The sequence below is a fragment of the Ambystoma mexicanum genome, chromosome 1p, assembly GCF_040938575.1.
Source record: "Ambystoma mexicanum isolate Mex_15411 chromosome 1p, UKY_AmexF1_1, whole genome shotgun sequence".
Taxonomy (NCBI): Eukaryota; Metazoa; Chordata; class Amphibia; order Caudata; family Ambystomatidae; genus Ambystoma; species Ambystoma mexicanum.
The window spans coordinates 188286715-188554345 of NC_090921.1; the positions used below are offsets into that span (position 1 = coordinate 188286715).

Consider the following 267631-nt stretch of genomic DNA (forward strand, 5'->3'; position numbering starts at 1 on the left):
ACTATTTGGTATCATTCACTCTCTCTACTAACCGTCCCCCACCCACTAGCAAGGCCCCACCGACACTCACAAGAAATAAAAAGATCATCACTGTGGAAAGGCTTATCCTGAACTTACTTCCCACACTAAACACACTCCCTGACAACCTCGACCCTGAGACCCTGGTTGACGAGTATAATAAAATCATGTCCACCTCACTGGATTTAATCGCTCACCTGAAACTTAGATCCTGCAAACCCAAAGCTCACCTGAACAATTGGTACACACCATTCCTCAAAAATCTCAGACAACAAAAAAGAAACTGTGAAGCCACCTGGAAAAAATACCCTTCAGCATCCAACAAACTTAAACTAACCAAATTAGCAACCCTCTACAAAAAAGAAATGTACCTGGCCAAACAATCCTCCTTTGACGCCCGTATAAACCAAGCCAATTCTAATACGAAGGAACTATTCGCTATCTTGAAAGAAGTAGAAACTCCTATTGCACCACCTGATACCTGAATTAAAGATAAAAACTGGTGCTCAGAAATTCAAAAGGCCTTAGCCAACAAAATCACTACACTACAAAATAAAATCTCCTGCAAAAAAGCCTCCCTGAATGACAGTCCCATATCTAAATCACCTGCGAAACCCACCTCTAGGGAAAATACTTCAAATTCTCTAAAGTCACTGTACTGGAAGTTGAAAAGATTATCCTGTCACTAAAACCATCCAATTGTCAGGGTGATCTGTGCCCTGCACAGCTCATTAAACATGCGGCCCGTGACCTCTCCCCGTTCATCATGAAACTAATCAATGCCTCCTTCTCAACTGGCTCCATCCCCACTAACCTAAAACAATCCTGGGTGTTGCCATTACTAAAAAAGCCCACACTCGACCCAGACATACCTACAAACTATAGGCCTATAACGACTGTGCCTTTTCTCTTAAAAATATTGGACAAGGTCGCATACGTGCTAATTCAGAAGTACCTGGAAGAACACCACCTTCTCGGTGCCAGGCAATCAGGCTTCCGTCCCCTACATGGAACTGAGACTGCCCTCATCGACCTTAAAGCCCAGATCGACAAGCTGAGAGATAATGGCCAAGCTTCCCTACTCCTCCTATTAGACCTCTCCGCAGCTTTCGACCTAGTCTACCACTCCGTCTTATGCTCCCACTTACATACTTCAGCCCATTTCTCTGCTGAGGCCATTACATGGATCAGATAATTCCTCAACGGCAGAACAATGAGGGTCTTCTCACCTACGGCTGCAGCAGACCCCATTCCCATTACTTGTGGCGTGCCACAGGGCTCTTGCGTCTCCCCTACCTTGTACAACATATTTACCAAGCCCCTTTTCGATGATTTGGAACATCTCGGTATCACCTACACGAATTACGCGGATGATACCCAGATCTTCCTTCCACTTTCTGGAGATTATGGAAAGGATTTGGCCTTGGTGAATAGAGTGTACATCATCATCCAGGCATGGATGGCCACTCATGGACTATGCCTGAATGATGATAAAACTGAACTCATTATTCTAGGCACTACCACTAGTTTGAAGAAACTGGACTCTGACTACTGTTCCTTCATGATTGATGGCAACTGCATTAAGGTGGGACAAGAGGTTAAAACCCTAGGTTTTTACCTAGATTCCACACTCTCCTTCCACAGACAGGTGAAATCCCTAGCCTCTTCATCGGCCTACACCTGTAAATTGATCCGTCTAGCCAAACCCTTCCTGTCTGACTCTAGCTGCTTGACCCTAGCCAGAGCCCTTATATTATCCCGCCTGGACTACTGCAACGCTCTCTATCTTCGATCTACCAAAGCCGTTACCAGTAAACTCCAAACCCTCCAGAACAACGCTCTTAGGGTGGCTCTTGGCATCCCTAGAAGAGAGCATATTTCAGCACATAGTCAACAGAGCAACTGGCTCACTGTCAATAACAAAATCCTCCTCAAGACTGCCTCACTTACACACAAATCACTCAACAATGATGCCCCTATCTATCTTATCGACAGATTCCATAGACAGACCTCTCTGAGACCAACAAGAATACCATATAAAGACTGCCTCTCTGTCCCAAACTTTAAACGCTGCACCATAGGCGTTAACAGTTTCCCAGTCAAAGCAGCACAATTGTGGAACTCCCTTCCACCACCCTTCAGAATGGACCTGCACTATCAGAACATCCGAGCGAAGGTCATCTCATGGCTGAAAACGTAGGCCCCCCACTACAGCTAGCCGCCTAATCCTCTCAGACTCATCTTCATTGCACCTAATGATGCCCGCTTGCACATTTGTATATACTCCTGCTGTTACTGTATATTGTATATTCTGTTGTATCTTGTTCTTTTGTCGTAACTAAGCCTCGCAATCTCTTGTAAATGCTGCACACCGTTACCCTAGGGTATGGATTGCGCATTACAAATAATAAACAAGCAAACAAACAAACAAACATTGGTCACAGTCCATGTTCCCGCACTGATGATTCCAAAAAACGGTCTGAATCTGGACAGCTTCCCGAAAGCAGATGCTCATCTGAGAAGGAGGAGATCCACAGAACTGATATCCAGAATGAAGAGAGAAAACTACTTTTCTGCCAAATCAGAAGAAGCATTCTATGCAATTCCATACGAACACAGGCTGTTCAGCCTCACTTCAACAGTATTCACCACGATGCTCCTGCCGCACATCCAAATTGGAGTGAATGCTAAATGGTTGCAGATAACCAGATGGGAGTTACTGCAGACCATCAACACCACAATAAAAGGATTCAATGGGATCAAAGAAGAGCTGAGAGCAGTTATACTGATGACCCTCCAGAATAGATATGTGCTTGACATGATCACAGCAATGGATGGAGGTGTTTGTGCAAAAATCGGAGAATCATGTTGCGCATTTATACCATCACACGACGAAGAAAATGGAACCCTCACAGAGGCCATAAGCATGTTAACGACCCTGAAAAACCAGATGACTGAGGAAACACATGAAGTAGATGATGACAGCTGGTTTGGCAACCTATTCTCATGGGTACCGCAATGGATGGCAGATATATTCAAGTTCCTGGGAGCTTTGCTTGCAATGGTGCTGCTAGGATTCTGTGTTATCAAGATAATCATCACACAGTGCCAGAAAACTGCAAAGATGGCCATTGGGATGAAAATTATGGTCGATGTCGAACCAGGCTGGAAGCCCAGAGACCTGACAGATGAGGAAATAAAGGACTTTGTGAAGGCCAGTGAATTTGCACCAGAGGGAACAAAATTCACTTTTCCCAAGAAACGAAGAAGCTATGAAGGCAAATGGATTTACTGCAGTCCAAATGGACAATGCCAGTTGATGACCTGGAACAAAGATGAGCATGTGAAAACAGCAGGAAGCTTGAAAGGGGTGATAAAGATATGGACACCAAAATTGCATACTTTCACGCCTCCTTGTGTAAACCCAGGAGACGATGAGCAAGAAGCTGAGGAATCAAAGAAACTGAATATAAAGGAGGAAGTGTCATGATCTCTGCTTCCAAAAGATCAGGACTTGCCCGACTCCCTTGGAAGCAGACCCATAACCCCGGTTCCGAGTGCCAGCCAGTCCCAATTGGGACCTTTTGGACCCTTTCCTGGCGCCAGTGGCACCAGGCTCATAAAGATGCCCAGTCCCAGCGCTAGAAGCGCCGGGCTCATAATGCTTGGGTGGACTTACCTGCAGCAGACCATGCTGCTTACTTACCTGCCAGTTGAGCCCCTGATCCTCTTCTGTCTGGGACTACTTTTCCTGTTGGGTGGGGCAGGAGCCACTCCATAGGTTCAGAACACTGGAACTCTTCTGGAAAGCAGGAACTCTTTTCTTACCTAGGCGAGGCTGTGGAAGGAGACACCTAAGCACTACAGGAGGCTATTTAAACCACACCCGATGGATGAATCTTGCTTTGCGTTATTCTGCATTCTCTGCAGCAGAACGCTCATTGTGTCTTCTGCTTCTGATCCTGGGCCTAATGGAACAAAGGCTTACCATCCTGGAATCCAGTCTTCAGCAGCACCTGTAAAGACAAAGAAAGAACAGATTAGCACTACTGTCTTCAGTGGCAGCGCATCTCTTACCTGGTCCATCGGCTGTCACCAACGCCTCGCGCTGCATTCCGGCATCTGAAAGACAAAGGCTTACCTACTCTTCGCATGCTCCGGAGGTCTTCGCACTGCATTCCGGCATCTGAAAGACAAAAGCTTACCAGCTCATCGCACGCTCCGGAGGCCTTCGGCGCTGCATCCCGCATCTGAAAGACAAAAGAAGGTGCGTTTAAAGACATTGGGCAACTTTATTACTCACGTGCCCTTACTCCTTCCCACGCCGAATCCAGTGGGTATTCCAGCACCCTTCAGCTTCTCTAATGCTCCGAACTTGTACCTGCAAGATAAAAGGGACAGTTAGTGCGCATCGTGAAGTGGGCTACAAGCGCTTACTTACGTGCTTCCAGGCGCTTCTATTCCTCACGCGGGTTCGATCCTCAACTCTCATCAGCCCGCCATCCGCCATCGCCGGAACCCTGCAAAACAAGAGATATCATTACAAAAGACTTTTAAGACATTTGAAGTGCCCAGAACTTACCGTTCGTGCAGTTAACGACGGACAGCAGTCCTCTGAGGTCAAGAGGCCTGCACCCTTATCCAGTGAAGAAACTGGTTACGGCACCCTGCCCCGAGGCAGATGGAGAGCTCGGCGTTCACTTACCTAAGGTGAGGGCGTTAACCTTTGGGGTTCTACAGGAGAAGAGAAAGGGAAGAGGAGAGAGGCACCCAATAACCCCAGTTCATTAATCCCATATTTTCTATCTGCAGACATCTTACTCTTCGAGTCAGACATACAGTGCACAGAGGTCCAGCCCAAAGAGCCAACCGTGTGTTACACATCACCTTTGAAGATACGGCATTCACCCAGTCAAGACCGGCGCCTCTGCGGGAATCAGGTGAGCGTTACAGAACGCAAAGCCTACCGCAAAACTCCCACCCAGGCGCTATGGAAACCTCGGATACCGACCAGCTAGCCCAGTTACTTGGGGAACTAAGAGCAGAAGTGCATGCAGCCCGTCAGGAAACGAATGGACTAAGAAGGGAACTGATTATTTCCAAGGAGCGAACAGACGATCTCGCTAGACAATTGCTACAGTCACAAGCCGGACAAACTCTGTTACCCGCCTCAGGGGCAAATCTTCCTTCAACATCCTCTACGAACCCAGTGCAGATCAACCTACCTGGGAATGTACCTCTGGCTCCGCCCGAACGATTTTCTGGTGACCCAAAGAGGTTTGCAGTATTTATTAATCAGTGCCGGTTGCACTTCTTATGCCGGCCAGCAGCCTTTCCAACTGATCAAGCTAAGGTAGCTTTCGTGCTTTCGTACCTTAGTGGCAATGCGGCAGACTGGTCGATCCCTCTAGTTAATCAAGATGATCCGGTTCTCCATGATTTTCAAGCTTTTCAGCTCAGTATGGAAAAACTGTTTGCAAGACATTCACAGGGGCAGGCCTTGGACAATGAGCTCCTCTCATTGCGACAGGATAATCAAGACCTTTTGGCTTATATTGCGTCTTTCAACAGACTGATAGTGGAAACTCGATGGCCTGAGGACAAAAGGATTACGCTGTTTTATAGAGGTCTACGTGGAGAGCTCAAAGATGTGTTAGCCCAAGTAGTGAATCCCCCGCAAGACTGTTCGGACTATATTGACTTAGTCGTTCAAATTGACCACAGACTGCAGAACAGGAAGGCCGATCATTCCAAGTTTGATGCTCGAGTATTTTCCAAACCACCAACTCCTACCAAAGGAGTAGACTCCGGGGAACCCATGCAAATAGGGGGCCTGAAAGGACCACTAACAGGAGCGGGAAAGGTGAAAACAGCTGCAATTATGCCTCTATTGCGGAAACTTGGGGCACTTTCTTCGAGACTGTCCGGTGAAACCAGCCAAGAAGGCAGTAGGAGCGGCAGTTACCAGGGTCACAAACTCTGAGCAGGGAAACGACCTCGCCCGACAAGAATAGAGGTCCTCTTGCCGAGCGTTAAAACCAGTTCCGTGACCTCGCATTTCGTGATACCTATGGTCCTCATTAGCCCTGAACATCCGGATCGATTACATACGATTGAAGCTTACGTCGACAGCGGTGCCATCGGCAATTATGTGGATCATGAAATGGTTTTGAGGATGAATCTGACTCTTTGTCCAAAGGCTGTAAAGGACGTCATTACTATGGTGGATGGTACGGAGATAGCCTCCGGACCAGTAACGCATACCACTCAAGAAGTGACGCTAGTAAGTCAAGATGGACACCATGAGAAGATTGTGTTCGATGTGATCAAGGCCCCTCAGTTCCAGATTATTCTAGGAATTCCTTGGTTAGAGAAGCACAATCCTCAGATCGATTGGCGAGCAAGAACGGTTCAGTTTCCAGAATGTGTCTCTACTTGTCACCCTCGACCTGGTGTTGCACTGGCAGCAATTTCCTCGGAGGCTCCCCAGTTACCTCCTGAATACCTAGAATTCCAAGATGTTTTCCGGAAGGATCAGGCTAACTCTCTACCTCCTCATAGGTCTTATGACTGCCAGATAGACCTGATACCTGGATCTACTCCTCCTTGTAGTAGAATTTATGCCCTCACCGAGCCTGAGAATCTTCACCTCCGACAATACCTGGATCAATACCTAGCGAATGGGTTTATTCGTCCTTCCAAGTCCCCTGCTTCCTCAGCTTTGTTCTTTGTTCCAAAAAAAGAAGGGGACCTTAGAACTTGTATAGATTATCGCGCCCTGAACCAGATTACCGTTAAGAATAGATATCCGTTACCTTTGATCCCTGAACTCCTGGACCAAGTCGGAAAAGCATGCATATATACAAAGCTGGATCTTAGAGGAGCCTACCAATTGGTACGAGTAAAAGAGGGCGATGAATGGAAGACGGCCTTCCGCACCAAGTATGGGCTATTTGAATATCAGGTCATGCCCTTCGGACTTTGCAATGCCCCGGCCGCCTTTCAATATTTTATGAACGATGTCCTCAGAGAGCTCATAGATGTGTGTGTTGTTGTTTACATTGACGACATCCTCGTTTATTCTTCATCGGAAACTGAACATCGGAAACACGTGAAAATGGTCCTCGAGAGATTGCGTCAACACAAACCTTTCGCTAAGTTGGAAAAATGTGTTTTCAGCGTGACTGAAGTTGAATTCTTGGGATTCATATTATCACCTAGCGGAGTGCGTATGGATTCAAAGAAGGTCGATGCAATTCTCAAATGGCCATCGCCATCCTCCGTAAAAGGTGTTCAAAGCATGTTAGGCTTCGCTAACTTTTACCGCAGGTTTATCCCCGAATTCTCTCGAATAGTCCAGCCCATCACCGCCTTGTTAAAGAAAAACAAACGTTTTGAATGGTCTACCGAGGCGGAACAAGCTTTCCAGGATTTGAAGACTAGATTTATCTCTGCACCGATCTTAAAACATCCTCGCCCAGAACTCCCCTACATCGTTGAAACTGATGCTTCGAGCCTTGCCATGGGGGCAGTTCTATCACAAAAGGACCCAGTAACCAATCAGTTGCATCCCGTGGCATTTTGGTCCCGCAAATTCTCGCCTCCTGAAATCAATTACACTATTACTGATAAGGAACTTCTAGCTATCAAGTCCGCCTTTAAGGCTTGGCGGCATTATCTTCTGGGGGCCCGACACACCGTTACTGTGATTACAGATCACCGAAACCTGCAATATTTGAAAACCGCAAAAGCTCAATCCTCTATGCAACTCCGTTGGGCACTATTCTTTGCCGAGTTTGACTTCATAATTACCTATCGACCTGGTACAAAAAACGGTAAAGCTGATGCCCTTTCTCGGATGGGAGTGGAAGAACATTTGATCAATCCTAAACCTGTATCTATCATTCCCGAACAAAGAATTCTAGGTGTAATCGCCACACAATCCATAGAGGAAGTTAAGGATAAAGCCAGGCTACTGGTAACTCTAGCAGACATACAGAATTGGCATCTGCAGGGAAAGTTGATGGAGAACTCGAGTTTGAAGTCAAAAGCATCCTGGATTCCAAGATCTCCAAATCTAAACTATTTTACCTGATTGACTGGAAAGGCTACGGTCCCCAAGAAAGATCCTGGGAACCTGCAGAATATGTCCACGCCCCTCATCTAATCAAAAGATTTCATCGAACATTTCCTAACAAGCCCAAGCCACCGGAGAAGCCCGGTTTGGGAGGGGCCTTGAGGGGGGGTGCTGTCATGATCTCTGCTTCCAAAAGATCAGGACTTGCCCGACTCCCTTGGAAGCAGACCCATAACCCCGGTTCCGAGTGCCAGCCAGTCCCAATTGGGTCCTTTTGGACCCTGTCCTGGCGCCAATGGCACCAGGCTCATACAGATGCCCAGTCCCAGCGCTGGAAGCGCAGGGCTCATAATGCTTGGGTGGACTTACCTGCAGCAGACCATGCTGCTTACTTACCTGCCAGTTGAGCCCCTGATCCTCTTCTGTTTGGGACTACTTTTCCTGTTGGGTGGGGCAGGAGCCACTCCCTAGGTTCAGAACACTGGAACTCTTCTGGAAAGCAGGAACTCTTTTCTTACCTAGGCGAGGCTGTGGAAGGAGGCACCTAAGCACTACAGGAGGCTATTTAAACCACACCCGATGGATGAATCTTGCTTTGCGTTATTCTGCATTCTCTGCAGCAGAACGCTCATCGTGTCTTCTGCTTCTGATCCTGGGCCTAATGGAACAAAGGCTTACCATCCTGGAATCCAGTCTTCAGCAGCACCTGTAAAGACAAAGAAAGAACAGGTTAGCACTACGGTCTTCAGTGGCAGCGCATCTCTTACCTGGTCCATCGGCTGTCACCAACGCCTCGCGCTGCATTCCGGCATCTGAAAGACAAAGGCTTAGCTACTCTTCGCATCCTCTGGAGGTCTTCGCACTGCATTCTGGCATCTGAAAGACAAAAGCTTACCAGCTCATCGCACGCTCCGGAGGCCTTCGGCGCTGCATCCCGCATCTGAAAGACAAAAGAAGGTGCGTTTAAAGACATTGGGCAACTTTATTACTCACGTGCCCTTACTCCTTCCCACGCCGAATCCAGTGGGTATTCCAGCACCCTTCAGCTTCTCTAAAGCTCCGAACTTGTACCTGCAAGATAAAAGGGACAGTTAGTGCGCATTGTGAAGCAGGCTACAAGCGCTTACTTACGTGCTTCCAGGCGCTTCTATTCCTCACACGGGTTCGATCCTCAACTCTCATCAGCCCGCCATCCACCATCGCCGGAACCCTGCAAAACAAGAGATATCATTACAAAAGACTTTTAAGACATTTGAAGTGCCCAGAACTTACCGTTCGTACAGTTAACGACGGACAGCAGTCCTCTGAGGTCAAGAGGCCTGCACCTTTATCCAGTGAAGAAACTGGTTACGGCACCCTGCCCCTAGGCAGATGGAGAGCTCGGCGTTCACTTACCTAAGGTGAGGGCGTTAACCTTTGGGGTTCTACAGGAGAAGAGAAAGGGAAGAGGAGAGAGGCACCCAATAACCCCAGTTCATTAATCCCATATTTTCTATCTGCAGACATCTTACTCTTCGAGTCAGACATACAGTGCACAGAGGTCCAGCCCAAAGAGCCAACCGTGTGTTACACATCACCTTTGAAGATACGGCATTCACCCAGTCAAGACCGGCGCCTCTGCGGGAATCAGGTGAGCATTACAGGAAGTAGGAGTTGTGATGAACCGACCGGAGGGGGGAGTGTAGAGGAGGTCTCAGATATGACCTGCACCCCTGCCCCTCAGTGCGAGTTGCCAGTAAGGTACTCGCCGTGGTATGTGACGTACGAGGAACAGCTGAACCAACAAAGGGCGGCAATGGGCCGCTGCCCTGTGTACATCAGAAGATCAATACCTGTTGAAATGCCCATAACCAGGCAACCCTGGGCAGCACGGTACCCAATCAGACAACCGTACCTGCCATTGGTACGAAACGACAAGTATTTACAGACTGTCCACGAGGAGACCCCGAAGGCCTTAATGGAAGGCCAATGGAAATAGACTAAGGGTCTAGGCAGCCCCGAGAACAACCAGACGTGCCTACTGAAAGCTATGCATGACAGTATCGACAATTACGAGGAGAATTGTAATGGACGAAGGGGAGAGACACTGTGAAAACGTATGAGAATGGTGCCATGAGACAAGACGGAAGCAACCGCTTTATTGAACATGTGTGAATAAGCTTAAAAGGCAAGATGCTAAGTAATAGATACCGCCTGCAATGCTTAAGTAGAAGAATAGAGCGGCATGCGCCAACTATATATGTCTACCTCAATACAGCACAATGTACACGTGTGACTCCATTTTGTTTGAGCAGAAGAAAGCCCAGGTGGCCCAGGCGGCCCAGGCCCAACTGGCTAAGTTTCACATCTAGGTCCAAGCTGAGGAAAAGAGCGGGATCGAAACTTAACAAAGGATGGCTCATGCCGGGGAAATCGAGGTCAACCAGAGAAGGGGAGGTGAGCATGAGCTCACGAGGCTCCAACTTCAGAGCACGCCAGCCCGCCCGTGAAGGTCAAGATAAGAGAGGCCCATGCAGGTGGCCAAGCGAACACAGAATCAAATGCACGAAAAGACTGAGAACTGAAGCAGATTCACGGTGGACCAACACGTGACCAGACAGGCGTGAAGATGTACCACTGCCTGATGTCATTCAGAACCAGAGGTTGCCATAACTTTTCCTGATAAGAGACTACAGATCCGAGGCCATACCCAGCCAACTAATTGACACATAGCCCAAACCACTGATTGATGGAAGGGAGGCAGGGTGAATCTTGGGACACCAGGCACCAGGGTGTCTATTCTGCATGCTGCTAATTCAAAGTGGAGATTTATGTTTAGGGGTGTAACTCGCCCAATCACAAGGGACCATGTAATCTAGGGTCCTATAGACATTGTAACCAATGAGACGTCGTACTTGTAGTGACGTCAATCACATGTGGTGTAGAAGGATGGGCATAGACGCCCACCCGATAAGAGTTATCCAATCAGTATGCCTTATTTTCATATACAGATATAACACCTATACTTAAATTACCTTTCCCAACCAATTATATTGCATGATGATTTTTTATAGAAGTGTACGTCATTGATGACGAAGTTTGCCCATAAAAGAGGTTGTTGTACTGAGGTTTGAGGAAGTCGGGGCGAGACAGGTGTTCGCGATGCTGCTGATTTCCATAAGCTGATGTATGTATCATTAAACGGACTTCCCTTTGCCAACTTACTGAGTCCCTAGTATTGATTTGTGCTGGAGTATGTCTGTCCTGCACCCTGTCCTCACACGGTGCAGCTATCTTGTATTACAAGTTTTCGAGGGTGAGTGCTGACCAATGGGCCCCTCAGTAATTACCTCTCCTCGTCAACACCTGCAGTCCTGCATTGCACACCACCGGGCCCTTAGCCTGCGCTGGCTTTGCTGCAGAGGGTCCGATCCTCGGTTCTTAAAGGATCTGATGCATGGAACATAGCGCAACGTAGCAGCCAGCATCTCCTGTGGTTCTTCTGCGCCCTTAGCCTGCTCAGGCTTTAGTACAAAACGAGTCAATGGTAGGACATATACTGCTTAAATTAGAGGGAAAAGACATTTCGCCTCATTACAAGTTAGCCGGTCCGGATATAACGGTGCCGATAACACTGTCCTGGCACCGTGTTCCGGACTGGCTAACTACGAGTTCTGTGGCCGTGTGATGGTACACCCACCAGGTCTGACCTGGCGGGCGTAACGCCACACGGCCACAGACGGACACAGAAACACCAGCACCATTACAACATGGTGCCGGTGTCTCCACTTCCACATTCCCGCGGAGTCCGAATGGGATTTACAGAATACCAGCTCAGGATTTACTGGATCACTGGGGCTGTAATGCCCCAGTAATTCCGGCAAGTACGGAACCGGTAAATCCCTACAGGTCTGGTGGCAGCCTGCCGGTTTTACCGGCACGGTTACTGCAGGACTCGTAATGCAGCACATTGACTATGTTAAAGAAAGGGAAGAAAGAGAAAAGAAGGAAAATGAACCGGAAAGGACATGCAGGGAAGAGAAAGGAAAGGAAGAACAGAAAAGGTATGAATAACAGAAAAAAGAAAGTGAGAATAGAAGAGAAGAAACGTGAAGAAATAGAAGCCCAAACATGATAGAAAGAACATGGGTGGCAAAGAAGGCGAGAGGAAGAAGAGAACAGGGAGATGGGGAGAAGGGAAGAAGAAATGACTAAGAGTAGGGGAGAAAGAGATGACAAAATGTATTGTATGATCAACAAAAACATGATACCCATTGAAGCATGAGAGCAATGGGAGGAAGAGAGAGGATCACAACAGCTCCACAGGGTGCTACAAGGGGTACTGAGAATACAGAAATGGGCTGATGAGCATAAGGCTGAAAGCATAGGCAAAAAGGATTGGGGATCTATATAGACAGAAGAGAGAGAAAGACGGCTACGAGGTTATGTGGAGAATTGCAGGATCTCTGCCGAAGGAAACAGGAAATAGAGCAGATAATACATTGATGGACGAGCACAGAACACTGTCCCTACATAGACTGGATCTTGATGATGAGGAAAGAGATGATAGTCATACCAGCTGGGGTATAATGATGTCAGATGAAGAAAGGGAGGAGAATGAGAAAGCACAATGAGAAGGCGCATGCATCTTCACAGTGGACTTGAACATAGAGAGAGGAGTGAAATAGTCAGATTTGGTACTCCCCCCTAGGGCCCCTCTCATGGTTGGTCTGTCGAGTCCAGGTTTCGTTGGATGATTCTGAAGGAACCCTCTAACCAATCGGCATCATGGATGTTTCTACTGGCTTCCCATGTTCTGTCTAGTGGCCCGTACCCCTTCCAATTGACCAGGTAGTATAGAGTGTTTTGGACCACCTTGGAGTCTAGGATGTCCTTGAACTCGTATTTTGGTTCACTTTCTACAGTCACTTGTTCTGAGGTGCCTTAACCCGGGTTGGACTGCTTTAAGTAAGGAGACGTGAAATACTGGATGTAACCATATGTTGGTGGGTAGAGATAACCTCATTGCAACAGGGTCACTAGGGCCTCGATGGTGTATGGGCTCAGGGACTTGGTATAGAATGCTCTGGCCCCTCCAAGGGGACATGTCTGGAGGCCGGCCATACTGCATCTCCCACTTGATAGGTGGGGACATCCTTTCAGTGTTGGTCAGCAAACCTCTTGTGTGTTTCTTTGGCAGCTGTCAGTTGCTCTGCTGCCTTCTGCAGCACTCGGGAAATAGTTGTCTGCAAGGTCTTTACTGCAGGCATTTCTAGCATTTCAGGTAGATTGTAAATGGATGTTCGCGGATGTCGCCCACACAGTACGTAGAAAGGACTGTGTCCAGTAGAGGTGTGGTTAGAATTGTTATAAGCGTACCCCGTTATCCACAAGACAGCTACCCAGTTTTTTCAGTCTGTTGGATCATGCACTGTAGATACTGTTCCAATGTTTGGTTAGTTTGTTCTGTTTGGCCGTCGGTCTGTGTCAGATATCAAAACAGTAGGGAACCCATGCAACCTGACTACTTGCTCCAAAAGGATGTTGGCCAGAGTCAACGCCATTGGATCCCCTGTAAGGCTCCAAAATGTGCCATCTTGGGGAAGAGATCCACTATGACCAGAATGGTGTTGTACCCATTACACAGAGGTAAATCGGTGATGAAATCCAGTGACAAAGTATGCCACGGCATTGGAGGTACTGCTAAACGGTGTAGGAGTCCTGCTGGTTTTTGTTTTTGGGTATTATTCTGTGCACAGATTCTGCATGACAACACGTATCATGTGATGTTGTTACGCCAGGTAGGCCACCAGTAAAATCGTTTGATTTTAGCCATTGTCTTGGCAATTCCTGAGTGTCCTTCCAATAACGCGATGTGGTAACTTGTAATCACCTGTTCTCATAAGTCTTATGTCAGGAGATAGTATCGCCCCTAGTGGTATGGTAAGCCGTCATGAATTGTGCGTTGGTTATCCCCTACTGCCCATACTTGTAACTCCTTTGCGGGCATGTGGAGTTCTATTCCTGCTTTCAGAATTTCAAGGGGGGAAGTTACTGTCCTTAAAAGGCTGAGGAGCTTGTCTCTGGGAATTATGGCCACCGGTACAAGTGTAGCATAAGCATCCTCTCCCTTCCCCAGACGCGACAGAGCGTCGGCCTTGCCTTTGCGTATTCCTGGTCAATATGTGAAGACAAAATCATATTCTGCAAAAATCAATGCCCATCTGAGCCGGCACAATGATTGCACTTTGGCCGAGTGCAGGTATTGTAGATTCTGTGATAGCATAGTTCAGTTCTGAACTTTTTTGACCAGTATGCTTATAGATGAAGCTGGCCAGTCTCTGGATTTCTTTGTAAGAGGACCGCTCCCATTGCGACATTGGAAGCATCTGTCTCGACCACATATGGGAGGTCTGGTTTAGGGTGTTGCAAAACCGGAGCGGAAGTCAATTTGAGCTTCAAGGTCTGAAATGCCTCTTCCGCTTCCGGGGACCAGCCAAATTTCTTGTGTTTTCGAAGTAAGGAGGTAATTGGATGGATCAACTGGGAGAATCCGGGAATAAAACGCTATTAAAAGATTGCAAACCCCAAAAGCTTTGAACTCCTTTCACAGAGGTTGGCGCAGGCCAGTTGAGAATTGCATCCACTTTCAGATTATCCAGTCTGATGCCTTGTGGGGTCAGGACAAAGCCTAGAAATTCAACGTCTGAGACGTGAAATGAGCCCTTCTCTAATTTCGCATACAGCTGGTGTTCCCGAAGCTTTTCCAGGACAACTCGTACATGGGCAACATGGTCTTGGATTGTGGAGGAATAAATCAGGATGTCATCGATGTACACTATTTTGCTCAGAAAAAGAGTCCAGATGAGTTTACTTAATTAACAAAGTATCAAAAGAATTTATTGTGTCTGATACAAGATTTGAATAAACAAATTAATTGTGATTTAATCTGCACTTAGCATATTACTTACATTGCAGGAGAGTTAAGAACATAGTATTCTATACTATTCATACAATTGACAATAAATCATTCACTCATTCGTCCACATGCAACCATCATACATACACATTCCATACAGACCAACAGCAATACATATATGGTAAAGCCTGTTAAAAATCATAGCTAGCAGTGTTTACATTTTTTGGTAAAGTGCAATTAATGTACATGACCACTATAGTTGTCGTAAAAAGTGGTCTACTCTAGGGGGGGGTCAATTAGATGTCAGAACATGACCACATCCCCAATTTTCTCGACCGGTTTTGACGTTTTTTGGATCATTTATCAACGTCTTCATCAAGGTAGGCTGTGGGTATACAATTTAGTGATTTATAAAATGGCCACTCCACTATAAGATATACCCCCTGGCCTCCATTGTCAACAGGGAGTTTCTATAACATCCATTAATATCTACAACAACTCTTAAAGGGTACCTTGATCCATTACTGCCAGCACTGCCATATACTTTGTGCACTAAAATAGGCCATTTTTGGGCAGCCGCAGTTGTATATCCTAATAAAGTGGAGCTTTATGGTTCCACTTGGCTATGCCCAGCACTCTTAGGAGGAATTATACATTCTGCGCACTTTAAATTGTTGATAAACCATTATTCCTTGCATCTCTTGGACTGTGGCGATTCCAGACTCTAAGTGGCCGTGGCCGCGTCTGAATGTGAACACTACTCTGGGCCATCCAATCATTCCTGCGTCTTTCAAAGATACATCTATGTACACTATAGTGCATACATATAGCAATTCCCGTAGGACGTTGTTCATGAAATACTGAACTGCTCCTTCTGGAAAACATCATGAAACTCTGCATACTTGGGTGGGGGGGTAACGTCCCAACCAAGCTTTCTTCAGGATGGCCTTCACCTGAGTTCCTGGGGCACCGCCAGTGATGTAGCAGGAGTGTTCCATACCTGTCGGAGAAGGTCAGGGTTCATGCACACCAGTCGATGAAGGGGTTGTGGGCTTCCAACCAAGGTATTCCGAGAATGACCTGGAACTGGGGCGCGCTGATAAGGTCAAACGTAATCTGCTCCCTATGTCCGTCCTGGCAAAGTAGCGTGACTTCTTCTGTGCAATGAGTCACAGGTCCAGAGTGTAGAGGAGGTCCCAGACATGGCCTGCACCCCTCCCCCTCATTTCGAGGTACCAGGAGAGTACTCACCAAGGTATGCGATGTATGAGGAACAAATGAACCAATAAAGAGCTGCACTGGGACTCTGCCCAGTGTACATCAGAAGATCCATACCTGTTGAAACGCCCATAACCAGACAACCCTGGGCAGCACAGTACCCCATCAGACAGCCGTACCAGCCGCTGAGACGAAACGAAGAGTACCCACAGACGGTCCATGAAGAGCCCCAAAGAGCCTCAGTGGAAATGACACAAGGGCCTGGACAGACTCGCGAATGAACGAAAACAGCCACTGAAGATAGCACGCCAGTGCGAGTCGCTACGGAAATAAATGTAATGGACACAAAGAAGAGATGATGTTAAAACATGAGGAAACGTTGCTACGATACAAGATGGAAGCAACCGACCAGTTAAACGTGTGTAAATAGGCTTGGAACACAAGAAGCTAAAGAAAACGATACTGCTTGCAATGCTTAGTTGAAGATTAGAGCGGCAAGCGCCAACCATATATCTACCTCAATAAGGCACATTATACAAGTGTGACTCCATTTTGTAAAAGCAGAAATGTACCCAGGTTGCAATAGGCCTGACAGGCCAAGTTTCGTAACCCAGCCTGAGGCAAGAGAAGGAGCAGAATCGAAACTCAACAAAGAGCGGCTCATGACTAGGAAATCAAGGTCAACCAGAGAAAGGGAGGAGAGCGTCAGCTAACAAGACTCAAACTTCAGAGCATACCAGCCTGCCCCATGAAGGTCAAGATAAGGGGGGCCCATGCAGGTGGCGAGGCTGAAACAGAATTAAATGCACTAAAAGCTGGAAACTGAAGCAGATTCATGGTGAACTAACATGTGACCAGCCAGGCGCGAAGTGGTACCACCGCCTGATGTCATCCAGGACCCGAGGATGCCATAACTTTTCCTGATAAGAGGCTACAGTTTCGAGGCCATATCCAGCCAACTAATTGACACATAGCCCTAATATACTGATTGATGGAACGGAGGCAGGGTGAAACTTGGGACACCAGGCACCTGGGTGTCCATTCTGCATGCTACTAATTAAAATGGGGATTTATGTCTAGGGATATAAACCTGCCCAATCACAATGGACCAAGTTATCTAGAGTCCTATATATCATAGAACCGATGAGACGTTGTACTTGTAATGACGTCTATCACGTGTGATGTGGTGGGATGGGGCGTAGACGCCCACCCAATAAGAATTATCCAATCTGCATGCTCTATTATCATATGCAGATATAGCACCTATACTTAAATTACCTTTCCTAACCAATTATATTGCATGTCGAGTTTTGTAGAATTAAACGTCAATGATGACGAATATTGCCTATAAGAATTGCTGTTCAACTGAAGTACGAGGAAGTCGGAGCGAGACGGGTGTTCGCAACAATGCTGATTCCTAACTGCTTCCCTGTTTGATGTACTTGTCATTAAACAGACTTCCCTTTGCCAAACTACTGGGTTCTCATTATTGAGTTGTGTTGGAGTAAGTGAATCCTGCACCCCCATCCCTCACAAGGTGCAGCAATCTGTTTTACAGGTTCTAGAGGGTGAGCGCTGACCTATATAGGCCCGTCATTGGATCTCTCTCCTCCTGAACACTTGGTAGCGTGAGGATGGTTACGGCCATTGATTATCGATTATTGATTAATATAGTTATAAAACACCTACAGACCGACGGCACAAAGTAACTCTAGACCTTCAGCAATATCACGAGTCCTTACGCCATTCCGGCGGAGTAGGCTGAGAAGCTTCTCGTGGACAATGATAGTGTAAGTCCAGAAAAAGCTGCAGTGGGTCTGAAGGAACCCGCCTTTCCAAGCATAACCCTTCTCATTCCCACGGGCAGCCAATCGGACGAAAAAAAAACATAAGAGGCTGAAGAGAAAGGGGCAGTGATTCCGAAGCTCCAGAGAGGAAAAGATGTGATCGGTAAGTGAAACAATAAACTCGTCACTTTGGCAAATGTCTTGTACACATTAGAACAAGCAAGGGAAAGGTAACGAAGGGTGGCGGAGAAAAAATTAAAATAGTCAGAAGAAGAGAAGACTGTATGTATATAGGGGGTAATGACTCGAGCATAAGAGATAAAGAGTGGATACCGGGGGGACACCCGAGAGAAAAACAAGAGGTACCAGGGGGACACCTGAGATAAAAACGAAGGATTACCGGGGGGGCACCTGAGATAAAAATGTAAGGATTCACCTTGTTCCTGTGCTTTAATACAGCGGTCAGAAGAAACGTGAACTCATAGCCCATATAATAAGGGACAGAATGGCGTGACGTGCATGGAATGGTTTTTGAGGGCATGGAACGTCTGAAAGAGCATTGAAAGGAACGGTCTGAGTGCTTGAAACGGTCGTTAATGCACGGAACAGTCGGAGTACATGGAACGGATGAAGTTCATGGAACTATTGGAATGGGCACGATCTCAAGCACCTGCAGTAAACCACCATATTCACATCTCCACGCTTACTCTCTTCTTTACACCAACACTCAAATAGAACACAGTGATACTATGACACCATTCGGTATAGCTGTTCTCATACCAACATCTGCCTCATACTCCCCATCACTCAAACTAAACACTGTTGGTTACACACCCCCCAGCCAGGCGTTCTCCTCAGGCCTAACGCAGCCACAATCGGCCTGGATAAATCCTGCCAGAACGAACACATACTATTGACCTCTCAACCACCACACCTACCGCTAAGAAGCAGCTATCACACAAATACCACACCAGCTGCACACATATCCGGTGCTCACACACACCTTTGATTCTCTCTACTATCTCTACTGACTTGAACTTCGGTTCCCAAGGGCGTTCAACCTACCAGCGCCTTCAGACCATACCAATGGTACATAAGGCGCTATATAAATGCAAAGTAACATAACATAACATAACAATTAGACTACAGTGACGTTTAAAGACGCATCAAAGGAGTTTGTTTAAACTCCATGACGGGGTATTGATTAGAAGACAGGTATATGTATGGCCAGCTGGTGTCTGTCTAGTCTGTCAAGTGTCTGTCATATCTGTTCTGTTGTACATCAAATGTAATAGAACTGTATTTTTGATTGTCCAAAATGAAATTTGGTTTTACGCGATTCTGTAACTGAGAGGGAATCGCCAATGAATTGATGGTTTTGAGTTAATTGATAGAAATAAAAAAAACATTTTTTGCCAGTAAAAGATTGGATTTGAGCTTGTGCATCTGGTGCTCGCTCATACTAGTAGAAGGATAACGAACTGTATAAATATTGTTGGTAACGGAATTGAAAATGGAGGAGGTCACCCCACTTACGCATCTGTGCATGCAACTACCTAAGCATGCTCCTAAACTAAAACAGTATAGCACAGAGTGGGTTAAGGGTACTGCCCACAAGATTTTTATGCCTTGGCCACAGAATGGGTCCCTATCTACAGCCATTTTACAACATATGATGACTTTTCTACATGCCACATATACAGGCAAGAAGCTAAATGTATGTACGGGGGGGGTGAGACGCCTACCGCGCCACCAGCCCTGCCTGAGCCAGTCATTGAAGGGAGTAAGACAGAGGGGCTTTACCCGCTAAGAGAACTTAAGGCAGCCACGGGGTATAGCAAGCCCGCTTTTGAGTCGCCTACATAGAGTAGTGACGACAATAAGGGAAGGGGACAGGAAAACAATATTGCCTCTGCGGTCCCGAGGGACAAGGAGAGACGCGAAGACGAAGGAAAAGATCGGGCACAGAGTTGTGCACCTCCTGATAAGGAGAGAGAGGAAAGTAAACGAAAGGGAAATGAAGGTAGAATTGATGAGATAGCATTCGCGAAAGACGAATGGATGGGAGGTCAGATATTGCTGAAGTTGGATGGAAAAGGAAGCGATGATATAAAGCCAAGAGAGAGATCTGAGGAGACGCAAAGGAGAGAGAGAGAAAAGGAGATGGAAGTAAGGGATGAAAGGACAAGAAGGAACGATAGGCTGAAGCGAGAACAGCTATATCGCGAAGAGCAAGAGAAACAGCTTGATTGCAAACAAGAGGCAGCCTACGACCAGTACAGACAGACTAAGCAAAGGATGGAAGAAGAGCAAAGGGTACGTGAGAAGAGAGCAAAGAGAAGAGAAGAGGAGGAAATTAAAAGGGCAGAGGAACGTAGAAACAAAAGGATGAGAGTAGACAAGGCTAGAGAAGAAGCGAGGAAGCGCAAGGAAGTAGATGGGGAAATAGAACGAAAGCGCAGACAGAGGGCACGGGATCTTGAATACCTTCGAGCGACTTGGTGCAAGGTATAAGTGGGACAAATATTGAAGATGACTTCTACACCAGAAGCATCGGGTAAACGATTGATAAAATATACGGTGAGCTGTAGCTAGAACCGATATCCGATGGGGGAAGGGAAGATGAGTGCTTGGAGAGCACTCAGCTATATGACACTGAGGATGTCACTCAAAGTAGTGGGAGCAGGGGACTGTCCCTAGACAGGCTGGAGATTGGGCAGAATGAAGAAAATGCAAGGAGTAAACTTGGAGTATTCAGGATCTGACTCCGGTGGGGAAATGGAGGATGTGGCACACGAGGTAGGGAGATGGTGTGAAAAACAGCTCCCAGGGGGCCGAGGGGTACGATGGTCAGACGCTAGCGAGTCCACAAGTAGGACACTGAAGTCTGCTGCGCAGTCCGGCCGACATGAAGGAACACCCCACGGTCAGAGGGGGGCGTCAGCATCTGCCTACGCAGATAGATTAAGGGTATTGCCAGGGAGACGACAAGGCAGAAATGCCACCCCAGCTATAGACTGAAGAGCTATGGGGAAAGAAAAGGAAGGCTGCACATTCCGATTCCCGCTGCTGGAAAAGGGGGGAGCAAGACCACAATATATTCCATGGCCACACATGGACCGAGAGAACCTAAAAAATAAGCTTCCAATGCTGACATCGGGATCTGGGAAGTGGATACATGAGTTAGAGAAAATGACGGGGAGTGTCACCTTATCTATAGGGAACATTAAGGGCCTCCTAATCGCCATACTTGGTGAAAGAGCAGATGATGTATGGAAACAGGCAGGCTACCCTAGGATAACCATAATTGACACCTCCCATGACGGAGCGCCATTTAATAATAGTTGAGCAGCAGTGCGGAAAGCGCTGTGAACGCTATATCCAGACACTTCCGATATAGGAGCTATAATGACTCGGAAAATGAAAGAATCAGAGGATCCGTTGATTTATATCCAGAATTTCCAAGACGTGTGTGTGCTCGAAATGCATGATTCCTGGACGAAATCTATACCTGTATTCTACCACATATTATGTCAGGGGTTGCCCGAACCAGTACAGAAGCAGCTAAAACAATTGGTAAGAGTAGAGGCAAAACCATGGCCCGAAATACAGTTGACAATTGCACCCTACTGCAGATTGTTGCAAGAAAAGAACCGGAAGAAGGAGGCAACTCATAAGGGTGAGGAAGCAAAGCTAGTGCAAAAGAAACTCTCAAAGTATGCTCTCGAGGGAGCGATGCTGACAAGCCTAGCTGAACCAAGCATGCAATCAGTAGCTAACCCATCTCGGAATAACCAAGGTAGCGCAGGATTTTACCCAAGGGGAAGGGATTTTGGAGGAAGAGGATGGCAGAGTAATAATGGTGGGTTTCGAGGGTACCAGGGGGGCTTTCAGAATAATCAAAGTGACTTCCAGAACGCGTAGATAGGCAGTCCAGCTACGCCGGAAGGACAGATGGCCCGACCACCGCCAGTGTGTTGGCTGTGTGGAATGATAGGACACGTGGTGCGCGTGTGCAGAAGCCAAGGCATGTGGCAAAATAGCCAAGGGATGGGGGCAGGCATGGTGAATCAGCCAGCCGTCCCGCAACACGGCAGTGTACAAAAACACACAGTGCAGCAGCAGGCGTCAGGCTTGCAGCAGGGTGCACAGCAAGCGGTTCAGCCCCCGCACATGGGGAACGTACCAGAGGGACAATCCCAGCAGGCACCACTGCAAATGTCACAGGGCACTAGCTCCGGAGGGGGAGTCAACCCTGGGAATGGGGGAAATCAGCAAGTATACAATGGCCGAACTTATACATGAAATAGGACATCTCACGGGGGACTCTGATGTGTTCTATCCTATCAGTGACATCAGACCCTAATAGGGAACCTAGGGTGAATGTCGACACAGGGGGTAAAGAATATTCCTTCTTACTTGACACGGGTGCAACGCCCTCGTGCATACGAGAAGGCACATTTTCCTTGTCCGGCGAGGCTATAGATACTCGGAGTTTCACGGGAGCTCACAGTAGAGTTCCCTTTACAGACGCAATCCCTGTCTCTGTGGGAGAGCGCAAAATGAATGTACCCTTATTATATTCACGTCAGACCCCAGTAAACATCCTGGGTCGGGACTTAATGACTAAGTTGAATATGACAATCTCGTTTACCGAGAATGGTATAGTATGCTCCACTCCTGAAATGCATTATTCAAACGTGTGCAAAATGATCAGAGCATACTCAGGACATATAGCCATGAGAGCTATACCATTAGAGCCAGAAGTCTTCGCATATGGCGTGGGGTGCTCATGGCGGGATTGCCAGGCCTCGCAGATAGAACTATGAGGACACCTGATGAGTTTCTATTCAGACCCAGAATACCTATGCACAAGGAGGAGGGACAAGTATTTCCCTTAATGATACAATCTGCCGCAGTACGAGGGAAGGTGGTATTGGTCGAATGATATGACGACGAAGGCAGACAATGGTGTGCAATTATCACCACCAAAGAAGGGTATCGAGTGACTGACGTCACTGATGACGATCTGTTCGAAAGAACACCCTGACCTAGAAGAGATAAGGGTGGAAGTGAGTCTCATTTTTTGGGTCAAAATGATCAAGCGGGAGGTGCCACAGAGAATGATGCTGGCACTGCTACATCCAGAATACTTTGAAGATGACATGGCCCAAGTGCCTGTCACAGTATGGACTATAGGGCCTTATGATGTAGGCCTCCCGAAAGGGGCAGGTGAAGTGAAAATCAAACGGAAACCAGGAGCAATTTTACCACGAGAGCGACAATATCCCATGTCCAGAGAGGCAGATGAAGGGATCGCAAAGACAATTTCTGCCATGATGGAGCAGGACATCCTAGTGACGTCAGAATCACCTTGCAACCCACAGTGATTTACCCTGTCAAGAAATCAAAGGGAGGGTCTTGGCGTTTAATCCAAGATTTAAGAGCATTAAACGATATAGTTGAAGCAGAGTTCCCTCTAGTTCCTAATCCATCCACAATTCTATGCAACATACCCACTGAGGCAAAATATTTCACAGTGATTGACTTGAAAAATGCGTTTTTCTCAATCCAGTTGCACCGTGACTCACAAGACCTGATGTCATTTACTTTCAGGCAAATGCATCTGAAAAGCACAAGGCTGCCACAGGGGTACTGTGAGTATCCGTTCATTTTCAACAGAGTCCTGCAGATGGACCTAAGCTATATTGCAGTAGACAGTGTTGTTTTGCAGTATGTAGATGACATTATGATCTGCAGTGTCACTGAGGAATAATGCAGGCGCAACTCTGTCCAGCTATTGACTATACTGGCTGAGAAAGGGTATAAAGTTGACAAGGAAAAGCTACAATACTGTCAGCGAGAGGTGCTGTACATAGGCCAGCTAATCTCACACAAAGGGAAAAAGGTAACCCCAGAAAGGGCTGAAGCTATCATGAACATGGCTAAACCGCTCACAATAAAACAAATGCAAAGCTTCTTAGGCCTGTGCAATTATGTCAGAGCATGGGTCTTCGACTACAGCTCATATACCAAGCCCTTGCTTGAGGCACTAAAGAAGGCCCAGGTGGCAAGGGAAAAAAAGAAATGGACTGAGGCAATGGAAAAGGGGTTTGCAGAACTAAAGGGTATGATTTGTAAGGCCCCAGTTCTCGGGATTCCTAATTACGCAGAGGAATTCTACCTGTTCTCACACACCGATGGTAATTTTATGACTGCAGTTCTCGCGCAGCGAACCTCACTGGGGTATAAGTCCCTAGCATACTACAGCGGGATTCTGGACCAGGTCATGAAGTGCCACTTCCCATGCAAACAAAATCTAGCTGCTGCCGCGTTTGCCATTGAAAAGGCTTCATCCATTGTGATGGGGTGCTCCATGACATTGTACATTGAGCACTCGTTATTCGCCATATTAGAAAAACCAAAGGGCACGCTGACATCTCATAGAGCATCCGCATATGAAGTGATTATCTCTAACCCATCGATCAAAATAGTGCGATGTAAAACTGTGAACCCAGCTACATTCATAGCTGACCCAGTCACAGAGGGAGAACCTATACATGACTGTGCGAATTATGAGGTATTCTATGATGAAATCCCCAGGGTAAAGGAAAATGCCCTGGCAGGTGGTGAGATCGTGTTTATTGACGGCTCATCAAGAATCGACCAAGAAGATGGACAAAGATACACAGGCGTGGCCGTGGTAAAACACCTAGCGAATGGAAACTTCCAGGTACTTGTCAGTGCACGAATACCATCTCACTATTCTGCGCAAGCTGCAGAACCATTGGCGCTGATACTCGCCATTGAGAATCATGCAGACCAGGAAGTAACGGTGTACAGTGACTCTGCCTATGTGACATCTACTGTGCACGCAGGCTTAGCACGCTGGAAAAGGGGGGGCTACCTCCGAGCGGACGGCACGCCAGTGCAACACACAGCCTTATTGGACAGGTTGATAAAAGCACTACAACTCCCAGTGGGCATAGCAGTCGTGAAATGCGCCGCCCACACCAAGGGGACAGATTTCATGTCACGTGGAAACCATGAAGCGGACACGGAAGCAAAGTGCATGGCATCCAAAAATGAAACAATCATAGACGTGGAAGTGGCACGTACCCATGAGAGGATGATGGTAGCACGAGCCACACCTGAGGCCTATAGTAACATGTGGCAGACTCGGCTAATGGAACTCCAAGGGGAGGCACCTCAGGAGGAGAAAAATGTGTGGAAGCGTTGAGGGTGTTCCTTAAACCCCTCTGACGGGTTGTGGAGACAAGACGCACTGGTAAACCAGTAATGCCTGTCGCCCTACTGAAGGTAGCATTGGAAAACTACACTACCCTATACACATGTCTAAAGAAAATATCACTGCAACACTCGCAGAAGACTGGTTTACACCGAATTTATCAGAGCATGTTGCGTTCTTCATGGTGAACTGCATAATCTGCCAGCAATTCACCGCTGGGCACATACTAAAAGTAGTAAGAGGAGTTATCCCCCGTCCAAATGGTCCATTCCAGCACTTGCATATCGACTACGTCGACATGATTCAAGTGTGAAATGGGTACAGGTATTTAATTGTGGTGGTGTGTCCATTCTCTAGATAGATAGAAGCAGGTCCCTGTACACACCCAGATGCTACCTGTGCTGAGAAATTTCTAGTGAGGGAAGTGTTCCCTAGACAGGGTGTGTGCGAGGTAATGAGATCAGACAACGGGGCTCACTTTGTTAATGCAGATCAGCTTGTTGCTTGGTATAAAGCACAAGTTCTCGTTGGCGTATCACCCGGAGGGGAATGGGATATGTGAGCGGCTCAACGGCATGTTAAAGGAGAGGATAGCCAAGTTGAAGCTCACATTAAAAAAGGGATGGTTGAACTGTCTACCACTGGCATTGTATGCACTTCGGAACCGACCAGGCTCCGACCATCATCTCACGCCGCACGAGATAGTCACAGGCAGAAGGATGAGGACCCCTCTTACCCTCCGAGATAGAGCTAGATGTGATGCCCAGCCAACTAAGGAGGTCTTGGGGACAGAAATGCAGGATTACCTGAACTGTATGACATCCAGCGGCTCTGTCATTACAGGCCAGCTGCAGCGATGAAGAAAAGGGTGCAGCACAGCACAAAATACAACAGGAAGTGCTGAAACAGACTCCGCGCAAGGTCTATGTGCGCCACCCGTCTTCCCTGGTGACGCTATTCTCATAAGGAACTTTACAAGGAAGAAGTGGGATGAGCCACGATTCAATGGCCCTTTCATCTTAGAGGACTGCACTCCTTCAGCTGTTAAAGTCTGTGGCAGAAGGTCATGGCTCTTCCTGAATGACATTAAACCTTATATAGTAGAGAGCCCCCAAGCTACATCAAACCACGAAGAAACCACAGATAACGAGGAAGAACCTCAGCACGCGCAGACAAGATCCATGACGAGGAAGAAGGACGCATGAGCAGCAAAATAAAGGCGAAAAAACTCAGTTTTAAATTGTGGCTTTTAAACAAGTTATTTTCTCAAACCAGTGAAAGATAATAAAGGACATAAAATGAAAACTCTGTGCATCCTAGCTGCAGGGTAAAGAGAAGCACATCCAAAGCCACAACAACATTGATAAAACAAACTTTTGAAAGCACATCATGCTCAAGTAGTACAAAGAACCAAGAACTCTAATAGACTGAAAATAAGCTACATTGCGGAGAACGTAACATAATATCCAGAAGCAACTAGTATCAAGACTTTGCTCACAGACCTAATGGTATCCCCCAGCAGAAGCCTCAAGTTGGATGTGTTAACCTATTTTCAACTGGTGATAATATCATACCCTCATAGGGAGAGAAACCAGTGTCACAGACTTTATTCAAGATCTTGCGAACAAGAAGGTAATTTGGCAACTGCTGACTGTCATCACGGAAGCCTTCGCTTTACCCGAGCACAGCGAAGAGGACACAAATGCTTCCACTGCCAGTAGACATTTATGAACTCACATTTAATTTGTTCTTTCAAATAATCAAGAAATGCCCAGGACTTGTCGGGAGAACAACTGACACACGCACTTTCACCAGAGACCCAAGAAACCTAGCTCAGTTGAACCAGCTGTGGACTAAACTAAATAGCCTCCTGGTAGTCCACGCAACAGGAAGGTGCAGAGACTGTGCGAATCAAAAGAAAGGCTAATGACCAGGACCCAGCCAAACAGGACAAATGTCCCTGTCACCGAAGACACCCGGCTGGCGCACAACGTCCTGCATAGACTAGTCACAGACTATACGGAAATGGTGGGGAGGCCTGCAGATGTTGACGTCATCACCTTCCTTAGAGATCCGGCCAATGCCCCACACATGGGTACACTCCTCCACGGCATAATGCTCCAGGTGGAGCTATCTAACTTCCAGTGAGAATACCTTAGGAGGTTCCAGTGAGACTTTCCGCCGTGGGACAGATCGCGGAAACAAAGAAACAGTACTATATCTTTTCGCTGTGGGACAGATCGAGGATAGAGACACAGTTCTTCAACTATTCAGCCGCAGGACAGATCGAGGAGAGCAAAGCCAAGAGCTACACCATCCTATTTTTTCTTTGTACTTTTCCCCTACTTTTCCTTATTTTTATTTTTATTTGTATTTTTATTTTTGACTTTCATTTTTATTTTTATTTTTACGTTTTTATTTTTGTGTGATTTTTAGCAGTTCCATCTTTCATTCCTTCGCTTTGAACAGGTTCCAGCATGTCCTCACGACCAAAGCAAATTCGAGGGTTGCATTGGGACCTTGCCCACTATAGATATGAATTATGAATGTGATGTACCGAAGTTGCTAGCCTAACCTTTTTTCCATAGTCTAGCACAGGAACTCTACTACATACCCAGAGATTACCGACAGCACCCGCAAGAGGGGGGACATGTGAAAAGCACTCGTCACTTTAATAGTAATGAACTCTTGCAAGAGAAAGAATAAATATCTAACTATGAACTCATTCGAAATGGGGGCCCAGAACAGTAACTTGGTTTTACCCCCAGCAGAAGGGCGCCCCGACCTCCCTGGAAGAAAGTGTTGCAAAATGTCTTTCCGAACGATAATGTGCATCTGTATAGTGATTATTATCATTTTTTCTGTCATTTACAATCAGAACTGCTTTCTTTATTGGTGCACAAAGTGTCACAATCTCAGTGCACCCACCAGATAATGAACGTCTTGGGCCTACATAAGCACCCAGATCCTATATAGTTATCCCAGTCCCAAGAAAACTTGATGGTAAAGTCAACAAACTAAAATTAAGTATAATTAGCAGTGATTCAGACACACTTGTGGTAACAAATGACGAGAACAGCTGGAGACAGGGTCAGCACGGAATGAATGAAAATGCAGCACTGACCACTGCACGCACCCACAAACAGAATGCACACAGACAAGGGTAAGTGTCTATGGCTACAGGGCCTCCAACGAAGGCAGCAGAGAAGGGGAGACTGCCTGCCGAACAATCAGTTCCAGAAAATAGCAGAAGCGACCGAGGAGAACCAAGTGAGAAACCAATGAGAGAGGGCATAGCAAAATCCCTCGAAAGAACAGAAGTAGCCACAAAGGAACTCACAGAGGCAACACAAATGCTGATAGATTATTTGATCCCATTTATAGACAAAGCAAAGAAACTCCAGGAGGAGCTAAAAAATAGAACTACAGAGACTATAACGACAAGCACGCCAGCTCGAACACTGCTAACAAGCACCCGATCTACGACACAGCCACTCGTTTGGGAGTTGGTGAGCCAACGGCAGGTAGAGAACCTCTATGGAAAATTAAAAGAGGAAAGGAAAAGAAAAGAAACGAAAAACCTTCTCCTACCACTGCGATACGGCCAAGGCAGCCCACTCTACCAAGACGCACAGAGTGGAAAAGCAGCACAGATGCTTTTAAAGACATAGTGATAGCGAACTACAGAAGAAGGCTGAGAATCAAGTGAAGCCCATATGAAGATAACAATGAACTTAACGATTACCTGGACAGCCCATCTCGGAAACAACATATGGTACCAACACATGAAGGAAGTAGGACGAAGGCAGTCAGAAGGAGAATGCTTCGTCTGTGCACTCCTACCATATAGCATGGGAAAATCCAAGATCTTCGTGGCTGTAGAAATTGATGTACCACAGCACACTGTATATCACATGTAGCAATGTGCAACACCAGAGGACAATTTATGGGAAGAGACGCCTCGTTGATATGGGCCAACGAAAAAGATTACCCGGACGAAGATGGCTACGCCCAGGACATTAAAACAAGACACAGGGTGCACACAAGGAATCACGTGATCAGGTACGTGAACCCTGGAGTCAAAGGATCAGGGATAAGATGGGAAATAAACCCAAGACTGAACATTCAAAGAACAAAGAAAAACTGCAGAAGAAGCTCAAATTTGGAAGAACAGAGGCCAAATGCAGATTTGGGGAGCAGTGGTTTCCCCAGATGGATGGGAAGAAGGAGTAGTTATCTGTCGAGCTTGGATGGTCTTTGGAGCCTGCCGAGAAGCAATAGAGAATTCACAGAGGTTATGCAAACTTCTATGGCCAAAACTGGTAAAGCTGCTAACTTAGGTCGAAGACAGAGGAGGACCCCTGCAGATAGTATCACTGGAAAGCCCAAAACTATGCTTCAGAAGTAATGGCACGAGGAAGATGGGAGAGAATGTAAACTGCGGGCAAATCTTTGAAGCCCAGGAATGACACACGGAACCGCAGTAATCATGGATCATTATTGGGCATGCGGATCCAAAGCATACATAAGACTGCCAAAAAACTGGGGAGGTATATGCACGATAGTGAACGTCCACGTTCCCGCACTGGTGATCCCTAAGAATGACCTGAACTTGGACAGTTTCCCGAAAGCAGATGCTCATCTAAGGAGAAGGAGATCTGTGTAATTGGTATCCAGGATGAAGAGAGAAAACTACTTTTCTACCAAATCAGAAGAGGCATTCCATGCAATCCCATACGAACACAGGTTGTTCAGCCTCACCTCAACAGTGTTCACCACGATGCTCTTGCCACACATCCAAATCGGAGTAAATACGAAATGGTTACAGATAACCAGATGGGAGTTATTTCAGACCATCAAAACCACTATAAAAGGATTCAACGCGATCAAAGAAGAGCTGAGAGCAATCAGACTGTTGGCCCTCCAAAACAGATATGTGCTTGACATGATCACAGCCATGGATGGAGGTGTTTGTGCAAAAATCGGAGAATCATGTTGCACATTTGTACCATCACACAATGAAGAAAACGGAACCTTAACAGAGGCCATAAGTATGTTGACAAACTTAAAAAACCAGATGATCGATGAAAGTGATGAAATGGACGATGACAGCTGGTTTGGAGACCTATTCTCATGGGTCCCACAATGGATGGCAGATATATTCAAGTTTCTGGGAGCCCTGCTAGCAATGGTATTGCTAGGATCCTGTCAAGATCATAATTGCACAGTACCAGAAAACTGCGAAGAAAGCCATAGGGATGAAAATAATGGTTGAAGTCAAGCAAGGGTGGAAGCCCAGAGACCTGACTGATGAAGAAATAAGAGCCAATGAAGAAATGAAGGCCAGCAAATCTGCACCAGAAGGAACACAGTTCATGTATCCTAAGAAACAAAGAAGGTATGAAGGAAAATGGATCTACTGCAGTCCAAATGGACAATGTCAGCTAATGACATGGAACAAAGACGAACATGTGAAAACACAGGGAGTTTGAAAGGAGTGATAAAAATATGGACTCCAAAGACTCACACTTTCACACCATCATGTTCAAACCCTGAAGACGATGAACATGACACTGAAGAATCAAAGGAAATAAATGCAAAAGAGATTGCAGAAGTGGTCGATGAACCGACCAGAGGGGGGAGTGTAGAGGAGGTCCCAGACATGGCCTGCACCCCTACCCCTCATTTCGAGGTACCAGGAGAGTACTCACCAAAGTATGTGACGTTTGAGGAACAAATGAACCAACAAAGAGCTGCACTGGGAATCTGCCCAGTGCACATCAGAAGATCCATACCTGTTGAACCGCCCATAACCAGACAACCCTGGGCAGCACGGTATCCCATCAGTCAGCCGTACCAGCCGCTGAGACGAAATGAAGAGTACCTACAGACGGTCCATGAAGAGCCCCAAAGAGGCTCAGTGGAAATGACACAAGGGCCTGGACAGACTTGCGAATGAACGAAAACAGCTATCGAAGTCGCTACGGAAATAAATGTAATGGACACAGAGAAGAGACGATGTTAAAACGTGAGGAAACGTTGCTACGATACAAGATGGAAGCAACCGACCAGTTAAACGTGTGTAAATAGGCGTGGAACACAAGAAGCTAAAGAAAACAATACTGCTTGCAATGCTTAGTAGAAGATTAGAGCGGCAAGCGCCAACCATATATCTACCTCAATAAGGCACATTATACAAGTGCAACATTTTGCAAAACCAGAAATGTACCCAGGCTGCCAGAGGCCTGACAGGCCAAGTTTCGTAATCCAGCCAGAGGCAAGAGAAGGAGCGGAATCAAAACTCAACAAAGAGCGGCTCATGCCTAGGAAATCGAGGTCAACCAGAGAAAGGGAGGAGAGCATCAGCTAACAAGACTCAAACTTCAGAGCATACAGCCTGCCCCATGAAGGTCAAGATAAGGGGGGCCCATGCAGGTGGCGAGGCTGAAACAGAATTAAATGCACTAAAAGCTGGAAACTGAAGCAGATTCATGCTGAACTAACATGTGACCAGCCAGGCGCGAAGAGGTACCACCGCCTGATGTCATCCAGGACCCGAGGATGCCATAACTTTTGCTGAGAGGAGGCTACAGTTTCGAGGCCATACCCAGCCAACTGATTGACACATAGCCCTAAGATACTGATTGATGGAAGGGAGGCAGGGTGAAATTTGGGACACCAGGCACCTGGGTGTCCATTCTGCATGCTGCTAATTAAAATGGGGATTTATGTCTAGGGGTGTAAACCTGCCCAATCACAATGGACCAAGTTATCTAGAGTCATATATATTGTAGAACCAATGAGATGTCGTACTTGTAATGACGTCTATCACGTGTGATGTAGTGGGATGGGGCGTAGACACCCACCCGATAAGAATTAGCAGATCCGCATGCTCTATTATCATATACAGATATAGCACCTATACTTAAGTTACCTTTCCTAACCAATTATATTGCATGTCGAGTTTTCTAGAATTAGACGTCAATGATGACGAATATTGCCTATAAGAATTGCTGTTCAACTGAAGTACAAGGAAGTCGGAGCGAGACGGGTGTTCGCAACAATGCTGATTCCTAACTGCTTTCCTGTTTGATGTACTTGTCATTAAACAGACTTCCCTTTGCCAAACTACTGAGTCCTCATTATTGAGTTGTGTTGGAGTAAGTGAATCCTGCACCACCATCCCTCACGTGGAGCAGATATCTTGTCTTACAGGTTCTAGAGGGTGAGCGCTGACCTATGGGCCCGTTAGTGGATTTCTCTCCTCCTGAACAAGAGGACAACTGGGTCTCATCTACTGCCATGACATCCTCAGTTACGGTTTTGGAATGAATAGTAACCCCAATCCGGCTTGCCAATTTGGGATTCACATAGTTGCCAACTGCACCGCTGTCCACGTAAGCTTCTAGGGCCTGAATTCTGTAAGGCTGTTTGTGGAAATTCAGGATCACAGGAACGACTAGATGTGAGGTCCGAGACTCCTTCTCTGTGATCGACAAGTTGACCTCTACACTTGCCGGGCGTTGGAGTTTTCCGAGTAATCTTCACCTTCATCCTTCTCCAAGACTCCTACCGTCTTCCTCAGTGGTTTCACTGGACAGTGACGCAGGAAGTGACCGGCTTTTCCGCAATATTAACACAACTTGTTGCCTTCTTTTACCTCTCTCCGCTTTTGTAAGCAGACTTCGGACCCCTCCTAATTACATTGGTTCTGTATGGTTTTCGATGATGACGTGCTGGGTTTTCTCTGGCACGAAAATAAAACGTTCTCCCCTCCGAACGTGCGCGATCCACCTTGCAGTCCTGTAACCGATGGTCCAATTGCACTGCCAGATCAATGTATTCAGCGCACCCCTCAGGGTGGTTGACCACTTGAGCCAAAACATCCTTTAACTCCGCCCGGAAGCCCCTATAGAGCAAGGTGGATCACTTCCCCTCAGGCCAATTGGTTTCTGTGACTAGCCTATTGAAGGTAGCTATGTAAGCTAACAGGTCTTGAGTACCCCATTGAATCGACAGCAGTTTGTTATCTAGGGCTTGTCCTCGAGCGTGACGGGCGAACAACTTCTCCAGCTCCTGTTGGAATCTGAGAAAATTACACAGTATGGGGTGGTCCCGATTCACCAGTGGGATGGCCCAGTCTGCAACACAACCCATCAGATATGACAAAACGAAAGCTGCCTTCAATTGGTCCGTAGGAAAAACCCCTGGCCAACAGAGAACATGCAAGTGACACTGATTCATGAAGATGGAAAATGTGTTGGGGTCCCCGGAGAATCTTTCAGGAGGGGCCAATGGAACTGTGCTAGGCATTACCACTTGCATGGGAGCTGCTATCAGAGGAAGTTGAGGATTGCTATCTGGTAGCAGAGCCTGTGCTGCCTGGGTCTGTAGCAGTTGTCGGGCCAGCTCCTCAGTACAGTCTCTGTTGACCATTAGTTCCCTTTGTAGGGTGTTTGTCTCTGCTCGAGCTGAGTGTACCTCGGCTCGGAGTGCCCATAAAAGCTGGGACAACTGGTCTATGTCTGAGGCCTCCATTGCGCTCGGGCAGAGGAATTGCCTTTGGGCTTCGCGTTCTGTTACGCTTACCTTGCCTCTGCGGGAGCGCCAGGAGCATCGGGCCTGGTGTTGCAGCAGGCATAGATCTGCACTGCCTATGCGGCTGCACCTAGTGAATGGGAACAAGTATTAACTCCTGCACTTGCACTCCTCCCCACCTCCCTGAGTCCCCCTGGTTTTGTGGCCCTCTGGGGTTCTGCTCACCTGTTGTATTGAATCGGTAAGCTCTCTGTCCTGCTACCACGTGCAGGGGTACCAAATCTTGCAGGTATCTGATGTGCCTCAGTTTCTTTACTGAAGTCCAAGCCCAGGCCAGCTGCAGCTTGGAAGTGCAGTTAGAATGTCTTCTGTTGGCACTGCAGCACCTTATTGTTGCTTTCGGGTAGAGCTGGTAAGTTCACGCAGTGACAGCTGAGTAGCTGTGGCAGTTATTTAGAGGTAGAAGCAGTGTGGCTTCTGATAGCTCAATGTAATGTCTTTATTTGTGTGTGCTAACTGTCTTTTTTGCTGCCTTGCACACTGTTCAGACACGCGTGTGTTAACTGTCGGTGGAATGCTGCCTTGACAATGTGCAGTCACGCGTATGATTCACGAGGAACGTGGGCGACTGTTCATAAGCCCTGTTTGCTGGAGCAAAACTTAGGGAATAGGTTTGATGTGTATGCAGAGCGCGGCTGCCAAGGGACTTGCAACTTGCCTGCTAACGTTCTTTTGTCTGTTTTCTTCCAGGAGTCGGCGGAGGACCGGAGCTGCGTGCAGTGAACCCGGAGCAGACTGGGTGACCTGGGATCTGGAGCAAGGTGCAGGGAAAACAGCTGCGAGCTGGAGCCACGAGCAGAGGAGGAACGAGGAAGCAGAACAATGTGAAAGCGCTGATGCGGCAGACCCAGGTGACCTCCGGAACTTCTAAGGTAGGGGGGACGGGTTCGTTCTTGTAGATGTGCAAGTTACCAACATGCTTTTCTTCTTTGCAGGTGGAGCACCAGTAAGCATCACGCTGTGGAATCAGAAAATACAATATTAAGGCTTTTACACCATGAAAAGAGAAATACACCGACACGGGCGTGTAAAGATTCCCAGAATCTTTATTGCAATTCTGTACAGTTTACAAAACAAAGTACACAAATAGCTATTTGGCCGTCTATACATCACAGAGACCACCAGCAGGGTTCAATGTGAGCAGTGAACAGGAATTGCTAGCTGGACATCAGCGTATTTATACAGTTTCGTTATAACGATGTCCAGCCTCTTACAAGTTAATCATGTACTGGGCTAGGGTCGCGCCAGGTTCATTCCTAATTAACATATCTCGTGCATGCGGTTTACTTTTAATACATTCACTAACAAACACTACTATTCTCTAGGTTTAACTTTACACTCTTTACACATTGCTTTAATACAGGTCAAACAGATGTTTCGCATGTCGTGTTTAGATAGCGTCATTGTTATTGTATACTTGTAGGTTAACATCGCCGATTCAAGTAATCCCCTGATCCCGAGGTCAACAAAGGACAAGGTCTACATGACCCTAACATGTAGCCTGCAGGCAGGTTGGACATTAACTCTCCTACAGAGGTTGAAGAGGTTAAAGGCAGAACAAGAGAACACAGGTCAGCCATTTTAGGCCACAGGGTGACTTTGCACGATAAACTAAATTGGCGGCTTTAACCTAAAATGGAGGCTTGATTCACTTAAGGTCACGACCTTGCAATACGGATTTCCTCGCAAAGCGACTGGGCATAGGCCAACATATACAATGAGGACGAAACAATATTATATCAGTTTTAACAAACCCTCCTTTAGGCCTATGCCAAGCGCTAAACTACCTTCAATCACTTTGCGACTAACTCCACATTCCAACGTCTATACACCCCGAATAATTGTCAGACATATCTATTGCCATTAGATCAGACACTAGAGTTTCTTTCAACACATACTCCTTGGAAACCTTATCTGGGGCGTATATTTTATGCCCTAATACGCTTGTTGCTTGCGCGCAACACCCCCCTAATACTGAACATATACCAGCGAGACACTGTATACAACAACAAAGGAACAGAAAACTACCCAAGATAATCAGCAGGGCCGAAAACAACTTCCATCCCCACGACCATAGGAGGTCCCAAAACCATGCACTAAATTCCCAGTTTCCCTCAGGAACATGCACTTCTGAACTAAGAACATGTAGATTTTGGATAGCCCTAAAGATCGTTGCAGAGGAGTCTGGTACGTAAACACAGCAAGCAAACCCCACTAATTTACATACTCCTCCACGCTCAGCCAGAATGACATCTAATGCCATCCGGTTCTGAAGCGCTACTAATCTTATCGCTTTCTGTTCTAACGTCATATTATAGAGTATGCCAGTGGTCCGGTTGATGGTTCTCTCCAATACTCTCGCTAGTCCCCTAATATCTTCTGAATTCGTAATTTGCCCAAAAAATGGCACAAAGGATTTCATGATGTCTCCTAGAGTTTGCGCTGGAGTATCCCCTTTCACACCTCGTCGTGGACGAGTCTTCAAAATTTCTGCAGTACTGGCAATAAATACCCCAGGTAATAGAATCCCTAAATAACAGGTTCCTTGCCAATCCCTGAGCAACCATGGAAATGCCACATTACCGCAAACAAAATAGACAGGTTCATCTACGTACAGAGGTCTGTTCTCACTGGTCAAATTCGCAACGTTGGCGCATTTTCTAAAATTACCCATTGATCGTGTTCCATTCCTCTGTATGCAGAAGGATACTGAATCGGGGCTATGGTTAACAGAATTTGATGGAGGCTTGGCATCCTTATTGCCTATAGGAGCCAACAGGAGCCTAACCGAAGCAACGTTTGGCTTACTCCTATTTGCAAAAAGCGAGCATCCCAGGGGCATCAAAACACGTTTTTCAAAACTATTCAAATTTGTACCATCAAAGTTCCCTGAGATGCTGTCATTCCATCGGCCAAAGAATAGTGATCTAGGAGAAGCATAACAAGCAGTTATCAACGGTAAAGGATGAATATACCAACCTAGCCCTTAATCCCCATGTTGCGGTAGATGTGAGCAGATCCAGCAATTGGTCCTATTTAAAATTGCATGAGTGGCATTCATTATTAACAAAAGAGTATTATTCTGATAGTTCCGTCTATGCGAAGAATCTAGGCGATAAGGAATGCAATTGCACGGAAGGAGTGTGGACAACAGATACATTTTCAACAGGTAAAAAGTCCTCTAGCGGATATGCTTCCTCCAGATACCATAACCCAAAACCAATAGTTACTAAAAACCCAGTTATTATTACGAAAAGGCAACAATACACTTTTGGGGTCCCATTACATGCTTGATCATTGTCTCTACTAGTCACATATTTATCTAAACGTTCGGTACGAGCGGTAGCGGGTGCAGGCATCATAGTCTACAATCGAAAAAACACCAATTGTTCGTTTGCTGGCTACTCAAGTCGCACGTCTTCTTAATGTGTTTCTCACAACCCTTAGCCAACAGAATCCTTTCGTACCGTCGGGCCAAAAGGCAAGCCTTCAAATGATTTCCTCAATCGCACAGTCAAACCGTGCTGTACGTCTATTTCCTTGGACGTAAATTATATTGAACAATTTCTGGTGCTGAAGGATCGGATAACAATATGTCGTCACTTCCCACTGGAGGTGGCGAGTGAACGGAAATGGGAACAGAAAATGATTGATCCGGAAGTATTAATTTAGGTCTTACTTGTTACAGGCATACATGATGTATATATAGATACAATGCAGATCATATTTGCATATTTGCATACAGTTGTGCTTATTTACATACAGTTGTGGTAAAACAGTAGGATAGGTGGGGTGGGGAGGAGAGGTTAGTTAAACAGCGTGGTTTTGAGTAATCTGCGGAAGGCATGGTATGAATTTTCATTCCTTAAAGCGGTGGGGAGTGCGTTCCAGTTTTTGGGTGCTAGGTGTTGAAAACTAGACCCTCCGGCTTTGCTTCTTTTGAAAGTGGGTACATAGGTCTGGTTTGTCATGTGTGACCTAGTGGGTCTAGTGGATGTATTGAGGGTGATTCTTTCAGAGAGATAGGGCGGAGCCTTGGCAGAGAGGCATCTGTGGGTGATGACCATGGATTTGAATAGTATACATTCTTTTATTGGTAGCCAGTGGGCTTCTTTTCTGGCTTGGGAGATGTGCTCCCTTTTAGGGATGCTTAGGGCTGCTCTTAGCGCATTGTTTTGTGTGATTTGCATTTTTTTTAGGTTTTGGGCCGACGTGCCCAAGAAGAGAGCATTGCAGTAGTCCAGTTTGGTACCTACTGTGGCTCTGGCTACGGCCAGGCAGTTTTTGGTGGATAGGAAGGGTTTAACGGCGTTGATTGCCTTAGTGGTAAGTGCAGCAGAGGAGGCTATGGCATTTACTTGCTGCGTCATAGAGAGAGTGGAGTCAAGGTATACTCCTAGCGTTTTTACTGCAGTAGAGACTGTGAGGGTGGAGTTATCTATGTTAAAGGATTTGTACCGCGGTGGGAGTTTGTTTAGTGTTTCTTTGGTGCCAACTAGTAGGATCTCTGTTTTGTCCCCGTTTAAGCAGAGGCCGTTGGCTGCCATCCAGGTTTGGATGGCTGTATAGATCTTGGTTAATGCCGCTGCGTCTTGTTCATAAACCCCTGTAAGAGGGAGCAGGACCTGTGTGTCGTCAGCATAGTTAGTGTAGGCTATGTGACGACGGTCCTAATCATTGAACAGTGAGAGGGTCAAGATGTTTTATAAGGTGGGGGCCATGCAGGACCCTTGTGGGACGCCGCATTGGATAGTGGTGGGGGTAGCACTCGCAGAGTCAGAGAAGACTTTCATAAGTCGACCCTCGAGGAATGATTTGACCCAGGAGATGGCTTCTGGCGAGAGGTGTGCTTCATTTTTGAGTGGCGTGCCTAGAATGTCGTGATTGACCAGGTCAAAGGCAGCAGATAGGTCTAGCAGGAGCAGGAGTGCTGGTTTGCCTTTGTCCATGATGTCATTTAGTTGGATTTTGAGATCTAGTAGGGCCGATTCGGTCTCATGTCCCAGGCGGAAACCCGATTGCCTTTTTCCGAAGATGCGATTTTCTTCCAGGTATTGCTGTATTTGTGTGTAGGCAACTTTGTCGAGGATCTTGAGCAGGAAGGGAACGGTTGTGATGGGTCTATAGTTGTTAGCATTTCTAGAGTGGGTTTTTTGAGAAGAGGGCGCACCCAGGCTTCTTTTAAGCTGGTTGGGACAGAGTTAGTGTTGAAAGATGCATTGATGAAGGTTTTAAGAAATGGTGCTAACATTTCTACGCAGTCTTTGACTAGTTTAGCGGGGCAGGCGTCGCCTTTACAGTTGGAAGGTTTGATTCTGTTAACGATATCGACTACCTCTTTTTCTGAGACTTCTCTAAATTTGAATGGTGTAATGAGATTAGTCTTTTTGTTCTCAGTCACTGTTTCAGTAAGGGAGGCTGATAGAATGTGCTGAGTGAGATTTTTGTGATGGTCTAGGATTTTTGCTTGGAGGAGTTCAATTTTGTTCAAGAGGGCGGACTGTATGGTGTTACTACCGGGCTTGGTCCTTGACAATCTCTTGAGACTTGGTGGCCGGTGTGGATAGTTCCTTGAAGATGGCGAAGAGCTCTTTGGATTCTGAGGTGGCGTTGGAGATTCTTTCATTGTAGGACGTGGCTTTGACTGCTATGATACTTTTTTTGTATTGGGTGGCTAGTGATTTGTAGGAGGATAGTGAGGATGTGTTGGGCGCACTTTGCCATAGGTTTAGGGCTTTGCGTTTTTTGGTTCGTAATTCTTTTAGTTCTGCTGAGAACCAAGTATTGGAGTGTTTGGTATTTTTAGATTTTTCTTTTGTAGAGGGGCAATGATATCTATGGCAGTGCTAATGTTAGATTTGTAAATGTCCGCCAGTGCAGCTGGGTCTGATGTGGCAGGGAGGTTAGTGAGGGTGTCAAGGTAGGGGGAGATATTTTCTTTTGTGAGATTCTTGGCGCTTCTGGCTAAGGCTGGAGGTGCTGGCTTGAATTTTTTTACCGAGTTGTTAGGTGTAGGGATGAGGAAATGAATGAGAAAGTGGTCGGACCATGGGGTAGGTGTGATGGAGCTGATGTCGATACCACAGTTGTTGTCAGCTATCCAGTCAAGAGTACGTCCTTTGTTGTGGGTAGGCTGTAGTACTTTTTGTTCAAAGCCCATTTCTTGGAGAGCTTGTGCTAGTGTAGTGGAGGGTCTATATTCTGGTCGTGGAGTCCCAGGTTGAGGTCTCCTAAAAGAATAGTTTGGTAGTTGTTTTAAGGTTTTCCCCTAGTAGATGTGAGAGGTTGTCCTGAAAGTCGAGTATTGGGCCTGGCGGGCGATATACTAGATTAAAGGTGATGGTTGTATTAGGAGAAAGTGCGATCTTGGCCGATAGAAAGTCTACGTTCTCCCCTAATTTGGAGGAAAGTTGTCTTGTTTCTAGGTGATCTTTGACTATGAGGGCTACTCCTCCACCTGTGGACAGTGTTCTGTCCTGTCTAAGGATGGAGTATCCTGATGGGATAGCTAGGGAAATGGCAGGGCCAGCGGCATTGTGTGGCCAGGTTTCGGTGCTAGCGAGAATGTCAAGGTCGAGGTTGGTTAGAAAGTCATGAATTTCTGTAGCGTGCGCAGGGAGGGATCTGGCATTAATTAAAGCACATTGTAAGTCTGGGTGTGGCAGTGGGGGTGGGGTGGTATTCTGTCCTTTGGCTGCCTTCTTGGTAGCGGTCAGTTTGTGGTGTTCCGAGGTAGGTTTGTTTTCGATTTTGGCTAGTGGGGTTTGCGGTGAGGATCTGGACCGGAGGCCTAGTATTTGATTTCTAGAGTTGGTAGCTCTAAGGTGTGTCGGGGGTGTGCTGGGTTTGTGATCTGTGGGTTTGGTGAAGAAGGAAGGAAGGAAGGGTGTGGGGGGGATGAGTGTGGAGGGTGGGGGTGTGATGTTGGACATGATTAATGGGCACAGGGCAGCAGTGACCTATCAGTTTAGGGCACAGAGCAACAATCAATTTTGTCTATGTATAAGCAACACAGTGGCTAGATATAGGCAGTACAGTGGCTAGATATAGGCAACACCGTTGCTAGGTGTGGGCAACACAGTGGCTAGATGTGGGCAATACAATGGCTAGGTGTGGGCAACACAATGGCTAGTTATAGGCAACACAGTGGCTAGATATAGGCAACACAGTGGCTAGATATAGGCAACACAGTGGCTAGGTGTGGGCAACACAATGGCTAGGTGTGGGCAACAATGGCTAGGTGTGGGCAACAATGGCTAGGTATAGGCAACACAGTGGCTAGGTATAGGCAACACAGTGGCTAGATATAGGCAACACAGTGGCTAGATATAGGCAACACAGTGGCTAGATATAGGCAACACAGTGGCTAGGTGTGGGCAACACAATGGCTAGGTGTGGGCAACACAGTGGATAGGTATAGGCAACACAGTGGCTAGATATAGGCAACACAGTGGCTAGATATAGGCAACACAGTGGCTAGATGTAGGCAGCACCATGGCTAGGTATAGGCAAAAGGGCTGCATTGGGATAAGTTGCCGAGAAGCGATTTGCAGAATTATGTAAGCCAGAATATTGATGCAGATACACTTCCCACGGAGTGGGGAACATCATAAAAGTGAGCGTGTGGAGCGCGGCGATCATGTATCAGGTGCAGTAATTGGATCGGACGTCTAGGCACGTTGGTAATCACATGTGGGATGGCTGTGGGAACAGTACCACTGTTGGAGAGTGCGGAGACAAGATGACCGTTTTGTCTGGCCTTGCGAATTCTGGAACGGTCTCTGATACTCTCTTGTTGGTTGTTGCTGTTTCAGGCACGTTGGTTACAGCAGTGGAAAGGGATTCTGTGTCTTCTGGCACGGTCTGCGGGATCCGTTTGGTGTGTGTCACGTGGATCCAGTTCTTTCGCCCGCTACCCGCACAGCAGTCTGAGTGACTAGCAGGACCTGGTAGGGACCTCTTCACTGAAGTGCAAGGCAAGATGACCTCTCGAAAACTTTCGTGAGAATCCAGTCCCCCGGTCGTAGACTGTGACCAGGACCCTCGTAACGTACAGGTAATGCCTCTCGCACCTGGTGATAAATTGAAAACAGATTTTTAGTCAACTGGTTACAGTAATCTGAAAGAAGCACATTCTCTATATCCCGCAACGAGCGACTCTTTGGCATACCCCAAATATTAGCAGGCCTCCCCATTACCACCTCAAAGGGAGAGAGTCCAGTTTTAGTTTGAGGGGTTGTTCTCATCGACAGCAACACGATCGGTAAGGCGTCCGGCCATTTTAACTTGGTGCCAGCACACGTTTTAGCGAGCTTGTTCTTTATAATGCCGTTATGCCTCTCCACTAATCCGGCACTTTGGGCATGTCTGGCCGAATGGAACTGTTTATCAATCTGTAATCCTTCGCATATTTGTAGGATTACAGCAGCGATAAAGTGTGGCCCATTATCCGACCAGATGACGCTCGGCAGCCCGAACCTAGGAAAAAAACTCTTTCAACAGAGTTTTTGCCGTGGTTATGGCTGTTGCATCTCTAACAGGGAAGGCCTCAACCCACTTACTAAAAGCACAAATGACAACCAACACATATTTAAGATTGTTGCAACGTTCCATTTCAATAAAATCAAAGTGGATAACCTCAAACGGAACAGAAGGTGGAGCGAAACTTCCTCTAGGAGTCGAGGTACCTTTTCCTACATTGTCTGCAAGCAGACCATGCACCCTTGGACAAAGCGCTCTGCAATTTTGAACATTTTATCATTGGCCCATACACTGTGTAACATTTTAGTCAATTTACGCGTGCAGACATGTGTCGGCCCATGAGCCATAATAACCATCACTGTAATGTAGGCGTCAGGGAGTAACCATTTTCCTTCAACATTGTCCACCCAACACCCATCATCATCCAATCTTCCTGCACCCTCGACCCATTTCTTGGTTTCCTCTATAGTGGCATCTGCTTGAATGTCTTTTACAGAATCGATACTTTCACCAAAAGTGCAAATATTTACAGTTTCTCTTACAGCATACATTTCTGAACTAAAATCAGTGGCAGTTTGCTTAGCTATCTGATCAGCGAAAGCATTCCCTTTTCCTATATCATCTGTAACCTTTTGATGTGCTGCACATTTTATAATAGCTAACTGAACAGGGAGTGCGAGCGCTGAAAGTAATTGCACTATTAAAGTGCCATGCTGTATTTTCATGCCATGTGAGGTCAAGAAACCTCGTTCTTTCCAAACTGTACCGAAGTTGTGAACCAGCCCAAAAGCATACTGACTGTCGGTATATATATTTACTGTAAGCCCTTCAGAAATTTCACAAGCTCGAGTTAACGCTATAATTTCTGCGGCCTGCGCGGAATTATGCAGAATTCTTTTGGTTTCCACAATCGAGTTTAAGTAGTGACGGCATAAGCAGCCGTGGATGTACCATTCGGAAGTTTAAAACAAGAGCCATAACAAAATAGCTCTCCTTGTGGGCTATTCAAAGGCGTGTCTTTCAGATCGATTCTACCTTAGGTCTCTTGTTCTGTCACATAAAGGCAATCGTGTGATGTTTCGTCACCATCAACAGTATCTTGCGGGACAGGTAAAAGTTCAGCCGGATTTAATACACAACACCTCTGAATTTGAATGTGGGGAGCAAACAAGATCAATTCGTATCTTGTCAATCATGCGGAAGTGAGGTGTTGCTTTTGAGTTCTATTCAATAAAATATCTACAGAGTGAGGTACCATTAGGGTTAACGCATGACCCAGGACCATTCCCTCACACTGTTTTACAGACGCAGCAGCAGCATCAACAGCTCTCAAACATGTCAGCAAAGCGCATGCAACAGGATCAAGGGCGGATGAGAAATAGCCGCACGGCCTATTCTTCCCTCCATGTTCCTGCATTAACACAGCCAAAGCACATCCATCACGTTCATGCACATACAACACAAAGGCCTTTTCATAATTTGGAGTTCCTAAAGCCGGCGCCGAACACAGCGCGGTTTTGAGCAAGTCAAATGCTGTCTGGTGTTCCAAAGTCCATGGCAATGGCAAAGAAATGCCCTTCTTTGTCAAAGCCAGAATTGGTTTAATCGTTAACGAAAAGTTAGGGATCCAAAATCTACAGTAAGAAGCCATACCTATCAGGGCTCTAACTTCCTTCTGCGTATTTGGGACAGACATGCCAGAAATAGTTTTTATTCGTTCAGGTGTCAACCGTCTTCCCTCCTTTGACAGGAGATAGCCTAAATAGGCGACCTCCTGACAACAATATTGGAATTTTTTGAGTGAAGCTTTGTGGCCATGTTTTGCTAGATAACAAAGCAACAACATGGTGCCTTCTTTACAAGCACTCTCAGAATCAGCAGCCAAGAGGAGATCATCTACATACTGTAGTAACGTGCAAGTAGTAGGCAACTCGAGAGTATCGAGCTGCTCTTTTAATGCCCAACTATAAATACTTGGACTCTCGGTGTACCCTTGTGGTGCATGATTGAATGTGAACGAGCGTCCACCTAGGGTAAACGCGAACAAATACCTACTATCCTTGTGTATGGGAATACTGAAAAACGCGTTTTTGAGGTCAACAACGCTAAAGTGAGTGGCAGAAGCCGGAATCATGGTTAGTATTGTTGTAACATCAGGTACAATAGGGAATTGAGGAGCCATAATTTAGTTAATAGCACGTAAATCAATTATAAACCAAAAGGGAATCGCATTATCACCTTTTTTGTATACTGGCAAAATCGGGCTGTTACACAAACTACCCGTAATTTCCTCAATTACTCCACGATGTACAAAATCAGAGACTATACATTTCAAAGCCTGTTCACCTTCAACTGAGATCTTATATTGTGGGATGCGAGGCAATTTAACTCCATGTTTCAGAACAATTCTAACAGGTTCAATTTGAAGAATGCCCACATCATTATCATCAATTGCCCATAAGCATTCCGGAATATTACTGAATTCTTGCGGTAAAGGTCGAGTCAAAAACTGAGAGGTGAGTGATTGCTGAGGTGAAATTGTTAACCGAACTCCGTCCGGAGAACAATGTATTACTGCATGCAATTCCTTCAACAAATTTAACCCCAGTAAATTCTCCCCACAGTTTGTGGTAAGTAGAAATGGACACTGCTCCGTGAAGGGACCCAATGTTATCAGACCAGACAAACTACAGGTGTGCCTGAAAACCCTACGGAAACGTTGTACTGCCCTGACAGGGGAATATTTGGAACCCGTGAATGATCAATAGAACATTTCTGTGCTCCCGTATCTACTAAAAATAGATGCTTCCTATTTCCCACCGCCATCTCAACGTAGGGGCCTTTCTGATGAACGGGAATAGGCGTTGGTTCCAAATCCTGCTTCGGGCAATCCTAGCGAAACAGAAAATCGTCAAAAGGAAGCTCTTCAGAAAGTTAAGCGGCAGAAGGGTGATCAGAAATGTTACTATTATCCACATTCGAAACTTGCTTATCCTGTGAGGGAGGTTGCTGTGATTTTGGTGTAAACTGACCTCTGCTAGGGCCCCCTGCATCTGGGCGACCTCTGGATCGTCTACCCATGTTCCCAAATGACCTTTGCTGCAAGGTCGGACATTGTGCGCGCCATTGACCTCCCTGTCGACAATAGGCACACTGGTTAATGGTTACCGAAGCCAGGGGCGTACTTCCCTGTGGAACGTACTGACCTCTAAATTGATTACCCCCTCTAGGGATTCTAACAATCTGTTGTAATAGGACTTTTGTTTCAGGTCACCCTTTTTTTTTCTCAAGTTTTTCCTTTTCATTATTCACATGATTTTCATAGTACTGAGCCATGTGCAGTACTTCTGATTGAGACTTCGCCTGCCAAGCGCTTTCGGAAGACATAATCTGTAACTGGATGTCAAGCAGCAATCCACGTACAAATTTGTCGACAAACAGCCTTTTCCCTGACTCTGTGCCTAAGTCTTGTCCACTGAAATCTGAAAATACCTGTTCAAACCGATTGAAGAAATCGGTAGCACTCTCAGACTTTCCTTGGACACAGGCCGTAAGCTTGTCCCAAATGATTCTTTTTTCAGGAACCATAGTTTTTAATTTTACAATAATCCTATCAGGCAAAGTCAATATCACTTGAGGTGGTCGCTCGCCAGCTGGTCTTTCTCTGTCGAGCCTAACCATGTTATCCCATGTATCTCCTAACCCAGGTACATCATCTACGGTCCTAATATGTTTCCACAAATCAACTGGCAGGAGTACGAGAAATAATAAATCAATATCACTTAAGGTGAATACCGATGATTGTAAGACAGACTCTATTTCTTTATAGAACCCGGTCGGATTCTTTCTTATATCGGGAATAGATTGCTTTATGGTGTTCACTTTCTGTCTTGAAAACGGGACGTGAACAAACTGTGATACGTAATGTGCAGGAATGTCCACGGCAAGTATTCCTCGTGCAGCATCAGCCGCAATCTCAACTTTTGGGACAAATGTCGGAGGGACCTCTCTCATAGGCAACTGAGAAGTAGGTAGCTCCGAATGCTTACTAAGCAACAGGGCCAAATCAAGCGCTAAGGCAGTCAAAGAAGTATCAATCGAAAAGGCTCTCTTATAAACACTCAACAATTCTGCGGGACAACAACTCTTTCTTTTTACACACTCATTCTGCAGGTATCCTACCATAACCTGTATCACTTTCTTTTGCATTTCTAACGTATACTGACCATATGTGTCATATACTTCACCTGGAGTTATCGACATATCCGAAATCCATCTTATCGCATCCTTTGTACAAATTCACGCTTCCTCACTCTTTAATTCACGGCGAGGAGAAAACCGTTTCTGTAAGAACATAATACCTAAACTATCACCATCTGCTTCCTCATTCTGTAACTCTTCCAACTCCTTCCTATACACAAAAATCTTCTCGACATGCTCATATACTTTCTCCGCAGTATCTCTGGACAACGCTAAGGCATTCAAATCCCGTAACCCTTGTGGGAGATCTACATTGTTTAATCTATTCCACATTATACTCAAATGAATCCCTAATCCTTCAATAAAGACATTTTTCTCAGGAATACCTTTTAAATTTTCGAGTGTGGAAAAAACATCAGCTTGTTCACCTTTCTCCATACAATGTTTAGCCGAAGCAATCAATTCATTCTTTTTATCTGGGGACACTGTATTACGAGTCACAACCCTTGATCCCGCTCCCTGGTCTACTACAAGCAATGCAGAATCACTTGGAAGAGGAAGAGTAGGCACATTCTGAATATCAACAGGTGGAGGCAGGGGGGCAGGCAAAGGAGTTACGGCTGGAAGAACAACAGGAAGAACAACAGGGAGGACCGGAGGAACTATAGGAGGAGGAATAACAACGGGAAGGGGCAAAGCGCCAGGAGGAGGGACATACGGGGGTGGCGTGGAGGCATCGGGCCTTCGTTCATGCAAAAGTTTATTAATCAATTCATCTGACGTGTGAAAATCTTTTGAAGGGTACATTATTTGAATGCCTAATTGAAACGCTCTGTCCGTGTTCCTAACTGACTCCAATTGTTTATTTTGATCATATAACCGTGCCTTTTCGACACTTGTCATATGTCGACGCATATGTTTCTCTCTACTCTTTTGTTGCTGCAAAGCTTCTGTTTTCCAACTGTGTAATGCGTCAAATGCTGCAGGTCTAGCCTTCTTCTTTACCAATACAGACTCTATATAGATATTCTATACGAGGGATTTCAAAGCTACCATTGGTTGGCCACCGAAGATTAGAGTTATGTCTGGTCTGTCTGTGCCAAATGTCATTAAATGCTATACTACCAAAGCCTTTCTTACAGTACATAGTACATGCCGACGGCTATCTTCCAAAGATTGTCTGTCACTGCGGAATAATGCCCTAAAGCAGGCAGACAATTTCCCAGGCATATCAGAGTTCTGGTGTTACCTGGTCAAATAATTGTGCTGGCGAGTACAATGCGCCAAATTCAAATTGTCAGGGTTAAATTAAGAATCGGGTCACGATTCACCTGACCAAAGGACTGGGAGGCCCGATCGGGTTACTAAGGACAATTCTAAGGGCCCACGTGTCTAGTGATTTCGGCAAATTTACCCACCTCGTTATATGGACCGTCGTCAAGACGTCGTCTCGGGCTACAGCTCACTGTTCAGGGATCGGATCGTGCTGTTCTGTTGAGGAATTCACTTCTTGTCCAGAGGGGCCGTTTCTGTTGGCACCGTCCGATCCCAGTCCGATAGCCGAGCCAACCTTCAACGAGACGAAGTCGATCTTGAGGGTACCTATTCGGGCACCATCTGTGGAATCAGAAAATACAATATTAAGGCTTTTACACCATGCAAAGAGAAATACACCGACACGGGCTTGTAAAGATTCCCAGAATATTTATTGCAATTCTGTACAGTTTACAAAACAAAGTACACAAATAGCTATTTGGCCGTCAATACATCACAGAGACCACCAGCAGGGTTCAATGTGAGCAGTGAACAGGAATTGCTAGCTGGACATCAGCGTATTTATACAGTTTCGTTATAACGATGTCCAGCCTCTTACAAGTTAATCATGTACTGGGCTAGGGTCGCGCCAGGTTCGTTCCTAATTTACATATCTCGTGCATGCGGTTTACTTTTAATACATTCACTAACAAACACTATTATTCTCTAGGTTTAACTTTACACTCTTTACACATTGCTTTAATGCAGGTCAAACAGATGTTTTGCATGTCGTGTTTAGATAGCGTTATTGTTCTTGTATACTTGTAGGTTAACATCGCCGATTCAAGTAATCCCCTGATCCCGAGGTCAACAAAGGACAAGGTCTACATGACCCTAACATGTAGCCTGCAGGCAGGTTGGACATTAACTCTCCTACAGAGGTTGAAGAGGTTAAAGCAAGAACAAGAGAACACAGGTCGGCCATTTTAGGCCACAGGGTGACTTTGCACGATAAACTAAAATGGCGGCTTTAACCTAAAATGGAGGCTTGATTCACTTAAGGCCACTCCCAGCAGCTGGACCACAATACCCATCTATTCCTCTGGCTAATCTAACTGCCATCATGGGGGAAATAGGAAGTCCCCAGCCTCCCACTTACCAAAGCACTATGAGATAAGTGCCACTTAACCCCATGTGCTTCCATAGACTTTAGATTTACAATGTGTATGGTGTCCATGACAGGAATCCACCGACATTCATAGCAGAACCAGTAGGAAAATATGACTATGTACACAACTGCACAACGTATACTGAATTCTATGAATTCATACAAGATGCTCTAGCAACCAAAATTAAATAGTTGCAAACCGAAATTACAACCAAAAAGGAATTGCTAGCAAGCAAACCCACCAATGACAAACACCCTCTTAACCCCATTACTAATACTAGCCCACTATTTGCCTTCGCTCCATTCTCCCAAGATCTAGTCTGTGACACCATCTCCAAACTTAAAGCTTCTAACTGCAAAGAAGACTCCGTCCCAGCTCAAATAATTAAATCATGCGCCCACGCACTCACACCCATCATTACTAATTTTGTGAATGCATCATTCAAAGCCAACTTGGTCCCAGCTAGCATCAAAGAAGCCTGGGTCACCCCACTGCTAACGAAGCCTTCTCTAGACCTGACTGTACCCACAAATTACCGTCCAATAATAACGGTCCCCTTTCTACTCAGAATAATTGATAAAATCACCTATAATCAAGTACAAGCCCATTTAGAAAATAACCAACTTCTCAGCTCAAGACAATCTGATTTCAGGCCAAACCACAGCACTGAAACGGCCCTACTGACCTCAAACTCCAGATGGACGCCATTAGAGACTCAGGCAAACTATGTATCCTCCTGCTATTAGACCTTTCTGCTGCGTTTGACTTAGTGGATCATGATAAACTCTGCTCCACACTAGCAAATGACTTTAACTTCTCCACAGATGCAACTATGTGGATTAAATCCTTCCTAGCTGACCGAACCTCTAGAGTCACTATAGGCAAGGAAGCAGCTGACCCCATCCCTGTCCCCATTGGAGTGCCATAAGGCTCTTGCCTCTCACCCACACTCTACAACGCATACACAAAGCTCCTTTTCTCAGCCTTAGACGGTATGGGTGTCATCCACACCAACTTTGCGGATGACACCCAGATCCTCATCCCACTCTCAGGTAACTACACCCAAGACACCGTACTCATTAACAAAATCTATGCTATTATCCAAAATTGGATGGCCCTAAATAGCCTTTGTCTCAATGATGAGAAGACCGAAATTCTGATCGTGGGCTCCCAATCTAACATCAGTGCTATCCACCTCGACTATGCATCCATCAACATCGATGGTACCATGATACCAGTCCTGAAACAAGTAAAAACTCTAGGAGTTTACCTGGATGATAATCTTTCCATGACTAAACTAATTAGCAGCCTCTCGTCCACCATATCATACACAGTGAAATTAATTGCGTTAAGCAGACATTTCCTCACCCCTGCTAACTGCGTTACTGTGACTAGAGCGCTGATTCTCTCGCGACTCGACTATTGTAATGTTTTACTATTAGGTACCTCAAAATCTAATTTTAAAAAACTACAACTTATACAAAACAAAGACCTAAGAGCAGCCTTAGGCATCAGGAAATCAGACCATATATCTAAGATCAGGAAAGATGACCACTGGCTACCTGTTGCAGTAAGACTCATCTTTAAAGCACTGGGCATAACCTACAAATGCCATAAGGACACAGCTCCTAAGTATTTAAATAAAGCTATTAAAAAAAGTATTTACAAGAACACTAAGGTCCAACAACCTCCGACTTCTAGAGAAACCCCATTGCACGAATACTAAAGCAGGGGACAGCGGTTTCCAATATTTAGCGCCCAAACACTGGAACTCCCTCCCCAATAGCATCAAAGAAGAGGGCTCCTTATCAGGATTAAAAAAAACACTCAAAACTTGGCTCTTTAATTAGAAGAAAGGATAACTGCATTGAGTGCCCTATTCAATCTGTACCTACCATCTTTGCGTTACTGAATATAATCATGTTCTTGAATGTCTGCATTGTGCAATATGTGAATAATTTTGTGTAATATGTGAATTTTCGCTCTGTAACCACGCCGTGATACCAAAGGGTCTGGGCTTGTAACAAATGTAATAAATAAAATAAATAAAATAAATAAAATATGATGCTATTCCCCATGTTAGAGAAAATGCTCTCGAAGGGGAGAAGTTCTCTTTATTGATGGTTCTTCAAAAATGTACCAAACGACTGGTAAAAGGCATACTTGGACGGCAGTAGTAAAATGAAAAAAGAATGGTGAATTCATAGTAGTGACAAGTGCGAGATTGCCTTCACATTATTCAGCGCAGGCTGCAGAATTAGTGGTGGTTATCGCCACACTTCAGAGATTTGAAAATTAAGAAGTAACAATGTATTCTGACTCCACCTATGTGATGATAACTAAACAGGAAGGGTTCTCATGTTGGAAAAAGAGGGGTTTCCTCCACGCAGACGGCACTCCAGTTCAACATGTGTCTCTATTGGGCAAACTTATTAAAGTACTAAAGCACCCATTGACTATCGCTGTGGTGAAGTGCGCAGACCTAATTTCTCATGGAAATGAAGCCGCAGACATAAAGGCAAAAAGAGCAGCATACTTTCCAAATATTTCCGATTTCAAATTAAAAGATGTTAAGCAAGGATCAGAGAGATGCATGCAGATGCAGGAAGGATTTAATGTGTTATACATTGTACAGTTAATTGAGCTGCAAGGTTGAGCCCCTCAGGAAGAGCAGGGCCTGTGGAAAAGACGGTGATGTTCTTTATCCCCCACTGAGGCTTTATGGAGAGAAGATAGCACTGGAAAGCCAGTTGTGCCTCTAGCAATATTTAAGGTGGTGCTGGAGCAGCTTCACTACCCTCTGCACACCACTAGAGAGAGTCTTGCTGCAGCAATCACAGAGGTCTGGCTCACACCAAATTTATTAGAACATGTGGCACAGTTTATTGTAAATTGCATTGTGTTCCAGAAATGTATAGCAGGGCACACCTTGCAAACACTGAGAGGAGCAATCCCTAAGCCCAATGGCCAGTTTCAGCATCTACACATAGATTATGTGGATATGCTTCAAGTATGTAATGGATACAGGTACATTCTGGTAGTACTATGTCCCTTTTCCAGATGGATCAAGGCAGGTCCATGCACGGACCCTGATGCTACATACGCCGCTAATTTTTTCCTAGATGGGGTGTCTGCAAAGTCCTACATAGTCGGTCAAGTGGCAAAGCGAGTATAGCACTCCCTTTGACATCCGTGCAGAGCTTGCTAACGCAGGTTTGAATCCCGGCAGGGCCAAACTCAGCCTTTCATCCTTCCGAGGTTGATAAATGAGCACCACACACCGTGGGTAATAATAAGCAGCGCTCAGATACCTGAGGGTTCGTAGCGCTATATAAATGCGAAAATTATATTATGTGATAATGGCGTGCATTTTGTAAACAAGTTGTTTGAACACATAGGGCCTCATTACACGGAATGCGGTAAGGGTTTACCAGTACCGGTAAGGGCACCGGTACCGGTAAACCCTTACCGCCTTACTACGAGGTCCCTTTGCGGGACCCACCCTTAACGGCTTGTCTACACCAGCCGTTAAAGTAGGGACCCGCAAAGGGACCTTGATGCTAATTACGGTACCGCAATTTGCAGTACCGTAATTAGCTCCTTCCCCATTCCCATTGAGCCCTATAGGGCAAACATGGAAATGGGGAAGTGCCTTAGTGAATGGGGAATTACCGCCCCGCTCACCTTGGAGTAGGGTGGTAATTCCGCCATCCACCAAGGCGGACACGGTAAAATACCGGCGGCAACCATGGCGTTAATAGCGCCATGGTTACCGCATACCGTGTAATGAGGCCCATTGTTTTTCTATTAGGAATAAAGCATATGTTTTCCTCAGCCTATCACCCACAGGTAAATGGTGTCTTTGAGAGGTTAAACAGGCACCTCAAGGAAACAATAGCTGAAATAAAACTAAATCTGAAGAAGGAATGGCTGCATTGCCTACCCCTTGCTTTAATTACCCTAAGAAATCAGCCTGGCTCAGATCACCACCTAATTCCTCATGAGTCAGTGACTGGACGCTGCATGAGAGTACCCATTGCTCCTACCACTCCAGTAAAAACTGATGCCCACAGTGTAGCAAAAACATTAGGTGATTATTTAACAATTATGATCACTAGTGTTTATTTTATTTCTCAACAGATCAACAATCGGAGGGAAGGGTCGAATAAAGATGGAGGAAGATAACCAACTGACTGATTTAATTGGCTCTCTTAAGCAACCTAATTTGTACCCAGGAGACCAAGTACTCATTAAAAGTTTTGTTACAACTTGTAATAAGCCTTGTTTTGAAGGACCATACCTAGTACAGGAGGTTGCCCCCACAGCTGTAAAGTTACAAAGAAGGAGAGCATGGCTGCATTTGAACGATGTGAAGCTCTACAAAGGAAATACCCCAACCCCTCCGACACCCGGTGACAAAGAAGCAAGAGAAGAAGTTGCACGCTTGCTGCCCAGATCGGCTATAAAGGTTAAGGATAAAGAATCAATGGATTATAAAACTATTGGGAACACAATTTACATTTCTTAAGTCTAATAAAGAATGAATGGACCTGCAGTTGTTCCAGAACTTTCTCAGTTGAATTAAAAGTAGATTGGACATTGAAAAACACAACACGAAAATTGCATAACACATTCTATGTTGCCTGATATGTTGCAGGAATTTTTGCATGCTGTTTAAATTCTTAGCACCTTACTACGAGGTCCCTTTGCGGGACCCGACCTGAACGGCTGGTCTAGACCAGCCGTTAAAGTAGGGACCCGCAAAGGGACCTTGGTGCTAAGTATGGTACCGCAATTTGCGGTACCGTACTTAGCGCCTTCCCCATTTCCATAGAGCCCTATGGGGCGAAAATGGGAATGGGGAAGGGCCATGGTTCAATGGGGAATTACCACCCCGCCAACCTTGGAATGGGGTGGTAATTCCCCATTGAACCATAGTGGACCTGTTACAACACCGGCACCAATCATGGTGCTAATAGCGCCATGGTTTAGCACCGGTGTTGTAATGAGGGCCAATGATTTACTCTCTTTCTGCATCAGAATGACGTCACACTATGTGGCAATAGTGAAAACCCTATCAAGGGTCAGGATTGATTAAGGGAAACATCTAGATATACAATAATATAAGAGCTAGGTTTGTTATTGTCTGTCCTATATCAGGTGGACACATCATGACTACCTCTTCAAACGTGTAATTTTATGAAAAATCAATTACACAGTGTTTTATTGGGTTCTCACGCTGTAAGGTCCATTGTATATGGACTAATACAATTGGTTGGCACGCTTGTGTCATGTCTGGAACATTCGGTTCAATTGGCAGCACGTAAGCCAAGACCCAGGTGCAAGTAGATAGGACATGAAGCTGCCCTACCACCCAATTAGCCCAACATTCTCATCTCCCCCATGCCTTCTGACATGAAAGTCTCTTTGTACTTAGCCTTGCAGAGTATTCGTGTCCTAAGAATGCAACAGGAGTGTCTGGAACTCCACGTTCAAGCCCTATTTTCAGCCTCGCCTCATGTGACAAGAGACCAAGATTCTGCTCATTCTGCAAGCTTTTAAATGTTTAAATGAATTAAGACTTGGCATCTTTTGTGTTCTTTGTTGCACCTTAACGTGAGAGGATTCATCTTCTGCACACATGTTTCTCTTCAGCGTAGATATCTGACCTCAACTTCTCCGTTCTTGACTTCAGGCCCGACAGCCTCCCAACGCAGCTCCAACAACCTGCTATTCTACAACGACACAGCCTTTCATTTTCTCTCCATGGTTCTTTGGCTTAATTATTTCATTTAACCGATGTCCAGCTTCTGTACAATGGCAGCTCCACCTGCATTCTATTTACTACTTGTAGCTAGCCTATATGATGACTTGATCTATCTTGCCTTTCAGCGTATGTACATCCATTATAAGTCTGATTTCTGTAGCACTTCTTAACGTGTAATGTTGTTCTTTTGCACTTTTAAGGTTCACTTAATTCTTTACTTCGTTTTCCCTCTAGGATTCATACATCATCTTCATCCAACATTTCAGTACTTCGTGCACACTTTCTTATGACGTCATCAGTTCATTTTCTTAGCTCTTTCTCAAATTCCTTCAGGAATCTCCTCCTACAGGCTGTCATCAACTCGAGGGTACATTAAATATGGTTTCTCTTAATGGATACCTTCTTCCAAATACTCGCTGCAGTATTGGTACAATAGCTTGTGTTAGACAGGGCATGGTCTCATGTCTCCAATACAGGGGAGGTAGGGGAATAGGATCTCCTGCAGATGTGTGCATCTGCTCTGCTAAATCCCCCCTCTGGTCGAGTCCTCGACCACCTCCTCAAGTTTTCCTGCTTATTTGAATCTTCTCTTGAGTAAGGGTTTCTTCGGTATACATATATTTGTCACCCCCTTCAGGGTGCCAGCATTTTTGATCTGTTTGTCCACACTCCAGGTCATGTAATTGCATTCTCCACTTGGGGTACAGAAGACCCATAGTCCCACATAATTCTTATGATCTCTTGGGTACAGGAATGTTGTTCCTTCAGGAGCCGCAATACTTGCTTTTATGTGGTCTCTGATGGTACTTTCAGTATGTGTGTTGTTTTCTGTTTCATCCTTCACATCAATCATGATGTTCATTCCCACTGTTTTCTTTGCTGTTTTCTGGCATTGTCCAATTATGATCCTTATAAACACAGAATCCAAACATTATCATCACCAAAAGTGCTCCAAGGAACTTGAACACATTTGCCACCCAGTCGAGAATCCATGCAAACAGGAATGAGAACCAAACATTATCTCCCATAGCCTCTGTCTCCTCCTCCATTTTCCGGTGCAATTCTGTCAACATAGTCATAGCATCCATCAGAGTCCCGCTCTCACAGTCATGAGATGGTGTGAAATTACAGCAAGAAGGCCTGACCTTGGCGCAAACATCTCCTTCCATTGCTGTAATTATGTTGAAGACATATCTGTTCTGGAGGGTCATTAACCTTATGGCCTTCAATTCTTGTATTATGGAGTTAAATCCTTTTATAGTGGCATTGATTGTCTGTAACAGCTCCCATCTGGTGATTTGTAACCATTTGGCATTCACTGCTGCTTGGAGTCGAGGCATAAATATAGATGTCAGTATCAATCTTGCTGAACAACTTGTGCTCATCTGGAGCCTCATTGTAAGCTTCTATTGACTTAGCTGAGAAATGATTCTCTCTCTGCATCTGTCAGAGTGCAAGTAATCTTCTTTTTCTCAAGTGCTCATTCCACTTTTGGAAATCCCTCGATATTCAGGTCACTCTGGGGAATCCCCAAGGCTGGAACATGGATGAGTACCATGGAACACACTCCTCCCCAGTTCCAGGGCAACTTAATGTATGCTCTGGATCCACAGGCCCAATATCGATCCATTAGGAAAGCAGTCCCTCTCCTCATTCCTGGGATATCAATGATGTTCTTGCCCCCTTTATTCTCTACGACTCAGACTTTACCTTTGCTTTGAAAGCAATTGTTACATTAATCAATGGGGCTACAGCCATTGGTCCGAATTCATCGTCCATCCATGTCAATAGTTTAGAGTTCCTGGCCCATCACTTTAGGCACTCATCATTCACCTTCTGTAGCTCTTGCACTGTTTCCTTCTTCAGAAGATGAGCTGCAGAGAACATCATCCCATCTTCCCATCCTTTGGTTGTAATCACTCGTCCATAGATTAACAGCTGTGAACACTCCCAGCATCCAGGCATTCCAGTTTTTTTTCAGTTTTGTCAGTGCAGTTCATCCTCTTAATTTCTTCAATTATTACTTTGTCTTGTCACCTCATGGGCATCTTGTCTGTCCATCCAGGCTCTTCTTCCATTTGCTTTGTCTTGATATAATCATCCTTGTATATAAATGTCTGTTTTGATCGACATCACAGGCTTGCCCAGCTCCCTGGAACTATCCTCTGGAAATACATGCTGCTAGATGGCTGAGGCACTTCGCATGATGCGCTGGTATTTCTTTTGAAATTAATGTTCTTACTTTACTCATGGCATAGGGGATGAGAGAGCAGACATTACAGCTCTCATCAGATGCTCTCTTCCCTGCCTTTTTCATGTGCTGGTACCACATATTATTCCCCAGGTGAGCCGAATGATCAGGATAGGCATGTATCCCCTGGTTATGTCGTCTGCCGTGCCCAAATAGGTCAAAGTAATCATCCTCATTTGTACTTGTACTGGGAAAAATTACATATGTTGTGTTTTCAATTGAACCATCAGAATGATAAAGACTTTGGAATGTAAGATACAAAAAGAAGAAAGGAAAACACATGTATATGTATATAATGCATAGGAGTCCAGAAAAACATTTTGTGTGCCATTTCTTGTTGAATTGCTAGCCTTCCTGAAACTGCATTTTCTTCCTGAATCATTTTTAATACATGTACTCAAATCACATTCGTAGTTGTACAATCTGCTCAATTATTGCAAGCAAAAGCCTCCTTATAACTAGGCCGTACTTTGGATTGTGAAGAAAAGCTCCTACCCCTTCTCCTTACCTCCCACTCCTTCTCCCTCCTCCTATCATGCCACCCCTTTGCCCTGCTCCTAGCTTCCCACCCTTCACCCTGCTCCTAATGCCCCACCCTTTCTCAATTCTTCTAACATCCCACCCCTTTTCTTGCTCCTAACATCCCATCCCTTCTTCCTGCTCCAGACCTCTGACCCCTCCTCCTAACCTCTCATCCCTTATCCCTGTTCCTAACATCCCACCCCTTCTCCCTGATCCTAACATACCACCCCTTCTAACTACTCCTAATGCCCCACCCCTTCTCCCGGCATCTAACGTCCCATCTCTTCTCCCTGCTCCAAACGTCCCAAACCATCTGCCTGCTCCTAACATCCCACCCATTCTCCCTGCTCCTAACATTCCACCCCTTCTCCCTGTTCCTAACGTCCTAGCCCTAACATCCAATCCCTTCTCCCTGCTCCTAACGCCCCACCCAAACTCCCTGCTCCTAACCTCCCATCCATTCTCCCTGCTCCTAACATCCCACACCTTCTCCCTTCTCCTAATGCCACCCCCCTCTCCCTGCTCCTAACGTCCCACTCCTTATCCCTGCTTCTAAACTCCCACCCATTTTCCTTGTGCCTAACCTCCCACCCCTTCTCCCTGCTACTAACCACCCACCCCTTCTCCCTGCTCCGACCCACCAAACACTTCTCCCAGCTCCTAACATCCCACCCCTTCGCTGTGCTCCTAATGTCCCACCCATTCTCCCGGCTCATAACATCCCACCCCTTCTCCCTGCTCCGAACTTCCCAACACTTCTCCCTGCTCCGAACCTCCCACCCCTTCTCCCTGCTCCGAACTCCCACCTCTTATCGCAGCTCAAACCTCACACCCCTTCTCCCTGCTCCTAAACTCCCACCCCCATCTTCCAGCTCCTAAATTCCCATCCCTTTACCTAACATCCCACACCTTCTCCCTGGTCCTAATTCCACACCCCTTCTCCCTGCTTCTAAAATCCCACCCCTTCTCCCTGCTTTTAACATCCCACTCATTTTCCTTGCGCCTAACCCCCACCTTTTCTCCCTGCTCCTAACCTCCCACCCCTTATCCCGGTTCCTAATATCCCACCCCTTCTCCCTGCTCCTAATGTACCACCCCTTCTCTCAGCTTCTAATGCCCCACCCCTCATCCCAGCTCCTAACACCCCACACCTTCTCTCTGCTCCTAATATCCCACCACTTTATCCCTGCTCCTAACGTCCCACCACTCCTCCCTGCTCCTAACCTCACATCCCTTCTTTTAACCTCACACCCCTTCTACTGGCTCCTAACCTCTTGCCTCATCTCCCTGCTCCTAATATCCCAACCCTTCTCCCTGCTCCTAAGGCCCCACCCCTTCTCTGTGCTCCTAATCTCCATCCCCATCTACCTGCTCCTAACATGCCACCACTTCTACCTGCTCCTAATCTCCCATCCCAACTCCCTGCTCCTAATGCCCCATTGCTTCTCCCGGCTCCTAACCTCCTATCACTTCTGCCTGCTCCTAACATCACATTCCATCTACCGGCTCCTAACCTCTCACCCTTTCTCCATGCTCCTAACGCTTCAACCCTTCTCTGTGCACCTAACCTCTAACCTCATCTCCCTGCTCCTAATCTCCCATCACTTCACCCTGCTCCTAACATCACACCCCTTCTCCCTGCTCCGAACGTCCCACCCAATCTCCCTGCTCCCAACCTCCCACCACTTCTCCCTGCTCATATACTCCCACCCCCTCTCCCTACTCTTAATGTCCCATCCCTTCTCCTAACATCCAACCCCTTCGCCCTGGTCCTACTACCCCAATACTTCCCCTTCTCGCAACTCCTTATACCCCACCACTTCCCCTGCTAACATCACACTGCTTCTCCCTGCTCCTAATGTCACAACCCTTCTGCTAGCTCCTACCCTCCCACCCCTTCTCCCTGCTCCTTATGTCACAGCCCTTTTCCCTGCTCCTAATGTCCCACACATTCTCTCTGCTGCTAATGCCCCAGTATTTCTCCCTGCTCCTAACGTCTCATCCCTTCTCCCTGATTCTAATGACCTACCCCTTCTCCCTTCTCCAAATGTCCCAGCCCTTCTCCCTGCTCATAACGCCACATGCCTTCTCCCTGCTCCTAACGTCTCATCTTTTCTTCCTGCTCCTAACCTCCCATCCCTTCTTCCTGCTCCTAACATCCCACCCCTTGTCCCTGCTCCTAACCCCCACCCCTTCTACCTCCTAACATCCCACCCCTTCTTCCTGCGCCTAACATCCCACCCCCTCTCCCTGCTCCTAACGTCCCATCCCTTCTCCCTGCTTCTAATGAACCACCCCTTCTCCCTGCTCCTAACATACCACTGCTTCTCCCTGCTCCGAGCGTCCCACCCCTTCTCCCTGCTCCTAACATCCCATCCCATTTCCCTGCTCCAAACGTCCCACCACTTCTCCCTGCTCTGAACCTTCTCCCTGCTCCTAAACTCCTACCCCATCTCCCTGTTCCTAACGTCCCATCCCTTCTACATGCTCCTAACGACCCATCCCTTTTCCTGCTCTTAAAGTCCCACCCCTTCTCCCTGCTCCTGATGACCCACCCCTTCTCCCTGCTCCTAGCATCCCACACCTTCTTCCTGCTCCTAACATCCTACCCATTTTCCTTGTGCCAATCCTCCCACCCCTTCTCCCGGCTCCTAACCTCACACCCCTTCTCCCTGCTCCAAAACTCAAACCCATTCTCGCTGCTCCTAATGTCCCCCCTTCTCCCTGCTCCTAATGTCCCACCCCTTCTCTCTGCTTCTAAGACTCCACTCCATCTTTCTGCTCCTAACGTCCCATACCTTCTCCCTGCTTCTAATGACCCACCCCTTATCCCTGCTCCTAATGTCCCAGCCCTTCTCCCTGCTCATAACATCACACCCCTTCTCCCTGCTCCTAAAGTCCCACCCCTTCTCCTTGCTCCTACTACCCCAATACTTCCCCTTCTCCCAACTCCTAATACCCCACCACCTCCCCCTGCTAACATCACACTCCTTCTCCCTGATCCTAACATCCTATCCTATCTCCCTGCTTCTAATGACCCAACCCATCTCCCTGCTCCTAATGTCCCAGCCCGCCTCCCAGCTCCTAAAGCCCCCAACCCTTCTCCCTTCTCCTAACATCTCATCCCTTTTCTCCCAGCTCCTAACCTCCCATACCTTCTCCTTGCCACTAACGTCCCACCCCTTCTTCCTGCTCCTATCCAATCCCTTCTCCTAACATCCCACCCCTTCTGCCTCCTCCTAACGTCTCGCCCCTTCTCCCAGCTCATAACATCCCACGCCTTCTCCCTGCTCCTAACGTCCCAACCCTTCTCCCTGCTCCTACCCTCCCATCCACTCTCCTGACCTCCCACCCCTTCTACCTCCTCCTAACATCCCACCCCTTTGTTAGGAAAGATTTCATAGTTATATGTAATTTTCCCTCCATGTGTACACTCCCAAACTTGTTGTTGCTGTTTAGACACCATAGACTGACTTTGCCAGAGAAGCACAGCCTTCAGCTGCACTCCTCTGGGCTTTCCTTCACTTTTAATGGGGAAACGAACAAGCCCTTAAAACAGTCAGTACTGGGAGACTTTGTTTCCCTTAGTCCCTTTCCAATGGTGCAACTTTTCTGCAACATGTAACAAGTGCACAATGTACCTTACAGTACAGTGTACTTGGGTCTGTATTCATTTTCCAAAGACCCTAGATACTCCCAATGGACTTTTTGTGAGATATGCAGATGTGTCATGGACAGGGCTGGTGGCAGCTATCTTTTCACATTATTTTTAACCCTTTCCTGCCATGTTAACCATGTTAACCGCGTTTGGCACGAATAGGTGGCCTGGCCCCATGCCATGAGGTTCTTTGTCCTGTCCTTTGGCCATCTTGCCCCTTCACCTTCACCAGGTCGAGTCGACCCGGGTCCGTCCTTATTTGGTCATGCATTTTCCAGCGAAATGCAATGCTTTCGCGGGCTTCTGCATGGCTTGTGTGTGTGCTCATTGAGGTCTTTCAGTCACCCTCACTCCTCCTGAGACCTAGTCTTGACTGCCTGCCATAGCTACCTTGATTGGTCTGGCTTGTCCAGAGGTACCCTGTTCCAAGAAACTAGGCTGGCCTTCTGAACCTCTGCCCACCAGGTCAGAGTTCAGAAATCCATCTTAACACCCTTCTCCCTGCTCCTCATGTCCTACCCCTTGTCCTTGACACTAAAGACCCTCCCCTTCTCCCTGCTCCTAACATCCCACCACTTCTCCTAATGTCCCATCCCTTCTCCCTGCTCCAAACCTCCCATCCCTTCTTCCTGCTCCTAATCTCCCACCCATTCTCCCAGCTCTTAACACCCCAACCCTTCTCCCTGCTCCTAATAGCCCAGCCCTTGTCCCTGCTCATAACATCACACCCCTTCACCCTGCTCCTACTGTCCCACCCCTTCTCCCTGCTTCTTTTGTCCCACCCCTTCTCCCTATTCCTAACGGCGCACCCCTTCTACCTGCTCCTAACGTCCCATCCCTTCTCCCTGCTTGCGACATCCCATCCCCTTCTGACTGCTCCTCCATCCCACCCCTTCTCCGTGCTCCTAATAACCCACCATTGTAAAGGCCATCAGGAGCCCCATGGAAATCATCCTGTCCAAAGTCAGCGAGTAGTCCAAGCAGACCAGGATGGGGACGTGAGCACCTTGAGGAGGAGTCGGCAGCCGAGCAGCACCAGCAGACCACGGAGTGTAAGTATTCACCCAGTCTAATGACAACTGTGGCTGTGAGGGAGGGTATTAAGTAGGGAAAGGAGTGGAGGTAGAAGTCCTTCTATGTTTAGGACACATTCGGAATTAGAGGTAAAAGGTTCTGGTGAATAACCTAGACTATTGACTCGAGGGCACGGATGACAGAAGATATGTAAATAGTTGTATTCCCGTGGGTTGGGCGGTTTAGCTCGGGTCATAGATGACGGTATCCCCGTAAGGGTTAGCAAGGGAACTGGCCTAGATTGTGGAAGGTGAGTCCACTGGTTAAGTTTTGCATGCTAGGCAACACAGCGGGTGCAGTTCGATCACAAGAGAATATTGGTATACTCTGCCTGGAGGCGGGAAGACAGCTGTGGGGATTTTGCGTGGTTTGGGAGTAACAGACTACTACAGTGTGCGCAGTATTTGTTTTTGTACTACCTTGTCTAGATTGGTGACGTTGCCCATAGGAAACGGAGAGTATGAGATGGTGAGGAGCTAGTATTGAAAACTTGGGATTGGCAGACGAGGTGAACCATTTGCTGTGCGCAGAAGGCGCATGCGCAAGATTTTGGTTGTGCCTGAGTAGGCAGTGATTGTGAAGGAGGGGCAGTGCGTGGAGCACGCCTGATATGTTGTGGCGCGTAGAAACTGAAAAGTTTTGCCATTATATTGTGCCTTTTTCTCTAAACAGGGGACCATTGAAACCCTCGACTTGAGGTCAAGTAAAGGTACTGACTATGTATTAGGGGAAGTGTGGAGGGGACATGCCCCTTCTGCACCTGTGTAAACCACTCCCACCTTATCGAGAGAAGATTTGAAAGTATAGCATAGAATGGTCCAAAGGTAGATAAATAAACCATGGCCATCTTGTGGAAGTTTCTCCAAAGACGTGCAGCAATCACTACTGACACATATACATGGTACCTATAAGGGGAAGAAGTTAACAGAGCGCATGGCTATATTTGGGTTGTGACGCATGTTTCAAGAGGGTGAGGGGGATACAGCGAGGTGTCAGTGGATGCTGAGCCAGCAGGAGGTGAAGGAGCCAGGGACTCATGCCTCCGCACTTCCCCATGTCCCTCCGAGTGTCGCATCCGATGTCACAGACAATGAGCAAGGGATGTACTCAAATTGAGAATTAAGGGCAGAAGAGGGGTACTCAAATCCAACCTATAAGCCACCACCATACACTAAGGAGGAAAGGCTGGTAGGTACACAACAGCAGTCTATCGAGTGAGAGACAAAAAGCAAGGTGCAGAAGGGCGCGAAGGAGGGGCTAGGAAGCATAGCCACAAACAAGTGGATAGGATGGACAGATACTCCTGAAGTTGGAAGGGAAATCAGATGGAGAGGCAGAAGGGGAAACTAAAGCAATGTAGGGCCTGAAGAGAAGCAGCAAAGCATCAAAGAAGGACCGGGAGGAGAGATCAGAACGTGAGGACAGAGAGAGGAGGAGAGAAGAGAACCTGGAGAGGGAGGATAGGGAAAGAAGGAAGGAGGAAGAGATGGAGCACATAGAAAGGGAGAGGGAGGACAGGATTGAAATAGACCTTAAGGAAAGGAAGAGAGCAGAGCAAGAGCAGCGGGATAGAAGGACAAGGGAAGTGGAAGAGATCGAAAGGCGAAGCACAGTAGTAAAGCGAGAAAATTGCAAGTTAACTGAGTGAGAACGGAGGAAGTTACAGTTGGATAGATTGGCAAGGGAACGAGTGCGCAGAGAGGAGGACGAGTGTGCAATAAGAGCAGTGAAGACACAAGGGGCCTCATTACGGGTTTGGCGATAGCCATGCTACTATTGGCGGCATGGCTGCCTCCAAAACCGGGTCCGGGGTTCCTGAATGGGGAATTACTGGGCAATTCCGAGTTTGGAGGGCCCGGTAATTCCTCCCTCAGGGAACCCTGGCCCGTACCTTCCCCATTCCCATTCGAGCCCGCATAGGGCTCAATGGGAATGGGTGCAGGGAGCTAACAACGGGCCGATTACAACCGGCCCGTTGTTAGCTCCCTGGTCCCCTCGCAGAACCCGGTAACGACGCCTGGTAATTTTGTGGAATCGGTTTAACAGGTCCGCCTTCATTAGCAGAGCCCGTTAACCCATTCCGCAAAAGTCGTAATGAGGCCCAAGGAGTCCTAGCCAGGGGAGGGGACAGGCTCGAGGAGGATAGTCGGACAGAACCAGACAGCACAGGCTCACGAGTTAGGAGTACAGTAGACAGTGAAGGAGCAGGCCTGGGGCCTGGGAAGGAGGAAGCAGGTACAACTTGAGGGACATCGACCTCAGCACAAGGCCTAACAGTCTTTACATTGAGGAGGCTGAGTTTCACAGACTGGGGATGAATGAACATAGAACCCATCAAACGTTTACTCAATATAGCTCTCTTAAGGGGTGCAGTGTGGGTTTATTGGTCTTCTGTAGGTGAATTAGTCATGGGGGCTCTAGCATCATGGGGGCATTGCAATTTTGCACACTTTTCACTAGTAACATAAATAGCAAAGTCTTCCACCCGTTCGGTGGATGAAGGGATTTTTGTCATGTCTTCCACACAACGGAAAGTGTGCAAGCACTTGCACACTGTCACACTGACGTATCCCAGGCAACGGGAAGGCAGGAGAATTGGAGAGGGGAAGTGATGTGGGAAGGCAGGGTTTAGACAGTTGATGGCCGGAGCGAAATAAAGAAAGACGTGCGAGTTCCAGCTCTGTCTCTTGTGTGAATTATTCCTGTGCACATGCAGAGCGAGTGTAAGCATGAGGGCCCAAGTGGGACCGCAACACTGGCGATGAGGCAGGTGGCGTCGGAACGCCAACGCGAACCACAAATTCAGCAGAACATTGCAGTCACTGGTAGCCGCCGCTCAACACAGCGCGCATCCACAGGTGCAGCACAGGGAGGCCGTGCACCCCATCAGAAGCTCCCTTCTCACTGACCACGCCCACCCGCTTGAAGCGTAGACACAGCCCAAGCTGCAGAGGTGATCCACGCACGTGTGATAGCAACGTTTGGATCCCCAGGCCGCAGCGGTGAAAGAGAGACACGTTTCAAGATACGGGCAAAGGCCCATGGGCCCCGCAGCCACTCCCATAGGGATAAAATACTGTACTTGTGGACATATTTGTGGACACATTTGATGGTGCTTGTGCCCTGGTGACGGCCATCACATGGGTGCAGGGAGGCAGAGGCTACCTCCCACTTCTTGGACATGTGCTGGACACTCCCCAGGTGCCCACCCTCAAAAGGGAGTAAAAATGGTCAGGAAAGTCCCATTGGAGATATTTTGACGAACCCAACATGTCGGACCAGGAGGGAAACCAGGTGGCTCAGGCCCAGATACAGGGCGCACAGACTCAAGAGCCACAGGTGCATGATCAAGCCCCATACAGACTGCCAGACACGTTGGCAGCCCAGATGCCAGGCACATTTGATGTAGCTAATACCAGCAACATTGGATACGGGATTTGACCTATACATGGGGGCCACAGGGCCATAGCAGATGAAAGACAAAAATGCCTCCTCAAATTGGCAGTGGGACCGGCTACGAGGGACATCATATATGAAATGCCCGCTGACACCATTGACCCCATCCAAGACCTGAAAGAAGCGTTGGCGGCCTTCTTCACCCCACACACCAATGTGGACTATGAGCGTCATCTGTTTCATAGCACCAAGCAGGTCAAAGGGGAAACAATGGACGCTTATGTAATGAGACTGTGCACAAAAATGAAGCATTGTGATTTTGCCAACTACTCCAACACAGAGGTTTTGAGATCACAAATTATTGCAGGATGCGAGTCACAGACTTTTCGGAGAAAACTATTGCAGAAGGCCAGCACGCTCGATGAGATATTAGCGCTAGCAAGGGCAGAGAGAGCTGTCGACTCACAGGTAGAGAGCTTCAAAAACCCTGGTCTGACCAAAAAGGTACACCGTCTCCAACTTGAAAGGAGACCGGAGGAACCATTCTGTTTCAAATGAGGATTTGAATATCCCCACAACGGCATCTGCCCAGCCATCGGCCAACGCTGCGTCACATGTGGGGAGGAAGGCCACTTCAAATCGGTCTGCAGATTCCTGCGGGATAAAGGGAGGGAGAGACCCAGGGAAACACCACCAAGGACCAAGGTGAGAACCAACCCTTGAGCCTCGTCACACCCCAGCTCCACATCACAGAGAGCACAACGCCAACCATATCCAGATCAAAGAGAAAAGGACTCTGGTGAAGACAGACCAAGACGTTAGAAAAGGGAACACAGAAGGTACGTCTCGCGCACAAGACCAGAACGCAGATACAGGCGCCATGAATGGTACCTAGTGGAACAATCACCCTCAGATTCAGATCCCAGCTCATCGAGAAGTGATCAAAGAAAAAAACCATACATGTATGCACTGGGAAATCTCATGGCCACGGAGCACAGCCCAACCCTGATTATCAAGTTAAACGAACAGCCAACTGAATTCCTCATTGATACAGGCGCCACAGTAAACGTAGTGAGTGAAAAGGTATTCAAGGATCTCCCACAAAGACCAAAACTATGACCGGCAATGGTAGACATTTATGCATATGGGGCCAAGACACCCCCCAAGTGCCTTGGGCAATTCGATGGCCTCTGTCGTTACAAAGGACAAGAAAAACAGATACCCATCCACGTTCTTGCCACCGAAACTGAAAGTGGATGTGTCCTCAGTTTCAAGACGGCAGCCGATATGGGGCTCATACACATACTCTACAACATTATGTTCCACAAATACATCGACCCTATTGAGATGATTAACAACTTAAATCCCCGCCTATTCAAAGGCATCGGAAAATGTAAGAACCGACAAGTGTAACTTCATGTTGTCGAGTCAATACGCCCCATCGCACAGCTCTACAGAGGCATCCCAATCAACATTCAGAAGAAAAGAGCTCCACAAATTGCTGGAATAGGACATAATCGAGCTAGCCACAGGCCCTACCACGTGGGTGTCACCGATTGTGCCCGTCCCTAAGAAAGGATCTGAAGCCATCTGGCTCTGTGTTGACATGAGGAGACCCAATCAGGCAATATTAAGAGAGAGACACATGGCGCCGCGCATAACAGACATGATCCACAAACTTAATGGGGCCAAGGTCTTTTCTAAACTAGATCTACAAAAGGGGTACCATCAGCTCATGCTCATCCCTGAGAGCAGAAACATCACTACCTTTGTCACCCACCTGGGGCTCTTTCGGTATAAGCGACTAAGCTTTGGAATATCATAAGTGGCAGAAATTGTCCAATCAGAGGTGCAAAATGTTATCAAGCACATTCCGAACTGCCTCAATTATAGCAATGATATCCTTATCTTCGGAACCGATGTCAACAAGCACGACGAAGCACTAATAAAGGTATGCAAAGCAATTGAAGCCGCCAACCTCATGTTAAATTGCGACAAATGCGAATTCAGAAAGAGCTATTCTTTGGGGATGTGTTCTCAGAGACCGGCATGACACCTGACCCTAAGCAGGTTGTGTCCCTCAATAAAACAGCACCACCGTCATACATGTCAGAGCTGCGCTCCTTCCTAGGGCTCGCAAGCTACTGCACACGCTACATTGAGGATTTTGCCACGGTGAGTGAGCCGCTGAGAATGCTGACCAAGCAGGATGCAACATTCGACTGGACAGACAAATCTCAGAAGGCTATCGAAATCATCCGGGAGAGGGTCGCAAAGGCGGAGAATATGTCATACTACGAACCATGTCGCAAGATTGAGCTAACGGTCGACGTGAGCCCAGTGGGCCTAGGAACCATTCTCGCACAAGAGGACCCTACAGACCTGTCTCTGACCCACATAGTTGCCTATGCCAGTAGGAGCCACTCCACCACCGAGCAGGCCTACTCTCAGGCGGAGAAAGAGGGCCTAGCCGCAGTGTGGGCCTGCGAACACTTCCACCTCTTTTTATACGGCAAGCCATTTCGAGTAATTACCGACCATCAGGACCTTCTGTTTGTTTATGGCAACCCGCAAGCCAAAATGTTGCATTGTTAGATGAGGACTACGCCTACAAGACTACTCCTTTGAAATCACCCACCGGCCAGGTAAAGGGGAAAACCCTGCTGACTTCCTGTCCAGGCGCCCCAGAGAGGACTGCATACCTGAACCGTCGGTGGCAGACAGATTCCTTCGGTATCTCATCCATCAAGCTGCCCCGAAAGGAATTGACATGGCACTGATAGCTCGAGAGGTCAAAAGTGACACAGCCTGCCAAATAATCTGTGAAGGACTTAGTTCCGGTCTGTGGAGGAGAGCCAAAGAAAAGGGGCGAGCAGTGGGTGACGCCGTAAACCGAGAAGTCGAACGACTGCTACAAGTGAAGGAGGAGTTGGCACTCTCGGAAGACCACATTCTACTAAAAGACCACAAACTGGTAATACCCACAGCCCTGAGGAAGAAGGTTATTGATCTGGCTCATGAGAATCATCCAGGGAATAGTGTCCACCAAACACATGCTGCGCCAGAAAATCTGGTTCCCGAGACTTGATGCGATGGTGGAGGAGGTATTGCAATCCTGCCCCACATGCAGCCTTATCACCCCTAATAAACACTAGGGGTGTAACGGTATTACGGTATACCATTATAGATACCGTGAACAGCTTAATTGAATTATAACTGTCATGTTGTTTATACCGCTATACCGTTTTAGGGCCTGCATCTATTAAGTGAGCTTTTCAATCTGATTTGGAAAGGCTGCAGTAAGCTAGTGCTGTGCATTCTGGATCTTGCACTGTGGGATGTAGCGTTTGTCAGAGAAGAGCATAGGAAAAGTGAGGCCACATTAGTTAATGTAGCTTTGATGCTGTGACCGCGCTTTCTCTGTGATCAGCAGAGTTGGGTTAAAGATCAGCCAATTTGGAGTTTTCCCACCAATTTGAAAGATGGGGAACTACACATCCCAGAATTCAAAGGGGGGAATGAACTGGATGCCCTTCCGATGCATGTCTACCAAAAACGTTAGCTCTGTAGACTGTATGAACACTGGGCCTATCAATGCTTTGTGCTAGTATATAAACTGCCCCTCCCCCACTGTCCTCCGTGTAGATTTACACATTGGCACTAATGTTGTTGCTTCGCTTGATCCTTCACCTGCCTTCTACATATGGCACTGGACTCAAGCAGGCAGGACAGATTCTACATTCAATTTGAAGTATCCAGAGCAATGGGGTGAGATATTTCTCAGGTCTATCCTCGATTTGTGACACCACCCATGAAAGCATTCCTCCGTCTCAACTCACATGACGGGTCCTAATGCGCTCAGACCTGGGGAAAATGGTAATGATTTGGCTGTGGTGATGTGGTGGTCTAGGCCATATTTGTGCCGATATGTATTTTAACTTTGTCATTTTCAAAAGGTTTTTGCGCCATTATGTTTAAGAAGGTAAATGCACATGTATTGCAAGAATCAAGAAAGAAATCAACAGCGCCCACTGAACGCTGTCCTGTTAGGATTACATGGTCAGTGGTGACTCCAACATCAGACCGTTATAATAAACCAGACAGATGGTAAACGAGCTATAGTGATTTCATTAATATGCAACCTTTCAGTGAAAGCACTCTCCCCCTTCCCCTTTCCCATGCACTTGTGCGATCTGCATGACACCTGGCCTAGTAGGATCCTTGTCTCTGTCTTCCCTCTGTTCCTTATGCCAACTAAAACTAGATGGCAGACTACGCTCACAACTAGATGACAGAAAATGCTCACAACTAGATGGCAGACTAAAAAGAAGGTGGGTGAGGCGCGCACTCCCGGTCCTGGTCAATTGAACCTGTTGCAAAAAATATAATAAGTAGCTGGGTCAAATCCCAAAATGGACAAATATTCACAGGGTTAGATCCCTTCTGCTGCAAATCAGGTACTCAGTAATAACAGGGTTAGATCCCTTGCTGCAAATCAGATACTCAGTAATAACAGGGTAAAATCCCTCAGCTGCAGTTCTGTGGTCTGTAGTTGTTCTCCTCCTAGCGCTTTCTTATCGCAAATAATCATCAGGGAGGCTGTTGAGCAGGTGTGTCTAATTAGACTCAAAGGATTCTGGTAGCTGTAGTGAAAACGTTTTTTTCTGTTCAGGTGACCAGCAACCGACACCCCTCCAAAGCACAAGTCCTTCCCAAATTTGGGGGAGGGGAGAGAACCATCTTTATGATTCTCCAAAGTGGGGCACAGTCACCCCGTGGCGCTGCCTCTGGAGCCCGGGACTCCCATAGCATTCAGTACAAAAAAGAAGGTGGGTGAGGCGCGCACTCCCGGTCCTGGTCAATTGAACCTGTTGCAAAAAATATAATAAGTAGCTGGGTCAAATCCCAAAATGGACAAATATTCACAGGGTTAGATCCCTTCTGCTGCAAATCAGGTACTCAGTAATAACAGGGTTAGATCCCTTGCTGCAAATCAGATACTCAGTAATAACAGGGTTAAATCCCTCAGCTGCAGTTCTGTGGTCTGTAGTTGTTCTCCTCCTAGCGCTTTCTTATCTCAAATAATCATCAGGGAGGCTGTTGAGCAGGTGTGTCTAATTAGACTCAAAGGATTTTGGTAGCTGTAGTGAAAACGTTTTTTTCTGTTCAGGTGACCAGCAACCGACACCCCTCCAAAGCACAAGTCCTTCCCAAATTTGGGGGAGGGGAGAGAACCATCTTTATGATTCTCCAAAGTGGGGCACAGTCACCCCGTGGCGCTGCCTCTGGAGCCCGGGACTCCCATAGCATTCAGTACAAAAAAGAAGGTGGGTGAGGCGCGCACTCCCGGTCCTGGTCAATTGAACCTGTTGCAAAAAATGTAATAAGTAGCTGGGTCAAATCCCAAAATGGACAAATATTCACAGGGTTAGATCCCTTCTGCTGCAAATCAGGTACTCAGTAATAACAGGGTTAGATCCCTTGCTGCAAATCAGATACTCAGTAATAACAGGGTTAAATCCCTCAGCTGCAGTTCTGTGGTCTGTAGTTGTTCTTCTCCTAGCGCTTTCTTATCTCAAATAATCATCAGTGAGGCTGTTGAGCAGGTGTGTCTAATTAGACTCAAAGGAATCTGGTAGCTGTAGTGAAACCTTTTTTTCTGTTCAGGTGACCAGCAACCGACACCCCTCCAAAGCACAAGTCCTTCCCAAATTTGGGGGAGGGGAGAGAACCATCTTTATGATTCTCCAAAGTGGGGCACAGGCACCCCGTGGCGCTGCCTCTGGAGCCCGGGACTCCCATAGCATTCAGTACAAAAAAGAAGGTGGGTGAGGCGCGCACTCCCGGTCCTGGTCAATTGAACCTGTTGCAAAAAATATAATAAGTAGCTGGGTCAAATCCCAAAATGGACAAATATTCACAGGGTTAGATCCCTTCTGCTGCAAATCAGGTACTCAGTAATAACAGGGTTAGATCCCTTGCTGCAAATCAGATACTCAGTAATAACAGGGTTAAATCCCTCAGCTGCAGTTCTGTGGTCTGTAGTTGTTCTCCTCCCAGCGCTTTCTTATCTCAAATAATCATCAGGGAGGCTGTTGAGCAGGTGTGTCTAATTAGACTCAAAGGATTCTGGTAGCTGTAGTGAAAACGTTTTTTTCTGTTCAGGTGACCAGCAACCGACACCCCTCCAAAGCACAAGTCCTTCCCAAATTTGGGATTTGACCCAGCTATTTATTATATTTTTTGCAACAGGTTCAATTGACCAGGACCGGGAGTGCGTGCCTCACCCACCTTCTTTTTTGTACTGAATGCTATGGGAGTCCCGGGCTCCAGAGGCAGCGCCACGGGGTGACTGTGCCCCACTTTGGAGAATCATAAAGATGGTTCTCTCCCCTCCCCCAAATTTGGGAAGGACTTGTGCTTTGGAGGGGTGTCGGTTGCTGGTCACCTGAACAGAAAAAAACGTTTTCACTACAGCTACCAGAATCCTTTGAGTCTAATTAGACACACCTGCTCAACAGCCTCCCTGATGATTATTTGAGATAAGAAAACAACTACAGACCACAGAACTGCAGCTGAGGGATTTAACCCTGTTATTACTGAGTACCTGATTTGCAGCAAGGGATCTAACCCTGTTATTACTGAGTACCTGATTTGCAGCAGAAGGGATCTAACCCTGTGAATATTTGTCCATTTTGGGATTTGACCCAGCTACTTATTATATTTTTTGCAACAGGTTCAATTGACCAGGACCGGGAGTGCGCGCCTCACCCACCTTCTTTTTTGTACTGAATGCTATGGGAGTCCCGGGCTCCAGAGGCAGCGCCACGGGTTGACTGTGCCCCACTTTGGAGAATCATAAAGATGGTTCTCTCCCCTCCCCCAAATTTGGGAAGGACTTGTGCTTTGGAGGGGTGTCGGTTGCTGGTCACCTGAACAGAAAAAAACGTTTTCACTACAGCTACCAGAATCCTTTGAGTCTTATTAGACACACCTGCTCAACAGCCTCCCTGATGATTATTTGAGATAAGAAAGCGCTAGGAGGAGAACAACTACAGACCACAGAACTGCAGCTGAGGGATTTAACCCTGTTATTACTGAGTACCTGATTTGCAGCAAGGGATCTAACCCTGTTATTACTGAGTACCTGATTTGCAGCAGAAGGGATCTAACCCTGTGAATATTTGTCCATTTTGGGATTTGACCCAGCTACTTATTATATTTTTTGCAACAGGTTCAATTGACCAGGACCGGGAGTGCGCGCCTCACCCACCTTCTTTTTTGTACTAGATGGCAGACTACGCTCAAAACTAGATGGCAGAATACGCTCACAACTAGATGGCAGATTATGCTTACAACTAGATGGCAGAAACCGCTCACAACTAGATGGCAGAATACGCTTACAACTAGATGGCAGAAGCTGCTCGCAACTAGATGGCAGACTACGCTTACAACTAGATGGCAGAAACCGCTCACAACTAGATGGCAGAATATGCTTACAACTAGATGGCAGAAACCGCTCACAACTAGATGGCAGAATACGCTCATAACTAGATGGCAGAAATCGCTCACAACTAGATGGCATAATACGCTTACAACTAGATGGCAGAAACCGCTCACTACTAGATGGCAGAAACCGCTCACTACTAGATGGCAGAATATGCTTACAACTAGATGGCAGACTATGCTTAGCATGGGACTAAACAGATTCACAAGCCTCGGAAATATATGTATTCATGTTTCATATTTTTTAAATGTCAACAATATAGAAATCTCCATGGAAAATGGGAATATTCCTTTATTTAAGAAAATATGTTTGAGTCTAATGCTTGATGCACATCGGTTAAACACTAATCTAAGCTTCTCTAGAAATAAAGGCTGCTCATTAATAAGTATTGTGATAGTAAAGTTTGTAAGAGGTATTTACAGAGGGGCAGTTTGCTTAAAAGCAGAAATGTTCTCTTAATGCCACATTTTCAAACCCAACGCTTTCTCTGCTGACGTTTGCATCGTAGGCATCTCTGGAATGATTCCCTGCCAAAGGAGTGGACATGTGTGCACTAGACCAGGGGACTGCAAGCTTTGGCTAATCTGATGTTTTGGACTACAACTCTCACCAGCCCTACCCAAGATAGTCCATGGTGAGGGATCATGGGAATTGTAGTGCAAAACGGCTGGAGAGCCAAAGGTTGCAGACGCCTGCACCAGACAGTGTATAAACTACATAGATTAAACATCACCATAAAGGCTTGACCTACTGGAACCTTGCACCATGGAACCTTATGCTGAGGGGTCGTGTACACAGGTAATGCTTCTAGATCCACATTTGGGGAAATATACACAAACCCTGAAGCCACCACGGGAAGCAGGTAGGTAATACATGGTCCTGCTGCTGGACACTGCATTGGGTGGATTGTCTTTGTGACACCAGGGGCCAGATTACAGAAACGTTGCACCAGTGCAAGTGCAAAGTGTGCACGGTATTAGCACTAGGGCAAAGTTTGCCCTATTTTTAAAAACACTTTGACACATTAAAAAACCATTGCGCCTCGGCAAGGGCAGTTTTGCATTTTAAAAGCATAAGGGCTAAAATTGTATCAGTGCTAAAGAAAACATTTTTGATGCATTTTTGCATCAGGGCAAAGTTTGCGCTAGTGCTAATACCATTCCGTATTAGCACTAGGGCAAACTTTGTCTGGTGCAAAAATGTAGTGAATATGCATCTTTTTTGCACTAGGCCAATTTTTGCATTGGTGCTTTTAATATGCCAAACTGCACTGGTCGAGGTGCAATGGTTTTTTAATGTGTTCCAGTTTTTTTTTTTTTTTAATAGGGCAAACTTTGCCCTAGTGCTAATACTGTGCAAACTTTGCAATAGTACTGGTGCAAGGTTTCTGTAATCTGGCCCCTGGTGAGAAACCTCTTCCACTTCAAGCAGTGGGTTTGTACGTTTTGTGTATGTGCTTCTTTGAGACGGTCCCTGAACACTGACGGATGCTTCAAATGGCCAAATTCTAGGACTTCAGGAACCAGGCTGCCAAGTTCTTGGCCTGAGGATTTGGGTGTGTTAACACTGTTGCTGCTTTTTGGCTACAGATTGAACTGGATGTAATTTGATGGTAGCTCTTCAGCTTTGTGTAGTAGCTGGGGGAGAGGGGGCACACTTGCCCTGCTCATGATCGAGCGCTTAGTATTGGACTCATGCTCTCTCTAAGCTCTCTCTAAGCAGCTTCTCAACCGATGCCGTAGATTTCACCTAATCTAATTTCACCTACTCAGAAATCACTGAACTTTTTTTTATCTTTGAATTGGTTAGGTAAGTAGGTATATTTAAAAACATAGATGGCGGTAGGATAAGGTGGGGGGTGGGGGGCTCCCCCGGTGGGTGGGGTTCTCCCTCCACATAAAAAAAGAAATTTGAAGAAAATAAACTTCACAGGTTTCTCCTTTAGGTGAAGCGGATTCTGTGAAATCATGGATATCCCTTCTCAGCGACCTTGTGTAGTAGGGGTGTCAGCGTAAAAGTGTAAGCAATTATCCCTGAAGATGCCACCCACCGTGCATTGCCCAGTGGCATAGGCCCTGGGTTCCTGGTTGCAACAGTTGGCATTTTGAGGTTATACTTGTTGCAAATAGGTCTATCTGGAGTCCCCGGGGTATTGCAGGACAGTATGAGTGCATGTGTGCTCAGTTCCCACTCATGTTCCTGTTGTATGTGGCAATGAGGCTGTTTGCTAGACAGATGCCAACTTCTGGGACATGCGCTGCCTGCACCCATATTTACCTCTTTGCGCACCAGTCGCCAACCTGTTGAGCAACCAGGGGCAGCGTCTGGGAGTGAGTGACCCGTGTTGGTTTAAATAAAACATTGATTTTGCGTTTGTCTTCATGAGAACACTTTATCAGTGCCTGGAAGCTCTGTAGCGCTTGTTGAACCACCATGAGGACCGACCCATAGATATGCATTTGTGCCTCCTGTGTAATCCATTTGCCTGGACTTTCAATGCTTGGCCGTGTTTTCCCATTCCATCATGGCGGCGTCTGTCGTGATGGTCACTTGAGCAGGGGGGCTCATAAATGGTTGGCCCTTTAGCACAGAGCCAGATGGTTTATTCCAAAACAAACGGGAGGAGAGATGTGTTTCCTATGATAGGCGCTCTTATCCTTGTTGCCAGGTGATGGCTGAAGTTATGGCAGGTGGGTTTTAATTCTGAGAAAGATGCATTGGTCTAGGGGTCACACACACAATCGCACATGTAGAGTTAATACATCCTTATTTTCATATTAGATTATATCCAAACTAGCTCGCCCTCCAACCATACTAACTGAGCCCTGCAGAAAAAAACTGGCCCTAGTCGACGGTGATGGGCCGCCTATCTACGGTGAGTTCTAACAGGGACCCCTATCTCTTTATTATTGACCAATTGAATTAGGGGATCTCCTGTTAATAACGGGACACCCTATTTTTGAAGCAGTGCGGGTTGGTAGTGCACGTGCAAGGTGCTAATGACTTTAGAAACCTGAGTTTCTAGGAACAGGGCGAATAAAGAGGTTGGGGTCCCTGTTTGAACTAACCACCCTGGACACAACGCGAAGTGTCTCAGTGTGCAATGTTTTAATTGTTGCGCTGATTCGAACGGCGGGTGCATCATGTCAACCCAACTCGACCACCGATTCAAACTGTTGTGACCCATCGACTCAAAATGTTTTGAGTGCCAACAGTAAGGCCCACCCCAAAGCCGACTCACGACTGCACCAATGCGACTCAACCGTCTGCAGAGAAGTACCCAGGAGCCTTGCTCGACCCTGTCCCACTCCCTTCTTTGCCTTCCAAAGACATATCTTTGAACATTGGTATTGCTGCTGAAATCTTTTGTCTGAGCACATTTGCATATTAGCTCAGGGTGGCCTTTCATCTCAGTGTTTGAATTCTCTGCGTTTGCTTTAGGTTGATGGGTCTTTATTGTTTTTAATTAGCTGTATGGATTGAGAGTTTTTATTAAAGATCCTATTTTTCTAGAACCTAAGTTGGAGATTCTTTTATTTTGGTATCACTATACTACTGTTGTTAGTTTGGGCTACCAGGTGTTGCTTGCGCCATTAGAGTATAGGTAGGGAGAAATGGCATATGAGGAGGGACACACAGCTTGAAGGTGTTGTTTGGTTATTTGCCCACCCATTGATTGCCCATGGGCTCGCTAATCCCAATAGCCATTCCCCATTCCTACCCCTCCCTGCCCAAAACAATTCCGCATGGGAACTATTTGAGCTTGCTATAATCAAGCCTCACCATCAAACTTTGCACTGGAAGTGCCCCGCCAGTGTTTTTTCCAGACAGTCCTCTCAGAGTTAATGACTTAGATTGGTGCTGTAAACACTACTGGTGTAATGAACATGTCTTAACCAGATCTGCATTCAGCCACTCGATTCATAAGCACTATGCCTGTCCTTCACTGAATGCTTGTTAAAAACAAGCTTTGGCAAAGCCAACGGTTTTGGCTTGTGTACAAGAATTAGGCATTTGCCAGGCACTGCTATTAGATGCCCAGGTACTTGCAGCATTTTGCAGCTGCTACCATCAACGTCCAGTGCTACAACTGTGCTTGGGAAGTGCTTTTGCCATGCGTGCCCAAAATCCCAAACTGTTGGCATTGCCAATGTTTGTGTTGGAACTGTATCAGCTCATAGGCTTCCTGTAGAGTGCAGGCTGCCCTCGGCCTGCGCTACAAAAGAGGCAAAGTAGGTATGCCTCTAGGGTTCTGACTGTTTCCACCTTTGTGATTGGGCTCACTGCTGGTTTAGTAGTTGTGCGAGGCTGAGTAGGCGTTTAGGCACTACTCATACCTGTACTCCTGAAATGCAGTAGTTGCTCCTGCCACTCTCCCCAGGGCAGGAGCCCCGCAAGACCGAAGCTGCTCTGCCGAGCCGCTTGAACCGCCGTCGAAGCCGCCCTACTGCAGGGCTAGCAGCACCCTGTGCCCGGTGTGCACACGTCGCCCTGCAGAGCCGAATCGACCTGACCCACCCACAAAGCACTGGGGCATGCCATTCAGCCTCAACACCCCCCCTCTACAAGCTTGGGTGAGGCCCCATCCACCATTCGCCACGAGGAGCAGCTGATCTGCTCCACGCGATCCTAAGATGGCCGCCGCCTGCATCCTCCTATTTTTGTTTACTTTGGTTGCTTAGCAACCTTCCTTCGCCGATCTCATAGGCCAGAAGGTGAGCCGGAGGCGGAAGCCGGCCCACCACGCCTAAGGCCCACGCAGCACAAGGCCCCTCCTGTCTGCACCCTCAGCCCACTCTCCCCAGGGCAGGAGCCCCGCAAGACCGAAGCTGCTCTGCCGAGCCGCTTGAACCGCCGTCGAAGCCGCCCTACTGCAGGGCTAGCAGCACCCTGTGCCCGGTGTGCACACGTCGCCCTGCAGAGCCGAATCGACCTGACCCACCCACAAAGCACTGGGGCATGCCATTCAGCCTCAACACCCCCCCTCTACAAGCTTGGGTGAGGCCCCATCCACCATTCGCCACGAGGAGCAGCTGATCTGCTCCACGCGATCCTAAGATGGCCGCCGCCTGCATCCTCCTATTTTTGTTTACTTTGGTTGCTTAGCAACCTTCCTTCGCCGATCTCATAGGCCAGAAGGTGAGCCGGAGGCGGAAGCCGGCCCACCACGCCTAAGGCCCACGCAGCACAAGGCCCCTCCTGTCTGCACCCTCAGCCCACTCTCCCCAGGGCAGGAGCCCCGCAAGACCGAAGCTGCTCTGCCGAGCCGCTTGAACCGCCGTCGAAGCCGCCCTACTGCAGGGCTAGCAGCACCCTGTGCCCGGTGTGCACACGTCGCCCTGCAGAGCCGAATCGACCTGACCCACCCACAAAGCACTGGGGCATGCCATTCAGCCTCAACACCCCCCCTCTACAAGCTTGGGTGAGGCCCCATCCACCATTCGCCACGAGGAGCAGCTGATCTGCTCCACGCGATCCTAAGATGGCCGCCGCCTGCATCCTCCTATTTTTGTTTACTTTGGTTGCTTAGCAACCTTCCTTCGCCGATCTCATAGGCCAGAAGGTGAGCCGGAGGCGGAAGCCGGCCCACCACGCCTAAGGCCCACGCAGCACAAGGCCCCTCCTGTCTGCACCCTCAGCCCACTCTCCCCAGGGCAGGAGCCCCGCAAGACCGAAGCTGCTCTGCCGAGCCGCTTGAACCGCCGTCGAAGCCGCCCTACTGCAGGGCTAGCAGCACCCTGTGCCCGGTGTGCACACGTCGCCCTGCAGAGCCGAATCGACCTGACCCACCCACAAAGCACTGGGGCATGCCATTCAGCCTCAACACCCCCCCTCTACAAGCTTGGGTGAGGCCCCATCCACCATTCGCCACGAGGAGCAGCTGATCTGCTCCACGCGATCCTAAGATGGCCGCCGCCTGCATCCTCCTATTTTTGTTTACTTTGGTTGCTTAGCAACCTTCCTTCGCCGATCTCATAGGCCAGAAGGTGAGCCGGAGGCGGAAGCCGGCCCACCACGCCTAAGGCCCACGCAGCACAAGGCCCCTCCTGTCTGCACCCTCAGCCCACTCTCCCCAGGGCAGGAGCCCCGCAAGACCGAAGCTGCTCTGCCGAGCCGCTTGAACCGCCGTCGAAGCCGCCCTACTGCAGGGCTAGCAGCACCCTGTGCCCGGTGTGCACACGTCGCCCTGCAGAGCCGAATCGACCTGACCCACCCACAAAGCACTGGGGCATGCCATTCAGCCTCAACACCCCCCCTCTACAAGCTTGGGTGAGGCCCCATCCACCATTCGCCACGAGGAGCAGCTGATCTGCTCCACGCGATCCTAAGATGGCCGCCGCCTGCATCCTCCTATTTTTGTTTACTTTGGTTGCTTAGCAACCTTCCTTCGCCGATCTCATAGGCCAGAAGGTGAGCCGGAGGCGGAAGCCGGCCCACCACGCCTAAGGCCCACGCAGCACAAGGCCCCTCCTGTCCGCACCTGCGGCACGGCGCGGGACACTGCTTCGCTCCTAATAGTGCGATCCTGGAGGAACCTTGCCCCATCTGGTACAATACACACGTGCCGCCCACCGCCAAGCAGGCTCTGTCTGGTTAAAGCTACGAGAGCTACGTGAACACCTTGGTAAGATCTGTGCCCTCACTCCTGCACTCATACAAAGCCCCACATGTGCTTCTGCTCACCGCATACTACACACGTACGGTACATCCTCCCACCACATGTTGGACGCTCTTAGCCAGCCGTAATCTTGCTCCTAGGGTGCACCAGCCCGTGTCCAATCACATGATGCGTACCCTGCTCGTGCAGCGCGCTCAACACCATTGCTGCCTATGCACTTGTTCCTAGCAAACACTCACTGATGCCGCCCCTGAACCATGATGATCGGATGTCTTACAGCGCTGGTCAATACACATTTCACTATTCCACGCTCTTAATGTCTATGGTCTATGCTGTACCTTTGGTCGCTTATCAGACCACATTTAGCATTGTGTTGTGCCTTTTGGTCGCCTATTAGACCACATTTAGCATTGTGTTGTGCCTTTTGGTCGCCTATTAGACCACATTTAGCATTGTGTTGTGCCTTTTGGTCGCCTATCAGACCACATTTAGCATTGTGTTGTGCCTTTTGGTCGCCTATCAGACCACATTTAGCATTGTGTTATGCCTTTTGGTCGCCTATCAGACCACATTTAGCATTGTGTTGTGCCTTTTGGTCGCCTATCAGACCACATTTAGCATTGTGTTGTGCCTTTTGGTCGCCTATTAGACCACATTTAGCATTGTGTTGTGCCTTTTGGTCGCCTATTAGACCACATTTAGCATTGTGTTGTGCCTTTTGGTCGCCTATCAGACCACATTTAGCATTGTGCTGTGCCTTTTGGTCGCCTATCAGACCACATTTAGCATTGTGTTGTGCCTTTGGTCGCCTCATTTAGCATTGTGTTGTGCCTTGGTCATTTGGTCGCCTACAGACCACGATGACTATTAGGATGCCTTGCATAGCTACCCCTTGATCAAACTCAATTAATTTATGCTGTGTCTCTATTCGCTAATAGACCACCCCTGTCCTCCTGTGTACCGGTATCCCCTTAAACATCATGTATTGGTACCTATCAACGCTCATCCACCTACTGTACACTTACAGTAGTTACTGGTCTAGTCAGCCCAACTTACTCTCTAAACAATACACCTCCACTAGTTCAGGCATGGCACACACCACCTCCTCCCTGAGGCCTAGCATCACGACACCCGTAAACCTATACCTGGATGACCCAGCACTCTGGATACGTCACTTTGCCTCCAAACCAACACCTAACCAACCTTGCACTATCACCATCAGAAATTCTAGACTGAACTCTAGAACTAGACCAGCCAACCACCCAGACACGTTCCACCCCAGCACACTGAAGAGAAATACTACCCTGAACATCCGAACCAGTCCACCTACCGCCCCGTACTCTCACCACCCTAGTATCCTAGGCAGGAACTCCAGACTAAGGGCCCGCACCATGAAACACTTGCATCTTGCCCATAATCATGCTGTTCCCCCCTTTGACGTCAACAATCTAGCCCACACTCCACCGCCAACACCTGGAAAAAAAAACCTCAAACTAGATAAACTCATCAAAGCAGCACTAGTGAATGCCAGGTCCCTTCCTGCCCACGCTCTCGACATTGCTGACTTTATAACCTACGAAAACCTTGATGTCCTTGCAGTCACTGAAACCTGGCTTAATGCCGCATCAGGCCCATCTCTGGCCCTCGCAATACCTATTGATTATGCCATCATTAGATCTGACAGAAACACCACTCAAACAAAGGGAGGTGGACTTGCCTTCATATACAGAAATACTCTCGACATCAAAATCATCCAAGATGCGCAAATCCCGTCTGCCGAATCCTTGTCAATTAAGCTACCCCTCCTACCACCTACTACCCTCTCACCTAACAATACGGTCACCGTGCACCTCATTTATCGACCACCTGGACCTATCTCCTCTTTCTCAGAGGACATTGCTTCACTTATATCCATAAACACCAAACCTAACTCGCAAACCATCTTACTTGGGGACTTCAACCTCGGTTTCAACGATCCTAAAGACACTAACGCCCTTGACTTAGCTAATTCATTATCTGATTTGGGTCACACGCAGATCATCCACGAACCCACCCATATCAAAGGTAGAACTCTAGACTGGATCTCACAAATCAATTGCCCTATTGACCTCCTATCTAATGACCCTTGCATCTGGTCAGACCACCACAAACTAACCTTTGCTATCAAAGCTTACACTACTCATTCAGCGCCTACCATCGCCCCTGCCATCCGAACGAGAAACAAGAAAGACATCACTCCCGACAAACTCCTACCTTTACTACTCCCCATACTGAATAACATTGATTCAGATACAGACCCTACAGCTCTAGTGGACACCTACAACCAGGCTATACTTAAAGCTCTGGACTCCATTGCCCCGTTAAAACTGCGGAAACCGAAACCACAGCGTCACCTTAACACTTGGTTCACACCACAGTTGAGAGAACTACGCAAAGCCAAAAGAACCGCTGAGGCACTTTGGAAAAAACACCCCACAGCTCATAACAAATCTGAACTAACCTTAGTATCCTCTAGCTACAAAGAAGCCATACTCTGCGCCAAAAAAGACTCCTACAACAAAAGGATTACACAAGCGGAATCCAATACTAAAGAACTTTTCAAAATACTCAAAGAATTAGAATCCCCTGTTACCCCTATCGACAAAGGTATCACTGACGCATTATGGTGCAGCAACATCCAGAAAGCCTTACTAGATAAAATAGCTCGCCTACAATCCAAAATTAACGCAAAAAAATCTGTGCTCTCTGCAGACTCTAACTACAAACATCTGCCTAACATACCTCCAACCTTCCACACGACCTGTAAACCCTTCAGCTTCTCTCCCCTTTCCACGTGGGAAGTAGAAAACATCATCAGGAAACTAAAACCTTCAAATTGCCAAGGTGACGCCTGCCCTGCCCCGATTGTTAAAGCAGCTGCACACGATCTGGCGCCATTCATTACCAATCTCATCAATGCCTCGTTCAAATCTGGAATAGTTCCGGACAATCTTAAGGACGCTTGGGTCATTCCACTCCTCAAAAAACCTACGCTTGACCCAGCCAACCCATCTAATTACAGACCTATAACTACGGTACCATTCCTATTAAAAATACTGGACAGAGCAGCTTACCTACAAATACAGGCCTATCTAGAAGCTAACAACCTTCTAGGGCTTAGGCAATCAGGCTTCCGACCAAGACACGGCACGGAAACTGCACTCATTGACCTTACCACCCAGATCCAAACCTTGAAAGACCATGGCAAACTTGCACTCCTTTTATTGCTTGATTTGTCAGCAGCGTTTGATTTGGTTAACCACCAAACACTCTGTCAACACCTGAAATCCGCAGCCCACTTTTCAGACGCAGCCACGGCATGGATCAGCTCATTTCTGGTGAACAGAACCATGAGGGTCTTCTCTCCCACCGATTCCGCCGAGCCGGCCCCAGTACTTTGTGGTGTCCCGCAAGGTTCATGCGTGTCCCCGACACTCTATAATATATTCACGAAACCCCTCTTCGATATCCTAGACTATCTGGGTGTTACGTACACCAATTATGCGGACGACACCCAGATACTCTTTCCTATCACGGGTGACTATGAAACAGACAGCACGACCCTCAATGAAATCTATTCCGTTATACAAGCATGGATGGTACACCATGGCTTGTGTCTCAATGACGATAAAACAGAGCTGATCATCCTGGGCACTCACGCCAAACTTAAAAATCTCAACCCTGCATTCAAAGCCTTTACCATAGATGGTAATCTCATCTCTGTCTCTAATAACACTAAAACTCTTGGTATTTACATTGATGCTACCTTATCCCTCTCTAAACAAACTAACGCAGTAGCTTCATCAGCTGCTTACACCTGCAAGCTTATCACTGCTTGTAGACCATTCATCTCTGCACCTAACTGTATCACTCTCGCGAGAGCATTAATCCTTTCCAAAATAGACTACTGCAACGCCCTCTACCTGGGCACCAGCCTCAAAAACATTAATAAATTACAAGTAGTACAAAACAATGCTATCAGAGCTGCCCTTAACATTCCCAAAAAAGCACACATATCCGAGACCAGACGTAACCTACACTGGCTCCCTGTCAAGCACAGAATATCCTTGAAAACGCTTGCCCTAACACACAAAGTCAGGGCTAACCTTGCTCCAGCATACCTCACTAACCATTTCAGACCTCACTCTGCCTCGAGACCTCTTAGAGCAGCCCAAACCAACACCTTAACCATACCAAGATTTAAACTCCACAACTCAGGTGGAGCCAGCTTCCCGGTACAAGCATCCAAACTATGGAACACCATCCCCCCACATCTTCGTGCAGAACCTTCATTTAACCGGTTCAAACAGAGCACGAAGTGTTGGCTCCATAACACGGACCTCTGACAGCCTAACTTAGCCTCTAGATCTTGAGCCACTCTCCTGGAACTATCATCTCCGCGCATGCACTTGCTTATTATGCCAGTTCCTACCTGTAACCATTTTGGAACTTGGCCGACTGTATTGTCTTGACTGCACACCTCTGTAACTGCAACGTAACTTTGCTTAACCGCTCACTTGTAACCAGCTTTGTAACCAGCTTTACCTTATGCGCCCTTATGCCCCCGGGCCAGGCTGCGCTTTATAAATAAATACAAATACAAACTATAAACATCATATTGGCTCTGTCATAATCCCTGAATCAATGTTCCATGTTTGGGGTGGGTCTTTTTTTGGTGTCCCTCCCTGGCTTCTTCCTTCCATGTGTGCTTGCAGAGGTATTTGTATTTGTTTATTATTTTTATCGCGCACCTATCCCTGAGGTAAGTGGGCGCTTCTGTTTCCAGTCGTTCCTGTCTGATTCTGAGGTTTAAAGCCAGGTTTCAAGTAGTTTTCTGAATTATTTTTGATCCTTCGTATTGCGTATTTCTTTTGGGAGGGTGTTGCAGGTTTGATGATCCCCCAAGTTTTTATCTTGTGTAAGGTTTTGGTTCCAGGTGAATGGCGTTGCTTGATCTGAGTGGTCTTGTTGTTCGGCAGATCGTTATTTTCTTTTGTATGAATTCTGCTCCAAGTGTTTGTATACATGCCTTCAAGTGGCGGGTGGAATGAGGGCTTTGTGTGGCAATGTCCCTGCCGAGAGGTTGCGCAGTCGGATCCACGTATCATTCCGCGCAATAGTGGGAGTGCGATGGACTGCCTGCAGGCCGTCCTTGTAACGCCCACATTTTCCCTCGTTCTACCTCATTTTACGAGTTCCGCCCCCTTCCCTGCCCTCTACGCAATCCACGCCCATGCTCTGCGTGGCGTCTCGCGCACGGCACTCGGCCGCTCGCAGAGACGTGCCGAGCCTGCGCAAAGTCCCTGCAAAGTAAGAAAAAGTGCTGCGCAGTCAATTCCATGAATCAAAAAATAGAATTTCACAAGCAGTTTGGCGCGCAAAGTCACAATTTAGCACGCAAATAATTCCATGAGTCAGCCCTATATATTTGGTCCATTATATATGACCCTTATACTTTAATGTCTTCTTGATGATTTCCAATGATCCTTTACAAACATTCTCCAACACACAGAATTAATGTCACTTAGTATGACTGGGTGAGGCGGTGGGACTGGGTACCACGCAGTTCTACATTGTGCTGTGCAGAGCCTTTCTTTTCTTTTGAGTTTGTCAGATTCTGGCACTGGCACTACCCCCTGGCCTCGCACTACCCCTGGGCCCGAATGCATCATCAAGAGGGCTTTGAAATATGCCCACACCAATTTCAGCTTGAATGAATAGTCAAATATGCGTGTGTTCTGGCAGCTCGTTAGTTCTTCTGGCCTTTTATAAATAACTGAACACTTACACTTGGCTGTAGGTTTTGCAAATTGTATTGATATTTACTTTTGCAAATGATGCAATTCGATAGTAAATATTCGATCATTTGCTGAAGCCTGTCACTGGCTTTTCTATAATGTCTTTTGGCGCATTAAAGTGGCTGAAAGGTGGCAGGTTGACGCTATATGAAACGCCCAATTTATGTTTAAATGTATGTTTAACTATATGCTCAACCACTGATGCACGACGCATGTTTTGTCGCCGGACATCTCTGTATTCTTTGTTTCAGCTATTGTATTTTGCTACATTGCCTGTTTGCTGATCTGATAGCGCTCAGAAGTAAGTAAAAGACGGCATGTGGGCGCTTTAAATAGAAGAGCACCTAACTAAATAATTCGGAGGCTCTGGTGAGACAGCGATGGCCTTTTCTTAGATTCCCCAGGGAGAGAAAAGCTTAGACCTGCATTCCTGGATGGAGGGGTTAGAGGCGCCTGAGAGGTGGGAAAAATGCTCTGAAGTGAAGGCGAAGGCGGGGTGGATAGGGGAGGCCTGGCTGGAATCCTCCCAGAGCTGTCCCTGATTCGAGGGTGGGCGCTGGGGGGAGGGGGGTCAGAGGCAAGCTTTATCAGGGAAGAAACACATCTGCCATTTGGAGGAAAACCAGAGAGGTTGTTTTTGTTGAAGGAGTTTGTGGGAAGTCGAAGCTCCCAGCAGCAGCAGCGGAGCAGGACACTTTCTGCAGCAGAGATCTCCAGGGCGAGCAGATGTAAGCATCCATGGGCCCACTTCACATCAGGAGCGACATCTCCCGGGCCTGACATCCAAACATTCGACGTCACCTTACGTCAGGACACCATTGCCCCGCCAAAGGACCCCATTACGCGAAGAGCGAAAGCTTTCAGAACTGGGGGAGCCAAGCAAGCAAAGATCAATTCACATCTGGAGCGACAGCCCCAGACTTGGCTCCTCAAAGCACTCAAAGACTCTTTGCACCAAGAGTGACATCTGAGCAACGTGGGCATCCAAGGTCCCCATCACATCAAGAGCAACGTCTTCCAGAACTGAAGAGCGACATCCCCCAGGCTTATCTGATCCAAACACCCTCAGGCAGGAGGGACATCTTGCACATTTGGACGATCCAAACACCAAACTACCCTTCAGACTAAGAGTGGCAAGGGGCAAGCCTCAGATACAAACGCCCATCGCCCCCATCTTACCAGCAGCAATCGTTCCCAGCCGCAACAACCCACACTTGGCCTACACGTGCCCAGCAAGACCCCAAGGTCCCACTTCCGGTCCAGGCGCAATCGCTCTTATGTCGGACACAATGGAGCGGGAGAGCGGCGTGGACGCTGGCTCGGCCCGCCGTGATTCGGTGCTGCTGGAGGACGCCGCCATGGTCCTCTCGCCAGTGCCCCCTCCATACTGCGCCGAGCCCGGGCCCCTGGAGCTGCGCGAGTCCCTGGACTGCTGGGCCTGCGCCGTCCTCATCACCGCCCAGAACCTGCTCATCGGCCTCATCAATATCATCCTGGTGGGCCTGGTCTTTGGGGCTGTCCTGATGCCGGCGGCAACCATGCTGTTTTTCGGCTTCCTCTGCCATAGCAAGGTATGTACTTCCGCTACAGCAATTTATTTATTTATTTATTAGTATTTTTAAAGCGCTCACACAGCCCGGGGGCATCGAGGCGCTGTTACAGGAATATGGGCCTCATTACAAGTCCGGCGGTAACCTGCCATTTTTTCCAGCTCGGTTACCGCCGGACTCGTATTAACATTTCGCCTCCGTGATTCCCGGAATTACCGGGGCATTACGACCCAGGTGTCCCGGAAATTCCAGAGGCGGAATTCGGTAAATCCCTGAGTTTCCACGTGTTAAACCCGCCAGGTCAGACCTGCCGGGAATGACACCTACGCCTGCAGGACTCGAAATCACCCGGTATGGAAACAATGGTGGCGGCGGGTTTATCGCCACCGTTATTTCCATACCGGGTGACTCGCAATGAGGCCCTATGTCTTAGTTGCGTATTTATAACGCCCTTAATAAACCAGAGGTTTCTAAGCGCAGACCAAGGCATCGAACCTGTGTTGCTTTGTGTTGTCTTGTATCCAAGGCAAGCAAGTTGCAGCTGAGCTATCCTCCCGGGAGCTATCTCCCACCCAGGCTCGTCCACCCAACATCTCTGGCCCAAGATGCCACCAACACATACCCAGTGTCGCCATCACGCTAAAAGACCCTGTCACCATGTGTGTGACCCTTCCCCCGCTCTAATCTTCAGCGGTCATCCACTCCCACCACACTGCCTTGTCTCTCCCCCTCCTTTGATTTTCTCGCATGCTTCCTGCACACAAGAGCTTAGAAGTAGACGAATAACAGTACAAGTTGCTATATATATAGGCCAAATAAATGCATAATCACAAAAAAACATTTTCACACAAAGCCTAAGCAAAGAATTCACACGCCATCACCTATCACCCCCTCATGCCTTCCCTTAACTGTGTATTTACTGTATTCTCTGGGCATAATCTTTCTACTTGTAATGTCATTACCATACCTTTGTCTGTTGTATGATCTGTTCTGTGTAACAACTGTAACTTCTTTTTTCTCTAAAGAAAGCGCCCAGATGCCTTGGTACTTGGCGCGCTATATAAGCTTCAAAATAAATAAATAAATACATTAATTTATTAACATTTCGATAAGTGTCTATGCAACGATACATGTGCGTGCATCCGTATTTGAGTATGCAACAATATTTGTGCACACCTTGATACTAAATTGATACGTGTAAACGCAAAAGTGCCTTTGCACACACCGAGCTGGTAACTGTGCCAGTACTTGTAAACTCATCAATAATTGTCCATGTGTCAATACTTGTGTAAACGATACTTGGAGACACATTGATACTTGTTAATTAATCAATTAATCAATACTGGTGTCTGACTCTTTAACACATCAGTACTATTTATTTATTTATTTTTATTTATTTGGATTTGTATAGCGCACATCTGCCCGGGGGCATCGTGGCGCTGAAAGTAGTCTTGCTTGTTACATAACATAAATAGTGCATAGATTACAGCAGGGCATAACATAGGTCCATACAGTTGTCATATACAGTAGAAGAGGAGGAGGGTGGAGCGGGTTAGTTGAAGAAAGTGGTTTTGAGTAGTCTGCGGAAAGCATGGTATGAATTTTCATTCCTTAGTGTGCCGGAGAGTGCGTTCCAGTTTTTAGGTGCTAGGTGTTGGAGGCTGGACCCTCCGGCTTTACTTCTTTTGAATGTGGGTACATAGGTCTGGTTAGTCAGGTGCGACCTGGTGGGTCTAGTGGATGTATTGAGGGGGATTCTTTCTATACTAGTGGGTACTATTGAGGATGATTCTTTCTATACTATAGGGTACTAGTGAACCCATCTTTACTCATGATGAGTGGGACTCTGATACTTGTGCATGCATGTATACTTGTGCAGACAATTCTTGTGCCCTCATCAATACGTTGACTGAATTGATACTTGTATACTCCTAAATTCTTGCACACGCATGAGTACTTGTGAACACAAGAAGTGTGAATGCACCAATACTTTTCCCAGACTTCAGTAGTATAGCTAGGGATGCTGGCACGCACATTGATACTGGTGAATGAATTGATACTTGTGAATATTGGAGTACTCAAAACATCAGTAATTGTTTACACATCAATACTACATGGTTGAAATAAAGATTTGATAAGCAGGAGTTAAGAGCAGCTGCTTGGTATCAGGCATCAGACAGTGCGCAGGAGCTACCGCTGTAGAACCTGAAGCTACTACGCAATGCGCCACAAATCCATCTTCCATATGAGATGCAACTATAGGCCCGGTTCATGGAATAGTGTGCAGAGATCCTTCAAAGCCAGCTTGCCGAGAACGACTCAGCACGAGCTTGTGCACAGGTTTTTCTGCAGGCTCTGCATATTCATGGACTTGTTCGTGCAAAGTAACCATATACGCAAGTCGCGGCTGGAATGCCCATGACACGCCCCCACGCAAAGCAAAGACGGGCAGAAACAGCTGCCTTTGCTTGCTCCCCGGGTGTGAATACATGCACCCTTAAAACAGTGCGTGGGGTCCCCTGCCAGGATTCCTAAATTTTGGGGATCCTGCGCGGGGCTCCCCCGTAACTGTTACCGGCACCCAGACAACATGCGTATGATTTATCGTAACTGGGGTAAAGCTTGGAAAAGCTGCGTGCGAGCCCCCGTAAACTGTTCCTGCACCCTGCTACACTGCGTACACGCAACCTAAAGTTAGATCGGAACCCTGTTTGCATGCACGCACCCCTAAATCCGACACCCGATCATACCTCTATGCATTGAATCATATGTTAATGTTAAAGATCATTTATACCACGCACTATCACCACCAAAGTTGTCCCCTGGCGCTCTGGTGGATCTGAAAATGATGGAGTGTGGAGGGGGTTAGTAGGGCTCAGCAGGGAGAGTCAGAGCGGGAGTTGTGATGTCCTGTTAACATCTTCAATTCGGTCTGCACCGTTCGCTGAGCCTGGGTTGCAATTTACGGCTCGGTAGATTCCCACGTGCTGTTGTGCAAGACTATGTTTGTTTTGTTGTTGCAGTGTAGTGTAGTGCATGCAGATTGCTGTGCAGGGAAGGGGTTGTGTTTGTTTAGTGTATACGAGGTGTAAGTGGAACTTGAGGTTTTAAGGTTGGGTTAGTGGGGCTTTTCTTACCTCGTTGGTTTGGACATCTGTGCTCAGCGTCTCGGTCTGTGCTGTGCATTTGTAGCGGTTCATTAGCTGGGTTCTGCGCATGTTGGCGGATTTCCTCTCCAACTATCTAGCAATCTATGGTCATGAGGTGGTGAAGGCCACCCCCATCCCTGGGTGGAGATGGGTATGGTTGAAGGATTTGCTCTTAGGTTGCCAAGGTTTTGCCTACCCTTGCCCGCCCCTATCCCTTGGTGCAGGGTCCCCACCTCTGAGGAAGGCGCTTTAGGGCCTCTAGGGATGCCAGTTAATGGGGTAATGCTCCTCCCTATGCATGAATGGTGCGCGTCCCTGGGTGATGTCTAGAGTGAGGATATTGTTTGGGGTGGGTCTTTTTTCGGGTCCCTCCCTGGATTCTTCGTACCATGTGTCTCGTTCTGTACAATAGTTCTGTGGGCCGTCCCTCGTAACGCCCACTTTTTCCTGTGTTCCTCATTTTACGAGTTCCTCCGCTTCCCTGCCCTCTGCGGAAGCCACGCCCATGCTCTGCGTGGTGTCTCCTAGAAGGCAATCAGCCACTTGCAGAGACGTGCTGAGCCTGCGCAAAGTCCCTGCAAAGTACCAAAAAGTGCTGCGCAGTGGATTCCATGAATTCGAGAAACAGAATTTTGCATGCAGTTTGTCACACAAAGTCACCATTTACTGTACAAATAATTTCATGAATCAGGCCCTATAAATTTTGTCCATTAAATATGACCCATATGCTTGCTTTAATGTCTTCTCGATGTTCTCCAATGATCCTTTACACATATTCTCAAACACACAGAATTAATGTCACTTAGTGTGACTGGGTGAGGCGGTGGGACTGGGTACCATGCAGTTCTACATTGTGCTGTGCATAGCCTTTCTTTTCTTTTGAGTTTGTCAGATTCTAGCACTGGCACTAACCCCTGGCCTGGCATTACCCCCTGGCCTGGCACTACCGCTGGGCCATAATGCAACATCAAGACTCGATACTCGCAGGTTTTTAAGTGGGCCTGGGTGCCCTGATACCCTTGGGTCTGGCACGCATTACAAATAAATAAACAAACAAACATGGCAGAGCCCAAGCAATCTACAAAAAGGACCTGTGACGTGAATCTCCCGGGGCTTCCCCTAATGCCAACCCTTGCAGGCAGCGCTTCCACCACACATGCAGTGAAAGCACTGCCTGCAGGGGTTGGTGCCACAACTTAAGAAACAAAGGGAGAAGCGGGTGCAGCAAAATGAATGCTAGCATTGCGCTGGTCTCTCCCATGGACCTCTTACAAAGGCAGGACAAGAGGGGTCAGTGGGTGAGGCAGGGGTATTGCTAACATTATTTTTGCAGCGATCGCCTCACATGTTGTTTCTTAATCTGCTTCACCGACCCATGCAGGCAGCCCTTTCACGATTAGGGAATTATGACTGACTCCCTGCGTTAGTGTGCAGACATTAATATGCCTGAACGAATTAATACTGAAGCAAAAATCGATATTTGCACTTAATTTGCACGAATTGACACAAGTATATAAATTAATACTCGTGCACGAACCGACACTTGTGCTCGTAAACGTGACCAACCACGTGCATAATGTGCGCTCTCGGGTCAAGTGACGCCTCACTTGTGCACAAATCTTTACTTGCGTTGCACACAGCAAGCGCATGCGTATATAGTTCTGTTTGGGCAGGCACGCGGCGGCCGTTTACATTTCCCGGAAATGACCCGGGGAGCGCGCTTTCCATTCGTTGCACGCCCCATCCATCATCCTAAATAGATATCAACATTTCTGAAATTCGTGGAGCCTGCGCCCTGTCTGGCAGAGCAACGCTGGGCCTCAGAAAAGTGTTTGGACGGGGCCTGCAGCAGTCGGATCAGGGCCCGGCAAAGCCGCCCTTAACCAAACCCTAACAACTTAACGTCATGGCAGAGACTCAGCCTGTTACCTGGTTCCCCCCAGTGACGCAGCTCACAATGGCTAATCCCCTTCACTTCACTATCCTGAGTGGGTGTTTGGATTCTATAAGGAGGGGGCGGGGCCGGGGAGTATTATCCATTATAAATGAATGTCTTTATCAACTTGTCCAAAAGCTAGTTTGGACAATATGAAGCCTCCTGTCTTGAAATTGAACAGGACCGTTAAAAATCACATAGTGATTAAACCAAGAATAATGAAAAAAAATAGGACCGATAGTTTCACTCTCACGGACAGCAGTGCAGAGACATCATGGGCAGAGCGGAAGTGGGGCCTACTTCGCCCCTCATCCTCGGTGTCTGTGCAATTTTGGGGAACCGGGAGGTGGGGCCCCGGTGTAACATAAGACTGGTTCCTATGGGTGCCCCAGGGTTTTGTACGTCTAGGGTCACCTGCTCCAAGGTGGGGCCCGCAGTACATTTCACGTTGGGGAGAAGCATTCGTCGCCTCTCGACGCAGCCTCGAGTTCCTCCACCTGCATGGAGTTGGGTGTCGCAGTCTCCACGACCAGGCAGACGTGCTCGTCGGCTTCCTCCGTCTGTAGGCTCGGGTCGAAAAACGCCATGGTGTCATGCGCCGCTAAAGCCCCTCGGATATCGTCAAATGCCGCCTGTTCCAGAGGGCCCCACTGCCAGGTGGTGTCCTTCTTGGTGAGCGACCTCAGTGGCTCAGAGCGGGATGCGAGATTCCTGATGAAACGGCCGCAGTACGTGACCATCCCCAAGAAGCTCCTCACCTCCGCAACATTCTCAGGCGGGCGCGCCTCCTTAATGTCCCTCACTTTGCGGGGATCCGGGGACACCCCATCCGCCTTAAATACGAACCCAAAGAATTCGATCGTCGTCTTCAGGAATTCGCACTTGTCCTTGTGCAGGGTGAGGCCCAGCAAGCGTAGCCGTTCAAAGGTCTTGGACAGGCGTGACAGATGCTCCGTCTCCGATTTGGCGTACACCAAGACATCATCGCTGATATTAAGGACGCCATCAAGATCCGCCAGTGCACCCCTTATGATGTTTTGAAAAACCTCCGCTGCGGAGGACACCCCAAAGCTCAGTCTCTTGTATCGATAGAGACCCCGATGTGTGGTAAAGGTAGTAATATAGCGGGATTCTGGGTGCAAGACCACCTGATGATAACCCGATCTCAGGTCGAGCTTGGAGAAGAACCTCCCACCTTGCAGTTCCGCCATAATGTCATCGATGGTGGGGGTGAGGTGTCGCTCCCTCTTTATGGCCTTATTGGGGAGCCGCATGTCCACACAGATTCTCACGGCATCTGGCTGCTTGGGTTTGCGTGCGATGACGATGGGGGACACCCAGGGGGTGGGGCCTTCAACCTTTTCAATTATGTCCAGCCCCACGAGGTTGTTAAGTTCGCGATCTACCAGATCCCTGAGATGGAAAGGAACCCGTCGGTGCTTCAGCGCCACTGGTTGTATAGAATCGTCGATATGGAGCCGGACCGGCTCACCCACCAGCTGTCCAATGCCCTCAAACAGGGATCCATGTTTGGCCAGGAGGACCTGGATGTCATCTAAGTACACTGAGTAGGCGAACGTGACGATACCCAGTGCCTCCGCCGCGGCACAGCAGAGCAGGGTGTTGTCGCTCAGCGGTGTGACATAGAACCTAGCCCGTATGTGTGAGTCACCATACTGCACATCAGCCACGAACACACCGTCTAGAGGCAAAGGCCGGTCCCCGCCGAAGGCGAATATGCGTGCCTTCGGCGCAGCCAGCGCGGGCGGGGCCCGCATGGTCTTATAATGCTGGCGGGCCATTACATTTACGGATGCGCCCGTGTCCACTAGCATCGGCACAGAGTCTCCATTAACCAGCACGTTGCACCTGGGCTGTCTTTTGGAGCGGGACTTGAGCACGCTCACACTGGACACGAAAAACACGTTCTCCTCGTCCTCTTCCTCCTCCACCTCATCCTGAGGGGCCCCTTCGTCACCCTGGTCCACCTGGGCAACGTTGGAGGTCCTCTGGGGCCGGAAGAAGCCGGCTCGAACTGGTCCCCTCGGCACAATCTTGGGGGTGGCAGACCTGCACATTCTGGCGAAATGGTCAGGGCCTCCGCATCTGCCACACTTGACTCCCGTTGCAGGGAATTCCGCGGGGTGCGGGAGATCGTACCCACACTTCGGGCACGAGGCATTCGACCCCTGCGCGCGCTGGCTCTGAGTGTTCATGGGGCGCCTTAACCCGCGGCCTCTTCCGACCGCGCAGACCTCTTCCACCTTGGCTGGGCGAGCACCCGCTTCCATCCTGGTTGCCCGCAGTTCCGAGACCTCGTGGCACCTACCCAGTTCTAGGATGCGAGGGAGGGTGATGCCCGGCTCTCGCAGTATTTGGCGTCTCAGTTTCCCAGAGCTGCACCCCTGAATGAGTTGGTTCCGAATCATAACCTCAGGGTCGTTCCAGGCACAAGGTGCTGCCAATCGCCGCAGCCGCCCAAAGAACACATCCAGAGTCTCATCATCTTTTTGTCGAGCCGTTCCCATAAGAAAACGTTCATAGTCCGCATTGGCCATCGGCAGAAAATGATTGTGGAGTGCCTCCTTCGCCGCCGCAAACGATCCGTCCACCGGCTGCAGGGACATAAATACCTCCTGCACCGCAGGACCAGCAGAGTATAGGAGAGTGGCCAGCTTGCCGTCGTCCGTTGTCTCCATTGTGGCCCTGAAATACATCTCCAGCCTATCCATCCACATCTTCCACCTCTGTCCCAGGCCTGATGGAGCACCCGAGATATCAAACTCAGGCATTGGCTGTAGGGACCCCGGTGGTTTCGGCGGAGGAGCAGGCGGAGGTACAGGAGCCACAGCAGCAGCAGCAGCAGCCTGATCCATGGTGGAAAGCGCACAGGCACCCCAAAGGATTGAGAAGAAAGGGGCCGCAACTCACCACCAGCCGTGATCTTCGTGGAGGTGTCACTCCAGCCGGCATGCAGACAATGAGGTGTCCAAAAGTTGAGTAGAGGAAGAGACCCCTAGTGCAACAGCAGGCTTTCCATGGAGTCTCCGTGCCTCTGCTCGGTAATAACAGTGACAATGTCAAAATTTCCTTTTGGAACTGACGTGTGCTGTATTCAGCGATCATCCGCCGCTGAAATTTCCAATAATTGTGGCCTGGATGGCTCACCGACGCTTCGTTATGAAGCCGTGAGTCTCCGAGGCCTATTGATCAAAATGGCCGCCGGCCGCGTGCGTCGCTTCCTTCTCTGCGGTCGGAGTTCGTCGGAGCGTTCACATGCGATCATCTGCGCTCCCGACGAAACTCCCCGCCTGTCCCAGGAAGTGATCCGGGCCTCGCCGCCACTGTTGGCGGTCTCCGGTGATCCGCCTCCGTGAGCCCCCCACCCCCGTGATAGTAAGACACGGAGACAGTGATGTTGTCGGTGTGGGCTCCCCGGTGATCTGCCGTCACCAGGAACCGCCCCGTTTATTTAACAGCGCACGCGACGGAGTGAACGTCACTCCGTCGCGTGCGTACCCTTAAAGGGGCAACGCCACAACATCTATGGAAAGACGGGTGGCTTCCTATTATCCATTATGCATTCATTTCTTTACTCGTCCAAAAGATAGCTTGCATAATACTTGCCTCCATGTCTTTACTCGAATCTGAACCCCACCTCACGTTAGTGAGGGGGGATTATTCATTCTTTAGAACGCGTCTGGCCTGGTTTGACATTATCCCTGTGTTGCCAAATGGATGGAAGGCAGAGAGGCAACGTGACACACGCCCAGGGTCACGCATATATATGAGTGCGGAAGCTGGGATTGGAACCTGTTGTCGGGACCCATTCCACTTGTTTACCCAGCGGGCGACCCCAACCCGTCTGCCCGTTGCCTGCCTCCTAACCCCGTGCGCCGTGCGTGGCCTGCAGCACTCCCGGACACTCTACGGGCCACCTACTAATTCCATTTACCAAGTTCTCTTCATGCAAGGTTCAGAATGTGAAGAAAAAACAAGTGAGTGGCACAGCGCACCCGCATTGACCCCTGTGCCATCTCTGTCAGTGCCCCCACTCTCCCCCCAAGGAAAATCGCCACTTTCCGCTTCGCGCCATTATTATCCCTGAAACTATGCTGAGGAATGCCTCGAAGCGTTATCTTTTTCCAGTTGCTAAACCACCGGTCAGCTGCTGCGTGCGCACAGCCTGCGTGGCGCGCCCGGGGGGGGGGGGGGTCATGTTATTGTTTCCCTGCTGTTTGCCCCGGCGTCGTTTATCTCAGCTGCCGTGTCGAGGCAACACATTGTGTTCATCTCAGTTCTGGGCAGCATATGGCACGGGGGAAGGGCGAGACCCCGACATCACTTACACGCGCGCGCGCAAACACACACCCACACGCACGCACATACACACACACACCCAGCACTTAAAACGCTTTCCGTGTGAGAGAGGGGGCTTGAGGGGGCTAAACTCACTGACACACGGCCCGCACTTCAAGAGGGTATGTGTGGGTGGTCCCGGGGTTGGAGTGGAACACTGCCTGCACTTTAATTGCAGCCCAACACCCAACCCAACCCCCCCCCCCCCAGCCCCAACTAATAGGCACTGCAGTACCACACAGCAAAACCCTGGAAACAATGCTTTGGAAAATATATTACAGAACCCTGGTCATTTAGCAGCAATTTGCCCCACACTTTGACAACACAGGAAATCAAAGACAAGAGGGGAAACTGGCCAAGGACTTAGAACAGAGCCTAAAGAAGCGATACACAAAGCACTGGAGAGCAGAACAAGGACAGCACCCGGTAAACACTCACTAAATAGGGGCTGAGTGACAACAATCTGGAAACACAGTTCAACACAACCCAAACAAGTTGCTAGCGATCACATAACCCGCCCACCACGTGGCTTAGAAAACAAACGAGAGACCCTCCCGCCCGCATAACAAAGACATTCGAGCATTTCCCCATATGTTTGTGTAATAGGGGCGTCTGCATGAGTAAAACTGGACAAGAAGAGCTCTGCTTCAAACCATAATCAGCCGAGAGCGCAGCAAAATATGTGTATCAGAAAACAAAATGGATACAGAAAGGTGGGCTTCCGTAAAAAGCTGGACATCCAAATGATCACTTCTGAAGAGATTGCAACATGAATGTATCTCATTTATTTACTGGAAATATCTGTCTAACTTGCAGTGTCAATAATGTGCCTTGTACTATCTCACTGCAATCCTTTCTGTGTGAGGGGGGCCCAGGGGTGGAGGTGGAGCACTGCCTGCACTTCCGTCCTTCCTGTGTGAGAGGGGGGCCAGGGGTGGGGGTGGAGCACTGCCTGCACTTCCGTCCTTCCTGTGTGAGAGGGGGGCCAGGGGTGGGGTGGAGCACTACCTGCACTTCCGTCCTTTCTGTGTGAGGGGGGCCCAGGGGTGGAGGTGGAGCACTGCCTGCACTTCCGTCCTTCCTGTGTGAGAGGGGGGCCAGGGGTGGGGGTGGAGCACTGCCTGCACTTCCGTCCTTCCTGTGTGAGAGGGGGGCCAGGGGTGGGGGTGGAGCACTGCCTGCACTTCCGTCCTTCCTGTGTGAGAGGGGGCCCAGGGGTGGGGGTGGAGCACTGCCTGCATTTCAGCCCTTTCTGTGTGACGGGGTAAGGGGGTGGGGCTGGAGCACTGCCTGCACTTCAAGCCGCTTTTCTGTGAGAGTTGGGGTCCTGGGAATGGCGGTTACATGACATGCGCTCATCCCTTGCTGTGTGCAGGGGGAGGGTCCTGGGAATGGAGGTTACATGACATGATGCACTCATCCCTTGCTGTGTGCAGGGGGAGGGTCCTGGGAATGGAGGTTACATGACATGATGCACTCATCCCTTGCTGTGTGCAGGGGGAGGGTCCTGGGAATGGTGGTTACATGACATGCGCTCATCCCTTGCTGTGTGCAGGGGGAGGGTCCTGGGAATGGAGGTTACATGACATGATGCACTCATCCCTTGCTGTGTGCAGGGGGAGGGTCCTGGGAATGGAGGTTACATGACATGATGCACTCATCCCTTGCCGTGTGCAGGGGGAGGGTCCTGGGAATGGAGGTTACATGACATGATGCACTCATCCCTTGCCGTGTGCAGGAGGAGGGTCCTGGGAATGGAGGTTACATGACATGATGCACTCATCCCTTGCTGTGTGCAGGGGGAGGGTCCTGGGAATGGAGGTTACATGACATGATGCACTCATCCCTTGCTGTGTGCAGGGGGAGGGTCCTGGGAATGGAGGTTACATGACATGCGCTCATCCCTTGCTGTGTGCAGGGGGAGGGTCCTGGGAATGGAGGTTACATGACATGCGCTCATCCCTTGCTGTGTGCAGGGGGAGGGTCCTGGGAATGGAGGTTACATGACATGCGCTCATCCCTTGCTGTGTGCAGGGAGGTCCTTGGGTTGGGATACTACACATCATCTGTGTGGGACAGTGGGTGCTGGGAGTGAAGGCACACTACCTTTGTACTGACTGTGGGGGCCTAGGGATTTACACTAATGGTAGCCACGTAGTGTAAAACTGGGGACAGTAGTTGAGAAAAGAGTGGACTGGATTGGTTGGAGAGATGACACTCACTAGACCAAGCTCAAGCTTGTGCCAGCAGGGCCGGCCCTAGGATTTGCAGGGCCCTGCGTGGCAAAAGATGTGCGGGGGCCCCCTTATTTGCATCGCCTAAAATATTGTCACTAAATTAGTAATGAAAATCCCTGGGGATCAAATCAACTGTCAATATAACGTATTTGGCAATATCAGGAGTGGGGCTTATTCTGGAGTAGCGGACAAGGTGAGCTGAATCATTCGTAAAGACAAAATAAAGTACTGTGAAGAGGAAGAGCAAGACGAAGAGTAATGAAGATCACTGGTAAGATCACTGGTAAGTAATCGAGCATACCGAATGTGACTGCCCATTCCAAGGAAGTAAGGGCAGAGATTGGCCATCGGCCAGAAAGGGAAAGGGCCTTTGCTTCAGGATTGCCTTATGGTGCAATTGAAACAAAGACTATTTACCAGGAAGGTACTGAGGCAGTCAGAGGATGCAATTCTGCAGGTCCTCTAATGTTATACATAGGGCTCAAGCCCTAAAAAAAGTGGGGCGGGGCTCATTAAAATCAGCACAGGTCCAACAACCTCTCTTCCCACATCCATGGACCTGGTAAATCATCACAACCAATTTGCCCTCTGATCCTTGTCCATTCTCATTCCAACCTTTGGCTTTCAACAATACTCTGTTTTATGAAGAGGACTTGAAAAGTACACACATCATCATTAAAGTACTCTGGGAATATAGGACCCCTTATAGAAACATGGTAAACAAAAGCAGTACAACTGCCGCGTTATTTGTACCCTATCTTGAAGACTACAAATACCAGAATGCAATTCCACAAAATGATTTAAAAAAATGGCTTGTAAGCTGTCTTTCAAGACTGAGGGCCTGATTCACATGGCGTTTCTCAAGTGGGGTATCCCATTGAAAAAAAGCTTTGTGAATCAGGGCCTTAGACGCATAACAAAAGATAATGTCAAAGGGTAACTTGGATGCTTTTAATCGCTTGACACTTTAGCTGATGGAAATGAGTTGTGACATTCTACAAAAAAAATCCATTAAACACAAGAAAAGCAAACACGTTAAGACTAGCGAAATAGTGTACAGCTCTTTTTTGCTGACATATTTTAATTGTCTTCAAATAAGACAGATTTGGGAGCCAACCAGTTTTTCTGTACGTGCTTACACCACAAAATGCCCTGTGTGAGCCCTTGTCCAAAGGAAAGGTTCTTAAATGGACCATTACCTTAAACAAAGAGCGCAAAAAGTTCTAACTATGAGGCCCCACGGGTCTGATGGGCTGCTGGGGAGGTGGGTAGAGGGAGTGTTTGTCTCTAGAAAAGCATCACGTGGGTTTGGAAGCTGACAGCACGGCCTCGCTAAAACAGGCACAGAAAAGAGCGTTGTGCCAGGAAGAAGCCCAGCCCCCGTTAAAAGTCATTTGAATTAATTATTCTACCCAGGGCAGCAGATAGCTGCAGGGCCCTGTGGCGTTGCCCCGTAAGGGCTGCTTACGCGGCGGCGTGACGTTGCACGTCGCCGCGTGCGGCATAAATAAACGGGGCGTTCCCGGAACCACAGAGCGACCGGGGAGCCCGAACCTAACGGACGTGTGAGTCTGAGCTCTGTAAGGTTGGGGGCTCACGGGCACGCATGGGGGGCCAAGGACAGACCCCCAACAGTGGCGACGAGTGATGTCGGATGCCCGGGCCCGGCGGTGAAAGGCGTCCGAAATTTTTCTGAAACGATCGAAACGTTCACGGACGTTTCGTTTCATGCCGTGGCTGCGGAACACACACGCGGCTGGCGGCCATTTTGCAGACGAGGCCGCGGAACTTCTCGGATCTCCGGTTCGGACCGAGAAGGTGATCCGGGTCTAATTTTTGGATCTTGTGGGTGCTGAGGACATGATCCACACGCCCATGCCCATTTTGTGAATTTTCATTAAATTTTGGGATTGTTACGTCGAGTGTTAGCCAGGACAAGGGTTAAGATGGCAGGGCCTGCTTAGCCTAGTTCATCCACGTGGCTAAATTTTTGGGACCTCTACACAGCAGTGCTTTGCTGCAAGGTGGCGACAAGGCATTTCTTCACCCCCTTCATCATCAGGACACTCTTTTTGATCCTCTTCATCATCACAAGGTGGTGGCAGTTTCTGAGGCCTTTTGCATCTGTCAGCATGTCTTCCTTTCGCATGGTGGTGGTGGGAATCTGAGTTGCGGCCTCGGGTCTGGTAGTGGGGCGCCTGTGCGCTCAGTCCCATGTCCGACAGTGACCAGGACGGTGGCTCCGCGGATCCTGGGGAGGAATCTCAGGAAGAAGATCAGGCGGCCCAGCCGGCAGGTCTGCAACCGCTGCCACCGGGACATCACGGGCCTGCACCACAGGCACCACGAGGGGCACTGCCGGTCGGCCCCATCATGGCTCAGGCTAGAGCCCAGGCGGCCCTGCAACCAATACCAGAATTCGATCCTACGGGCCCTCCATCTAGTTTGGGGCCCCGATGGAGGAGGTGGGTGGCCCGCCTGGAAATGTACTTCAGGGCTGCTCGAGTGGATGATAATGACAGCATGGTAGCCACCATGCTGTATTCGGCGGGAGCCGCGGTTCAGGAGATCTTCGAGTCACTGACTCCGGTGGACCAGTCCTATGATGCGGCGAAAGCGGCTCTCCTTGCGCACTTCCTTCCACTTGCCAACGTGGATTTCGAGAGATTCGTGATGCTGTCGGCCAAGCAGAAGGATGATGAGACTTTGGACACGTTTTACGGCCGCCTACGCCGCCTCTCCCAAGGGTGCGCGTGGGGGGACGCGGAGGACATGATACGGACAATGCTGATCCAAGCATGCTCCTCCGGCAAACTGAGGAGACAGGTCCTCAGGGAGCCGGGAATCACTCTGCACCGTATACTAGAGCTGGGTCGATGTCACGAAGTGGCTGAGGCACGGGCGAGCAAGATGGAAGCAGGATCACGCTCGATCAAAGCCGAAGAGGTGTGCGCTGTGTGGCGGGGCGGCAGAGGAACGAGAAGGCCTGGCGGAGCCCCCCGAGACAGGGCAGGAAGGTCGGGGGAATCATGCCAGAAATGTGGCTATGACCTCCCCCACCCCACAGAGTGCCCAGCCGCAGGAAGAACATGTGGCCGATGTGGCCTGCCGGATCACTTCGCGAGAGTGTGCAAGTCGGTGCTACCTGTCATGGTACCCAGAGGTCCTGCCCGGGTCTGGAATCCGCGTCAAAACCGGCCATCCAACGTGGCCCAGGTGGATCAAGCGGAAGAGGAGGCTCAGGCAGAGGAGGCTGAAGCAGAGGAGGAGGAAAACATCTTCTTCGTCTCAAGCATGGGGGTACTAAAAGGCAAAAGCAGGAGGCAGCCAAGATGCATAGTGGAGGTGAACCGTTCGCCTGTCCCCGTGCTGGTCGACACAGGGGCATCGGTCAATGTCATGGCCAGGGGACATTATGACGCTCTTGACCCATTGCCGAACCTGGCTGCGCCAAGAGCTCGCATCTTCGCCTTCGGTGGACTCGAGCCCATACCGCTGGATGGTGCGTTCGTGGCGAAGGTGGAGCATGAAGGATCGAAGATCAGAGCACGATTCTATGTCACCCCCATAAGCAACAACACCCTGCTAAGCTGCGCGGCTGCAGAGGCACTCGGGATAGTGAGTTTTGCGTACTCGGTATACCTGGAAGACATCAATGACCTACTGGACAAGTACGCAGCCCTGTTCAATGGCATTGGGAGAATGACCGGTGATCCAGTCCGGCTACACATTGACGACTCAGTACAACCTATCGCCCTGAAACACCGGACAGTTCCCTTTCATCTGAGAGAGCAAGTCGATAAGGAACTGGACAACCTGGTGGCCTTGGACATCATCGAGAAGGTGGAAGGCCCAACACCGTGGGTGTCCCCCATTGTCGTGGCCAGGAAACCAAAACAGCGGACTCCGTTCGCATCTGCGTAGACATGAGGCTGCCCAACAAGGCCATAAAAAGGGAGCGACACCTGACCCCGACCATCGATGACATAATTGCTGAGGTACAGGGGGCCAGATTCTTCTCCAAACTCGACCTCAGAGCAGGGTACCATCAAGTTGTCCTCCATCCGGAGTCCCGGTACATAACGACATTCACCACACACCGGGGACTCTACAGGTACAAGAGGTTGAGTTTTGGGGTTTCGTCGGCTGCCGAAGTTTTTCAGAACATTATCCGGGGTGCACTTGCTGATCTTGAAGGGGTGCTCAACATCAGTGATGACATTTTGGTGTTTGCCAACACGGAGGTGATCCATCTGAAGCGCCTGGCCAAAACCTTCGAGAGACTGCAGTCATTGGGCCTCACCCTCCATAGGGACAAATGCGAATTCCTGCTCCCATCAATAGAATTCTTTGGGTTCATGTTCAAGGAGGGTGGGGTGTCACCCGACCCACGGAAGGTTCAGGACATTAAGAGTGCACAGCCCCCGGAATCCGTTTCGGAAGTGAGGAGTTTTCTGGGCATGGTGACCTACTGTGGTCGGTTTATCCAAAACCTGGCCTCGAGGTCTGAGCCGCTCAGAGCTCTCACCAAGAAAGATACTGCCTGGCACTGGGGTCCACTGGAACAGTCAGCGTTCGAGGACATCAAAGGCGCCCTAACGACGGAGGACACCATGGCGTTCTTCGACCCGGCGCTACCCTCGGAGATCGTGGTCGACGCCAGCCCGTTTGGCCTGGGGGCGGTCCTGACCCAGGTGGACCGCAAAGGTAACCTCCGGCCCGTTGCATACGCCAGTAAGGCGCTCTCGGAAACGGAGCAGCGGTACTCCCAGATCGAGAGGGAGGCCCTGGCGGTCTTGTGGGGATGCCGACACTTTCGCCTATATGTGCTAGGACGTCCGGTGACTGTGGTGACTGATCATAAACCCCTGCTCCCGATTCTGGCGGGCTCATCATCTAAGCCCCCGGCCAGAATTGAAAGGTGGATGCTTGCATTGCTTGAATACGGGGTCACGCTGGTATACCGGCCAGGGGCCAACAATGCAGCGGACTTCCTTTCCCGGCATCCCGGAGTGCGTGGGGGGGTGGCAGGAGACACCTGTGCAGAAGAAGCGGACAACCATGTCCGGATGGTGGTGGAGGGAGCAACACCAAACTCACTGCCCCTGTCGGAGCTGGAGGCCGCGGCGGCCGAGGATGGGTGCTTCCAGATACTGAAGCAGTCGATGCAGAGCGGGTCCTGGAAGCTCGTCTTGGAAGCTCTCGCAGGGCGGACCCATGAGGCGAAGACCGCCCTTGAACAGCTATGGAAGGTGAAAGATGAGCTGTCCTTCTCTGAGTCGGGGCTCCTGCTCCGGGGGGATCGCATAGTGGTCCCCCACTCCAAAGTGGGCGAGGTGATCGCTTTGGCCCATCATGGACATCAGGGTGCTGCCAAGACGAAGGCGAGGCTGCGGATGAAGGTCTGGTTCCCGGAGCTAGAGAAAAGGGTCGATGACTTTGTGGCGGCCTGTGTATGGTGCCAGGCAGCCTCCCCGGTGCAGAGGGAACCGGCCATCGAAGCAATGCCTCGGGGGACCAGGCCCTGGGAGGTCGTACATGCCGATTTTGGATCCACGTCCGTGGGCACCCATTTTCTGGCCATAGTCGATGAGTACTCCCGGTACCCCGAGGTGGAGTTCGTGGAATCGGTGGCATTCGAGCATGTGGTGGTCGGCGTGGAAAAGATCTTTGCAACCCATGGGTTTCCCCTGACGCTGTGCTCGGATAATGGGTCGCCATTTCAAAGCGAACGCTTCTCTGAGTTCCTGGCCAGCTGTGGAGTTCAACATCGAAAGATATCCCCGCTGTGGCCGAGGGCCAACGGCGATGCAGAAAGGCTGATGCGAACACTAAACAAGACATTTCGGATTGCGCAGGGACAAGGCCAGCCCCTCCAACGGGCCTTGTATCAATTCCTGCGAGTGTATCGCACCACCCCTCATGCCTCCACTGGTGTCGCTCCGGCGGAAGTGCTGTTCCGGCGATGCCCCCGGGTCTACTGCCGGAGGTACAGGAGAGAGAGCCTGGGGTTATCAACGATCAGCAGGTGGAGGCCGACCGACTGGCCAGGATCAGCCAAGAGAACGTGCGACGGGGCCTGCGGCCCCAGCGGCTGGAACCCAGGGATGAGGTGCTCATCCGGAACCGCCATCCTCACGGGAAGTTGTCACTGCCTTATGAACCAGCGCCCCTGGATGTGGTCGCTGTAAAGGGGTCAATGGTGACGGCCTCCGATGGGCGGACGGCTGTCACCCGCAACGTCAGCTTCTTCAAGAAGTTGGGGGACTCGAGAACTGAACCCCCTCTGGACCCTGGTGTCGCCGAGACCCCGGAGGAAGATGGACCCCCTCTCGGTGCCCCGGTCTCTCCGTGTCGGGAGGCTGCTGTTGATGGACTGCCAGTGCCGGAGGTGAGCGGGAGGTACCCCCAGAGGACTGGGCGAGGGAAACCCGCTTACCTCAGTCATTATGTGTTGGGACAGTTGGAGAGTCATCCGGGGTGAGGAGGCTGACATTAAAGAGGCATGGGTCCAGGACGGGCAAGTTGTTTGCTGTGTGATATGTTGTGTTTAACTAATAAAGTAATTGTGTGTCCTCCTGAAAAAGGAGGAGTGTGGCGTTGCCCCGTAAGGGCTGCGTACGCGGCGGCGTGACGTTGCACGTCGCCGCGTGCGGCATAAATAAACGGGGCGTTCCCGGAACCGCAGAGCGACCGGGGAGCCCGAACCTAACGGACGTGTGAGTCTGAGCTCTGTAAGGTTGGGGGCTCACGGGCACGCATGGGGGGCCAAGGACAGACCCCCAACAGGCCCCCAAGAGCGGGAGGCCCGGGGTGACAGCCCAGACAGCCCATGACTCAGGCCGGCTCTGTGTGCCAGCCAGGGTTACGTTAAAGCAGGGGTCTGCAACCTTTGGCTCTCCAAATGTTTTGGACTACAGCTCCCATCAACCCTATCCAGTAAGTCAATGGTGAGGGATAGTGGGAGCTTCAATCCAAAACATCTGGAGAGCCACATGTTGCAGACCCCTGCGTTAGAGGATAGGTTTGTAGGACACATTTTGAACATGCAGGGAAACGTTGGGTCAAACAGGCTGGGTTGGAGAGTCCTGGACGGGGTGAATGGGAGCTCAAAGTCGCACCCAGTGAGGCTGAGGGTGTGTTAGGGCTGGCGGGTGTGGGGAGGGGCATTTTCAGCATTATGAATTGTGGCTCCCTCACGCCTTACAGCTGGGAAAAACAGTCTGAGGCGCACATTTGGGGATTTCATTACAATGAAGTCAAACGACTGCAGGAAGGTGGTTAATAGCTGCAGGTTATCACCTGCCAGCAGGGAGCAGCAAAACCAATGAAAACCTATGAATCGTTTTTTGACAGCTGAGTGCTACCTGGAAGGGGGAGATAGCCTGAGGGTGGCAGTAAGGGCAGCCTATAACGTGGATGCTGTGCACGCTTAATTTCCCTAATTAAAAGAATATATTTCTGTGTCTCAAGACTGCCAGCAAGCGGCAGCTGCTCAGATGCCCCACAAAACCCTGGGTCCATTTCAACAAAAAAAACCTGAAAGCCCCCGACGCCTGCCTGGTCTCACCGAAACTCAAAATGACACCATGAAGTCACAAGGCTGTATATAAACTCAGAGCTGACGGAAAGGATGTGGGGGTGAGGGAAGGGCAGGAAGGATCAAAATGATGCCATGGGCTTCCTGTGCCTAAAGGTGGGAAAACCCACCTGCATATGTCAGCAAAAAATGCATTGATGTTGTGCAGTTACATATTTTAAAATGCAAGCGTGCAGCGTGAAAGAGTCTATACGTTTTGGAGTGCACAAGCAGTTTGCATTTGTGCATTTTATATCCCCGGTGTACATACCTGATCACACAATCAATATCTTGTAAGGAATGTAGAGGATTCTTAGAACATTATCTGTTTACTTTCTGATACCTGGAAGCATTTGTAACATCTCCTGGAACAATATAATGCTAAACATGTGTACATGTGTGCATGCCTTGCACTTTCCTAGTCTGAGAGGATCTTACACTCCAGTAGCCTGAGGGAGCCCTGTAGTCTCTTGCCCTCATGGGCTTTGACACTGAGGACCTTTCTGTCTCCAAGACTCTGGCATTCTCATAATATTGGGGGGCGGGCGGCTCTGATATTGGTATCCTTCTAGTGTGAGGGATGCTGACACTTCCCTAGTCTGAGGTTGGGGGGGGGCTTTCACGACCCCAGTCTGAGGCGACCTTGCACTTGCCTGCACCGAGGGACCCTTACACTCTCCTTGTCTGATAGAGCCTTGCACCCACCCAGTTTGGGGGATGGTGACCTCTAACTGTGACCCTCTAATTTTTGGAAGGATTGACCTGTGTAACCTTATTGGTCTGTGGGTTTGAACTCCATGACCCCCTAGTGGGCTTTGATTGCGACACCCTGACATGCAGGAGCTCTGCTGCTGTCTGGTGGCTTTCATCTCTCTTAGTCTGAAAGGTGCTGCCACTATGATATCAAGCCGGTTTGGGGGCTCTAACTCAGCGACACTGACACTCTCCTGGTCTGAGAGGCTTCAACCCTAAAACCCTCAGTGTAACTATGGGGTCTGGTTCAGAGACCAACTTTGTCTCCCTGGTCTGACATTGAGATGCGCCTAGCCTATAATCTCTGGCAGTCTCTAGGCAGGGGGGGGGGGGCTGTGTCTAAAAGACCCTCTTAGCCCAGAGGGCTTGATCAGAAATGCCCCCCTTCTGTGGCAATGGAAGACTAAGGCTGGGCACATTATTCACACCAGAAAAGGACAGCTTGAGGTTTCAATCTGCTTTCCCCCTGAATGCAGTGACCCATTCCTATGTGAAGGGCGTTGCACTTTGCATTTGGGTTTTATACGGCACAATTCCAGCCAGGGAGCCACCGAGCACAGGCGATTGTGGGTAATGAAGTAAGGAACAAGGCACAGAAATCAAGCCAGCGGATATAAACAAGTCCACTATAAACAACACAATCCCACCAGTATTCGGGGCGGTCTCTCAATCAACCCCTCAGATCACTACACGTAATACATAGACAAGTTTTTTTAAAAAAATGTATTTATTTTTCTTTATTTAATTAGAAACATTAAAATGATTATTAAATAGATCAGAGCTCATATAAGAGTAAGTATAAATATAAGACATACAGTTATACAACATAAATAAAGTGCAAAATGTAAAGAAAAATGCTAATATCACAATAGAGCTGCTGGGAACTTGCTGCCCAATTACAAGCTGGGTAATATTCACCATCGTCCAAAATAAGTCCAAGTCAATGTCGAAGGATAAAATCCACTCGAGAGAAGGGAATCCCTCGGGTGGAACAAATCCTAGTCAACCGAATATAGTCAGGATGGTTTCGAAATGAATTCGAAGATGGATTAAATCCTGATAGTGGCAGCAAAAAAAGTCGTTAGTTCCGAATCTAGCAGTTTGAACATTGCAATAGACAAGAAACTGAAAGGTCTTCACAAAAATGATATTCATAAACCCATACTCTAAAAAGTCTAACATGGGATGCTATACGTCAACTACTAAGGTGACATGCGAAATAAACCACAAATACGTAAAACAGTATCGTGAGCATGGCGCCTTAAACCAGGTAGTTTCGATGGAAAACACATCTAGCTGGATTACAGATGATGTCCATCTTCGTCAGGACGTAGCATTCCCGTATAAACATTCATGAAGATTCATCTGTGTCTTGAAATTACCATGATCTCAGACCCTTTGGGGGTGGGCCCAGAAGCCTGACAAAAAAGTCCAGGAAATAGCGATCCGGCCACGCCAAAACAAATCACAATTGAATTAGATCATTGATCAAGCCCAGATCTGTCAATCAAGAACCATCAACAGATGATTCCTTAATGTGTAGAGCGACCTCAACTACATGTACAGAATCGGAGGTCCGAAGGTTCCCCAGAAGGGTGAATCTCCGAATGTCATTAAAGGATAGGCGAAGTCAGAGAGCTGTTCAAACTGCTAGATTCGGAACTAACGATTTTTTTTTGCTGCCACTATCAGGATTTAATCCATCTTCAAATTCATTTCGAAACCATCCTGACTATATTCGGTTGACTAGGATTTTTTCCACCCGAGGGATTCCCTTCTCTCGAGTGGATTTTATCCTTCGACATTGACTTGGACTTATTTTGGACGATGGTGATTATTACCCAGCTTGTAATTGGGCAGCAAGTTCCCAGCAGCTCTATCGTGATATTAGCATTTTTCTTCACATTTTGCACTTTATTTATGTTGTATAACTGTATGTCTTATATTTATACTTACTCTTATATGAGCTCTGATCTATTTAATAATCATTTTAATGTTTCTAATTAAATAAAGAAAAATAAATACATTTTTCAAAAAAAACTTGTCTATGTATTACGTGTAGTGATCTGAGGGGTTGATTGAGGGACCGCCCCGAATACTGGTGGGATTGTGTTGTTTATAGTGGACTTGTTTATATCCGCTGGCTTGATTTCTGTGCCTTGTTTCTGGTTGTTTCCCCTCTTGGCAGCGATGTAGGGGGTACCCATCTATTGTATTGCTAATGAAGTAAGGAAGGCAGAGGTTACGATATGTGGCATGGGATGTTCCTGTCATGGGGGTGGGATGTGAGGTAGGAACGCAAGGAATCTAGGTGGCACCCCAGTATTGACTGAGGAGTAAGGTTTTGAGCTCCCGCCTGAACTGCAAGAGCGTTGGCTCGGTCCAGACTGCCACCATGATGGTGTTCCCATATGATGACATGATATGAATGCCCAGAGGTTTCTAAGCACGGACCCCGTGGATCGAACCTGTGTTGCTCCGCATCGTCTTGCTTCCAAAGCGATCACGTTGCCCCTGAGCTATCCTTGCGAGACAGAGGCATAGCAATAGGAGTCCTGTTTCCCCTTTTCTTCCTTGCGTGCCAGTTTCGTCTCAAGCCTAGCAACGGCATGGCTCGTGCAGGAGCGCGACTCACCTGAGTTACGGAGTTCGCAGCCAGGTAGGGAGATGTGAGAGCGGTGGTTGCCTTCTGGTTGATACAGGCAGCCTTACATTGTATTCTGGCTGGCACGAGCAGCCACTGCAGCTCCCTTACCATCGGATGAAGGTAGCTGAATTTCTTGTTTCCCGTTGAGTTGTGCCACGGTGTGTTGGGTGATGCTAAGTGGAGCCAGGTGTGCTGAGGGAAGGCTAGTGGGAAGGGTATTTCCCCCATCAATGTGGCAGATGTCCTGGGTCTGGGCTGCACTTCTGAAGTATTTGGGTAGGAGGAAGGGTCTTATTTTCTGGGGAAGGGTTTGCTGGTGCCAGGTGGTTTGGGCCTTTTTGTTGAAATATTGTCTTAAGGAGAGCAAGCTATCTCTAATGAACACAAGTGATTTGGCAGTCGGGCCATGTGAGTTTCTGAAGACCTCAGCCGCCCTTGAATGCTGAGTTGGTTTGCCGGATGGCCAAGTAGGACACATTCCGTCTTTGTGGGACTAAGCTTCAGGTATGTGCTTGTCATCCTGGATTGGATGGAGGTCAGGCAATTCCTGGGGGATGTGATGTCTTGGGTACCACTGACCTTCAGGTATAATTGAGTATTTTCTGTTGAAGTGAAATGTTGGGGGTCATTCAAAAGTGATCCTAATTTATTTATTTATTGCATTTGGTTATACGCCCAAACCCTGGGGTATCACGGCGTAGGTTACAAGATAACTTGGATACTTAGTCTTTACATATTATCAGCTTAGCATACATACAGAGTTATGTGCAGTTACATGGTGATGCAGGATTACAACTTACAGGTCTAGTAATTACAGTCAAAAGTTATGTTACCACTGGCTCCATATATAGATTAAAGATCACCAGGTGGAGTATTGAACCTTATGGGCGTTTGCAGGTGACTGGGCGGCGGTCGGACCTGAAGTTGCCCATCTGGACGACTTGCTGCCTGTCCGAGATGTAAGATGCAAACCAGGTGAGAACTGTGACCGAGACTCCCATCGTTTTTGCGAGCTGGCTGGCCAGTGTGGCTCTAGGAGTGTGGTACCTGTGTGGTGCATACCTTATAAAAATATGTGTTATTGTCTGATGCACAGCAGAACAAAGTAAGTCAGCAAACAGGGGAGCTGAAACCCTAAATTACAATTTAAGAAAATACGTTCTCACCTTTTTAGACTCACAGGGATCCCCGCAAGGTGTGGGTCCCATTTCAGGTGCCATGCCCACTAGATGGACGCACCGCTATCCAGGAGCCATTTTGGATTTTGGTGTTATGGCTGTTGAAAGATACCGCGGAAACCTCGAAAAGTGCTGGGCAAGAGAGGATCTGCACATGACACCACACTTGCAGCGGGAACCACTCCTACAGGTAGGTCACTGTGTCTTCTCCACCACTGGATCTCCCAGGGGTAGGGTGACCAGATGTCTCGGTTTCCCGGGACAGTCTGGGGAAATGACCCCCTGTCCCGGGGACCTGGCAGTTTTTTGATTTTATAAACACCATTTGGGGTTTCCAGGGTTGGGTGGCTACGGTCCCGATTTTTGCCGGGATCGGGTCAAGGCGCAACTCTGCTTGCACGAATGGGGGTGTGAAATGCTTTTCATGCCCCCATTTCCTCCCCCTTCCCCTCTCCGGCACTCTCCTCCAATGAGTGGAGTGTGTGTGTGAGCACACCCCCTCCCCGAACCCCGCAACAGGCCAGCGACATAGAAGTAAGACTAACATTTTATTTGTTTTTACTTTAGCCCTACTTCTATTTCTATGGCCTGTCCCGGTTTTCTTTTTAAAAAATCTGGTGAACCTACCCAGGGCCAGATTAGTTCCATGAATGGAGCATCAAGCAAGGAGAAGATAACCAAGCGGAGCAGCAAGCAAGGAGAAGATAACCAAGCGGAGCAGCAAGCAAGGAGAAGATAACCAAGCGGAGCAGCAAGCAAGGAGAAGATAACCAAGCGGGGCAGCAAGCAAGGAGAAGATAACCAAGTGGAGCAGCAAGCAAGGAGAAGATAACCAAGCGGAGCAGCAAGCAAGGAGAAGATAACCAAGCGGAGCAGCAAGCAAGGAGAAGATAACCAAGCAGCAAGCAGCGGAGCAGCAAGCAATGGTGAGCCCATCTGAAGAGGTCCCCAAGGAGGTTCTTGAGAGTTAGCCTGAATGACAATCATTGAAACTCACCAGCGGTGTGCAGTGGCCACCATGCTGCTGCCCTTCAGACTGCTACCAGGAGCAGCCTCCAGCTCTGCAGGGGGGAGGTGTGCAGCAATGGGATGCCCCCGCTAAGGATAGACACCACACTGCCGGAGTGTGGAAAACTACTGCAAAGCCACAACCACTCTGCACTGTGGAGCGAAATCAGGCATTGAGAGCAGTGACCGCTGCGAGGTGCTTGCTGCAAGCGCAGTAACTACTGTGGGGGTAAGGATCACATCCATAGTACACTTGTACACACCCCCATTCCCCCCCTTCAGAGCGCGGTTCAAGGTAATACACAGATCTTCATAGAACACGCTACACACCGCCCAGCACATTAACCAGTCTGCACCTTTTGTTTGGTTGACGTCATGTTCCCGCGCTTTCAAGTTTAAACCATCACTTCCGCCTCCATCTTCCTTCTCTGCCCATTCCACCTGTTTATGCCCAAACTCTTTCTGTCGACGCCTCTTTTCCCTGCCAAAGCCTCAGGTCTAGACAGCCAAGGCTTGGGCCCAATTACGCATGAACTCCGACCAGTCTCAGAAGGACGTGTGTGGAGAATACATGACAATACCAGCAGCCATCGTATCTTATAACATTATGTAGCGGCATTCATTACAGAAACCCTGAGCTGTGCAGCTACTGCACTCTCAGGCAAAGGTCCCCTACCAATGAAAACTGTGCGGTATACAAGCACCTTTCAACACTGAAAATAACATTATTCTGTTCTCATATTCCCACTCCCTTTCTCCCTTTGAACATCAGTGTTTTGAAAGGATCTGGAAGCCATGAAGTTCATCCATTCTCTGTTATCTGAATGATGAACTCATAATCCCTTCCCTTCACTCCTCTATGCTGAACTCATAATCCCTTCCCCTCATTCCTCTATGCTGATCTCATAATCCCTCCCCTTCACTCCTCTATACTGAACTCAAAATCCCTTCCCCTCACTCCTCTATGCTGAACTCATAATCCCTTCCCTTCACTGCTCTATGCTGAACTCATAATCCATTCCTTTCACTCCTCTATGCTAAACTGATAATCCCTTCCCCTCACTCATCTATGCTGAACTCATAAACCCATCCCTTCACTCCTCTTTGCTGAACTCGCAAACCCATCCCTTCACTCCTCTTTGCTGAACTCATAATCCCATCCCTTCACTCCTCTATGCTGAACTAATAATCTCTTCCCTTCACTCCTCTATGCTGAACTAATAATCCCTTCCCATCACTTATCTATGGTGAACTCAGAATCCCTTCCCTTCATTCCTCTATGCTGAACTAATAATCCCTTCCCTTCACTCCTCCATGCTGAACTCATAAACCCTTCCCTTCACTCCTCTAAGCTGAACTCATAATCAACTCCCTTAACTCATCTATGCTGAACTCAGAATCCCTTCCCTTAACTCCTCTATGCTGAACTCATAATCAACTCCCTTAACTCATCTATGATGAACTAATAATCCCTTCCCATCACTCCTCTATGGTGAACTCAGAATCCCTTCCCTTCACTCCTCTATGCTGAACTCATAATCCACTCCCTTAACTGCTCTATGCTGAACTCAGAATCCCTTCCCTTGACTCCTCTATGCTGAACTCATAATCCACTCCCTTAACTCCTCTATGCTGAACTCAGAATCCCTTCCCTTCACTCCTCTATGCTGAACTCATAATCCACTCCCTTAACTCCTCTATGCTGAACTCAGAATCCCTTCCCTTAACTCCTCTATGCTGAACTCATAATCAACTCCCTTAACTCATCTATGCTGAACTAATAATCCCTTCCCATCACTCCTCTATGGTGAACTCAGAATCCCTTCCCTTCACTCCTCTATGCTGAACTCATAAACCCTTCCCTTCACTCCTCTATGCTGAACTCATAATCCACTCCCTTAACTCCTCTATGCTGAACTCAGAATCCCTTCCCTTGACTCCTCTGTGCTGAACTAATAATCCCTTCCCTTCACTCCTCCATGCTGAACTCATAAACCCTTCCCTTCACTCCTCTATGCTGAACTCATAATCAAGTCCCTTAACTCATCTATGGTGAACTCAGAATCCCTTCCCCTCACTCCTCTATGCTGAACTCATAATCCATTCCCTTCACTCCTCTATGCTGAACTCATAATCCACTCCCTTAACTCCTCTATGCTGAACTCAGAATCCCTTCCCTTAACTACTCTGTGCTGAACTAATAATCCCTTCCCATCACTCCTCTATGGTGAACTCAGAATCCCTTCCCTTCACTCCTCTATGCTGAACTCATAATCCATTCCCTTCACTCCTCTATGCTGAACTCATAATCCCTTCTCTTCACTCCTCTATGCTGAACTCATAAATCCCTTCTCTTCACTCCTCAATGCTGAACTAATAATCCCTTCCCTTCACTCCTCTATGCCGAACTCATAATCCCTTCCCTTCACTCCTCTATGCTGAACTCAGAATCCCTTCCCTTCACTCCTCTATGCTGAACTCATAATCCATTCCCTTCACTCCTCTATGCTGAACTCAGAATCCCTTCCCTTCACCCCTCTATGCTGAACTCATAAACCCTTCACTCCTCTATGCTGAACTCATAATCACTTCCCTTCACGCTTCTATGATGAACTCATAATCCCTTCCCTTCACTCCTCTATGCTGAACTCATACTCTCTTCCATTCCCCCCTCTATGCTGAACTCATAATACCTTCCCTTGACTCCTCTATGATGAACTCATAATCCTTTCCCTTAACTCCTCTATGATGAACTCATAATCCCTTCCCTTCACTACACCACTCCTCTATGGTAAACTCACAATCCCATCCCTTCACTCCTCTATACTGAAACTCCTCTATGCTGAACTCATAATCCCTTCACCCCCCTATGCTGAATTTATAAACCCTTCCCTTCACTCCTCTATGCTGAACTCATAATCCCTTCCCTTCACTCCTCTATGCTGAATTTATAATACTTTCCCTTCACTCCTCTTTGCTGAACTCATAATCCCTTCCCGTCACTCCTCCATGCTAAATTCATAATGCCTTCACTACTCAATGCTGAACTCATAATCCCTTCCCTTCCCTTCACTCCTCTATGCCAAACTCATTATCCCTTCCCTTCACTCCTCTATGCTGAACTCATAATCCCTTCCCTTCACTCTTCTATGATGGACTCATATTCACTTCCCTTCCCTCCTCTATGCTGGACTCATAATCCCTTCCCATCACTCCTCTATGCTGAACTCATAATCCCTTCCCTTCACTTCTCTATGCTGAACTCATAATCCCTTCCCTTCATTCCTCTATGCCTAACTCATAATCCCTTCCCACTGGCTCTTGTCAGAAATCCCCTATACATAGAGGTGGCATGCTCCACTGGCTCTCGTCAGAAATTCCCTATACATAGAGGTGCACGTGATTCCACTGGCTATTGTCAGAAATCCCCTATACATAGAGGTTAACATGCTCCCACTGGCTCTTGTCAGAAATCCGCTGTACATGGAGGTGTGCACGCTCCCACTGGCTCTTGTCAGTAATCCCCTATACATAGAGGTGTGCACGCTCCCACTGGCTCTTGTCAGTAATCCCCTATACATAGAGGTGTGCACGCTCCCACTGGCTCTTGTCAGTAATCCCCTATACATAGAGGTGTGCACGCTCCCACTGGCTATTGTCAGAAATCCCCTATACATAGAGGTTAACATGCTCCCACTGGCTCTTGTCAGAAATCCCCTGTACATGGAGGTGTGCACGCTCCCACTGGCTCTTGTCAGTAATCCCCTATACATAGAGGTGTGCACGCTCCCACTGGCTCTTGTCAGTAATCCCCTATACATAGAGGTGTGCACGCTCCCACTGGCTCTTGTCAGTAATCCCCTATACATAGAGGTGTGCACGCTCCCACTGGCTCTTGTCAGTAATTCCCTATACATAGAGGTGGCATGCTCCACCTGTCTTTTGTCAGAAAGCCCCTTATACATAGAGGTGTGCATGCACCACTGGCTCTCGTCAGAAATCCCCTATACATAGAGGTGTGCATGCTCCCATGCATAGAGGTGCACATGCTCCCACTGGCTCTTGTCAGTATCCCCTATACATAGAGGTGTGCATGCTCCACTGGCTCTTGTCCGAAATCCCCTATTCATAGAGGTGTGCATGCTCCCACTGGATCTTGTCAGAAATCCCCTATACATAGAGGTGTGCATGCTCCCACTGGCACTTGTCAGAAATTCCATATACACAGAGGTGCGCCTTTCCCATACATAGAGGTGTGCATGCTCCCATAGATAGAGGTGTGCATGCTCCCACAGGCTCTTGTCAGAAATCCCTTATACATAGAGGTGTGCATGCTCCCCCTGGGACTTGACAGAAATCCCCTATACATAGAAGCGTGCATGCTCCCTATGGCTCTTGTCAGAAATCCCCTGTAAATAGAGGTGTCCATACTCTCACCTGCTCTTGTTAGAAATCCTCTTATACATAGAGGTGTGCATGCTCCCATACATAGAGGTGTGCATGCTCCCATTGGCTCTTGTCAGAAATCCCCTATGCATAGAGGTGTGCATGCTCCCACAGGCTCTTGTCAGAAATCCCCTATACATAGAGGTGTGCATGCTCCCCCTGGGACTTGACAGAAATCCCCTATACATAGAAGCGTGCATGCTCCCTATGGCTCTTGTCAGAAATCCCCTGTACATAGAGGTGTCCATACTCTCACCTGCTCTTGTTAGAAATCCTCATACATAGAGGTGTGCATGCTCCTATACATATAGGTGCGCATGCTCCCATTGGCTCTTGTCAGAAATCCCCTATACATTGAGGTATGCATGCTCCCATGCATAGAGGTGCACATGCTCCCACTGGCTCTTGTCAGTATCCCCTATACATAGAGGTGTGCATGCTCCACTGGCTCTTGTCCGAAATCCCCTATTCATAGAGGTGTGCATGCTCCCACTGGATCTTGTCAGAAATCCCCTATACATAGAGGTGTGGCTGCTCCCATTGGCTCTTGTCAGAAATCCCCTATGCATAGAGGTGTGCACGCTCCCACTGGCTATTGTCAGAAATCCCCTATACATAGAGGTTAACATGCTCCCACTGGCTCTTGTCAGAAATCCCCTGTACATGGAGGTGTGCACGCTCCCACTGGCTCTTGTCAGTAATCCCCTATACATAGAGGTGTGCACGCTCCCACTGGCTCTTGTCAGTAATCCCCTATACATAGAGGTGTGCACGCTCCCACTGGCTCTTGTCAGTAATCCCCTATACATAGAGGTGTGCACGCTCCCACTGGCTCTTGTCAGTAATTCCCTATACATAGAGGTGGCATGCTCCACCTGTCTTTTGTCAGAAAGCCCCTTATACATAGAGGTGTGCATGCACCACTGACTCTCGTCAGAAATCCCCTATACATTGAGGTGTGCATGCTCCCATGCATAGAGGTGCACATGCTCCCACTGGCTCTTGTCAGTATCCCCTATACATAGAGGTGTGCATGCTCCACTGGCTCTTGTCCGAAATCCCCTATTCATAGAGGTGTGCATGCTCCCACTGGATCTTGTCAGAAATCCCCTATACATAGAGGTGTGGCTGCTCCCAATGGCTCTTGTCAGAAATCCCCTATACATAGAGGTGTGCATGCTCCCACTGGCACTTGTCAGAAATTCCATATACACAGAGGTGCGCCTTTCCCATACATAGAGGTGTGCATGCTCCCATACATAGAGGTGTGCATGCTCCCACAGGCTCTTGTCAGAAATCCCCTATACATAGAGGTGTGCATGCTCCCCCTGGGACTTGACAGAAATCCCCTATACATAGAAGCGTGCATGCTCCCTATGGCTCTTGTCAGAAATCCCCTGTAAATAGAGGTGTCCATACTCTCACCTGCTCTTGTTAGAAATCCTCTTATACATAGAGGTGTGCATGCTCCCATACATAGAGGTGTGCATGCTCCCATTGGCGCTTGTCAGAAATCCCCTATGCATAGAGGTGTGCATGCTCCCACAGGCTCTTGTCAGAAATCCCCTATACATAGAGGTGTGCATGCTCCCCCTTGGACTTGACAGAAATCCCCTATACATAGAAGCGTGCATGCTCCCTATGGCTCTTGTCAGAAATCCCCTGTACATAGAGGTGTCCATACTCTCACCTGCTCTTGTTAGAAATCCTCATACATAGAGGTGTGCATGCTCCCATACATATAGGTGTGCATGCTCCCACTGGCTCTTGTCAGAAATCCCCTATACATGGAGGTGCGCATGCTCCCATTGGCTCTTGTCAGAAATCCCCTATACATTGAGGTGTGCATGCTCCCATGCATAGAGGTGCACATGCTCCTACTGGCTCTTGTCAGTATCCCCTATACATAGAGGTGTGCATGCTCCACTGGCTCTTGTCCGAAATCCCCTATACATAGAGGTGTGCATGCTCCCATTGGCTCTTGTCACAAATCCCCAATGCATAGAGGTATGCCTGCTCCCATACATATAGGTGTGCATGCTCCCATTGGCTCTTGTCAGAAATCCCCTATTCATAGAGGTGTGCATGCTCCCACTGGATCTTGTCAGAAATCCCCTATACATAGAGGTGTGCATGCTCCCATTGGCTCTTGTCAGAAATCCCCTATACATAGAGGTGTGCATGCTCCCATACATAGAGGTGTGCATGCTCCCATACATATAGGTGTGCATGCTCCCACTGGCTCTTGTCAGAAATCCCCTATTCCTAGAGGTGTGCATGCTCCCATACATAGAGGTGTGCATGCTCCCATTGGCTCTTGTCAGAAAGCCCCTATACATAGAGGTGTGCATGCTCCCATTGGCTCTTGTCAGAAATCCCCTATTCCTAGAGGTGTGCATGCTCCCATACATATAGGTGTGCATGCTCCCACTGGCTCTTGTCAGAAATCCCCTATTCCTAGAGGTGCGCATGCTCCCATACATAGAGGTGTGCATGCTCCCATTGGCTCTTGTCAGAAAGCCCCTATACATAGAGGTGTGCAGGCTCCTACTGGTTTCTCTAACCAGTCCTCCCATGACATGGGGAGCCAATTTCGAGGATCGGAAACAGATCTGGGTGGCCTTATGGAAAGAACCCAATAGTGTCTCTGGATGACCGCCTCCATATTTTCACTTGGGGAACCAGCCTCGGTCTAACAAAACCACAAAGGAAAACCCCAGAAGAGTTTTTTGGAGAAACCCTGAATGGGGAGATGATGATAATACCTACTTCCTCCCAGATGATAAGACATGTTCGCCAGGGGGTCTCGGGAGGATAGCTCAGGTGCAACGTGCTCGCCTTGGAAGCAAGGCGGCACAGAGCAACACAGGTTCGCTCCCCGGGTCCGCGCTTAGAAACCTCTGGGTATTAAGCACGTTATAACTAACCTATCATATCATACCATGCCTATAGACAAACCACCAGATGTCCAAGTCGAGTATTTACGCATGAGATATCGGCGCCAATGGATTCCGGTTGTCAAAGTGCTATTCGAACAGACGTGGTACCTCTGCATGAGAGAAAACATGGAGCCAGCATGTGTGCTCTGTGCTTGAGAGCACACAGGCCTATCCCGACATCTAAATGTGGATCTGGGATCACCAAGACGTATATCCATTCAACGTTGCCATCGTAGCCAATGGTCCGTTTTCTGGGAGTGTTGATCAGACTTTTCCCGGTCGGTATACAGCCTTTTAATCGAAAATGTTACATTGAAAACTTTTGTCATCAAAAAATGTTTCAAAGAATTTTTTTCTTATCTAAAATATATGTATGTATGTTTGTGTGGGATAAAGGATTACATTTGAAAAACCGGGTTTTAGAGGGGACCGCCAATAATACAAAAATAAAAATATGTAGGAATGTTTGGGGTGATTTAAAGGGCAGAAAACAGGGGTTTGTCCCCTCCCCCGCCCCTATTAAAAAAGAAAGAATTCAGTAAATTCGGTGTACAGATTTTCTGTGAAAAGTGTCATTAATATACATTAGGTGAAACATGTTTAATGAATTTTTTTCGTTGAAACATCTTTCAAGGAAACATGTTTCAATGAAAAGACATGTAACCACTTTGCCCTGTTCCATCAGTAGTTCATGAGAGCTAGAAGAGCCTACTGGCAGAAGGTCCTCCTCTCATGCTGCCAGCATCCATTGTTATGTCTGCTTGGAATAACCCAAGAGGAGCCAGAAGAGTGACCGGCCGGTCACACTTGAGAGACTATTTCCTGGGGTGAGGACAACCATCCAGACAAAGCACACACATAGAATGACTGGTATGTGTAACTTCTAATGTTGCGTTCCACCATTCGCGCAGCTGCACTAAACTGGCTGAATACATCCTGACCGTTTCCTATCCTCACTCATCCAAGCATTGTAACCTGAACGCGGGCAATACACAGCCCATCCCGAGGGGAATCAAAATGAGCGAGTCTTGACACGGATGCGAAGCCATCACAGAACCACACCCTCTTCCCTCCCAAAGAGTACTGTTTAATGAGGCACACAGATCAGCCGGTAATACCCATCAGTCCAATCCAGGATGATGCCATCACCAGCCACTCCCTCATGCCATCTGCCTACTTCACCTGCTTCTCCTTTTCCTGTACTCCCTTCCCATAGCCTCTCCTTTGCTGGCTGCAGACTCGGATCTCTACATCGCAGGCGTGGGCCCAATGGCACTTGCACAATCTGAACGACACAAGGCCTAGTAAGATCGTGTGTCTTGTCTTCCCTCTGTCTTCCCTCTCTTGTCTTGTAGCGCCTAGAGCCACTTGTGTACAGGCGCGTTATAAATGCTGCTGTGTAATAGTGGCAATAGGCACAGGTACCCTGCTGTGGGTGCACTGATCTGGGAATTGCTGATTACAGACGCACGGTCTCTGATTGCAGAAACAATGACACCTCTGTGATGTGGTGCGCTGATTGTAGGCACATAACGTTTGCTGGGAGACTAGCCCTGTAGACACCTCCGTGATGTGTGGCGCTGATTGGCGGCACATTACGTTTGCTGGGAGACTGGGCCCTGCAGACACCTCTGTGATGTGGGGCGCTGATTGTAGGCACATTAAGTCTGCTGGGAGACTAGCCCTGCAGACACCTCTGTGATGTGGGGCGCTGATTGTAGGCACATTAAGTCTGCTGGGAGACTAGCCCTGCAGACACCTCTGTGATGTGTGGCGCTGATTGTAGGCACATTACGTTTGCTGGGAGACTAGCCCTGCAGACACCTCTGTGATGTGTGGCGCTGATTGTATGCACATTAAGTCGGCTGGGAGACTAGCCCTGCAGACACCTCTGTGATGTGGGGCGCAGATTGTAGGCACATTAAGTCGGCTGGGAGACTAGCCCTGCAGACACCTCTGTGATGTGTGGCGCTGATTGGCGGCACATTACGTTTGCTGGGAGGCTGGGCCCTGCAGACACCTCTGTGATGTGGGGCGCTGATTGTAGGCACATTAAGACTGCTGGGAGACTAGCCCCGCAGACACCTCTGTGATGTGTGGCGCTGATTGTAGGCACATTACGTTTGCTGGGAGACTAGCGCTGCAGACACCTCTGTGATGTGTGGCGCTGATTGTAGGCACATTAAGTCTGCTGGGAGACTAGCCCTGCAGACACCTCTGTGATGTGGGGCGCTGATTGTAGGCACATTACGTTTGCTGGGAGACTAGCCCTGCAGACACCTCTGTGATGTGTGGCGCTGATTGTAGGCACATTACGTTTGCTGGGAGACTAGCCCTGCAGACACCTCTGTGATGTGTGGCGCTGATTGTAGGCACATTAAGTCTGCTGGGAGACTAGCGCTGCAGACACCTCTGTGATGTGGGGCGCTGATTGTAGGCACATTACGTCTGCTGGGAGACTAGCCCTGCAGACACCTCTATGATGTGTGGCGCTGATTGTAGGCATATTACGTTTGCTGGGAGACTAGCCCTGCAGACACCTCTGTGATGTGGGGCGCTGATTGTTGGCACATTAAGTCTGCTGGGAGACTAGCCCTGCAGACACCTCTGTGATGTGTGGCGCTGATTGTAGGCACATTACGTTTGCTTGGAGACTAGCCTTGCAGGCTGAATAAATAATGTTGCATACTTGTTGCAGGGAATGCAGCTGCTCTCGAGTACTGGTTACAGGCTCAGCCTGCGCTGCTGCACACTGATTGTAGGTACACTTGCTGGCTCCATTGGGAGGGGCACTGATTATTGGAACAGTAGCTCACAGGAGGGCCTGTGGTTACTGGCATAGTTATTCTATTATGGCATTTTATTCTTCCTAGGGTTCACTTGCTCCCTCACCCCCATCATGCTCTGCCGGTGGTCTGGCGCGTACATTCTAGCTCCCGCGTTGTGCAGCGACTGTGGGGGCGCCCTACAAGGAACCTACATGAATAAATTCTGGGGGGGTGGTGGTGAATTACAAGGATAACAGCACTTCTGCCCTGGGGTGATGATTAAGCCCCTACTGTTCCATTGTGGGGGTGTTATTATAATAATGCCTCAGATATACCCACTTTAACTCTGGTATCTAGACACTCATTACAGGCACCCTGATTGCTGGCAAAGAAGTGAATCGGGGCTTTAAGTGGGCCGGGGCCAGCCGGGGCAGAACTCAGAAATATGTTTCTTTGACGGGTCCCTGCTGGGCTCCCTCTTATCACTTGGCAGCCTAAACCTGGAGCTCCCGCTCATGTTCGGGGGCTTAAGCTTTAGAAAAAAATGCCTTTTTTCCTTAATGATGGCGATGGCGCTGTCCCCTGCTAGGCCTTCCTTTTAGTAATAGATACAGAGATCAGCACCCTCTCCCCCATGCGGGCAAGGGTGCTGATCTCTGCAAAAGGCTGTTTGGCGGTGGGGGAGGATCTGTAACCCATTAAACCGGGCCCTTCAAGGGGGCGTGGCCTAACGGTGGTGACCCCTCCCCCTTGATGAGCCCCGGCTAGGTTCTTTGGGCCACTTAACTGCAGTGAGTGTAGGTAAATCCAGCTGATGGGGTATTTATTGCCGACACATTTGGCCAGATTCTCTAAGCGCAACAAATTCAAAAATGCAAAGAGGGTGCTCTTTTTAAATGTGCGTTAATTTGACAAAGGCGTAGACGACCTTATTCCCAAATTGTCCTGCGCATTTTCAGGGGGCTGGGTGGCAGCGCAAATGTTGCACTGGCCAACCACTCGCATTGGCCCCGACACTAATGCACGCAGCGACTGTATAGGCATTTCAAAGTGACAGTGCTCAAAGGGCCCATCATTGCAATCAGTAAAAGAAAGCGTTGATTACACGCTCATTACCTCTGTTACGGAGTACGAATTACCGGTATAGTAACTCCTCTACATTGATTACATAATCAGACACTCTTCAGTTGAGTAGTAATTATTGGTGCAGTAGCTCCTCTTTAGTCATCAACTACTCTTTGGAGTACTGATTGCTGGTGGAATAGCTCTTCTGTATTGATTACATACTCGGCTACTCTTCTTTTAGTTACAGATAACTTGTGCAATGCATCCTCTATATTGATTACAAGCTCATTAACTAGTCTATGGAGAACTGGTTACTAGTGCAACAACTCACCCGCCTTGATTACATGCTCAGTAATTCTGCTATGGGACACTGATTAGCGGAGCAATAACTATTCTTCATTTGTCACACACAAATTCCCATCAACATTTTTGGGGGTGGTGAGAAAGGGTTAATAAAGAATTGGGGGAAGGTAAATAAAAAAACATTTATTAAGGGGATTTGGGGTAGGGGACCCCCCACCCCAAAATATTTTTTTTTAAATGTACATAAAGTTTTTCTGCAAAACCCCTGTCGGAGAAAAGGGGGTCAGCGAAATGACATGCAACCGTTCTGACGAAGAGACTTTCTTGACTGCAACACTGAAGCGGGAAATGGTGTCAAGTGTATTGCCGTCTTTGTGGGCGGGGCTCATGATTTGTTGTTAGAAGCCCATGTTGGAAGACATGTTTAGAAAGTTCTTTCTTTAGTTTGCCCTCAATCCAAGGATTAGCGTCTCCCAATATGATGTTGTTGGATTAATTGAAGGCCTATTATCTGTTCCGGCCCTTCTTCAAGGAAGTCGGAACAAGAGCCTGGTGGGTGGTAGGCTACCACTATTACCACGCAAGAGTTATTGATGCTGCTGATGCCTAGGGCGTTTGATGCAGAGCATTTGGTAGTGTCTTTTCGAAGCTCAAGAGCTCTGGTTCTACCAGTACTAGCCCCCAACCTTCCCAATCCGTGCAGTATTGTGTGGTAGCTGACCGCTGCAAAGGTTAGTGGTCCCGAGCCAAAGGTGAGGCCCTCTAACAAGAGTGAAACTGACCTAGTACACACTACAGCCAGACCGTGGCTCCAGAGAAAAAGGGCCTCCTCACCTGGGCCGCCCTGTGACACACCATGTCCATGTGCCATTGACCAGTGCCCATTATGTAAACATCACAAAGGGAAGCCAGTAATGCAACCTTTATACGAGGTTAGAGCCTCTAGTCCAAACCTGCTGATTGGCTAGAGAGCTAGAAGTTGTGAAAAGATCAGAGGAGAAGCACAGAATGCAGGCGTATCCTGTGTTTAGACCCTGCATTTCACACTTTCTGAATGTCTAAAGAGAAGAAAACGTGTTCTAATGAATCTTTATAGACCCCGTCTGAGGGCTGTATTGAGAGTTACTGGCCCTAAAAACCGAGTTAAAATCCTGAGGGGGGCAAGCGTGTTTAATGGGGTTTATGGCCCCATTTTGCCAGTACAGCCCAAGGGTGTGGGTCTATAAAGCTATGGTTCCATGTCATTCCATTGCACGTTTTTATTCGCAGCATTTTTTGCTGCAGATTTTTTGCCGCAAAAACTCATAGAATTTTTGTTTTCTTTTTGGGGGAGTTACCCCTCAAACCCCCCTTCCCACTGATTTGAAATCTAGTCCTGAAACACCCAGAAACCTTATATCCCTCTACCCATCCCCCATATTTTTTGATGGGTTATTTTGCGGTAAAAAAAGGCAGCAAAAAATGCCGCTAAAAAAAAACCAGCGATGAATGGACGTCGTACCAAAGCTATATGCCACATCGCTCTTCTTACTATATAGTTTGGTTATGCATTATGTAGCGCTCTAGATGTTTTGGGCTTCAACTCCTTTTATCCTTAGCCAGCATAGTCAATGGTAAACAGCTGGAGGGCCACATAATGAGTAAACATGGTGATAATAATATGTATAAGTAAATAGAAGTTACTAGTACTTAAGCCTGCCCGGACAATTGCAGAAAATTGGCTGCTTGTACGGCCTGTGGCCTTAGAATGCAGCTTTCTGAAAAAACTGCAGATTCTACGAACCATTCTACAGGCTATACTGGCTCGTAAAGCACACAGATTTCCAATGGGAATCCTCTATGAGTATTCCAAGGGTATTAATGGGTATTAGCACCTGGCCTCTGATATGAATCGGTGTGATAGCCAATCAGAAGTCTTGAGAGATGAGCCTTGCCTCATGGTATTTACTGCCTTTTGAGGTCCTCAATCTGCCTGACACAGAAGAATCTGTTTCACCCCATGTGCTCCCTCCTCACTCAAGCCTCAAATCCCTGCATGTGTGCTCTACTCACTATCCCTTGTTCCCCTAAGGCTACTAAAGACGAGCGCAATCCCACCCTCTTCCCACACTCCCGCCGCCTCCGCTCCCTGTCCGCCCATCCCTTGCATGACGGCCGCCATGGAAAGGGAGGAGGGACTCAGAGTAGTTACCTTTTGTCTTCTTTCCATTACAGCCATCACCTTGTGTAGTTTTGTTAAGCGTGTGTAATAAACCCTGAGCCATTTCACAACTTAAAAAAACTACAAGCACCTCGGACAACATGCCGGGATGCTAATAGGTATTATCCTGCGGTGGGCCACCATTACTGCTTGTTAATGGCTCCAGGTTCTGTGTTAAGCCCCTTGCTTCACTAAGGAATGTGAGCCCCGGACTACCAAGCAGTAATGCACCCCTACCTAGGGGGAGGAGGGGGCTATTCCTTAGTTATACACCCTGGAATGTTTGTGCAGTCCTGTCTTTGGATAACCGGCTGGACAAGCTGTATACGCTGTACAAGCTGGGACAACCCGCAGACTTGTATAGCCCTCCCATTGTCTGGCGACAATGCAGAGCGTACCTACAGCCAACTCCATGCAACTGTCCAGGCAGACTCATGTAACACTCATTAATTAACTAATCTTTTGTAACGTGCTTAATACCGGAGACCAGTCTCTAAGGGCGGGACCAGGATTCGAACCTGTGTTGCACAGCTGTGTCCTGCTTCCAACACAAACACGTTTTTATAATAACTTATAGACTCAGAACCATGTGCCTTACCAGGCGTAATTCACCCATAACCCCTTTCAAACACCCAGGGTATTCAGTGCCCATAAAAGCTCCCAGACGGAGTCTGAGGCGCTGATACGGCTCTCAGACTGAGTCTATAAAGCTTAATTAAACCCTCAATGTAGGAGGTAGTCAACAATTGGCATGAGCTGCCAGAGACCCTGTCCTCTGTGATTCCCAAGGTATCCTCTATCTACTTACGTACATGGGTTGAAAATTGCACTGCAGAGTGGAGGTATGGACGGCATTATTCCTATGGAATCTGCCCATTTTTATGCCAGCAAAAAACAGGAGGATTCCATACGAATCCATTGTAAACGCTGCCTGAAATGCATAAATGGCAGGCTGTGTTTACTCAGTTCGCACCGTGACATGCAAAAGGGGGCGTTACGGTGATTTTTCCAACATTTTGCACTTCTCCTTTTCACTTTACTGCGAAAATGATGAAAATTGCCATGGTGGACCTGTTTGCACCTAAATGAAAACATAACAGGTCCCCTCTGGGAAATTTATATGAGTTCCACAGTGGACAACATTTGTAAATGCTAGCTTTAATGTGCCAATTAAAATAGTTATTTCACAGATGACCATATACAAATAAATGACATTGTGCTGGAAAATGGGGCCGCTGCCCTGCCCTGCCCACCGGCGAATATCCCAAACCCACCCTGCCCTGCCCACCTGCGAATATCCCAAAGCCAAAGACAGCAAAGCTGGGGAGCGGGCGTCAGAACACACCTAGGCAACAGAGGTGAGCGACTTATGCTCTGTAGATGGTCTCCAGCTTGAAGGAACCGTCACCATGGACTAAGCTGGCGAGGGCTGATGGGCGATAAAGTCCAAACCACACAGTGATCCAAAGGTTGGAGTCCCCTGACTTATGTATTATGATGTTAAGGCTACAAAGCCTTTTGATTTAGCAGTAGAGGCACCTATGCAATGGCAAATACATGCCACTTTCAAGTTCAAGGTAACTCATTATGTGGCCCTCCAGACATTTTGGACTTCAACTCCCAGTAGCCCAAGCCAACATAGGCATTGCTGAAGGATCATGGGAGTTGTTATACAAAACAAATCCTTTGAATTCACCAATAGAGGGACCTATGCAATGGCAAATATATGTCGCTTTCCAGTCCGTGGTTACTCATTATGAGGCTTTCCAGAGGTTTTGGACTTCAACTCCCAGTAGCCCAAGCCAACATAGGCATTGGTGAAGGATCATGGGAGTTGTTGTACAAAACAAATCCTGTGAATTCATCAATAGAGGGACCTATGCAATGGCAAATATATGTCACTTTCCAGTCCATGGTTACTCATGTTGTGTCCATCCAGATGTTTGGGGCTTCAACTCCCAGAAGCCCAATCTGACATAATAGGCATTGGTGAAGGATCATGGGAGTTGTCCAAAACAATTGGAGGGCCACGCCATGAAAATCCATCTCCCTCCCACACACCCCTGCATAGTGGACACATCTGTTAAGCAGAAGGAGGAACGCCAGAGCTAGTTATGTTGGATGACGAAGCCTGGGAAACCTCTTCCAAAACTGTATAAAAACATACCTGCTGATAGTTTCACACAGTATCAGTAGAATAAACCAAAAATAATGCCCCTCAAAGATAAAATCATTCAAGATGCAGGAGATAACTCCAGATGTTATGGAACAGGGAACCCTTGATTTCAATGCATTGTGCCCCAAATGGACTAGGTATTGATCAATGAAATGTCATAGTCAATAAGGGCACACTGATTCTCCCAACAAACTGCCACAAGTCTCCATGTCCCTTCTAAAAAGGCCCATCCAAGGAACATGCACCATTGAAAATGTGGCTACATGAGATATTGTAGTTGCCTAGAACTCCTTGACACCTGAAATGCATTGAAGAAGGTGTGCATGCAATGGATTCCTACTACACCCTGCTGACTGCGGCATAATATAGTTGACAATGTTTCGGCACGTAATAGATCAAAGGTAGCCTGCTTCAGGATAGATATGACTCATACCATTGATTGATATGATGACGTTGGCTTTGTGGGAATCATCTTAGCCATGCAAGAGGTGGGGAGCTGTCAGGATCTCCCCTCACTAGGCTAATAGTTAGTGGCTCTGTGAGCCATAGATTAGTTCTTACCAGAGTGCTAAAAGCACAAACTCCCTCTCCTTCCTCTGGGATGCAGGGGAGGAAAGCCTCCACTTGCTTTGCCATGGTGCCTTGCCCATTACCACCGCATGGGCCTGGTAGCTCGCGAATGGTGTTGGTAAGAAGGTCAGGGCCAGAACACTTGATGGCTGTGCCTCAGTTTGTGCCTCAACCCAGCTGCCCTGGCCCAGCCTCTCCAGACCCATCAAATGGTCAGGCCGGCATCAGTCTACCGCATCCTGGTGGCCAAAGACAGAAGAACCTTTGCGTAAGTGTTTGGAGAAACGCAAGGAAAAGGTAATTGAAGCAGAAGAACCTAACTTGATGCTACGATGCAGCCATTACCTTCATTGTCTCCATACAAAACTAGGGCTCCCTTGTTTGGTATCTTTTGTTGTATTCCCCCACTTGCGTGGTGTCAGATCATCTGCTCTGCTTCAAGCATGCTAAGTGTCAGTGCACTTCTGACTTATCATTGTGGGACCTGGAGGAGGCAAGGAGAAGCAGAGTGCTGATGCTCTGGTGAGTGTGGAACCCGGGAGCTGGCCTCCCATCCCCCACAAAGTGACAGGAAGAGGCAGGGTGCTGATGTTCAATGGTACCAGAATGAATAGACTGGTACCCGGAAGATACCCCACCCGCTCCCACAGAGAGGTAGAGTCAGGTTGCTTCGGTTCCATGCGGCAGAGCCTGATGAGTGTGGAACCGTGGAGCAGGATCACCTTTCCACACAGAATGACGTGGAGCGCCAGGGTGCCGCAGTTCAGTGGGGCGAAGTCTGGTGAGGGGAGCAGGATCACCTTTCTACACAGAATGACGTGGAGCGCCAGGGTGCCGCAGTTCAGTGGGGTGAAGCCTGGTGAGTGTGGAACTGGGGAGCAGGATCACCTTTCCACACAGAAGGACGTGGAGTGCCAGGAGGCCGCAGTTCAGTGGGGCGAAGCCTGGTGAGTGTGGACCCGGGGAGCAGGATCACCTTTCCACACAGAATGACGTGACGCGCCAGGGTGCCGCAGTTCAGTGGGGCGAAGCCTGGTGAGTGTGGAACCGGGGAGCAGGATCACCTTTCCACACAGAATGGTGTGGCGTGCCAGGGCGCCGTAGTTCAGTGGGGCGAAGCCTGGTGAGTGTGGAACCGGGAGCAGGATCACCTTTCCACACAGAATGACATGGAGTGCCAGGGGGCCGCAGTTCAGTGGGGCGAAGCCTGGTGAGTGTGGAACCAGGGAGCAGGATCACCTTTCCACACAGAATTACGCGGAGCGCTAGGGTGCCTCAGTTCCGTGGGGCAGAGCCTGGTGAGTGTGGAACTGGGGAGCAGGATCACCTTTCCACACAGAATGACGTGGAGCGCTAGGGTGCCTCAGTTCAGTGGGGCGAAGCCTGGTGAGTGTGCAACTGGGGAGCAGGATCACCTTTCCACACAGAATGACGTGGAGCGCCAGGGTGCAGCAGTTCAGTGGGGCGAAGCCTGGTGAGTGTTGAACCGGGGAGCAGGATCACCTTTCCACACAGAATGACGTGGAGCGCCGGGGTGCCGCCGTTCAGTGGGGCGACGCCTGGTGAGTGTGGAGCCGGGGAGCAGGATCACCATTCCACACAGAATGACAGTGTCGACGACGAAATCCCAAAATGGAGGAGGCACCCCGATAACCCGGGCGGTGTCCTCCTCCTATCCTCCCCCTCCCCCGGGATGAGGGGGAGGTGCCCGCAGGAAGTGCGGCAAGACGAAAGCCCGCGAAAGGAAACAGCGCGGCAAATCGAAGGAAAAGCCCGCGAAGGGCAACAATGGCGGGGGAGGGGCTACCCTCCTTTATAACAAGCGGGCGTCCCACTGCAGGCAGTATCTAGCCTTGGCATTGGGACGCCCACCTACCAGCAGAGGACTTCGTTTTCAGCAGAGGACTTCGTTTTCAGCAGAGGACTTCGTTTCCAGCAGAGGACTTCGTTTCGCTCGTAGGAGAAGGATGCCGTTCGAGTTCGTTCGGGGTTTCCAGTGGAAGACGGTTTCGGTGAAGGGGTTCCAGTGAGGAAGGAGCAGGGCTACGGTGGAAAAGGAGCGTCGCACACAAGCGAAGGTACGTGCAGGGGAGGGGCTGGGAACAGGAATGGTTCCTTAATGGGGCGAGCCCAGATGGTCCTGGGTTACACCCACCCCCCCTATGCGACCTCGCCTGGGGGTTTGGTACACTCTCGGGCTGCTGCGCAGCGGAGAGGTCAATGCTGGTGTGGACGGCCTCGCGGCAGAGGCATTAGAAGGCGGGAGCCTAGTAGGAAATAGTATGCGGTGGGGGATAGCTCAGTGGCAACTTGTGCTCTCGTTGGAAGCAAGACTTCACGAAGCGACACAAGTTCGATTCAGGGGTCGGCCCTTAGAAACCTCGGCGTATTTAAACACGTTATAAATATGCAACTAAGACAACAATACAAAACCAATTCTTGAACAGCACCTCGATCCCCCCGGGCTGTGTGAACGGTTTAAAATACAAAATAGTTTTGACATGGATTTCTTCGTCTGGTCAGTTAGCACCGCGAGTCGGGCGCTTGGGTTGACATCTGTGCAGAGCCTGCCGATGCAGGTCGAATCCCAGGAGGGCCTTATACCCTTTCGAGCTCGATAAATGAGCACCACACATCGTGTGATAATAGCGCTCAGGGTTTGTAAGTGATAGAAATGCACAATTATTAGTAAATAGTCAACCGCCGCGAAGGATACCTCTGTGTACATGAGCCTTCTCAAGGAAATACCTCTGGCAAGGTGTATTTTACAGCCAGCCGGTCAAGTGGCGCAGCGAGGAGAGCGCTCGCTTGACATCCGGGCAGATCCTGCTAACACAGGTTCGAATCCCGCGGGCGCCCTGTTTGATAAAGGAGCACTTCATAAAGGGGTAATAATAAACAGCGCTCGCACAGCACAGCCACTGGTGGCTCAACCGCTAAGGGCATTGTCGTGGATTGCTGAGGACCTGAGTCCTAATCCCAGGTCTGGAACCTCCGGGGCATTTAAAAAGATAGATTTTTTAGATACCGGAGCGTTAACAGCACGATTTAAGTACCGAATTATGTGCATGATGGTAAGGGAGTACAGGGGCTTCTCAATTTTGCACCGTTTCTGGGTCGGCCGTCGTGGCCGTTCAAGGTTGCGGTGTATATCGGCTCTTATTATGAGCACATGGAGTGGTTGTGTCTTGGTGATCGGAAATGGGTGTGCGTATATCCGGTTCAGGGGGCACTAGGGGGATTCTTTGCTAAAGGGACTTGTAGGTGAGGGCAGACGCTGTGAACAGGGTAGCAGAATCAAATGATGAGAGGTTTGATTAGGCACGTGCTTTGGAGTAAACGTTCTTTACGTAAGGGTGGGTGTGATCATGTTGTTCGCAGTTAAAAAATTGCGCGCACTTCCTGGGAGATGATAAAACCGGTATTAGTGAAGGATAGTAGTTCGTATCCTGGGGGAAATAAGCGTTTTTCCCTAGCCTGGTGCCAGGTCGGGGCAGTCACACGTGCGCAGGAATACGCCTTGTGGGTCGGTGGGTGTGGAGGTGCCTAGGACCTCAACATGGGTAGAGGGAATGGAGCGGCACCTGTAGAAACCGAGGCTGCATAGAGAGTGAAACGACGTGTTTTGCTAAGGTGAGGCGAACAGGCCATTTCACGGAATGGTCTTCACAGGGTGTGGGTGAATTAGTTGCGCGGTCGCACATTACTCCGGTGAGTTTCGGGAGTTCATGGGGAAGGTATTGGAAATAGGGTCAGAAGTGGTAAAGTGGCTTAGTATGTGGCCACTCGGTATCGGTTTAAATGCGACGAGGGGTTCATCATTACATGCAATGGCGGGCAACCATGCCTGAGAGGCCATGGCAATGAAGGGTTGGTTGAGATGGGGGGTTAGCCAAGGGGGCTGCAATTCCGTACCACTGGCGTATGGTGCGGCGAACTAAGGAAAGGCGAGTAGCACAGCTCAGGTTAGGACTCTTGAGTTGCGCCGGCGGTTGCGGGCTAAGGGTGACATTACGACATCTGGGGCTAAAACAAGCAGTCGGGGGCTCCGGGGATCCGGTTTTGAGGTGCAGTCAGCTCAGCTCGGGTTCACCATTGTTGGGGTTGGAGGCGACGGGAGGTTTGTAATAGGTCGCGGTAGGCTAGGCAGCCAGGCCGAAGGGAAAGCTGGTATGACTTGGGGTATGAGATACAAGTCACAGGTTCAAAGCCCAATAGGGCTTACTCAGCCTCCACCCTTCCAAGGACAGTTGACAAGTACCAATAGCGGTTGGGTTGATAGTAAGTGAAGATGGGGGCGGTATAGAGCGTCGGATTAAAAGCACTAGATAAACAACGCGTCAACAGCATTATAGAAGTTTGCCCGGTTCCGAGTCGCCAGTCAACGGTAGCAGTCTGCATGCAGAGAAAGGCTAAAGTATGGACAGCACAGCAGCGCGGACATTAGCATAGCTCGCGGCCGCGTTCCAGACCTGCTGTCGGCGCCATTATAAGGTGCCCACGGTAGCGAATGTCTAGCCGTCCTTCTGGTTGGAATGCGAAGGAAAGGGGCTCAAGGCTAAGAAAGGGGAGTTGGTTTACGCTAGGAGGAGGCAGATTGTGCATCTAGGAATCCATCTAGGAATCCTCCTTACACGGCGATAATGTGAGGTATCACTACTGGGTCACAGCGGGCAGGCTATACGACAGGAGTGACAAGGAATAAGGGGTGGCCTCAGGCGATTCGCCGATCAAGCAACTATTTGGCTGGTGGTAACATAGGTTTTGGAATGGGCAGGAAAGGGCATGGATCGTTCAACAAGCGGCAGATTGTAAAGTAACGTGGAGCAGGTTCCCGACTCCTTGGGTCCGGGTCGGACATGGAACCGCGGGATGGTGACTATGGGTTAAAGAAGGTTAGCAGCGTGGTAGGCCTCAAACCGCGGGGGCGTGGGGGTAACTCAAGCACCTACGCGGTAACAGGCGATAATTTATTCCACAGAGGGACGCCTTACCAGGTGGAGAAGTATTCTGGTACGGCGTGACAGGGAGAGTGCCGGTAAGGGGCGGAGGATGCCAGCAACATGGGGGTCCCACAAGTTGGGGGAACTACCGTCATAGGGTACGGGGGAGCAGTGCAGGGTTTTGGCAGGCGCCCGTAAAGGTTTAATTCATGTGTACAGCCAGGTTCAAGGGGTGTTAGGGCCACGTTTAGTTGGGCCGGCGGGACATCCCGCCAGCAGCGAACTGATTGTGTGTGGCCATGAGAAAGGCAGAACGCGGCAGCCACTGGTCACCTTGCTTAGTCCACCGGCGGAGAGATTACTAGATGGCGTCAGATGTAACCACAGCGCTTTCCAGTGGAATTGCTCATTAAAGGGTCAATGATTTCAAGGGGGCCAGGGGCTGCCGAGGCTGAGCGTTCCATAGGGATCAGAGTTGGTGCTCTGTGCAGGGCAGCTACTACGAACTGCACAGGTGGGCTGAAGTGCCGCTGTTGCTAGAAGCAACTCCGGTCGGAGGCTGGCAATTTTATTGCATGGGCAGGTGAAGCTCGCTTTAACTGGGGCAGGTCAAAGGGAGACTGGTGGGCTGAGCTAGCACGAACTTCCCTCCCTCTCGCTCGGACGGGGCCACATAACCCAAGAGGCGTCTGGTAGGCGGGGTAACTCTTTAGGACACCCCTGGGTGTCAGGGTGGTGGCATACAACACGTATCGAGGGTGAACCAATACCTCGGGGGGTGAAGGTTCTGGGGTCGGTTTGGGTACCCACAATCTGGGGTAAACCGGGACTGCTGGGGCCTGGAAAGGGTGAGCTTGGCTGGAGGGGCCCAGTGGGGTACACAGCTGTTCAATTTGCGGCCAGGTCACGGCCTAATAATTAAGGTGGGGGTGCTCATCAACAAACAATGCGAGTTGGCACCCTCGGTAATTAACAGGTCAAGGTCTCATAGTGTTTAGGACGCTGGAAAGGGGCATTCTAACTCGTATTGCACTTCTCGGGCCAGCACCTCTGGGGAGCCTAACGGCAGGGGCGGCTGGTGGGAACAACAGGGGACCAGCTTCGCCCAACAATGAAACGGCGCTCTCCCCGCCTACGGACACCTGCAAGGGCAGGGTAGGCTCAAGCACAAAAGAGTGGGAGAGTTGGGCCTACCAAGGACTTGGTGCAAAAGAGTAAAGGGAAACAAGTAACTCCTGCAAGGGCAGGCAGGGGTGTCCCGGAGCGGGCCCGCCCTGGGTAAGGCGGAGGTTAAGGCGGATCAGGAGGGGAACGGTCTTTTGCACGCCGCTGACCGGCGCCTCTGGGGAGCCTAACGGCAGGGGCAGCTGGTGGTAGCAACAAGGGACCAGCTTCGCCCAAAAATGAAACGGCGCTCTCCCCGCCTACGGACACCTGCAAGGGCAGGGGGGCTCAAGCACAAAAGATGGGGAGAGTTGGGCCTACTACGGACTTGGTGCAAAGGAGTAAGGGGAAACAAGTAACTCCTGCAGGGCAGGCAGGGGTGTCCCGGAACAGGCCCGCCCTGGGTAAGGCGGAGCGGGATGGAAAGGGGACAGAGGAAACAGGGTGCTCTTTGCAGGAGATACCTGCACAGTTGGGTGACTGAGGGAGCGCATGGTCTGAGGTGATGCCCAGGGCAGAATGGAAGTGATGCCCAGGGCAGACTTGAAGGGCACGGGGTGCCAGGGATCCAAGGGGCACAACTGCAGGGGCAGGGGTGCAGATGGCTAAGGAAATGGCAAAGCCGGACAGATGGGGCATACACGGGGGAGGTAATGACCGGAGAAGCCTGGGAAGGGGGGTTCTGGGGCAGGGGATGATGGTTTCCCTACAGCAATGGGCCAGTCGAGTGGGCGAAACGGGAATCATTGGGTCGGAGATAAGCCCGAGGCCAGAATGGTCAATGGCAAATTCTGCAGGGGCGGTGGCCGGATCAGGCCCGGCTTGATTAAGTTAAAGTACCCGGGTTTTCAGAAGGAGGGGGTACATTTGTCACCAGGGTACAATTGTCATCAATGGGGTTGGAGCTAGGTTACGGGATCCTTTGTGCGAAAACCCTAGAAAAGGAGGAAGGCTGCAAGGGGGAGCCACGGTGGGCGGAAGCCCACCCGCGGCGTGGCGGTGTTTGGGCAACCAAACACAAGAGACAGACTCCGGAGGAGCCAGGAGAAAGCCGGAAGGGTCTTCGCCCTTCTCGGACCAGCGCCCCTTGGGAGCCTGAACGGCAGGGGCGTCTGGGGGGAACAACAAGGGCTCAGCTTCCCCCAAGGAAACGGCACTCTCCCCGCCCAAGAATACCTGCATGGGCAGGTGAAGCTCAGGCGCAAAGGGTTGGGAGAGTTGGGCCTATAATGGACTTTGGGAAAGAATGGGGGAAGCAGGTCATTGGACACGGAGCAGTCGCTGCATCTTCTGAGTTATTTCCACTAATGTGTACAGTGTGGTTTTATGTTATTGTGGAAAATAAATCTGCGGCCTTTTATGCCAAAAGACAAAGCAAGGCTCATTCTACACATTTCTGGGGGGGGTAAAGAAGAATGTGTTATTGCTATGTAATGGGTCCAAAATGGACGGATGCACGGGTTATGACAGTGTCGACGACGAAATCCCAAAATGGAGGAGGCACCCCGATAACCCGGGCGGTGTCCTCCTCCTATCCTCCCCCTCCCCCGGGATGAGGGGGAGGTGCCCGCAGGAAGTGCGGCAAGACGAAAGCCCGCGAAAGGAAACAGCGCGGCAAATCGAAGGAAAAGCCCGCGAAGGGCAACAATGGCGGGGGAGGGGCTACCCTCCTTTATAACAAGCGGGCGTCCCACTGCAGGCAGTATCTAGCCTTGGCATTGGGACGCCCACCTACCAGCAGAGGACTTCGTTTTCCCACCCACCCACCCTACAAACAGGACAAGCAAGGAGGCCTGATCGTCGACGTCGCAGGACGACAGGCGGTGTGGCGGTGTTTGGGCAACCAAACACAAGAGACAGACTCCGGAGGAGCCAGGAGAAAGCCGGAAGGGTCTTCGCCCTTCTCGGACCAGCGCCCCTTGGGAGCCTGAACGGCAGGGGCGTCTGGGGGGAACAACAAGGGCTCACCTTCCCCCAAGGAAACGGCACTCTCCCCGCCCAAGAATACCTGCATGGGCAGGTGAAGCTCAGGCGCAAAGGGTTGGGAGAGTTGGGCCTATAATGGACTTTGGGAAAGAAAGGGGGAAGCAGGTCATTGGACACGGAGCAGTCGCTGCATCTTCTGAGTTATTTCCACTAATGTGTACAGTGTGGTTTTATGTTATTGTGGAAAATAAATCTGCGGCCTTTTATGCCAAAAGACAAAGCAAGGCTCATTCTACACATTTCTGGGGGGGGTAAAGAAGAATGTGTTATTGCTATGTAATGGGTCCAAAATGGACGGATGCACGGGTTATGACGTGGAGCGCCAGGGCGCTGCAGTTCAGTGGGGCAAAGCGTGCCAGGGTGCTGCAGTTCAGTGGGGCGAAGCCTGGTGAGTGTGGACCCTGGTAGCAGGATCACCTTTCCACACAGAATGACGTGGAGCGCCAGGGCGCCGCAGTTCAGTGGGGCGACACCTGGTGAGTGTGGAACCGGGGAGCAGGATCACCATTCCACACAGAATGACGTGGAGCGCCAGGGCGCTGCAGTTCAGTGGGGCGAAGCGCGCCAGGGTGCCCCAGTTCAGTGGGGCGAAGCCTGGTGAGTGTGGACCCTAGGAGCAGGCTCACCCTCCCTCACAGAGTGACAGAGCGGTGCAGGGTTCTCCTGTTCAGGGGGAGGGGTGCCTGGCAAGGTTGAAACGTTGCAGCTCGGCCACCGTACCACACAGCGTGACAGGGAGATGCACGGTGCCGATGTTCTGAAGGGATAGAGGGGACAGGCAGGAGGGTAAAGTACTCTTTCTGGGTCTGTATGCAAAAAAGGTCCTCAATGTCGTGAAGAATAGGTTTATAGCCAGGAAGGGCGTGGGAGTAGAGTGTCCTAGTACAGACGTGAGGTGCCTTCATGATGTATTTTTTGCTGCATTTCTTTTAATGACGGGCAGGCCCCCATAGCCTCCTCTCACACAACCGGGCCCCGCCGCCCCCCTGCCCACAACTACCGTAAAAATAAATCATTAATATATATTCCCTTAATCTGGCTTCCCAAAAACAAAACAGTGAATCTACTACAACAAGGTGGGCGGGTGCTGAAGTGGAGATTACAAATCTCGCGAGAGACTGTATTCAAGTGTACATTCTACGGGCATTTACGTCTGACTCTGGGACTGTGATAGGCTGCTGAAAGGCGTCCGAGAAGAGACTGTTAGGGGATTTGCTGGGGCCTGTTGAGGGCTGTCAACGGATGTTGGGAGATGTGCTCTGAGTTATAGGTAGCAAGACAGCTCCTTGGTTTAGGCACTTGCCCCAGTCACCTGTGTTTAGCCTGCCAGGCACAGGCAAGGCAGGTTAGAATCCCGGCAGAGCTGACCCAGTCCTCACTCCTCTGAGGTCAATGAAGTGAGTGGCATTACTTTGGGTATAGCAGACTGGCAATAAAAAAGCCATCCTTATAATGATGTAAGTGACCACGCAATGTCTTAACCTATGTATGTATTTTTGTACCAGTGCCTCGCTGGATGTAATTGGACTACTGTTGAATTTTATTGTAAGATGACTGCAACAACGCTGTGATACCCGAGGGTTTTGGGCGCTTAACAAATGTAATAAATAAATAAAATCCTTGCATCCTATGTCATCTAAGAGCATCTTCCAACACTAAGAGGACGCCAGGATTCGTTAGACTATCAGCAAAATAGAAAATAAAGACCGACTGCTATATATCATTCATACAGGAGACCGCACAACAGGAAATCAAAGGAGAGAAAGAATGCAATTCCCTCCTTATTGTTAAATTTAATCAAGTTAGACAAATGTATTAAAGGTCAAATATAGAAAAAGAGTAGAAATTATCCATCTCAATCAAAACTATGGGTTAATAATTGAAGTAAATCTTGTAAAACAATACAAATATACAGAAATATACATTACTATCTCAACTATATGTAGACAAAATAATTCAAATAACTTTGAGACATACAGAAAAAGTACTGCACACACAAAACAAATACTAGTTCATAAAACACTGTTCATTAGATATGTGGTTTGCTAATATAATCAAAAACCTATTAAGAATACTTAGCCTGATGAGTACAGGCAAGTCATTATCCAACATGTTTCATTCCTATTAAGGGGATTTTCTGTGGTTATCCTTCTGTTTGCATGGCAACGGGCTTAACAAAAGATGTCCCTCGTTCCTTTTACTTCCGTGGTCACCTGTATTATGAAGCACATATGAACAGCTTATAATTAGTTGTCCTTTGTGATTTAGAGAATAAAAACAATTAATCTCATTATGAGAGGCCAATAGTGTCAACTGAATAAAGTGCCTCAGAAGCATCTACCATATTACGATCCACCTGTACAATTAATGCTTCAGCTTTTTGACAGCACTATTCACCACATCCTATTTTACATAAGTGGGGTGCGGGGTGCAGCACTAAACCAGTTTATGCAGAATGGGTCAACTCTCCCACATAAATTCTGCACCTCTAGTTCTGCAAACAGGTACTTTGGGTGCATAGAAACTGCCAAACTGCCGAACCATAGGTGTGGTGCAGAACCAGGGAGATTTGTCTAGATGTTCTACACCCAGAAGCAAATGCTTACATTCTGGTGTCATATTGAGAGCAATAACCCAAACTCCCCCACTACCAGGCACTGCAAGACCACACAGCAAAACCCTGGAACAATATATTACAGAACTGTGGTTGTTCAGCGGCAGTTTGGCACCACAGGAAACCAAAGACAGGAGGAGAAACTGGAAAAGGCCATTAAGAAGAAATATACAATGTACTGGAGAGCAGACCTAGGACAGCTCAACAAGCTAGAGTCATGCAGGCAGCTGGGACCACACTTTAAGCTTGCAGACTACCTAATGTTTGTAAAAATAAGAACATTCTTAAAAGCGCTGGCAGACACTAAGTAAATACAGACTGAGTGCCCACAACCTGGAAAAGGAGTCTGTCCGACAGCTCAAACTAGAAGCACAGGGAGGACCGAATCTGTCTGCAATGTGAACAGGAGAAGTAGGCAATGAGAGGCAAGCCTCATTACAAGTTAGCCGGAACGGAAATAAAGTGCCGGTAACAACGTATACTGGCATCTTTCCGGACTGGCTATCTCCAAGTTTGCCGGTAGGGGCTTGGATCTACCGGCAGGCCTGACCTGCTCTTGGATCGGGCCCCTACTGGGAGATAATTGCCTGAATCACTGGCACCGCTGCTAACCGTGGTGGTGACTCGGGCAACCCCATCCCATGCAGTCCTATAGGACTCCATGGACTGGAGAGTTACCGGCATCCCCGGTAATCTGGGATATCGGGCGGCGGAGATGGCACAGTAGTTTCCTGGTATCCTGCCGGAATTACCGGTGGGATACCGGGAAAGTCATAATGAGCCCCAATGTCTCCTGCACTCTCCTGCATACAAAGATATTCAAGACACTTATTTCCCCACATTTTGTGAGAACATAGAAGTCTTTGCTAATCAATCAGCACAAGAACAGCTGTCTCATCTTTGTATAAATGTCAAAATTAGCAGCGAGAACAGCAAGATACGTGCATGCAGAGAGGAAAGTGCATAAAACAATACTGACTTGAAGCCCAAATGGCCACTTCTGAAGAGAATTTAACATATATGGATCCCATGTATTTATTTGTTTATTTATTTATTTGGATTTGTATAGCGCACATCAGCTCGGGAGCATCATGGCGCTTGTTACATTGGGGTGACGAGTTAGTTACAAGGTGGCAGTATAAAGAGGTCACAACTTAGTTACATCGATAGCAGAAGAACAGAGTAGTTACATATTTGGCAAGAGCAGGGAAGAGCAGGCACATAAAGTACTCATTGAGTTACAGACCGTTTATATGGCATTTGGTAAAGGGTAGGAGCCGTCGGGATCAGCAATTGTTTAATTAAAGAGAGCAGTTTTCAGCTTTTTACGAAATGTTTCTGCCCTGAATGCAGCGGAGAGCGCATTCCATAGCTTGGGGGCTAGGAATGGGAAGCCTATTCCTCCTGCTTTGGTTCTGTGGATGCGTGGGATGGTGAATTGGTTAGAGTAGCATGTTCTAGTGGGTCTAGTTGATGTGGGTCTGGATAGCGTGTCTGAGAGGTAGGATGGTGCCGTGAGGTTGATGCATTTGTGTGTAGTTGTAAGAATTTTAAATGTGATATGGTCTTTGACTGGGAGCCAGTGGGCAGATTTTCTTGCTTGAGAGATGTGATCTCTTGTTGGTATGCTAAGGGCTGCTCTAAGTGCATTATCTTGAGTGGTTTGGAGTCTATTTATGTTTTTTGTGGAAGAGCCAGCAAGTAGTGCATTACAGTAAGCAAGCTTTTCCCCTATGGTGGCTCTAGCTATAGAGAGATAGTTGTCCTTTGTTAAGAAGGGTTTGATGGCATTAATGAGTTTAGTGCTTAGGGCGAGGCAGAAGCAATAGCGCTGACTTGCTTGTTCATGGACAGAGTGGCATCTAGATGGACCCCTAACGTCTTAACCGATGATAGCACTGGAATGATGCAGTTATCGATATTGAAGTTGGTGTAGAGACAGTCTAGGTTGGCTAGGGTAGAGTTTTGGCCAAGGATAAGGATCTCAGTCTTATCCCATGGACTGGAGAGTTACCGGCATCCCCGGTAATCTGGGATATCGGGCGGCGGAGATGGCACAGTAGTTTCCTGGTATCCTGCCGGAATTACCGGTGGGATACCGGGAAAGTCATAATGAGCCCCAATGTCTCCTGCACTCTCCTGCATACAAAGATATTCAAGACACTTATTTCCCCACATTTTGTGAGAACATAGAAGTCTTTGCTAATCAATCAGCACAAGAACAGCTGTCTCATCTTTGTATAAATGTCAAAATTAGCAGCGAGAACAGCAAGATACGTGCATGCAGAGAGGAAAGTGCATAAAACAATACTGACTTGAAGCCCAAATGGCCACTTCTGAAGAGAATTTAACATATATGGATCCCATGTATTTATTTGTTTATTTATTTATTTGGATTTGTATAGCGCACATCAGCTCGGGAGCATCATGGCGCTTGTTACATTGGGGTGACGAGTTAGTTACAAGGTGGCAGTATAAAGAGGTCACAACTTAGTTACATCGATAGCAGAAGAACAGAGTAGTTACATATTTGGCAAGAGCAGGGAAGAGCAGGCACATAAAGTACTCATTGAGTTACAGACCGTTTATATGGCATTTGGTAAAGGGTAGGAGCCGTCGGGATCAGCAATTGTTTAATTAAAGAGAGCAGTTTTCAGCTTTTTACGAAATGTTTCTGCCCTGAATGCAGCGGAGAGCGCATTCCATAGCTTGGGGGCTAGGAATGGGAAGCCTATTCCTCCTGCTTTGGTTCTGTGGATGCGTGGGATGGTGAATTGGTTAGAGTAGCATGTTCTAGTGGGTCTAGTTGATGTGGGTCTGGATAGCGTGTCTGAGAGGTAGGATGGTGCCGTGAGGTTGATGCATTTGTGTGTAGTTGTAAGAATTTTAAATGTGATATGGTCTTTGACTGGGAGCCAGTGGGCAGATTTTCTTGCTTGAGAGATGTGATCTCTTGTTGGTATGCTAAGGGCTGCTCTAAGTGCATTATCTTGAGTGGTTTGGAGTCTATTTATGTTTTTTGTGGAAGAGCCAGCAAGTAGTGCATTACAGTAAGCAAGCTTTTCCCCTATGGTGGCTCTAGCTATAGAGAGATAGTTGTCCTTTGTTAAGAAGGGTTTGATGGCATTAATGAGTTTAGTGCTTAGGGCGAGGCAGAAGCAATAGCGCTGACTTGCTTGTTCATGGACAGAGTGGCATCTAGATGGACCCCTAACGTCTTAACCGATGATAGCACTGGAATGATGCAGTTATCGATATTGAAGTTGGTGTAGAGACAGTCTAGGTTGGCTAGGGTAGAGTTTTGGCCAAGGATAAGGATCTCAGTCTTATCCCCGTTAAGGCAAAGGCCATGGGTGGCCATCCAAGCTTGTATGGTGGCATAGATTTGTTGGAGGGTGGAGGCATCTTGGGAGTATGAACCGGTTAGAGCATGGGTGCACAACATACGGCCCGCGGGCCAGTTGCGGCCCGCCATGCTGTTTTTTCCGGCCCGCGAGGCACAAAGACTTTCCTAATGGAGGGCGGCCCACAAGCAGCATCGGCCGCCCTCCATTAGGAAAGTCTTTGTTGTCTTCCGGGCCGGACAAAACACTGGCCGTCATTGGCTCAGCACACACACATCACATCACTCCTACGAGCCACGTAGTGCGTGTGTGCTGCACCAATGGAGGGCCAGCACTACGGCTGGCGTGGCCAGTAAGGCTTGATGCCGGAAGGCATTTCAGCCTTGCTTGCCACGCCAGCAGTAGTACGATTCCACTTACCTCGCCAGCGTTCCAGCTTACCTGCCTTCCAGAACATCTCCGGTAAGTGGTCTGTGTGTTTGTGTTTGTGTGTCGGGTCTGTACTGCTATATGTTTGTGTTGTGTATGTTGAGATGGGGGAGGTGGGTGGTGTGTCGGATGTGTATGAATGTTTGTTTTTGAGTGTTTGCGTTGTGTATGTTGAGATGGGGGAGGGGGGGCGTGTCAGATGTGTATGAATATTTGTTTTTGAGTGTTTGTGTTGTGTATGTTGAGATGGGGGGTGGGGGGGCGTGTTGGATGTGTATGAATTTTTGTTTTTGATTGTTTGTGTTGTGTATGTTGAGATGGGGGTGGGGGAGCGTGTTGGATGTGTATGAATGTTTGTTTTTGAGTGTTTGTGTTGTGTATGTTGAGATGGGGGGTGGGGGGGCGTGTCGGATGTGTATGAATTTTTGTTTTTGATTGTTTGTGTTGTGTGTTGAGATGGGGGGTGAGGGGGTGTTAGATGTGCATGAATGTTTGTTTTTGAATGTTCGTGTTGTGTATGTTGAGATGCATGTATGGGTGCATGCTTCAGAGTTTGTGTGCTGAGTTGGGGGTTTGGGTCTGTATGGTGCATGCTTGAGTGTGTGTGTGCTGAGTTGGGGGTGGGGGGTTCGGGTCTGTATGGGTGCATGTTTGAGAGTGTGCTGATTTGAGGGGTGGGGGGTTCGGGTCTGTATGGGTGCATGTTTGAGAGTGTGTGCTGAGTTGGGGGGTGGGGGGTTTGGGTCTGTATGGGTGCATGTTTGAGAGTGTGTGCTGAGTTGGGGGGTTCGGGTCTGTATGGGTGCATGTTTGAGAGTGTGTGTGCTGAGTTGGGGGGGGCTCGGGTCTGTATGGGTGCATGGTGAATGCTTGACAGTGTGTGTGCTGAGTTGGGGTGGTGGGGGGTTCGGGTGTGCATGAATGTTTGTTTTTGTATGTTTGTGTTGTGTATGTTGAGATGCATTTATGGGTGTATGCTTCAGTGTTTGTGTGCTGAGTTGGGGGGGTTTGGGTCTGTATGGGTGCATGTTTGAGAGTGTGTGTGCTGAGTTGGGGGGTGGGGGGTTCGGGTCTGTATGGGTGCAAGTTTGAGAGTGTGTGTGCTGAGTTGGGGGGTGGGGGGTTTGGGTCTGTATGGGTGCATGTTTGAGTGTGTTTGGGGTTGAGGGGGCCATGGGGCATAGTGTTTGGTTGGGGGTGAGGGGGCCATGGGGCATAGTGTTTGGTTGGGGGTGAGGTACAGGGGGCATAGTGTTTGGTTGGGGGTGGGAGCCATGGGGCATAGTGTTTGGTTGGGGGTTAGGGGGCCATGGGGCATAGTGTTCGGTTGGGGGTGAGGGGCCCATGGGGCATAGTGTTTGGTTGGGGGTGAGGGACAGGGGGCATAGTGTTTGGTTAGGGGTGGGAGCCATGGGGCATAGTGTTTGGATGGGGGTTAGGGGGCCATGGGGCATAGTGTTTGGTTTGGGGGTGAGGGACAGGGGGCATTGTGTTTGCTTGGGGGGTGAGGGACAGGGGGCATAGTGTTTGGTTGGGGTTGAGGGGGCCATGGGGCATAGTGTTTTGTTGGGGGTGAGGGGGCCATGGGGCATAGTGTTTGGTTGGGGGTGAGGGACAGGGGGCATAGTGTTTGGTTGGGGGTGGGCGCCATGGGGCATAGTGTTTGGTTGGGGGTTAGGGGGTCATGGGGCATAGTGTTTGCTTGGGGGGTGAGGGACAGGGGGCATTGTGTTTGGTTGGGGGTGAGGGACAGGGGATATAGTGTTTGCTTGAGGTGTGGGGGCCATGGGGCATAGTGTTTGGTTGGGGGTGGGAGCCATGGGGCATAGTGTTTGGTTGGGGGTGAGGGGGCCATGGGGCATAGTGTTTGGTTGGGGGTGAGGGGGCCATGGGGCATAGTGTTTGGTTGGGGGTGAGGGACAGGGGGCATAGTGTTTGGTTGGGGGTGGGAGCCATGGGGCATAGTGTTTGGTTGGGGGTGAGAGGGCCATGGGGCATAGTGTTTGGTTGGGGGTGAGGGGGCCATGAGGCATAGTGTTTGTTTGGGAGTGGGAGCCATGGGGCATAGTGTTTGGTTGAGGGTGAGGGGGCCAGGGGGCATAGTGTTTGGTTGGGGGTGAGGGACAGGGGGCATAGTGTTTGGTTGGGGGTGGGAGCCATGGGGCATAGTGTTTGGTTGGTGGCGGGAGCCATGGGGCATAGTGTTTGCTTGAGGTGTGGGGGCCATGGGGCATAGTGTTTGTTTGGGAGTGGGAGCCATGGGGCATAGTGTTTGGTTGAGGGTGAGGGGGCCAGGGGGCATAGTGTTTGGTTGGGGGTGAGGGACAGGGGGCACAGTGTTTGGTTGGGGTTGGGAGCCATGGGGCATAGTGTTTGCTTGAGGTGTGGGGGCCATGGGGCATAGTGTTTGTTTGGGGGTGGGAGCCATGGGGCATAGTGTTTGGTTGGGGGTGAGGGACAGGGGGCATAGTGTTTGCTTGGGGGTTGAGGGACAGGGGGCATAGTGTTTGGTTGGGGGTGGGAGCCATGGGGCATAGTGTTTGGTTGGGGGTGAGGGGGCCATGGGGCATAGTGTTTGGTTGGGGGTGAGGGACAGGGGGAATAGTGTTTGCTTGGGGGGTGAGAAACAGGGGGCATAGTGCTTGGTTGGGGGTGGGAGCCATGGGGCATAGTGTTTGGTTGGGGGTGAGGGGGCCATGGGGCATAGTGTTTGGTTGGGGGTGAAGGGGGCCATGGGGCATAGTGTTTGGTTGGGGGTGGGAGCCATGGGGCATAGTTTTGCACTCCAAGAGTGAACTCGATAATAAAGCTAAAACAGGCACAGTTAGGAGATGTACATCCTTTGCTTTTTTGAGGAAACCTGACTCAACGAAGGCCATACTCCTCTTGGGCAACCCAAACAGCAATCTATAGCAGTCCAAAGTAACGGAATGTCCAATCAAGGGTCAATAAAATATATATAATTTAATTAAAGAGAAGATATACAATAACTAAATCGAAATAAATGATAACAATGAAAAATGTATAGTACAAAAAGTAAGTTTGAAATGCAATAAAAAATCGTTACCCCTCAAAAACATATTCTTTTTCCATATGTTTAATACAAATTGGGGGTTGAAAAAGCCTCCTGACATGTCCCGCCTACCGCCCCGCCCACTTTTACTTTTCGGCCCACTATAGCCCTCATGTAAGGTATTTTCGGCCCTCTGTCAAAATCAGTTGTGCACCCCTGGGTTAGAGGAAGGAGCGCTTGGGTGTCATCAGCATAGTTTGTGTATGTGATCCCAAGTGCATCCAGTTTTTCAAAAAGAGACTTAGTGAAAGGATTGTAGAGTGTTGGGGCAGTACAGGATCCCTGCAATTAGCTGTATTGGAAAATACTTTCATCGCTCTTCCTTCTAAGAAAGAGGTGATGCAGGTAGCTGCATGTTCAGAGAAGTGAGCATCGTGTGTTAGGTGTGTGGTGAGTGTTTTGTGATCCACGAGATCTAACGCCACAGAAAAGTCAAGAAGGAGGAGAAGGGCAGGCTTGCCATTGTCTAGAATGTGTGTTATTTGATTTTTTAGATCTAACAGTGCGGTTTCCGTTCTGTGCCCTTTGCGGAAACCTGACTGCCTTTTACCTAGGATGGAGTTGCATTCTAGATAGAGTTGGATCTGGACGTGAGCGGCTTTGTCTAGTAGTTTGAGCAGAAATGGGACGGTTGTTATGGGCCGGTAGTTGTTGGGTTGGGATGGGTCCAGCGTAGGCTTTTTTAGAAGGGGGCGTACCAAGCCACCTTAAGGCTTTTGGGGACAATGCCTGGTTTTAAAAGAAGAGTTAATGAAAACGGTAAGGAGAGGGGCCAGTGGCTCGGTAAAATCCTTGATAATGTTAGGGGGGCATGCATCGCCCTTACATTGCGATGGTTTGAGATGTTTAAGAATGTCAATGACTTCTGTTTCAGAGATGTCTTTAAATTTTGAATTTGGGGAAGTTGATAGGTTTGCTTTTGGGCAGGGACAGAGCAGGCTGATTTTTGTTCTGAATGAGAAGGGTTTGGTAATGTTTTAGAATTTTGTTTTGTAGCATGTCAATTTTGTTTAGCATAGCGGTTTGTATGCTGTTGCACCATGCTTTATCTTTAGTAATATCGTCCGTGCAGATCGGAGGGTCCGTGAGTTTGTTAAAGATAGTGAAGAGTTCTTTGGATTGGGAGTTGGCTTGGGATATTCTGTTATTGTAGGCTTCAAATTTGGCTATAAAGATGGCTTCTTTGTATTTTTTAAACAAAGGAGTTGAAGGGAGGCACTACGTGTTGTTTCTGTACAATGCTTAAGCTTGGTTCACTTGTATATGTTGATCAAGTTCTGACCTGGTGCTACCAGTCATAAGTAGGGCCTGTGGCATAAGGACCCAAATAATATAGCCAAAGAAAAAATAGAGTGTGTTAACTCTATTAAGACTGGTGCTCTCAGTTTGCCCTGAGTGAAGGGACTTAAACGTTTTTTTTAAAAAAAATTGTTGCAGTAATTTTATAAACAATTCAAATGCGATGTTATTCTTCTTTTTCTCAGAAAGTCTATTTATTTCACATAGTATTTCATCTCTCCTGGATATTCTATATCATATTCAGTGAGGACAGGCAGATACTGGTTTGCATATTATATACGATTGCCAATGCATTTCGGTTCGTGAAAACCTTCATCAGGGCCGTATAATGTATCTTCCACAATAAGATTTACACCATTTTAGCACAAATATTGCTTCATAAGCCTAATTAAATCATTCAACAGTAATTCCCAAAACAGTTGTAAGAAATTACACATACCCGGTCCAAGTTGTGTATTAGTTGTTCCAACGATAAAGTAGTATTATGAGAAAGAAAAAGAGAAGAAGAAGAAATCACTATCTAGGCTTGAAACTCTAATGACAGTAACAGTCTGTATCGCAGCCATTTTAAGTTTTGGTAATCTCAAGAAAGTACCTTGTGCTTCATGCGAATCGAGAACGCATGTGGACGGTATCCAAACTGAGTAAATGTACCTGTTGGTAATATTAGAATAGCCATCAGGATGTGGTTAATTAACTGTTCGCATACTAACACCCAGTTTCATAGACGCTCACCTTTACTCAGTGATAGCCGCTCCGTGCAAGTCTGCCGCGTCTGCAAGAGCGCGCGTGTGGAAATGCTGCGAGCTACCTTTATGCGTTACCATGGTGATCCCAAGGCGTCGCGTGTGAACGCGTACGCCTTGGGTCCCACCCCTGTGGCAACACAGAAGGCGGGACGTGTCACCATGGTTACGCTATGCGTGTTTAGAGATCACGCTGGGGATGCGAGATCGAAGGTGTGTCATATTCGGTGTATGCATTAAAAAAATGAATGAAATGTGGTGCCTGGATGTAGAACATAGTTGAATGTTTACTAAAGCAATGGTTTACAATCGGTACGAGAGAAGGTTCCGTGTAAATCTGCCGCGTCAACATGGGCGCGCGTAAAGAAATGCTGGGAACTATGTCTATGCGTTGTCATGGTGATGCGAAGGCGTCGTGAGAGATCACGTACGCCTTGGGTCACACCCCCGCAGGGGCATGGAGGGCGGGACATATCACCATGCTTGTGCTGTGTGTGTGGAGGAATAACGCTGGAAAAACGGGATCAATGGTTTTACTTAAAATCTGTGTGCGCTGGAAAGAAAAGGGGATGTCTAAATGTTGATCATGTTTTCATGTACCTGAAAGTGGTGATCAAATGTAAGAAGTTCAAGCATTGGGATGTAGAAAATTCGCAGACAAGGTGTTCTAAAGGTAGAAAATAGAAAAAACAGAAAAAACAGGGTAATCAGATTTCTCATGCTGAGTAAAAAACAGATTTCTCATGCTGAATACAAAAACTCGGCAATTAGCCGATTCAAGCATAAGTCCGTCAGAGTGGAGGACTGTATGTGTGTGCTGGTCTAGATCTCTCCAAACATTTAGCGAACAATTATAGATAGCACATATAATTGATTTCTTCATTCAGTCCCCTGGGTGTCAGGGAACTAAGGCGATCTATCCAATAAGTTTCTCGTTGGTCAAGTCTTTTTTGGAGATTCTCATATTTGTTGAATTTACGGATTACTTCCAGAATTACAAATCTGATCTGCGCCAGGTTGTGATGTTTCTCTTGCCAATGTCTGGCCACCGCAGAAGTGGCTGTGCCATTCCTTATGCATGAACGATGTTCATTCCATCGAATTTTTGCAGTTCGTTGTGTCTGGCCAACATAAAACAGCCCACAGGGGCATTTGATTCCATAGACGATGTTCTGTGTATCGCAAGTGGCATAGTCTTTCAGCTTGATCTTAATTCCAGAATGTGGGTGGTTGATAGTTGATCCTTTGATGACATAATTACAATTGCTGCAATTGAGACACGGAAATGAACCTATTCGATCTGTTACCTTCTTCTTGCGCATTGGCTTAGTGTAAACCAACTTGTCTTTCAGGTTCTGGCTTCGTTGATACGCAAAAGTGGGGAGTTCCTTGAAGAGATGTTCTATTCTCTGATCACAGGTGATGGTATTCCAATTCTTCTTGATTATGGATTTGATCCGATTGCTTTGCCTTGAGTATGTTGATACAAAGACCAATGGGGGAATCGCTTCTGTTTTCACTTTGGGTTTTAATAGTTCTTCTCTATTTTGTGGTGTTATGCGAGCCATAGCCGTATCTATTTCATTTTGAGAGTATCCTCTTTCAAGAAACTTGTTTCCCATCTCCTTGAGAGCTTCCTGACATTCTGTGGGGTCACTGACTATTCGTTTCACCCTTAGCATCTGGCTATAAGGAAGGTTCTTAATCAGACTTGGCTGGTGGAAGCTTAATCTTTGTAAAAGGTTGTTGCGGTCAGTGCTCTTGCGATAGATTGTAGTTTGATATTCACTGTCCTTCCCTTTGATTTCCACATCCAGAAAATGTATGACCTTGTTTGAATGTTCGTGCGTAAACTGTATGCGAGGGTCTATGGAGTTAAGATAATCAAAGAAATTAAAAAGTTCAGGTTCTGTGTCTGTCCAAACACCAAAAATATCGTCTATGTATCTTATCCATAACAACAGATTCCTTTTCCATTGGTGTTTCTTTAGTACGTGTTCCAATTCGAATTTATACATAAACGCATTGGCATATGAAGGAGCCATAGTTGCCCCCATTGATGTCCCTGCCACTTGTAAAAAATATGTGTTTTTGTATTGAAAGTAAGAGTTGTTGCTGATAAATTCAAGAAGAGCCATAATGAATTCTTTTTGTGCCCTTATTTCACCTTCTTGTAATAGTAGCCATTCCACTGCTTCCCTGCCCAGATCATGTGGGATGGAAGTATAAAGGCTCTTAACATCTACGGTGAAACAGATGTTGTTAGGATTAAATGAAATTGTGCTCAATTGTTGCAGAAAATGAGTGGAGTCCTTGATATATGTGCTAGTCTTCTGAATTAAGGGTTGTAGAAAATAGTCAATGTATTTACCCAATGGTTCCAAAATGCTGTTCATGCCTGCCACTATGGGCCTCCCTGGTGGTTTGAGTGGATCCTTGTGAACTTTTGGTAATATATAAAAATAAGGTATACGAGGATGCTGGTTGGTAAGGAACTTTTTCGTGTTATGTGAGATCCATTCTAGTTCTTCTGCTTTTGTTAATAAAACATCTAGATTCATTCTTATTTCTTCTGTAGGATCCTTGTCCAGTGGGGCGTAGGTATTTCTATCATTGAGTTGTCGTGTACATTCCTGATCGTAATCCTGACTGTTAAGAAGCACAATGCTGCCTCCTTTGTCTGCCGCTCTTATTGTCAATGTTTCATCCCCATAAAGGTCTCTGATCAATTTATATTCATGAGGTTTCATATTACTCTGCTTTGAATGACCAAATTTAATTTTCTCCAAATCTCTTGTTACTTGTTTTTGGAATATGTCGACTGATGGTATATTGACGGGTGGGATAAAATTACTTTTGCTTTTGAATTCTTTGAGATCGAAAGGATCTTCATCCGGTGGTTCTGTTTGTTCTAGCTCGCTGAAGAACACCTTGAGCTTCATTTTTCTAACCAGTTTGTACAGTTCGATCTTAGATTCAAAAAGAGTACTATTATGTGTAGGAACGAAGCTAAGTCCTTTCTCTAGAGTTTGTTTCTCTGTGAGGGTAAGTACCCTAGAGGATAGGTTGATTACTAAGTCTTCTTTTGTTGTAATCTTGTGTTGGGTTTTGCTTTTTGTTTGCCTTTTCCTTTTTCCCCTTCGGGTTCTCTTCTTCCTCTGTCTAAAAAAGGTATTCTGTCTTCTCTGGGTTGTTCAATTGTGCCTGTGGCTCCTGCGGTATTTGTATTTGCTTCTTCTTCTTGGTTTTTATTCTCTCTCTCTGAGTCTGTTTCTGAGCTAGATGTTTCGCTTCTGTTATTTAGTTTGGATTTCCTTAATGGTGGACCATATTTGTCCATCCAATTGTACACCTCATTTTTTAAATAGTCATAGGTGTCACGTTTGAATTTCCTGATTTTCTTGCTTTCAAGTTCTGTTTTGTATTCCGACAGTTTCGTGTTGATATCTTCAAGGATGGCATCCACCTCTTCTCTGTTTAATGTGGCTACTAATTGTTTTTCTATCTCTGCAATTTCTTTGCTTAAATCTTGTAGGTTATTGGCCAATTCTTGTATTGTTAGTAGGATGAGATCTAGAGAGCACTTGTTGAGAATCGCCTCCCATTTTTTCACAAATTCTTTGCTCTCCTTACACAATGTTGGTCTCAGTTGGATACGCAAGCCTCTTGGAATTCTTTGATTTTTGTGATATCTGCCCAATGTTATCGCATGCAATTTACGATTGATTTCCTTTCGAATAAGGTATTCCAATTGCTTGATTTGGCGTGTTGGGTCTTCCTTGTTAGTGCTGGTTGTGTTGAATCCAGTGTCCTGTATCAAACCTAGTATCTTAGTGGCCTCTTCAGCTGAGAAGCCTAAAGTGTCAGCCTTATTTGTAGTTAAAGCTTCAATGTCAGCAAATGACATGTTTGATTTAAAATATTTAATGTGTGCCTCTCCTTGAATTATGCCCAGGAAAAGTACAAACAAAGGAGTTGAAGGGAGGCACTACGTGTTGTTTCTGTACAATGCTTAAGCTTGGTTCACTTGTATATGTTGATCAAGTTCTGACCTGGTGCTACCAGTCATAAGTAGGGCCTGTGGCATAAGGACCCAAATAATATAGCCAAAGAAAAAATAGAGTGTGTTAACTCTATTAAGACTGGTGCTCTCAGTTTGCCCTGAGTGAAGGGACTTAAACGTTTTTTTTTAAAAAAAATTGTTGCAGTAATTTTATAAACAATTCAAATGCGATGTTATTCTTCTTTTTCTCAGAAAGTCTGTTTATTTCACATAGTATTTCATCTCTCCTGGATATTCTATATCATATTCAGTGAGGACAGGCAGATACTGGTTTGCATATTATATACGATTGCCAATGCATTTCGGTTCGTGAAAACCTTCATCAGGGCCGTATAATGTATCTTCCACAATAAGATTTACACCATTTTAGCACAAATATTGCTTCATAAGCCTAATTAAATCATTCAACAGTAATTCCCAAAACAGTTGTAAGAAATTACACATACCCGCTCAAGTTGTGTATTAGTTGTTCCAACGATAAAGTAGTATTATGAGAAAGAAAAAGAGAAGAAGAAGAAATCACTATCTAGGCTTGAAACTCTAATGACAGTAACAGTCTGTATCGCAGCCATTTTAAGTTTTGGTAATCTCAAGAAAGTACCTTGTGCTTCATGCGAATCGAGAACGCATGTGGACGGTATCCAAACTGAGTAAATGTACCTGTTGGTAATATTAGAATAGCCATCAGGACGTGGTTAATTAACTGTTCGCATACTAACACCCAGTTTCATAGACGCTCACCTTTACTCAGTGATAGCCGCTCCGTGCAAGTCTGCCGCGTCTGCAAGAGCGCGCGTGTGGAAATGCTGCGAGCTACCTTTATGCGTTACCATGGTGATCCCAAGGCGTCGCGTGTGAACGCGTACGCCTTGGGTCCCACCCCTGTGGCAACACAGAAGGCGGGACGTGTCACCATGGTTACGCTATGCGTGTTTAGAGATCACGCTGGGGATGCGAGATCGAAGGTGTGTCATATTCGGTGTATGCATTAAAAAAATGAATGAAATGTGGTGCCTGGATGTAGAACATAGTTGAATGTTTACTAAAGCAATGGTTTACAATCGGTACGAGAGAAGGTTCCGTGTAAATCTGCCGCGTCAACATGGGCGCGCGTAAAGAAATGCTGGGAACTATGTCTATGCGTTGTCATGGTGATGCGAAGGCGTCGTGAGAGATCACGTACGCCTTGGGTCACACCCCCGCAGGGGCATGGAGGGCGGGACATATCACCATGCTTGTGCTGTGTGTGTGGAGGAATAACGCTGGAAAAACGGGATCAATGGTTTTACTTAAAATCTGTGTGCGCTGGAAAGAAAAGGGGATGTCTAAATGTTGATCATGTTTTCATGTACCTGAAAGTGGTGATCAAATGTAAGAAGTTCAAGCATTGGGATGTAGAAAATTCGCAGACAAGGTGTTCTAAAGGTAGAAAATAGAAAAAACAGAAAAAACAGGGTAATCAGATTTCTCATGCTGAGTAAAAAACAGATTTCTCATGCTGAATACAAAAACTCGGCAATTAGCCGATTCAAGCATAAGTCCGTCAGAGTGGAGGACTGTATGTGTGTGCTGGTCTAGATCTCTCCAAACATTTAGCGAACAATTATAGATAGCACATATAATTGATTTCTTCATTCAGTCCCCTGGGTGTCAGGGAACTAAGGCGATCTATCCAATAAGTTTCTCGTTGGTCAAGTCTTTTTTTTGATTCTCATATTTGAAGAAATTAACGGATTACTTCCAGAATTACAAATCTGATCTGCGCCAGGTTGTGATGTTTCTCTTGCCAATGTCTGGCCACCGCAGAAGTGGCTGTGCCATTCCTTATGCATGAACGATGTTCATTCCATCGAATTTTTGAAGTTCGTTGTGTCTGGCCAACATAAAACAGCCCACAGGGGCATTTGATTCCATAGACGATGTTCTGTGTATCGCAAGTGGCATAGTCTTTCAGCTTGATCTTAATTCCAGAATGTGGGTGGTTGATAGTTGATCCTTTGATGACATAATTACAATTGCTGCAATTGAGACACGGAAATGTGCCTATTCGATCTGTTACCTTCTTCTTGCGCATTGGCTTAGTGTAAACCAACTTGTCTTTCAGGTTCTGGCTTCGTTGATACGCAAAAGTGGGGAGTTCCTTGAAGAGATGTTCTATTCTCTGATCACAGGTGATGGTATTCCAATTCTTCTTGATTATGGATTTGATCCGATTGCTTTGCCTTGAGTATGTTGATACAAAGACCAATGGGGGAATCGCTTCTGTTTTCACTTTGGGTTTTAATAGTTCTTCTCTATTTTGTGGTGTTATGCGAGCCATAGCCGTATCTATTTCATTTTGAGAGTATCCTCTTTCAAGAAACTTGTTTCCCATCTCCTTGAGAGCTTCCTGACATTCTGTGGGGTCACTGACTATTCGTTTCACCCTTAGCATCTGGCTATAAGGAAGGTTCTTAATCAGACTTGGCTGGTGGAAGCTTAATCTTTGTAAAAGGTTGTTGCGGTCAGTGCTCTTGCGATAGATTGTAGTTTGATATTCACTGTCCTTCCCTTTGATTTCCACATCCAGAAAATGTATGACCTTGTTTGAATGTTCGTGCGTAAACTGTATGCGAGGGTCTATGGAGTTAAGATAATCAAAGAAATTAAAAAGTTCAGGTTCTGTGTCTGTCCAAACACCAAAAATATCGTCTATGTATCTTATCCATAACAACAGATTCCTTTTCCATTGGTGTTTCTTTAGTACGTGTTCCAATTCGAATTTATACATAAACGCATTGGCATATGAAGGAGCCATAGTTGCCCCCATTGATGTCCCTGCCACTTGTAAAAAATATGTGTTTTTGTATTGAAAGTAAGAGTTGTTGCTGATAAATTCAAGAAGAGCCATAATGAATTCTTTTTGTGCCCTTATTTCACCTTCTTGTAATAGTAGCCATTCCACTGCTTCCCTGCCCAGATCATGTGGGATGGAAGTATAAAGGCTCTTAACATCTACGGTGAAACAGATGTTGTTAGGATTAAATGAAATTGTGCTCAATTGTTGCAGAAAATGAGTGGAGTCCTTGATATATGTGCTAGTCTTCTGAATTAAGGGTTGTAGAAAATAGTCAATGTATTTACCCAATGGTTCCAAAATGCTGTTCATGCCTGCCACTATGGGCCTCCCTGGTGGTTTGAGTGGATCCTTGTGAACTTTTGGTAATATATAAAAATAAGGTATACGAGGATGCTGGTTGGTAAGGAACTTTTTCGTGTTATGTGAGATCCATTCTAGTTCTTCTGCTTTTGTTAATAAAACATCTAGATTCATTCTTATTTCTTCTGTAGGATCCTTGTCCAGTGGGGCGTAGGTATTTCTATCATTGAGTTGTCGTGTACATTCCTGATCGTAATCCTGACTGTTAAGAAGCACAATGCTGCCTCCTTTGTCTGCCGCTCTTATTGTCAATGTTTCATCCCCATAAAGGTCTCTGATCAATTTATATTCATGAGGTTTCATATTACTCTGCTTTGAATGACCAAATTTAATTTTCTCCAAATCTCTTGTTACTTGTTTTTGGAATATGTCGACTGATGGTATATTGACGGGTGGGATAAAATTACTTTTGCTTTTGAATTCTTTGAGATCGAAAGGATCTTCATCCGGTGGTTCTGTTTGTTCTAGCTCGCTGAAGAACACCTTGAGCTTCATTTTTCTAACCAGTTTGTACAGTTCGATCTTAGATTCAAAAAGAGTACTATTATGTGTAGGAACGAAGCTAAGTCCTTTCTCTAGAGTTTGTTTCTCTGTGAGGGTAAGTACCCTAGAGGATAGGTTGATTACTAAGTCTTCTTTTGTTGTAATCTTGTGTTGGGTTTTGCTTTTTGTTTGCCTTTTCCTTTTTCCCCTTCGGGTTCTCTTCTTCCTCTGTCTAAAAAAGGTATTCTGTCTTCTCTGGGTTGTTCAATTGTGCCTGTGGCTCCTGCGGTATTTGTATTTGCTTCTTCTTCGTGGTTTCTATTCTCTCTCTCTGAGTCTGTTTCTGAGCTAGATGTTTCGCTTCTGTTATTTAGTTTGGATTTCCTTAATTCTCAAAGAATTCAAAAGCAAAAGTAATTTTATCCCACCCGTCAATATACCATCAGTCGACATATTCCAAAAACAAGTAACAAGAGATTTGGAGAAAATTAAATTTGGTCATTCAAAGCAGAGTAATATGAAACCTCATGAATATAAATTGATCAGAGACCTTTATGGGGATGAAACATTGACAATAAGAGCGGCAGACAAAGGAGGCAGCATTGTGCTTCTTAACAGTCACGATTACGATCAGGAATGTGCACGACAACTCAATGATAGAAATACCTACGCCCCATTGGACAAGGATCCTACAGAAGAAATAAGAATGAATCTAGATGTTTTATTAACAAAAGCAGAAGAACTAGAATGGATCTCACATAACACGAAAAAGTTCCTTACCAACCAGCATCCTCGTATACCTTATTTTTATATATTACCAAAAGTTCACAAGAATCCACTCAAACCACCAGGGAGGCCCATAGTGGCAGGCATGAACAGCATTTTGGAACCATTGGGTAAATACATTGACTATTTTCTACAACCCTTAATTCAGAAGACTAGCACATATATCAAGGACTCCACTCATTTTCTGCAACAATTGAGCACAATTTCATTTAATCCTAACAACATCTGTTTCACCGTAGATGTTAAGAGCCTTTATACTTCCATCCCACATGATCTGGGCAGGGAAGCAGTGGAATGGCTACTATTACAAGAAGGTGAAATAAGGGCACAAAAAGAATTAATTATGGCTCTTCTTGAATTTATCAGCAACAACTCTTACTTTCAATACAAAAACACATATTTTTTACAAGTGGCAGGGACATCAATGGGGGCAACTATGGCTCCTTCATATGCCAATGCGTTTATGTATAAATTCGAATTGGAACACGTACTAAAGAAACACCAATGGAAAAGGAATCTGTTGTTATGGATAAGATACACAGACGATATTTTTGGTGTTTGGACAGACACAGAACCTGAACTTTTTAATTTCTTTGATTATCTTAACTCCATAGACCCTCGCATACAGTTTACGCACGAACATTCAAACAAGGTCATACATTTTCTGGATGTGGAAATCAAAGGGAAGGACAGTGAATATCAAACTACAATCTATCGCAAGAGCACTGACCGCAACAACCTTTTACAAAGATTAAGCTTCCACCAGCCAAGTCTGATTAAGAACCTTCCTTATAGCCAGATGCTAAGGGTGAAACGAATAGTCAGTGACCCCACAGAATGTCAGGAAGCTCTCAAGGAGATGGGAAACAAGTTTCTTGAAAGAGGATACTCTCAAAATGAAATAGATACGGCTATGGCTCGCATAACACCACAAAATAGAGAAGAACTATTAAAACCCAAAGTGAAAACAGAAGCGATTCCCCCATTGGTCTTTGTATCAACATACTCAAGGCAAAGCAATCGGATCAAATCCATAATCAAGAAGAATTGGAATACCATCACCTGTGATCAGAGAACAGAACATCTCTTCAAGGAACTCCCCACTTTTGCGTATCAACGAAGCCAGAACCTGAAAGACAAGTTGGTTTACACTAAGCCAATGCGCAAGAAGAAGGTAACAGATCGAATAGGCACATTTCCGTGTCTCAATTGCAGCAATTGTAATTATGTCATCAAAGGATCAACTATCAACCACCCACATTCTGGAATTAAGATCAAGCTGAAAGACTATGCCACTTGCGATACACAGAACATCGTCTATGGAATCAAATGCCCCTGTGGGCTGTTTTATGTTGGCCAGACACAACGAACTGCAAAAATTCGATGGAATGAACATCGTTCATGCATAAGGAATGGCACAGCCACTTCTGCGGTGGCCAGACATTGGCAAGAGAAACATCACAACCTGGCGCAGATCAGATTTGTAATTCTGGAAGTAATCCGTAAATTCAACAAATATGAGAATCTCCAAAAAAGACTTGACCAACGAGAAACTTATTGGATAGATCGCCTTAGTTCCCTGACACCCAGGGGACTGAATGAAGAAATCAATTATATGTGCTATCTATAATTGTTCGCTAAATGTTTGGAGAGATCTAGACCAGCACACACATACAGTCCTCCACTCTGACGGACTTATGCTTGAATCGGCTAATTGCCGAGTTTTTGTATTCAGCATGAGAAATCTGTTTTTTACTCAGCATGAGAAATCTGATTACCCTGTTTTTTCTGTTTTTTCTATTTTCTACCTTTAGAACACCTTGTCTGCGAATTTTCTACATCCCAATGCTTGAACTTCTTACATTTGATCACCACTTTCAGGTACATGAAAACATGATCAACATTTAGACATCCCCTTTTCTTTCCAGCGCACACAGATTTTAAGTAAAACCATTGATCCCGTTTTTCCAGCGTTATTCCTCCACACACACAGCACAAGCATGGTGATATGTCCCGCCCTCCATGCCCCTGCGGGGGTGTGACCCAAGGCGTACGTGATCTCTCACGACGCCTTCGCATCACCATGACAACGCATAGACATAGTTCCCAGCATTTCTTTACGCGCGCCCATGTTGACGCGGCAGATTTACACGGAACCTTCTCTCGTACCGATTGTAAACCATTGCTTTAGTAAACATTCAACTATGTTCTACATCCAGGCACCACATTTCATTCATTTTTTTAATGCATACACCGAATATGACACACCTTCGATCTCGCATCCCCAGCGTGATCTCTAAACACGCATAGCGTAACCATGGTGACACGTCCCGCCTTCTGTGTTGCCACAGGGGTGGGACCCAAGGCGTACGCGTTCACACGCGACGCCTTGGGATCACCATGGTAACGCATAAAGGTAGCTCGCAGCATTTCCACACGCGCGCTCTTGCAGACGCGGCAGACTTGCACGGAGCGGCTATCACTGAGTAAAGGTGAGCGTCTATGAAACTGGGTGTTAGTATGCGAACAGTTAATTAACCACGTCCTGATGGCTATTCTAATATTACCAACAGGTACATTTACTCAGTTTGGATACCGTCCACATGCGTTCTCGATTCGCATGAAGCACAAGGTACTTTCTTGAGATTACCAAAACTTAAAATGGCTGCGATACAGACTGTTACTGTCATTAGAGTTTCAAGCCTAGATAGTGATTTCTTCTTCTTCTCTTTTTCTTTCTCATAATACTACTTTATCGTTGGAACAACTAATACACAACTTGGACCGGGTATGTGTAATTTCTTACAACTGTTTTGGGAATTACTGTTGAATGATTTAATTAGGCTTATGAAGCAATATTTGTGCTAAAATGGTGTAAATCTTATTGTGGAAGATACATTATACGGCCCTGATGAAGGTTTTCACGAACCGAAATGCATTGGCAATCGTATATAATATGCAAACCAGTATCTGCCTGTCCTCACTGAATATGATATAGAATATCCAGGAGAGATGAAATACTATGTGAAATAAACAGACTTTCTGAGAAAAAGAAGAATAACATCGCATTTGAATTGTTTATAAAATTACTGCAACAATTTTTTTTTAAAATAAACGTTTAAGTCCCTTCACTCAGGGCAAACTGAGAGCACCAGTCTTAATAGAGTTAACACACTCTATTTTTTCTTTGGCTATATTATTTGGGTCCTTATGCCACAGGCCCTACTTATGACTGGTAGCACCAGGTCAGAACTTGATCAACATATACAAGTGAACCAAGCTTAAGCATTGTACAGAAACAACACGTAGTGCCTCCCTTCAACTCCTTTGTTTGTACTTTTCCTGGGCATAATTCAAGGAGAGGCACACATTAAATATTTTAAATCAAACATGTCATTTGCTGACATTGAAGCTTTAACTACAAATAAGGCTGACACTTTAGGCTTCTCAGCTGAAGAGGCCACTAAGATACTAGGTTTGATACAGGACACTGGATTCAACACAACCAGCACTAACAAGGAAGACCCAACACGCCAAATCAAGCAATTGGAATACCTTATTCGAAAGGAAATCAATCGTAAATTGCATGCGATAACATTGGGCAGATATCACAAAAATCAAAGAATTCCAAGAGGCTTGCGTATCCAACTGAGACCAACATTGTGTAAGGAGAGCAAAGAATTTGTGAAAAAATGGGAGGCGATTCTCAACAAGTGCTCTCTAGATCTCATCCTACTAACAATACAAGAATTGGCCAATAACCTACAAGATTTAAGCAAAGAAATTGCAGAGATAGAAAAACAATTAGTAGCCACATTAAACAGAGAAGAGGTGGATGCCATCCTTGAAGATATCAACACGAAACTGTCGGAATACAAAACAGAACTTGAAAGCAAGAAAATCAGGAAATTCAAACGTGACACCTATGACTATTTAAAAAATGAGGTGTACAATTGGATGGACAAATATGGTCCACCATTAAGGAAATCCAAACTAAATAACAGAAGCGAAACATCTAGCTCAGAAACAGACTCAGAGAGAGAGAATAAAAACCAAGAAGAAGAAGCAAATACAAATACCGCAGGAGCCACAGGCACAATTGAACAACCCAGAGAAGACAGAATACCTTTTTTAGACAGAGGAAGAAGAGAACCCGAAGGGGAAAAAGGAAAAGGCAAACAAAAAGCAAAACCCAACACAAGATTACAACAAAAGAAGACTTAGTAATCAACCTATCCTCTAGGGTACTTACCCTCACAGAGAAACAACTCTAGAGAAAGGACTTAGCTTCGTTCCTACACATAATAGTACTCTTTTTGAATCTAAGATCGAACTGTACAAACTGGTTAGAAAAATGAAGCTCAAGGTGTTCTCCAGCGAGCTAGAACAAACAGAACCACCGGATGAAGATCCTTTCGATCTCAAAGAATTCAAAAGCAAAAGTAATTTTATCCCACCCGTCAATATACCATCAGTCGACATATTCCAAAAACAAGTAACAAGAGATTTGGAGAAAATTAAATTTGGTCATTCAAAGCAGAGTAATATGAAACCTCATGAATATAAATTGATCAGAGACCTTTATGGGGATGAAACATTGACAATAAGAGCGGCAGACAAAGGAGGCAGCATTGTGCTTCTTAACAGTCAGGATTACGATCAGGAATGTGCACGACAACTCAATGATAGAAATACCTACGCCCCATTGGACAAGGATCCTACAGAAGAAATAAGAATGAATCTAGATGTTTTATTAACAAAAGCAGAAGAACTAGAATGGATCTCACATAACACGAAAAAGTTCCTTACCAACCAGCATCCTCGTATACCTTATTTTTATATATTACCAAAAGTTCACAAGGATCCACTCAAACCACCAGGGAGGCCCATAGTGGCAGGCATGAACAGCATTTTGGAACCATTGGGTAAATACATTGACTATTTTCTACAACCCTTAATTCAGAAGACTAGCACATATATCAAGGACTCCACTCATTTTCTGCAACAATTGAGCACAATTTCATTTAATCCTAACAACATCTGTTTCACCGTAGATGTTAAGAGCCTTTATACTTCCATCCCACATGATCTGGGCAGGGAAGCAGTGGAATGGCTACTATTACAAGAAGGTGAAATAAGGGCACAAAAAGAATTCATTATGGCTCTTCTTGAATTTATCAGCAACAACTCTTACTTTCAATACAAAAACACATATTTTTTACAAGTGGCAGGGACATCAATGGGGGCAACTATGGCTCCTTCATATGCCAATGCGTTTATGTATAAATTCGAATTGGAACACGTACTAAAGAAACACCAATGGAAAAGGAATCTGTTGTTATGGATAAGATACATAGACGATATTTTTGGTGTTTGGACAGACACAGAACCTGAACTTTTTAATTTCTTTGATTATCTTAACTCCATAGACCCTCGCATACAGTTTACGCACGAACATTCAAACAAGGTCATACATTTTCTGGATGTGGAAATCAAAGGGAAGGACAGTGAATATCAAACTACAATCTATCGCAAGAGCACTGACCGCAACAACCTTTTACAAAGATTAAGCTTCCACCAGCCAAGTCTGATTAAGAACCTTCCTTATAGCCAGATGCTAAGGGTGAAACGAATAGTCAGTGACCCCACAGAATGTCAGGAAGCTCTCAAGGAGATGGGAAACAAGTTTCTTGAAAGAGGATACTCTCAAAATGAAATAGATACGGCTATGGCTCGCATAACACCACAAAATAGAGAAGAACTATTAAAACCCAAAGTGAAAACAGAAGCGATTCCCCCATTGGTCTTTGTATCAACATACTCAAGGCAAAGCAATCGGATCAAATCCATAATCAAGAAGAATTGGAATACCATCACCTGTGATCAGAGAATAGAACATCTCTTCAAGGAACTCCCCACTTTTGCGTATCAACGAAGCCAGAACCTGAAAGACAAGTTGGTTTACACTAAGCCAATGCGCAAGAAGAAGGTAACAGATCGAATAGGCACATTTCCGTGTCTCAATTGCAGCAATTGTAATTATGTCATCAAAGGATCAACTATCAACCACCCACATTCTGGAATTAAGATCAAGCTGAAAGACTATGCCACTTGCGATACACAGAACATCGTCTATGGAATCAAATGCCCCTGTGGGCTGTTTTATGTTGGCCAGACACAACGAACTGCAAAAATTCAATGGAATGAACATCGTTCATGCATAAGGAATGGCACAGCCACTTCTGCGGTGGCCAGACATTGGCAAGAGAAACATCACAACCTGGCGCAGATCAGATTTGTAATTCTGGAAGTAATCCGTAAATTCAACAAATATGAGAATCTCCAAAAAAGACTTGACCAACGAGAAACTTATTGGATAGATCGCCTTAGTTCCCTGACACCCAGGGGACTGAATGAAGAAATCAATTATATGTGCTATCTATAATTGTTCGCTAAATGTTTGGAGAGATCTAGACCAGCACACACATACAGTCCTCCACTCTGACGGACTTATGCTTGAATCGGCTAATTGCCGAGTTTTTGTATTCAGCATGAGAAATCTGTTTTTTACTCAGCATGAGAAATCTGATTACCCTGTTTTTTCTGTTTTCTCTATTTTCTACCTTTAGAACACCTTGTCTGCGAATTTTCTACATCCCAATGCTTGAACTTCTTACATTTGATCACCACTTTCAGGTACATGAAAACATGATCAACATTTAGACATCCCCTTTTCTTTCCAGCGCACACAGATTTTAAGTAAAACCATTGATCCCGTTTTTCCAGCGTTATTCCTCCACACACACAGCACAAGCATGGTGATATGTCCCGCCCTCCATGCCCCTGCGGGGGTGTGACCCAAGGCGTACGTGATCTCTCACGATGCCTTCGCATCACCATGACAACGCATAGACATAGTTCCCAGCATTTCTTTACGCGCGCCCATGTTGACGCGGCAGATTTACACGGAACCTTCTCTCGTACCGATTGTAAACCATTGCTTTAGTAAACATTCAACTATGTTCTACATCCAGGCACCACATTTCATTCATTTTTTTAATGCATACACCGAATATGACACACCTTCGATCTCGCATCCCCAGCGTGATCTCTAAACACGCATAGCGTAACCATGGTGACACGTCCCGCCTTCTGTGTTGCCACAGGGGTGGGACCCAAGGCGTACGCGTTCACACGCGACGCCTTGGGATCACCATGGTAACGCATAAAGGTAGCTCGCAGCATTTCCACACGCGCGCTCTTGCAGACGCGGCAGACTTGCACGGAGCGGCTATCACTGAGTAAAGGTGAGCGTCTATGAAACTGGGTGTTAGTATGCGAACAGTTAATTAACCACGTCCTGATGGCTATTCTAATATTACCAACAGGTACATTTACTCAGTTTGGATACCGTCCACATGCGTTCTCGATTCGCATGAAGCACAAGGTACTTTCTTGAGATTACCAAAACTTAAAATGGCTGCGATACAGACTGTTACTGTCATTAGAGTTTCAAGCCTAGATAGTGATTTCTTCTTCTTCTCTTTTTCTTTCTCATAATACTACTTTATCGTTGGAACAACTAATACACAACTTGACCGGGTATGTGTAATTTCTTACAACTGTTTTGGGAATTACTGTTGAATGATTTAATTAGGCTTATGAAGCAATATTTGTGCTAAAATGGTGTAAATCTTATTGTGGAAGATACATTATACGGCCCTGATGAAGGTTTTCACGAACCGAAATGCATTGGCAATCGTATATAATATGCAAACCAGTATCTGCCTGTCCTCACTGAATATGATATAGAATATCCAGGAGAGATGAAATACTATGTGAAATAAACAGACTTTCTGAGAAAAAGAAGAATAACATCGCATTTGAATTGTTTATAAAATTACTGCAACAATTTTTTTTTAAAAAAAACGTTTAAGTCCCTTCACTCAGGGCAAACTGAGAGCACCAGTCTTAATAGAGTTAACACACTCTATTTTTTCTTTGTATTTTTTGGCATTATTTTTGAAGCTTTCTCTAGCTGTGTCACAGGGGTTTGCCTGCCAATTTTTTAGCGCCTGCCGTTTTTCATCACATTCCGTGAACCAGGAATTTGAATGTAAAGACTTTTTTCCCTTTTTTCCCTTTAGGGGGCAATGGTGTTGACTGCATGAGTCATTTTGTCCTTAAAAATATCTGCTAAGACATTGGGGTCCTGCGAGAAAGGGGGTGCAAGGCAGGGGATGTCGAGATAGGGGCGGAGGTTGTCTGGTTTACTTTAGCAATATTTTTCTAACTTGTCATGCCATAGTTGCATCAGTAAGACCACTCTGGTGGTGATGGGCATAGACTAACATAATAAAACATTATTAAGATAACATTCCTGTGTGTCTACATCTTTTGAAATATACACATTTAAATCTACACAAATGCGCAGCTATGTTCCCGTTTTCAAATGTTACTTGAAAGATAAGCCCATTGGAATGTGGTAAGCATGCCCCCTCCTGGCTCCTGCTCCCCCAGTCCAGATGCCTCTTGCCTCCCCCTCGCTCGGCGAAGGCAGCCTGGGGGAGTAAAGGTATGGGGAATGCATGTTATCTGCTGCTGGGGGGAGAGGGGTGAAGGGGCGAAGGTGGATACGAGGTGAGGGGGTACAAGGCCAGCACAGGAGGGTGGAGCCGACAGAACATCCTGGCATACACGCAGTGAGGGATGCCAGGCTGCCGATACTATCCTGCCAACATTGACAACCCGTGGAAGGCCACTCCTCTTGTCAGTGGCACGCCTTTCAACGTGGACTGGTCGACAGGGACACGTAAAAAGCTCAGGGAGGCCCTATACTGCCAAGAGTGTGATGTAGCAGCAGCAGAGGCTGAGAGACAGTTCCCCTGCACGGTCCTGCGCGCGCACAGACATCAGGGGCTCCTATTTCTCCAAGGGAGCAGGCCACCAGGACAGGGCAAGTGCCATCCTCCAGCAAAGGGAACCGGAGCACAGGCCTATGCGTGACACCCAAGAAGACACTGCATAAAGCATTTGGCCCAAACGATCACTCCTCGAGGGAATGTAATGTGTAGGTCACCCGTGAATTAACTTTGCCAATGTTTGCCTAACTTGTCCTGCCTCTGAAGTACCGCGGATTGCATTCAGGGGTGTAACGGGCATCCGATGAACCCCTGCTGTGCAAAGGGCCCTGCTAAGAGTAGTCAGGGGTCTGGCTCATGGAATGTGCATGCCTGCAGATGCCCGGTATCTCAGGGGGACCTCACTGCATTCTGCACAGAGGGGATGTTCACGTTATGTTACGTTGTCAATTTCCCCCAGTACTCATCTCTACCACCCGCACTGCTGTGTTTAGTCTTATGGATTGCGACACTCTACTTCCGCTAGGTGTACCCCTCCCCCACCCCCACTCCCAGCTCAGCCTGTCACAGTCCCCTGTTACGCCTTCGGTGACGTCCCACCGCCACATGGAGGCCGGCGCCCAGGGATTAAGAGAACGCATGGAAATGGCGTTTCACGCTGGCCTGCCCTTAGTCCCTCCTCCACGTAGAGCAGGCTGCTGGGTCCCTGCTATCTCTCCGATATAAGTCAGGGAGGGTGAGGGCCTGAGAGCTCGCCGCATTCCAGGGAAGGCGCCTGGACTGCGTCAGCTGCCGCCACCTTGCACGAGGCCCCGTGAGGCATCGTCACCCACCTCCCAGTTCCCCTCACAATAAGTCACCGCCCGCTGCGGAAAAGGGGCGCCAGGCAGTGGCGTCGCCAGGAATCAAATTTAGGGGGGGGGGGCACAGAGGGGACCAAAGACAAATGTAGGGGGGCACAGAGAAAAGTAGGGGGAGAACATGGTCACTGCTCGTCAGAGGTGGGGGGGGCGCAAGGGGGGCCCAGGGTTTCACAGGGGGGGCCCTGGCTCCCCCAGTCCCCCCTAGTGACACCACTGGCGCCAGGGTGTGCCCGCGAGATCTCATCCTCCCATGAACCATCCTTTGGGAATTATAAAATGTAGCGACCAGCAACAATTGCTGTGTTGAACTATACCTCCCCTCCCGTGGCTGGTGGGGGGAGGTGGGCTCGGGATATGGCTTGAGGGTCGTGGGCCGCCCTTGTTCCTTGTTCCCCTACCTCTGAATTACCAAGGTGGTGGGTATGCACACATGGGCAACTTTTAGATATTTTAAAGAAATGCACAATATAGAAAGGCTTTGAAGTGTGACATGCAGCACAGAGACTCAGTAACAAGAGAGCTCTTAAGCATAAGCACTGCCTTTGAGACACAGGCATTCATGTGACTGATAGACACCCCTGGCCTTCCCTTAACATTTCCAAACAGCTCTTAGTTATTTTAAAGACAATCGGGACACATTACAAGTTTGCCGGTAACACTCATGTCGTATTACCATCTCCGGCAGGGCGACCGCTGGAAATACTAACGCATTACAAGTTCTCAGGCGACGCGCGCACACACCCCTGCTGGAAATGGTAATACCAGTGTGACTTTATTACCGGCACAGGCATCATTCCGTTTGTATTACCAGCAGAAATGGGCCGGTAATAACGATACAGGCACCCAAACTGCCGGAATTACTGACGCCGGAATTAGCGTCACTGTCGGAACGGGAAGCTTGCTGGCGGCCATCTTTAAAACTCAATCTACTTTGAATCTCCACTTCCAACTGCAAACCACTCAATGTGGCCGCCAGGGGGAGGCCACGGGCACCCATATAAAAACGCTGGCCCCCCAACCGGCCCGCCTGCGCCTCATAGAGGTCAATGAATGTGCCACCCCATGTGACCTCATCAGGCACCCCTATGAAAAATATCTGGTGGCGCCACTGCATCCACTGTTATAGGAGGTGCCAAACATGTCGGGAAGTCAAAATACACAAGTCTGTGACATCCGCCTGCGCAAACCCAAATTCTCATAGGCCGAGCTGACTGCACTGGGTGACACTGTGGTGCAGCACTCAGTGGCACTCTTTGGAGCTGGCCACAGAGGGACCAGCCAGGAAAGAAAGAATGCCATATGGCAGGAGGTGGTTGAGAGGATGACGGCTGTGGGGACTCTCCCTGCACGAAGCAGGACTGCCAGAAGCGTTGGGATGATCTGCGCCTGAGGATCCGGAACATCATCTCCCAGCACAGGAGGGAGATGGGTGCCGCAGGAGAAGCGACAGTGGCACCCCTCTACCTAATGCCCCAAGAGGAGGCATGGAGCTGCATCCTGCACATGAAAAGCATATAGGGGGTTGTGTTGGCAGGGGCAGGAGCCGGGACTCAAGGCGAAGGTGGTAAGTACAACAAACCCCATGTAAATGCAAATATCATGTCGAAATGCATGCATCCCCAAGCACTGAACCACCTAATGTGCAAGTGAACTGGCCCAACAGATGTCAGTCACAGCAAATGGGCAAATCACACACACACACACACACATGCCAGGAGATGCAGGTAGGCGTAGCCATGCACAAGCACCGTAGCAAAAATGTACAGCCCCACACATGGTCAAATGGGAAGCGCCCATGAGTTCCAAGGAAGTCCATGGCATGAATCGTTGGCCCACCGCACGCACAAAAGGTGCCTTGGCATGCCAACAGGCAATCTGCACTTCTACCACCTGCATGTAGGAGCACACATTAGGCACAAAACTCCAAAGAGACCACATTAATAGAGCAGGACACACAGAATGTTGCATGAGTGTAAGCCCGCACACATGACTCCCAGACGACTAACAGCAAGCTCATCTCTTTCCAACAGGCACACAGTCCACGGACTTCAACAGAGCTGGACCGTTGACTTCTATAGCCAGACCTGCAAAGTTCACACCCACTGCCAGCAGGCCCAGGCGGCAGGGCCACCGGCACAACTCCTGCATCAGCCCACCACTATCAGCTGCATCAGCCGCCCCACCATCACCACCCACTGCAGCAGTGTCTGTGTCTGCCGCCCTCACCAGACCAGTGGTCAGTGGTCAGTGGCCCCACTACCGGTCAGCAGGTGGACACATCAGCGCCAAGAGCCACGTCTGGCAGGACTGACCTGAGCACCCTGTGCTGTTGTCCCTTCTGTGCTCTCAACACCACCACTGACAATGCAGCCACCAGTCCACTGACGTTGAGAAGGAGGACAACGACACATCCCACCACTCCTCTTGTCACAGCCCTGGCCCACTACACAGCCCTCCACCACTGCCCAACATACGATCACTGGATGCACTCCTGCGTGCCATTGGGGACAGGCAGATTGAACTCTCTGTCATGACATGCCATGCCGGGGGCGCTGTTGCACATGAGATGGAATGGTCGCACTCGTGTGAGCTCCTGCAACGACCAAGGCCGGAAAGCCAAATAAGATGATTAAAGCAACCTGGTTCACATGAAGAACGAGATATAATTGTGGATCAGCACCTCACTCACCAAGCTGCACGTGAAGTTTCAAAGAGAAACTCGCAAGATTGACAGAGCCGCGCCGCAGGAAAAATCGCACGGCCGAGACCTGACTCGAGCAGGGAGAGCACCGCTTGAGGAGGGGAGGAGCCCGGCGTCCAGCAGCTCGAGCAGCCAGGGCCACGAAGGGGGGCCGGCAGACGGGTGTGGGAAACGGGCGCTCCGGAGGCCATCGAGCGCCTGCTGGCCTCCCCCCCACCCCGCCTGGGCATATGATGGCGGATTCCGTCGAGGCCGGGAAGACCGAAGAAACGGCCCGCGGCCCGCAAGGTAGACTGGACCACTGCTCCCCGGCGCCTAGCACAGTTAAAGAACCCCGGCGATCGATCAGGTGGGGAATGCATGGGGGGCCCCCGTCTGGCACCTGGGCTTCCCCGTGCCCCTGGTGACACTGCGGGACCCCGCCAAGGCGGCAATAAACCGCGGGGAACTCCCCCTTCCACCCCCTGCTGAGGTCATGCGTCCGAGGGCCCTGGGGCCCATAACCCATCCCTACTACATCGACACTCGAAAGCGATGGCTCCCTCGCCCCCCATGAGACACCCCGCAGCCAGCCCACCCGCTGGCGCTCAATGAGTGGGCATTATCATTAAGGAACATTTTGAGGAGCGGGAGATTAGCGGCCCTAGGAGACATCGGCCCTGACGCACTTTGGGCGCCGCCAACGGCGGGGAATAATCAGCAATAGAAGAGGCTTCGGGACCCTGGAGTGCTGCTACCCCGCCCCACGCGAACACGACTACCAGCAGCCCCACGTATGGGATAAGGGTGCATCAGCCCGGAGGGTGCGGCAGAATTGAGGGATATTGAGGTATCTTCCCCCCGCTCGCCATGATTGCAGGCAACGCACAATTACCCCGATAATCTGGGTGTGAGAAGGCACGGAAGTAAAGCGGAGGAGCTAATTTAAAAGGCCGCCTGTTGCATACTAAACTGGATGCCAACGATGGCTGTGGACCCCAACACTGAAACACAAGACCGCTAATACAAGGGGTGGCTGGCATTGGAACTCATTCTCTGGCCCTACCGGTCGTATAAATTAACACGGAGGAAGTACCACAAGCACCACGCATAGGCAGGTTCTGGGCCCTGATCAATCCCTGGATAGACAAGTGGAGGGGTGGAGGACGGGACTCTGTTGGGTATTCAAAACCCGCACAGACATGCCCAACCGTCTTGGCCACAAGAAAGGCAAGGGAACCATTGAGAGATTCACGAAAGCACTGAAAAGGGAACAAACCCTGAGATGTCTGAAGACATACCCCCACAAGAACAACCAGCTGCCCAAGGGGCCATGAGGGACCCGCAGGCGGTCTTTCTAGCTATGCAACAGGGGTTCTCAGCACTAAATGTCAAATTGGATGGAATAACAGCTGATGTTACATCCATTAAAGCCAAGCTAGTCAAGACAACATCACGCATTGCCGAGGCGGAGACGAGAATCTCTGGAACAGAGGACGCACTGGAGGCTTTGAAGACCACTGTGTCTACGATGGCAATTGATCTGGGGACAGTGAAATCCAAATGTGAAGATTTGGAAGCCAGGTCTCGGTGGAATAATATCCGCATTATCGGGGTTCCGGAGGAAGCATTAAAGGGATCAATGGAAAAGGCGGTGGAAGAACTCCTCCGAAACCTACTGGGGGACCCTGGATGGTCTCTGATATTTCTCGTGGAAAGGGCACACAGGTCACTTGCTCCTAAACCGAAGCCTGGAGGATATCCCAGACCAATTATCGCACGTCTTATAAATTACAGAGACAGAGATCTGATACTGAGAACGGCCAGGGAAAAACAGGAATTGAGGTGGGAGGCTAGCACAATCCGCATCTTCCCGGACTTCACTTTGGCAGTACAGCAGGAAAGGAAACTGTTCACGGGGGTAAAGAAGCTACTACATGAACGCCAGGTGAAATACGGCATGCTTTATCTGGCGAGACTCAAAATACAGCACCAAAACAAAACATACTTCTTCACGTTCCCTGAGGAGGCGGCAAACTTCGTCGAGACACACATCCCTGCCCCCGCTGAGATGCCCGGAAACGAGGAAGACTCAAGAAACGTATAAGTGACAAAATACTACCACGGTACTGATTAAGAAGAGAATGCAGACAGCTAAGGCTCCCCCTCAGGTGGCCCACATGCTGGATAATTAAGACTACATTGATGAATCAGATAGGCTAGCCCACCCTTGCATGTATTAACATGTTAGAGTAACAACGGTGAACCAGCCACATTGGAAAGGATGATGTGTGGCAAAGGCAATGGTGGTCGCTACAGCCCCCCCTGTAGCAGGTGCACGTTAAATGTTGGGAGGAGAAGGGGTGAGATTGATAAGCATAGTTGAAGTTTGGGGAACTATGAGGAAGAGGGCAGGGGATGGACAGATGTTATGGGGCAAAAAAATAAAAAAACAAAAAAAAATGACATGCCATGCCAGCAGTGCGATGAAATGCACCTGATGAGGAAATGCATGCGGGGGTCTAGCCGCAGGACTGCCTGGTCACTCAGACATGCCACTGCCGCCCTCGTCTTCCTTACCCAAACGGTGCATGAGGGCAATGAGGTAGCCACCGCCACAGCCGAGGCCATCAATCACAGCATCCGATTGACAGCACATGCAGGGCCAGGGATCTGACCCATCAACCTCCGTCACCACCACCAAGGGCCCCCAGCCTGGAACTCCACAGCACCACTCCCAGGAACTCCAACCATCAAAGGAGCAGTCAAAGAGCCCCATGTGACTGTAGAACACTGGGAGGGTGCATCACTGGAAGTGTGAGGAGGACGGGAGGAAGGGTGTGCTGGGAGGCAAGGTGAAAGGATTTATGAGGAGGGCAGAGGGTAGTTCGTGCAGGGCAGGGGACCGGCCGGCACTGCATCATCATCCTCTGGGGGAGGCATGTCCAGATCTGAGGGCAAGGGTATGTTGCACCAGATGCAGATGTTATGCAGCATTGCACAGGCCAGGACTATCTGTCCAGCCTTGTCTGGCCTGCACATCAGTGCACCCCCAGACCGGTAAAGGCATCTGAATCGGGCCTTCAAGAGGCCGAAGGTTTGCTCAATGGCCACCGTGGTCCTCACGTGGGTCCTGTTATATGCCCTTTTCTGTGGCCTCTGGGGATTCCTCAGAGGGGTCATCAGCTACGGAAGCAGCGGGTATCCAGAGTCACCGACAAGGAAGAAAGACACAAGTGTGACTCACGATGCCCGGCAGTGGTATTGCCTGTCACGCGGCATCTCAATGGTCAATCTGTACATGCATGTCCCATTTCGCATTGTTCCACACTGTTTCACGTTCTAGTAATTACATGCGTATTGCAATGCTAAGGGGGTTGTCCAGTCTGACGTGGAAATACACAGCGCACGGCCAACACACATTGCATTTTGGTATCTAACAATGAGGGCGCCATGTCATGGGGGGTAGTCTGGGCCTGTGGATTGCCATCATGAGTGGTACCGGGTGTCATTAGGTGGCGCAACTTACAGCGTTGCCATGGGCAACTTTGTTGTTTGTGGTCCCTGCACCTCTTCTTGGTCTGCACCCCAGAGCTTAAGCCAAGTGTGTGTGTGGGCATGGGCAACCTGTTACGGTCATGTGCATGTCATTGGATAGGCACAGGTAATTGTGCATCGCATCACTGTAATGTGCTGTTCCCTGTGACTGTACGTAGACCTTGGTCTTTGTTGTTTTCAGTCATCTCCAGGCTTGACACCGGGCCCTTGTTGGTGCCCCTGGACGTACATTTGATTCCCCTAGGTGGTCAAGTCAACCTATTCACTGCCATTGCATGGGGGGGGGTTGCATTCTGATACCTGTAGTGTATTGCGTGTGGTTGTCCTGTTGGTGGTTGGATAGGCCCGGTCAGTGACTGATGCATCCACAGTTATGTGCTACTCCTGTGTATTGTGACCTGTCATTTGAGGGGTGTGCTGGTGGGTCCTGCATGTACAGGGACATTTCCGGAAATGCATTTGTGACATAGTTGCCCCCCCACTTTGCATGTCACTCATGTTGCAAGGTGGATTGTATGTGTACTCACCCAACATCCCGGTCCTGTATCCTCTGTGACACTCCATGTAGGTCGGCAGCGTACTGCTCCGCAGGACCATTGCATTGTGTGTTGATCCTGGAAATCGAGCACAGCAGTGCGTGATGGTAAGATGGGCGTCACAGGTGACCTGGAAATTTTGGGAATGGATCTGCTTCCGGTTCCGGATCCTGTAGACCTTGTCTGAGACATGCGGGGGCACCAGCTCAACATGCCTGCAGCCCAATGCTGCCACCACATTGGCCATGCCCACAATTGCATAGAAGCAGGTCTTGGTGACTTTGAGCTGTGTCTGGTTGGTGGGGAAGGCGAAGTGCTGGCCCACATGGTGCAGCAGTCTGGAGAAGGCAGGCTGTGAAATGCCATGCAGCTGGCCCACCGAGTGCTGGAGCATGCCACTGGCCAGGAAGTGCAGCACTGACAGCAGCTTTACCAGTGGTGGTGTGGCTGGCCTGATGCCAATCCAGCTCCCAATGTCCACCTGCATGTGGGTCAGCAGGTCAAGTATGGTCTCCCTGTTTCGGCGGTACACGGTTAGTATGCGCCTGTCAGTGATGGCCCAGGGTGTGGCCGTTGTGCAAGGGGTTCACCACACACCTCCACTTCGCCACCTGCATCCCCATCATCCTTCGCCTCCTTCTCTCGCTGGCCTCCTGTTGCCTTTCCTGCAGCTGTAGATTGGCAGGCAGCACAACCGGCTCCATGTTTGCAGCATTGACTGGCAGAACGGTTGTGTTGGGAAATGTTTCAGGGGACAGTTTGGCCCTTTTGTACCCTTCCAGTGTGCATTGCGTGCACCTGGGTGTATTGGGTGCACATGTGGGCGTATTCCCTTCTCCGTTGTCCATTTACTGGCTGCTCTAAGGAGTTGTTATCTCTGCCCTGGTTTTGCCGGTATTATCGGCAAATCCAATCTGGTAGTATGCCGGTGATGCCATTGTGCTGGTATCACCGGTGCAGGCTTCCGGCCCATCCAGTATTTTTGTTGCCGGTATTACCGGCAACGGTAATTCCAGCAACTGTTCCAGCAAACCTGTACTTGGCCAGACCGGTAAAAGTGCTGGTAAACGGTATTGCCGGCACTTTTACCGTATAACAGCAAACTCGTAATGAGTCCCAATTTCACTTAGCCAATTTGACTTTTCAGCGAAAACACCAACTTGGACATTGCAAAGTACCAGCCAAGCTCACCTATTTTTTACACATCAGTATTTTGAGCCATTTATAAGGCCAGTTGGCCCTTTATATGTGAATAGGCTTGCATGTAATTTATATCAGACAATCTATTTAAAAAATACAATTTTTACTTTTCCTAAATTGATAAATACATATATTTGCAAAACTTGATGTTATTTTTAAAACGCTTCTTGAATAGGACATAAAAAACATCCTCTAACACTTTGCCACTTGTTACTAGAACGGCGGTGTGGAAAAAAAGGAGCGGTAAAGTAGTGGTAATTCCATTACTGCCATTTTACCACCACATTAGCGCACCACCATACTATGATGTTTGGCAGCAAGGTAGACGATCTACCTCCAACAAAAAGCTGGGGCTAATCATATACTTTACCACCAAAAATCATTGGATTTACTGCACAAAATGACCACTCGGAATTACCGCTCACATTAAATCTGATGAAATCCCATGGAGTATTATGAACTTCAAAAATGGAGACTAACATTACTGTGTCAAAACGTGTAACCCCATGGTACGTCCACGTGGCTGAGGGGCCGTAACGTTAATTGATTTTGGTGGTAGTGCAGCCGATATATACCGCCAAACTCATGAGGCTCTTTGTGTCATCCCTGAAATCATCATGATGAGTTCCAATCATACAGCACATCAGTATTCAAGTGAATCGCCTCGTGATGCAGAGTCCTATTCCTGGCTTTGTCTTATTTTATACAATATTGGTTCTGAAATTGTATGATATGATATGGCATTTGTAACGCGCCTATACACAAGTGTTTCAAGGCGCGATGAGGCAGGGAGGGAGAACAAGGGGAAGACAGACAACAATCCTACTGGGCCAGGTGTCATTCAGAACGCGCAAGTGCAAGGGTAGAGGGGAAGGGAAAAGTGCAAGGGGGAAGGGGAGAGGGGAAAGTGCAGTACAGGGTTAATAGCATACAGGAAAATAACAAGGGCCAGCTAGTGGCAAGTGCGAGGTAAGTGCTGACAAGTGCTGGGAAGGAAGGGCTGTAGGGATACAGACACAGTCCCGCAGTGCAGGGGGTGCCAGGGAGGCAGTGCAGGGGATAGTGGCTGGGCCAAGGACCGAGAACGGTGAGTGGCCCAGTTGCAGATTCAGTGCCGTTTCAGTAACTTTAGCAGGGGAGAGGGGAAGAGAAAGCGGAGGCGAAGAGGAAGGTTTTGAGGTGCTTCCGAAACCGGAGTAGGTTCTCCTCAAGTTTCAGGGAGGCAGGCAATGTCCATAAATGGTACACACTATGGACAATTCTGCCCGTTTAGCAAATGTGATCAATGTAAATGTGTAATGGAAAATGCAGAGGCTAATGAAGGACGCATTATGGGTAAGGCAGTATACCACTTTATGAGTAAGGCATTGTTTACCTCAAGCTGTACTTTGTGCATACTGCATGCCTGCATGCAGTGCATATTGCTCAATTATGGGTTGAAGTACCTCCTAAAAGCTTGAGAATGTATCACAGAAACTCTAAAAGTGGTGGTACATTTTATTTACCCACTGCGGCAAAAAGCATTTTGTTTTGTAAGTGGGGCGTACCCCGAAAATGGCTGGGGATGTGATAATATTTCACAGATGGGAAATATCTATTTGCATATCAGTCTTTGTCCCGCCCACATGGGCAGTCCAGCACTGAAATGCTATGGCAATTCCTCTCTGAACAAGAGTACCAACAGCAACCCCATACACGTGTTTCAGCCTTGTTGGGCCTCATCAGTGAGGTGAGGCTGTGCCTTTCTGAGCACAGTGAGCAAGGGGTCCACGTCAGGATGACTCTAGGAAACTTAGGGTGACTAATCTATGTCCCTTAAACAATCAAAAAATAGTCCACAGGCGCCCCTCTGCGAGAACGAACACGGCCCATTGACCTGTTCTATAGGAAGGTACCCACTCGAGAGTCCGCAGCCACACTTTAGCTCACTGTACCTTTCACAGATGGGAAATATCCATTTGCAAATCAGCCTTTTTCCCACCCACATGGGTAGCCCAGCACTGAAATGCTATGGCAATTCCCTTCTGAAGAGGAGGACCAACAGCAACCCCATACACGTGTTTCAGCCTTGTTGGGCCTCATCAGTGAACTTCATGCCTAAATCAGATCACTGGTAAGAACACTGCTGCATTGTCATTTGCATGGAGAAAAGACAGGTGGTCCTTTGCTGCAGGAAGGAGATGCGATTTGAGGCGGGACAAACAGCTTGTAGCTGTTTTTTGGTTATTTGTCTACACAAAATACAAGGTTCCACCACTGGAACGTCTTGTTATTCTTATTGATGATCAAATGTAGGCTCATTTTCCTGTTTGTGGGATGTTTTAGGGAACTCAGAATGAGCGATTCCATGCCCTGTGAACTCCACTGTGGTTTCTTTTGAAAATGATTGTTTTCTAGTATGTTAATCCAGTCGAAACAATAGACCACAATGACCAGAATGCACTGATCAGTTAACAGAAAGCCCAGGACTACAAACCCGTGCTCAGGTAACATGGAGTCACTTAGCCCAACTATGCTGTTTCGTGGGAGGCAAAAAAAGTTTGAGTAAGTAAGGGAAAAAGCAAGGTTTGTAGACATCGCTTATTGCTGCCCTTTAAGTTTTAGCAAAGGGGTCAGAACTTGGAAAAAGGGAAGGCTTAAAGGCTGAGGGGTCTGCACTTAAGGGGATTGCTCCCTTTGTTTAATCTAAAATAATGTATGTGCCAAGTCGTTACTATAGCAACAATAAATGGCAAGGCCAGCAGTTGTGGCATGCGTGTAATGTGAAGGGATTCTTTCTTGCTAGTGTAGGTATTGAGATCACATGCTGAAATATATATAGTAACGATTTCCTAGTGTTACTATTGCATGTACAAATGATCATCGTTTCATAGGTTTTGTCAGGATATATTATTATAAAACCTATTGCATGTACTGTCCAGATACAGTAAGGAACTCACCTCATTCCCGGTAATCACACACATGGGCAGCTTTTGCCAACTGGCAGCAGCAACTAGCACAATGCACTAGGCATGTAAATATGTTCGCATTGAACTTGCATCATATAATTATGATTTGGGGGTTTCGATAGCGCTTCATGGAGATGAACCACTTCTAAGCTCTGTATTAATGCTGTTATTATTACCCACTGATAGTACTCGATTCATCACCCTCAGAATGAAGAAGGGCCTAGTCGGGGTCCCAAGGGTTTCTACGTGATCGCATGCATTGCCCAGTCTGGAAGCAGCATGTTGAACATGAGCTAGCCATCCAGCATGCAACTATTTGCCAGAGGTTGGCATTATATGCCCAGCTACTTGCACCATTGGGCACCACTGTGCTTGACCTACCCTGGACTAAGTGAGGCATAGGAACTAGAGGACCACCTGCCTCTGCTTATACTGAGGGTAGCAGTGGGGGGTTTCTTTACTATGTGACCCGGATCCAACCCAAAGAGAAAAAGAGTCTCAAGAGCGAAAACAACACTTAAAGACAAGAATTGAATGGCACCTCATTCTAGGGTTCAAAGGGACCCACCTGGATGGCCACTAGACCCTGTGGGAGATCCTATGAGGTAAGGCAGGCCCTCAGAAGCAGGGGAAATAGCAAGAAATTCCTCAGGGGATGAGAAGAGTGCTGTTCCACCAGAGAAACACTCTAGGGTCAGTTCTGATCTCAGTGTTGACATTGAGAGATCCAAAAATAAACTGACCCTCAACAAATGTAGCTTTCAAAAAGGATCACAAATTAGAGCTAACATGTCACCCTTAGCACACCAAGCAAAGGAAGAGGACCAGTGTCTCTGTTAATCCTTCGGTGTGGGAGGCCACCGAGACTGCTGTATTGCTGAGGCCACCACAGGAGGAATGCCCTTACCTCAGAATCCTCACCTTTCAGCAACCGGACGGACAGGCTGAGGCGTCGAGGCATCGGTGGACGGACAGGCTGAGGTGTCGGGGCATCGGTGGATGGACAGGCTGAAGCGTCGAGGCATCGGTGGACGGACAGGCTGAGGCGTCGAGGCATCGGTGGACGGACAGGCTGAGGTGTCGAGGCATCGGTGGACGGACAGGCTGAGGTGTCGAGGCGCCAGTTTCATTAGAATCACTCACCGCAGAAGGCTCGTGGACAGAGGAAGAACCCAAGGCATCTGGACCCACAATCTGGAAAATATGGCAAAGCAAGGTCAGTCATTTACCACCCAAGTGTCTCAAGATCCTTCAAGGCGTCACAAGATTTTTCGAGGCGCATCTTGGCCAGAATGTAAGGATTGAGGGGAATGGGGTGATAAAGATGCTCCAGAGGCCATGACGTCGATAGATCTGGGGATCTCAGTGTCTGGAGCGGAACCTTTGCAAGTGGGAGTTGCATGCCATCGCTAACATGCCGGTGCTGGAATTCCGGTGACAAACAGATCTGGGAGGGGCGGGGGGATTGAGATCTTCAGGGAGAAGTTTTAGGGTGCTGGTAACACCCTGATCAGGTTCTTTGCCCTCACACTATTGTCCGGATGTAGGAACCTGCCAGGGAAGGACGCCCCGTGAGCCGAGACTGTCCTACTCTGCCACGTTACACAGCACGTCACTGCCAAGCTGTTTGCGCCGACTTGGCCCGTCTGGTGCTGCAGAAAGTGGACAAAACCGCGAAGGGCTAGAAAAACCGGGGGCAGTGTCTGCCAATTTAATGACACACCAGAGGCACTAACCTGATACTAGCCAGGACTCTGGAAGGGACGACGAGCCCAGAGCGGACTGACTGCGGCCCCAAGCAGATTCCTGACTTATTGTATTTATTTATTTGTATAGCGCTTTACGCCAAAGCACTTAACAGAAATAAAAGAGAACACGGTACAGCATGTGCCTCACCCGGGGTTTCAAATGAAGACGCGCTCGAGCACTGGGGCTCATATCGAGTTGGGCGGCAGCCATGGTTCTAGTAGCACCATGGCTGCCTCCCATACCGGGTCCGGGGTGGCTGAATGAGGACTTACCGGGTCATTCTGACCCTGGAGCACCTGGTAAATCCCCATTCAACCAACCGTTCCCCGTTCGAGCCCCCATAGGGTTTAATGGGAATGGGGAAGGCGTTAATAACGGGCCCCCGAATAGCAGGCCCTGGCGCCCTGGTCCCTCAGCGGGACCCGTAAAGAATGTGTGGTCAGACCACACGTCCTTTACGGTTCCCGCTAAGGGACCTCGGAATTTGGCGGCATGGGATTACCAATACGGGTCTCCTTACCGGTACCCGGTATCCCTTACCGCCCAACTCGAAATGACCCCCACAACAGTTTATTTCAGACTCTGGGGCGAAGAGAGTGTGTGAATTCACACACGTACTATCGAGGGATGGGCCTTGACACCCTTACCAGAGGTGCTAGGACTTGGGTGAAAACTCAAGGAGCTGTGCTGAGACTACATGCAATAACTTGAAGCTGGCGGGGTTCGCCTGCCGCAGAGATCCTCAGGAAAGCTGGAGAGGTTTCAGAAGGAGGCGGAAATGTGTATCCTGTACATCCAGGGAACTGTAAACTCCCGCTCTGACACCAGCGCCAAGGTGGAATGAGTCGACTCCATCCTGAAGCGTGTTTGTTAAGCAGCTTCAAATCCAGCAGTCCTTGAAGTGGGATAAGAAAGAGGCGGGGCCCAACGACCTCTACTAGATGTGATTAATTAACTGCCGGGCTATTATGCAAGCCTGTGCTTAGTCGTCCTTGGCACTTAAGGAGTTAAAAGTGTGACCAACAGGAGCAGTTCATATACAAATATACAACCCAAATTGAATCAAAGTAGCTTACGGTTCAAAACCCTCAGTTCTTTTGAAAGAAATCCATGAAACTTAAGCATTATTTTTTGTAAATCTTTCTGACAATAATTCAATATGATAAGATGCAAATATCAGCGAATGACCCTCTATATTTCACTGCCCCATATATTCGTATTAAAAAACAAATAATCTTAACTCCAAAAGTCTTCATCTAATCATGTGAGTCAAAATATAGTATAGCGCACATAGTCCGGAGGCATCTAGGCGCTTTAATATGGCCGCACATTCTTCAGGGGAAGAGCAGTATTGCCACTTACCATCTTTGACTTTGGCAAACAGATCGGGAAGCGAATTCGGCGAGCATCGGCCGAGCTCCAACTCAAGGGCCTTTTTTGGGCACTGTCAGGGCCGAGGCCCAGAAACGGAAAGGCCTGAGTAAAAACCCAAGGACTGCCCCACTGAGGGTCCACCGCCACTGCTCTCAGGCCTTGAACCCCTTTAAATGTAGCCGGAGACGTTCTGGTGGGCTACTGCTGTGCATTCTGAGAGGACGCTGTGTGGTGTGGGTAGACATCGCGGCACTGCCAGCAGCAGAAAGCCTGAGACACACAACCAGTGTGCCGCGCGCCTCTGCCCTGCTTGGCATCAGAGAGGATTCCCAGCTCATCACTCGCTTCCCTGTCCAAGCGATACGGGATGTCTTCCAGACCAGCAGCTGTAGCTGATGTGGAGGGCAGAGATTCCAGCAAAGACTGGGGTCGGCGTTGGCAGAGTGGTGCCCCCCGCACACTTTATTTATGAAGCGGGGATATGGATGCACGCGCCTCTCACGCCTCATCTTCAGGCGTTGACCGCTGCTCATAGCACCCCTCCTTTTCTGGTGGACCCTGCATGCCATCCACAATCTACTCTCTTTCCTTTGTGTTGGGGGGTTGGGGCGAGGGGAGGGTCTCTTCCTGCCATGTCACTCAGTGCAAGTCGGCTCAGGACACATGGAGGCCCATTTAAAAATGGTGTTTGGGGTCCCCTTGGCTACAGTTGGAAAGACCCGTCTGAGATGGCTGTGTGGTGCATGGATTGTAAAGGAGGTGTGTTCGTACCATGAATTCCCGCCCCGCCTCCCCCCTGCAGTTCCAACATCATAGATAAAGCAATGGAGGGATGGGGAGTAGCTGCAGAATGTCACGGGACAGGATGACTGGCCTCTGCCAGCAGGGGGCGGAAGACCAGCACCTGGAGATGAAGGCTCACGTAAATAGCCTTGTTTCTTCCTCATTACATTACATTGCTGGCCCATCCTCGTCCATATATATATCTCCCACCTAAACCCAGTGGTCGAAGTGTACGAAAAGAAGTAGTGGAGCTAGGTTCCCTGCTGGCCTGCCCCCGCTCCCCACAAACCCTATCATCACGTCCCCTACCACACACAATACAGACCACCAAACACTAGCACCTGCTGTTTAATGGAACGTTCAGTGCAGTGCACTGAAAGGGCAAGTTTCAACTTCTTCCTACACTTTTATTTTAAAACGAAACCATTCCGGAACGGTTTCTTTTTAAAATAAAAGTATAGGAGCTGTAAAAAGTCATTTAAAAAAAGTAGAGGAGCACCGCTCCCGACCGCTCCCGCTCACTTCGACCACTGCCTAAACCAATGCAGAAACCATGGCCAGGGCCATAATAGGCTCTAAACTGGACGCCTGCTGTCCTCTCCTGATTAGCCTCCCAAAGACGGGATGTAACCGCCTACAAGTCATTCAGAATAGTGCAGTTAGAGTGGTCACAGGCCTTGGCTGGAGAGATCATGTTTCTAAAGCCAGGCGCAGCCTGCACTGGCTCCCTGTGGAATCCAGAATGCACTACCCTCCACTTCTGATTACACACAAATGTCGCCTGGGAATAATGCCTTCTTATCTGCAGGACTTCTTACAGAGAAATGGAGGGTGAAATGCCTCAGATGGAATCATTCAAACCCACTGAAGCACCCCAGATGTAACGCTTTTATTTTTTTATTTATTTATTTGCATTTTTAAAGCACTCACACAGCCCGGGGCCATCGAGGCGCTGTTACAAGAATATATCTCTTAGTTGCTTATTTATAACGCGCTTAATTCCCAGAGGTTTCTAAGCACAGAACTGGGGATCGAACCTGTGTTGCTTCGTGTCGCCTTGTTTCCAAGGCGAGCACGTTGCCGATGAGCTATCCACACTACTAAAGCTATGAAAGGGGCTTTTATTAATGCACCCCCGAGGGCCTGGAATGTCATTCCATCAGACATGATTTTTAATCCTTATGCTTTTTTTAGGATCTGCTTTTTAATGCTCTGTATTATGTTTGTATTGTGTTTTTGTCTCTTATTTGTGCACCCTTATGCCCACGGGTCACTGGATGCGCGTTATAAATGAATTAAAGTAAAGAAGCACTTGCAAAAAGCTTTTTAGCATCTTGCTGACAGAGATTTTATGGAGTCGAAATTGGAGAAGAAAGGCAACAAAGTGTTGAGATCTCTGCTCGATACTAGAAGACCAGAGGACGTGGAGGTTCTGAGGAAGCCAGCAAAGGCAGCCTGTAGTGTGCGCTGCAAGCCCACATTTAATGTTCTGAATGAAACAAGTATTTATCTTTCTCACAAGATTGCCAACATGGCGGTAGGAGTGCAGGGTCCACATGAGGCTTGAGGTCCATTTGAACCGAAAAGGTTGAAAGGCCCTGGCACCATACTGTATGTCAGTACTATATGTGTAGGTCTATATGTCTAGGCATGAGCACCTTTGAAGCTACTGACAGACGTATTGGCACAGAAGAGATTGCAAACACTGGCGTAAATTTGACGTCAACACCAATTACGGCTTTGATGCCGTCACTGGCATGCACTTTGATGCTTACAGGGGCATTTGAGCTTCTGAGCCAATAGGGAGCCTTTTATAGAGTCTTAAGATTTATTAAACACAAAATGTATGGTATTGAGGAAACCGCAGGCGGAAATGGGAGGCCCAGGGGGGTTTCTCTTTGATCAGAATTCTTGATGCTGGTGAGCCAATCACGGGCTCTGTTTGAGTCTACAACTTCTGCGTGTTTAGGAGGCTTACATAAAAACAGATTTGTAAGTATGTATACACAACTAAACGCCATTGAACCCTATGTGTGCCTTCAATTAACATTTATTAAAAACACATGTCATGATATAAGCTTAATTATTAAACTTCTGCTTAGTGATGCGCAATATCTTCACGCTGTCACAGTACAAATCAAACACTGAATACTGATATTCATATGCCAACATGTGTTTCGCTTGGACTCAACACAATCTTCCTAGTTGAGTCCAGCGAGCTTCTTCAGGGCTCTACCAGTCTCCTCATTCTGTTTACAAACGTCAACATTGACTTCACAATATACTTTTCCCAACCCTCCTCATCACTTCCAAACCCTAAAAGTTACTTCTAATTTGACCATTCTTGCTTAGATTCAATACAAACTGTCCCAGAAACCATCTCTGTGTTTGCCTCAATACGTTCTAGCATCACTCGCCTTTACAAGAATTCAGATATTTCAATTTTCTTCAAATATCTTGCTTTCAAAATGATTCCTGTGCCCTGACAAGCAAAGGGTCCTCAGCGTTCCTTCATCAGGTGGGGGCATCCTTAACCCAGCGCCGCCCTAGTGGACAGAATTAATAGTTTTCAGCATGCTATTCTGGCAAAAGTATAGCGCGGAGAGGGATCAACACAAGCACCTGTATTTTTATTCAATTGTAAGTATGTATTTATGTATGTATGTATGTTCTCAGGTCAGAGTTACGAGGGAGAAGAATATTCCCGTGGAATAATTAAAAGATAATTGGGGCCATAAGGTCCAACATTTAAGAAGTGGCAAGAGCACTGCTTCAATAGGGATGAGAAATCAACGAGGGGCCCCTAACAAGTCATGAAACATTATTTGGGAGAGTGGGGCCATAAGAATCGTCTGGAGTGGCCTAAGAATCGCAATTAACCAAGGAACCTTCGAGAGACGTGTGGCCTCTATAACTGAAGGAGGTGCCTATCAGACTCAGACACGTTTCTGTACCTGGCACAACAAGTTGAACATTCTATCTTAAAAGCTGTGTTAAAAATAACATAATTAATCAGCTGTCAACAAATAGTCTAAAATAAAAAGGGTATAGACAGGTTAAGTCTTGAGGGGCAAAGCCCACTTTCCGAGGGCCCAACCTGCACTTTTCCCTCCAGGACAGAAGCGGCGTGTGAACGAGGCAGCTGCTGCTCCCCGTGAGTTATGCGGCCTGCAGAGCACAGATACATGACCACACTAAAAAGAGACGGAAGAAACCTCACTGGGAAAAGCAAACAGAGCATGAGGAAAATAAACCCCCTCAGATGCGAAGAATGACCGTGCCTATTCCTGAGCCTTACCTGGATAGACACAGTGCACACACAACTAAAGATACACTGTGTAGGCCACTAGTTCCCTTCTCTCACTGCAGGATGTTAGATGTCCATTCTACCATGCGCACATGCACAGACAAGTAGCACATACATGTTAAGGGCTCTTTCAGAATAGAGCACGCTGCTATAAAGGAAAATACTAGAGCCGATTCACAAATGTTATGCACATTATACATAGTACTAAGGTATGTGTCAAACAATGACTACAAGCAGTTGACTGTCATAAGTAGTTCAACCAATATGGTACTTTGCAGAAATCTGAAATTTGTCCATGTCAAGTATGAAGTATTAAGCCACTCCTGGCTTTTAGGCTCACATCATATGGGATTCTGGGACACATAGTACTGCATTTATAACTTGAACAGGAATGCAAAACATCATGCGCTACCAAAGCCAGGAATTATAGCATATGATTTGAGAGCTGCATTTCAGCATATTTTATTTGAAGCAAGAGCATGCATGAAGTGTTGATGTTAGGTGCGAAAAGTAGAAAGTGCTTTTTCCATGTTTGTAGTATTAACAGGCTGTAGTATTTTGATATTCAGCAGATATTTCGAATATAGATTAGTATTGTGCAGCAGAAAAGAAAGGTTTTGCTTCTGCCAATTAAGTGGTTTCCAGACATCTTTAAACGTCATATATATTTATATATATAGGAAATGCTGTTTCGGCCTACTCCCCATTCATTTTCCCATAGACAAAAGGTCAAAAGGTCTGTGCAGCACATAGCAAATACCGCTGGATGTAATTGACCAGGTACGAAACAACTTAGGCACGAAGCATTCACTCGATTTCCGGGAGGAGTCTGGGGCTGTTCCGTCCAGTGGTTGTTAAAATATTTGACTGAGAAATTACAGCTATATCTCCCATGGTGCTTTGCAGAAGGGAGGCTTTTCAGAAATGAAAAAGCTGGCATTTTTTTTTTGTTTGATTCAAGAGATATTCGTGACTATAACAGGAATATTCGGTGTTAGCCAAAAGCGTAAAGTGGAAAAAAGGCCATTTGGAGGAGGAAAAAGAATGAAATGGCATCAGGCTAGAGGTGGGAAGGGGGAAAGAAGACACCATGTGAAATTGGGGAATTTGGGGAGCTGGCCACCAAGTTCAGAGCTCAAACGTTTTCCCATATTCAGGGTTATTTTCCCATATTTAGGGATATAGTAGAAAACGGGATCAGAAATAAAAGTGCATCACAGGGATGTCTGCAAATATTTGCTCCTGTTTACGGATATACAGGGTTTTATGTAGTACATTGCTGATATAACCGCGGTTATGGGGAAACACGTTTTGTTTTTAAAAGAAAAGAGAGTTAAAGAAATGTATTGGAGGAATATGTACAGTGGACACAGCTGAAGGCCATGGCTGCTGGCTCGGTAGCGTTTTCAAATATACAGTGGGCACAGTGGCGTAACACAAGATGTGGGGGCCCCCCTGCGAGCCATGCTGAGGGGGCCCCCCAACTCAGCAACAAATCAAGGGTCGCGCCACACTCTGGGCCAGCCTAGATTATCACACTTGCGCAATACACACAAACGTGCTGCTGAACGGATATGCCGCACACTGCACTAGGAGAAAGATACACATATGTGTTTTAATATAACATACAGCACGCTGTCTGAGAAAAATTGGCTAAAAAAGCCAGAGTGTTTGCAATTGTTTTGTAGGATAACACCAATCCATTAAAGCTTTGCTATTAAAAATGCCATGCCACAATGAAAACATGTCCAACTGGCTGCACAAGGTTGACCAGTGACGACATGTAATAACAATATAGTTAAGCTTGCCAGGCCACATTTAGACATATCTAGAATGGTTGCACCAAAATGGCAGTCGAAGCAATAACACTCATCAAGAATAGAACACACATTCAAGCCTGTGTCTCTGTGGCCTCTAACAACACAGTCAAACTCTTTAAAATCTGAAAAGAACTGGTCAATCCTGTTGAGGTCTTTACATCTCCCGTTACCTCCCAGGCCCTCTGTATGGCTCTGTCATCTCACTTCTACGCTAAAACTCAGGACATCTCCTCTTCGATTCCTTTTCTTCTCTCAGCCCTCCTTTGGGCATCTCTACCTCTCTTCCTCCTTTCTCCTCTTTCTCTCTGACAACACCTGACGAGGTTTCTAGACAAGTCCGATCTATGAAAGTGTCATCCAAATAGGTGCTTTCCTGCTCCACCAGAACCATCAAGAACCACATTGACACCCTCACTCCTGCCTTGACCGATTTCTGTAATCACTCTTTCCCCTCTCCCGTTAAGCACTCCCTTATGCACCCACTCCTCAAGAGGCTTTCTGCCGATCTGCCTGCCCGGCAAACTATCGCCCAATCTCCATCACCCCTTTCCTGGGCAAACTGTTGAAAAAGCTGGCCATCTCCCAGTTTACTCTCCCCACGGAATCTGTTGGTTGTCTCCATGACCATCAGTCTGGCTTCAGTGCCAGAGACACGGAAACTGCTGTCCTGAACACCTGTGAAGTTCTGCTCTCTAACCTTGATTCCAGCATTCCTTCTGTCCTCATCCTCCTGGATCTTTCCTGTGCTTTCGACATGGTCAACCATGCCATCCTGATCAATCCTGATCAATCGACTCCATGAGAACCTGGGCATCACGGATCAGGCCCTTGAGTGGCTGACCTCCTTCCTCTTGGACTGCCCCTCCCAGGTCCAACTTGGTCCCTTTCTCCCCGCTCCATCCTCTCACTCTGGTTTTTCAACCTCTATGTGGCCCCTTTGACCCACCTGATCTCTACATTCTGCTCTAACTTTCAGTGTTATGCGGATGACACTCTGCTTTCCTTCAGGCTCCCCTCAGACTCCTCTCATCTCTCGCTCATTGCCGACTGTCTATCCGCGATTCAGGATTGGTGTGCCTCCAACTATCTCTGCCTTAATGTCAGTAAAATGGAGATCCTTTTCATTTGGACTCCTGCCCCTGCTTTCCCTCTCTCACTCTGGCCGCCCGCCTTGGGCCCTCTTCCTTCGCCTTCCTGTGAGGCAAACAACACTAGTGTCATCTTTGACTCCACTCTCTTTCTCTCCTCACATCTCAGATGTTGCCAAGAAGTCCCACTACCAGCTGCTCCTCCTCAAAGGGACTCTTCCCTTTCTCACATTCCCCCAGAAGTTCACTGTCTGCAGACCCCTGGTTCTCTCTAGGCTGAACTACTGCAACAGCCTCTTTCTCAATCTGCCCTTCTCTTCTATCCAGCCCCTGCAACTAATCCATAAAAGAACTGCAAGACTTATCCTTGGCCTCAAGCACAGGGATCATATCTCTCCAGCCCTGAAATCTCTCCACTGGCTCGCAGTTGCTGCAAGTATCAAGTTCAAGACCCTTTACATTGTCCACGAGGCTTTCTGGGCCTGGGGCCCGCACTACATCCAACGCTCTCTTCCAAAATATCTTCCTTCTCAAGCCCTTCGCTCAGCTACCTACAACTCTCTAAGGGTTAGACGCTTTTCCAGGAAGAGAGTGGGGGGTAGATCTCTCTCCTCTACAGGTGCCTCCCTCTGTAATAGCCTCCCTGCCCCTATCAAGCTTTAGCAGACCACCTGAAGTTCTGGAAGCAGCTTTCTTCTTCTCCTCTGCTTTCTCTCTCTCCCTCCGCTGCTGGCCTACCTGTCTGCTGTACTGACTGGTTGCGTGGCTACCCTCAGAGTCTCACTGAGTCGAGACTCTTTCTTGATCAGTCACCCTTGCACTGCCTCTGGTCCTACCATGCACTTAGGGGCTGTAACTGTAACCCTACAGTCCCTTGTTCTCCTTGCACTACCCAGAGCTGTGCTGCCCTGACAGCACTTACTCAGAGCATTGCTGCCCTTTTTCCCCCTCCCCTCTCCCTTGCACTTCCCCCGTCCCTTTCCCCTTGCGCTTCTCGTTATCGCACTTGAACGATCTGAATGACACAAGGCCTAGTGAGATCATTTGTCTTGTCCTCCCTCTATCTTCCATCCCTTGTCTTGTTGCGCCTAGAAACACTTGTGTGCAGGTGCATTATAAATGACTTGTATCATATCATTTGATCACAGATGCCCAGAAAAATATACAATGCTGCAGTAAGAAACGGCTGACTGGCAGCACCCAAATGGCAGTCTAGCCAGGTAATTCACTTCGCAGGACTGCTTTATCATAAATGCCCCATTAAAAAAAGTCATACCAAACTGAGGAATGACTAGACTGGCTGCACCAAAATGCCTCTCTAGCCACTAATACCACATATCATGCCTGCTTAGCCTGGACATGGACAGCCATTATAATATGTTGTATAATCCTGCCCCCCCCCACACATCCCCTCTCCCTCCCACCCCAAACTCCAAAATCAGCTCCTTGGCCCAGAATTACCTCCACGTCCCTCTTCCTTGCGCCAGAGCTTACGGTTGAGGCTCCTTGCCTCATAGGTAAGTACTGGGATGAGGAAGAGTGGGACTAGGAGTAATGAAGATTACAGGTAGCTAAATCAAGCATTACTTCCATGTACCTCTACCTCATCCCAGTACTTGTGTATGAGGCAGAGTGCCTTATACACAAGTACTGTCTCATACACACTGGGACGAGGAAGAATAGGGCTAGGAGTAATGAAGATTACCAATAAGTAATCTAGGCATTAAACACAAGTATTGGTGCAACACCATTGAGTTGACTGGGATTAAGCACTCTCCCCCCCGCCCCTGAAATGTTGGGCTATGATGACCAGACCTGGCTGGCCTTCAGAGCAGTTGCCGGACAGAAAAGGACACAGATGTTAAACGGCACCTGGGTTTCTCTGTTAACAAGAACCCACCAATTGTTAACATAAAGCAATTCACTGTTAGTACCTGCATTCAAATGCCAAATTTTTTAGGCAATTGAAATTGTGATGTGGGTTTAATACTTGCATGCCAGGGGAGTAATTGGAAGGGTAGAGAGGGTACGGGAGATCACTCATTCTCACAGCAGTCCATAAGTGGGTGCTTTAAACCTTAAAGGCGAGAGTTAACTGCTTGTAACATTGAAGCTGCACTAGAATAGTCTCATAAAAATGCATAAAGAAATTAGATGACCCAAACAAATAAGTTTGCCCCTCCCCCACCGCCCATAAAGTTGGCACCCCTCCCAACATTTGAAGGGTTAGCCCCCGAAATGTAGGTTTTGTTGCGCCCCTGAACGCAAGCACACACACCATTCACCATATACACACACGCACACCCAGCCGTCCATACATTTAAGTGTGCATTCTTTCACCATACTGGCACACCCAGGCAGCCATCCATACATTTAAGTTTGCACCCTTTCACCATACAGGCACACCCAGGCAGCCACCCATAAAATTACGTGTGCACCCTTTCACCATACAGGCACACACACCCAGGCACCCATCCATAAGTGTGCACCCTTTCACCATACACTCACACAGGCAGCCACCTATAAATTTAAGTGTGCACCCTTTCAGCATACAGGCACACCCAGGCACCCACCCATACATTTAAGTGTGCACCCTTTCACCATACACTTGCACAGGCAGCCACCTATACATTTAATTGTGAACCCTTTCAACATACACTCACACACGCACACATCATGGGGTTGAGGGGAGCATTAACACTTAAAAAAGAAATTGGGCCTCATTACAACTATGCCGGACTGTAAACAACAGTGCTGGTAAGCTCACCGGCACTGTTGTTTCCGGGCCGGCATATTACAACTCTGCGGGCGGTTTCCGTCCTGCCCGGCAGGTGAGACCTGCCGGGCAGAACGGCACCCACCCGCATAGTTTTCACGGAAGCACTGGCACCGTTATTAACGGTGCCGGTGCTTCTATGGTCCCCATTCCCATAGAGTCCGATAGGACTTTATGGAAATGGGGACTTACCATTTGCCAGCGCCTGACTTCCCAGACCGCCAGGGTTGTAATCCCCCGGTGTTACCGGGAAGTCGGGTGCCGGTAAATCATTACGGGTCTGGCGGCAACCTGCTGGTAGCAATGGCTCAGTTGCCGCCAAACCCGTAATGAGGCCCATCGTTTCTTTTTAAAGTCACTCTGACTTCATGAAGAAATTATTTCTGCTACAGAAATAATTTCTTTATAAATGCAGAGGGAATTCAAAAAGAAAAAATATATATTTTTTTGCACAAAAAAAATATTTTTTTTTCTACAAGTAGGGGCCCCTCCCAGGAGATGTGCTGGCGGGGGCCCCTGTTACGCCAGTGAGTGGGCACGGCCAAAGAGCGTGCTCGGGTCAAAAGGCATGTATAGTCGGCCGTGGCCACCTAGTGGGTGCAAAAGAAACATATTGGGGGAACATGTACAGTGGCCCCAGGCCATGGGTAGTGCCCGTAAAAACCTAAGGTATAACAAAACCCTTCAAATTCACTGAATAAACTTTATTTAAAGTGCAGGTAAGTTGAGCAGATTTAATGCAACAAAACCCTTGAACTTCAGTGGATGTAGGAATTTATGACCATCTTAAATTGGTGCGTTTCTGTTGCAAAGCCCATGAGCAAATACATATTATAAGAGAAGAGATTCACAATGACATACAAAATGGCCTTCTGAGGGACAGCAATGGTAGCGCAGTGAGTTACGCTGGTGATAACTTTCCACATCTGATGAATTTCAAGGGTTTTGTTGCATTCAATCTGCTCAGTTTAACTGCACCTTAACTAAGGTTTTTTCAGTAAATATATATATATATATATGTAAACAAAAAAGGTGGATTGGAAACCACACCGAGTCACATCGGCACTCCGGCTGTATTCACGACGGAAAACTGAATATCTCCAAATAATCCACACGCAGTCTTAGTGTACCGTGCAATTAAAGTGTCCTTTATTAGTTAAAATACATGGACAAGGAAGACAACAGCAGTCTTTGATGCAAAGGAAGAACGACGCGTTTCACCCTACTCGGGCTTCGTCTGGTATATATATGTATGCATATCTCTATTTACTGAACAAACTTTAGTTAAACAAAAGCTAAGGTGATCAGATTTAGTGCAACAAAGCCTGTGAAATTCAGCAGATGTGGAAAGTTATGTTCAGCGTAACTTACACAGGGGTGAGTTACCTATAGCTCATGTCACCCACTTTACCTATAGGGCAGCGACCGCTGCCATATATATGTATGTGTGTTTGAATTCTGACAGGTCCATCTTTTTCTTTCATCTATTTGCAGTAGATACAAGGAATAACATTTAGTTAAGTAATATTAAAAATCTCTCATTGTGATGCAGTGAAGTTTACTGCTTGAGCAAGGAAACCTTGCTATTGTAATGGCTGTGCTGGAAAACAGCTTCAGAGCCTTTCGGTTAGATGCTACACAGCAGAAGACCCAGATTTCCATCAAAAAATACATTTTATGTCCTTTTCCCCCTCATTTCTGCCCTTCTGGATACTCCCCTGCAACGGCCAATGGTCATCGGTGCCTCAGCCCCCGGAGGAGAGAGAACACTGAGTGGAGATTAGATCATTGAAGTGACAATTGCACATGACAAGTCTTCCTAGTAAGTGTGAATGTCCAAGTGACCGCACTGCAACAGTTGCACCTGTCCTCAAAGCCCCATGCAGCCTCAATTAGCAATTTAATCTGTAATGGCAACAAATTGAATCACAAAGTAGCCCCTTTTTTTAAACGCCTTAGTTTATTTCCATAATTTATGCTTGTTAGACATTCAAAAACCATTTCATTTTTTGTAGCACTTCCATATTTGTTGCATAACATACAACAAGCTGCATGCGTGTGCCAGTCAATGACTACAAACAAGTACCCTTAACACTGTTTATTTTGTTATGTGTCTTCAAAACTCAGAGGAGGTTTACTAGGATCTGGTAACATTTTGTATTCTGGTACAATTGAAGGGCCCATTTTTCTTCAAGATCATCTTTTAACTTTTTAGTTAAAATGATATAATAGACGTTAAAGCTCAATCTTTGGCCTGGCCAATGGTAGTGTGCTGAAGAACACATTAAAATAAAATGAATGTATCTCCTTGGTTTGTTAGGAGCCCAGCCCAATAAAATGAGTGTATCTCCTTGGTTTGTTAGGAGCCCTGCCCAATCAAATGAATGTATCTCCTTGGTTTGTTAGGAGCCCTGCCCAATAAAATGAATGTATCTCCTTGGTTTGTTAGGAGCCCAGCCCAATAAAATGAATGTATCTCCTTGGTTTGTTAGGAGCCCAGCCCAATAAAATGAATGTATCTCCTTGGTTTGTTAGGAGCCCAGCCCAATAAAATGAGTGTATCTCCTTGGTTTGTTAGGAGCCCTGCCCAATCAAATGAATGTATCTCCTTGGTTTGTTAGGAGCCCTGCCCAATCAAATGAATGTATCTCCTTGGTTTGTTAGGAGCCCTGCCCAATAAAATGAATGTATCTCCTTGGTTTGTTAGGAGCCCAGCCCAATAAAATGAATGTATCTCCTTGGTTTGTTAGGAGCCCAGCCCAATCAAATGAATGTATCTCCTTGGTTTGTTAGGAGCCCTGCCCAATAAAATGAGTGTATCTCCTTGGTTTGTTAGGAGCCCTGCCCAATCAAATGAATGTATCTCCTTGGTTTGTTAGGAGCCCTGCCCAATAAAATGAATGCATCTCCTTGGTTTGTTAGGAGCCCAGCCCAATAAAATGAATGTATCTCCTTGGTTGGTTAGGAGCTCTGCCTTGGACGCACGTGTATAGGTTGTAGGCCCACCATGTCAAGAAATCCTGGCTACACAAATGGGCACGAGTAGAATACAATATGTTGCAAAAGTCAATCAATCTAACTGAAATGTATAAAAGGAATTCTGAGATTGCAAACACAGGGTGGTAGAGACATCTACTGGGCAAGAGCGGCATTGTCACATTCACCTTTTCATTGACTTTAGCATGCAGAGAAATTAGGTAGGGGAAGTCAGTTGGGGAAGTCTTGGTAAGGTTAAAGCACAAGAGCCATTTGTGGACCTCAGCTAGGCCTCGCTGACTTAAAACCGTGTTTAAGAGTCCAACTTTGCACCAGTTTTGTATTTTTCCGCCATGACCTGCATTGGAGTAAAGAACTCCAAGTGTCATCCTCCCCGCCCCCCCTCAAGCCTCCCTGACCGCACACCCTCCCACCACCCCCATTAGTCTGTACTTCCTAGGCCTTACTCTCTCACTTTTGTTTTCAAATCTGAAGGAATGACCCACCACCTTCCTCGACATTTGCAACTTCTGAAAAGGCCCGTTGATTCACATACACAACAGGAAAAATAAAAATAATAATCCCCACCAGATGGCACCAGAGGACAATAAATAACAAACTGAACTTCTGGGTGAAAACGGAAGGGTGGCTGATTTTACGTAACAGCTGCCAGGGAAGACCTCACACTCCCTAGCTCGCGGTTGTCTGGACTTTTCATCCTTTGGAATGTCAACACCTGAGCCGGGATTCCTCCGAGCCCATCACGACAAACTCCCTGCGGCGAATACGCGAGGAGTCGTCAAAAACTAGCTTTATACGTGATAACTATTGACCACGAGATAATGGGGGCTATTGTGTAAAAAGTGGTAATTGCACGCAGGGGCCTGCCAACATTAGCGTAAGCATAAAAACAGGCAACCTTCATGTCATGATGTTACAGTCGGCTTTGTAAAAAAAATAACGTAAATGCAACCTGTCATTAATTAATGGCAGACAGAATTTACAATGGATTCCTACAGAATCACCAAGCTTTCAGCAGGTGCAAATAACAAGCAGATTTCATGGGACTCCATCCCTCTTACACCTGCATGAAAATCTCAACCAGGCGCAAAAGCACTTACCCTTTGAAGGCGCAGGAGGCGTGCACCACGTACCTTCTCCACATTCAAATCCCCTGGAGTGAAAACGTAAGTGGTAAACGGCTTACACCCTTGTTTTACAACTTACATACTCGGGGTCTTAGAAACTGGCACCCAATGTCATCAAATGTACAATGTGTGACTGACGAGTGAGGAGGAGGGGTGGGGAGGTGGATGGGGAAGTGCAACATGTGGTGTGGGGATGAGTGAAGAGTTCAAGAGTGGGAAAGGCAACGGATGTAAAAAGGAGTGAAAAGTGAGGGCTGATGAGTGAAGAAGATGGCTGAAGAGTGGGATGGGCAACTGATGTGAAGAGGAGTGAAGGGTGAGGACTGATGAGTGAAGAGGATGGCTGAAGAGCGGGAAGGGCAACTGATGTGAAGAAGAGTGAAGCGTGAGGACTGATGAGTGAAGAGGATGGTTGAAGAGTGCATGGGCAATTAATGTGAAAAGGAGTGAAGAGTGAGGACTAATGAGTGAAGAGGATGGCTGAAGAGTGGGAAGGGCAATTGACGTGAAGGGGAGTGAAGAGTGAGGACTGATGAGTGAAGAGGATGGTCGAAGAGTGGGAAGTGAAATTGATGTGAAGAGTGAGGTGTGATGAGTGAAGAGGATGTAAGAGTGGTAAGTAAAATTGATGATTAAGGAGGACGATGTTGAAATGAGGATGACCTCAAATAAGCGCTGTATTTACAGGTTGTATCATCCGTGGGTTTCACGCAGGATTACTTAGATCGTGGTCTGTTGTATTCTGCACTTCCCTGTTTGAGCGGGCAGGCTCATGACATCATGGAACTCCCATCTTCTGCCGAATGAGTGTCACATGTAAACAGTTGAGAGAGAGACCTGACATGGGAAAGGATAGCTGACCGGTGGCTCTTGATACAAACATGTTAAGATGACTACATATATGTTTCCTGTAACCAATAAACAGCCTTACATTGAAGATACTGTCTACGAGTCATCACTGCGTGCTTTACAGAATACACTATGGTCCTACATACGAACGTGGTCACGTGCTAAACTTTCTCTTTGTCTCCAGCCATTATTTGGGGGTGTTAGGCTGTCAGTCATCACATGACCTGATAACAGGATTTTCCAGGCCGGCATCCCACTTCCTCTAAGCTAATGATGGAGGTGGCTCGAGTCAGACCGGGCCAAACCTAGGAGGCAGATGAACCCAACGGGGATGAATCGCGCTCTGGAGATCCATCTAGCCCCCTACTGCACCTTGTGGCCACCATCATTCTGATGAGCTGTGTCATTCAATGCCTGACTCAGTTATCAATGCTGTCCCTCATTCCAAAGCGCCATGCGCCTGGTGACCATAGTGAGTGCGCGCTGTTTCACAGGGGCGCCCCAGAAATGAGCAAAGAGGATCCGACTGTGAATCGCGGCGATCCCCCTTTATCAGGGGGATCTGGGCTAGGGGGAAGAACCTGGCCTGCTGACATCCTATCGATTGTGGGGAAACTCATCTGCTGCGGCTCCACCAGAATGAACCTACATGACATGTGTAGTCTATGAAGTCACACCACCAGCCTCCAAGTTCCCAGACCTCAGATTATAAAATCCTCAGAAAAACATAACCTCTCATTCCAAGGCAGGGTGGCAAAGAGAGGGTGTTCAGTGACTTTATAGGGAACTAAAGGTCACAGGGGGGTTTGTGGTTATGCATTATGCCAAGACCCCACTCTCGCCCACCTTACTGCGTACCACCTAATCTGTTGACTCTTCAGGTGGTTGAGGGGCAAGTTGGGTGTTTTTAGGAGGTAATCCTATGGAAGCATTTATTTGGAAGGACCCTGAAAATGAGTTTAACGAGGGTGACACTGTGGTACTTGAGAAGTATGCTTATGCGGCAGGAGGGTTGGGGATGAAGCCTACCCAGGGACCCTCTTATCCCAGATTGCTTTATTGGGGCGGGTGGAAGGCAGCATAGGTAGATCAGAAGACTGGTCACTCAGGGTGGAATGTACAGAGTGGGGCAGCAACAGGACCATTCCTAACACAAATGACTGTATATGAATGTAGATTCATTGTTTGTAGTGTTCCCTCCCCCTCGCCTTCCTACACTATCGCTACATTCTTCACACTCCCTGCCCACTTCTTTCTTCTGCTTCACTCCTGTTCTCTCTTTCATTCCCCTTTTTCTCTTCTCTCTCCCTCTTTCTGGCTTTCTCCCTCTCTCCCTCTCACTCTTTCCTGTTCTGTCTATCTCACCTCTCCCCCCCATGCTGTGGTTACCTCTTGCTTTGTTGCCACTGGCATACCTCCCGTTCTCTCTCTGCTTTCCCTCTCATTCCGTCTCTGGACTTTCTCCCCTTCCATCACTCTCTCTCCCTTCCTCTCTTTCTGCCTCTCCTTCCTGTCTGTTTTCTCATCCCCTAACTATTCTGTGCCTTGCCTTTCTGACTCCTCTTCGCCAGAGCCCTCCACAGCCCTCCAGTTTCCCCATGCCATGCATGTGTCACCCAGTTCTGGTCTTTCAATTACTAAACCTTGAATGCATCAACACTGCAGGTCTCCCAAGCAGGGCTCTGCATCCTGTGCCTCTCCTGATGTTTTGGACTACAATTCCCATCACCCGGAGCCAATATAGACAATTATTAAGGATAGGAAGTGTAGTCTAAAACATCAGAAAAGCCACAGGTTCCAGACCCCTGCGCCTAATGGAATAGAACAGGCACTGGGTGGCCTATTCACACATGCTTGGGAAAGCCTGATGGCGCTCTCGCGCTCGCGCGCTCTCTCTCTCTCTCTCTCTCTTTCTCTCCTCTCCCTCCCTCTTGCATCTCTCACACTCCCTCTCTCTCTCTCCCTCCGTCCCTCTTTCATTTCTCTCTTTCTCTCTCTCTCTCTTTCTCTCTCTCTTTCTCTCCCTCTTGCATCTCTCACTCTCTCTCACTCCCTCCCTCTTGCATTTCTCTTTCCCTCTCTCTCCCCCTCTCTCTCCCTCTCTCTCCCCCTCTCTCTCCCTCTCTCTCCCTCTCTCTCTCCCTCCCTCTTGCATCTCTCACACTCCCTCCTTCTCTCTCTCCCTCTCTCTTCCTCCCTCTCCCTCTCCCTCTCTCTCTCCCCCTCTCTCTCCCTCTCTCTCTCTCTCTCTCCCTCTCCCTCCTCTCACACTCCCTCTCTCTCTCCCTCCCTCTTGCATCTCTCACACTCCCTCCCTCTCTCTCTCCCTCTCTCTTCCTACCTCTCCCTCTCTATCTCTCTCTCTTTCTCTCTCTCCCTCTCTCTCTCTCTCTCTCTCTATCTCTCTCTCTTTCTCTCTCTCCCTTCTTGCTGATATGTCTCCCCTCCATTATTGTTTCTCTCCCACCTCTCGTGCCAGACTGTACAGTTTTGTAGTCTGTTTTTTCTTGTCTGTCTCTTTGTTTCTCTACCTCTGTACCTCTTTCTTATTCTATATTTCTCTGACTATCTCTCTACCCCTCTCTCTGTCTCTTTCTCTCCATATCCTCCTCTGTCTTTCTGTCTGATTCTCCTTCTCTCTCTCCATGTCTCTATCTACCTCCCCCTCTTTCTCTCTCTCTCTCTTTATCTTCCTCTCTCTCTGTTTCTCTCTTCTTATGCCTGTTCTCTTCTGTCTGTTTCTCTCTCTCTCTTTCACTATGTCTTGCGCTCTCTCTCTTTCTTTCTATGCCTGTTCTCTCTCTCTCCTTCCCTATGTCTTGCGCTCTCTCTCTTTCTTTCTCTTTCTTTCTATGCCTGTTCTCTCTCTCTCTTTCACTATGTCTTGCGCTCTCTCTCTTTCTTTCTATGCCTGTTCTCTCTCTCTCCTTCCCTATGTCTTGCGCTCTCTCTCTTTCTTTCTATGCCTGTTCTCTCTCTCTCCTTCCCTATGTCTTGCGCTCTCTCTCTTTCTTTCTCTTTCTTTCTATGCCTGTTCTCTCTCTCTCTTTCCCTATGTCTTGCGCTCTCTCTCTTTCTTTCTCTTTCTCTCTATGCCTGTTCTCTCTCTCTCTCTTTCCCTATGTCTTGCTCTCTCTCTTTCTCTAGGTCTCTCTCTCTCTCTCTCTGCCTTCACCCCTACGAATCTGTCTCTTCCTCTCATTCTACCTGTCCTCTTCCTTCCAATTCATTGTCATCTTTCTCTTTTCTCACATTCTGTTCTTCACTTTATTTCACTGGAGAGACAGGAGTTGTGTGTGTGGGGGGCAGGGGGTCCCAATGGGAACATCTAACAATTTGAAGACTAGTTTGCAACACACTTCAAACCTTCCAGGATCTCCCCATCTCTACCCAGCCCTTTCCATCACAGCTTCTGCCCCGTGCCCCGCCAACCTCATATGCTCCCCTACTTTCCCTGGTTCCCTTCAGCTACCCTATCACGTGACCTTGTGTGGCACCTTGGATCTGTGTTGTGTTATAGTCGGACAAATAACCCCACTATTAAGGCCTTTAATTTCCAGCAGTGTCTTCATCAAACAATGGCCAGACTGTGGAAATACCCCCATCCCGACTTGAGCCAGTCCCCGCCTTTTAATCAATTGAACTCTGCACGCTTGGACTTGCTGGCCCGTTCATGGCCTGTAAGAATGGCATTGTATTTTCCCTTGCTCCCTCCCTTGCCTTGAAGCGCTTTGAAACACATTGTGTATAGCCACTATATAAATAGACTATCATATCATGCTCTTAATGCGAAAGACAAAACTAAAATTGCCAGAATGCACAGTACAGTTGGCAGAAAAGCTAGAACTGGAAACAGCTGCTGCTGATAACATGGGTCCAGTTGGCAACACGGTGCCAGTGGTAGGCGGGTTTAACCAGAATCAATACAATGGATGTACCATACCAATACCATGTCTCGCTGATTGAGGAGGGGTATCACACCTTGGAGCAGCGTCTCACTCTTGGCTCTTATGTTTCTAAAAACATGTGATCTAAACCTCTGCAATCTCACTCCTTTGGCTCAGGGCCCTTGGGCATTTTGCAACTCCCTCTGGAAATGACCAGGCTGCTTCTGCCTGCAACTTGGTCATAGATTTGCAGAAAATGGCCTGCTGCTGCACCAATAACACGATGATGTTACAGCTGGAGGCACGGCAGTTTCTAGCCAGTTTGGTGCCCAGGGCGAAACACTAGAATGCGCCACCTGACTGGTACACGCCACTCCCAAACTACACCTCTGTCACGCAACAAAACCCTCCTCAATATCAATAAATCATTGCTAAACAAATGAAGCTGCTTTCATTACATTGTAATTCAAGTACTTTACAGAAGAAATCTAATGTGAAAAAAAGTTGTTGCTGCCCAATTAAATAATTCTTCTGTCCCCTGCTCTTAACGAAGGCCTTGCCGGAATGCAGTTACTGCCCGTATTGGCACACTGTGGTCTGACCAGACTGCCGCGGTCTGAAGGCCCACTGAGCACTGGCCCTGTGTTGCAGGTGTTCTGTTGGAACCACCTCACCTGTATTTCGCAAGGGCTAACACTAGACTAACCATATGAATTATTTTCTGATACAAGGTAATCATTCTAAGGTGGACAGTCTGGTACACTCCTATTGTACTCTCTCAAAGTACCCTTATGACAGAGGGGAAGGGGACAAATGGCACCAATGAGTGTTCCTGTCTGCTTTGTATTAAATCACAGAGCATTTCGGGAATATAACAATGATCAGAGATAGAGGCGTGGCCTGGAGCCGATGGCTCGAGCGAAGCTGCAACAAAAATAAAGGACCACGGAGGTGGAGGAAGCGGATCCCGACAAGCCCTGCTTGCTCAATCAGGGAACCGGACCCCTGTGACGATACCAGCGGCCCCGAACTGCACTCCCCCCCGCCTCACAAGAACTCAAGATGGCGCCGCGCACCATGTAGCGAAGCTACGGAGAAGCACCTCCGACGGCGGTTACTGGCCGGGTGGGCGGCAGTGAGTCAAGACCCGAGGAACCTGCATCAGGGAGCGTCCTCCCGAGCGGCAGCAGCCCGAAGCTCACGCCAGACTCCGGAGCCGCCGTCAGGCGGCCCCTTCACTCCACGACCACTGATCCAGCGGAGCCTCTGGATCATCCCCAGCCCGTGATACGCGGACGCCACCAGCGCCGCGAACAGCCCGACGAGGGAGCACACGGTCCCTGGACCCACACCCGACTCCTGCGCTGCGGCCAACTCGGCGACGAGAGCACGGAGGAGCAGTCCCTGCGGCACACCTCCCCTCCGAATCTCTTGGCGACCCGGACACCAGGATGCGGGATCACCGGAGCTACAGAGGAAGCAGCGCTGCAAGTCAGACCGAGACCGACCCTGCAACAGTCACGAGAGGTACTCATCCACAGTCCCCTGAAATTAGGGGCCACGGACACCTGGTGAGTCACTTTTACAACCCTACAAGAGGTGAATCTAATCCCATCACCACCACTATCTCAGTGCCACATGACCGCTAGTAGCCCTCAAGATAGGGGGGAAGGCAACGGCCCCTAAGAAACAGCAGCTTTTTTGGGTCTATATAATTGGGATTGGGTGCCCACACGGACCCAAGGATAGGCACTCCTAATCGCCCCTTACCATCTGCACTGAACTTGCAGCCCGTAACAACCTGGTGAATATCACCTAAGCCCCCGCAGAAGGGACTTGAATTTGCACCACAACACAGAGCCCTAGTCACAACACTAGAGCCGCTCCAAAATGGCCGCCAGGAATAAAGCCAAAGCAGCCACCATGGACTCCTGCCAAGCCGAAAACTCCCACTCAGGCTAGACCTAGCGCTGCCGAAAACACCCAAACAAAAGAGGGAGAATCCACGGACAATCACTCTCAAATATTGGAAGCCATTGCTTCATTGAGGACCCACAAAGACTCCAAAATAGATGAGTTTAAAATTGACATTCAACTCATCCGCCAAGACGCACGCAACCTGACGGAAAGGGTGACGATTATTGAGAACTCAGCAGAAGAAACGGCCGGGGCAGCCGCAACACTACGGTCTGAGGTTGCCGATCTGAAACGGAAAGTAAACGCCCTCGAAGAAAGGGCAGAGGAGGCTGAAGGTCGGGCCAGACGGGGCAACATCAGGATCCTGGGGGTTCCGGAGGGAAGTGAAGGCTCAAACCACAACCTACGTAGAATCCCTATTACTGCAAGAGATTGGAGCCGGGATTATGACACAGGGATTCGCGGTCGAGAGGGCCCACAGGTCCCTCCAAAAACGCCCCCCCCCCTGGCTCGCATCCCCGACCAATTATTGCCAAAATACTAAACCTTCAAGATAGGGAAACCATTTTAAGACACTCCAGGGAAGAAGGTCCTATCGAAAGGGGGGACTCTAAGATAACCATATACCCGGATCACACCCAGAAAGTACAGAGAGAGAGAAATTCTTTCGTACCGATCAAAGCGAGGCTCCGCCAGCTAGACCTGAAATACAGGTTGCTCTACCCCTCACGCCTGAAAGTTATACACAAAGGACGAGCGATATTCCTCGAAAACCCAGAGGCCGCCAACATGTGGCTCGAGGACAATAATCTTGCCGATGGCAGAGACACTCCACGAAATAAGGACTAAGCTCCTCAGATTACCTAAGCAGGACACATACAGCATTGAGACAGCACAGTAATAATTGAAGCCGGATCCCAGAAGGTAATCCAGTTACAGCGTGCTATATGGAAACGGCCCTCGTTCGGCCTCTTCGCCGGGCCCCAGCACAACCCCCAGCGAACAACCCAGCCGGGTCAGGTCACCACCAGACCCAACTCGCGCCCGAAGCCCGGATGGGCTTAGACGGCTCGAGAGCACCTGAGCACCACGACAAGAGAGTAGTCGCTGGGCGCACCAGTTTGAGTTATGTTATTTGTTTCAACAGTTACACAGTCTTCAAATCAATGCTGTCGAAGAAACATATGCCGGGTGTAAGAAATGACATAAGAAGCACGGATCCAGTCCGTCCCTGTCTGCGACCCCCTGAGTACGGATCGTCGTCACTCCAGGCCCCAAGGATGGAGCCTCCCGCCGGCCCCGAAACATCGACCCAATGGCGTCACAACTCAACGTGATGACGTGGAATGTGAGGGGGATGGGCTCGTATCTCAGATGGAACCGCATACAATCCTTCCTCCGAAGGAAGAAAGTCTCAATTGCGATGTTACAAGAGACCCACCTCACAGAAGATGCCATGGCCAAATTAGCGGACCGATGGGATGGGACGCTGAAGGGATCCCCCTACTCCAAATACGCAAGGGGTGTGCTCACATGGGTAAACCCGAACGTCCCCTTCCAGCTACAAGGGTCCGAGACTGATAAAGAAGGTCGTTTTGTGATCATATGGGGCACCATAGAGCAGATGCCAATTTGCCTAGTTAACTCATACTTTCCACTCCATGGGATACCATCGCACCTCGGAATGATCAGTGCAAAGCTGGCTCAACACTGAAACAGAACTTTTATATGGGGCAGGGACTTTAATTGTGTTGTGGATGTTGCCATGGACAGATCAATACCACCTCCCCAAACAAGAAACCCTGCATCGTGCGCCCTGAAGGAGACACTAGCGCAACTTCACTTAATGGACATATGGAGAGAACAACATCCCACGGAAAAGGTCTATTCCCACTACCCAGCTCCACACAGAGTCCACACAAGAATTGATTACTTCTTCGTTGATAGAGAACAAATGCCATTGGTGGAGACTTCAGAGTATTTGGGCAGATCGGTCTCCGACCATTCACCACTGATCATGCAATGGCAGCTTAAAGGACCCAGACCCCCTATCCCTATGTGGAGGATGCCTGTTGCGGCCCTTGAAGATTCAGAGTTCAGAGAGTACCTCGCCGAAAAACTTGAAGAATACGTCGACATCAACAAGGGCTCAGTATCCTCCTGGAGCACGCTGTGGGAGGCCATGAAGGTGGTGGCAGCAGTTGAAATAATATCGAAAGCTGGCGGTACCCGCAGGCAACTAAAGGCGTCCCTTGAGGCACAGGAACTGGAGATAACACGCCTGGAATCTTCCTCTAACATCACTCCAGTAGTCGAGGTGAAACTGAAAGAGCTCCGTGAGAATTGCCAATCCTCCTGGGACAGATTAGAGAAATTCGACTATGCAACGTACACTACTAGATCCCACAAAGAATCAGATAAACCTGGTAGGCTGTTGGCTTGGCTGTGCAGGAAAGAGCACCATAAGCATCTCCTTACGGAGATACTAGACGAAGATGGGACATCTCACAGGACGCAGATGGGAGTTAACAAGGCATTCGCCAAATTCTACTCCAGGTTGTACACCCATGACACACAAATTCCCAGAGACGAAATCATCGATACACTGGAAGAGATAGGCCTCCCCAAGATAACCAACGAGCAGAGGGACGAACTGGAGAAGGAGATCACGGCCGAGGACGTGAAAGGAGCAATCAGATCGCTCGCCACCGGCAAGGCCCCCGGAAGTGACGGCCTCCCGTCTGAGTTCTATAAAACATATGAATCCACCCTCACCCCAATCCTGCACGAAGTGTATCAAGAGGCCTACGCAGACGGGGTCCTGCCCAACTCTATGAAGGAGACAATAATCATTCCCATGCTCAAGCCACACAAAACACCCACTGATTGCGACTCCTATCGCCCCCTGGCCATGCTAAATTATGACAGCAAGATCCTCACCACCATATTAGCTGGTAGACTCGCCAGAGTGCTGGGGTCCATAATCCACGAAGACCAAAACGGGTTTGTTCCCGGTCGCAACACCACAGCTAACCTGAGAAGGCTTCAACACATTATGGCAGAAACTTATGAAAAGGATGAGGACCTAGCGGTACTTTCACTTGACGCTATCAAAGCCTTCGACTCCATCTACTGGGAGTGGCTTACTGAGGTACTGAGAGGATTTGGGTTTGGAGAGGGCTTCATCAGATGGATCACGGTACTATATAACACCCCAACCGCAAGAGTAAAGACAGGCAGAACTGTGTCAGAACCTTGGCAAATACAGAGAGGCACAAGACAGGGATGCCCACTCTCGCCAATGCTATATATACTCGGCCTAGAGCCGATTGCCATATACTTCAGGCAACAATTTTTCGACGCTGGCATCAAGGTGGGCAATGCCTACAACATAATTTCCCTATATGCTGATGATGTCCTATTGTACTTAAATGACCCCAAGGTCAATACACCGATCACACTGGAGGTACTAGACAATTACGCGAAATATTCCGGAATACAATTCAGCAGACACAAATCTTCAGCATTCCCCCTGGCTGGCTTGAGAGGCCTAGCAGAGACTGATCTCCCAGCTATAGGAATAAAGTGGCAACTCGATAAGTTCCGGTACCTATGAATTAAAGTGAGCCACACTCCGATGCTCACACACGAACACAACACGGAAGCTGCCATACCAAGCCTTCGCCGATCCATGAAATTCTGGTCTAAACTCCCACTGGCAATGGTTGGTAGAGCGGCGATTGTCAAGATGATAATTCTCCCCCGGTTCCTGTATTTTTTCGTGAATATATGCTTCTACGTAAGACCACCCTTCTTCAAGAAACTAGAGGCGCTTATAAGAGACTTTCTGTGGGGTCCCAACAGGCACAAACTGTCCTTGGCTACACTATCTCTCCCACACAAGGAGGGAGGAATAAAACTACCAGACCTTCAGCTATATTACCTAGCGGCGCAGCTTAGTCACATCACGAAGTGGCTCTCGGACGAACCGTCCGCTGAACTGGGACTCCTGAGTCAATTCTCTACCAAATTAACACCCAGGGAAACCCTATGGAACCCCCTAAGGCAAATCCCCAGACACCCCCTAGGTCATCGGTCTAGGCAGGCAGGTATGGGCCAGAACCTGCTACATCAGGCAGGTGAAACATCCGTACTCCCCAGACAACCCCATCTTGGTGGACGTGTGCAAATCAGAATCTGACCTATCCACAGCAAGAAGATGGGAAGAGGCAGGCATTTACACATGGGGAGATATGTTCGAGGAGGGAGAATTTAGAGTCACTGCAGACCAAAGAAGGGCTATCAAGTGGTCAGTTTCTCTGGTACCAACGCATCAAACAAACCACCAAGAAACACTGGAGCGGCTGGCCAGAGGAACCCACCCCGGACCCGCTGCTGCAGGAAATGCACGATCTTGAGGACGGCTGGATACCGATCTCCAGGCTCTACAACAGACTCACTGATAAACCCAACCCCAAAGGTGAGGCTCACAGACAGGGAATGGGAAAGAGCATTAATATATCCCAAGAAAGTGTCTAGGAACTCCAGATTTGGACAGATCCAGCTGAACGTCCTTTATCGAACGTACATGACTCCCCACAGGGTGGCTTCCTTCAACAAACAAGCTTCCCCGGCATGCCCAAGGTGCGGGAACGACAGAGCGGACCTGATTCATATGTTCTGGACATGCACTAAAGCGATGGAACTGTGGTCCAAAGTCAAACAGACCTGCACAGACGCAGGAATGGAAAGATATAAGTGGACACCGGGAGAATGTTTACTGGGGACCTACCCCAGAACAACCAAACTCAAACACCTTGTAAAAATGATGGCCATTTCATGCATCCTAGCAATAAGAACCATAGCCATGGCATGGAAGAAATCAGCCGGCCCCAGACACGAACACTGGTTGAAGGAGATGCAGAGATGGTCAGCAGCTGAAACCAGGGCCTGGCAAGACGGAGCCAACTCCACTGGAGACATGGTGAGTGGCACCTTAGACTCCTGGAAGGCCTTACTGAGAGACATATCCTTCAGCGCAGACCACAAGCCCCCTTGACAATCCCCAACAACCTGTTACAACTGAGCGGTTGAGCTATCATTGCGATGATGATCCCTACTTGAGACTCCACCAGTTTCCCGAGACATCCGATCTCTCTTTCCTTACACCCACCCGAGAGACATGCACCATACCTTATGAAGACTGCTGTTTTTGTTTCTTTCATTGTTTTTAGTTTATATGTTTGTATTTGTATGCGCTTAATACAAAACACCAATAAATTACGTTTAAAAAAAAAAAATAATGATCAGAGATCTCTATATTTGATGAATAAGTCTGTGATAAAAAGGTTGTATGTGTGAATCAGTAAATACATAATAGACACAAGGCTGGTGCTCACATCACTGTTCACAACACTCACACTAACATTACAATGTTTGTAACCATGCACCATACATACTCATTCAGACATCTTAAGTTTTTGGATGTGAGGATAAAATGGCTTTAACCTCACCTACTCAAATGGGGTATAAGGGCTCTTTTGCTTCTGGAGAACTTTAGATGAGGTGTCGGATCTCAGTCTGAGCATGTCCAGTCTCCAATACAGAAACATCTTTAGGGAATAATATCTATAAAGCGGAACGGATAACCTACAAGAGACGCCAAATAAAGAGGGAAAATTGTACAGAAAGGATTGTTCTTCTTATAAACGTTAGCCTGATCAGTAATAAGCTGATGAAGCGTTTTAAACAAAACCGGCATGGTATAGGGCCCACAGTTTCTCAGCCACTACCTCCTCACCATTACGCAGGCCTCAGGGGTTATTTCTGCAAAAAAGATCATGTTCATGTGTTATCTAACAGAGCTGGCATTAGCATCTCTTATTAGTGCTGGCCTGCAGCTAGTGAACATCATGGTGTGGCAGTGTAGAAAGGGTGTTTGGCCTAGTGGATGGCCAATGTGAGGCAATTTCTTTGATTGCTTTATGTGTATGGCACACTCGTTAGAGCGACATACATACATACACCATTCCAGTGTGCTATTTTATGGACATGGCACACATCAGAGAAAACCCGTCATATATGCTGTTACAAAGAGGAGCAGGACATAGACGCCTTACAAACAGGGTGGTGACTAGGGCAGTGCACAGATCATTGCTGCACACACATCACTGCATTGATTTGCCATGCAACGCGGTCTGCACTGTGGCATAATGAACCCTGCTTTCCTAATCAAGGAGCCAAGTCACATTGAGGAGCCATCTGGCAGTGTTGGCGTGTTAAGAAAATGAAAAGTCCTTTGATGCTGAGTGGATGCATTTAGTCCATGTCCCAAGGCAGCCATTAGACAACATAGGCACGAAAATGACAGTTTACTTTCTCAGGCATGGCCTTCAGAATAAAATTGCCCCATGTGTAGCTCTTATCACTGTGGTGTAAAAACAATGGCTTGTTAAATGAGCCATCACTTATAAATTGCCCCCACATTAAAGGCTCTGTCAGCACAAAGCTCACTGCGTTGGGGATATGCATTCCTTTATTGGAAAAAAAGGATTAACTTTTGACTAACGAGCTCAGAGGCAGTTGTCTGGGTGTACCCCCCACCCTGCTGCCGCACCTTCCCCGAGCTACTTAATCTCTGCTCCCTGGCAAGGCGCTCCCCTCAACACACCACAAGAAACAGGGCTGATGGAGAAGACAAGGGAAAAGTGTGCAAGATCACACATCAAGTTGGTCATCAAGAACTTGTAATTCAAAAGGAATATCGCACACAGACTAACATGGACACTGTGCCCGATGGATGGGTGGGGGAAGCATTCAAAAGCTCCTTGCTCAGCTCAGGGTTTATAGTTATAATGTCTAAAAACATAATGTCGAAAGTCAAAAAGTCGAAAACAATGTCGAAAAAAAACATTTGAATGCCTTTTTTACTTTGTGTTTTGTTCGTAATGGGGGGGTTCCTCCCATCCCCCCTTTTTTTCTGTTTTAACCTTTTTTTTTACATTCGGAACCCAAAAAAAACATATAAATAAAAAAATAAAGCATTCGATTTTTTTTTTCGACATTATGTTTTCGACTTTTTTGTAATTCGACATTATTTTTTCGACATTATGACTGCACACCTCAACTCAGCTGTGCCCCTCAAACAGAATGAATGTTACAGTTCCTTACTGCATTTGGATTTAGTTAAGAGAAGGTGTGATAGTCTGCCGTGCTGACAACAGCTAGCATGTTGGTGGTCTGTGTGGGGGTATCTTCTGTGTGGTCTGTCTGCGAGATGTTTGAGATTGTCTGCCTCACCTCGCCCCCCCACGAAGCCTCTGGCTCTGGTTAATTTTGGAGAATGGTATTGAATTACATCTTAGCTGTTGAGTAACTTTCTCTGACCATTCAGAAGCATTAGATTGCATTGGATTTAAATACATATATTGTGGCATGTTTATTTAATGCTCACCTGTCACTAACTGCGCCGGGCCCCTTGTTTCCTGCATGGTTCATGAGGTGCTGACACGGGGAGGCCCTGATGGGAAGATTGATAGAGTGGGTGCGGGCCGCTGAACTGTGCAGGATGAAGGACGGACGCTGCCCAGCAAACCCTAGCCAGCTATTGGGATGGCGCAAAGGTGTGCGATTTGTGCGCACACCCACAACCCTGCTCCCTGTGCGCTCCTGACCACTTCACAGAGCAAACATGAATCCCACCAGCGAGGACTGAGATCCGAAATGCACAGATGAGAAAAGATAAGACCTTGGCTTTTCCTCCCCCAAAGCTACCATTGGGTTCAGACAGGGCAATAGTGCACCATTTTATGTCCCTCGAGCAGCCGCGCGAAAAATGAAAAAATGGCCCCGGCAAGGACGTAAGAGGCAGCGTCAGCACCTGCTGCTGCTACTTGCCCGGGTCTCCACATGGCCATCACGCACACCCTTGGAGCCCGCACCAGGGTGGGAAATGGGTCATTGCGCCTCGCCCCAAGAAATGGGCCTGGCTGGAAGAGAGAGAAGGTCGAAGGGCCTGTCGAAGGGGTTCCTGTGTTCAATAAGCACATGCTAGGAAGCTATAGGTCACATGGACGCTTAATCGCACAAAACCATAGCTCTCAACTCACACGCTTTTGGCGGGTGTCACCTGCCTTGTAAAGGGCTGACTCACCCGCCAAGCCTCCTGCACGCCCATACATTCCAATGGGCGTCTCACCCGCCAAAAACAAAATCGGGTGATTTCACCCGCCTTTGCAACACAAATGGTTGAGAGCTATGACAAAACAGATCAAACGAATCCACAAGTGCAGGGAAAATAGAATCTGAATACAGTGTGATTGGGGCAAGTAAAACGGAGAGGCATTTTCTCCTGCACTATTCTACCAAAAAAGATATTGGGGAGGGGGGTCTATTTCCTACAAGAATAAGGGAGTCTTTGCAAAACAAACGAGAGAAATAAAAGCCTGGCATCCTCCTGCGAGAACCGCCGGAATTGGCAGGAAACCACACGAAGGGTGCTAAAAGCAACCTGGACTTTGCACTAAGTCGAAACCGGAAATGACCACTATTGGAGAAAATGTATTGTAGCCTTTACTTTAGCAATACACCGTGCCTGATTTATCCGCCATTGAAGTAGCTTGTATCGTAGGGGATTACGTGCCCTGCGTTCCTGTACGCCGCTGAGTGAGGCGGCACGTGACTGAGGCGCCACGTGACACTCCTTTCCGGAATCCACGTGACGTGGGAGGAATGCAAGGCTTAGCTCTGCTGAGAGCATTGCGGCCTACCTCGAGGAGTGTTGCCTTCTGAAGTGCAGGTCAAAGGTTAAAAGGTGGCAAAGGGTAAACTGCACTCACTTAGGAGAGGTTATTGGAACTGGAGTAAGGTCAAGGATCACGGGGCCATGTAAGCCCGCTCAAAATGTGATCCTCCCCGAGGGACGCCGCCACAGCTTGACAGGGAGACTGACGTGGCTCCTTCTACCTGGAAGCAGCCATCCCTGCAAGAGGCCTCAGATTCTGCTTCGTGCATCGTCCATGCCATGAGCAGAAGAACATGGGGTGAAGCAGTAACGGAATAAAATAATTGCACCTTTTTTTCATTCCTTTAAAATTCCGCCCATTGTAGAATGACCCCCCCCCCTTTACTCTTAACATTTCCACTACATATTTGGAAAAAGTGTAAATGCCACCCACAATTAATGCTTGTGGGAGGCATTTACAAAGGAGTCGGCCTGCTTTTATCAGGTGGTAAAGTTGATTTTCTTGAAGCACTGTTTTATAAACGTACGCCATTTAATGCCATGTATATTCTGGACTAAATCAAACACCCACCTGTCTGTTACTGTTAGACCATACCTTTAGCCTTTACTTACATAGACTACACATCTTGTCAAGGTGCCTTAGTTACATACCCTGCATCAGGTGACACAGGGCAACGTGATGGCATAGGTGTTGAGGAGGGGAGACTCCTTGAAGAGGTGGGCCTCAAGTTATTTTCTGAGTTGTAGCAGTGTGGGGGTGAGTCTGATGCTGAAGGGGAGGTGGAAAACCATCTTCACGGGTTATGCTCATAGAACTGCTAGACCGTTCTATTCTAAATGGAGGTTGTTTGATGTACTGCCGGGAAAACGACGTTTGCATTATTCACGTCGTTGAATTCACATGATTCAGGGTAGTCACGTGTGTTACTGCAGTACGTTCATAAGCAGCGTGGAGACGTTGCTCGCTGCATCTGATTGAACCAATATCTTGGTAGCTGAACCCTTGATCTGCGTCCTTGCATCTTGTCAGTTACTTCCTTGGCTTTCTTCGGCGTGTTTCTTCCACACGCAAACTCCTGGAGCTGGCTGTCCTTCACACGTGAGTTTTGGCAGCACTGTCTGCGTACACTTATGTCGCGTGTATCCTCACACGCGGGTTCCTGATATCTGTGCATGCTGCTTTCCTGACTGCGTGTAAATTGTTGTGTGTTAATTCCCACGTGGACACTGGAACTCTCCAATCGCGGCTGTCCTGGCTGCGTGTACTTTGTTCGCGGGTAAAACCTCACGCGGACGCTGGAACTCTCCAAGCGCGGCTGTCCTGGCTGCGTGTACTTTGTTCATTGGTAAAACCTCACGAGGACACTGGAACTCTCCAAGCGCGGCTGTCCTGGCTGCGTGTACTTTGTTTGCGGGTAAAACCTTACGCGGACGCTGGAACTGTCCAAGCGTGGCTGTCCTGGCTGCTTGTACTTTGTTCACGGGTAAAACCCCACCGGACTCTTCAGGTACGGCTATCTGCCTGCGTGCACTTCTGTTTGCGTGTAAAATCACACACGGTCTACTCTACTCTTTACATGCTGTGGTCCTGGTTGCGTGTACTTTTGTTGCGTGTAAATCAACACGCTTTCTACTGTACTTGCAAGCGCAGCTGTTCAGGCTGCGTGAACTTTTGTTGCGTGTAAATCTGCATGCGGTTTTTTTAACTCTTTGAAACGTGTAACTCCACACGCATCCCTCGCTCCTGTGAGGAGATAAAAGGTGGACTCATTTCATTTCTGTTCTACGTGGGAAAGGAAGTATTATCAACAAATGTTTGTTTGAAGGTGATTCTGCACAGTACTTTGGCGCTATCCTGTGGTGCACCAACCCGGTATCTAGCGTGAGCCTCGTGCCGTTCGGGATAAGTCTCCCTTACTAACCTCCCATCCTTTGTCGTTGTTTCAATTCCTGAATTTCTTCTTAGACTTGTTGGTGGAGATTCCAGTTCTAAGCCTACAGGTTAGTGTTGTAATTAGTGCTATTGATGTGCTATCAGGGTGAGTTTAGTTGGAACAACTTCTCATGATGCTTTATTTATCCTAGGCAAACTTCCTATAATGCTCCCACGCCCTTTCCAGTGATCCCTCTCTCTGACTGTTTTACTAATCAGAGAGTTGTATCATTTGGAAGGTCTAATTTGACTTCACTACTATCAAGCCGTGTGAATTCAAGGATCCGGAAGAGCCCTACCAATTGTATCCTTTTTGGTTACTGTATCCTTTTCGTAAGATAACTTGGTGATTTATGACACCATAGTCCTGGGGCATAGGCAGAGAAGGCTTGTCTTCTGGTCCTTTCCTTTTTGCAGCAGCAGATTTCAAGTCTTCACGTGTCCTGGCCAGGGACGTCATTTGGGGGTTGCCAGAGGTCGCAAGAGCGACCGCTGCTCATTGGCTTGCGACCGCTGTCAATCTCTTGCGACCTCTGGCTTCCTCCAATCGGAATGCAGGGTCTGGGGGGCGTGGCCATAGCTAGCATGTACACAGTCTTCTTGCAACGCACAGCATACGTGTTTTTCCTGTCCTTGTGGCTGTCTGCGTGTGCCGTCCTCGGAGCAAGCTCTCTGCTCTCCTGCCCTGGGTCCTCGGAGTAAGCTAAGAAACGAGTGAGGGGTCGGTAAGTGTGTGTTCTGTCTGTGCTGGGGGGACGGTTGCCGTTGGTGCTGCTCATATGATATGCCACCTGCGGCCTGGCAGGGCCGCGCCGCAAGGCTATTTGCAATCGTTAAAAGGATTTCAGGGCATCAGGCTGCGAATGAACTTGATGTAGAGATTTTCTCGTTTTAAAACTATTCTGAACTTGCATAATGCTAAATACAAGCACAGCTGTAAAACATAGGCGTAAACTAATTTAGTAATGTTAGTTAAAAGAATTATTTCACAGTTGAAATCTCGTGTGTGCCGTTCACAATATGGCATGAATTGCTATATGAAACCTTGCAAATCAGTGATGCGCAGAAAAGGTGAGTGGTTTGGCAAGCGAGAGGCAGTAACTTGTACAGCTGGGAAGAGACATCTGCTCTGTAAATACAGGGGAAAGTTCAATTTGCTGTGCCTTTAAGTACCGACGAGCTATGCCTTTATTTTTTACAGAGTTGCACATGTGCAATAGTAACACATGTTAGTACAGTGCTACTGGAGCGGAATTCAAATAAAGGGCTATATAAAAACGTTCAAAAAATCAAAGTGGGCAGAACTAGTCCAGGGTACTACTGTTTTTTCCTGAGCTCCTTTTGTTCCTCACGTCCTGTAACAACTGTGGGTACACGTGTATATGTCAGTTGTGGTGGTGCATATGGCGCTGTGGACAGTGCATAGCAGTTGCCCAGTTATAGGGGTTACACTAGTAACCATAACGGGCACATTTTATTATTTTGCTCAATCACCATTTCCCTGAAGTTTTTTTTTGTTGCTTTTACAGAATTCCATCTTTAATTTGTAAGATAAACATACCCGTAACGTCCCTTTCAACCCGTTTTTTTTTCGCTGACATTTTTCACTTTATTGATCCATTTTGTCACCATGCCTACTACAGTGACCAGTGGCACGGCCTGTGGTTATGCCCAGTTGGCTCTTTGCTATGGGCATGGCATTCAGCACTCTCCGCTAGCTTGTCTTATTGGCAACGTTAAGGTCACAGGATAAGATAATTTCATGACGGTTCATTCTCCTGCGTGATGGTCTCCCATACAGGCTATCCCATTATGGATTGCTGCGGGGGAGTTGTGTGCGTGCCCTATACTGCCAGAGCCCTGCTCTGGGATGTAGACCAAGGGAAAAAAGCTAAAGGTGTGCTTATGCAGCTTTTGCCTGCTAAGTGTAAATGGCAGGTGGCATTTACTCATTTTGCACTGCAGAGTGCAAAAAGGGGGCTTAAAGGTGCTTTGCCACCATTTTACACCTTCCTTTTGCACTATGTAGTGCAAAGGAAGAAAGCTGCCCAGGCCTGTTTGTATGTAAGTGCAAACGGAAGCAGTCCCTTCTGGGCAAATTTACATAATTTGGAAAAATGAGCTCCAGAGGCAAACTGGGTGGTTTTTTTGTAATGTGTGCCATTTTGGAACAAATTAACTGCATGGAGGGGGAAGCTGAGAGGGAAATCCATGCCATGGTTTTCCTGCTGTTTGCAGTGAATCTGCACGCATCACATTTTTGATGCAGGCAGAGGGAGGCAATGTTCCCTGTGGATATCATAACCATATTTTTCTTAGTGTACTGAGGAATAATGCTTTATGATGCCACTTCCTGTGATGTTACATGGGGGCGTGGTCAAATGACATCACATCCTGTGATGTCACACAGGAGTGTGGTCTAATGACATCACTTCCTGTGATGTCACTCCTGGGGGTGTGGCATTGTGATGTCACTTCCGCTACCCCTGGCATTTTGGTGAAAGACGTCCCTGGTCCTGGCTTCTCGTAGTGAGCTGCCAGCCGGAGATGCTGAGTTTCTCCATGAGGTAGCTGGGTGACTTGAGGGCGACTGCCTTAAAGATGATGCAGCAAGACCTGAAGGTGATTCATGCGTGCAGTGGGAGCCAGTGAAAGTCGAATCTATGGTGATGTGGTCGTATCTACGTAGACCCTTGATGAGGGGTGCAGCCATCTTTAGGCCACTTATTACAAGCACAAGGGAGGATGACAGGAGGCCTTCGAGGAGGGCATTACCCCCATCGAGGTGGCGTAGGACCAGTGCTTGAACAGTGGATCTAAAGGTGTCCGGAGGGCAGAAGGGCTTGACCTTCCACAGGAGGGATTGCTGATACTGTCATATATCAACCGGAAATGCAGTGGTCCTTTTGGCGAAGGTGGAAGAATCGCCCTTCTAGGGCTGTGCGTTCCGTTCATACTGCCTGCATTGCCTCATCCAATATGGCAGACGGATGCTACCATGCTCTCCTGCTTCCTCAGTCGCTGCAGACACAGGTAACCCGAGTCAGAGTCAAGCACTGTTACACTGCCTTTCGTGCAGCGTTTTTCCATAAAACAAACCAGGGATTGAACAAACTTGCATCTCAACGCTAAGTTAACTTGGCATCTTAGCTCAGCGCTCCCTTTCCTGTGACCTCCTTGTGTTATAAAGCCTATTCCTCCCGTTCATTCCTCTGTTTTTGTTTGTTCCTCGCTCGTTTGACTTGTCAGTTTTCTCCCACTGTGATTTTCCTTTCCAACCTTTCCTAGGATTTATCATTCTTCAGTCTTCTGCTACTTTGTTTATTTTGAGATTTATTCAGTTACATCATACTTGCATTGCAAGGCCAAGAAGACAAACTATCAGTATACGTTTTCTTTTTTATCCCTTGTGGGGTTTCTCATTTTTTTGGGGCTCTCTTCAGGGGTTACGCCTGCTGTTGCAGCTAGTGCTGGGCAGTGTGGCTACCAGAGAGCACCGCCCTTACCTACGCGATTCCCGTCTGCGGCACAAGCATAGACTCAGATCCTCTTCTACGTTCTACACATAAACTTCAGGTAAGCCAAACTCCTGACAAATACCAAGCTGTCTGAGTTTTCCTAGCTATGTGTGTCTTGAAGAAGAGGTGTTTGTCAATGTAGAAACCGAGGGACTTGGCTCAGAAGGTGAGTCGGGTGTGAAACACTCAGAGTTCATGGTTGATAGCCAGGCCTGTATGTCTGGGTGTTCAGTGTTGTTGGTCTTGGAGGGGTTCAGCTTCAAGTATGCACTGGACATCCAAGAATGTATCAGCGAGAGGAAGGTTTGGAGCCTGAGGATTTCCTTGATGGAGTCTAGCTGTGTGTTGTCGGCATATTGGTGGATGTGGATGTTGTGTGTGGCTAGGAGGGCTTCCAGTGGCTCCATCCATAGATTGAAGATCACTGGGGAGAGGATGGAACTCGTTGGGACTCCACTGGTGACGGGTAGCATTGCGAGCTAGAGGAGTCCATCTGAACAGACAGCTGGCAGTTGGCGAGGTAGGATTTAAACCAGCGTAGGACACGGTCACTGATCCCCATGTGCCGGTGTAGGCTGTCCGTGAGCACCTGATGGTCTACTGTGTCGAAAGCGGCAGAGAGGTCGAGTAGAACCAGGAGGCAAGCGTGGCCATCGTCAAGGATGTTGAGGGCGTCGTTGGCCTCCTGTATGGTTTCCGTTTCTGTGGTACATATTGTCTGAACCCGGATTGGTAGGTTTGGAGGAGATTGTTGGTGTTGATGTGTTGCTGCCGTTGCATGGCTATTGCTTTCTCAATGATCTTACCTAGGAAGAGAATATGGGTGATGGGGCGATAGTTACCTAGGTTGTCAGGATCCAGAGTGGGTTTCTTTAGTAGAGGGAGGATGTGTCCTGTTCTTAGGGTCAATGGGAAGGTGCCTTGAGTTAGGGAGCTGTTGATGATCTCCAGGTAGGGAAAGAGAGCTTCTTTGGGGAGGGTCTTGAGGATGGATGCTGGGAGGATGTCGTCTGTATACGATGTGGCTTTGAGGGCGGCCAAGGTTTCTTCCAGTTCCTCTGTAGAGAGTGTCTTGAATGTTGTCCAGGGCGTGGAGGTTTCACGCGGAGGGACAGACGTGAGGTGGGTATGTGGATGCAGAACTGGTGTCTATGTGCTGTTGAATCTTGCTGAATTTGTCAATGAATAAGTTGTTGATAGTGGTGGATTTTTCGATGAAGTGTGGAATGCAGGGTAGGGTAGCGGGTTGACGCAGTGCTTGACCGCTTTGAAGAGGGATTTTGTTTTCTTGTCAGCTTCTGCTATGGTGTTCTGATAGTAGGATGCCTTAACTATGTTGATTAGTTGTTGGGGAGGGGGGGTTGTTTAGAGTTCCTTCAGGAGCACCAGGTGGGATGTAGTGCTGGAGCGGTGGCAGGTTTTCTCTTGTTTCCTGATGACTCTTTTGCTGAGGTTGAGTTCTTGCGTGTACCATGGTGCTGATGGTTTCGGTTTGCAGGTGCATTGTTTCAGAGGCACGTGTCGGTCAATGGAGGCTTAGAGGGTAGCGTTGAGTGCTTCCAGTAGAGAGTCACAGTTCAGTTGGGGGTGTTTGGTCCATGTGAGGTGGAGGTTGGCAAGGTGTTCCGTGAGGGCTTCCACCAGGAAGTCCTTAAACGACTGAAAGATCATTTTCCTACGATTTCCAGAGATAGGTCTATAGAGGTATTAATTTGCCAAGAAGGAGACCTAAGCACTTTATCTCTGACAGTTGAAAATCAAATTTTGGGGCTCACAGAGCTGTTTGCTGATCAACCAAAACCTTTGCCTCTTCCAGCATTGAGTTCTTCTCTTCTGAACAGACGTCTCTGATTATTCACAGAGTGAACAGGCAAGTGGGGGCGGTGCCGCTACAACTGGTGTGTATTCTTGTAATCAAATGCCCACATGGGCAGACTTTCACTTGGTTTTTACTTCATTACAAAAACTGTGTGAAAACAGATAGGGAGGAACTTAAAGAACAGTCAGGCTGTTTGAGTAACATTACTTTGCGAATGATTACACTTGAAAAGGCGGCTATGCTGACTATCTAAACTAATCAGAGAATAAAGGACCCTGTTATTGTGAAACAGGGGGGCCCCCAACTGCAGTTTCGCCATCATTGGTAGACTGTACGGTGGAACCTGTGAGTGTGTCCCTGGTGAAGGAGACGGATGGAATAGCCTGCCAAACAAAAAAGACGGATAAAAAGCTGAAATGACGAATAAGAAGAAACAAAGCCAATGATTCAGGGTTTGAAATTATTAAACAGGATACTGTGGTTGAAGGTGTGTTAGCGGTTGGGTTGGAAAAGGATGAGCCGGGGTTTCGATATATCTGCTTTTGTTGAATATATATTGGCTACATCTAAATGGGGGTATTATGGAGACAGTGGAGGCCCTGCATATTTTATTTCAGAATTGGCTTTTAACTCACCCTGACGGGGGATCTCTATGTTGTCTGTGGACATGGTTCGGAGCCCTCGAGATGTTACAGAGGTGTACACATTAGTAAGGATGAGCTCCGTAAAATCCAACAGGGCGCCCTTTGGAGAAAGATCATGGAGGATTGGGGCCTCGGTATGTTCAATGAATTCTTGGGAGGTGATTTGTAGAGCCATCCGACATGGCATAGGGGAAACTCCTCCTCGGTATTAGATTATGTTTGTGAGTGAGGAGTTTCATGACCGTGGTGCAGAATTTAGGATTATTGGGCACAATTTAAGCGAACATAATATGTTGGCTGCAGTATTTTAATAGATGTGGGTTGAAGTCTGTGCTAGTGAATGCTGGCCGCTGTTGATTAAAATGGTATGATAAGAAAATAGACCACTTTGATATGATTATGGACCATATGTTTGTGCATTGTCTTTTTTTGTCTAAGATGATGGCTTTTTCTGCGAGGGCAATAAACCAACCAATTCAGAGAGCCATGGAGTCATTATATAAAGGAGCTGCACCAAGTGTTTCAGGTAAACCCCATCAACGTCCCGGGAGGATAGCTCAGCAGCAACATGCTCACCTTGGAAGCAAGACGACACGAAGCAACACAGGTTCGATCCCTGGGTCCGTGCGTAGAAACCTCTTGGTATTTAAGCGTGTTATAAATACGCAACTAAGACAAAAAAAAACACAATTACGCAAGAACAAAAAAGAACAATTCCTGTAACAGTGCCTCGATGCCCGTGGGCTGTGTGAGCACTTAAAAAATGCAAACAAATACATTAAAAATTAAATTAAAAAACCATATGTTTGACTCCTGTGTTCCAGAACATAAGCGAACTAGCCTGAGAAACACCATGAATGTTTACATTAGAAAAGAAAGACGGAAGTTAAAGAATTGGGTGAAAACTTATCAGTGCCAATTGTTTCAACTGGATGGGGAGGCAATGCTTGCTTTAATGGCTGTGAGAGAGGAGGGTCATTTGTGGTCGTTAGTAAAAGTGCTTGATCTTACTTAATCAAGTGGTGGTACAGCCTAACCCCATTTAAGAAGAGGAGTGAGTGACTTATTTCTGTCAGCTGGATAGTAAACAGGATTGTGAGGATGGCCAGTGGGGAAACCTGGTCACATAAATGGAGTTTGGACGTTTCGATTGAAGATATTGAAAGGTTTGATGCACGAGCTAGTTCTTCTTGTGCAAGGGGACCAAATCACTTGTCTAATAAAATGTTCAAGTGGGCTCCTGCTCTATAGTCTAATATATATTCCACACTATGTTCACTCCGCCTTCCCCCATGTGGAAGACAGCATTTGTAATACCCATCTATAAAAAGGGTGACAAAACCATGCACCCCGTCACAGCAGGGTGCATGGTTGCATTATGCTTTTTGGTATGGAGCATTATGAAAGGGGTTCTGATTAGGAGATTTAACTTTCAAAAGCATAAGTACCTGCACCCTTAGATCATTAGGTTGTCGGGCCCTCGCCAGATGGCATTCTGTCACAGCAACAACTCAGTAGTGCTGCACTTCAAGGAAGGTAGCTGTGAGCAGACGCCTGGAGTGGACGTGTATCTCTGGAGTGGACAGTATGCAGCAACTAGTTCTTGATGAAAATGGGGTGTCACAGGGAGTAGAAGGAAACATAGGAAGCCTGCAACAGTGGGTACCGAGTAGACAGTGGGTGGGAATAGTTCCAGAGGAGGGATCAGAGTTAAGATTCCAGAGATGGCAAAGTCCTGGTGGGGTCCCTATGAACATCACAGCATGCTACTAGGTCAAGAAGCCAGTCACATGAATTACATCTGGTAGCAGATAGCAAACCATGGTAAGTATTTGCATTGGCCATCAGGGAGCAAAGCCAGTGGGACACAATGGAGCCAAACTTAAGAGGAGCAAAAGTACAGTGTGACACAGGAAAGAAATTACAGCAGAACACATGGGATAAGTGACCACCAGGGTATTGATAATGCTGTTTTTGTATTGTATCATGTTGCCTCTGGGGTCACATTTCTTATGAATATGCCTGACTGAAAGAAGCATGTACAGGGTGGGGCGAGAATATGAAATTCCTACTACAGACTCATCAGGTACCTGTCTTATTTCCATGCCAATGCTGCCACCTAGTGTTTACTTGAGGTATTCCTATTGACGTTTTTGTTCATGGCTCCATTTCTTTGGTTTTGTCTGATAGTGTTCTTTTAGAACAACGAATTTCACACAATTGCTTTAGCCAACACTTCAAAACCAAGCCATTTATAAGCCTCATTCCACTCTTAATAGGCCCAAGATTGAGTATAAGGGTTAGGCGGACGGGAGAGCTCACACTCTTGTGGAACATGGGGAGCTGCCGTTTCAGGAATGAGGGCTGCAGTGCCTCCTTGTGGTAGGAGCCGGCCACTGTTGGGGTAGGCATCAACGGGAAGTGGACAAGCGGTAGACTGGTTCTGCTGGGGTTGGCATGAAAAGGGATGGAACATGTGTGCAGGCAATGGCATGTTGAGACCATGTTTATCGGTCTCTGTCTGGCTTGAATAGTGTATTTGTTCATGCGAGTAAAGTGTGCGAGCTGGTTTGTGGCCTAGGTACAAGAATCGGGGCATCCGCTTAAGGTTTGAATAGAAGTGAAATGTAAGAAGGATAGGCAGAGTGCGGGCATGAGCAGAGGAGGCGTTGGGGGTTGGCTACTCCTGCCTTCCACAGTGTGGTGTGCTCCCATTTTAAGAAACGAGTCCCTGCTAAGGGCTCGTGCTTAGGTCACATGTCAGTGACCAGGTGACCACACTAACAAAAGAGACGATTGGTTTCCCTCTCGTCAGTCAGTTCCATCGACTCGTGCCTGATGTGTAATTCTTTGCAACGTACTGCAACATACATACCAACATTCTGAAGTAACTGAGAGGAAGGTTTTGACAGAGAAATTGGGAAACAACAATTTCCCCATAGGAATGCATTAGGGAAATAATTATTTTAGGCGGGAGAACGTGAAAATTAGCAGTATTTTTCACTGAAAAATCACGAGTCTACCGCCTAAATCGGGACGGTTGCCATGTATGCTGCTAGCGCTGCGTTCCAGGCAGAGGGCCCTCCACCATGACAATGCCCCTGCGAGGCAACACTGCCCTGCTGTCCACCTGTAATAGCAGAGTCCCTGCCGGGCATCTCTGCATCAGCGTGCCCGTGCCCCTGCGGGACAACTGCGGGCTGCATAGTCTATGATGGCCAGGGTGCCCCCAGGCCATAGGGCGGCGTGGGACCACGGGCTGACAGGGTGCCCCCCCTGTCACTGTGTGTCGGCTGGGTGACCCCCTGCAACCATGAACCTGGACCCTCTGTGCCCTGGGGGTCCAGGCACAACACACCGCAGGCCGTCGCATGTGAGCCTGGCCTGCTCCATGGGAGGTCACATTACTTCCCTTCAGAGCGAGGAAGTGTTGGAATGGATGGAAACTCGGAGAGCTGTGATCCTCCAACAATATGCCAGAGAGTAGGGATGGTAGGCGGATGACTGGCACGAATCAGAGCCCTGACGTCACAGAGAGAGAAGAAGGTTTTTAAATTGCACTCACACTTACGCCTATACGTCCTCGCTAAAGAAGAAGCTGCAGGAACACAAGTATTGTGAGCCCCAGGATGCTGGTTGTTCACGGGATTAATGAGAAAAGACGGGAGACACAGACCACACGGAGACAGTTTACTGTTCACTGCCCCCGACCCTTTATTTTCCGGTGACTGGGGATGTCCTGTGACGCAGGGCGTCCCATGTCACAGCATCCATTTCCATGTACAACATAGTACTAGGAGCCCGACTTTCTAACACGAGCGCAAATGAAACAAGCATTGGCAATGCCAAAAGTCTTGGCTTTTACTACTGTTCTTTGCATTTTGAATTTACAGGCACCAGGGCAGAGGCGTAGCCAGGATTGTCTAACTAGTGGGGCCTGAAGCTATTGTAGTTGGGCCCACCACAGTGACATTAACATCTGTAAAGGCCCACACAGTGCTGCTGAGTGGGCATTTACAGATTTTGGGCGGGCCTTGCCCGCTTTGGACCTACCCTGCCTACGCCTCTGCACCAGGGTGCAAAGAGGAGAGTCCAACGTTTGAAAGGGGGATACAATAAGGGGTGCAGGCATGCAATAGAATGAGAAGGGGAATAAAGCAAAGGAGAATGCCATTGACAGAGGGCGCCATTGATGATGAGCAAGAAGAAATATGAGCGATTGAGGGGGAGAGGGTAAGAAATAAAGCAAGTGTGTGAGAGGAAGGATGGGAGGGTATAGATGGGTGGGTGGGTCATAGAGGAGGTAGGATGGGTAGCGCAATAAAGGGTGTAGGGTGGTTGGTGGGAGTAAAGAGAGAAGTGGTAGTGTTGATTAGAGAAAGACGGGATAGGATGGATGGCGGTGGGTGGGAATAGAGGGGGTGAGCACCTGTGGATGGGGTAGAGCAGGTGAGAGTAGGGTATGTGGAGGTAGGGAGAGTTAGTGTGGGAAGAAATAGTTGGTAGGGTGGGTGGGGGTAGAGAGTTGGTAGACTGGGTGGATGGGGTAGTGAGAGTTGGGTAAGGTTGGTGGGTGGAGGTAGAGAGAGTGGGGGTTGCGTGGGGGTAGAGAGTTGGTATAGGGGTAGAGAGTTGGGGTAGGGTGGGTGGGTTGGGAGTAGAGAGTTGGGGTAGGGTGGGTGGGTTGGGAGTAGAGAGTGGGGGTAGGGTGGGTGGGCGTAGAGGGTGGGGGAAGGGTGGGTGAGGGTAGAGGGTGTAGGTAGGGATAGAGGGTGGGTGTAGGGTGAGGGGATAGAGAGTGGAGGTAGGGTGGGTGGGGGAAGAGGGTGAGTTGGGTAGCGAGAGGGGGACGTGGGGGTACAGAGTGGAGGTATGATGGGTGGGGGTAGAGAGTGCAGATAGGTTCGGTGGGTGGGGGTAGAGAGAGTTGCGGCAGAGTGGGTGGATGTAGAGAGAGTGAGGGTAGGGTGTTTGGGGATAGAGAGTGTGGGGTAGAGGGAGTGGGGTAGGGTGGGGGAACAGAGAGAGGGGGTAGAGAGATCGGGGTCATGGAGGGTGAGGGCAGAGGGAGGGAAGGTAGAGTGGGTGTGTATGGATAGTGAGAGTGGCTAGTGATAGTGGGGGTAGGGTGCATGGGAGTATAAACCGTGGGGGAAAGGGTAGGGTGTGTGGGAGGGGTTAGAGAGAGTGGGGGTACGGCAGGTGGTTTGGGAAGAGAGTGGGGGTAGCAACAGTGGGAGTAAGGGGTGCGGGGTAGAGAGAGTCGGTGTAGGGTGGGTTGGATGGCGGTAGAGAGAGTGGGGTGAGGACAGGTGGTTGGGGAAGAGAGAGTGGGGGTAGGACAGGTGGGGGTAGAGAGAGTTGGGGCAGGGTGGGTGGATGTAGAGAGAGTGAGGGTAGGGTGTTTGGGGATAGAGAGTGTGGGGTAGAGGGAGTGGGGTAGGGTGGGGGTACATAGAGAGGGGGTAGAGAGATTGGGGTCATGGAGGGTGAGGGCAGAGGGAGTGAAGGTAGAGTGGGTGTGTATGGATAGTGAGAGTGGCTAGTGATAGTGGGGGTAGGGTGCATTGGAGTATAAACAGTGGGGGAAAGGGTAGGGTGTGTGGGAGGGGTTAGAGAGAGTGGGGGTACGGCAGGTGGTTTGGGAAGAGAGTGGGGGTAGCAACAGTGGGAGTAAGGGGGTGCGGGGTAGAGAGAGTCGGTGTAGGGTGGGTTGGATGGCGGTAGAGAGAGTGGGGTGAGGGCAGGTGGTTGGGGAAGAGAGAGTGGGGGTAGGATGGGTGGGGGTAGAGAGAGTGGGGGTAGGATGGGTGGGGGCTAGAGAGAGTGGGGGTAAGGGGTTAGGGTGGGGTAGAGAGAGTGGAGGGAGGTTGGGTGGGGTGGGGGTAGAAAGAGTGCAGGTTCGGTGGGTGGGGGTTTTTGGTTCTCCCCGTGCTTCTGTGAGGGTGCACACGTCCTTCGGCGCTCCCACGTTAGAAGAAGGATGCTGCTATGGATTGGATTCCGGACGTCCGGACACTGGGAATTGGGAGAGAGCATGCCACAGTGCTACAGTCTGAGGAGGGCGAGGTTTGAGGGCCTGTCGTGCTCCCCTTCAGCGATGTTGGCATTAGGTTTAGTAAATTCCCTTTTGTCCTCAAGAATGAATGGCAATTCACTTCTTGGTTTACTGGTTTCTTTGTGTAAGCTACTGTGGCAGAGCATCCAGGGGGTATTATATCCCCCACTCCTATTATGTAGTGACCCACAATGCTCATTAGCGCCCGGGTTCCCTTGTGTAGGGGCAAGGACCAATGTAGCCCTGTCCAGTTAATCTCCCAGCAGAAGCTGCCAAAGATCACAAGAATTGTGCACAGCAGCAACATGCTCTGGAATTCAGGAGGGCCGGCATTGAATGCCCCAATGCATACTTTTGTTTTGTTGCTCATAAGGTGCATTACATTTTGGGGGTGGGCGTTTCCTTTTGGGGTGGGTTTGGATTGATTTGCAAGCAAAGCAAGCACTGGCAATGCCAGCGGTGTGCGCTTTTGTGGGCATCTAATAGCAGTGCCTGCGAAATGCCGAATACTTTATACACATGGTCAATCAATGGGTGGGCAGATGACCAAACACCTGCAAGCTTTGTGTCGTCTCCAACATATGGTACTCACCCAAACCGAAGGGATGAAACAAAATGCACCAAAACAGAAGCACCCACACCTTCAAGTAATCAGTTCTGGTCTCTGCTTGGCTGCAAGATAAGCTAGCATCCAAAAGAGCGTTTGCCGCTGCGTCTGAAAGAAAAACATAGGTTTCAGCTCTGTGCTACTAAAAAGAAAAAAAGTATCCTGAAACGTGATTGTCCTAATTCTGGTTAATCAAAAATGGATGACATCCTGATTCCACCTCAATGGGATTCAAACATGTGACCTTTAGATTGCATTCAGTGCTCAGTCAGCAGCATTCGCTAAACCCAGCCTTCTATCCTAACTAGCAAAGCTAAAATGTTTCCCTCCCCTCTAACCTGCCTCTGTCCCTCACTTCATCTGCCTTCATTTTAGCACTTCACCCATCATGGTCACATCAAGTGCGGCTGGCAGTACTGCCTACCTGTACTTAAACATATCCAATGTTGGCTGTCCTTAATCTATGTATATCCATTTATCTGGGTGCAGCCATGGAGCAGCAGTGAAGGTGCAGAGATAGTGTGGGGCATTCCTGTCCTGGTGTTAAGTGGGTTCGACATGAGCCTAAAACGCTGGCAAGCCTCCAGATCGGGCAGCGATGCCTATTGACTGGTACAAAAGCAATCCTGAGTGTTCTACTGCCAAGGAGAAAACAAGATGCATGTAGCGCCCACTTTAAGAGTGTCCCTTCCAGGAAAGCGCTACACCAGAGACCACTGCTGCACAAGCAAGTCAATAAGATTGGGAGGTATGGGGGCATTGAGGGACGTGCAAGTCTCATCGCAGTTTGTTATTGCGGGTAACTGGCATAAAGTCTAGCTTCATCACAGAATGGCCAAGTAACCACCTTTGGTTAACCTGGAAATACTTTCCAGGAGCTGAGCCCGCACACTTACTGGCATTCTGTTCTACTGCCCCGTGGAGTGTATTGGACGAGAGTTCAAGGTGAAGACACAAGAGTTCAACCTCATGTCTTCGTCGTGATCCCAGAGTCACATGAGTGGTGGGGGGGACACACCTTGCTCACCGGCTGGCGTGGTAAAGATGAACATTTAAGCTCTATTATGTTTCAATCCAGGAGGTGTCTAATCAATGATACACGAAATCAAGCGTCACTTGCAAACATGTCCCGGAGACTGCCCTGCCCTAACTGCAATACTCACCAGCCACACCTTTCAGCTCTGTTATGTGGTCTTCGCGCTTCAGAACAGGTGAAAAGCTGCCCTAGCTGACAGACTCGCTTGGCTTGCTGAGAAAAGGGGAGCCACCCAGCAAGGTCAACATTGCCATAAACCAACAGAAATGCTTGCTTACCATTTCTGAAGCAGGTGGAATGTTTAAATGACAGTTCCCAAGCGGTAAAATGGCACTTCTACAAGCAGTTAATTTATTCTGGAAGCATTGACATTGATTTTGCCATTGAAAAACTATTTTTGCAATCAGGCCCATAATGTTTACTAACAGATTGTCATGATTCCTGCCCCTCATTTCCCCAGCCCTCCAAGATGTCAGGCTGGAGCCAGGCCACGATCACCTACATGGCCCTCAAGGGCCTCTCCATCCCTCCAAAGACCCACTTGGAGTCAGACTTGGCGCTTGTGGCACCAGACTCACTCACTCCCATAGGATAACATTGGGGATTGGACTTGTAGTGCATTGATGGGGACAAGATGGATGCCCCCACATATTTCGGTTCCCAGAACTGCATGTACAGTCTAATCTAGTCTTTTGGGTGTGGTTCAGCCCAGAGACACCTGGGATACCCAGAGACTATTTAAGCCACGCCCAGGCTGAGAAACATGCTTTGTGTTTTCTGCACCTGCAGCGTGACGCTCACCGTGTTCGGATCGGTCTCCAGTAGGCCTGCATCTTTCTTCTGCGCTCAGCTCCTGCAAGAACAAGAACACCGTTAGGAACAGCCTTACCTTGCGGCGCTTCTGCCCATCATTCATCGCTTCTTCTGTTCTGCGGTCCTCTTCGGCAGTGTCATTCCCATCCCGGCACGCTGCTTCCTAAGGAAAAGGGAAAAGAACAGAAAAAAGGCATTATTAAGCATTCAGCAAATCTTTGCTTATTTTTAAAGACTGTACGAGCTTCAAACGCTTACCTGAATCCCAGCCGCTCTGGGGGAACTCTGTCTCCGGAACTTCTCATCCATCTGCAAGAGGGAAAAGACACTCCAGGTTAGCGTGGAAACATCTAGATGCGCCGCATACCGCGCTTACTCACCGCATTTCTTCTTCATAACCGGCATCCACGCTGAAAACGTCGCGGCATCTAAAAGACACAGAAAAAGAACTCAGTTCAATACAAATACAAAAGGATCGCATCGCGCTCTCACTCACCTTCAGCGCTACTCATCTCAGCAGCACGTCACCATCCCGGACGCCGGCCAACATCTAAGGAAGAAAAGGAACGAAGTTAGAGAACTGTTCAAAAGACTCATTATACTTACCTGTTGGACTCTTGCCAGTGAAGTAACTAGGCAGCAACGAGCCCGCATCAATCAACGCGCCCCTGCGCTGAAAGCAGGACGGAGAGCACACTTTCCAAGAAAACAAGGCCCAGTCTCCAGTCGAGTTGACTCCAGGGAAGGGTTTGAGGTCGTAAGAGGTCAGAACAGGCTGAGTGACGTCCCCGTGGATACCAGGTGAGCGTTACATAGGTAGCATTTCCACACAGTTTCGTTTGTGTGTGTCTTTATGACATGACTGAAAAGCTGCATAAAGCATAGAAGATTCTTTTAGGCTGACATCATTTTGCATTCATATACTTGTATTCTTCCATTCCAAATAGGGAAAACAAAGTTACTGTCATACTATTTTTGGTTCACATAAGTTTTTATATATTTGTCATTTCAGTTTACATTCTGATTTGTGTACAAAATCCCGCGAACACACAGAGGACAGTGCTCAAAATTAGTGCTTGTACTTCAGCTTTCTAGCTCCCCGCTGCTGGCATGCGCCACGTTGCCGGCAGCGGCGAGGTAGAAAACCAAAGTGCGAGCAAAATTCCATGAACACATAGAGGACATTGCTCACTTGAACACTGTCCTCTGTGTGTTCTCAGGATTTTGCTCACTGACTAAACTGACCAACTCAATATAATCCTATCATGATCGCTGTTAGCAGGCTGTCTGATATGTCCTGCCCACAGTTTGTATAGTAATCCTATCCCGCATTTAGCCTGAATGTATTAGTCAGCCATATTAGCCATTACTGTAATCCATTAACTACCCCACCTGTCTCATTACCCAATATCCTAGTGCCCAGGAGCTCAGCTTACTTGTTACTCATCAACCACTTTCCGCATGTACCCTTTTTGTACAAAGTAGCCTTTCTGATTCTAGCCCCAATTTGTAAAGTTACCATATGTTGCATCAAGCCATTACCCACAGTTTACCTTTTGGGCAGTTATGGATGGGGTAGAATTGTGAATATTAGCTTGTGTCACATCTAGACAGAATTGTGAATATTAGCTTGCGTCCCATCACAGACAATTGTGAATATTACCTTGTGTCACATCCAGACAGAATTGTGAATATTAGCTTGCGTCACATCACAGACAATTGTGAATATTACCTTGCGTCACATCCAGACAGATTTGTGAATATTAGCTGCGTCACATCCAGACAGAACTGTGAAGATTAGCTGGGTCACATCCAGACAGAACTGTGAAGATTAGCTGCGTCACATCCAGACAGAACTGTGAAGATTAGCTGCGTCACATCCAGACAGAACTGTGAAGATTAGCTGCGTCACATCCAGACAGAACTGTGAAGATTAGCTGCGTCACATCCAGACAGAACTGTGAATATTAGCTGCGTCACATCCAGACAGAACTGTGAAGATTAGCCTTGAATCATTTCTAGATGGAATTGTGGATTTCAGCAAGCGTCCCAACTAGATAGTGATGCCACTAACCAGCCCTACAAATAAAGCCACTCACCTGTCTGCATACACCGCACTTCACTACACTGCAACAACAAAACAAACTACATATAGGCTTGCACAACAGCACATGAAGACTACCAACTGGAAAAACACACCTAAACTCAGCAAACAGTATAAACCAAACTGAACCTGCCAACAGCACATCACAGCTGTCTTGCTCTTTCTCCCGCTCAGTCCTATTAACGTACCCTACCCTCTTGCTTTTCAGATCCGCCAGAGCGCCAAGGACCACTCCAGTGGTGCCAGTGCACGGTATAAATATCCTATAACATAACATTTTATTTGGAAGATCCATGGTATATTTCCTATTCAAAGATGGCCACTAGTTTTGGCTTGTTTCCAGAGAGCTTCCTTAGGGACAGTCATCCAAAATGGCTGACTCTATGGAAGAGCTCAAAGAGTTCCAAGATGGGCAGGAATGAGTGGGATTAGCCATAGCATGGCCAAAGTTAGGGAATGGGAGGGATTTAATAACCTAACAACTGTGTATCCCTCCTCAAATGTCATCTCCTTTGGAAAAGCATTACAGACCCTCATTCAAAGCCCAAATATGAAGCTCTTATGTTAAAGCTCTTATTTTAATGACAATAGTTCCGGCTTAAAGGTAGCGCCTTCGCGCCACCCAATAACTCAAACTAAAAATGATGGCACTGAAGCTCGAGCACATCTCAGTGATCAATAACTTTATTTGAGACCCTTGATCATTCTGTAGATCATCTGCCCCATTACACGTGGGATCCCAGCTCATGCATTACCCCCCACCCCCACATCCCGGTCCTAAAGAAGAAGCCTGGGTGTAGTGCTAGGCCCTGTCCTCTTCGTACATGGGACTGCATATGCGCGTTCTCGTCAATGAGCCTCGCCAGCGAGGTGCACCTTGCGTCTCTTGGGACAGGGAACAAGGCGTCCATGTCTGGGCACACTGACTCAATCATTTAGGGAGACTTCACAGCAAAGAAAACATATCATGGAACTGTCTGAGACTACCTCGCGACACACGTAGGGATATTTGGAAGCAGATGTTGAGAGGGCTGTAAGCCTCCATTGAGGCCAGTCCAGCGGCCGGCAAGAAGGCAGGGTACTGGGGCATCAACCATCCACTGGAGCCCCGGCACCTTGTTGACTATCTCCACTCCCCACTGCTCCACAGAACCTACACAACTAAAAGCTACCGGGAGTCGGTCGCCCTGTGCAAGCGTCACTATAGCCAACTGGGGTGCTGCGGGTAGGGGAAATGGTGCAGTTTGCCAACGTAAGGGGAAGCCTCATGAATGGCAAAGTGCACTTTTCTTGGAGGAAAGGGCTGAGCAGACCTCAATTTCCGGTGAACATTTTTGATTCAATCTTTTGCATGATTGCATGCACACATCACTAGTAACGGACACGCATGGCTAAATGTTAATGGTTTGCATTGGCAAGGTTTTTAAAGCCACTGCGTGCATTATTTGTCAGAAATATTCCGTAATCAGGATCCCGGATATTTTTCCAGGCTGGTAGAAGCATGGGCAGTAAAATAAATGGCGCACATCCCCTGGTTAAGGTTTTTTGTTTTAAAAAGTAGTATTTCTTTGTCTTTCATCAAGTGGCACACATGCCCAACTATCCACTTGCTTTAGTACAGCAGAATGTAAGCGCAGGCGATGAGCCAATAACACTTGCAATCAACGTCACTGGGCTGGCCAAATCTGCTTCCAGCTAAACAATTTGCCACTTTGTTTCTTGGAAGAATGCACTGGCCGAGAACTTTGTATTTGATCAAATATTGAAGAATGCTACTGGTATCGTGAGCCAGTGCATTTCTGAACACTGGCTCCAGTGCAGCGGAGTATATGACCTCCTGATGTGTCATAATGTTACTGGACTCCTGTGCTTAACAATGCACCATTTTCCATAACATGACTCCAAATCCCCCTGTGGACAAAGAACCCTATGAAATATGCCATTTAAATCCTACAAGTGTTTGGCCAATGTTACTGGCCTCGTGCTTAAAAAATTGAACCCTTGCCACTAAATCCTGAATAGATTCAACCTATATTCCTTTCGGATAATTCCACCACTCATGAAAGTGTTGTTACGTGTCTTGTGTGCTATACAACGCATCACATTCTACTAATTCTGCCAAAGATTCAATAAAAGAGAGCCTTGAAAACATTCTGTAAAGGGATCTTTAAATCATACCAATAGGTGACCAATCTTCTCCCCCATGTGCTTAACAATACCCCATTTGCAACTCCATTTGTCAACATTTCTTGGTGACTGATTGGGGGCAGTGGGCGGAGAAACGCCAAACCCCCTGTAAATTGGTATTTAGACCCTACTAAGTCTTGACAACATCTTCTGAACTCATGTGCTCACAAATGCGCAATTTGAAGGTCAATTTCCCAAACGTTCTTCGGTAGAGATCTCCCAAACCCTGCCAATAACTTAATTTTCAAATATTACACAATTGCAAATTGATGATCGTAATTACTTTCTGCAAAGTAACTCGTCCTATTTGATTTGATTTATAGTATGTGTACAGGAGACAGCCTCGTAGATCCAGTCAGAATGAACTGCATCTAGGTGTAGAGGAAACATGTGAGGCTAAACAAGATAAAATGGAGAAGGTCCTATTTATTGAAAACGGAAACTTTTTTCCTAACACACATAAGGTATTTGTGGAGCAAATTTCCAAGGGCAGCTGATTCCAGTGTTTTCTAGGCTCTGCCACGTAAAACTGTATGTCGCCTCTCGTAGTGGAGTACATGAAACAGTGAGTACGTATTTATTGTCCGACCACAGACTTCTGTCTGGTTTATACAGAGAGATCTTGGTGCAAAGGTAAATTGGGGCCATCTTGCAAGTGCACTTGTATATAAGACATAAGATCTTGAAGATAACACGCTGACAGAATGGGAGCCAGTGGAGGTCAAGGCAAATAAAACAACCTTTGAGAAGATTAAAAATAAGTTGAACAGCAGCATTTTGAACAAGAAACAGAAATGCGGATATAGAAAGCATTAGCATAGTCCAATTGTGAGTTTATGAGCGTGCCCACAACCAACACCGGATCCTCTTCAGGAATACAATGGAGGTTTTGCCTAAGTAGACAAAGACGGAAGAATGGGGATCTTTGGTGCAAGAGCGCAGATCAGGATCTGAGATCACCCCCAAATTCCTCACCCTGCTGGTGAAAGATGAGAGTAATCAAAAAAGGGTGAGGGGTAGGGGAGCACTGACGATCGTTAAGGAGGGGTTTGACACCAAGCAGCGCAACTTCCGTCTTAGCCGTGTTGAGCTGGAGACCACTGCAAATCATCCATTGCCACCCCCGAACAGCCTTCCACTAAGTGGGAAAAGACCTCGTGGGAACCAGAGAGTAACATATATTTATGTATTGTTGGAATAAGAGTAATAGTTCAGCTGGAAATTTCGAACGATACCCTTAAAGGTTGAATATACATGTTAAGGAGCAGCAAGGACAAAGGAGAACCCTGAGGGACTCTACAGCCTTCCTATTTCCAGCCTTCCAACCAATTTTATCAACATTAGAAACTGTAGAATTCTGGGTCAGCCCTCAGGCTACTGAACTATTATACCTTTACCTTTTACCTGAGACCATGCATCCTCCCCTCCATCTAGCCTACTCACCATCAACACAGCACAGTGAAGAAAAACCAAGATGCCACACACCAGATTTGCAGTCGCCACCCATTTCAGTATCTCCTGCTCGACCGCTTATTATGACATGGCCTTTCTTAGTGGGCAATGACAGGGTGCGCATACGTGTGTGCATGTGGCACCCTGGGCTATTGGGTGTGTAAGAGATGGGACTAGTTCCTCCTGAGCCTGTCCCTCTCTGGTCTCTTCCTCACTGATGTTGCGTGCTGTGGCAGGTCACACAAATGGTTAAACACGAAGTCCCTCCGTTAGGGTCACACACATGAATAAGCACAATGTGTTACAAAGTGACTCGAATACCTTCTTATGGTTGACTTGCCAGGTTTATTAACATCTTCACAGGTATCTTTACAGGCAGTCATTTAAGTTACATAAAGGACATTAAAGGACATTAACACTGGCCGCCCATCACCCAGGCAGGGGGTTCACCAACTGACCAGGGCTGGAACCTTCAGTCACACATTCCAACACTCATACATCAACACTCCACATGACATCACAACATTCCTGCTCACCCAGGCAAGACATATACAACACATCTCCCCCCCTTTACATTAACACACTGCACATACTAGGCACTACACACAACACATCTCCCCTGCTTGCAACTAATCACAACATGCAAAACACCACGGGACACACCTCCACTCATACCAACATACCCCATTCACACAGACTCCTATGACCAGGGCAGGCACATCGCATGTGCACAACGCTCTGACACTCAGCTTACTCCCAGTGTACTGACCAGGCACACCGGGACCAACAACAAAATACTGGCACACTCTGGACCCTGAAAGGTGTGGCGAGTCTTAAATGGGCACGCAGTGCAGCCAGAAACAACCGCCTGCGCGCAATGAAAGAAAAACATTAGTGGTACGCAACCACAAGATAGAGGCACATGTGTGACCTTTCATGCCCATCACCAACAGACATGCTCCTACAAACACCGGGGGCGCTACCACCCGCACACATACCTCTTTACCCATGTATGACTGTAATAACGGTCACACCCCAACCAACTGGGGGCGCTACCACCCAACACAATAGCTATAACTCAAGCAGGACTGTACTCAAAGTCGCACCTTGTCTGGATGAAGTTACTATCACTCAGAATAGCTATTGACCCTGCATGACTATATCACAGTCACGCCCTCACTGTAATGGTGGCGCTACAACCATGCACCAATATACGTGGCCTTACCATGCATCTGAATTATTTCAGACACTTCCACACAGAAGTGGTGGCGCTACCACCACAATCCAACATATACCGTTAACCCATGTACGCCCCTACCACAGACGCACCCATACCAAACTTAAAACTATGCTGAGATCACAACCTATCTCAGCATATGGTAGGTTTAACATGTCAGCTAGGCACACTCACCATCAGCCAAACTATGCTCCTAACATGTATGTCAGCACCATCCATAACCAGGATTAAAGGCACTCATAACCGCTCCCATCCATACCCAACCGGACCAAGCATCACACATCATAATATGCAGATTACATAACATTGTTCTTTGCATTTGCATTAATGTGTTCCTTAAAAAGCATACATTATCATGAAGGCTAAAGCATATAGTCTTCAAAAACATTAGATGCACCCAATCCATCCCAAATCCTGACCTAAAAGTCCATGTCACTATGCGACCTAAACTGCAAATCCTCAAATTAGTTAAAACTTGTCATAAGAGGCAACATCTATTAACCTCGCAACACTAAACATGCCATAGCAAACATTGCAAGTTCCAAAAGTCCATGTTGCTAAAATACGACCCAATTAACTGCAAATCCTCAAGGTGTTAGAGCTATCACACTCGCGCACTCACACCATCTGTCCAATCATGACAATAACAAAGTTTGCGAATAAAATCCATGTGCCCAAAAATATGGCACTCCAATCCTGAAAATCCTCAAATGGGATATTATAAAGGCAATACATTACAACTATTACACTTCCATACCCATAGCTCCCAAACACAGCCTCTCCACATAACCAAACACACCACCCACAGCAGAAGAATACATAATGGCATCCGGTGACATTTCGAAGTATTCAGTGCACACGTTAAATACCAAGCATAACATATTGCTGTAATGCCTAATAAAGTAAAAGATACATCAAGCCACTATGCAAGGGAAGAGTCACCATCCTGTTCAGTTCCCGAACACCTGCTGTGCTCTGGCGCTGCTACCGTAACATCCGACGGTTAGAAAAACCATTTTCCTTAATCCAGTGTCCAAAATGCATCACCTTTTTATGGATATGTTGAAACTGACACACAACCACTGCTGTCCAATTACTCATCCGTGTCGCCATTGCATCGCCGCTGCTGGCTTGTGGATGTTTCTCCAGACGATGAAAGTCTCGGCTCCTTTAAGCGAGACTCGGCTCCTTTGCACGCATTCCCCTCTAACGAGCGTGAAGGCACTCGGGGACCATATCTTCAGAAATATACCTCCAACACTTCCTGGTCACGTTCACCCGCGTTTTAAGGTTCTTTTCTCGAACGCTTCCAAGTCAACAATACATCAACAGCTTCACAGAGGAAAGGCACCGTAGCAGAGTTCTGACACGGACAGCTTTCGAAATGATCACCAACACCTCCTGCAGGACACCTACGTCACCATTTTTGCAACGCCTGCCACACCTCTAAGAGCTCTGCTAGTCCAACCGCCATCCATGCATGAGCGCTCAGCTCGCCCTCATCTTCATGTGTTTCCAGATTGATCCAGCTAACCAATATATACGGTTGCTCCCTCTCCCGCTTATGGAACACAAGTCCCCCTTATTCCTGCTTATGGGACGACTTCCCTTTCAGCAAGGTATGGGACAGCTTCCTTCTTCAGCCCCAGGAGTCAGCTCTCCTTGATTGATGAGCAGCCTATTCCTCCATATGTGGGGCACATCCCAGTCCTGCTTCTCAAGCCCCAAGACACAGCTCTCCCAGGCTCTCATGGACAGCCAGTCCCTCCTTATACGGTTCCAGCCTTATATGGGCTCTCTTCCTCCCCCCTGACCTGTGCCCTGGGTGATGGACCTTACTTATCTTGTTTTGGGGGCAGTGTCGTCCTCTTCCTTCTTCCTACACCCCCCGCAGCAGGTTGTCCAGCATCAGCACACAGGTTCCTTGTCAGAAAGACTGACTCGTCGCCATTGTTACGAAGTGACTCGCATACCTTCTTATGATTGACTTGCCAGGTTTATTAACATCTTCACAGGTATCTTTACAGGCAGTCATTTAAGTTACATAAAGGACATTAAAGGACATTAACACTGGCAGCCCATCACCTAGGCAGGGGGTTCACCAACTGACCAGGGCTAGAACCTTCAGTCACACATTCCAACACTCATACATCAACACTCCACATGACATCACAACATTCCTGCTCACCCAGGCAAGACATATACAACACAATGTCCTCTAGTGCCAATCTTTCAGTGATTGCATTCAAGTCAGTCTTTATTGCCCCCCGCCCCATTTTTCCCATTTTGTCTTGCCACACTTGAAATGTCCAGCATATTGAATCGCCTGCCCACTCGCGGGCATCTTGGTCCCTTTTCTCTGCTCTAGTGTGATGGATGTGGATGTGGTTTCAAACGGCACTCTTGTGTTCCCTCATCCATGGCAGGTTCTTACTAGCACTGTATCACCCATCCATAGGACCATTTCCTGGACTTGTCTTTTTGCAGTTCTTAATTGCATTTGTCAAGCGACTGAGACTGGTGAATGAGAATAATAGTCTATGCCACATGGCCAGTGAGCAGCACCACGCGCCAGCATCCACTGGACATATGTGGCATTGATCTCCAATTCCAAAGGAAATTGATGATCTCCATGTCAATGGGCCTCATTCCGAGTACGGCGCTAACCAATGGCGCTATTAACGCCTTGGTTGACGCCGTACCCGGACCGGCAGCGCCTTGGTGGATGGCGGAATCACCGCCCCATTCCAAGGTTGGCGGGGCGGTAATTCCCCATTCACCAAGGCTCTTCCCCATTCCCAAATGAGCCCCCATAGGGCTCAATGGGAATGGGGAAGATGCAAATAACGGTGACCGTTCATTACGGTCACCGTTATTGGCTTGGAGGCCCCTTTGCGCCCTCGACTTTAACACCTGCTCAAAGCAGGCGTTAAGGGCGAGGGCGCAGAGGGAACTCGGAGTATGGCGGTAAGGGAATACCGCCACCGGTCTTGTTACCGGTGGCCGCTATCCCTTACCGCCATAGTCGGAATGAGGCCCAATGTCTTTCTCTCATTGTGTTGTTATCCAAATGTGCTCTCGAGATGAGCCCTGCCCACTCACGCTGCCACCCCAAGAAACCTTAAATAAAAATCTTACATGGTTGCAATAATGACCCTTACACCACTGATGTTTTGGATCTCTTTCTAAAGGAATTCTGTCTTGCTTCAAGCAAGCACACATTCCCTTAGAAAGAGAAAATAAAATACGTGAAAAAATGCAACAATGTGGAGCGTCATGATGCAGACACCTGTGGACAGGCAAGATTCTTTTTCTAGACAGCATGTAGGAATATTCATCTGTGGGGGCAGAGGGGTAAGAAGGCAGGGTGCTGGGTAGAGATATACAGCTGTAGGGAGTCCCTCAGCACTCCACTCCACACCACCTTCACACCCCTCCACACCTTTCAACATCTCCATACTATTCCATACAATCAGTCCACTCCACCTGGTCCTCGAGCTCAGTCCACACCACCACAGCACCACTCCACAAATCCATACCACCACTCCACACCACCATGCCACTTCACAACCACTCTACACCACTACTCTACACTTTGCACTACTGCTACTCAACATCACCACAATACATCACCACCACTCTACATCACTCCACACACCCCCAAGCCCCTACACCTCAACACACCCACACCTACCCCACCACACACCTAGACCCCCACAACACCACCACACCCCTACACCTACACAGCCCACTCCATACCACCAGCATTGCACTCCACACCAACACACTACTCCACATCACCACCACACAACTCCACACCACCACATCTCAACCCACCTCCATGCCATCGACACCATTCTACAACACAACCACACCCTCACATCCTGGCATGCCCACCCACGCATCATCACCCCACCACTCCACACCAACCATCCACACCACCCCTACACAGCCACTCTAATCTGCCACTCTGTGCCACTCTACATCAACACACCCCCACTTCACAACACTGCCCCACGCCACTACTCCACTCCACCCCTCTACACTACCAGCACACCTCCACGCTCTTACTCTACACCACCAGCACTCCACAACCTTAAAGCTCACTCCACACCTTACAGCTCACTCCACACCTTACACCACACTCCACACACCCCACTCCACCCAACCTACTCAACCACCACTCTACACCAGGCCACATCACCACTCTATTCCATATCACAACACCATCACTTAATGCCACCCCAACACCACTTCCACACTCCCAACTACCACCGCGACATTGCCCCTTCACACCACCACTCCTAAATGTACAATGCAATACATGCCAAATCTATTGGCTTCGCCAATGCTTGTTCTCAGTCAGCCATGTTTCTGAAATTGGACAGTCTGCGTGGCTTGCTCTTTGCCTTACTGGCTAGCAGGGGAACCAATGCTTTTACTTAAAGAGTTTGTGTATTGCAAAAGGTTCTACCGAACAATCAGGGCTACATACATGGTTCCGTGGGGATTCTGTTCAGCTAGTTTTGATTGTCAGGAGCTTTGTTGGTCATTGTTTGTAGAAAAGGTGTGTGCTTGGATTGTAGCAGCACAATATATACCACGTTCACCGATACAGGTTGTCTCCTTGTCCCTGCTTACAGTTTGCTTGTTACCTGGGGGGTTGCAAGTGGCTGTCTTTGTTCTTGTAGATTGATAGTAAAGAGAATCTATTAGAGAGTGAGGTCCTTGGCACTGGGCTCTGAATGAAGAGGAAGTGACCTAAACATTGCAGGTTATAGGGTTAATCTTAGCACGGAATGCATGCCCTATATGGCGTCTTCACACAGTGCCTGCTTTTAGAAAACGCATGAAATGGCAAGGTTTCACCGGACAGGCTGCCACAGGCCAAACACTGAAGAAACGACCTATCTCATGTCAATGCACAGCATAAAACATGCACCATAAACAAACAGAACGCTTCAGGTGCTACGTTTTCCCATTCTAGGAAATACGGAAAGTGTGGGAAAGCGCGTTGCTTTGTTACTCCTTGTTAGCCTTTTGCTTACATATGATTTTGGGGGCAGTATTTTATTTGTACACTCACACAGCAGCATGGGTAATCCACATATTTCAGACTCTAGTTACTTATCTAACACCTCCAAGAGGGAGGTTAGGGCAAAAAGCAAGATAGCCTGCACAACCCCACGACAAGGAGACACAGTAAGGGTGAGAGTGGCCTAATTCACGCGCCACACGTGAGAGGCAATTTGGAAGTTAACAATCTTGTCTATCACCAGCCTGGCTTGAGCCTCTTTGCATTCTCCACTCACTATAGGGGGGAGGCGGGAACAGAGAGGACCCTCGGAGGTATGTTGAAGAAGCAGTTAGCTAAAGTCACAAGCAGCCTAAGATATAAGTGAGCAATGAGTTGGAATCAATCAATGCTTCGATTATTGGCCAAAGGCTACTTTCCTATTGAGTGGACAAGCATCCAGTCACCTGGGTCTCAAAGAGACAACAAAGCAGCATTCTCATGTACTATGCTGGTGACCAGGCATACATTAATTTGGAATCTCCAATGAGTTTGCCTACATACCTGTTTGTACGCTCTATGTGTTTTAATCCAATTTCTGTAGCATGGCCGAGCCTACCTCAGCTACAAATACCTTGTCTACGACACACATTTTGTCGAGCATAATGATGGGCACAACCACATCCCTGAGAGGAATGGGCCTCTTTATTACTGTAGGCCAGGGGTCTGTAACCTGTAGCTCTCATGATGTTATGGACTACACATCCAATGATCCCTCATCATTGAGCAGGCTAGCTATGGCCGATGGGAGTGGTAGCTCAAAACATCTGGGCGGCAAAGGTTGCAGATCCCTGCCGTAGGTGAGTATTTAGGGGTTGGTGCCCCATGTCGATTATTGCTTCGTCCATTGATGTAGATTATCCACTTTGGCAGTCTGGGTCTTCCACCTCTCACTTCGCTCGCTCTGTTGCTATACTTTGCTGGCTTTGTTGCTGTTCATTGCTGGCTCTGTCGCGATTCATTGCTGGCATTGTCACTGTTCATTGCTTGCTCTGTCGCTATTCATTGCTGGCTTTGTCACTGTTCATTGCTGGCTCTGTCGCTATTCATTGCTGGCTCTGTCGCAGTTCATTGCTGGCTTTGTCGCTGTTCATTGCTGGCTCTGTTGCTATTCTTTGCTGGCTCTGTCGCTATTCTTTGCTGGCTTTGTCGCTGTTCATTGCTGGCTCTGTCGCTATTATTTGCTGGCTCTGTTGCTGTTCATTTGACTGTCCTGTTCTTCAGTGGCCACATTTTGTTGCTCTGTCGCTATTCATTGCTGGCTTTGTCGCTGTTCATTGCTGGCTCTGTCGCTATTCTTTGCTGGCTCTGTTGCTGTTCATTTGACTGTCCTGTTCTTCAGTGGCCACATTTTGTTGCTCTGTCGCTATTCATTGCTGGCTTTGTCGCTGTTCATTGCTGGCTCTGTCGCTATTCTTTGCTGGCTCTGTTGCTGTTCATTTGACTGTCCTGTTCTTCAGTGGCCGCATTTTGCGCATTGCTGATCTCTTCCCCATAGATCTGCTGTGATTGGACTTTACTCGGCCACCATTTGCAAAATGGCTCAGCTTATTGCAGCTGCCGCATGTGTAGCCATGAGCTGAACATTCCTTTAGGTCACATGCACTGCCTCCACAGTGAAAGCACATGGACTTGTCGCCTGTCTGGTTGTCCTCATGCCTGCACCCCTCTTTGAGTTCATTTTTTGAAAACTGTTGGGGCACTTGGCTTGGTGTGACATGTACTCTTTCCACTGATAGCCTGTCCATGGTTCTTTACATCACAGAAGCTCTAGTATCCACTAAGTCTTGATTGCAGGCCATTTCGATTATTCTTGCTTGTAATATTCTGGGGTCCTTGAGAGGTACAGTGCTGGCTGACCTGTACCTCACCCCTTGCTTCTGCTGGTTCACATGGTCCTGTGGCCCATCACAGTCTGGAAGGACATCCGTCCACTGCTCCACCTTGATATTGTCTTGCTTGCCTGAAATGAAATCTTTCACATCACGGATTGTGCTGAGGGTGAAAATGACCCGTGAGGGCAGTTTCTGCAGCCTTGTAGCCATCTCTGTCCACTGGGGAGGTGGAAGTCCTGCATTTCAAGTACTGCCCCTGACAGCAGTTGCAGGGGCCGTGGCGTCAGCCATTATATTTTACACTTCGTATGTATTCATCTCAGTGATCTTGATTGTGCAATGTTGGTAGTGGTCACCACCACAACCAAATTCCTGCGAATATTCAATACTCCAAAAGCAACACAGTGGTAATATATACGAGCCGGCAGGCGAAGGACATTGAACTGCCATTAGAATAACACAGTCTCTGGATCCTAAAAGTCATCCTTCATAAGCCAAAGGCTTGTCTTAGGGGATGAGCCCCCTCCTGATTTATCTACAGCGTTCTTGATGCTTGAGTTCACCTGGTAGGTTGTTCCAGAGAATTGGACCTTAAACTGCAAACAATGCCTTTCTCTTTTTCAACAGGACTTCATGGTGGATGAGGTTTGCAGTCTCTTTGGTTGGTAGCAAGTTAGTAAAATATTCTGGGTTTTCTTCCAGGAGCATCTGTGTGGGATGCAGAGAGCCTTGAAATGTGTCCTTGGGCCAATCAGAAGTCACCAATGGGATTTAGTTTGATTAGACGCAAAATCATACTGACTTCTTGATTCAGAGAGAGTTTCCGCTGTTTGCACAGGGATTTTGGCAGGCCTGGGTAAACTTACGACTAATATTTGGATCAGCCGTACTTTGACCTGGTGGTTGAGAAAAGAGGAAGGGGGCGTTAAAGAAGTGTAGTTAAAATATGCATCGCGAGCAAATGAGTGAGTTAAGGTTGAGAATGGGTAATGATGCCTAGGTTTATGGATTCGCTTGATCGGGTCAGGGGGTCCGTAAGGCTGAGGGGCACTCGAAAGGTAGGCTTGTAGAAGCAGCATGGCCAATAGTGATTATCTTTATTGTAGAGTCAGAGCAAGGCTTATTGGCTTTCAATTAGCCTCACATCATTAGTCGACAATCTGAAATGGTATGCGTTGAATCGTGGTCATTGCTGACTCAGCTAAGTATCGTCCACATAGATTTGAAATAAGTCAGTAAACTCGGAAGACGAAGATGGACGCTGAAGTCCGACTATACACGTTGAATAACCAAAGCAAGAGAGCAAATGCTTGTGGAACTGCACAGTTGACACCTGCAAGTGGAGGGGAGGGGAATTATGGATTCGAATTTGTTTAAATCCGTCAGAGACGAAACACTTCATCCAACAAAGCTCTGGGCCCCCTATGTCTATCAGATGTTTTAGCCTGTCAATTAAAACAGCTTGGTTTCTAGTGTCAATAGTCATGAATAGGTCTAGCAAGATTAGTGCTGCCTTTCTGTTGTTAACCATATAACTCACTAGGGTGTCCATAATGTCCAGAACAGTGGTTTCATTACTCCTTAAAGGGTGTCGGTCCTGGAAGCGGTCATTAGATTCACTAAATCTAACGCTGGATGAACTACAGATGAAGACTTTCTTCAGCAGCAGAGGAATTATTGTTTGCTTAAGGGGCCCGAAGAAAATACCACTTTGTAAGGAGGTATTGCAAAGATTGGTAATAAGGGAATCGAGCATGCTGATTTGATTATTGATGGCTAAAGCCGAGCAAGGGTTTGGCAGCCCCAACAGAGGCGTTTATTAGTAACACCTTCTTGAAATGTTCTACTTCCAATAGATGGGGAAATTGCAAGCTAGTGCACGCCTGACAGTGAGTTAGTGAGTAATGTGTGCTAGAGTCGAAGGAAGACTGGATATGATATGATATGATATGATATATTATAAGTTATTTATTCATGGATTCGATTTTGTTTCGGAAGGACGTGGATCGATCATTACCACTTCAGCCAAAGCTACTGGGTCATATTTAATTTGCTCAGGGTTGGTCAGCTATAATTGGGAGTACCCTGGCGGAAACAGCGTATTGCCTCCTCGTTGTCTGTTTTTTTGTGTGTTCTTCGGTGGTAAAAAAAAAAATGCGGGGCTAGCAACAGTTCTGCAAGTGGGTAGCACAATAATGAAGATGACACACACCATATTTGGAGTCGCTGCTTAATCTACCAGTCGAGTGAGCTTCTTTCTTCTTCTTGTTGACAGATTGTATCCATCGGCTATGATTATTGGATACCAGGCTTGAGCCTCATTACTCCATCCTCTCGGGTTGAGTGTGTAGTCGTGGGTTGGCTTTCTTCGTGGTCTGTGTGGACTTGTCACAGTAAGGCTGGTTTCACAGGGACTTCCCCGAGATGGGTTGTGGGGAGTCGAGTGAGAGGATGAGATGCAACCTTTACATGACTGGATGTATGAATGTACGTATGCAAATTGGCGCTCTGGCCAGAGCCATATAGACCAAATATTGTGTTAACCTATTTCGGAAGTAAATATTGCCGCCATTAATGTTGTAATAAGTTATGTCATCCCTAACTCAAGAGTTCTGATTTAAGGCCGATGTACATGCCAGAGGGTCCCTCAATATTTGCAAATGAGCGAATTATGAAGTTGTATGTTTGTACATTTTTATTTTTCCTATGGTCTGTATTTATTTACTTGTATATTCATTCATGAACTGCCATTTCACCCCAGTTTCACTCAACCCTCTCTTTTTCTCCACAGTTCCTGAAGTCCAAAGGACCCTACTGCACAGACTTCCTGAATGATGCCAGCTCCACGGCGCTCCTAGTGGTGGGCTTCACACTGGTGATCCCACTGCTGGTGCTGGCGCTGGCTGCCTACTGCCGCCTGGCACGCCACCTCCAGCTGGGCTTCTGCTTCCTACCTTACAGCAAAGCCGTGTATAAGAACCTTCCCGCCTCGCAGTACTACAGCCTGGACTGCTGCTGTGGCTACGGAAGCCCCACTGCCGACAAGGTCTGGGTGTGAGCCGGCCGGAGGAGGAAATGTTGCCACACCTTCCAGGCCTGCTCTGGACTCAACACACAAACACAGACCTTGACCGCATATCATAATAGACAATCCTATTCAGCCTATACATTTCCAGCGCCTTCAATATGGCCAATCTTTCTGGCGTCTCAGGGTGTACAGCCTTCTTCGGGGATGAAGGGAGACCGAGTTGGTGGATGTACAGAAAGGGGTGGAGCACAGGGACCAATGAGGGACAACATTGTGAATCCCTTTCGTCTCCAACATTACAAAACTCATTCTGGGGTAGTGGCAGATTGTGGCACATTAGTACGGGTAAGGGGAGGGAGGACAGGGGAGGCAGCCTGTTATTCGACCATCTTGTAATGAACTCCTAGACTTGAGGTCAGCAATGTTTTAATGGATTGTAATAACAAGGAGTATTTTGGGGTCAGGGAATAGAGGATTATGCAGTTACTGTGCATTTACTGGATGTCATATAAATAAGACACAATAAAATAGATGAAGGTAGTTTGTGTGGGCTTTTTTTTTAACACCCCGCTTTCCCACTTTTATAGGAGATGTGAGCCACAATGTTTGTACATTCAAATGTCCCACTTCCTGGAGTTTGGCCTTTAAGATTATGAGTCACCTATTCCCATTTTACACAAATATTCTGCAATTCTAACTATGATCTTTCATGTCCCTAACCATTGACTACTGCTGCTAACTAGAACAAAAAACAGAAACTGCATCTATACCTTTAAACATGTTCATGCCTGAAACCATGCATGTGCACCCTCCAGCCCTAGCCCTACCCTGGAACCCTTTTAAGGGAAATCTCAGGATGTGGCTCTGCGTTTCAGGGGCTAGGGTCCAATCTCATACTTCGCGACACATTTCACTTAATACAACAACAAAACTCCAAGGTTTGACAATCTTAGTAGACTTTAAACCCCCAATGGACTTTTCTCCAGTAGGAACTGATAGTTATTTACTTCTAAACGTTTAAGCATGGAAGGCTTTTGAATTCTAATGAAATAGCTTGACTTGCATGTTACCATTTTCTGACAGGAGACGAAATAGCAACCTTCGATTGGCCAAGAATCGCCCCATTTATTTCTATGAATTCACTTGCTTTTCTGCTAGTGTTAGAGCGAGGATAAATCAAAAGCCACTAGGAACAACGCTGCCTCTTGTGCCTGCTCACTATCTACGGCAGGATCTCCAAGTCCAGTCTCCAAAGCCACAACCACACCAGGATTTCAGCATGACCACTGATTAAGCACATACCACCAATTTAGAGTAACTGAATCCAAATGGATTTTGAGTGGATAGCTGGAAAAAAGGGAGAAGATATCGCCTATTATGGCACGTCTTTAAAGGCCAATAATAACGATAATAATATTCTAACAGCCAACAGAGCATGGAGCTGGTAAGATACAAGCAGCGGGAGACACTTGACATGCAAGCACGATATCCCAATGTAAAGGAGCCTGGGCTAATGTAAAGATGCAACCCAGGTCCTTGTATTCAATCTGCAATCGGGATCTCAAAGTTAACGCTAGTGCTACTGCTGATTCCCCATCACTCGAGCAAGGACAAAAACCCTAACATTGTTGCCCTAGAAAGCCCTGATTTATCATAGTGCTTTTTGTGGAACCCGTAAATTCATGTAGAGGCCTGAAGATTAGTAGCAGGTTTGCAAGACCTTTTTTCTGGACCATACCCTTTCCTGTCAATGAAATACTGCAGTTTCATCCCCTATATTTTGCATGTCATATCTGTCATTGACTATGTTCTGCTGGCTGTCAACTAAGAGAGGCTTTGGCATGATCAAGAAATGTGCAGGATTATTCTATGCTATTTTTGCCAGAGGTAATCATCTAAGATAATTGAAATGTAATATTGTTAATATTGTGCAATTATTTCATTCAATCTTTCCGATTGTCTGTCAGTCTGTGGATGAATCGTGTTGAACAAGCATCTGAATTCTCAATTAAGTAGCCAATGCAAGCTACATTTTGCTGTCAACTACGATCGGTGAATCAATGGAGGTGGACCACATGTTGGATGAAAATGTTAGCTAATGTGAATGTGGTAGCTGGGAGTAAATTTGCTAGGGCTATGAAATTTCCTGTTTTAGTGACAATGTCTACATTCACCCAGATCACCATGTCTTTTTGAGATGGAGTAAGTTTGTAATGGCTATGTTTATATGAGATGTAGGTTAGTCTTGTAATGGCTTCTACGGTAGAAGGATTCTAAGGTTTATTGGGAATTGATAGTTGCTGAACCAATCCTCCCGGAGCTTGTCTTTGTTCTTTTTGCTGTGCATAAAGAGCAAGCTCTTTTACATGGTTTTCAATGCCATTCTGCATGTGTTACCAACATTCCCAGCAATGTACCATCTCTTTAAACTTGTGAAGACACAGATTCCCAGACATCTTAGTATTATAATAACATTCAAATAGAGCGCGGCATATTTCCTTTAAAGACAAATGAAATCGGTGTTGGCATTATAATAGTATCACAAGAATGATATGAAGACCCTAGTATTGAGTCAGGAGCTGCATAATTTGTAGATCTGCTCTCCAGAAGAGACAGATTAATTACAATCTGAACTATGAGCCGGATCACCTACTGACAACTCTTAAAATTGATAACAGTTCCAGTGTTGTGCTAGCATTAGCCTTTGCCTATCTGTGGCCTTATCATGAGTTTATCAGTAATCTGATCATAAATCTGCAGAATTACCACCAAACTCAGTCAGTGTTGCTGACATTCAGCCTAATGGCTTTACCACAGGAGTGGTAGTAAAGTGGTCTACATCAATTCTTTGAGTCCATGGTACTCCATGGAGATTTTGTGCAGATTTTCCTGCGATCAGTAATACCACATGGTAAATCATATGATTTTTGGTAGCAAGTTGGAAGATTTACCGCCAGCTCCTGGCGGGAGGTAAATCGTCCGCCTTACCACCATACCTCATAGTACAGCTGTGCGCTAATGCAGCAGTAAAGCAGCGGTAATGTGAGGAGCATGGTGCTCTGCATGGTCTGGACACCTGCAGAAATTGCCTCTTTTATCTCTCTTGCCCACTATAGTGTTAGCTGCAGTTGCTGCAGATAGAGGGCGGCAATGTCGATTCATGGCCCCTGCAATTCTGCAGGATGAATCCTGCACAGTATCCCGATAGGCTGCAGGTGTTGAAGTTGCAGCTCAGAAATGTCCTTAATACGCTATTGGCATTGATCGATTGTGTTGAGCCTCCTCCATATCCCTTCCAAGCTGTGGTGGAAATGGGCGCGAACGGTCGGGAGCGGTGCTCCTCTGCTTTTTAAAAAGGTTTTACAGCTCCTATACTTTTATTTTAAAAAGAAACCGTTTGGAATGGTTTAGTTTTAAAATTAAAGTGTAGGAAGAAGTTAAACCTTGTACTTCATTGCACTGCACTGAACATTCCCTTAAACAGCAGTTGTGTTTGAGGGTTTGGATTGCGCGTGGCAGGGAGTGTGGTGATGAGGTTTGTGGGGAGCAGGCGCACGTCAGCAGTGAACATAGTTCCGCTACTTCTTTTCGTACACTTCGACCACTGCTTCCAAGGGATGCTGTGGCCCACTCTCAAAGTCCTGTACATATCTGAGGCTCTCACTAAGAGGCCTCTCCCCTCAAGCACCTGCATCCACAGGTCCAATGCCATCTTCATCAGTCTCTGTGTCATAATACGGATGCTGGTGGCATTAGATCGATGGCACAGGTGAGGAGGGGAGTCAGTGGCCAGGAGAGTGGTTGCCTGTGTCACTGCATGAGTGGGCATGGTATTATGGGAGTTGTCACCCATCTCCACAGGGGAAAGCGGAGTAGTGGCCTTGGCAGCAGACGAAGGAGCATCATCGACAGCTGTGCCGACTGTTCTTCCATCAGCTGTCAAAGGGAAATGGGTAATTCAGGATGGATTATATTTCTCAAGAGGGCCACTGCAGAGCTTCCCATTTGTTCTATGACGTTTTTCCACTCAGTGTTAATTCCACTGGTGGAATTACCATTTGGTAATTTCTTCAAGTATCCAGCAGTAGTGGTAATTCCACCAAAAATTGAAGGCATTGCCGTTTAGAGTGATTTCCGGCGGTAATTCCACTGGACGGAATTACTGTTGCTGCTGATGGTTTGTGTGCACTCCCGTATACACTCATAATGTGGTGGTAATTCCACCGGACACTATGGCTGTAGAGGCAATTCTGTTGGGCTTAATTACATCCGTATTAACGCCGAACTCATAATAAAGGCCATTATGCTTTGTCTGCTTGACTGCTTATCTAGCATATATACTAGAATTCTAGAATCCGATGGGGTGCCTGCCTGTCTTCCCTTCTTTTTTCCCGGCACTAGTGCCTTCTTTTTCCATCAACAAAATTAACCTCTTCTACTGGGGGGCTTTTTGCACACTGCTGATGGGTGCAATGCTGCAGTCTAGGGAGAGCATCTACATAAGATGAACCTATATGTCTGTCCTGCCTTTTGGAGGTTGATCCAACAACATCAGGTTGTCAACAAGCCCACCTATAAGATCCCAGAGTATGTGGCAGCTTGTATGTGCACCAGCAATCCCAGCAACCTGCAGCTCTTCAGAGGCTTTGGACTAGGAATATCATGATCCCTCACCATTGACTACGCTGCTCATGGGAGTTGTAGGCAAAAACCTATGGAGAGCTAAATGTTGCATACACCGTGGTTAGTGACTATTGTATTGCTATGTTACACTACATCTAACTCCTTCCAGCCTACCTTCAAAAGCCTAATCCGTCAGTCTCGCTACTAAAGGTTATTGGAGTGCTTGTTCAGAGTGACAGAGCTGCAACCTCCAGGTTGACAGTACATGTAGCATTACATGCCTGTCTATGGGTGCCACAGACAAGCCCAGTGAAGAACTTCTGTTATAACATAAAGCTGATATCCAGCCACTTGAAAGATACTTCCTTTCAAAGTTGCCTCCACCACCTCTAACTGCGTCTGCCTTTTTAGTGTACCTTCAAGGCCCATTAAAGAGAGGTCCACGCACGGTCATGATGCAGTCGGTAGTGGCATGCGCCTTGCGTCTTTTATAGGGGAAGTCCCAGGGAAACATCATGGGGTCATTCTAACATAACAGAGAATGTAAAGCTGTGTTTCAAACGGTCCCAACATCACGTGTAAGGTGCAGGCTTAAAATGCCAATCCCAGTGTGATGTATTTATCCTGTAACACCAAACTGGATCCCATGCGTTAACCACGCATGCAGCATCTTATTACCTGATGCCGCTGCCCCCGCACATACATCAAATTCTCTAAGCCTCAGGTTTCCAGGAGATCCAGAATAACCATGTATGAGAGCAATTTCCATTCAATTTACTTCAGTGGAACGATAAGTGTTTGGTCATCTGAAAACTACTACGAGCAGGTGAATCAACATTTATTTATTCATTGGGTATTTATAATGCGCCTATACAGCAAAAGGTGTTTCAAGGTGCATGTCCAGCCCAGGTAATACACGTGGAACCTCCACTGTTTTCACTTTAAACATTCACTCTTTCAAATTAAATGCCCAAATATAGGGCTGTTTTTTTTTTTTTTTTTTTTTTTTTTTTTTAAAGAGTGTATGTAAGAAGCCATTTTGTATCACGCCCAGTACAAAGAAAATTCACTTTCTGAAACATGAATGCTGGAGGGATGAGTGGCTACCATATGGGAGTGACCGTGTGAACATGTGCAGAGATTGGTTCTGCCCAATGCACTATGCTATCAATACTAAACAGTGTTTTTTTCCAGGCCTGCCATGCAATGGTGTCAGGTCCCTAAATCATTGGCAGTAGGAAAGACACAAAGGTGCAAACACCCAGGAAAATAACCCAAGGACTAAAATACCTGTTAGTTCCTCAGGGGAGCTGGCCCTCAGGAATTTTGACAGGGTGCAGCTGTCCCCTCAGATGCCACTTAAGGTGCCAGGTCCCCCTTTATCAGTGCCCTGGCACATTCCCTGGCGCACACAAAGACACTGCACACTAGAGACGGTCTCGGGCACTTCTGAGCCCGTGCGCTCAGGGCTGCGTCTTTACTCTTGCGTGGTGACGCCTCACTGCATCCCCACGTGAGTGCCAGTGGGCATGGACCCATTCACAGAGTGAGTCGAGCACGTGCTCTCACATCCCTTCTCCTATCACAAAACATTAGCCTCTGACGCCATCCCCTCCTCGCAGCATGCCGGCGCTCTCAACATTCTCCAAGGCTGGCCGGATGGGGTGACGTCTCTCTCTGCCGCCTCGCGACTTCTTCCCCCAGTTGTGTGAAGTGTGGATCGTGTTCCTCATAGTTTCCCCGTTCTTGACTTCCATTAGCCTGATCCTCCTCCCTTGCTGATTCTTCTGGCTGGTTTGGCATCTGTTTAAAATGAGAGAGATTTCGGGTAATTGACGCCCTCCCTCTTCACGCGGTGAATATGCATCCATCCTGGTGACTACTCTCAGAGAAGAGGGGTTAAATGCTAGAGCAAACTTGCTCTGGCCTCTGCTATTTTTCCAAAGTACTACATCCCCAACCTCCAGTGCGGGCGACACAGCTCCTCTCCCGCTTTCATCTTCGTTGATTGGTCGCCTCTTGGCCAAATATGCTTCGTTGTCCAACTTCGCCGGCTGCCGTTGCGGGACTGTGGGAATTAGAGTACAGGAGGTCCCCCACATCAAGACCATCACTGGAGTTACCCCTGTTGATGCATGAGGCGTCGACTGGTATTCCCTCAGGAATTAGTAGATGGCTTGTTCGGTGTCGTTCTACTCCTCTTGGGCAATGCACAGTTTTGTTTGAAGTTCTCATGAATCTCTCAGCATCCCCATTAGCCTGAAGCCAGCAGGGGGCGGTTCTCCTATGATGAATGCCAAGCCTCTCCAGGAATTCCTTCATGCCTGAGCCCTGGAACGGCCCAGTGTAGAACTTCAGGAACGCTGGCAGGCCATGCATAGTGGCGATATTGGACAGCTTCGGAATGACCACTGATGCTGCCATCAAATCGATAATCTCCACCTCAGGGTAGTGAGAGTTTTCATCCACGATGACCAGGCTGTACCTTCCATCCGGGAGGGACCTGAAATCCGCACTCGCTTGCCCCCATGGGTGTTCACCTCTGGGCATCATAGGATGGGGTGCTGGCGCCCAGCGACTCCCCTTGTCTGGCAAAGAATGCATCTGGTTATAATCATCTCCACGGTGGGCTCCAGCCACGGGAACCACACTTTCTCTCTTAGGCACAGCGTTGTCTTCCATACTCCTTGGTGCCCAACATGTGCCAGTCTCACTACTTTTTCAGTAAAAACAGCAGGGATCACCAATCGAGACCCTCAGAGTAGCAACCCATCCAGTGAAAGGAACATCTCCTCCCGCAGCCAGAACAGTCTCAGCAGCCTCCTTCACGCTGACTCTGTCCTATGGCGCTGCTCATGCAGGAAGTTCTTCCAGCGTCCTGACTTGAATGCTTCTTTGATGGCACCGAAGCGTTCATCCTGCCAGGAGGTCTCACACACTGCCTCAAGAGTCATGGTGATGGGCATGTGATTCAGTGCCACCTGGAGCACATGTTCCTCCAGGCAAACTACTGTTTTGGACTCTCACTGGGTGGCAGCCCTCGGTTGATGCAATAATCAGCAGGATTGCCCGTCCCTGGCCGTTGTTCAATCACTAAGTCATACTCCTGAAGTTGGAGAGTCAATTTCTCAATCCGAGGTGGTGGGTGAGTGGAGGTGCCTGAGAACATTGGGATCAATGGTTTGTGATGCAACAGTAACTTGAATGAACATCCATACAGGTAAAGGCGAAAGTGGCACCAGACCCACAGAACGGCAATCGCCTCCTTCTCAATCTGAGAATACCTGGATTCAGGTTGTGTCAGAGTCCTGCTGGCTTATTCAATCAGCAGGATTTCCCCTTTTGGTGTGCGTTGAGTGAGCACGGCTCCTAGACTGTGTGGGCTTGCATCAACCACCAGCTCCGTTGACAGTGCAGAACCAAAGTATGACATGGTGGCATTGTCTCCCAGAGCATCTTTCGTCACTTCAAATGCCACTTGGTGTTCCTCACTCCATACCCTGGTTATTGAAGCTTTCGTCAACCTCAACAGCGGTGCAGAGATGGAGGACAAGTGAGGGATGAACCTGCTGCGGTAGTTGACAAGGCCCAGAAAGCTTCACACTGCCGATTGGTCTTTGGGGGCAGCCGCTTTTTTGATGTCCTGCACTTTCAGTGGTTCCACCGACGTGCAATCTCTGTGGAACACGAAACCAAAGACTTCTAGGTGATCCTTCAAGAATTCACACTTCTTTCTATTAAGTGTGAGGGCTTTCTCACAGATTTTCAGCAGAGCCGTGCGTAGTCATGATACGTGCACACTGTATGTGGGTCCGAAGATCAGTATATCGTCTCTGACATTGACGATCCCGGAATGCCGCCCGCAACCCCTCCGATTGTACTTTTGAGCTCTTCAGCTGAGGAAACGCTGAAACTGAGCCGCTTCTATCAGTGAAAGCCCACATGAGATGGGAAATTGATGATATAATGTGACTCCTCATGGAGCGGGAGCTGATGGTAGCCTGCTCATAGGTCTAGTTTGGAGAAGTATTGCAATCCTTGAATGTCGTCCAGAAGATCATCAATGGTTGGGGTAGGAGGTCTTTCCTTTTTTACAGCTTTGTTGGGGAGGCATACATCAACGAAAATGCAGACTTTGTTCGGGTTCTTGGTTTTGCGAACCGCATCAATGGGAGACACCCACGGCACGGTCCTGACTGTCTTCTCGATGATACCTGCAGCACCTAGGTTGAAAGGGGACTCAGCAAGGTTTGTGAGCCACCGGCTGAACCATGGGATCGAAGTGGAGGTGTATTTCATGCGAGCAAAGCCATCCAATCCCTTTAAAGATGTCCACAAACTCCTCCAATAGGTCTTCAATGTCTACCATGTGCACAGCAAATGCAAATTTGACCAGATCCATTTCCTCTGCAGTGTCGCAACTCAACAGTGTGGTAGTGTTCATATCAGTCACGTAGACTTTCCCTTATGTTGTTGCATCCGCATGCTGAAACCTCATCCGTGTGACTCCTCGTAATGGTATTGGTGTGTTGCTTCTATACACAGAGATCCTCACCCTAGTAGGCCCCAGCAATGGGTGATTCCTCATACCTCCGAATTGATCTGAACTCATGACATTGACTGGCGCTCCCCTGTCAATGATGGCAGACGTGGGCTCTTCTTCAATCAGGATCCTGCATCGTGGCTGTCATTGCGTAGAGTCTTTGCACCCCAGTGCCCAGATGATGAATACATCGCAATCGTCATCTGAGTCTTCTGGCTCACCAGCTTCTTTGGTGTGAACTTGCTGCACATGCACTAGGCATTGCAACAGATACTTGGATGGCACTGCGGATGCACCTGCCTTGCATAGTTTGGCAAAGAGTCCAATGCGCCCGCATCTGGTACACTCTATGCCCCAGGCCAGGCACCCACTGCGATGTAGCAAGGTGCTTCCACAATAGTCACAGGGTTTCATGGTTGGCAATGCAGACTGTTGCTACCTCTCTCTTGGTTATGGATCTGCAGGCAGTTAACCAGCACTGGTTCTACCAGGGCGACGTTTCGTCATGGCCTGTACTTCTTGGAAGTCGAGGGTCTGGATTGGCGCCTCCATCTTCCCGGCTCTTACCTCTGTTACTTCATGGGATCAGCTTTGCACTAGGATGCAATGCAGTGTAATCCTGAGTTCTCTCAGGATTTGGCATCTAAGTTTTCTGGAGTGGCAGCCTTGTATTATTTGAGCTCCCACTTCATCTTTTTCGTCTGCCAGAGCGCATGTGGAGGCTAGTTGAACTAAGCATGCATGGAAGGTGGCGAATGGCTGCAGTGCTTGCCTTACCTGTCGGAGCTCGAATCAGTCAAAGTCAACATTCGCTTGCTGGTTGAAGAATTCAGCCAGGGCTGTCTTGGTGCTGTTATACAAATGATCATTTGTGGGAAGTGTCTTGAATAGTTTTTGAACGCTGGTGCTCGTGTAGAATAGTAGGCCAGACTTTTTTCCACCGGATAGGCTCATCGCCAGTTTTTGCTTTGTCACCCCGAGTGGGACGGGTATGCCCAGACATGGGGCCCGTGCCTGCTGGGCCTAGAGACCCAAGCTACTCCTCACTGATGAGCCCCAACAAGGATGAAACATGTTTGGGGATGCTTGTGGTCTCGTGCAGAAGGGATGTGACCTAGCAGTTCAGGCTGGGCTTCCCCTTTTGGGGTGGGGCCAGGCCTGATTTGCATATGGTCTTTCCCCTTCTGTAATGGCTTGGCAGGCGAAGAACGTTGGTCTGGAGGGTTGCCCCGAGCAATGCCAGTGGTTAAGATTCAGTCTAAACCTTCCAGCCATCACCTCTTTGTTTTTGCTTTGTCACCCCGAGTGGGACGGGTATGCACAGACATGGGTCTCGTGCCTGCTGGGCCTAGAGACCCAAGCTACTCCTCACTGAAGAGCCCCAACAAGGGTGAAACATGTTTGGGGATGCTTGTGGTCTCGTGCAGAAGGGATGTGACCTAGCAGTTCAGGCTGGGCTTCCCCTTTTGGGGTGGGGCCAGGTCTGATTTGCATATGGTCTTCCCCTTCTGTAATGGCTTGGCAGGCGAAGAACGATGGTCTGGAGGGTTGCCCCGAGCAATGCCAATGGTTAAGATTCAGTCTAAACCTTCCAGCCATCATCTCTTTGTTTTTGCTTTGTCACCCCGAGTGGGACGGGTATGCCCAGACATGGGTCCCGTGCCTGCTGGGCCTAGAGACCCAAGCTACTCCTCACTGATTAGCCCCAACAAGGGTGAAACATGTTTGGGGATGCTTGTGGTCTCGTGCAGAAGGGATGTGACCTAGCAGTTCAGGCTGGGCTGCCCCTTTTGGGGTGGGGCCAGGCCTGATTTGCATATGGTCTTTCCCCTTCTGTAATGGCTTGGCAGGCGAAGAACGATGGTCTGGAGGGTTGCCCCGAGCAATGCCAGTGGTTAAGATTCAGTCTAAACCTTCCAGCCATCACCTCTTTGTTTTTGCTTTGTCACCCCGAGTGGGACGTGTATGCCCAGACATGGGTCCCGTGCCTGCTGGGCCTAGAGACCCAAGCTACTCCTCACTGATGAGCCCCAACAAGGGTGAAACATGGTTGGGGATGCTTGTGGTCTCGTGCAGAAGGGATGTGACCTAGCAGTTCAGGCTGGGCTTCCCCTTTTGGGGTGGAGCCAGGCCTGATTTGCATATGGTCTTTCCCCTTCTGTAATGGCTTGGCAGGCGAAGAACGATGGTCTGGAGGGTTGCCCCGAGCAATGCCAGTGGTTAATATTCAGTCTAAACCTTCCAGCCATCACCTCTTTGTTTTTGCTTTGTCACCCCGAGTGGGACGGGTATGCCCAGACATGGGTCCTGTGCCTGCTGGGCCTAGAGACCCAAGCTACTCCTCACTGATGAGCCCCAACCAGGGTGAAACATGTTTGGGGATGTTTGTGGTCTCGTGCAGAAGGGATGTGACCTAGCAGTTCAGGCTGGGCTTCCCCTTTTGGGGTGGGGCCAGGCCTGATTTGTATATGGTCTTTCCCCTTCTGTAATGGCTTGGCAGGCGAAGAACGATGGTCTGGAGGGTTGCCCCGAGCAATGCCAGTGGTTAAAATTCAGTCTAAACCTTCCAGCCATCACCTTTTTGTTTTTGCTTTGTCACCCCGAGTGGGACGGGTATGCCCAGACATGGGTCCCGTGCCTGCTGGGCCTAGAGACCCAAGCTATTCCTCACTGATGAGCCCCAACAAGGGTGAAACATGTTTGGGGATGCTTGTGGTCTCGTGCAGAAGGGATGTGACCTAGCAGTTCAGGCTGGGCTTCCCCTTTTGGGGTGGGGCCAGGCCTGATTTGCATATGGTCTTTCCCCTTCTGTAATGGCTTGGCAGGCGAAGAACGATGGTCTGGAGGGTTGCCCCGAGCAATGCCACTGGTTAAGATTCAGTCTAAAGCTTCCAGCCATCACCTCTTTGTTTTTGTTTTGTCACCCCGAGTGGGACGGGTATGCCCAGACATGGGTCCCGTGCCTGCTGGGCCTAGAGACCCAAGCTACTCCTCACTGATGAGCCCCAACAAGGGTGAAACATGTTTGGGGATGCTTGTGGTCTCGTGCAGAAGGGATGTGACCTAGCAGTTCAGGCTGGGCTTCCCCTTTTGGGGTGGGGCCAGGCCTGATTTGCATATGGTCTTTCCCCTTCTGTAATGGCTTGGCAGGCGAAGAACGATGGTCTGGAGGGTTGCCCCGAGCAATGCCAGTGGTTAAGATTCAGTCTAAACCTTCCAGCCATCACCTCTTTGTTTTTGCTTTGTCACCCCGAGTGGGACGGGTATGCCCAGACATGGGTCCCATGCCTGCTGGGCCTAGAGACCCAAGCTACTCCTCACTGATGAGCCCCAACAAGGGTGAAACATGGTTGGGGATGCTTGTGGTCTCGTGCAGAAGGGATGTGACCTAGCAGTTCAGACTGGGCTTTCCATTTTGGGGTGGGGCCAGGCCTGATTTGCATATGGTCTTTCCCCTTCTGTAATGGCTTGGCAGGTGAAGAACGATGGTCTGGAGGGTTGCCCTGAGCAATGCCAGTGGTTAAGATTCAGTCTAAACCTTCCAGCCATCACCTCTTTGTTTTTGCTTTGTCACCCCAAGTGAGACGGGTATGCCCAGACATGTATTAAAGTATTAAATTATTGCACGTCGGAGGATCATGATCAGAGGATCATAAGGCTAAGCATCATCTGGGATGGAAGAATGAGGTAATTGAAGTAAACCTACCAATATGAATATTCCTCTGAACACTGAAAAATGGTACCTACCATCCTAAAGTTAACCCTGCAAAGAAGGAGCAAATATTTTTCCTGAACCCTACTATTAATGAACAACTGTGCATGGACAGTATATCATGATAGAGAAATCATGTAATCTTTGCCAGTGGATATTTATTTATTTTTGTCATTTGTATAGCGCACAAAGCTCAGAGGCATCTAGGCGCTTTTAACTTAAGAGATTGGTTACATGTGTTTCTTACAAGGATAACAGGTTACAGTCATAGCATGCTACATCAAGTATGTAGTTACAGAAGGGTAGACACGACATATTATAGGAACGCACTTTGGAAAACCTTGCCTCATGGTACGGGGTGCTACATCAAAATATGCAGTTACAAGTAGGTAAGATGCGACTTAATTGTAGGAACACCTCTTGGAAAACCTTGCCTCATGGTATGGGGGTGCTACATCAAATGCAGTTACAAGTAGGTAAAATGTGACAATTTTAGAAACACACTTTGAAAAGCCTCACCTCATGGTACGGGGTGCTACATCAAAATATGCAGTTACAAGTAGGTACGATACAATAAACACGCAGTTGCAGGTGGGTTGGGAACATGCTATGGGTAAGCTGATAGGGGGGGCATTACAGTGAGGTCTTAGGGCAGCCAGTACAGTATAAGCAAAAATAAGTGATGGAAGGTGTAACAGACACAGAGAGCGTATGGAGGCATCTGAAGGACAGTACAGTCAAAGGTGTAGTAGTCAAACATCATGGTGTAGATGTGACACTAAGTTGGAATAATGTACAAGAGATAATATTTACAGGTAGTAGAAAGGTAAGAGGAGAGTGAGCGAATGTCACAATAGATAAAGTCTGTAGAAACAATGTTGCCGATTGGCGTAAGGCCGTATCTTAATTGACGACTAGTGAGTCTCAGAGGAACGGGACCAGGGCTGGGGATATCGCTGAGGTCATCTAATGGGCTGTTTCTTAGAGTAATTAACTACCGCAGCGATGTGCAAGGAGATGTGTAATACATTGAAGTACATCGGAAATCACAGCACTGGGCACGTACCAGTTCAGGCAGGGACAGACAGGGCCTTAGAAAGTGGGCCTTTGTGTGAGGGGGGCCAGTTAAAGACAGCCGGTCCCCCGTTGGCCAGGATAGGTTATGTAGGATAACAATCTGAAACTGTATGATGACTGCTTCATCAGAGCAGACATGGCTCGTGCCAAGCAGGCTCCCTGCCAGACTGTCTGAAATGTGCCTAGCAGCCACCCGATCCGGTGCAAGCCCTTCAGCATGAGCCGATCCACAGTAAGTTGAGCTGGAGGGAAGCAGGGCAATAACTTGCTCACCCGCTATGTGGCTCTGAAGACTGCACAGGTCTTATGTGGTCATATTAACCCTTACCTACCAAGTTAATACCTCTTATTGCACAAAAGGCTCAAGAGACGGGACCATCTGGTGACATGAGACCACGACTCTGAGAAAGCTACTACCGCAGTTAATGCAATGAAAGGGATTGGGAATGACCAATCTGGAGCGCTGAAACCGAGAAAACACCTGTACAACTAATCATAGGCAAACAGGGAGAGTGATCAACTTCTGAAGCAATGGGAAACAACAATTTTGACACCAGCGGATCAGGCCAGTGTGAAAATGCAAACCTGCAAGGGAAATATCCTGTGATAAATATCCAGGTTATAAGTTAGCATTACCATTGCAACTATATAGCTCAAATTCAACATATCCCCAGAATGAAAAAGATGCTAGCAACCTGGTAGGGAGGGAGGAATAATACTTGTCTCCGAGTATTTAATAGAATCTAAACTCCCACTCACGGTAGTGATGGCATTAGCCGTTTAATGTCAAGATTGGAGGCTTCCTATTTTGCAAGTTCAAAGCCATCTCGCAAAGTCCTGCTTCATGAGTTTGTGGATAAACCATGAAATACAGCCCAACCATCTCTGCAAACCCTGTGACATAAGACTATAATCCTACTGGTAAAACATTTTAGCGTCATTGCCTCCCCTAGACCAGCTGGGTTGACAAAAATGGAAAACACTAGTGAATGAATATAAAGAAATAGAAATGTTACAGCATCGCCCAGACAATTGTTTTTGGTCACTTGAAGGAGGTGAAAGTCACGTTATTGGACCCCTGTATGTTAATTACCACTGAAACAGTCTGGGGAAGCTAAGGGGGATGTAGGACAAAAGACCCTGCTGACATTGCCAATGAAAAACCAGTAAAACTGTTGACGGACTAAAGCAAAACAAACACTGTCCACCTGGCAAGAAGACATTGGCATCCAACACAATTATCCTCTAAATAACGGAAAAAACAGAGGCAAGACTATCATTCTAGCCCCTTGAGTAGAGAAAAAAAAATATTGAGGAGCAATTATGCAATATACTATGCAATATACTACAATTAAACATGAGAACACCTATATCTCTCACCACGTCTAAACCCCACATGCCTACTTACCTTAGCGTCCTCTGTTAGTGGAAGTAGACACCACACTGTTATAAACAGTAACCTACTCACGGCTGATCACGTGTGAAGTCCTTAACAGAAAATAAACCTCTGTGATGTTTAACCTTAACTACTGTAAGAAAGTAACGGGCTATAACAGAGAAAAAAAACCTCTAATGATACTAGAAGAAATATTATGCCACATCTACTCAATGCAAGAATAAATGGAAGTGTGATCTTGCCACACCAAAATCAGGCCATCGCAGACATCTGACATTATTTCTCTAAATACAGTGAGCAGCTCCTCCTCCCTATGTTGCCAATTGTGGCTATCAACTACAATGCCCGTTTTATTCAAAGCCAACCCAAACCCCTATTGTGTAATCCCCATGTGACTGGACTTGAAAAACCCTATGACATCACAATGTTCATGTAGGTAAGGGGAAGGCGGGATACATTTGTTGCCAACAAACACTCGGGAAGGTACAGGTCCTGCTCTCCTAGTAATTCATGATAAAATAGAAAACACTATGATAACTCACCCTATACTTTTAGGTCTATATCCCTATGAACACACGTGGATAACCACCAGTATGTAAAGAAAACATTGCATCCAAGCAGGATGGTGGCCATGGGCAGGTGGCAAAGACCTTATAGCGCTTGAGACCACATTACATGTTGTGAAGCCTTCAGCTTTAAGCACGAGCAGTGCATGCATGTATTTGAGAAAATTACAACTGACTCCTTTTCAGGGAGTACTGTGACAAAGTCTCACCGACACAGGTAAGAAGATTATATGAACTTTATTGCTCGACCCCACAGGCCTCCAGCTTCAGCTTCCTCCACCTAACGGCCACTGTGGAATGTGGACTGCTGAACATGCATCAACATTCCACAGGTGCCCATGCACAAGCCCGTGCATATTACAACATATCCTCTTCCCTTGTATAACAAAAATGTGAACAGCCTGTAACAGGATAAACTGCAAACAAATTGAACAATGGAAACATGAACAAAATATTATGTGACTATCATTAATACAAGTTTGACCACATGGGTGCGACGCACCGTAGAATGTAAATTTCACGTTTAACAAATGTAATCTCTAAACCTTATAGGGGGACCACACCTCCTGGCCAGCCGACCCCCTTCTAATCCTACATCAGGTTGCCGATCAGAAGCATTTTGACACTCCACATTCACTTCTGCACCCAAAGGACCTGGAAGTGGGACAACCTCTTCCTGTTCGAACCTGATCACTTGTGAATTCCACAGGATCATAATCCAGCATTGTATCCTGAGATTCCGGATCAGACTCCTCACTTGCACTCTCCACGCGTTTGCGTCCATCCACCACCACCCGTCTCTTACTCCAGACAGAGCCATCCTCCAATTGCACATGGCCTTTTCCAACCTTAACAACTCTCCTTGAGGGCAAAAACTTGCTGTTGCCTTTGTGAACCATCCTGGGATTTCTTATGTACACCTCATCCCCAGGCTTAACGTTCAACTCCTTTCTAAAGTTTTGTGAAGACACCGTGGCCTCCTGGCGCGCCAAAATGCTGCGATGAATAGCCTGCAAATCCATATTACAGGGCCCTCCACCACCCATAGCCAAGGTTCTCAACATTGTACCTGCTTTCCTACCTCTCATGAGTTCAAATGGAGATCTGCCCGTAACCGTGGCAGGTGTTCTCCGATATGCAGCCAGATATTGTGTCACCACTTCCTGCCAATCCAAACCATTAGCCAAAGCCAATTGTATGGCTGACAATCATACCATTGGCCCTCTCAACTAATCCATTCGCCAAAGGATTATACAGAGCTGTCCTATAATGGGAAATGGCATGCTGTTCCAAAAATTCTCTCATTGCTCTGGAGGTGAACTGCACCCCATTATCAGTAACTAAACTTGCAGGTAACCCCTCACGATCAAATACTTTCCTCAAGAAGGCAATAACAGAATTGGTTGTGACACAGGAACACGCCGCCACCTCAATCCACCTGGACGTATAGTCCACCAACACCAACATATATCTGGACTCAGGTTCTAAATTGTCAAACGGACCCATGATGTCCAAAGCCAATTTCGACCATACTTGCTCTGGATCCTCTACAGGATGTACAGGTTGTGGATGCAGTACCTTGCTCTTATCGCTGACAGAACCTGCCTGACAATCTTTCACCACTTGTTCCACATCCTTGTCCATAGATGGCCACCAGTACTCCTCTCTCAGTCTCCTCTTAGTCAAAGATCGACCCAAATGACCAACATGTGCCAATTCCACCATTCTACCGCCCTGACTTACTTCCCCTAGACACACCCCAAGGACCCTCAGCTAATTCATGGAGAACTTGGGCATAAGCTTTCCCTTCCGGCCTATCCTTTACCATGTGCCAACCTTTCACTAGACCTTCCCTAATCCATTTTAACTCAAGATCAGCCTCAGACTCCAAATCCCACAACGACTTCTCCACAGCAGAAGCCACCAAAGCAACCTGACACTCCTGCAAGTCATCCTCTTTTACCAATCCTGCCTGACTGTCCACCTCCACAACTGGCAAATGGGACAAACAGTCTGCCACCACATTAAACTTCCCCGGAAAATACTGCAAAGAAAAATTGTAATCCTGTAGCTGTACTGACCACTTTGCTATCCTCGGGGATACCGCCATGACTCTCTTGGTAGAAAAAACTTGCACCAACGGCTTATGGTCCGTTCTGACAATATAGGGTATGCCCCACAAGAATGTCCTGAAGTGTTTCGAAGCCCATAACACTGCCAAAGTCTCTCTCTCAATTACCGAGTACCTGGTTTCCACATCTCTCAAGGTCCTCGAGGCGAAGGCAACTGGCATCCATTCACCATTTATCCATTGCTCTAGCACTGCCCCCAGACCCACCTCACTTGCATCCACAGTCAAAGCAGTTTTATTTTTCGGGTCAAATGACTTCAGGCAAGGAGCATTCTCCACATCCCTCTTGACCGACTCAAATTCTGCCGCACACTCCTCAGACCATGCAAATCTTATGCACTTCCTCACAAGATCTCTCATGGCCACCGTTTTTTCAGCATAATTGGATACAAATTTAACGTAGTAGTCCGCAAGGCCCAGAAAAGCCCTTAACTGATCCTTATTGACCGGAGCTGGTGTATCCCTCAACACTTGTACCAACTCCCCTTTGGGACTCACACCTCGTGAACTCAATGTATGTCCCAAATATGTGACCCCCTCCACTCCCACCTGACACTTGGTTAACTTTACAGTCAGACCTCTCTCCTTAAGAATCTGCATGACCCTCCTTACCCTGACATCATATTCCTCCTTGCTGCTGCCCCAGACCAGAATGTCATCTTGAAAATAGCTGACTCCCAACACCCCTCCAAACATCTGCTGCATCAACCTCTGGAACACAGCCGAAGCAAGGCCAAAAGGCATGCGACAAAATCTGTATGCCCCAAAAGGAGTCACAAATGAAGTAAGGGGTCTAGATTCAACGTGCAGGTCAATTTGATGATACGCCGTTGACAGATCAAAAGTTGAAAAGTATCTAGCATCCCCCAATGTCAACAACAACTCATTAATATTTGGCAAGGGATGCCGATCCACCCATATGCTAGAATTTAGCTCCCGGAGATCTACACACATTCTGATGCTCCCGTCGCCCTTCTTAACTAACACCACGGGAAACAACCATTCTGAGGACTCAATAGGCTCAATTATCCCTGCTGACTGCAACTTAGTCAATTCCGCTTTGAATGCCTCCCTCGCCACTACTGGCACTCCCCTCACTTTATGTACTTTAGGAACTGCACCCTTCTTCAACACAATGCGATGTGTAAAACCCCTAAGCTTACCAAGGGTGTCTGAAAATACTTCAGGAAACTCACTCATGAGCACTGTAGGAGTAATCCATATGTCATTCTGTCCCGCTCCCTCCATGACACTGAGAATCGGTTCCTTCTCACCTGGATGTATTTGTATTTTTAGTGCAGCCTGCTCATCCCAACCCAACACACTCGTGCCCTTAGAAGCCACATACAATTTACCCAAAGTTTGCCTCCCTTTGAAGGAGAAATTCGACCAATTGTAACCAAGCAGGTCGATGGGACTCTTCCCATAGGTTTATGGTCTAAAGTCCGGAGTCAACAAAGTAGAAATGTTTTTACCCAAAACTTCTTGATACCCTTCCGGAGACACCAGAGTATAAGGTGACCCCGAATCCACAAGCATATCCACAGGTTGCTGGTCCACCAATACCGGCACCCATGGACCCTTCCGCCCACTTCCCTCCACATGTAATATGACACTTTGATTAGAGCCACCTCCTGATGCCCCTTCTAGCAATATGGTAGAGTCCTCTGTATCCACACTAGCGACCATCTGCCCCTTACACATGCATGCAAAGTGGGCCAAACGCTTACATTTCCTGCATTCAACATTGCAAGCAGGAAAGGATTTAGAATCAGCAGTGTGACTCGACCAACCACAATCCTTGCCCTTAGATGCTCTATTCCCTTGTACCACAGCTTTATCCAAACCTTTCTTGTTCCTTGACACTACGGCATGCACCATCTCCCTATTCCCATCCCTTTCAGTAACAATTTGTACGCTCGCCTTAGAAGCTTCAATTGCTCTGGCAATCTCTAACACCTTATCAAGTGAAGGATCACTTTCAATCCACAATCTCTCTCTGATTTTTTGATTAGATGTCTTCATCATAATCTGATCCCTTATGTGTTCCTCTCCATTACCAGGGAACCCGCATGCAGCCATGAGTGCACGTAGTGCTGTAACATATGAATCTATGCTTTCCGTGGAACCTTGCGCCCTAGAGAAAAACTTATACCGCTCTAAAACCACATTAACTCTTTTACCAAAACGTATTTGCAATTTCCTCAAAGCAGTCTCATAGGTACTTATAACCATTTCTCACTCACCTCCCCCTTGAACCATTACATTCTCTCCAGGCAGGTGGCGAAAACCCTCAACCCCTCAGTACCAATACAATTCAACAATGCAGCCTCCTTTTCATCATCGTTGAACTTTGCCCCACCTGCAGCCCTCAAATATACTTTAAAGGCGTCTACCTTTTGCTCCCAAGGAGCAACAGGCTCTCCAGGGTTTGGCAAAAAGGCAGGCGGAGGCCTGGCAGCCGTATGCCACATGGCTGTATAGAATGCCTTGTTCCTTAGGCCCCCAACAGGAACTTGCCCACCACTGTGCAAGTCTCAATGCTCCTTGCTCCCTTGAGATGGTGGATGTCCCCCACTGTCAGCTTGTACACGTGCACCCACAAGTAAATGCAGTACAACCGGTGAATTGGCACTGGGTGAGTCACAACAAACCAACCGATGTAAAAGCAGACTGATGTCTCCCACTGTCACCTTGTACACGTGCACCCACACGTAAATGCAGTACAGCCAAGAGTTGGCACTGGGTGAGTCACAACCTACTGGTACAAAAACCAACTTGCAGTGATCCCAGCCCAAACCATATGCACCAAACTCCACTTGTCAGGGCTCCACAGAAGTTGTGTGCCCCAATCTTACCACCAACGGCCCTTTAGATTGCAGAAAATGGATGTCTTGTGGCCACTCAGACTCCCAGGTGTCCCTGGACCGTATTTGAATGAGGCTCCTGGCTTGCCTTCCCCCAACCACCGAGCAGCAACAGTCAGCTCCTGCGTTTATATCCTCCGAATACTGTGCCTCCTCCGATAAGCCGAACAGCAGCGGTCAGCTGATTACTGAGCCGCGCAGCGCCACCGCCGCCGCTCCTCCCTCTGACAGGCAGCAAGCAGTGAGGGGCTTGGTGCGTAGACGCTGCCGGGGGCGGAGCTACCAGCCGGCGCTCAGCGTCCTACAGGCCTCCGTACTCCGTGGCGGCTGCACCACCACCGAGGCCCCGACTGGACCCCGAGTAGCCGGATAGTGGGTGGTGACTACCCACCACAAACAACGGAGCCCCCCTGCAATCACCGCCGCGCTTGAAGCGGGGAAGGCCAGCAGCCAGCAGCGCGAATCCGCTCGTGCCCTGCGCCCTCACAGCTGCCCCCACGGATCGGCGTGCCCTCCACCACTGCCCCGACTGGGCTCTTGGGCAGCCAGTCACCGTGGGGAACCGCACGCCCAATGAAGGGGTGGGCGGCAGGCAGCTCCCAGGGTATCAATTGCAGGCCGATCCGCGTCCTCTCTTATGGCAGCGCCGGAGGTGGGCAGGCGGCAGAGGACAACCAGCCGGCGCACACATGGAACGGGGTCGAGCAAAATCCTCGTCGCCACTGACAAAGTCTCACTGACACAGGTAAGAAGATATGTACTTTATTGCTCGACCCCACAGGCCTCCAGCTTCAGCTTCCTCCACCTAACGGCCACTGTGGAATGTTGACTGCTGAACATGCATCAACATTCCACAGGTGCCCATGCACGAGCCCCTGCATATTACAACATACTGTCAAATGTTGAGTCTGCCAAAGATGCAGTTTAATAACCTGAACAACATTGACTGTTCTGGTGATAGCCCGCAACTGGCAAGCAGGCAGAAGGTGTAACCAGTCCACACCAATAGGAGTCCCCGCAACTGCACCAATAGGAGTCCCTGAAACTGGCAAGCAGGCAGAAGGTGTAACCAGTCCACACCAATAGGAGTCCCCGCAACTGCCAAGTAGGCAGAAGGTGTAACCAGTCCACACCAAAAGGAGTCCCCTTATCCTATTTTTTAAAATTGATTTAATCGCATAGTAATTTTTACAATAACATTGTTAAAATCCTCCTTTCCAAACATCTAATTGAGTTCAAAGTTCATGTTATTTTGGAGTTGTTTCGTCGATCCCATTATGAAAGCCTGTCAGGCTGCTGAGTAGGTATGAGCGGAATCAATGCACAGTAAGTGGAGCGATTTGTGGTCCATTATGTGAGTGAAAGGTTACTTAGACGAGGAAGGATGTAACAGCATCTTAAAATGATATGTACAAATACATGTATTTAAGCAGAGACAAGTAGCCGAGGCAGAGTTTATATTCGCTCAACTTCTTTGTTGTAGCACTTGTAAGCAACAAGGAGATGACTGGCAATATGGACCTATTTTTCTCCTAATGGGTTAGGTTCATTGTCTACAAAAGAGCTCCTAACATGTACATATTAAATCACTAATTCCTAAGTATTTTCATGTGCCAAATGAATCTGGTAGTCAAACGCACCCATACCGAAAATGCATCCCCTTTTTTTCCTTCAATGAAATTTTTTTATCTTATGTCAATTGTGGTGGCTAAGATAAGGTCCCTTCTCCAAGGGCTCCCCCCACCCTTCAGCTGGTTGTCCATGAAATAAGCGAAAATAAAATACCTAATTAGAAATGACCGATTTTCTTTTAATTGAAAATCACTTTTGGGTTTTTGCAACTCTTTTTTAAAGGCATGGTCTAGTAAAAAATTTTATTTAAAAAATATATAGGCAACATAAAAAAAATACTAGCATTCTCTTTTTTAAAACTTCCTATGTAAAATCTTGAGCTATTCAAGCTCAAAATTCGCAAAAGCAAGCACATGGGCGCATCCATCTTGTGAAATGGATGCCCGGCTGTGCTGGCTTTTGCGGCACTAATGAAGGAAAAGCCAGCCAGCTGTAGTAAACAAAAGCTACCGCTGGGTGGCTTTCCCTTCATTAGTGCTGTACGCGGAGGACGGGGACCGGAGACCAGAGCAGGAAAGCTGCAGCTGAATCTCGGTAAGTGCTATTTATTTTAAAAAAAAAATAAGCACTAGCTGCGGTTTTTTTTCTAAGTTTTCCGGGCTGGAGCCCGGAAAACTTGGAAATAAAACTGCAGCTTTAAAAACGTTGTATTTATGTTTGCGGTCGCTTTTGAAGTGACCGCAAACATAAATACAACGTTATTGTGTTGGAAAACGCTGCGGTTTTTCTTTCCAAGTTTCTCAGGCTCCTCCGGCTCGGAGGAGCCTGAGAAACTCGGAAAGAAAAAACGCAGCGTTTTCCAACACAACCGCATTGTGTTTCTGCCTGCTGTGGCTATCACTTTGGGTCTCTGGTGCTCCCAGGGGAGCACCGGAGACGCAAAGTGAAAGCCACAGCAGGCAGAAACACAACGCGGTTGTGTTTACATGCCGCATAGTGTTTCTGCCTACAGCTGATTTCCCATTTGGGGCTCTCGGGCTCCCCACGGGGAGCCCGAGAGCCCCAAATGGGAAATGCTAAATGCTGCGTTGTTTCTGCCTAAATCTGCTTTCCCATTTGGGGCTCTCGGGCTCCGTGGGGAGCCCGAGAGCCCCAAATGGGAAAGCAGATTCAGGCAGAGACACAACGCTTGTGTTGGAAAACGCTCCGAGCCAGAGGAGCCTGAGAAACTTGCAAAGAAAAACTGCAGCTTTTTCCAACACAATAACGTTGTATTTATGTTTGCGGTCGCTTTTGAAGTGACCGCAAACATAAATACAACGTTTTTAAAGCTGCGGTTTTATTTCTAAGTTTTCCAGGCTCCTCCAGCCCGGAAAACGTAGAAAAAAAAACCCAGCTAGTGCTTATTTTTTTTAAAAATAAATAGCACTTACCGAGATTCAGCTGCAGCTTTCCTGCTCTGGTCTCCGGTCCCCGTCCTCCGCGTACAGCACCAATGAAGGGAAAGCCACCCAGCGGTAGCTTTTGTTTACTACAGCTGGCTGGCTTTTCCTTCATTAGTGCCGCAAAAGCAAAAGCCAGCACAGCCGGGCATCCATTTCACAAAATGGATGCGGCCATGTGCTTGCTTTTGCGAATTTTGAGCTTGAATAGCTCAAAATTTTACATCGGAAGTTTTAAAAAAGAGAATGCTAGTATTTTTTTTTATGGCGCCTATCTATTTTTTAAATAAAATGTTTTACTAGACCATGCCTTTAACAATGTGGGTGGAGACCCCTGCACCCCACCGACTTCCCCTACCGTAACTTATACCCATACCCCCCCCCCACCTATTTTGTAATAAAATAATACACACATTTCGAAAAAATGAAACCAAAATAATTTGGTAATTTCTACTTGGGTAATTTTGTATTCAATTTTTTTCTACTGATACCCCTTCAGCCAGCCTCCGTTTGCAGCAAATCAGGAGAACAGACAAAGACTGGTGGTAAATCAAGCATCTTATACAGCAAATACACAGCATACAGAGTGATCAGCAGGGAACACAGCAGGACAAGTGTTTGAGCAGTCAGCACACCGAGCTCTCTAGGGCCCCCCACTAGAGTGCCGGTTATATAGCATATCATGGGCAAACACTAATATGTTTCAGTACTTTCACAATGGG

General features: G+C 47.8%; 1 protein-coding gene across 1 annotated transcript; it reads left to right on the plus strand.

The window, feature by feature from the left end:
- Positions 1 to 86180: 86180 nt before the first annotated feature.
- TMEM88 (transmembrane protein 88) lies at positions 86181 to 243520 on the plus strand. Its single transcript, XM_069646283.1, has 2 exons — positions 86181 to 87151; positions 242744 to 243520. The coding sequence occupies exons 1-2, from the start codon at positions 86858 to 86860 to the stop codon at positions 243008 to 243010; spliced, it is 561 nt and encodes a 186-aa protein (XP_069502384.1). The 5' UTR covers positions 86181 to 86857; the 3' UTR covers positions 243011 to 243520.
- Positions 243521 to 267631: the final 24111 nt, after the last annotated feature.

Coding starts and splice junctions, on each gene's coding strand:
- TMEM88 (XM_069646283.1), top strand. CDS start 86,858: ATGTCGGACACAATGGAGCGGGAGAGCGGCGTGGACGCTGGCTCGGCC. Junction 87,152..242,743: donor GCTTCCTCTGCCATAGCAAG/GTATGTACTTCC, acceptor TTTTCTCCACAG/TTCCTGAAGTCCAAAGGACC.